At 44.6% G+C, this 288,358-nt stretch overlaps 1 protein-coding gene and 1 long non-coding RNA gene across 3 annotated transcripts; one reads left to right on the top strand and one right to left on the bottom strand.

The window, feature by feature from the left end:
* Positions 1-47,105: 47,105 nt before the first annotated feature.
* On the bottom strand, positions 47,106-175,613 carry KIAA1755 (KIAA1755 ortholog). 2 transcript variants are annotated; one of them, XM_069752274.1, is made up of 21 exons: positions 175,482-175,613; positions 171,216-172,608; positions 162,188-162,385; positions 155,886-156,009; positions 152,481-152,574; positions 145,427-145,513; positions 136,763-136,879; positions 135,152-135,250; positions 134,914-135,062; positions 112,320-112,458; positions 111,899-112,021; positions 111,258-111,449; positions 110,148-111,139; positions 108,667-108,916; positions 105,407-105,496; positions 94,664-94,885; positions 53,833-54,003; positions 51,573-51,750; positions 50,417-50,530; positions 49,732-49,974; positions 47,106-48,528 (listed from the first exon to the last, which is right to left on the bottom strand). In XM_069752274.1, exons 2-21 carry the CDS (start codon positions 172,006-172,008, stop codon positions 48,374-48,376), a joined length of 4,530 nt encoding a protein of 1,509 aa, XP_069608375.1. In that variant the 5' UTR covers positions 172,009-172,608; positions 175,482-175,613; the 3' UTR covers positions 47,106-48,373. The 2 variants fall into 2 exon arrangements, with proteins under 2 accessions (XP_069608375.1, XP_069608374.1); XM_069752273.1 differs by lacking the exon at positions 175,482-175,613 and having other exon boundaries at positions 48,223-48,528; positions 162,188-162,388; positions 171,216-172,110.
* A 10,842-nt stretch (positions 175,614-186,455) lies between these two features.
* LOC138667607 (uncharacterized) lies at positions 186,456-284,268 on the top strand. Its single transcript, XR_011318853.1, has 6 exons — positions 186,456-186,704; positions 273,076-273,171; positions 276,439-276,504; positions 279,809-279,865; positions 283,624-283,673; positions 284,209-284,268. It is a non-coding gene; the product is annotated as an uncharacterized lncRNA (long non-coding RNA).
* Positions 284,269-288,358: the final 4,090 nt, after the last annotated feature.

The following is a 288,358-nucleotide window of genomic DNA, read 5'->3' as shown; positions in this document are numbered from 1 at the left end:
TGGGCCCACAGCTCCCGTATACACAGTATGATCGACCCGCAGCTCCCGTATGCACAGTGTGATGGACTCACAGCTCCCTGTCATGATTTGGATGTCCCGGTCATTTACTCATCCTCCGGCGTATTCACTATTTTGTGGCACTGCTGCAGTGCCGCTGCTCAAACTTGTGAGCGCAGCTTCTGACAGGCCAGAAGTTAGAAGTTATGTCACAAGCGCTCAATGTAAGACTATGAGGCTAAGTGCACTTGTTGCGGATTCGTGTGTGGAATTACCGCGGATTTCCTGTGTTTTCTGTGCAGATTTCACCTGCGTTTTACCACCTGCGGATTCCTATACAGTAGTAGGTGTAAAACGCTGCGGAATCTACACAAAGAATTGGCCTGCTACGGAAAATACAATGCAGCGTTTCCGCACGGTATTTTCCACACTGCGGATTTGGTTTTCCATAGGTTTACATGGCACTGTAAACCAGACGGAAAACTGCTGCGGATCCGCACCGTGTGCACATAGCCTGAGAGTGATAAAGAGGCTAGAACGAGGCTCCCACAGACTCACATTGATTAGTGACCTCTGCGCTGCTCCATGAAACACTGGAGCAGTGGAGAGGTCACTAACTGCAGGCGACAGAGCCGAGCGGAGACAAAAACAGATGAAAAAGGCAAGTATTAGACGTGGCAGGGGATGTGGATTTTCAGCTCCGCTCCAGCAATGAAATAAAAAATAATGCTGGAGTGGTGCTGTAAATGTGATGCAGCTCTTAGTTACTGTATGCGGGCTCCTTATACTAATTACGGTAATTAGTTGCGTAATTGGTATGCATCAAAAGCCCCCTAACCCCCCACCCCCAATCTCCAGCCTCCCCAGACAGCAAATATTACATGTGATGGAGTACATATAATATCATAACATTATAATATTCAGCCCCCCAGTGACCTGTCCCCCTCCCCCACTTCAGCCCCAATACCCCCATCATCTCACATCCACCCCTCAGTGCCCTGTCCCCCCTCACAACCCCCAAATGGTCTCACATTCACCCCCCCCAGTGCCCTGTCTCCCCTCCCCCACAATACCCCCATGGCCTCACATTCACTCCCCAGTACCCTGTCCCCCCTCACTCACTTTCAGCCCCCACAATACCCCAACGGTCTCACAGTGACATAGCTGAATTTAATAAATCTAAAAAGTTCCATCCCCACTTACTGATAAAGTTTGCAGGCAGGACCAGGAAGTAAGTGAAATGCAGGTGGGCACTAGGACCCAGCGTGCCTGAGTCAATCCCAGCGTGCACAGGGTGAAGAAAAACTGCAGCCAGGAAAAGCTTCATGATCAGGTCAGACCGGCAAAACCATTCACTGCAGGAGGGAGACTCTGCAGCTGGCCACTGTGATAGCAGCGTGCCAGGAGCAGACATTATACTGCTCTGCTCCTATGCGGTGTTCTGCCTCGTCACAGAAGTGGCCCTGCCCTGGCTCCCAGTGGGCCCCTTCATGTGACAGGGCCCGGGGCGATGGCCCCCTCTGCCCCCCCCCCCCCCCAGTAGCTACGCTACTGATGAGGGGGTATGAAATCGCCTAAGCCAATTTATATCCCAGAGTATAAATTGTCCTAGGCCATAATATACCCAGGGTATAATCAAGCCGATTTAATGAACCTACAGAGAACCAGGAGTATACTCTCATGGGTACAATTTTACATAATAAATAGAGCCCAAATCATAATATCAGAAGGAAATTTTTATTACACAGAGCTCATTTACAATAAATAGCGGCTAAATGCCAAAATACAAAACACATGACAAAAAAATAGGGGAAAGAACACAATAAAAAACACCAACACAACCAGAAAAGGTGTCTCCATGTTTATTGGCGCCAAGAGCAAGTGCAAATTTGTAAAATTTAAATCACTTGTATAGGGAGCCCTTGCCAGCAATTGCCGTTCTTAATATAGCTGATATAACATTGCTCATTAGCCCAAACACAGCGTGTGCTTACCCATGTGGGAAGGAGTGACCTCGACAGGCTGAATGTAAAGCCCTGACGCGCGTTTCGCGTAGTTGGCTTCCTCGGGGGCCCGGGTATAGTCTGGACTCGGGGTATACTATGGCCTGTTACACCAGCACGGCTTTAGTCACCGCTCTGCTTATAGAAATCGGCGGCTATAACCATGCCCCTGACACTGACTGGCAGCAGGCACAACATTAGAGGCAGCAATCAGTCAGTGCCAGGAGTTACTGTCGTTTCCCTCTATACATTGAGGGGTGACTGAAACCATGTCGGTGTCACCCCTAAGACTGGAAGCAGAAAGATGCCTGGAGGCATAAAGTTCATTTTGTCCCAGCAGAATGTCTCTCTGTGACAACGCCTCACGGTGTCAGAACACTATTAACCTGAAGATTAACCCATATCTGCAGGTTAATAGCATTATTTTTTGCCAACTATGGATGTAGTGTGGAGACATGAGAAGCTCTATCACCACTGTGGATGTGATGTGGGCACAATGGCCTTATACAATTTTTTTGGTCCTTTCATTGCAGTGAAAGATGTTATGAGACAATGGCGCAGCATACGTGACCAATATAGGCGCGAAAGACAGCAGAGGGCCAGGAGTGGGTCAGCAGCGCCTTCCAAAAAGCAAAAATATATCTATTATGGCCAACTTTCCTTTTTGGACCCCAGTATGGATCTGAGACTGTAAGTAAAAACATCATAAAACATAACACATATCTTTAATAAAGGTAAAATTGTAAATTTACCAAAATTATTCCTAAACTTTACAAACAGAACACAGTCCAACCTCACTGAGAGGGAGACCGGCTCAGACTCGGAGGCCCTGATAGATCCGGTTGGGGAAGGAGAAGAGGTGGCTGGCCCATCTTCGGATCCTCCCAGGGACATTCCTCATGGAACTTCTTCATTTGCACCACAAGATCTGGCAACAACTGGCCAAGAAGCTGCACTACCATCCACAGCAGCACCAGTTCCAGTAAGCCAGGATGATCCTGGAAACAGTAGCAGCCCTACTGTTCCACTGGAGACATCCCCACAGCCTGCTGTCATTTCCCGCCGTGGCCGCAGAAGTAGAGAGCTGCAAAACTATCACAGGAATGTGGACATTGGCGTCCTTAATTATTTGGCCAGGGCTGCACAGGATGATGGTGAGGAGGCCTATGCGAGGAGCCTGGCCCAGTACCTCCGTACCATACCCCATGAGGTGAGGCTACGTGTGAGAGGGTGTTTTCAAATACTTATTGATGCATGTACCACACCAAATGAACCTTATGATTTGTTTGAGTTCGTTGAGAGATGGCAGCTGTCAGCACGTAACGTCCTGCGCCTTGCATCATCTCAACAGGTGCATGCTCAACAAGTATTTGAAGCACCCCCTCTACGTGTGCCTACACCTCTACCCATTCCCACCCAAAACCCACCAAGGCCAGCACATTACCATATGCCATCATACCATCAACCTTCCCAATATGGCCAGTTGTCCAGACCCAGTGCTGGAGGCTGGTCCCAACCTGGGTTTGGACGACATGGCCATATTGGTGGGGGTTATGAGGCAAGGCCTTATTTACAACATCATGAGGGCCATAGTCAAAACCCTTACTATTTGAGCCAACACACAACTGGCCAATATGAGCAAGGCCATCATTTAGAGCAGGGTCAGACATCATACTCCCTGGATGATGTACAATTGGCCCAACAAAGGCCATCTGACCAGGACCCTGAGCTTTCGCCATCACCTCCACCAACTTACAGAAATCTGTCATGTATTTTGTTTTTTTAGCCTTGGTTTTATATTTTGCTGTAAGAAAATGTTTTTTTTTATTCTGCTGTGATAGCACTTCGGTATGTTTTTGATTTCAAATGGTTTTTGGATGCTTACATTTATATCTAAAACCATATGATATCAATATGGTGTTTGCCACAAAAAAGGTTTTTGACATAATTAAAAATATATATTCAAAAGTCAATTTTATGTTGTTGGACCAATCATTAAAAAATCATACTCAATTATTCGGTTGATAACAATCAGGCAAATAAATCACAGAAACACACATAGCTAACTAATTTAAGTAATTTATGCATTATGAGAAAAAAATCAAGAAGATACATATATATATATATATATAAATATGAAAACATTACCACAAAGAAACAGCATTATCTTGCCAGGGAGTAGCTCCATGAGGAGAAACAAAATAATTTTTAAACATATCCCTAACTTTTAAGCCAGAAAGGGGACGCCGCGGAGAAAGGACTTGTGTTGTAGGCCTACCCACATTAGGCGACATGCCTTCACCACTGTTAGCTGAGGAACACTCATGAATTCTTGTGAAGTTGTGCAGAACACCACAAGCTTTAATTACTTCATTTACATTTTGCTCACTCAGCTGAATGGCAGACTGGAGAACATGCCATTTGGATGCCAGGATGCCAAAGGCGCACTTCACCAGTCGCCGTGCCCGGGAAAGTCTGACATTAAACACACGCCGGGGATAAGGCCTCATGACATTCCTGCTCAATTGAAAGGCCTCCTTTGCCACAAGAACATATGGGACTGCTTCAGCATTGGAACCTGGGAGTTGTGGTGGTGGTGGGAGGTCCAACAGGTTTTCACGTAGCCGCCGACCCATAATGGACACATTGAAGACCCTAGAGTCTCCAGTTCACCCATAGGCCCCAATATCTACAATTATAAACCTGTAGTTACTGTCAACTACAGCTAACAGCACTACAGAGAAAAACTGCTTATAATTATAGAATTGGGTGCCTGAGTTCGGCGGCTTACGCACCCTGATATGTTTCCCATCCAGGGCTCCAATACAGTGCCGAAATTGACAACCATCAGAAAAACCACGGGCTATTTTCAACCAATCCTCCACTTTTGGCTCAGGCATCACAAGTTCATGTAGTTTGTCCCATATTTGCACACATGTATTCCGTACTATGCTTGAAATAGTGGGTCGTCCGATGAGGAATTCAAGATGCAGTCCCGCATAAGACAATCCAGTTGACAGGAATCTGAAAGCACACAAAAAAAAATTAGCTATGTAACAATGCTTTTCTAAAACCCTAGTAGACAAAAGTATTATGAGGAAAACAAAAGGCAGGAGACGAGTGTACCTTCCTAAATTTACACTGGATACTAACATTTAACATTTACTACATATTTAGATATGCTTTCCTAAAAATTTAATGATATACCGTATATACTCGAGTATAAGCCGACCCGAGTATAAGCCGACCCCCCTAATTTTGCCACAAAAAACTGGGAAAACTTATTGACTCGAGTATAAACCTAGGGTGGAAAATGCAGCAGCTACTGGTGAATTTCAAAAATAAAAATAGATGCTCCATACTGTTCATTATTGCCCCATAAGATGCTCCATATAAAGCTGTGCCCCACATATAATGCTCTGCACCGTTCATTATGGCCCCATAGATGCTCCTTATAAAGCTGTGCCATATATGCTCTGCACCGTTCAGTATGGCCCCATAGATGCTCCATATAAAGCTGTGCCATATATGCTCTGCACCGTTCATTATTGCCCCATAGATGCTCCATATAAAGCTGTGCCATATATAATGCTCTGCACCATTCATTATGGCCCCATAGATGCTCCTTATAAAACTGTGCCATATAGAATGCTCTGCACCGTTCATTATGGCCCCATAGATGCTCCTCATAAAGCTGTGCCATATATAATGCTCTGCACCGTTCATTATGGCCCCATAGATGCTCCTCATAAAGCTGTGCCATATACAGGTCCTTCTCAAAAAATTAGCATATAGTGTTAAATCTCATTATTTACCATAATGTAATGATTACAATTAAACTTTCATATATTATAGATTAATTATCCACCAACTGAAATTTGTCAGGTCTTTTATTGTTTTAATACTGATGATTTTGGCATACAACTCCTGATAACCCAAAAAACCTGTCTCAATAAATTAGCATATTTCACCCATCCAATCAAATAAAAGTGTTTTTTAATAACAAACAAAAAAACCAACAAATAATAATGTTCAGTTATGCACTCAATACTTGGTCGGGAATCCTTTGGCAGAAATGACTGCTTCAATGCGGCGTGGCATGGAGGCAATCAGCCTGTGACACTGCTGAGATGTTATGGAGGCCCAGGATGCTTCAATAGCGGCCTTAAGCTCATCCAGAGTGTTGGGTCTTGCGTCTCTCAACTTTCTCTTCACAATATCCCACAGATTCTCTATGGGGTTCAGGTCAGGAGAGTTGGCAGGCCAATTGAGCACAGTAATACCATGGTCAGTAAACCATTTACCAGTGGTTTTGGCACTGTGAGCAGGTGCCAGGTCGTGCTGAAAAATGAAATCTTCATCTCCATAAAGCATTTCAGCCGATGGAAGCATGAAGTGCTCCAAAATCTCCTGATAGCTAGCTGCATTGACCCTGCCCTTGATGAAACACAGTGGACCAACACCAGCAGCTGACATGGCACCCCACACCATCACTGACTGTGGGTACTTGACACTGGACTTCAGGCATTTTGGCATTTCCTTCTCCCCAGTCTTCCTCCAGACTCTGGCACCTTGATTTCCGAATGACATGCAAAATTTGCTTTCATCAGAAAAAAGTACTTGGGACCACTTAGCAACAGTCCAGTGCTGCTTCTCTGTAGCCCAGGTCAGGCGCCTCTGCCGCTGATTATGGTTCAAAAGTGGCTTTACCTGGGGAATGCGGCACCTGTAGCCCATTTCCTGCACACTCCTGTGCACGATGGCTCTGGATGTTTCCACACCAGACTCAGTCCACTGCTTCCTCAGGTTCCCCAAGGTCTGGAATCGGTCCTTCTCCACAATCTTCCTCAGGGTCCGGTCTCCTCTTCTCGTTGTACAGCGTTTTCTGCCACATTGTTTCCTTCCAACAGACTTACCATTGAGGTGCCTTGATACAGCACTCTGGGAACAGCCTATTTGTTGAGAAATTTCTTTCTGGGTCTTACCCTCTTGCTTGAGGGTGTCAATGATGGCCTTCTTGACATCTGTCAGGTCGCTAGTCTTACCCATGATGGGGGTTTTGAGTAATGAACCAGGCAGGGAGTTTATAAAAGCCTCAGGTATCTTTTGCATGTGTTTAGAGTTAATTAGTTGATTCAGAAGATTAGGGTAATAGGTCGTTTAGAGAACCTTTTCTTGATATGCTAATTTATTGAGACAGGTTTTTTGGGTTATCAGGAGTTGTATGCCAAAATCATCAGGATTAAAACAATAAAAGACCTGACAAATTTCAGTTGGTGGATAATGAATCTATAATATATGAAAGTTTAATTGTAATCATTACATTATGGTAAATAATGAAATTTAACACTATATGCTAATTTTTTGAGAAGGACCTGTATAATGCTCTGCACCGTTCATTATGGCCCCATAGATGCTCCTTATAAAGCTGTGCCATATATAATGCTCTGCACCGTTCATTATGGCCCCATAGATGCTCCTTATAAAGCTGTGCCATATAGAATGCTCTGCACCGTTCATTATGGCCCCATAGATGCTCCTTATAAAGCTGTGCCATATAGAAAGCTCTGCACCATTGATTATGGCCCCATAGATGCTCCTCATAAAGCTGTGCCATATATAATGCTCTGCACCGTTCATTATGGCCCCATAGATGCTCCTAATAAAACTGTGCCATATAGAATGCTCTGCACCGTTCATTATGGCCCCATAGATGCTCCTTATAAAGCTGTGCCATATACAGTTAGGGCCAGAAATATTTGGACAGTGACACAAGTTTTGTTATTTTAGCTGTTTACAAAAACATGTTCAGAAATACAATTATATATATAATATGGGCTGAAAGTGCACAATCCCAGCTGCAATATGATAGTTTCCACATCCAAATCGGAGAAAGGGTTTAGGAATCATAGCTCTGTAATGCATAGCGTCCTCTTTTTCAAGGGACCAAAAGTAATTGGACAATGGACTCTAAGGGCTGCAATTAACTCTGAAGTCGTCTCCCTCGTTAACCTGTAATCAATGAAGTAGTTAAAAGGTCAGGGGTGGATTCCAGGTGTGTGGTTTTGCATTTGGAAGCTGTTGCTGTGAGCAGACAACATGCGGTCAAAGGAACTCTCAATTGAGGTGAAGCAGAACATCCTGAGGCTGAAAAAAAAGAAAAAATCCATCAGAGAGATAGCAGACATGCTTGGAGTAGCAAAATCAACAGTTGGGTACATTCTGAGAAAAAAGGAATTGACTGGTGAGCTTGGGAACTCAAAAAGGCCTGGGCGTCCACGGATGACAACAGTGGTGGATGATCGCCGCATACTTAATTTGGTGAAGAAGAAGCCGTTCACAACATCAACTGAAGTCCAGAACACTCTCAGTGAAGTAGGTGTATCTGTCTCTAAGTCAACAGTAAAGAGAAGACTCCATGACAGTAAATACAAAGGGTTCACATCTAGATGCAAATCATTCATCAATACCAAAAATAGACAGGCCAGAGTTAAATTTGCAGAAAAACACCTCAAGAAGCCAGCTCAGTTCTGGAAAAGTATTCTATGGACAGATGAGACAAAGATCAACCTGTACCAGACTGATGGGAATAAAAAAGTTTGGAGAAGAAAGGGAACGGCACATGATCCAAGGCACACCACATCCTCTGTAAAACATGGTGGAGGCAACGTGATGGCATGGGCATGCATGGCTTTCAATGGCACTGGGTCACTTGTGTTTATTGATGACATAAGAGCAGACAAGAGTAGCCGGATGAATTCTGAAGTGTACCGGGATATACTTTCAGCCCAGATTCAGCCAAATGCTGCAAAGTTGATTGGACGGCGCTTCATATTACAGATGGACAATGACCTCAAGCATACAGCCAAAGCTACCCAGGAGTTCATGATTGCCAAAAAGTGGAACATTCTGCAATGGCCAAGTCAATCTCCAGATCTAAACCCAATTGAGCATGCATTTCACTTGCTCAAATCCAGACTTAAGACGGAAAGACCCACAAACAAGCAAGACCTGAAGGCTGCGGCTGTAAAGGCCTGGCAAAGCATTAAGAAGGAGGAAACCCAGCGTTTGGTGATGTCCATGGGTTCCAGACTTAAGGCAGTGATTGCCTCCAAAGGATTTGCAACAAAATATTGAAAATAAAAATATTTTGTTTGGGTTATGTTTATTTGTCCAATTACTTTTGACCTCCTAAAATGTGGAGTGTTTGTAAAGAAATGTGTGCAATTCCTACATTTTCTATCAGATATTTTTGTTCAACCCTTCAAATTAAACGTTACAATCTGCACTTGAATTCTGTTGTAGAGGTTTCATTTCAAATCCAATGTGGTGGCATGCAGAGCCCAACTCGCGAAAATTGTGTCACTGTCCAAATATTTCTGGCCCTAACTGTAGAATGCTCTGCACCGTTCATTATGGCCCCATAGATGCTCCTCATAAAGCTGTGCCATATAGAAAGCTCTGCACCATTGATTATGGCCCCATAGATGCTCCTTATAGAGCTGTGCCATATATAATGCTGCTGCTGCTGCAATAAAAGAAAAAAAAATCACATACTCACCTCTCTTCGCTCAGGACGCCGGCGCTTTCAATATTTACCTGCTCCTCGTGCGGCTCCGTCTTCGGCACTGACGCTCAGCAGAGGGCGCGCACTGACTACATCACCGCGCCCTCTGACCAGAGCGTCACTGCCAGAGGACGCTGGAGACGGGAGCCGCACCGGAGCGAGGAGCAGGTAAATATCGTGCAGCGCTGTGCTCCCCCTCCCCATATACTTACCTACTCCCGGCGCGGTCCCTGCAGTCCCGGCTTCTTCCAGCGCTGCATCTTCTTCCTGTATTGAGTGGTCACCGTTACCGATCATGACAGTCATGAATATGCGGCTCCACCCCTATGGGAGGTGGAGCCGCATATTCATTTCTGTAATGAGCGGTACCAAGTGTCCACTCATTACAGGAAGAAGATGCAGCGCTGGAAGCAGGGACTGCAGGGACCGCGCCGGGAGTAGGTAAGTATAACTAGACAGCCACCACCCCCCATCCCCTGCCGACCCCCGGGCATGACTCGAGTATAAGCCGAGAGGGGGACTTTCAGCCCAAAAAAATTGGCTGAAAATCTCGGCTTATACTTGAGTATATACGGTAATTTAAATCAGATGGTTTGAAAGGAGAACTAGTAACTAAAACATCATCTACATACAGTGTGTGAGTATGGTGAATACATACCATAAGGTAAGGAGAAGACGCTCCTCTGCAGATATGCATTTCCGCATTTCTGCGTATTACGCCTGTAAAATACGGACCGTATTTCCCTACGCTGAGTGTGACTCCAGCCTAAGTGTTATATGGTGTTGAATTATATTAACGGACAACTCAGACTTTATCCAGGTTATTCATTTTCTACAGAGTAAGGCCGGGGTCACACTTGTGAGTTCAATGCGAAAAATCGCACAAGTCTCTCGCATCAATTCCCGGCACTCGGGACCGGATTGTGCGACTGTATGTATTTCTATGCAGCTGAACGCTCTGGTCCCGAGTGCTGGCGGCAGTGCTGGGTATTGAGGCGTGAGTTTCTCGCGTTGCGCTCACAAGAGTGACCCCGGCCTAAGATGGATCCGGAGACTCTGAGCAGTAGCATGAAGCAGTATGTAGCCATACTTACTTTTTCACCATTAAAAGTCCAAAAATTAGGCCGGGATCACACATGTGAGAAATACGTCCGAGTCTCGCATGTTAATACCCGGCATTGCCGCCGTCACTCAGGAGCGGAGCGTCGGCCGCATAGCAATACATGAAGCCGCACGCTCCGCTCCTGAGTGACGGCGGGAATGCCGGGTATTAACATGCGAGACTCGGACGTATTTCTCGCATGTGTGATCCCGGCCTTACAAAGGAAACGCAGGTGGCACTTTTCAGCTCAAATCCTTTACAGCTGACATTGTAGGACAGTACTTATGAAAGTCCTTCATCTTTAAGTTGGCAAGGATTTAATACCGATGAGTAGGTGTTTGAAATAACATTACAGGCAAAATGCACATCATGCCTGAACATGAAATCATTCTTAGAGGTTCCTATAGTTACACAAGGCTTTGGATAAATGGTATACATCATAATGTTATCACAGCAGCGATGAAAAGTACAAGTTAGCAATTCACTCTAGTTATTATTGCATTCAAGTGAAGACTTTTTAAATTATGTGATACATTTTCAGGGAAATATTTAACCCCTTCCCAGAGCTGCCAATTTTCCTTATTTTTCCCTTTTTTGTTTTTTCCTTCCCTTCTTCCAAGAGCCATAACTTTTCCATTTAAATAGCTGTTTGAGGACTTATTTTATGCGAGCATTTCGATTGACACCATTCATTTTGTCATGTGATGCACTGGAAAACAAGAAACAAATCAAAGTGCGTCAATATTGCAAAAAAAGTCCAATTCAACAATTGTTTTTTGGGATTTTTTATTTACCATGTTCACTATATGGTAAGATTGACCTGGCAATATGATTCTCCAGGTTAGTACCATTACGCAGATAGCAAACATGCATAGTTTCATAGTTTTTTTTTATTTAAGTGTTCAAAAAAAATTCGGAAATTTGTATAAAAAAAAGTTTTTTTGCCTGGGTTGCCATTTTTCGAGAACTGTAATGTTTTCAATTTTTTAGCGATGGGGCTGAGTTAGGGTATATTTTTTGCCCACTGAGCTGACATTTTTATTGATACCTTTTTGGGGTAGATATGATGTATTGATCGCCTCTGACTGCATTTTATTGCAGTTTTTCAGCAGCCTAAAAACTGTAATTCTGGCGTTTGATTTTTTTTCTCATTACTGATCGGATTAATTTATTTTATACTTTGAAAATATCTGACTTTTACGGATTTAGCAATAACAAGTATGTGTAGTTTTTAAATTTCTTCAGTTTTAATGGGAGAAAAAAATTGAGTGATTTGAACTTTTATGTATTTTTTATTTTTTTCATATTCTTCAAAGCATTTTTATTTTCTACTGTACCTGTTAGTCCCTTTAGGGAACTTGTACCTGCGAAGGAATATAATGTAACTGTATGTCATGTCGGGAAGGGCTTACATTTTTTTATTGATCTTGGCTCCTGGGAGTATTTATACACCTCTGGGCACTATTTGACAATGGAATAACGATACTATGATCCTGAGCATGTGGTTTCAATTAAAGGGAATTTGTAACCAGGTTTCTGCCACCTGATCTGAGAGCAACATTATGTAGAGCCAGAGACCCTGATTCCAGAGATGAGTCACTTATCGGGCTGCTTAGTATAGTTTTCATAAAGTCAATGTTTTATCAGCAGGAGATTATCACTGGAGTCAAGCATATTAATGATCTTTGTGTAACACCACCCCCACCACTGATTGGCAGCTGTCTGTTTACAGTGTACATGGGCAGAAAGCTGCCAATCAGTGGTGTGGGCGGGGTTATACAGAGCTCAGCATTCAGAGAACTGGCAGATTAGCAGCAGATAAAACAGTGATATTATCAAAATTGTAGCATGCAGCCCAGTAAGGTATGTGTCACTGGAATAAGGGTCCCTATCCCTACATCGTGCTGCTGTCAGATGGGATAGCAAAAACCTAGTTAGAAATTTCCTTTTAAATGGGCACCAAGCAAAGACTCATGACATGGCTCTCTGGTGCCCTAGTCAAACAATGCCAGATACATTTATACCTACTTTACTTATTTCTTCAGAGAACATTACATAAGCAAAAATGAAACTTGATAAAAAGAGATTTTCGTTGTAGGGAATAATACAGTAGTCCTAAGGTAACATGTATTTTTCATCTTATGGACACAGAAGTTGGGGTCAGCCTTTTATTCTTCCTATAGAAGACTAGAGCACTCATATCAGGCAATTTATAGATCTGGTTGGACATTTAGGTGTAGAATTTGTGGACTATGAGGCAGGGTTTCCGTCATGCCTTGGTTTCAGGTCTCAATCTGGTGACTTTTTGCTGCATGGTCAGTTTCCTTTTCTGCTGAGGCACAGCCAGTTTGGTCTCTGTCCAACTGCTGATGGTTCTTTTGTCTTTTCTTTCCTTAGGTCCAGCTTCTATTTAGGTGTCTCTCACTTCCCAATTTGGCTCTATCCTATCACATTTTGGGAGGGGCTATTTATACTTACCTTACGATACGATACGATACACTTTATTGATCCCGAGGGAAATTATGGTATTACAGCAGCGTTACAAACAGCATTTCAAACATTACAACATTACAACATTACAAATAGCATTACATAAAGTAATTACTAGACACAGGTCTTGCACAACAAGACCATATGTCATTGTCATCTTTCACCCTTAGGAAAATGCTATACAAATGAGTCGTCTGCCAGGGTCGTGGGGAACCCGGTACCGGGTCACAGGGGGATGTCATGGTGGTGACCTAGTCCGTGGCCCTGGGCGCCCATGTAAAAGGGAAATTGAATAAAGTTTATGTTCGTGAACCTGATGCCACCTGTGGTATTCGGCCAGTGGGGACCGACGCTGCTTTAAGGGTTCCTCTGGGGTGATGTTATGGCAGCTAGATGGTATAACTTTCCACTGGTTAAGTATATCCCCAGGGCTCCCGATGTGTAGATGGAAGATGATTGTGAGAGGTGCAGTAAAGAACGAGGACACAGGTTTGCAGTCATTTTACCTTGTTTAGTGAAGACTTCAGGCAGCCACAGTCCAGGACACCAGATCACAGGATAGGCAGGGTCCGGCCGGCTTGGAAGAGAATCCAGAGTCCCCTTTACCAAATGGAGTTAAAAGCAGGGCCGTATTTGCCACCAGGCACTTGAGAACACGTGCCTAGGGCGGCAGAATGTGGGGGGGGGCGCACTTGAGCAAGGGTTTTTCTTTCTTTTTTTTTTAATAAAGTCCGGGGTCAAGCGCCCGCCCCCCCTCCCTCTCTCTCCCGCCCCCTCCCTGAAGACTTCATACTCACCCTCCTCCAGCGGTGCCTGCTGCAACTCCGCCTCAGCGCCGGTAGCTCATCCTGTCCTCAGCGGTCACATCGTATCGCTCATTAAGGTGATGAATATGGACGCATATTCATCACCTTAATGAGCAGTACCACGTGACCGCTCATACAGGAAGGAAGACGCTGCAGACATTCCGGGAAGTTCTGCACCGTGCGGTGAGAGAAAGGTGAGCATGACAGAGGAGGATGGGGGAGCCGTGCACACAGGGTGGGAGGATGGAGGAGCCGTGCACACAGGGTGGGAGGATGGGGGAGCCATGCACACAGGGTGGGAGGATGGGGGAGCCGTGCACACACCGTGGGAGGATGGGGGAGCCGTGCACACAGGGTGGGAGGATGGTGGAGCCGTGCACACAGGGTGGGAGGATGGAGAAGCCATACACACAGGGTGGGAGGATGGGGGAGCCGTGCACACACCGTGGGAGGATGGAGGAGCCGTGCACACAGGGTGGGAGGATGGGGGAGCTGTACACACACCGTGGGAGGATGGAGGAGCCGTGCACACAGGGTGGGAGGATGGAGGAGCCATGCATACACCGTGGGAGGATGGGGAAGCCGTTCACACATCGTGGGAGGATGGGGGAGCCGTGCACACAGGGTGGGAGGATGGGGGAGCCATGCACATACCGTGGGAGGATGGGGGAGCCGTACACACACCGTGGGAGGATGGGGGAGCTGTGCACACACCGTGGGTGGATGGAGGAGCCGTGCACACACCGTGGGAGGATGGGGGAGCCGTGCACACAGGGTGGGAGGATGGGGGAGCCGTGCACACACCATGGGAGAATGGGGGAGCCGTGCACACACCGTGGGAGAATGGGGGAGCTGTGCACACACCGTGGGAGGATGGGGGAGCCGTGCACACAGGGTGGGAGGATGGGGGAGCCGTGCACATACTGTGGGAGGATGGGGGAGCCATGCACACACCGTGGGAGGCTGGGGGAGCTGTGCACACAGGGTGGGAGGATGGGGGAGCCGTGCACACACCGTGGGAGGATGGGGGAGCTGTGCACACACCGTGGGTGGATGAAGGAGCCGTGCACACACCGTGGGAGGATGGGGGAGCTGTGCACACAGGGTGGGAGGATGGGGGAGCCGTGCACACAGGGTGGGAGGATGGGGGAGCCGTGCACATACCGTGTGAGGATGGGGGAGCCGTGCACACAGGGTGGGAGAATGGGGGAGCCATGCATACAGAATGGGAGGATGGAGGAGCCGTGCATACAGGGTGGGAGGATGGGGAGCCGAGCCATGCATACAGGATGGGAGGATGGGGGAGCCATGCATACAGGATAGGAGGATGGAGGATCCGAGCCATGCAGACAAGATGGTAGGATGGGGGAGCCATGCATACAGGGTGGGAGGATGGGGGAGTCATGCATACAGGATGGGGGAACCATGCATACAGGGTGGGAGGATGAGGGAGCCTAGCCATGCATACAAGATGGGGGAGCCGAGCCATGCATACAGGATTGGAGGATGGGGGACATGTATGAGGAAACAGTACTGGGGAATGGGTTGGAGGAGCCGTGCACACAGGGTGGGAGGATGGAGAAGCCATACACACAGGGTGGGAGGATGGGGGAGCCGTGCACACACCGTGGGAGGATGGAGGAGCCGTGCACACAGGGTGGGAGGATGGGGGAGCTGTACACACACCGTGGGAGGATGGAGGAGCCGTGCACACAGGGTGGGAGGATGGAGGAGCCATGCATACACCGTGGGAGGATGGGGAAGCCGTTCACACATCGTGGGAGGATGGGGGAGCCGTGCACACAGGGTGGGAGGATGGGGGAGCCATGCACATACCGTGGGAGGATGGGGGAGCCGTACACACACCGTGGGAGGATGGGGGTGCCGTGCACACACCGTGGGAGGATGGGGGAGCTGTGCACACACCGTGGGTGGATGGAGGAGCCGTGCACACACCGTGGGAGGATGGGGGAGCCGTGCACACAGGGTGGGAGGATGGGGGAGCCGTGCACACACCATGGGAGAATGGGGGAGCCGTGCACACACCGTGGGAGAATGGGGGAGCTGTGCACACACCGTGGGAGGATGGGGGAGCCGTGCACACAGGGTGGGAGGATGGGGGAGCCGTGCACATACCGTGGGAGGATGGGGGAGCCATGCACACACCGTGGGAGGCTGGGGGAGCTGTGCACACAGGGTGGGAGGATGGGGGAGCCGTGCACACACCGTGGGAGGATGGGGGAGCTGTGCACACACCGTGGGTGGATGAAGGAGCCGTACACACACCGTGGGAGGGTGGAAGGATGGGGGAGCCGTGCACATACCGTGTGAGGATGGGGGAGCCGTGCACACAGGGTGGGAGAATGGGGGAGCCATGCATACAGAATGGGAGGATGGAGGAGCCGTGCATACAGGGTGGGAGGATGGGGAGCCGAGCCATGCATACAGGATGGGAGGATGGGGGAGCCATGCATACAGGATAGGAGGATGGAGGATCCGAGCCATGCAGACAAGATGGTAGGATGGGGGAGCCATGCATACAGGGTGGGAGGATGGGGGAGTCATGCATACAGGATGGGGGAACCATGCATACAGGGTGGGAGGATGGGGGAGCCTAGCCATGCATACAAGATGGGGGAGCCGAGCCATGCATACAGGATTGGAGGATGGGGGACATGTATGAGGAAACAGTACTGGGGAATGGGGAGCATGTATTAGGAAACAGATGGGGGAATGGGGGGCATATATGAGGAAACAATATGGGGGATGGGTGCAGGCAGTATGGGGAGCGAACAAGGGAATGTGTGTGGACACAGTATGAGTAGCGATGTGAAAAATGGATGTGGACAGAGTACGGGGAGTGAGGGTGATGGGATATGTGCAGACAAAGTATGGGGAATCAGGTGAGCAGGCAGTATAGAAAGTGAGGGGGTAAATATAAGAGGGGACAGGATGGTGAACAGGGGGGATGTGAGAGGAGACAGTATGAGGAGGGAGGGGAATAGTGTGAGGAGACAGTACAGGGGCAGAAAAGTGAGTGGGCACAGAATAGAAACTGAGCAGTGGGGGCATAGCATGGAGGGACAGTGTAAGGGCACAGCCAGGAGGGGAGAGTATACCAAGGAGTGGGAGTGTTATGAGAGAGTACAGTATAAACACTGGGCCCCATAGGGGGACACAGTGTGAGAGGACAGTGTGAAGAGGGGGCCGGTATGGAAAGGAGAGGTCAGTGTGAAGAGCAAGTACCATAAGAGGGACAGTGTGGGGGTCATATTTTGTGCAGACAATATAGTGAGGGGCAATTTTTTATTCAGGAGCATTATAATGACACTTGTATCTTTAAGGGCGTCATGTGGAGATTTTCTGCAAAAGAGCGGAGAAGATGTAAGTCTGCAGAGACGGCTGTGGATGAGAAAACTCATCATGGGGTCTGGACAAGATGAAGAAAAGAAGAACGGCTCCAGAGGCGACATCATCTATAAAGTACCTGGATGTAAATGTTATTTGTGATACTAACTCTCATATTTTTATTAATGTTAGGAGCATTAAAGGGGATGTCCAGGTTTGTGATGAGTCTGCAGTCATTCTTTGTGACTGCAGACTTCTCAATTCTCACAGTGCGCACTGCATGCTGTCAGGATTCTCTCGTGCTGGGGATTTACATTAATGCGGTCACATGCTGACTAGACATATGTGGCCTCCGTCAATGAAAATGAACTGAGCGAGGCCGTATACAAATCACATGCTTGTGCTGACATGAATGTCCACCGGCAAGGGAGAATCCTAAAAGTGTGCAATGATTGCGTTGTGAGAATTCAGAAGCTGTGATGTCAGGATTCAGCTCTGCAGGTTCCAGTAGTCGTCACATGGACACGTCACTCATATGCGATTTTCATACTTGTGGTCCTGTGACAACGAGCTTCTCTTCTGCTTCTCTGTTTTTCACTGAACATTGAGAGCATTAGGGAAAGGAGCTCGTCGGTACATGACTAAGTGTGCAAATCACATATGTCCTGTGGGGGGTAGGGCACCAAAATGAATTCTTGCCCCTGGTGACAGAAACCCTAGATACAATCAATGAAAAGAAAAAAGTATTGCTGCACAGCCTGAATGTAACGTACTGGTAAGAACACAGTCACTTGTGGGTGTAGGGTTTCAGTAACTGGAGGTGCTCGCATACGAAAAAACAAACAATCCAGTATAAATATGAAAAAAGAAGAACTGCGGCAGCACTCACCAGATAGCGTAGATCAAACCTTTATTGAAGGTAAAAAATCCATCATGACGTGTTCACGGCTCGGGGGAGTGCGGACATAGTGGAAGTGAGCAGGGGAAAACAACAGCTGTTTCGCGCTCTACCAGCGCTTCTATCCAGCGGTGAGTATCCATTCCTCTTCAGTAAGGCGCAGTGCCAGCCTGAGCCTTCCTGCTACTGCCAGTGGTCACGTGTGCTGATACTTAAGTGAAATTAATATTTTGAATATTAATTTCTCTTAAGTATCGGCACACGTGACCGCCGCAGCAGCAGGAAGTCAGTGGCTGGCACTGCACGTTACTGAAGGAATGAATACTCACCGCTCTCTGCAATGAACGGTCCCAGTGAGTATTCTGGCAGTTGTGCTCTGCTTGTGAACACCGCATGACGTCTCTGCCATGCGCTGCTTATGAGCATTAAGCAGCTGCTTGCACCGGAGCAGAATGCTGCGGCTGCGAGGGAGCGGAGGAAGGTAAGTGTAATGTTTTTTTTTATCTTTTCTGACGGGGCCATGCATACCAGGAACGGGATGGGACCAATCATACCAGAATAAGTATGGGACCAATCATACCAGGACCGGGATGAGGCCAATTATAAAAGAAAAAGGATGGGACCAATCATACCAGGAACAGGATGGGGCCAATCATGCCAGAATAAGGATGAGATGAATCATACCAGTAACGGGATGGGAACATTTATACCAGAAAAAGGATGAAATGAATCATACCAGGACCTTGATGGGGACAATCATACAAGAATAAAGATGGGAGCAATCATACCAGGACCATGATGGGGACAATCATACCAGATTAAGGATGGGATCATACCAGGAACGGGATAGGGCCAATTATACTAGAATAAGGATGGGACCAATCAAGCCAGGACTGGCATGGGGCCAATCATACCAGGATAAGGATGGGGCCAATCATACCAGGACTGGGATGAGGAGCCATGTGTATCAGAATGGGGATGAGAGGACCATATATACGATAGGGGATATTAAGTACAGAATTGACCATTTTTTGCTTAAATTGTTTTACCTAATTTCCTCCTTTAAAACCTAGGTGCGTCTTATGGTCTGCACCGTCTTATAGTCTGAAAAATACAGTAAGTCATCGTAAAGTGGGGACGCCATTGCATAAACTTAGGGTGCCAACCTCTGTGGTCAGGCAGTGACAAATCAAGGGTCAGATTAGGGACTTTCCTTATCTGAACAGGGAGATGTTGGGTTCAAGTGTTTGTCTCTCCTGGTTTTTACGTAACCGGCGTGACTGTGCTCATACAGTCATAACAGCTTCTTTTTGTTAGCACTTTACAAATTGTCTTAAAGGAAAGGAACAAATGAAATAAAATGGTTAGGGATTTTATGGCTAAGAAATTGCCCCTGAATGTTTCAACATTATTACTAGGGTTGAGCGAAACGGGTCGTTCATTTTCAAAAGTCGCCGACTTTTGGCAAAGTCGGGTTTCATGAAACCCGATCCGACCCCTGTGCGGGGTCGGCCATGCGGTGCGCGACTTTCGCGCCAAAGTCGCGTTTCAATGACGCGAAAAGCGCCATTTCTCAGCCAATGAAGGTAAACGCAGAGTGTGGGCAGCGTGATGACATAGGTCCTGGTCCCCACCATCTTAGAGAAGGGCATTGCAGTGATTGGCTTGCTGTCTGCGGCGTCACAGGGGCTATAAAGGGGAGTTCCCGCCGACCGCCATGTTACTGCTGCTGATCTGAGCTTAGGGAGAGGTTGCTGCCGCTTCGTCAGAAGCAGGGATAGCGTTAGGCAGGGTCCATTAACCACCAAACCGCTTGTGCTGTAGCGATTTCCACTGCCCAACACCACCTTCGGTGTGCAGGGACAGTGGAAGCTACTTTTTTTTTTTTCCCCCTCAGCGCTGTAGCTCATTGGGCTGCCCTAGAAGGCTCCCTGATAGCTGCATTGCTGTGTGTACGCCGCTGTGCAAACCAACTGCTTTTTTCAAAGCACAAATCCTCTTGTTCCTTCCTTTCTGCACAGCTATCTTTTTGGTTTGTACACACTTTTTATTTAATTTGTGCATCAGTCCACTCCTTATTGCTGCCTGCCATACCTGGCTGAGATTACTGCAGGGAGATAGTAATTGAAGGACACTCCCTGTTTTTTTTTTTTGTGGGAGATTAAGATTGACATTTCTGCTAGAGTGCCATCCCTGTCTGTGTCATCTCTCACTCAGTGGGCCATAGAAAGCCTATTTATTTTTTTGCTTGATTTGGGTTATAAAATCTACCTGAAAAAATCACTACATCAATCAGTGGGAGAAAAATATTGGCCTCAGGGCTTGTGTGCCACTCTTGACTCCTGTGTGCATCATCACTCACTCAGTGGGCCATAGAAAGCCTATTTATTTTTTTGCTTGATTTTGGTTCTAAAATCTACCTGAAAAAATCACTACATCAATCAGTGGGAGAAAAATATTGGCCTCAGGGCTTGTGTGCCACTCCTGACTCCTGTGTGCATCATCACTCACTCAGTGGGCCATAGAAAGCCCATTTTTTATTTTTTTTTGCTTTATTTGGGTTCTAAATTCTACTAAAAAAATCAATAAATCAATCAGTGGGAGATTAATATTGGCCTTTGGGCTTGTGTGCCAGTCCAAAGCGTGCCATCTCTCTCTCTCAGATAGTGGGCCATAGAAAGCCTATTTATTTTTTATTTTTTTTATTGGGTTTATAAATTTTCCCTGGAAAAAAAAAAAAAGTGGGAGATTAATATTGGCCTCTGGGCTTGTGTGCCAGTCCTGAGCGTGCCATCTCTCTCACAAATAGTGGGCCACAGAAAGCCTATTTATTTATTTTTTTTTGGTTTTATAAATTCTCCCTTAAAAAAAAAGGGAGATTAATATTGGCCTTTGGGCTTGTGTGCCAGTCCTAAGCGTGCCATCTCTCTCTGTCTCTCAGATAGTGGGCCATAGAAAGCCTATTTATTTATTTATTTTTTTTATTGGGTTTATAAATTTTCCCTGGAAAAAAAAAAAAAGTGGGAGATTAATATTGGCCTCTGGGCTTGTGTGCCAGTCCTGAGCGTGCCATCTCTCTCACAAATAGTGGGCCATAGAAAGCCTATTTATTTATTTTTTTTTGGTTTTATAAATTCTCCCTTAAAAAAAAAAGGGAGATTAATATTGGCCTTTGGGCTTGTGTGCCAGTCCTAAGCGTGCCATCTCTCTCTGTCTCTCAGATAGTGGGCCATAGAAAGCCTATTTATTATTTTTTTTATTGGGTTTATAAATTTTCCCTGGAACAAAAAAAAAAAAGTGGGAGATAAATATTGGCCTCTGGGCTTGTGTGCCACTCCTGACTCCTGTGTGCGTCATCTCTCACTCAGTGGGCCATAGAAAGCCTTTTTTTGTTTTATTTGTTTTCTAAATTCTCCCTGAAAAAATCATTTTATTTTATTTGGTTTCTAAATTCTTCCTGAAAAAATCATTTTATTCTATTTTTTTTTTCCTAAAGTCTCCCTGAAAAAAAAACAAAAAAAACAAATCAGTGGGAGATTAATATTGCCCTTTCTGCTTGTGTGCCAGTCTTGACTCCTGGGTGTGCCATCTCTCTCTCTCTCTCTCTCCAATTGTGGCCCATAGAAAGCCTATTATTTTTTTAGCTTGATTTGGGTTCCAAAATCTACCTGAAAAAATCACTACATCAATCAGTGGGAGATAAATATTGGCCTCTGGGCTTGTGTGCCACTCCTGACTCCTGTGTGCGTCATCTCTCACTCAGTGGGCCATAGAAAGCCTTTTTTTGTTTTATTTGTTTTCTAAATTCTCCCTGAAAAAATCATTTTATTTTATTTGGTTTCTAAATTCTTCCTGAAAAAATCATTTTATTCTTTTTTTTTTTCCTAAAGTCTCCCTGAAAAAAAAAAAAAAATCAAATCAGTGGGAGATTAATATTTACATTTGTGCTTCAGTGACAGTCCTGCGTGTGTGGCATCTCTCTCATTTGTTGCCACCAACAACAGAGTGTGTAACATTGTGCCTGATTTTCGTTGTGGTCTCACTCACCTGTAAAGGGGTAGCTAAATCATACTGAAGTTATAGCTCACCGTGTAATTTGTGTGACAGCAACAAATACCGTTAGTTTGTTTACGTTTTTAAAACAATGAGGAAGTATGGTGGAAGAGGTCGTGGCCGGGGGCGTTCATTGTCAGCTGGTAATGAGGGTAGTGGTAGTGGTGGAGCATCAGCTGGTCGTGGGAAAAAAAATATTGCACCTAAGTCTGGAGCTGTGGAGCCAGGTTCGTCGTCTGGCTACACAAGGCCTCGAACGCTCCCTTTTCTGGGAGTAGGAAAACCGCTTTTAAAGCCGGAGCAGCAAGAGCAAGTTTTGGCTTATCTTGCTGACTCAGCCTCTAGCTCTTTTGCCTCCTCTCGTGAAACTGGTAAATGTCAAAGCAGCGCGTCGTTAGTGGATGTTCACGGTCAGGGACAAGTCGCTTCCTTGTCCTCTTCAGCAAAAACAACAACAGAGAAGAATGCAGCAGGCGACACAACGGGTTACTCCATGGAGCTCTTTACACATACCATCCCTGGCTTAGAAAGTGAAGCAGTTAACAGTCCATGCCCATTACAAGTTGAATCTGACATGGAGTGCACTGATGCACAGCCACAGCCAGACTACTATGCTGGTCCTTTGACTCAGACCACAACATTGCCCTCGCAGGGTGCTGATCAAGAATCAGACCCTGATGAGACTATGTTGCCCCATCACGAACGCTATACCACCGACCGACACGGTGACACAGACGAAGTTGCACACGAGCTACAAGAAGAGGTAATAGATGACCCAGTTCTTGACCCCGATTGGCAGCCATTGGGGGAACAGGGTGCAGGCGGCAGCAGTTCTGAAGCGGAGGAGGAGGGGCCGCAGCAGGCATCAACATCGCAACAGGTTCCATCTGCCGGGCCCGTATCTTGCCCAAAACGCGTGGCAAAGCTAAAACCTGTTGGAGGACAGCGTGGCCATCCGGTTAAAGCTCAGTCTGCAATGCCTGAAAAGGTATCCGATGCTAGAAAGAGTGCAGTCTGGCATTTTTTTAAACAACATCCAATTGATCAGCGCAAAGTCATCTGTCAAAAATGTTCAACTACCTTAAGCAGAGGACAGAATCTGAAAAGTCTCAATACAAGTTGCATGCATAGACATTTAACCACCATGCATTTGCAAGCCTGGACTAACTACCAAACGTCCCTTAAGGTTGTAGCACCCTCGGCCAATGAAGCTAGTCAGCAACGCAACATCCCTTCCGGCAGTGTAGGGCCACCATTTTCCGCACCACCTGCAGTATCTGTGCAGGTTTCTTTGCCAGGCCAAAGCCGTCAGGGTCAGGGAATCACCAGTTTCGTAGTAGGAAACACTGCATCTAGGGCACCGGTGGCAACAATACCATCTCCCACCGTCTCTCAGTCTGCCATGTCCACCGGCACCCCCGCTAGTTCCACGATCTCCAGCTCTCCAGTCCAGCTCACCCTACATGAGACTATGGTTAGAAAAAGGAAGTACTTAGCCTCGCATCCGCGTACACAGGGTTTGAACGCACACATAGCTAGACTAATCTCGTTAGAGATGATGCCCTACCGGTTAGTTGAAAGCGAAGCTTTCAAAGCCCTGATGGACTACGCTGTACCACGCTACGAGCTACCCAGTCGACACTTTTTTTCCAGAAAAGCCATCCAAGCCCTCCACCAGCATGTTAAAGAGCGCATCGTCCATGCACTCAGGCAATCTGTGAGCACAAAGGTGCACCTGACAACAGATGCATGGACCAGTAGGCATGGCCAGGGACGTTACGTGTCCATCACGGCACACTGGGTAAATGTGGTGGATGCAGGGTCCACAGGGGACAGCAAGTTTGGGACAGTTCTGCCTAGCCCACGGTCTAGGAAACAATTGGCTGTAGCCGTTCGCACCCCCTCCTCCTCCTCTTCGTCCTTCTGCAGAAGCGACAGCTCGTCCACAGACCGCAGTCGCACAACCACTCCATCCGCAGCTGCCACTGTTGCACACCAGGTCTCCCATTATGGGGCAGCTACTGGCAAACGTCAGCAGGCTGTATTGGCTATGAAGTGTTTGGGCGACAACAGACACACCGCGGAAGTTCTGTCCGAGTTCTTGCAGAAAGAAACGCAGTCGTGGCTGGGCACTGTAGATCTTGAGGCAGGCAAGGTAGTGAGTGATAACGGAAGGAATTTCATGGCTGCCATCTCCCTTTCCCAACTGAAACACATTCCTTGCCTGGCTCACACCTTAAACCTGGTGGTGCAGTGCTTCCTGAAAAGTTATCCGGGGTTATCCGACCTGCTCCTCAAAGTGCGTGGACTTTGCTCACATATCCGCCGTTCGCCCGTACACTCCAGCCGTATGCAGACCTATCAGCGTTCTTTGAACCTTCCCCAGCATCGCCTAATCATAGACGTTGCAACAAGGTGGAACTCAACACTGCACATGCTTCAGAGACTGTGTGAACAGAGGCGGGCTGTTATGTTTTTGTGGGAGGATACACATACACGGGCAGGCAGTAGGATGGCAGACATGGAGTTGTCAGGTGTGCAGTGGTCGAAGATTCAAGACATGTGTCAAGTCCTTCAGTGTTTTGAGGAATGCACACGGCTGGTTAGTGCAGACAACGCCATAATAAGCATGAGCATCCCCCTAATGCGTCTGCTGATGCAAAGTTTGACGCACATAAAGGATCAGGCGTCTGCAGCTGAGGAAGAGGAAAGCCTTGATGACAGTCAGCCATTGTCTGGCCAGGGCAGTGTACAGGACGAGGTAGCGGGCGAAGAGGAGGAGGAGGACGAGGAGGATGATGGGGATGATTATATTTTTAATGAGGAAGCTTTTCCGGGGCCACTGGAAATTGGTGGCGCGGCAAGGCCGGGTTCTGGTTTTTTGAGGGACACAAGTGACGTGGATTTGCCTGAAACTGCCCCTCAACCAAGCACAACCGCAGATTTGAGAACTGGAACTTTGGCCCACATGGCGGCTTATGCCTTACGTATCCTCAAAAGGGACACACGCATAACTAAAATGATGAATGATGACGATTACTGGTTGGCCTGCCTCCTTGATCCTCGCTATAAAGGCAAATTGCAAAATATAATGCCACATGAGAACTTGGAACTAATATTAGCAACCAAACAATCAACTCTTGTTGACCGTTTGCTTCTGGCATTCCCTGCACACAGCGCCTGTGATCGTTCTCACACGAGCTGCAGGGGCCAGCAGACCAGAGGAGTTAGAGGGGCAGAAATCAGAAGTGGCGTTGGCCAGAGGGGTTTTCTGACCAGGTTGTGGAGTGATTTTGCTATGACCGCAGACAGGACAGGTACTGCAGCATCAATTCAAAGTGACAGGAGACAACATTTGTCCAGTATGGTTACAAACTATTTTTCATCCCTTATCGATGTTCTCCCTCAACCGTCATTCCCATTTGATTACTGGGCATCAAAATTAGACACCTGGCCAGAATTGGCAGAATATGCATTGCAGGAGCTTGCTTGCCCGGCAGCTAGTGTCCTATCAGAAAGAGTATTCAGTGCTGCAGGTTCAATACTAACAGAAAAAAGGACTCGTCTGGCTACCCAAAATGTAGATGATCTAACCTTCATTAAAATGAACCACAACTGGATTTCGAAATCTTTTGCCCCACCTTGCCCGGCTGACACCTAGCTTTCCTATGAAAAGGTCTTGCCTGTGGACTATTCTGAATGTCTTTTCCAATCTCGTAATTTTCTGCACCTGATTGTCCAGCATACGACATGTTTACACCTCACTAAATGGCCAAACTCCCCACACGGGGCCGTGGTATCGACACTTGGCGACAGCACCCGTGAGAGTGCAGTTTGTCTGAAGAGGTGGGTGAGCCCGCTTTAGGTCGACGGCACTGCCACTGGGCCCCTCCTAGTACAATAAAGTGTCTCTGGCGGTGGTGGTGCACACCCAACGTCAGACACACCGTTGTAATATGAGGGGCCCTGGGCCTGTACCGCCGGCCACAAGACAGTTTCCCCCCACCCCAGCTCAAACAGTGCTCTACCACTTGCAAAATTATCTCACAGCTCCACCAATGTTTAGTCTATGCGCTGACATCCTTCAATGCCTGCCACTGACAATACCATTGTATTGACATTTTTGTTATGTTAGGCCTTCGATGCCTGTCTGTGGTCACTCCTTCCACTAGGCCTCCACTGACCACACCACTGCTGCCCGTGTACCCCTGTAACCAATTTAAAATTGCCTACAGCCATGTTATTATTTTAGGCCTTCGATGCCTGTCTGCAGTGACTCCTTCCACTAGGCCTCCACTGACCACACCACTGCTGCCCGTGTACCCCTGGAACCAATTTAAAATTGCCTACAGCCATGTGTTATTATTTTAGGCCTTCGATGCCTGTCTGCGGTCACTCCTTCCACTAGGCCTCCACTGACCACACCACTGCTGCCCGTGTACCCCTGTAACCAATTTAAAATTGCCTACAGCCATGTGTTATTATTTTAGGCCTTCGATGCCTGTCTGTGGTCACTCCTTCCACTAGGCCTCCACTGACCACACCACTGCTGCCCGTGTACCCCTGTAACCAATTTAAAATTGCCTACAGCCATGTGTTATTATTTTAGGCCTTCGATGCCTGTCTGCGGTGACTCCTTCCACTAGGCCTCCACTGACCACACCACTGCTGCCCGTGTACCCCTGGAACCAATTTAAAATTGCCTACAGCCATGTGTTATTATTTTAGGCCTTCGATGCCTGTCTGCGGTCACTCCTTCCACTAGGCCTCCACTGACCACACCACTGCTGCCCATGTACCCCTGCAACCAATTTAAAATTGCCTACAGCCATGTGTTATTATTTTAGGCCTTCGATGCCTGTCTGCGGTGACTCCTTCCACTAGGCCTCCACTGACCACACCACTGCTACCCGTGTACCCCTGGAACCAATTTAAAATTGCCTACAGCCATGTGTTATTATTTTAGGCCTTCGATGCCTGTCTGCGGTCACTCCTTCCACTAGGCCTCCACTGACCACACCACTGCTGCCCGTGTACCCCTGGAACCAATTTAAAATTGCCTACAGCCATGTGTTATTATTTTAGGCCTTCGATGCCTGTCTGCGGTCACTCCTTCCACTAGGCATCCACTGACCACACCACTGCTGCCCGTGTACCCCTGTAACCAATTTAAAATTGCCTACAGCCATGTGTTATTATTTTAGGCCTTCGATGCCTGTCTGTGGTCACTCCTTCCACTAGGCCTCCACTGACCACACCACTGCTGCCCGTGTACCCCTGTAACCAATTTAAAATTGCCTACAGCCATGTGTTATTATTTTAGGCCTTCGATGCCTGTCTGCGGTCACTCCTTCCACTAGGCCTCCACTGACCACACCACTGCTGCCCGTGTACCCCTGGAACCAATTTAAAATTGCCTACAGCCATGTGTTATTATTTTAGGCCTTCGATGCCTGTCTGCGGTCACTCCTTCCACTAGGCCTCCACTGACCACACCACTGCTGCCCGTGTACCGCTGGAACCAATTTAAAATTGCCTACAGCCATGTGTTATTATTTTAGGCCTTCGATGCCTGTCTGTGGTCACTCCTTCCAGTAGGCCTCCACTGACCACACCACTGCTGCCCGTGTACCCCTGGAACCAATTTAAAATTGCCTACAGCCATGTGTTATTATTTTAGGCCTTCGATGCCTGTCTGCGGTCACTCCTTCCACTAGGCCTCCACTGACCACACCACTGCTGCCCGTGTACCCCTGTAACCAATTTAAAATTGCCTACAGCCATGTGTTATTATTTTAGGCCTTCGATGCCTGTCTGCGGTCACTCCTTCCACTAGGCCTCCACTGACCACACCACTGCTGCCCGTGTACCCCTGGAACCAACATCAGAAAATATAAAAATAAGTATTTTGCTTATAAAAAAGAAAATACTGGAGAGATATCAAATGCAGACATTTTAACATTAAAAACAAACACATACAACAAAAATCTGGTACAGTACTAAAAATGGCCACCAACTACAATAACTTTCTCCTGCAAGTAGTTAACTGAAAGGTTTTTTCAATTTTAAACACAGATATGGCATCCACCGAGTGTTGTCCTGTCGCGTCTTCTTTATATTATTGCCAAGAAGATGCAAAACAATGAAAATAATAAAATCATTATTTACCAAAATAATAGAGTAAGTCAAAACCACATTGCAAATAAACATTCATTACAAATAAAGAAGCAGGGCGCGTCCGAGGGTGAGTATATACCTAATAAGAATATAATCACCCTCGGACGCGCCCTGCTTCTTTCCGACAGCCTTCCTTCCTAAGAATCAGCCCTTCCGTGGTGTAGAGAGAGGGTTTGTTACACTCCAAGGTGTTCCCCAGGTTGCCTTTCCTGAGCTTCGATCTTCCGGCTCTCGTTTAGTAGTTGTTGGAAACTACGCTGCATTGGGCCTACAAATTGGGTATGGGGTGTAGAGAGATGGTGTGTTCCACTCCAAGGTGTTCCCCAGGTTGCCTTTCCTGAGCTTCGATCTTCCGGCTCTCGTTTAGTAGTTGTTGGAAACTACGCTGCATTAGGCCTACAAATTGGGTATGGGGTGTAGAGAGATGGTGTGTTCCACTGTAGAGAGATGGTGTGTTCCACTCCAAGGTGTTCCCCAGGTTTCCTCTCCATTGCTTCGATCTTCCGGCTCTCGTTTAGTAGTTGTTGGAAACTACGCTGCATTAGGCCTACAAATTGGGTATGGGGTGTAGAGAGATGGTGTGTTCCACTCCAAGGTGTTCCCCAGGTTTCCTCTCCATTGCTTCGATCTTCCGGCTCTCGTTTAGTAGTTGTTGGAAACTACGCTGCATTAGGCCTACAAATTGGGTATGGGGTGTAGAGAGATGGTGTGTTACACTCCAAGGTGTTCCCCAGGTTTCCTCTCCATTGCTTCGATCTTCCGGCTCTCGTTTAGTAGTTGTTGGAAACTACGCTGCATTAGGCCTACAAATTGGGTATGGGGTGTAGAGAGATGGTGTGTTACACTCCAAGGTGTTCCCCAGGTTTCCTCTCCATTGCTTCGATCTTCCGGCTCTCGTTTAGTAGTTGTTGGAAACTACGCTGCATTGGGCCTACAAATTGGGTATGGGGTGTAGAGAGATGGTGTGTTCCACTCCAAGGTGTTCTCCAGGTTGCCTTTCCTGAGCTTCGATCTTCCGGCTCTCGTTTAGTAGTTGTTGGAAACTACGCTGCATTAGGCCTACAAATTGGGTATGGGGTGTAGAGAGATGGTGTGTTACACTCCAAGGTGTTCCCCAGGTTTCCTCTCCATTGCTTCGATCTTCCGGCTCTCGTTTAGTAGTTGTTGGAAACTACGCTGCATTAGGCCTACAAATTGGGTATGGGGTGTAGAGAGATGGTGTGTTCCACTGTAGAGAGATGGTGTGTTCCACTCCAAGGTGTTCCCCAGGTTTCCTCGCCAATGCTTCGATCATCATGCTCTCGTTTAGTAGTTGTTGGAAACTACGCTGCATTAGGCCTACAAATTGGGTATGGGGTGTAGAGAGATGGTGTGTTCCACTCCAAGGTGTTCTCCAGGTTGCCTTTCCTGAACTTCTATTTTCAGGCTCTCATTAAATTGTGGTTAAACGGAACAACTGCATTTGGCGTACTAGTTGGTTTGGGGCCTACTATCGGTGTCTGCCGCTCCTTGCTGTTCTCCTGGTTTCCTGTCCTGAAATTCCGTTTTCAAGCGCTCGTTAAGTAGTTGTTAATGTTAGACTGCATTTGGCCTACTAGTTGGGTTGGGGCCTACTATCGGTGTCTGCCACTCCTTGCTGTTCTCCTCCACTGAACAAAGCTGTGCCGCCTGTTTACTACTGTTGCCAATTTTGAACTGCATTTCGACTACTTACTGATTTGGGCCTACTCTCTGTGTCAGCCTCTCATTCCAGTTGTCCTCCACTGCAATGCCCCCTGATTAGTCCTGTGTTACCAATTTTGAACTGTATTTAGCCCACTTTATTCTTTGGGCCTATATCTGTGTTTCCTCCTCATCCTGCCCATTGCCCAGCCAGTGATAGATGAGTCTGCTGGTACATTGACCCATAACGCAACATTTCCCGTGCACGCTACACTGCAAGATTGTGACCCTGCTGAAAGTCAGGTCCCCCTTCCCGCATACCATACCACCTTACACGGGGACAAACAGGAAGGTGCAGATGAAAGTGCAGGTTCCTTCATCAGGTGGGGGGAGGAATACTAGTTGGCGACGTCACTGGCACAGGGCCTCTCATGGTACGCAAAAGTGTTGCTGCCGGTGGGAGGCGCCCCCGCCGTGCAAACACACCGCTGTACTTTGAGGGGCCCTGTGCCAGTGCCAATGCCAACGAGTGGGCCCCCCCTGCTTGCTCAGGTTCACAGCACTTGCAAAGTTGAAATACTTACCTCTCCCTGCTCCACTGCCGTGACGTGGTCCAGATTTCCTGGGCCCACTAATTACTTGAACCAGCCCTACCCACCACAACTTTAGCCAAATGACCCCCAATTTCAAATGCCTTCCAATTATTATAAGGTAAATTACGCTTGACAAGCTTCATTAAGAAGAATGGATGGTTTTGACATTAAAATGGGCACTCTAGGTGTTTTCCTGGCCCCCACTCACTGCCGACTATGCTGCCCCATTGACTTGCATTGGGTTTCGTGTTTCGGTCGATCCCGACTTTACGTCATAATCGGCCGATTTCACTCGACCCGACTTTTGAGATAGTCGGGTTTCGCGAAACCCGGCTCGACTCTAAAAAGGTCAAGGTCGCTCAACTCTAATTATTACATTTAGGAAAGTACGGAATTTTTTTTTATCCATTTGTACATGACTGGTATAAGAGTTTAGTAGAACTAGCAAGCCCAAGGAAATGCAACTAAACTGTTCAGAAAATCCAGTGCATTACCAAGTGAATCCAGTTATGTGCCAAATGCCTTCATGTGCTGTGTATCTTGGCTACATAATAGAAGAAGGGCTCATAGGCCAAGACTCAAAGCAAGCAATAACCTTTTTCAAACAAATACGGTATTTCTAAAATAGAGTACAATAAATATCTACAAGACTTGGAGATTTTCCCTAAAAGAAGGGCAGGAAATCAAGTATGTGGTTGGTTCATGTTTTATATTATTCCCCGTATTTTTATTATATTTCAACTTGGAAATATTTAGTTAGGGCCAAGTTAGACGTCAGTTGGTGTAACCCTGATCATAATGTGAACTGGATTTCTCTAGGTGTCTCAGGGACAAAATGTAGATTTCATAGCGCTCTCACTGGAGCAGACTTATGTTCAGAAATGTTCACGCTCCAGAATACGTATTGGATGCTCTGAGTGTCTTTGTAGGATTTCTTATCTGTCCCCAGATGATCACAATCTTGTCACTGCCATTTGTTTAAAATTAAACTTGTGTTTGAAAACAGCCCCATCAGATGCTTCTCCTATGAGGGCCATTTTCAAGATAAGAGTATGGGATTGGCAAACCTGGCAATATATTTATCAATTAAAATGTATAAAAATACTGTTTGAATGACCCAAAGCTAGCTCTGAAACGAAAGATTGTTATTTCATTATCCATTCCTCACATTAACTTTGTTCTGAATTCACCCTTGGTCAGATTTGAACCCATGACCACTGTGTTATCCCTTGTATTACAGCTGTGGCTCTATCCAACACTGCGTATTTCTTAGGTGGCCCTTACCATAATGAATAGCGCAGGGTTAGAGCAATTGTACAAGGGCAGCACGGTGGCGCAGTGGTTAGCACTGCAGCCTTGCAGCGCTGGGGTCCCGGGTTCTAATCCCACCCAAGACAACATCTGCAAAGAGTTTGTATGTTCTCTCTGTGTTTGCGTGGGTTTCCTCCGGGTACTCCGGTTTCCTCCCACATTCCAAAGACATACTGATAGGGATTCTAGATTGTGAGCCCCAATGGGGACAGCGATGATAATGTGTGCAAAACTGTAAAGCGCTGCGGAATATGTTAGCGCTATATAAAGATTATTATTATTATTACAGGGGTGTAGCCTCCCTTTTTCATCCCCTGACAAAGGAATCTACATTCCAAAACGTGCATAGGGGGCGAGGTATCAAGACCCAGCGGCATTTAAAGGTATATTCCCCTATTTTCCTTTTTGGTGAATTTGAGCACCATGCACATGCCACTTTAAAATGCACATTGTATAGCACTTTGTTGATCCGTACACACATGCACTTCATTTTTTGTGTTCTCTTTAATTCATAGTGTTCACTGTAGTACACAGCTTGTATTATTTATTTTCACCAAGATATATATGTATACATATTAGTTATGAGCAAATATACTCGTTACTCGAGATTTCCCGAGCACGCTCGGGTGTCCTCCGAGTATTTTTTAGTGCTCAGAGATTTAGTTTTCTTCACTGCAGCTGAATGATTTACATCTGTTAGCCAGCATAAGTACATGTGGGGGTTGCCTGGTTGCTAGGGAATCCCCACATGTACTTATGCTGGCTAACACATGTAAATCATTCAGCTGTGGCGAAGAAAACTAAATCTCCGAGCACTAAAAAATACTCGGAGGACACCCGAGCGTGCTCGGGAAATTTCGAGCAACGAGTATATTCACTCATCATCACTAGTACATATACATATATATACATACAGTTATATGAAAAAGTTTGGGCACCCCTATTAATCTTAAGCTTAATGTTTTATAAAAATTGTTTTTTTTTGCAATACCTATTTCAGTTTCATATATCTAATAACTGTTGGACACAGTAATGTTTCTGCCTTGAAATGAGGTTTATTGTACCAACAGAAAATGTGCAATCTGCATTCAAACAAAATTTGACAGGTGCATAAGTATGGGCACCCTTATCATTTTCTTGTTTTAAATACTCCTACCTACTTTTTACTGACTTAGGCCGGCTTCACACTCAGCGTATGAAAATACGGTCCGTTTTTTACGGCCGTAATACGCTGAAAAGTCCCCAAAATAGTGGTCCGTAGCTCCTCCGTAGGCAGGGTGTGTCAGCGTTTTTTGCGCATGGCATCCTCCGTATGTAATCCGTATGGCATCCGTACTGCGTGATTTTCTCGCAGGCTTGCAAAACCGACATACGGCTATACAAGGGTTCCATGTGAAAAAAAAACAAAAAACATATATACTGTCTATATATATATATATATATATATATGTCAGTAGACACATATATGTATATATTATTACTTCATACAGCGCTAGTTAGCTTTAAAGCCGGTAATTCAATTACCGGCTTTTGCTATCTCCTTCCTAAACCCGACATGATATGAGACCTGGTTTACATACAGTAAACCATCTCATATCACCATTTTTTTTTGCATAGGGATTGCCAGGGATTCAAGCTTCAGGAGGCTAATTTGCATATTCCAGGTGCCTTCTGGGAGAAGCGAAGTCTCCCTAAGCTAGAAGATCGTTGGGTACAGCCGGGACCAGCTGCTTCGAAAGCATCACCAAACCAGGGATTCAAGCTTCAGGAGGCTAATTTGCATATTCCAGGTGCCTTCTGGGAGAAGCGAAGTCTCCCTAAGCTAGAAGATCGTTGGGTACAGCCGGGACCAGCTGCTTCGAAAGCATCACCAAACCAGGGATTCAAGCTTCAGGAGGCTAATTTGCATATTCCAGGTGCCTTCTGGGAGAAGCGAAGTCTCCCTAAGCTAGAAGATCGTTGGGTACAGCCGGGACCAGCTGCTTCGAAAGCATCACCAAACCAGGGATTCAAGCTTCAGGAGGCTAATTTGCATATTCCAGGTGCCTTCTGGGAGAAGCGAAGTCTCCCTAAGCTAGAAGATCGTTGGGTACAGCCGGGACCAGCTGCTTCGAAAGCATCACCAAACCGCGCGCCGAATTTTTGCCTGTAGGACATTATTGCAAGAGAGCTTGGCTGAGTAGATTACACAAGAAGGAAAACACACAGCAAGTCAGCAGGATCTAGGAGCAACATGGCAGATGTGACAACCTACATGGTGAGCTGCAGCATGTGCTACATGTTCACAGATCGACCAGAAGAAGAATCCAATTTCACCTGTCAGAAGTGTAGACTAGTGGCCCTTTTAGAAGAAAAGGTGCGGGGTCTGGAAGAAAGAATAGCAACTTTGGAACTCATCAAAGAGAATGAAGACTTTCTAGACAGAACAGAAGCATCTCTACTGGTCACAGAAGGTGCAAAAAGTGTCAGAGAACCTCCAAAAGCAGATGAGTGGAAGCATGTGACCAAAAGAAGCAAGAAGACCATGGAGAAATCACCAACCACACAACTGAAGAACCGATATCAAATCTTTGTAGAGGATGAAGATGGCACACCTAAGAATGAAGCAATACCAGCAAGCAAAAAAGAAAAGGGCACACAGCAACAAGTGACAGCAAAAAATACAGCCAAGAAGCAACGAAGAGTGGTGGTGGTGGGAGACTCACTACTGAGAGGCACCGAAGCAGCCATCTGCAGACCGGACATAACTGCAAGAGAAGTATGCTGCCTTCCAGGTGCGATGATCAAGGATGTGACCGATAGGATACCAAAGCTCTTCAGCTCCAAGGACGTCCACCCATTTCTTCTGATACATGTTGGCACCAATGACACGGCAAGGAAGGACCTACCGACAATCTGCAAGGACTTTGAAGAGTTGGGGAAGAAAGTAAAGGAACTGGATGCACAGGTAGTTTTTTCTTCTATCCTTCCAGTAGACGGGCATGGCACCAGGAGATGGAACAGGATCCTTGATGCAAACAACTGGCTAAGACGATGGTGCAGACAACAAGGATTTGGATTCCTGGACCACGGTGTGAATTACTGGTATGATGGACTCCTCGCCAGAGACGGACTACACCTCAACAAACCTGGGAAACACACATTCGCCAGAAGACTCGCTACACTCATCAGGAGGGCGTTAAACTAGAAGAAGAGGGGACGGGAAGAAAAACATTAGACTCGAACAAAGACGACCCAGGAAAACATACTCAGAAGGGAGGTAAGAACATTTCTAAAACAATCCACAGTGAGGAGATTGGAACAAAACAAAATCCTCTAAACTGCATGCTCGCAAACGCCAGAAGCCTGACAAACAAGATGGAAGAACTAGAAGCAGAAATATCTACAGGTAACTTTGACATAGTGGGAATAACCGAGACATGGTTAGATGAAAGCTATGACTGGGCAGTTAACTTACAGGGTTACAGTCTGTTTAGAAAGGATCGTAAAAATCGAAGAGGAGGAGGGGTTTGTCTCTATGTAAAGTCTTGTCTAAAGTCCACTTTAAGGGAGGATATTAGCGAAGGGAATGAGGATGTCGAGTCCATATGGGTTGAAATTCATGGAGGGAAAAATGGTAACAAAATTCTCATTGGGGTCTGTTACAAACCCCCAAATATAACAGAAAGCATGGAAAGTCTACTTCTAAAGCAGATAGATGAAGCTGCAACCCATAATGAGGTCCTGGTTATGGGGGACTTTAACTACCCGGATATTAACTGGGAAACAGAAACCTGTGAAACCCATAAAGGCAACAGGTTTCTGCTAATAACCAAGAAAAATTATCTTTCACAATTGGTGCAGAATCCAACCAGAGGATCAGCACTTTTAGACCTAATACTATCTAATAGACCTGACAGAATAACAAATCTGCAGGTGGTTGGGCATTTAGGAAATAGCGACCACAATATTGTGCAGTTTCACCTGTCTTTCACTAGGGGGACTTGTCAGGGAGTCACAAAAACATTGAACTTTAGGAAGGCAAAGTTTGAACAGCTTAGAGATGCCCTTAATCTGGTAGACTGGGACAATATCCTCAGAAATGAGAATACAGATAATAAATGGGAAATGTTTAAGAACATCCTAAATAGGCAGTGTAAGCGGTTTATACCTTGTGGGAATAAAAGGACTAGAAATAGGAAAAACCCAATGTGGCTAAACAAAGAAGTAAGACAGGCAATTAACAGTAAAAAGAAAGCATTTGCACTACTAAAGCAGGATGGCACCATTAAAGCTCTAAAAAACTATAGGGAGAAAAATACTTTATCTAAAAAACTAATTAAAGCTGCCAAAAAGGAAACAGAGAAGCACATTGCTAAGGAGAGTAAAACTAATCCCAAACTGTTCTTCAACTATATCAATAGTAAAAGAATAAAAACTGAAAATGTAGGCCCCTTAAAAAATAGTGAGGAAAGAATGGTTGTAGATGACGAGGAAAAAGCTAACATATTAAACACCTTCTTCTCCACGGTATTCACGGTGGAAAATGAAATGCTAGGTGAAATCCCAAGAAACAATGAAAACCCTATATTAAGGGTCACCAATCTAACCCAAGAAGAGGTGCGAAACCGGCTAAATAAGATTAAAATAGATAAATCTCCGGGTCCGGATGGCATACACCCACGAGTACTAAGAGAACTAAGTAATGTAATAGATAAACCATTATTTCTTATTTTTAGTGACTCTATAGCGACAGGGTCTGTTCCGCAGGACTGGCGCATAGCAAATGTGGTGCCAATATTCAAAAAGGGCTCTAAAAGTGAACCTGGAAATTATAGGCCAGTAAGTCTAACCTCTATTGTTGGTAAAATATTTGAAGGGTTTCTGAGGGATGTTATTCTGGATTATCTCAATGAGAATAACTGTTTAACTCCATATCAGCATGGGTTTATGAGAAATCGCTCCTGTCAAACCAATCTAATCAGTTTTTATGAAGAGGTAAGCTATAGACTGGACCACGGTGAGTCATTGGACGTGGTATATCTCGATTTTTCCAAAGCGTTTGATACCGTGCCGCACAAGAGGTTGGTATACAAAATGAGAATGCTTGGTCTGGGGGAAAATGTGTGTAAATGGGTTAGTAACTGGCTTAGTGATAGAAAGCAGAGGGTGGTTATAAATGGTATAGTCTCTAACTGGGTCGCTGTGACCAGTGGGGTACCGCAGGGGTCAGTATTGGGACCTGTTCTCTTCAACATATTCATTAATGATCTGGTAGAAGGTTTACACAGTAAAATATCGATATTTGCAGATGATACAAAACTATGTAAAGCAGTTAATACAAGAGAAGATAGTATTCTGCTACAGATGGATCTGGATAAGTTGGAAACTTGGGCTGAAAGGTGGCAGATGAGGTTTAACAATGATAAATGTAAGGTTATACACATGGGAAGAGGGAATCAATATCACCATTACACACTGAACGGGAAACCACTGGGTAAATCTGACAGGGAGAAGGACTTGGGGATCCTAGTTAATGATAAACTTACCTGGAGCAGCCAGTGCCAGGCAGCAGCTGCCAAGGCAAACAGGATCATGGGGTGCATTAAAAGAGGTCTGGATACACATGATGAGAGCATTATACTGCCTCTGTACAAATCCCTAGTTAGACCGCACATGGAGTACTGTGTCCAGTTTTGGGCACCGGTGCTCAGGAAGGATATAATGGAACTAGAGAGAGTACAAAGGAGGGCAACAAAATTAATAAAGGGGATGGGAGAACTACAATACCCAGATAGATTAGCGAAATTAGGATTATTTAGTCTAGAAAAAAGACGACTGAGGGGCGATCTAATAACCATGTATAAGTATATAAGGGGACAATACAAATATCTCGCTGAGGATCTGTTTATACCAAGGAAGGTGACGGGCACAAGGGGGCATTCTTTGCGTCTGGAGGAGAGAAGGTTTTTCCACCAACATAGAAGAGGATTCTTTACTGTTAGGGCAGTGAGAATCTGGAATTGCTTGCCTGAGGAGGTGGTGATGGCGAACTCAGTCGAGGGGTTCAAGAGAGGCCTGGATGTCTTCCTGGAGCAGAACAATATTGTATCATACAATTATTAGGTTCTGTAGAAGGACGTAGATCTGGGTATTTATTATGATGGAATATAGGCTGAACTGGATGGACAAATGTCTTTTTTCGGCCTTACTAACTATGTTACTATGTTACTATGTTACTATATTCCACACTACTAATGTTAGTAGTGTGTATATGCAAAATTTGGCCGTTCTAGCTATTAAATAAAAGGGTTAAATGGCGGAAAAAATTGGCGTGGGCTCCCGCACAATTTTCTCTGCCAGAGTAGTAAAGCCAGTGACTGAGGGCAGATATTAATAGCCTGGAGAGGGTCCATGGTTATTGGCTCCCCCTGGCTAAAAACATCTGCCCCGAGCCACCCCAGAAAAGGCACATCTGGAAGATGCGCCTATTCTGGCACTTGGCCACTCTCTTCCCATTCCCATGTAGAGGTGGGATATGGGGTAATGAAGGGTTAATGCCACCTTGCTATTGTAAGGTGACATTAAGCCAAATTAATAATGGAGAGGCGTCAATTATGACACCTATCCATTATTAATCCAATACTAGTAAAGGGTTAAAAAACACACACACACACACATTATTACAAATTATTTTAATGAAATAAAAACGTTGTTGTAATAATTTATTCTACGCTCAATCCAATCACTGAAGACCCTCGATCTGTAACAAAAAAAACAAAACAACAATATCCATACCTTCCGCAGATCTGTAAAGTCCAACGATGTAAATCCATCTGAAGGGGTTAAAATATTTTGCAGCAAGGAGTTCTGCTAATGCAGCACTGCTCCTTGCTGCAAAACCCCGGAGAATGAAGGTAAAGTAGGTCAATGACCTATATTTACCTTCATTTGCGGTGAGGCGCCCTCTGCTGGCTGTTCCTAGATCGTGGGAACTATCCTAGAAAGCTCCCAGGCTCGAGTTCATAAGAGGCGCCCTCTGCTGGTTGTCCTCATATGAACTCGAGCCTGGGAGCTTTCTATGAAAGTTCCCACGATCTAGGAACAGCCAGCAGAGGGCGCCTCACCGCAAATGAAGGTAAATATAGGTCATTGACCTACTTTACCTTCATTCTCCGGGGTTTTGCAGCAAGGAGCTGCGCTGCATTAGCAGAACTCCTTGCTGCAAAATATTTTAACCCCTTCAGATGGATTTACATCTTTGGACGTTACAGATCTGCGGAAGGTATGGATATTGTTGTTGTTTTTTTTTTTTGTTACAGATCGAGGGTCTTCAGTGATTGGATTGAGCGTAGAATACATTATTACAACAACCTTTGTTTTTATTTCATTAAAATATTTTTTAATAATGTGTGTGTATTTTTTTTAACCCTTTACTAGTATTGGATTAATAATGGATAGGTGTCATAATTGACGCCTCTCCATTATTAATTTGGCTTAATGTCACCTTACAATAGCAAGGTGGCATTAACCCTTCATTACCCCATATCCCACCGCTACACGGGAATGGGAAGAGAGTGGCCAAGTGCCAGAATAGGTGCATCTTCCAGATGTGCCTTTTCTGGGGTGGCTGGGGGCAGATGTTTTTAGTCAGGGGGGGCCAATAACCATGGACCCTCTCCAGGCTATTAATATCTGCCCTCAGTCACTGGCTTTACTACTCTGGCGGAGAAAATTGTGCGGGAGCCCACGGCAATTTTTTCCGCCATTTAACCCTTTAATTTAATAGCTAGAATGGCCAAATTTTGCATATACACACTACTAACATTAGTAGTGTGGAATATGCAAAAAAATGGTGATATGAGATGTTTACTGTATGTAAACCATGTCTCATATCATGTCGGGTTTAGGAAGGAGAAAGCAAAAGCCGGCAATTGAATTACCTGCTTTCGGCTATATCGCGCTGGATGAAATATTAATATATATATACATATATGTGTCTCACTGACATATATATATATATATATCTATTCTATGTGTACACATTTATTCTACCTATTCTACTGTGAGCGGTCAGTGTGATTTTACTGTACACCGCACTGAATTACCGGCTTTTCACTCTAACAGCGCTGCGTATTCCTCGCAAGCCACACTGCTGGTCCGTGTGTAATCCGTATTTTTGGGGCTTCCATAGACTTTCATTGACGTTTTATTTGCGCAATACGGTGACAAACGCAGCATGCTGCAATTTTCTACGGCCGTAGAAAGCCGCATAATACTGATCAGTAAAATACGGCAGATAGGAGCAGGTGCATAGAGAATAATTGTGCCGTATGTTATGCAAGTTTTACGGACGTAGTTTCTGCGCTCTTACGTCCGTAAAACTCGCTAGTGTGAGGCCGGCCTTACTAAAGCACTTTTTTTGGTTTTCTAACCTCATTGAGCTTTGAACTTCATAGCCAGGTGTATGCAATCATGAGAAAAGCTACTTAAAGTGGCCACTTGCAAGTTGTTCTCCTGTTTGAATCTCCTCTGAAGAGTGGCATCATGGGCTCCTCAAAACAACTGTATAATGATCATAAAACAAAGATTATTCAACATAGTTGTTCAGGGGAAGGATACAAAAAGCTGTCTCAGAGATTTAACCTGTCAATTTCCACTGTGAGGAACATAGTAAGGAAATGGAAGAACACAGGTACAGTTCTTGTTAAGGCCAGAAGTGGCAGGCCAAGAAAAACATCAGAAAGGCAGAGAAGAAGAATGGTGAGATCAGTCAAGGACAATCCTCAGACCACCTCCAGAGAGCTGCAGCATCAACTTGCTGCAGATGGTGTCATTGTGCATCGGTCAACTATACAACGCACTTTGCACAAGGAGGAGCTGTATGGGAGAGTGATGCGAAAGAAGCCGTTTGTGCAAGCACGCCACAAACAGAGTCGGCTGAGGTATGCAAAAGCACATTTGGAGAAGCCAATTTCTTTTTGGAAGAAGGTCCTGTGGACTGATGAAACCAAGATTGAAAACACAGAATTCCAAGAAAAACACTTGCTACCCACAGTAAAATTTGGTGGAGGTTCCATCATGCTTTGGGGCTGTGTGGCCAATGCCGGCACTGGGAATCTTGTTAAAGTTGAGGGACGCATGGATTCCTCTCAGTATCAGCAGATTCTTGACAATAATGTTCATGAATCAGTGACAAAGTTGAAGTTACGCAGGGGATGGATCTTTCAGCAAGACAATGATCCAAAACACCGCTCCAAATCTACTCAGGCATTCATGCAGAGGAACAATTACACTGTTCTGGAATGGCCATCCCAGTCCCCAGACCTGAATATCATTGAACATCTGTGGGATCATTTGAAGAGGGCTGTCCATGCTCGGCGACCATCAAACTTAACTGAACTGGAATTGTTTTGTAAAGAGGAATGGTCAAAAATACCTTCATCCAGGATCCAGGAACTCATTAAAAGCTACAGGAAGCGACTAGAGGCTGTTATTTTTGCAAAAGGAGGATCTACTAAATATTAATGCCACTTTTCTGGTGGGGTGTCCATACTTATGCACCTGTCAAATTTTGTTTGAATGCAGACTGCACATTTTCTGTTAGTACAATAAACCTCATTTCAAGGCAGAAACATTACTGTGTCCAACAGTTATTAGATATATGAAACTGAAATAGCTGTTGCAAAAAAAAAACAATTTTAATAAAACATTAAGCTTAAGATTAATAGGAGTGCCCAAACTTTTTCATATAACTGTATATATATATATATATATATATATATATATATATATGTATATATTATACATTTTTTATGTATTACTCTGGTGTGACTCATTTTTTCAATCCTTATCTTGCTTGTGCATTGTAGTGATTATATACACAATCTGTAAAATATTTTTTTTCATTATTAATTATTTATTTGTTATCATTTTTTATGTTTGGTGCTTATACCTCTTAGGGGAAATATTATAATATATATATCTTGTTAATTATACCTTATCCGCTACATGCAAATTTGGTCTTTTTTTTATATACAATGTTTTTTTAATAATTTCCTTTTTTACGCATATCTTGATATGTGCACATTTATTGTATGCCTTTCTATTGTCATATTATTTCTAAATAAAGATATATCTTTTTATTATATATTCTGTTTTGGTGGTTCTTGGTTTTATCGTGTTTGGAGCATGGATTAGTTATTTCCCTTTTTCACCTGTGCATTTAGTCTGGATAGCTTTCCATGGTCAAGTGCAAAACAGATAGGTCTTGGTCCTGCTCTGCCCTCGTCTATTGCGGCCTCTTCACATATACAGGTCCTTCTCAAAAAATTAGCGTATAGTGTTAAATTTCATTATTTACCATAATGTAATGATTACAATTAAACTTTCATATATTATCATATATTATGCCAACTCTCCTGACCTGAACCCCATAGAGAATCTGTGGGATATTGTGAAGAGAAAGTTGAGAGACGCAAGACCCAACACTCTGGATGAGCTTAAGGCCGCTATTGAAGCATCCTGGGCCTCCATAACATCTCAGCAGTGTCACAGGCTGATTGCCTCCATGCCACGCCGCATTGAAGCAGTCATTTCTGCCAAAGGATTCCCGACCAAGTATTGAGTGCATAACTGAACATTATTATTTGTTGTTTTTTTTGTTTGTTATTAAAAAACACTTTTATTTGATTGGATGGGTGAAATATGCTAATTTATTGAGACAGGTTTTTTGGGTTATCAGGAGTTGTATGCCAAAATCATCAGTATTAAAACAATAAAAGACCTGACAAACTTCAGTTGGTGGATAATGAATCTATAATATATGAAAGTTTAATTGTAATCATTACATTATGGTAAATAATGAAATTTAACACTATATGCTAATTTTTTGAGAAGGACCTGTAGAGAGCTGAGAGGTGAAATACCAACATGTGTTCCAGCTCATTTCTTTGGCTTTGGCTTGTAGAGTATGTTTTTCTGTGAAACACCGCAGCATTGCAAAGTTAAACATACATAGGTGAAATGATACAACCAGTGCTTTATACATGCTGCCTGTGGTTCGGGCAGCATGTATCCACTATCGGCGGGTTCCCCTTAATTAGTCATTTCTCAATTTCCCAAAATGCAATCCTTTTTCTCTTTCAATAAAGATGAATGTCAATGGTTTTGGAAATGTAAACTGTAGTAAATACTTTATGTAGTGATTTTATTTCCACATAATATACAGAATCTCGAAGCGTCTCTACCAGCCATGTGTTATTTTTATTTCTAGTGTTTCCCTATACAGCAGAGAAAAATGTGGGTGTCCTAATGCATCAAGGCCTGGGTGTTACTGTCGTCTCTGCACCCCCTATGAGTAACACTCCTGTATATAAAAGCTTCACGGTCATACATAAAAGATACAGATCATAATATATAGGATTATGTTTGACAGAATAATCACTTCTCCATCAGGGAAAGAGGTTGAAGCAATAAAATAACTGATGTATACAATCTTGGTTTTGTTGTTACAGCAATTCGTTATGTTATGTCCTTCTTGTCATTGTTAAATGTCTGTACAGACTAAAGTCATGGATCAGCCTCTGAACTGCCAGAGAAAAAAACGTTAACATTGGTCTAAAGGCAGCTACTCTGTCGTGTCAGGATACAGAGTGTAATGTATAGATTGCCTCCTTGTGGAGTTTTATAGATGACGCAAAAGGAAATCGATCCACCATTCAAGGAAATAACGGAGAATAAAGATTATTAGGATAATGGTGAAGAATGGAAATTATTCAGAGTAATGGTGACAAGTGGAGATTATTCAGGCTAATGGGGAATAATGTGGATTATTCAAATAATTGGGAAGAATGTAAATTACTCATGGTAATGGTGAAGAGATTAGTAATTATAATAGTGAAGAATGCAGATTATTAGGGAAATGGTGAAGAATGGGGATTATTCACAAGATTTGTGAAGAAGGGAGAATTTTCAGGCTAATTGGAAAGAATTGAGCTTTTTTTTTAACATAAAGGTGGAGAACGGAGATAATACAGGAGAATGATGGATGATGGAGAAATTAAGATAATAAAAGACATTGGTGGAGAAATGGAGATTATTCAAGGAAATGGTAAAGAATGGGGAATATCCATAATGAATAATTAACCCCTTAACCACAGGAGCTTTTTTCGTATTCATTTTTCGCTCCCCTCCTTCCCAGAGCCATAACTTTTTTATTTTTCCATCCATATGGCCATGTGAGGGCTTATTTTTTGTACTTTTGAACGACGACATTGGTTTTACCATGTCGCATACTAGAAAACGGAAAAAAAAATTCCAAGTGTGGTGAAATTGCAAAAAAAAGTGCAATCCCATACTTGTTTTTTGTTTGGCTTTTTTGCTAGGTTTACTAAATGCTAAAACTGACCTGCCATAATGATTCTCCAGGACATTACGAGTTCATAGACACCAAACATGTCTAGGTTATTTTTTATTTAAGTGGTGAAAAAAAATTCCAAACTTTGCTAAGAAAGCAAAAAAATTGCACAATTTTCCGAGACCCGTAGCATCTGCATTTTTTGGGATCTTGGGTCGGATGAGGGCTTATTTTTGCATGTGAAGCTGATGTTTCTAATGATACCATTTTGGTGCAGATACGTTCTTTTGATCGGCCGTTATTGCATTTTAATGCAATGTCGCGGCGACCAAGAAAAAAGAATTCTGGCGTTTTGATTTTTTTTCTCACAATGCCGTTTAGCGATCAGGTTAATTCTTTTTTTTCTTGATAGATCGGGTGATTCTGATCGTGGCGATAACATATATGTGTAGGTTCGATTTTAATTTTATTTATTTTGAATGGGGCAAAATGGTGGTGATTTAAACGTTTATTTTATTTTATTTTTTTCATATTTTTTTTACATTTTTTTTACTTTTGCCATGCTTCAATAGCCTCCAAGGGAGGCTAGAAGCTGGCATAGCCTGATCGGCCCTGCTACATAGGAGCGATGCTCAGATCACTCCTATGTAGTAGAATTACTGCATTGCTATGAGTGCCGCCCACAGGGTGGTGTTCACAGCAATCTGGCATCAACAACCCCATAGAGGGCTTCAGGAGACCTCTGGTTGTTATGCCAATGCACTGATGACCCCGATCACATGACGGGGGTCACAGATGCGCGCATTTCCATCCGGATGTGAATCAGCATTTGACAGCGGCATTTAACTAGTTAATAGCGGCAGGTGGATCGCGATTTTACCCGCCGCTATTGCAGGCACATGTCAGCTTTACAAAACAGCTGACATGTCCCAACTTTGATGTGGGCTCACTGCTGGAGCCCACATCAAAAGCAGGGGATCTGACCTCGGATGTACTATCCCGTCCAATGGCAGAAAGGGGTTAAGTAGAGTAGAGAGTATGTAGTATTCACAAAAATGGTGAAGGAAGATTATTCAGACTAATCAGAAAGAATGCAGATTATTCAAGATAAAAGTTGAGAACGGAGAGAATGGAGATTATTCAATAGAGAAAGGGAATTATTCGTGTTAATGGAGAATGGAGATTAATCAGGGTAATGATGAAGAATGGGAATTGTGTGAGAGGGTGGAGATTATTCAGGAGAATGGAGATTATTCAGGATAATAGTGAAGAATGGAGATTATTCAGTGGAGAATAGGAATTATTCATGTTAATAGTGGAGAATGGAGATTATTCAGGGTGACGGTGAAGAATGGGGATTTTGTTGGAGAATGGTGAAAAATGGAGATCACCGTATATACTCGAGTATAAGCCGACCCTAGTATAATCCGAGGCACCTAATTTTGCTACGAGAAACTGGGTAAACTTATTGACTCGAGTATAAGCCAGGTTATGCATTGTCCCCTCATCCCTATCCTGGTAAGCATGGCTCCCCATCCCTGTCCTTGTATGCATGGCTCCCCATTCCTGTCTATGCATGGATTGCTCGCTCGTTGCTGTCCTTGTATGTATGGTTCCTCAATCCTGTCCTTGTATGCATGGCTCCCCATCCTGTCCTTGTCTGCATGGCTCCTTCATCCTGTCCTTGTATGCATGGCTCCTCCATCCTTTCCTTGTATGCATGGCTCCTCCATCCTGTCCTTGTATGGTTGCGACTGTCACTGTGCATTATTACAGAGAAATGAATATTCACTGCCAGCGCAGTGAATATTAATTTCTCTTTAGCGGTGGGCACAGGCTTTATCAACAGCCGCCGGCTCCTGCCTCTGTGACCCGCTGCTCTGCCGCTCCCCCTCTGTCTTTCTGAGACAACTGACTCGTGTATAAGCTGAGGGGGCGTTTTTAGCACACAAAAAATGTGCTCAAAAACTCGGCTTATACACGAGTATATACAGTATTCAGATAATGGTTAAGAAGGGAGATTATTCTGAATAATGGTGGAGAATTTATAGCTCTTTTCCAGTCATGCTTAGGTGTGATTGAAATTTTCCTGCAGATAAAGTAGGCTTGTTTTACGATATAAAGAAAATCTGATGTTGACTTTTATTTGAATTTAGCAAGGTCATACATATAAGGCCGGGATCACACATATACGCGAGATATGGCCGAGTCTCGCAGATGAAAACCCAGCTCTAGCGCCGGCACTCGAGTGGAGCGTGCAGCCGCACAGCAATACATGGAGCTGCACGCTCCGCTCCTGAGGGCCGGCGCCAGAGCTGGGTTTTCACCTGCGAGACTCGGCCGTATCTCGCGCATGTGTGATCCCGGCCTAACAGGGGCAAAACATGCAGCAAATAAGCAACCTCTGCAAAGAATAGGTCTATGCAAAATAATGCATCTTTAAGCTCAATGATGGGGCTCACAAGAGCGTTTGGGCGTTTAGTATTTAGTTTCCTGGGCAAAAGAAAAACCATGATGAATTATAAGATAAGTGTCTGTAAATGTCTATCATTATTTAGCAGTACAGAGCAAATGCTAGTAATGTCTTCAGATTGACATGCAGTGGATTTAAAAAGACACACTACAAGTCAGTTAACATATCGCAAAAAAGAAAGCACACTGGCTATTAGATTTCTATAAATTCCATCCACTTTTCTGGAGCGGTAAAACGCTGCATTTTTTCAGCAGCAAAAATACAAAGTGTCAAAAACTCACCAAAATCTTATCATGGGAACTTAACTTTAATGACCAGTACATTTAGAAATAAATTACTATACATTGTTTTGAAAATAAGTGCCACCCATCTGTACTAGCTAAGTCTACACAGAGATGATAGCATTTTACGCTTAAATTTTGTTATACAATGTCTATGACAGTCTTCAGTAACCTATTGTTAGTATTGTTAGGAAATCAGCCTGAGCAGCAAAGCAGATACATTCCATTTAGTTAACTATGCCAAATTTCAGTTTTTGACCTTGCATTACAAAGTTTCTGGATATTTTGGCCCATTTAAAGAGGACTTGTCTCCAGGTAGAAAGAGGTCAGTTTTTGCGCTTACTTTATTCCCACTGCTCTCCTGAGTATTCCATTATTTATTTATTTAAATCTGCCATATGGTTCTAGTGGCATGAGCCTATTTATTTAATGCTAATTTTAATGGTCAGTTATCAAGGGGACATGGCTCACAGGACCCTCTAGGGGGTGTCTTTGGGCTGCTCTGTATTATTACCCTGTGAGCCACACCCCTTTGTGAAGACCAAAAAATTAGCACTAAATAAAGAGGTCCATATAACTGTAATCATCTGGTGAATTTAAGAAAAATAAATTACAGAATATCCAGGGGAACAACAAGAATAAGAGCAAAAACTGGCCACTTTTGATCTGGTGACAGGTCCTCTTTAAATGATTATTATTCTCTTAACCATACAATCCATTGGCATTTGTTAGTTCTAAAAATGGAATCAGTGACCCATCTGAAATATCCGGTCATCAAGAAGAATGGCTCCTGGGTATTGAAGTTGATTGTCTCTATAATGTAACGTACTTTTCAGCACCAACTTGTATCATTAACAGTTTTGGAGTACTTTTTATCTAGACATGTAATAATACCTGCAGAAATCCCATTTCAGATTCATGTGACTAAAGCAAGTTATAGTTCTAGTCATCAGACAAATCATATAAGACACCTCAAAAAATAGAATAAACCGCATTGAAAAAAACGAAAGAAGTGGTTACATTGGCATATAAAACATTTGCAATTTTTGTCTCCATTTTACTTTTAATAAATGACCATCAGTAAGTCCTCCAACACAATAAAGCATATTTGGCATAGTGGTCCTATCACTTTCATCCTTTCTGAAACATAAATGTATAAGCATTAGAATATTTCAATGTTCACTAGAATGTAATATATTTACATATATAAATGGCACATAAATATAGATATTTCATTCAGTAGACAAGTTTGTGTAGATTCTGTATCCAATCTTTTCATGGGATGCTGTTTTCTGGGGGCTTGTCTATAACATGTAGGGGGCGCCAGCACTCCAGGGGATAACACGTATTTATATGAGATACAGGTATTTGGCTTGTCTCAGGGGAGCTAAATCCACTGACACTTCCTTCTGAGGAACCAGAACTGGCAGCTGAAGGAAACAGGAAAGAAGAAAAGTTAAAGATGTAGAAGATGAAAATGAGAACAAGGTGACATTAAAATCATATCATCTCCTATAATGGGGGTGACATTATTTTTGTATGTGTATTGTGAGTTTTAACCACTAGCTATTAGGCTGCCATCACACTATCGGTATTTGGTCAGTATTATACATCAGTATTTGTAAGCCAAAACCAGGAGTCGAACAAATAGAGGAAAAGTATAATAGAAACATATGCACCACTTCTGTATTTATCACCCACTCCTGGTTTTGGCTTACAAATACTGATGCAAAATACTGAACAAATACTGATAGTGTGACGGCAGCCTTATATTGTGTTTCCATCACTTGCTTTGGGGTAGAATATCCGATTCATCTTTCGGCATTGGAAGCTGCCAATCACAAAGATTATAGGGGCTGAAAAACCTCAGAAGTGTCTGCAGTCAAGTTAGTGCACACACTGTGAAGATTCCCACGTATTCCCCTTGTGGGTGTGAGGTTACGTGCCCACATTTCTACGAGTTGCATACTTTCAGTTACGTGCTGAATAGACTCATGTGATACTTTCAATTCTCTTCAATTCAGAGAAGTCAGGTGAGACTAATCGGTATGTGAGCGGAAGTATAGGAACCGCTCAAATGCGGTCACGTGACCACTCACACAGGGAATACAGGTGACGTGACTTGTGACAGTGTGATCATTGCAGATGGTCATGATTCGGCAGTCTGTAGCCACATGGCGTCACTACAGATTTTTCATTCCCCTTCATTGGGTCAACCCACCTCACTGTTTATTATTTTCTAGACGAAAATGCAACGTGACAACAAAATGACTCATGTGGGCCTACTGTTTTGCCATATACTTTTCTGACATTCGTTGAGAAAGTATAAGAGCACACTAAAGCAGTGTAGGTTTTACCCAATTACCAGATAAGTTACACAATGGTTCTCTTATACCATAGAGCAGTGTTCCCCAACTCCGGTCCTCAAGAGCCACCAACAGGTCATGTTTTCAATATTTCCTTAGTATTGCACAGGTGATAATTGCATCATCTGCACAGGCAATAATTCAATCTCCTGTGCAATACTAAGGAAATCCTGAAAACATGATCTGTTGGTAGATCTTGAGGACCGGAGTTAGGGAACACTGCCACAGAGTTTTGATAGTTCCTCTAGAAGGGTCGTTTAGACTCACTCAGAAAAATGCTGGGTTCCTTATCCTGGGAGGGTTCGGTCCTACAGCATCTCCACTGCTGTTCAGTCCCAGGACATCCATGCAGAGGGCTGAGAGAACCCCGACCAGAAGAGGTTGAAGAGCATCCTCCAAGAGATACAGCACTGCTAGCACTACTTCGAGAGCCTACTGACATAGAGCGAAGTGGTGGAGGGGACGTTGGGAATGATAGAGCAGCAGAAGGTGAAGAATGAAGGTTTTCATCTAGTATAGAAATAGTAAGAAAGAGATAATAAAGCAGTATTCTCAAGTTTGTAGGTTATCCCTTATGAAAGGGATATGGGATAACTTTGTGATCAATGGAGGTCCAACCACTGGTACCCCACCAATTCTGAGAAGCGGAGCCCTGAAGAACCCCGTGGCAATGGAGCGGTGGTCGATCATGCAAAATGACACACCATTTATTCTTATGGGAGTGATGAAGAACACCAGAGCACTGCGCTCGGCTATGAGGTGTCAAGAGCCGTTCAACCCTCAGAGGTCGGGAAGTTATCCTCTATCCCATGTATAGGGGGTATAACTTCCAAACTTAATACTTTAAGGAATCCACATTCAATCAATTAATCTTCATTATACTTTACACTGCCTCAACTGTACATGAAATTCACACACATGGTAAACTCTAAAGCCTTACTAATTTCTTTACCTCCATTACCAGTGAGAGGGATGGCTCTACTGCTGATGGCAGCCTCACTTGGCTGGATGTCAGTGAATGGCTTGCATCCCAAACCAGAGAATGCTCTTTCCTGCCTTCGCATTTCTGTAGAAGAATGATAGAAGAACTAAGCACATGGAGACCACAAGACATAACAATGGTTTTTAAAGTAACAGCTTGTTGAGGTGTGTGATGGCTCATGTCCTTCTGTCATGTGAAGGTCAACTCCCACCAGGCATGTTCACATTTTCTAAAACATACCAACAACACATCACCACATTAGTTACTATAAGGAATCAGTGCAGGTTGTATCCAGTGGAGAACTGTTATATCTTTGTTGCCCTGGTGGTATACCTGCCCGGTGCTAATAAAATGTGAAAGGAATCAAAATGTATAAGATATTCACTACTAGTTTTTGTACTTTGAGCAAGTTATATTTTTACTGTTATAGATTATTACACAATAGAAATATCAGCAAATAATAATCTTTCCATCTTATCGTTACGTCACTAGGAAGAGAATGTCATTTTGTGCTTCCTTCCACTCACTTTTCTAGTAGAATAGGCTTGGTTTGATTACATGATAAATACAACTCTGACAAGTTAGGTAGTAGTTTTCTGACATTAGTGCCACTTTCTCAATTGACAAGTTATATTTATTCTAGCTAGATGGACTGTGTACTCTCAAATGTCTTCAATATAAACCTCTAACTCCCAGCGCACTCGGGAAAACAACACAAACCATAATAGAGCAACCCCCTGTATAAGCCAAAACAGCCCAATTACATTGACAGCAAAATAATTTGCTAGCTCGAAGCCCAGCTGGACTGGTAGAACAAGTTGCTGAGGGGTTTCTGTGTAGATGCAGCTCATCAGAGTTCTGCTAAAGTCGGGAGGGTAATGTCCAAGAGCAATAGTGACGCTTTGTTAAAAAAAATAGGAAATTAGATTTTAAGTCAAAATAGCATGGCCAATACTGATTTACAACAAATGCTCAACACCTTTGTAGGGGTTTGTACATTCTAGTAGGTTCTTTAACTGCTTTGCTTTGGGAATGGATGGAGGTAATGGGATCCATCATTTTGGAGCTCAACTGGTTTTAAAAAAGAACAACTATGGCTACATGACATACACATCAAATAGATTACCTCGATTTTTAATAGCCTGGTCCCAAAGAATCTTCTGCAGGTCCCCAGTCCAGGCCTCCTTAACATCAGGAGACGGAGCTTGAAAAGTATACGTGTCCTCCAATTTTCTTCTTCGAAACCAGATCTCAAAACACAGTCCACTGCCTCCCAAAGTGTGAGTAAGGCCAATCTCAGAAGTCTAGGCATTAACAAACATGATAAAATCAAGTCATTCAATAAATTACAGATGATGAATTCAGCCTCTCAAGATATCTGATAACCCTATAGGATATAAAAGGTGGCCTTTTTGTAGACTATAAAGAGTTTCTGAAGAAGAACGGTTACCTTACATGCTGGCATGGGGAAAATTCACTCAGAAAGGATGGTATAGTCAAAATACCTGCTGTTACAATAGTACATCCACTATTAAACAAAAATCATATACATTACTATCTCACGTTAGTGAAGATAATCAAATCTAGCCATGAATCTTCTTCATTACGTTGGAAAGGTTGCTGTTCCTCCAGGATCCCTTCTGGAAAAATATATTTCATTTAATTTCAACAGTAAATGCAACTTGGTGACTCCTTCCCCGGAGATGTCACTGTTAATTTTAGATGGACACTATCCAAAGGATCTAGATGGGAGCTCGCATCCTAGATGCAATAAGAGGGCTACTATTATGGTAGAAATAAATTTACTGATGCACAATATAACAGGCTAGATAAAAGGCCATATAAAAGATAACTTTCAGTTTTGGAAAACTTTTATAATTAGCTACAGATAAAGGGATTTGCGCTAAAAAAATAATAAATACATTTTTTTAATGAGAAATTTTGATTTTGTTTGTGGTATTATATTTAAGGACCAGGGAATTGTTTACCGCTTTCATTTTTTCCTCACCTTCTTTTAAGAGCTATCATTTTTATTTATCCTTTCTTATTTATCCGTCATAGACGCATGAGGGCTTTTCGTCAGACAAACTGCAATCTTGAAGAGCACCATTAATTTTATCATACAATGTAGTTAAAAATGGAAAGCAATTTCAAATGGCATGTTATTATGAATAAAATGTGATTCTGCCATTGATTTTTGGGGTTTTGATTTTACGTCATTCATTGTGTGATAAAAATAACCTGGAAACATAATCGTCCAGGCCAGTCTGAATATGATGATTCTAAACTTGCATCGATTTTTTTTTTATTTGGGCAGGTGCAGACGACCGTATATTCTCCCATCTGAGGAAATCAGGTCGATTATGCAAATCTCCATCTTCTCCATTCAGTCAGTCAGTGGAAATCGGACTACTCTCAGGTGTCATCTGAGTGCGGTCAGACTGTTCCCATGAACTCATTTACTTGCATGGCTGTGAATGATCCGAATATTGGATAGATTGATCTTTAACAAAAGTGGCAATATCAGATATGTTTATTTTTAACTTCTTTTTTTTTAACATTGAAAACCGGGGGAGGATTTGGATTTTGTCAAATTTTTTTTTAGATTTTCCAATATTTTTTAGTCCTTTAGGGGACTTGAAACTGTTTGATCACGTGGCTATATAGTGCAGATCCATGGACAGCACTGTGGCTCAGTGGTCAGCACTACAGCCTTGCAGTGCTGGAATCCTGGGTTCAAATCCCACCAATGACAACATCTGCAAGGAGTTTGAATGTTCTCCCCGTGTTTGCGTGCATGTTCTCCCGTTTCCTCCCACACTCCAAAGACATACTGATAGGGAATTTAGATTGTGAGCCCCATCGGGGTCAGCGATTATAATGTGTGAAAAAAACTGTAAAGCGCTGCGGAATATGTTGGCGCTATATAAATAAAGAGATTATTATTAGATCCATAGTATTGCAGTTTATAATGAAAAGATGGCGGTCAAATGGGTCTTCAGCAGGCTTCATCCGTGATAACCTATAGTTCCCTGCAATTGCCGTAAGGGGAGCCGATGGAAGCGTGAGCAGAGGCACATGTTCCATTTAAATGCTGCTGTCACCTCTTAATGCAGGAAGGGGTTAAAGTAATATTGATAATTCAGAATGATGGCCATTATGCTTTTAGTGAAAATGAGGTCAAGACTAGTCTAAAATCATTCTCGGCTACCGGTCTTCAGATTTCAACCTCAATGACTAAAATATTCCCATTTAAGATAACGGAAGAATTCAGTTCTATGTATGATGAAAATTAACTTTCTGAGATTTCAGGGATTTGTATGCTATATAATATGTGATACATACAGTGAATGTAAAATCTAGTGAAGAGGAACAATTAAGATTACCTTGAAGGACTGCTTGTACACATAGATCTCTTTTCCCGATGCAGCCTTTTTGGTTTTGCTGAAAAGAACCAGATCCTCAAACAGAAAAACCCTTCTGAGGCACTTTCTCTTTCTGTAGGAGATCACAAACTCCGCTTGGCGCAGTAGTCGGCCTTGTTCCTTTAGGTTAACCTGAAATACATGTGAAGAAGATGAACAAGAGGTAAATATGAAAAGCAGTGAAAGTAAATGCACAATTAAGATACTACAACACTAAGGTTTGGAAGAACATTACATTTCAGAGAAATATGCCCCATCCTTAGCTGCATTCCAGGAAATTGACCTTATGTCATACAGCTATCATATTTATATTGAAGGACTGGCATCCTCATAATGATTTCAATGTGCTTTGGTTTGGCCCACAAACAGATAATTATGTAAACAGAGTTACGCCAAAAATTATAATTATACACAAATATATCATGCAAATATCCATACATACCCACTGGGAAAAGGTGGATGAATATTAGTACCCATCATTTCTGACAGCACTTGCGCCATTCTTATAAAATATGGTAATCAAGAGCTATGCAGCAAGCAAGTTCCCCTAACAGGAAACCACAAATTTGTTATGCATACCCTGTCTTTGCTTTGGCATCACTAGTTACCTACAGCAGAATGACATTTGAACAAGACCGCAAAACCCTCCCACCATGTACATCACATCAGATTTGGGATTGGCCTGTTCATAATGGCCACCTGGAGTGTCCTTCTTCTCCTTACAGGATATCAAATGTTTGTTCCAAATTTATATAAGGCTTATGATTATAAACCTGACTCCATGCTCATAATAATAATCTTTATTTTTATATAGCGCCAACATATTCCGCAGCGCTTTACAGGTTGCACACATTATCATCACTGTCCCTGTTGGGGCTCACAATCTAAATTCCCTATCAGTATGTCTTTGGAATGTGGGAGGAAACCAGAGTACCCGGAGGAAACCCACGCAAACACGGCGAGAACATACAAACTCTTTGCAGATGTTGTCCTTGGTGAGGTTTGAACCCAGGACTCCAGCGCTGCATGGCTGCTGTGCTAACCACTGCGCCACTGTGAAAACACTCCACTCATTCATTGAATTGTATTGGGATGGTACAGCATTTGATATAGTTGACCATGCTTCTGCTATGTAGCCTTCAATATTCATGAGCTCTAGCTATACTCACCCCCACCATCAAATTGTTGCTTTCTGCCTATGCACATTGGCGTACGTGGTGATAGATAAAACTCATTACATTGGCCGGGTTCACATTAGCATTCGGGGGCTTTGGGGAGGGCTGCATACGTCTTCCGTTAAGCCCCTCCTGCTTCCGCATACTTCTGCATGCGTCCTGCGTACCTATCTTTAACATTGGGTCTGCAGGACAGGCGGATGTATGAGGATGTGTTGTTTTAACACGCCCACCGACGGCACGGGAACCCAACAAGTTGTCTTTTGTGTGGACAGCGGGCATGTCAAAATGACGCATCCACATACATCCGCATGTCCTGCGTACCCAATGTTAAAGATAGGTACGCAGGATGCATGCAGAAGTAGGCGAGGCTTAACAGAGGACGTATGCAGCCCTCCGCAAAGCCCCCGAACGCTAATGTGAACCCGGCCTAAGAAAACTAGCAGAGCCACAGAATAGAACGGTGATTTTATCAAAACTACAGGAAGGAACTTAGCAAGTGAAAGATTGGAGGAATCAGGGTGTCCATTCCTATTTGTGCTCCCCTCAGATTGGGAAGTAAAAACGTTGTGATAGATCCACAAAGTAAGAGAATTGGTTTGGGTTGGGTTTTGTCAGCTTTTGTGGATTTTCAGCTGTAGATACTATCTTTCATCAATGAATACAATGGATGTTACAGTATTGCTAGATATTAGCACCATGGTTAGAGGCATGCCACAGATTCTTCTTCCTGTTGTCAAGACCATCCAACCGTCATTTCGCTGTACAGATGGAAAGCCAGCTATGACCGTGGGGTACTCGGTACCGGGCCGGTTCTTAAAGGGGATGTGTCACGGTAGCAGTGACCCGGTCCATGGCCCTGGGTGTCCAATAAAAGGGGTTGAAGTAAATGGGAATAAAGTTTATAAAGTTATAAAGTTTGTTCGTGACACCACCTGTGGTACTCGCCAATACAAGTGTTAGCCGACCCTGCTTCAGAGTCCGCTGGGGCTCATGGTGGTACAGCACTCCAAAGGTAGAGCTATAGCTGTAGTGTTAAGGATGATGATGGTGCTTATGGTAGTTGTAGTAGTTGTGGTGCAGGGTGGATGGCGCAGTAAATAAATGTGAGGATACAGCGTGGTGCAGTTTCTAATGCTTTTCTCACAGTTCTTACTTGCCCCAGCCGGTGTGCTGTGTCCTCCAGGTTTGTGATCCAGCTAGTAGGGTTGAGCGAAACGGGTCGAACATTTTCAAAAGTCGCCGACTTTTGGCTAAGTCGGGGTTTCATGAAACCCGATCCGACCCCTGTGCGGGGTCGGCCATGCGGTACGCGACTTTCGCGCCAAAGTCGCGTTTCAATGACGCGAAAAGCGCCATTTCTCAGCCAATGAAGGTAAACGCAGAGTGTGGGCAGCGTGATGACATAGGTCCTGGTCCCCACCATCTTAGAGAAGGGCATTGCAGTGATTGGCTTGCTGTCTGCGACGTCACAGGGGCTATAAAGAGGCGTTCCCGCCGACCGCCATCTTACTGCTGCTGATCTGAGCTTAGGGAGAGGTTGCTGCCGCTTTGTCAGAAGCAGGGATAGCGTTAGGCAGGGTCCATTAACCACAAAACCGCTTGTGCTGCAGCGATTTGCACTGTCCAACACCACCCTCGGTGTGCAGGGACAGTGGAAGTTTTTTTTTTTTTTTTTTCCCCTCAGCGCTGTAGCTCATTGGGCTGCCCTAGAAGGCTCCCTGATAGCTGCATTGCTGTGTGTACGCCGCTGTGCAAACCAACTGCTTTTTTCAAAGCACAAATCCTCTTGTTCCTTCCTTTCTGCACAGCTATCTTTTTTGTTTGTCCACACTTTTTATTTCATTTGTGCATCAGTCCACTCCTTATTGCTGCCTGCCATACCTGGCTGAGATTACTGCAGGCAGGGAGATAGTAGCTGCCTGCCATACCTGGCTGAGATTACTGCAGGCAGGGAGATAGTAATTGTAGGACATTCCCTGTTTTTTTTTTTTTTTTTTTTTTTGGTGGGAGATTAAGATTGGCAATTTGGCATTTCTGCTAGAGTGCCATCCCTGTGTGTGCCATCTCTCTCACATAGTGGGCCATAGAAAGCCTTTTCATTTTTCTGTATTTTTTTTTTGTGGGGTGTATAAATTCTCCCTGATAAAAATACAGTGGGAGATTAATATTGGCCTTTGGGCTTGTGTGCCAGTCCTGAGTGTGCCATCTCTCTCACAAATAGTGGGCCATAGAAAGCCTATTTTATTTTTTTTGGGGTTTTATAAATTCTCCCTGAAAAAAAGGGAGATTAATATTGGCCTCTGGGCTTGTGTGCCAGTCCTGAGCGTGCCATCTGTGCCAGCCCTGAGCGTGCCATCTCTCTCACAAATAGTGGGCCATAGAAAGCCTATTTATTTTTTTTTTTGGTTTTATAAATTCTCCCTGAAAAAAAGGGAGATTAATATTGGCCTCTGGGCTTGTGTGCCAGTCCTGAGCGTGCCATCTGTGCCAGCCCTGAGCGTGCCATCTCTCTCACAAATAGTGGGCCATAGAAAGCCTATTTAATTTTTTTTTTTGTTTTATAAATTTTCCCTGAAAAAAGGGAGATTAATATTGGCCTCTGGGCTTGTGTGCCAGTTGTGAGCGTGCCATCTGTGCCAGTCCTGAGCGTGCCATCTCTCTCACAAATAGTGGGCCATAGAAAGCCTATTTAAATTTTTTTTTGGTTTTATAAATTCTCCCAGAAAAAAAGGGAGATTAATATTGGCCTCTGGGCTTCTGTGCCAGTCCTGAGCGTGCCATCTGTGCCAGTCCTGAGCGTCCCATCTCTCTCACAAATAGTGGGCCATAGAAAGCCTATTTTATTTTTTTTGGGGGTTTTATAATTTCTCCCTGAAAAAAAGGGAGATTAATATTGGCCTCTGGGCTTGTGTGCCAGTCCTGAGCGTGCCATCTGTGCCAGCCCTGAGCGTGCCATCTCTCTCACAAATAGTGGGCCATAGAAAGCCTATTTATTTTTTTTTTTTGTTTTATAAATTTTCCCTGAAAAAAGGGAGATTAATATTGGCCTCTGGGCTTGTGTGCCAGTTGTGAGCGTGCCATCTGTGCCAGTCCTGAGCGTGCCATCTCTCTCACAAATAGTGGGCCATAGAAAGCCTATTTAAATATTTTTTTGGTTTTATAAATTCTCCCAGAAAAAAAGGGAGATTAATATTGGCCTCTGGGCTTCTGTGCCAGTCCTGAGCGTGCCATCTGTGCCAGTCCTGAGCGTCCCATCTCTCTCACAAATAGTGGGCCATAGAAAGCCTATTTTATTTTTTTTTTGGGTTTTAGAAATTCTCCCTGGAAAAAAAAAGGGAGATTAATATTGCCCTTTGGGCTTGTGTGTCAGTACTAAGCGTTCCATCTCTCTCTCTCTCTCTCTCAGTCAGTGGGCCATAGAACGCCTATTTTTGGTTTTATTTGTTTTATAAATTCTCCCTGAAAAAATCATTTTATTTTATTTGGTTTCTAAATTCTTCCTGATAAAATCTTTTTTTTTTTATTATTTTTTTTTCTAAAGTCTCCCTGAAAAAAAAAAAAAAAAACAGTGGGAGATTAATATTGGCCTTTCTGCTTGTGTGCCAGTCTTGACTCCTGGGTGTGCCATCTCTCTCTCTCTCTCTCTCTCTCTCTCTCTCTCTCTCTCTCTCCAATTGTGGTCCATAGAAAGCCTATATTTTTTTTCCTTGATTTGGGTTCTAAAATCTACCAGAGAAAATAACTACATCAATCATTGGTAGAAAAATATTGGCCTCTGGGTTTGTGTGCCACTCCTGACTCCTGTGTGCGTCATCTCTCAGTCAGTGGGCCATAGAACGCCTATTTTTGTTTTTATTTGTTTTATAAATTCTCCCTGAAAAAATCATTTTATTTTATTTGGTTTCTAAATTCTTCCTGATAAAATCATATTTTTTTTATTATTTTTTTTTCTAAAGTCTCCCTGAAAAAAAAAAAAAAAAACAGTGGGAGATTAATATTGGCCTTTCTGCTTGTGTGCCAGTCTTGACTCCTGGGTGCGTCATCTCTCAGTCAGTGGGCCATAGAACGCCTATTTTTGGTTTTATTTGTTTTCTAAATTCTCCCTGAAAAAATCATTTTATTTTATTTGGTTTCTAAATTCTTCCTGATAAAATCACATTTTTTTTATTATTTTTTTTTCTAAAGTCTCCCTGAAAAAAAAAAAAAAAAACAGTGGGAGATTAATATTGGCCTTTCTGCTTGTGTGCCAGTCTTGACTCCTGGGTGCGTCATCTCTCAGTCAGTGGGCCATAGAACGCCTATTTTTGGTTTTATTTGTTTTCTAAATTCTCCCTGAAAAAATCATTTTATTTTATTTGGTTTCTAAATTCTTCCTGATAAAATCACATTTTTTTTATTATTTTTTTTTCTAAAGTCTCCCTGAAAAAAAAAAAAAAAAACAGTGGGAGATTAATATTGGCCTTTCTGCTTGTGTGCCAGTCTTGACTCCTGGGTGCGTCATCTCTCAGTCAGTGGGCCATAGAACGCCTATTTTTGGTTTTATTTGTTTTCTAAATTCTCCCTGAAAAAATCATTTTATTTTATTTGGTTTCTAAATTCTTCCTGATAAAATCACATTTTTTTTATTATTTTTTTTCTAAAGTCTCCCTAAAAAAAAAAAAAAAACAGTGGGAGATTAATATTGGCCTTTCTGCTTGTGTGCCAGTCTTGACTCCTGGGTGCGTCATCTCTCAGTCAGTGGGCCATAGAACGCCTATTTTTGGTTTTATTTGTTTTATAAATTCTCCCTGAAAAAATCATTTTATTTTATTTGGTTTCTAAATTCTTCCTGATAAAATCATATTTTTTTTATTATTTTTTTTTCTAAAGTCTCCCTGAAAAAAAAAAAAAAAAAACAACCAAAAAAAACAGTGGGAGATTAATATTGGCCTTTCTGCTTGTGTGCCAGTCTTGACTCCTGGGTGTGCCATCTCTCTCTCTCTCTCTCTCTCTCTCTCTCTCTCTCTCTCTCTCTCTCTCCAATTGTGGTCCATAGAAAGCCTATATTTTTTTTCCTTGATTTGGGTTCTAAAATCTACCAGAGAAAATAACTACATCAATCATTGGTAGAAAAATATTGGCCTCTGGGTTTGTGTGCCACTCCTGACTCCTGTGTGCGTCATCTCTCAGTCAGTGGGCCATAGAACGCCTATTTTTGTTTTTATTTGTTTTATAAATTCTCCCTGAAAAAATCATTTTATTTTATTTGGTTTCTAAATTCTTCCTGATAAAATCATATTTTTTTTATTATTTTTTTTTCTAAAGTCTCCCTGAAAAAAAAAAAAAAAAAAAAAAAACAAAAAAAACAGTGGGAGATTAATATTGGCCTTTCTGCTTGTGTGCCAGTCTTGACTCCTGGGTGTGCCATCTCTCTCTCTCTCTCTCTCTCTCTCTCTCCAATTGTGGTCCATAGAAAGCCTACATTTTTTTTCCTTGATTTGGGTTCCAAAATCTACCAGAGAAAATAACTCCATCAATCATTGGTAGAAAAATATTGGCCTCTGGGCTTGTGTGCCACTCCTGATTCCTGTGTGCGTCATCTCTCACTCAGTGGCCCATAGAAAGCATATAGTTTGTTACATTTGTTTTCTAAATTCTCCCTGCAAAAATCTTTTTTTTTTTTTTTGGGGGGTTTCTAAAGTGTTCCTGAAAAAAATAAAAATAAAAAAAAAATAATAGTGTGACATTAATATTAACATTTGTGCTTCAGTGACAGTCCTGCGTGTGGGGCATCTCTCTAATTTGCAGCCACCAAAAAAAGAGTGTGTAACATTGGGCCTGATTTTCGCTGTGGTCTCACCAACCTGTAAAGGGGTAGCTAAATCATACTGAAGTTATAGCTCACCGTGTAAGTTGTGTGACTACAACAAATAACGTTAGTTTGGTTACGTTTTTAAAACAATGAGGAAGTCTAGTGGAAGAGGTCGTGGCCGGGGGCGTTCATTGTCAGCTGGTAATGAGGGTAGTGGTAGTGGTGGAGCATCAGGTGGTCGTGGGGGAAAAAATATTGCACCTAAGTCTGGAGCTGTGGAGCCAGGTTCGTCGTCCGGCTACACAAGGCCTCGAACGCTCCCTTTTCTGGGATTAGGAAAACCGCTTTTAAAGCCGGAGCAGCAAGAGCAAGTTTTGGCTTATCTTGCTGACTCAGCCTCTAGCTCTTTTGCCTCATCTCGTGAAACTGGTAAAAGTAAAAGCAGCGCGTCGTTAGTGGATGTTCACGGTCAGGGACAAGTCACTTCCTTGTCCTCTTCAGCAAAAACAACAACAGAGAAGAATGCAGCAGGCGACACAACGGGTTACTCCATGGAGCTCTTTACACATACCGTCCCTGGCTTAGAAAGTGAAGCAGTTAACAGTCCATGCCCATTACAAATTGAATCTGACATGGAGTGCACTGACGCACAGCCACAGCCAGACTACTATGCTGGTCCTTTGACTCAGACCACAACATTGCCCTCGCAGGGTGCTGATCAAGAATCAGACCCTGATGAGACTATGTTGCCCCATCACGAACGCTATACCACCGAACGACACGGTGACACAGACGAAGTTGCGCAGGAGGTACAAGAAGAGTTATTAGATGACCCAGTTCTTGACCCCGATTGGCAGCCATTGGGGGAACAGGGTGCAGGCGGCAGCAGTTCTGAAGCAGAGGAGGAGGAGGGGCCGCAGCAGGCATCAACATCGCCACAGGTTCCATCTGCCGGGCCCGTATCTTGCCCAAAACGCGTGGCAAAGCCAAAACCTGGTGGAGGACAGCGTGGCCATCCGGTTAAAGCTCAGTCTGCAATGCCTGAAAAGGTATCCGATGCTAGAAAGAGTGCAGTCTGGCATTTTTTTAAACAACATCCAATTGATCAGCGCAAAGTCATCTGTCAAAAATGTTCTACTTCCTTAAGCAGAGGTCAGAATCTGAAAAGTCTCAATACTAGTTGCATGCATAGACATTTAACCACCATGCATTTGAAAGCTTGGACTAACTACCAAACGTCCCTTAAGGTTGTTGCACCCTCGGCCAATGAAGCTAGTCATCAACGCAACATCCCTTCCGGCAGTGTAGGACCACCATTTAGCGCACCACCTGCTGTATCTGTGCAGGTATCTTTGCCAGGCCAAAGCAGTCAGGGTCAGGGAATCACCAGTTTCGTAGTAGGAAACACTGCATCTAGGGCACCGGCGGCAACAATACCATCTCCCACCGTCTCTCAGTCTGCCATGTCCACCGGCACCCCCGCTAGTTCCACGATCTCCAGCTCTCCAGTCCAGCTCACCCTACATGAGACTATGGTTAGAAAAAGGAAATACTTAGCCTCGCATCCGCGTACACAGGGTTTGAACGCCCACATAGCTAGACTAATCTCGTTAGAGATGATGCCCTACCGGTTAGTTGAAAGCGAAGCTTTCAAAGACCTGATGGACTACGCTGTACCACGCTACGAGCTACCCAGTCGACACTTTTTTTCCAGAAAAGCCATCCCAGCCCTCCACCAGCATGTTAAAGAGCGCATCGTCCATGCACTCAGGCAATCTGTGAGCACAAAGGTGCACCTGACAACAGATGCATGGACCAGTAGGCATGGCCAGGGACGTTACGTGTCCATCACGGCACACTGGGTAAATGTGGTGGATTCAGGGTCCACAGGGGACAGCAAGTTTGGGACAGTTCTGCCTAGCCCACGGTCTAGTAAACAGTTGTCTGTAGCCGTTCGCACCCCCTCCTCCTCCTCCTCCTCCTCGTCCTCCTGCAGAAGCAAGAGCTCGTCCACAGACCGCAGTCGCACAAACACTCCATCCGCACCTGCCACTGTTGCACACCAGGTCTCCCATTATGGGGCAGCTACTGGCATACGTCAGCAGGCTGTATTGGCTATGAAGTGTTTGGGCGACAATAGACACACCGCGGAAGTTCTGTCCGAGTTCTTGCAGCAAGAAACGCAGTCGTGGCTGGGCACTGTAGATCTTGAGGCAGGCAAGGTAGTGAGTGATAACGGAAGGAATTTCATGGCTGCCATCTCCCTTTCCCAACTGAAACACATTCCTTGCCTGGCTCACACCTTAAACCTGGTGGTGCAGTGCTTCCTGAAAAGTTATCCGGGGTTATCCGACCTGCTCCTCAAAGTGCGTGGACTTTGCGCACATATCCGCCGTTCGCCTGTACACTCCAGCCGTATGCAGACCTATCAGCGTTCTTTGAACCTTCCCCAGCATCGCCTAATCATAGACGTTGCAACAAGGTGGAACTCAACACTGCACATGCTTCAGAGACTGTGCGAACAGAGGCGGGCTGTTATGTTTTTGTGGGAGGATACACATACACGGGCAGGCAGTAGGATGGCAGACATGGAGTTGTCAGGTGTGCAGTGGTCGAAGATTCAAGACATGTGTCAAGTCCTTCAGTGTTTTGAGGAATGCACACGGCTGGTTAGTGCAGACAACGCCATAATAAGCATGAGCATCCCCCTAATGCGTCTGCTGATGCAAAGTTTGACGCACATAAAGGATCAGGCGTCTGCACCAGAGGAAGAGGAAAGCCTTGATGACAGTCAGCGATTGTCTGGTCAGGGCAGTGTACATGACGAGGTACCGGGCGAAGAGGAGGTGGAGGATGAGGAGGATGATGGGGATGAGTATATTTTTAATGAGGAAGCTTTCCCGGGGGCACGGGAAATTGGTGGCGTGGCAAGGCCGGGTTCTGGTTTTTTGAGGGACACAAGTGACGTAGATTTGCCTGCAACTGCCCCTCAACCAAGCACAACCGCAGATTTGACAACGGGAACTTTGGCCCACATGGCGGATTATGCCTTGCGTATCCTCAAAAGGGACACACGCATTACAAAAATGATGAACGATGACGATTACTGGTTGGCCTGCCTCCTTGATCCTCGCTATAAAGGCAAATTGCAAAATATTATGCCACATGAGAACTTGGAACTAATATTAGCAACAAAACAATCAACTCTTGTTGACCGTTTGCTTCTGGCATTCCCTGCACACAGCGCCCGTGATCGTTCTCACACGAGCTCCAGGGGCCAGCAGACCAGAGGTGTTAGAGGGGCAGAAATCAGAAGTGGCGTTGGCCAGAGGGGTTTTCTGACCAGGTTGTGGAGTGATTTTTCTATGACCGCAGACAGGACAGGTACTGCAGCATCAATTCAAAGTGACAGGAGACAACATTTGTCCAGTATGGTTACAAACTATTTTTCATCCCTTATCGACGTTCTCCCTCAACCGTCATTCCCATTTGATTACTGGGCATCCAAATTAGACACCTGGCCAGAATTGGCAGAATATGCATTGCAGGAGCTTGCTTGCCCGGCAGCTAGTGTCCTATCAGAAAGAGTATTCAGTGCTGCAGGTTCAATACTAACAGAAAAAAGGACTCGTCTGGCTACCCAAAATGTAGATGATCTAACCTTCATTAAAATGAACCACAACTGGATTTCAAAATCTTTTGCCCCACCCTGCCCGGCTGACACCTAGCTTTCCTATGAAAAGGTCTTGCCTGTGGACTATTCTGAATGACTTTTCCAATCTCGTAATTTTCTTCACCTGATTGTCCAGCATACGACATGTTTCCACCTCACGAAATGGCCAAACTCCCCACACGGGGCCGTGCTATCGCCACTTTGCGCTTGGACCCTTGAGAGTGCTGTTTGTCTGAAGAGGTGGGTGTGGCCGCTTTTGGTCGACGGCACTGCCACTGGGTCCCTCATAGTACAATAAAGTGTCTCTGGCGGTGGTGGTGCGCACCCAACGTCAGACACACCGTTGTAATATGAGGGGCCCTGTGCCTGTAACGCCGGCCACAAGACAGTTCCCCCCCCCAGCTCAAACAGTGCTCTACCACTAGCAAAATTATCTCTCACAGCTTCACCAATGTGTAGTCTAGGCGCTGACATCCTTCAATGCCTGGCACTGACAATACCATTGTTTTTACATTTTTGTTATGTTAGGCCTTCGAAGCCTGTCTGCGGTCCCTTCTTTCTACAACTACTACACTGACCAGGCCACTGCTGGCCGTGTTACCCTGGAACCAATTTAAAAGTGCCTACAGTCAGCCCAATTTTGTTATGTTAGGCCTTCGAAGACTGTCTGCCGTCACTCCTTCCACTAGACTTCCACTGACCATACACTGCTGCCCATGTACCCCTGGAACCAATTTAAAGTGCCTACAGCCAGCCCAATTTTGTTATGTTAGGCCTTCGAAGCCTGTCTGCGGTCACTCCTTCCACTAGACTTCCACTGACCAGACCACTGCTGCCCGTGTACCCCTGGAACCAATTTAAAAGTGCCTACAGCCAGCCCAAGTTTGTTATGTTAGGCCTTGGAAGCCTGTCTGCGGTCACTCCTTCCACTAGACTTCCACTGACCAGACCACTGCTGCCCGTGTACCCCTGGAACCAATTTAAAAGTGCCTACAGCCAGCCCAAGTTTGTTATGTTAGGCCTTGGAAGCCTGTCTGCGGTCACTCCTTCCACTAGACTTCCACTGACCAGACCACTGCTGCCCGTGTACCCCTGGAACCAATTTAAAAGTGCCTACAGCCAGCCCAAGTTTGTTATGTTAGGCCTTCGAAGCCTGTCTGCGGTCCATTCTTTCAACTACTACTACACTGACCAGGTCACTGCTGCCCGTGTACCCCTGGAACCAATTTAAAAGTGCCTACAGCCAGCCCAAGTTTGTTATGTTAGGCCTTGGAAGCCTGTCTGCGGTCACTCCTTCCACTAGACTTCCACTGACCAGACCACTGCTGCCCGTGTACCCCTGGAACCAATTTAAAATTGCCTACAGCCAGCCCAATTTTTTTATTTTAGGCCTTCGATGCCTGTCTGCGGTCCATTCTTTCAACTACTACTACACTGACCAGGTCACTGCTGCCCGTGTACCCCTGGAACCAATTTAAAATTGCCTACAGCCAGCCCAATTTTTTTATTTTAGGCCTTCGATGCCTGTCTGCGGTCCATTCTTTCAACTACTACTACACTGACCAGGTCACTGCTGCCCGTCTACCCCTGGAACCAATTTAAAATTGCCTACAGCCATGTGTTATTATTTTAGGCCTTCGATGCCTGTCTGCGGTCACTCCTTCCACTAGGCCTCCACTGACCACACCACTGCTGTCCGTGTACCCCTGGAACCAATTTAAAATTGCCTACAGCCATGTGTTTTTATTTTAGGCCTTCGATGCCTGTCTGCGGTCCATTCTTTCAACTACTACTACACTGACCAGGTCACTGCTGCCCGTGTACCCCTGGAACCAATTTAAAAGTGCCTACAGCCAGCCCAAGTTTGTTATGTTAGGCCTTGGAAGCCTGTCTGCGGTCACTCCTTCCACTAGGCCTCCACTGACCACACCACTGCTGTCCGTGTACCCCTGGAACCAATTTAAAATTGCCTACAGCCAGCCCAATTTTTTTATTTTAGGCCTTCGATGCCTGTCTGCGGTCCATTCTTTCAACTACTACTACACTGACCAGGTCACTGCTGCCCGTGTACCCCTGGAACCAATTTAAAATTGCCTACAGCCATGTGTTATTATTTTAGGCCTTGGAAGCCTGTCTGCGGTCACTCCTTCCACTAGACTTCCACTGACCAGACCACTGCTGCCCGTGTACCCCTGGAACCAATTTAAAATTGCCTACAGCCAGCCCAATTTTTTTATTTTAGGCCTTCGATGCCTGTCTGCGGTCCATTCTTTCAACTACTACTACACTGACCAGGTCACTGCTGCCCGTGTACCCCTGGAACCAATTTAAAATTGCCTACAGCCAGCCCAATTTTTTTATTTTAGGCCTTCGATGCCTGTCTGCGGTCCATTCTTTCAACTACTACTACACTGACCAGGTCACTGCTGCCCGTCTACCCCTGGAACCAATTTAAAATTGCCTACAGCCATGTGTTATTATTTTAGGCCTTGGAAGCCTGTCTGCGGTCACTCCTTCCACTAGGCCTCCACTGACCACACCACTGCTGTCCGTGTACCCCTGGAACCAATTTAAAATTGCCTACAGCCAGCCCAATTTTTTTATTTTAGGCCTTCGATGCCTGTCTGCGGTCCATTCTTTCAACTACTACTACACTGACCAGGTCACTGCTGCCCGTGTACCCCTGGAACCAATTTAAAATTGCCTACAGCCATGTGTTATTATTTTAGGCCTTCGATGCCTGTCTGCGGTCACTCCTTCCACTAGGCCTCCACTGACCACACCATTGCTGTCCGTGTACCCCTGGAACCAATTTAAAATTGCCTACAGCCAGCCCAATTTTTTTATTTTAGGCCTTCGATGCCTGTCTGCGGTCCATTCTTTCAACTACTACTACACTGACCAGGTCACTGCTGCCCGTGTACCCCTGGAACCAATTTAAAATTGCCTACAGCCATGTGTTATTATTTTAGGCCTTCGATGCCTGTCTGCGGTCACTCCTTCCACTAGGCCTCCACTGACCACACCACTGCTGTCCGTGTACCCCTGGAACCAATTTAAAATTGCCTACAGCCATGTGTTTTTATTTTAGGCCTTCGATGCCTGTCTGCGGTCCATTCTTTCAACTACTACTACACTGACCAGGTCACTGCTGCCCGTGTACCCCTGGAACCAATTTAAAAGTGCCTACAGCCAGCCCAAGTTTGTTATGTTAGGCCTTGGAAGCCTGTCTGCGGTCACTCCTTCCACTAGACTTCCACTGACCAGGTCACTGCTGCCCGTGTACCCCTGGAACCAATTTAAAATTGCCTACAGCCATGTGTTATTATTTTAGGCCTTCGATGCCTGTCTGCGGTCACTCCTTCCACTAGGCCTCCACTGACCACACCACTGCTGCCCGTGTACCCCTGGAACCAATTTAAAATTGCCTACAGCCAGCCCAATTTTTTTATTTTAGGCCTTCGATGCCTGTCTGCGGTCCATTCTTTCAACTACTACTACACTGACCAGGTCACTGCTGCCCGTGTACCCCTGGAACCAATTTAAAATTGCCTACAGCCAGCCCAATTTTTTTATTTTAGGCCTTCGATGCCTGTCTGCGGTCCATTCTTTCAACTACTACTACACTGACCAGGTCACTGCTGCCCGTCTACCCCTGGAACCAATTTAAAATTGCCTACAGCCATGTGTTTTTATTTTAGGCCTTCGATGCCTGTCTGCGGTCACTCCTTCCACTAGGCCTCCACTGACCACACCACTGCTGTCCGTGTACCCCTGGAACCAATTTAAAATTGCCTACAGCCATGTGTTATTATTTTAGGCCTTCGATGCCTGTCTGCGGTCACTCCTTCCACTAGGCCTCCACTGACCACACCACTGCTGTCCGTGTACCCCTGGAACCAATTTAAAATTGCCTACAGCCAGCCCAATTTTTTTATTTTAGGCCTTCGATGCCTGTCTGCGGTCCATTCTTTCAACTACTACTACACTGACCAGGTCACTGCTGCCCGTGTACCCCTGGAACCAATTTAAAATTGCCTACAGCCATGTGTTATTATTTTAGGCCTTCGATGCCTGTCTGCGGTCACTCCTTCCACTAGGCCTCCACTGACCACACCACTGCTGTCCGTGTACCCCTGGAACCAATTTAAAATTGCCTACAGCCAGCCCAATTTTTTTATTTTAGGCCTTCGATGCCTGTCTGCGGTCCATTCTTTCAACTACTACTACACTGACCAGGTCACTGCTGCCCGTGTACCCCTGGAACCAATTTAAAATTGCCTACAGCCATGTGTTATTATTTTAGGCCTTCGATGCCTGTCTGCGGTCACTCCTTCCACTAGGCCTCCACTGACCACACCACTGCTGTCCGTGTACCCCTGGAACCAATTTAAAATTGCCTACAGCCATGTGTTATTATTTTAGGCCTTCGATGCCTGTCTGCGGTCACTCCTTCCACTAGGCCTCCACTGACCACACCACTGCTGTCCGTGTACCCCTGGAACCAATTTAAAATTGCCTACAGCCAGCCCAATTTTTTTATTTTAGGCCTTCGATGCCTGTCTGCGGTCCATTCTTTCAACTACTACTACACTGACCAGGTCACTGCTGCCCGTGTACCCCTGGAACCAATTTAAAATTGCCTACAGCCATGTGTTATTATTTTAGGCCTTCGATGCCTGTCTGCGGTCACTCCTTCCACTAGGCCTCCACTGACCACACCACTGCTGTCCGTGGACCCCTGGAACCAATTTAAAATTGCCTACAGCCAGCCCAATTTTTTTATTTTAGGCCTTCGATGCCTGTCTGCGGTCCATTCTTTCAACTACTACTACACTGACCAGGTCACTGCTGCCCGTGTACCCCTGGAACCAATTTAAAATTGCCTACAGCCATGTGTTATTATTTTAGGCCTTCGATGCCTGTCTGCGGTCACTCCTTCCACTAGGCCTCCACTGACCACACCACTGCTGTCCGTGTACCCCTGGAACCAATTTAAAATTGCCTACAGCCAGCCCAATTTTTTTATTTTAGGCCTTCGATGCCTGTCTGCGGTCCATTCTTTCAACTACTACTACACTGACCAGGTCACTGCTGCCCGTGTACCCCTGGAACCAATTTAAAATTGCCTACAGCCATGTGTTATTATTTTAGGCCTTGGAAGCCTGTCTGCGGTCACTCCTTCCACTAGACTTCCACTGACCAGACCACTGCTGCCCGTGTACCCCTGGAACCAATTTAAAATTGCCTACAGCCAGCCCAATTTTTTTATTTTAGGCCTTCGATGCCTGTCTGCGGTCACTCCTTCCACTAGGCCTCCACTGACCACACCACTGCTGTCCGTGTACCCCTGGAACCAATTTAAAATTGCCTACAGCCAGCCCAATTTTTTTATTTTAGGCCTTCGATGCCTGTCTGCGGTCCATTCTTTCAACTACTACTACACTGACCAGGTCACTGCTGCCCGTGTACCCCTGGAACCAATTTAAAATTGCCTACAGCCATGTGTTATTATTTTAGGCCTTCGATGCCTGTCTGCGGTCACTCCTTCCACTAGGCCTCCACTGACCACACCACTGCTGTCCGTGTACCCCTGGAACCAATTTAAAATTGCCTACAGCCATGTGTTATTATTTTAGGCCTTCGATGCCTGTCTGCGGTCACTCCTTCCACTAGGCCTCCACTGACCACACCACTGCTGTCCGTGTACCCCTGGAACCAATTTAAAATTGCCTACAGCCAGCCCAATTTTTTTATTTTAGGCCTTCGATGCCTGTCTGCGGTCCATTCTTTCAACTACTACTACACTGACCAGGTCACTGCTGCCCGTGTACCCCTGGAACCAATTTAAAATTGCCTACAGCCATGTGTTATTATTTTAGGCCTTCGATGCCTGTCTGCGGTCACTCCTTCCACTAGGCCTCCACTGACCACACCACTGCTGTCCGTGTACCCCTGGAACCAATTTAAAATTGCCTACAGCCATGTGTTTTTATTTTAGGCCTTCGATGCCTGTCTGCGGTCCATTCTTTCAACTACTACTACACTGACCAGGGCACTGCTGGCCGTGTACCCCTGGAACCAACATCAGAAAATATAAAAATAAGTATTTTGCTTATAAAAAAGAAAATACTGGTGAGATGTCAAATGCAGACATTTTAACATTAAAAACAAACACACAACTAAAATCTGGTACAGTACTAAAAATGGCCACCAGCTACAATTACTTTCTCCTGCAAGTAGTTAACTGAAAGTTTTTTTAAATTGAAAACACACATATGGCATCCACCGAGTGTTGTCCTGTCGCGTCTTCTTTATATTATTGCCGAGAAGATGCAAAATAATGAAAATAATAAAATCATTAATTACCAAAATAATAGAGAAAGTCAACACCACATTGCAAATAAACATTCATTCCAAATAAAGAAGCAGGGCGCGTCCGAGGGTGAGTATATACCTAATAAGAATCTAATCACCCTCGGACGCGCAATGCTTATTTCCAACAGCCTTCCTTCCTAAGAATCATCCCTTCCGTGGTGTAGAGAGACGTTGTGTTACACTCCAAGGTGTTCCCCAGGTTGCCTTTCCTGAGCTTCGATCTACCGGCTCTCGTTTAGTAGTTGTTGGAAACTACGCTGCATTAGGCCTTCAAATTGGGTATGGGGTGTAGAGAGATGGTGTGTTCCACTCCAAGGTGTTCCCCAGGTTGCCTTTCCTGAGCTTCGATCTTCCGGCTCTCGTTTAGTAGTTCTTGGAAACTACACTGCATTAGGCCTTCAAATTGGGTATGGGGTGTAGAGAGAGGGTGTGTTACACTCCAAGGTGTTCCCCAGGTTGCCTTTCCTGAGCTTCGATATTCCGGCTCTCGTTTAGTAGTTGTCGGAAACTACGCTGCATTAGGCCTACAAATTGGGTATGGGGTGTAGAGAGAGGGTGTGTTACACTCCAAGGTGTTCCCCAGGTTGCCTTTCCTGAGCTTCGATCTTCATGCTCTCGTTTAGTAGTTGTCGGAAACTACGCTGCATTAGGCCTACAAATTGGGTATGGGGTGTAGAGAGAGGGTTTGTTACACTCCAAGGTGTTCCCCAGGTTGCCTTTCCTGAGCTTCGATCTTCCGGCTCTCGTTTAGTAGTTGTTGGAAACTACGCTGCATTAGACCTTCAAATTGGGTATGGGGTGTAGCGAGAGGGTGTGTTACACTCCAAGGTGTTCCCCAGGTTGCCTTTCCTGAGCTTCGATCTTCCGGCTCTCGTTTAGTAGTTCTTGGAAACTACACTGCATTAGACCTTCAAATTGGGTATGGGGTGTAGAGAGAGGGTGTGTTACACTCTAAGGTGTTCCCCAGGTTTCCTTGCCATTGCTTCGGTCTTCCGACTCTCGTTTAGTAGTTGTAGAAAAGTACACTGCATTAGGCCATACAAAATGGGTATGGGGTGGAGAGAGATGGTGTGTTACACTCCAAGGTGTTCCCCAGGTTGCCTTTCCTGAGCTTCTATCTTCAGGCTCTCATTAAATTGTGGTTAAATGGAACAATTGCATTTGGCGTACTAGTTGGTTTGGGGCCTACTATCGGTGTCTGCCACTCCTTGCTGTTCTCCTCCACTGAACAAAGCTGTGCCGCCTGTTTACTACGGTTGCCAATTTTGAACTGCATTTCGACTACTTACTGATTTGGCCCTACTCTCTGTGTCAGCCTCTCATTCCAGTTGTCCTCCACTGCAATGCCCCCTGGTTATTCCTGTGTTACCAATTTTGAACTGCATTTAGCCCACTTTCTTCTTTGGGCCTATATCTGTGTTTCCACTTCATCGTGCCCATTGCCCAGCCAGTGATAGATGAGTCTGCTGGTACATTGACCCATAACGCAACATTCCCCGTGCACGCTACACAACAACATTGTGACCCTGCTGAAAGTCAGGTTGCTCTTCCCGCATACCATACCACCTTACACGGGGACAAAGAGGAAGGTGCAGATGAAAGTGCAGGTTCCTTCATCAGGTGGGGGGAGGAATACTAGTTGGCGACGTCACTGGCACAGGGCCTCTCATAGTACGCAAAAGTGTTGCTGCCGGTGGGAGGCGCCCCCGCCGTGCAAACACACCGCTGTACTTTGAGGGGCCCTGTGCCAGTGCCAATGCCAACGAGTGGGCCCCCCCTGCTTGCTCAGGTTCACAGCACTTGCAAAGTTGAAATACTTACCTCTCCCTGCTCCACTGCCGTGACGTGGTCCAGATTTCCTGGGCCCACTAATTACTTGAACCAGCCCTACCCCCCACAACTTTAGCCAAATGACCCCCAATTTCAAATGCCTTCCAATTATTATAAGGTAAATTACGCTTGACAAGCTTCATTAAGAAGAATGGATGGTTTTGACATTAAAATGGGCACTCTAGGTGTTTTCCTGGCCCCCACTCACTGCCGACTATGCTGCCCCATTGACTTGCATTGGGTTTCGTGTTTCGGTCGATCCCGACTTTACGTCATAATCGGCCGATTTCACTCGACCCGACTTTGGACATAGTCGGGTTTCGCAAAACCCGGCTCGACTCTAAAAAGGTCAAGGTCGCTCAACTCTACCAGCTAGTTCTCAAGCAAATTGGGTGCACTTTCCAGAACCATCTTTCTTATGTTCCGTTCTCTGGCCGTCTTTGTGTGCTTGCTCTCACCCTCCTGCCCTGCGCCTGTCATACATAGTGTCCCAAGTCAGCAGCCACGGATCCTGCCAGGCAGTGAGTGCTAAGTCCCCCCCGAATCCTATACGGCTGCCTTTTCAGCGAATGTGTGCAGTTGTGACTGTGCTTCTTACGAAGGCCACAGCCACTGGTTAGCTAGCTGAGTTCTTAGTTTCTCCACTAGTTTGAGGGACCTCACTGCGACCTGGTCCCTCCATCCCATAAAGAAGACACTGGCGCACTACTATTGCACAAGTCCAAACTGGAGGGGTGCAGAAGAGTGGTAATATGACATAACCACGCAAGGGAAAGAAAGGACCACTCCAAAATACCGCACACCACTGTTAAATATGAATATAAAAAGGCAAGCTTTTATTGATACAACAATTTAAAAACATCTAAAAATACTCACAATCCCCAAGATGATCCCGCCAAAATAACAGAGGTCAAAAAAATGCATATCTTTAGCAGACGTTTTATAATATAACAGGATGTAATGTAAAATAACCATGTACCACGTGACCTCTTATGTAATTACATAGATTGCCAATAAACCCCCCCCGGGGTTAAAGATATAGACAATACATGTTTGTACCAAGAATGGACAAGGACCCGTCTGGGTAACTGAATAAACACATAATACACCAAAAGCACTTTATATATAGTCTGTACCTGTATGCCAGAGAAATATTAACCCCTTCATGACCCAGCCTATTTTGACCTTAAAGACCTTGCCGTTTTTTGCAATTCTGACCAGTGTCCCTTTATGAGGTAATAACTCAGGAACGCTTCAACGGATCCTAGCGGTTCTGAGATTGTTTTTTCGTGACATATTGGGCTTCATGTTAGTGGTAAATTTAGGTCAATAAATTCTGCGTTTATTTGTGATAAAAACGGAAATTTGGCGAAAATTTTGAAAATTTCGCAATTTTCACATTTTGAATTTTTATTCTGTTAAACCAGAGAGATATGTGACACAAAATAGTTAATAAATAACATTTCCCACATGTTTACTTTACATCAGCACAATTTTGGAAACAAAATGTTTTTTTGTTAGGAAGTTATAAGGGTTAAAATTTGACCAGCGATTTGTCATTTTTACAACGAAATTTACAAAACTATTTTTTTTAGGGACCACCTCACATTTGAAGTCAGTTTGAGGGGTCTATATGGCTGAAAATACCCAAAAGTGACACCATTCTAAAAACTGCACCCCTCAAGGTGCACAAAACCACATTCAAGAAGTTTATTAGCCCTTCAGGTGCTTCACAGCAGCAGAAGCAACATGGAAGGAAAAAATGAACATTTAACTTTTTAGTCACAAAAATTATCTTTTAGCAACAATTTTTTTATTTTCCCAATGGTAAAAGGAGAAACTGAACCACGAATGTTGTTGTCCAATTTGTCCTGAGTACGCTGATACCTCATATGTGGGGGTAAACCACTGTTTGGGCACACGGCAGGGCTTGGAAGGGAAGGAGCGCCATTTGACTTTTTGAATCAAAAATTGGCTCCACTCTTTAGCGGACACCATGTCACGTTTGGAGAGCCCCCGTGTGCCTAAAAATTGGAGCTCCCCCACAATTGACCCCATTTTGGAAACTAGACGCCCCAAGGAACTTATCTAGATGCATAGTGAGCACTTTGAACCCCCAGGTGCTTCACAAATTGATCCGTAAAAATGAAAAAGTACTTTTTTTTCACAAAAAAATTCTTTTTGCCTCAATTTTTTCATTTTCACATGGGCAACAGGATAAAATGGATCCTAAAATGTGTTGGGCAATTTCTCCTGAGTACACCAATACCTCACATGTGGGGGTAAACCACTGTTTGGGCACATGGTAAGGCTCGGAAGGGAAGGAGCGCCATTTGACTTTTTGAATGAAAAATTATTTCCATCGTTAGCGGACACCATGTCGCGTTTGGATAGCTCCTGTGTGCCTAAACATTGGCGCTCCCCCACAAGTGACCCCATTTTGGAAACTAGACCCCCCCAAGGAACTTATTTAGATACCTAGTGAGCACTTTAAACCCTCAGGTGCTTCACAAATTGATCTGTAAAAATGAAAAAGTACTTTTTTTTCACAAAAAAATTCTTTTCGCCTCAATTTTTTCATTTTCATATGGGCAGTAAGATAAAATGGATCATAAAATTTGTTGGGCAATTTCTCCCGAGTACGCCGATACCTCATATGTGGGGGTAAACCACTGTTTGGGCACTCGGCAGGGCTCGGAAAGGAAGGCGCGCCATTTGACTTTTTGAATGGAAAATTAGCTCCAATTGTTAGCGGACACCATGTCGCGTTTGGAGAGCCCCTGTGTGCCTAAACATTGGAGATCCCCCAGAAATGACCCCATTTTGGAAACTAGACCCCCCAAGTAACTTATCTAGATACATATTGAGCACTTTAAACCCCCAGGTGCTTCACAGAAGTTTATAACACAGAGCCATGAAAATAAAAAATAATTTTTCTTTCCTCAAAAATGATTTTTTAGCCTGGAATTTCCTATTTTGCCAAGGATAATAGGAGAAATTGGACCGCAAATATTGTTGTCCAGTTTGTCCTGAGTACGCTGATACCCCATATGTGGGGGTAAACCACTGTTTGGGCGCACGGCAGGGCTCGGAAGGGAAGGCACGCCATTTGGCTTTTTAAATGGAAAATTAGCTCCAATCATTAGCGGACACCATGTCACGTTTGGAGAGCCCCTGTGTGCCTAAACATTGGAGATCCCCCAGAAATGACACCATTTTGGAAACTAGACCCCCAAAGGAACTAATCTAGATGTGTGGTGAGGACTTTGAACCCCCAAGTGCTTCACAGAAGTTTATAACGCAGAGCCATGAAAATAAAAAATAAAAATTATTTTCTCAAAAATGATCTTTTAGCCTGCAATTTTTTATTTTCCCAAGGGTAACAGGAGAAATTTGACCCCAAAAGTTGTTGTCCAGTTTCTCCTGAGTACGCTGATACCCCATATGTGGGGGTAAATCACTGTTTGGGCACATGTCCGGGCTCGGAAGTGAAGTAGTGACGTTTTGAAATGCAGACTTTGATGGAATGCTCTGTGGGCGTCACGTTGCGTTTGCAGAGCCCCTGATGTGGCTTAACAGTAGAAACCCCCCACAAGTGACCCCATTTTGGAAACTAGACCCCCAAAGGAACTTATCTAGATGTGTGGTGAGCACTTTGAACCCCCAAGTGCTTCATAGAAGTTTATAATGCAGAGCCGTGAAAATAATAAATACGTTTTCTTTCCTCAAAAATAATTATTTAGCCCAGAATTTTTTATTTTCCCAAGGGTTACAGAAGAAATTGGACCCCAAAAGTTGTTGTCCAGTTTCTCCTGAGTACGCTGATACCCCATATGTGGGGGTAAACCACTGTTTGGGCACATGCCGAGGCTCGGAAGTGAAGTAGTGACGTTTTGAAATGCAGACTTTGATGGAATGCTCTGTGGGCGTCACGTTGCGTTTGCAGAGCCCCTGATGTGGCTTAACAGTAGAAACCCCCCACAAGTGACCCCATTTTGGAAACTAGACCCCAAAAGGAACTTATCTAGATGTGTGGTGAGCACTTTGAACCCCCAAGCGCTTCATAGAAGTTTATAATGCAGAGCCGTGAAAATAATAAATACGTTTTCTTTCCTCAAAAATAATTATTTAGCCCAGAATTTTTTATTTTCCCAAGGGTTACAGGAGAAATTGGACCCCAAAAGTTGTTGTCCAGTTTCTCCTGAGTACGCTGATACCCCATGAGTGGGGGTAAACCACTGTTTGGGCACACGTCGGGGCTCAGAAGGGAAGTAGTGACTTTTGAAATGCAGACTTTGATGGAATGGTCTGCGGGTGTCACGTTGCGTTTGCAGAGCCCCTGATGTGCCTAAACAGTAGAAACCCCCACAAGTGACCCCATTTTAGAAACTAGACCCCCCAAGGAACTTATCTAGATATGTGGTGAGCACTTTGAACCCCCAAGTGCTTCACAGACGTTTACAACGCAGAGCCGTGAAAATAAAAAATCATTTTTCTTTCCTCAAAAATTATGTTTTAGCAAGCATTTTTTTAGATTCACAAGGGTAACAGGAGAAATTGGACCCCAGTAATTGTTGCGCAGTTTGTCCTGAGTATGCTGGTACCCCATATGTGGGGGTAAACCACTGTTTGGGCACACGTCAGGGCTCGGAAGTGAGGGAGCACCATTTGACTTTTTGAATACGAGATTGGCTGGAATCAATGGTGGCGCCATGTTGCGTTTGGAGACCCCTGATGTGCCTAAACAGTGGTAACTAGGGTTGAGCGACCTTGACCTTTTTAGAGTCGAGCCGTGTTTCGCGAAACCCGACTATCTTAGAAGTCGAGTCGAGTGGAATCGGCCGATTATCGCCAAAAGTCGGGTATCGCCCGAAACACGAAACCCAATGCAAGTCAATGGGGGAGCATAGTCGGCAGTGAGTGGAGGCCAGGAAAACACCTACACTGCCCATTTTAATGGCAAAAACATCCATTCTTGTTAAAGAAGCTTGTCAATCGTAATTTACCTTATAATAATTGGAAGGCATTTGAAATTGGGGGTCATTTGGCTAAAGTTGTGGGGGGTAGGGCTGGTTCAAGTAATTAGTGGGCCCAGTAAATCTGGACCATGTCACGGCAGTGGAGCAGGGAGAGGTAAGTATTTCAACTTTGCAAGTGCTGTGATCCTGAGCAAGCAGGGGGGGCCCACTCGTTGGCATTGGCACTGGCACAGGGCCCCTCAAAGTACAGCGGTGTGTTTGCACGGCGGGGGCGCCTCCCACCGGCAGCAACACTTTTGCGTACTATGAGAGGCCCTGTGCCAGTGACGTCGCCAACTAGTATTCCTCCCCCCACCTGATGAAGGAACCTGCACTTTCATCTGCACCTTCCTCTTTGTCCCCGTGTAAGGTGGTATGGTATGCGGGAAGAGGAACCTGACTTTCAGCAGGGTCACAATCTTGCTGTGTAGCGTGCACGGGGAATTTTGCGTTATGGGTCAATGTACCAGCAGACTCATCTATCACTGGCTGGGCAATGGGCAGGATGAGGAGGAAACACAGATATAGGCCCAAAGAATAAAGTGGGCTAAATGCAGTTCAAAATTGGTAACACAGGACTAACCAGGGGGCATTGCAGTGGAGGACAACTGGAATGAGAGGCTGACACAGAGAGTAGGCCCAAATCAGTAAGTAGTCGACATGCAGTTCAAAATTGGCAACCGTAGTAAACAGGCGGCCCAGCTTTGTTCAGTTGAGGAGAACAGCAAGGAGTGGCAGACACCGATAGTAGGCCCCAACCCAACTAGTAGGCCAAATGCAGTCTAACATTAACAACTACTTAACGAGAGCCTGAAAATGGAATTTCAGGACAGGAAACCAGGAGAACAGCAAGGAGTGGCAGACACCGATAGTAGGCCCCAAACCAACTAGTACGCCAAATGCAGTTGTTCCATTTAACCACAATTTAATGAGAGCCTGAAGATAGAAGTTCAGGAAAGGCAACCTGGAGAACACCTTGGAGTGTAACACACCATCTCTCTACACCCCATACCCAATTTGTAGGCCTAATGCAGTGTAGTTTCCAACAACTACTAAACGAGAGCCGGAAGATCGAAGCTCAGGAAAGGCAACCTGGAGAACACCTTGGAGTGGAACACACCATCTCTCTACACCCCATACCCAATTTGTAGGCCTAATGCAGTGTAGTTTCCAAGAACTACTAAACGAGAGCCGGAAGATCGAAGCTCAGGAAAGGCAATCTGGAGAACACCTTGGAGTGGAACACACCATCTCTCTACACCCCATACCCAATTTGTAGGCCTAATGCAGTGTAGTTTCCAACAACTACTAAACGAGAGCATGAAGATCGAAGCATTGGCGAGGAAACCTGGGGAACACCTTGGAGTGGAACACACCATCTCTCTACACCCCATACCCAATTTGTAGGCCTAATGCAGCGTAGTTTCCAACAACTACTAAACGAGAGCCGGAAGATCGAAGCTCAGGAAAGGCAACCTGGAGAACACCTTGGAGTGGAACACACCATCTCTCTACACCCCATACCCAATTTGTAGGCCTAATGCAGTGTAGTTTCCAACAACTACTAAACGAGAGCCGGAAGATCGAAGCTCAGGAAAGGCAACCTGGGGAACACCTTGGAGTGGAACACACCATCTCTCTACACCCCATACCCAATTTGTAGGCCTAATGCAGCGTAGTTTCCAACAACTACTAAACGAGAGCCGGAAGATCGAAGCTCAGGAAAGGCAACCTGGAGAACACCTTGGAGTGGAACACACCATCTCTCTACACCCCATACCCAATTTGTAGGCCTAATGCAGTGTAGTTTCCAAGAACTACTAAACGAGAGCCGGAAGATCGAAGCTCAGGAAAGGCAACCTGGAGAACACCTTGGAGTGGAACACACCATCTCTCTACACCCCATACCCAATTTGTAGGCCTAATGCAGTGTAGTTTCCAACAACTACTAAACGAGAGCATGAAGATCGAAGCATTGGCGAGGAAACCTGGGGAACACTTTGGAGTGGAACACACCATCTCTCTACACCCCATACCCAATTTGTAGGCCTAATGCAGCGTAGTTTCCAACAACTACTAAACGAGAGCCGGAAGATCGAAGCTCAGGAAAGGCAACCTGGAGAACACCTTGGAGTGGAACACACCATCTCTCTACACCCCATACCCAATTTGTAGGCCTAATGCAGTGTAGTTTCCAACAACTACTAAACGAGAGCCGGAAGATCGAAGCTCAGGAAAGGCAACCTGGGGAACACCTTGGAGTGGAACACACCATCTCTCTACACCCCATACCCAATTTGTAGGCCTAATGCAGCGTAGTTTCCAACAACTACTAAACGAGAGCCGGAAGATCGAAGCTCAGGAAAGGCAACCTGGAGAACACCTTGGAGTGGAACACACCATCTCTCTACACCCCATACCCAATTTGTAGGCCTAATGCAGTGTAGTTTCCAAGAACTACTAAACGAGAGCCGGAAGATCGAAGCTCAGGAAAGGCAACCTGGAGAACACCTTGGAGTGGAACACACCATCTCTCTACACCCCATACCCAATTTGTAGGCCTAATGCAGTGTAGTTTCCAACAACTACTAAACGAGAGCATGAAGATCGAAGCATTGGCGAGGAAACCTGGGGCACACCTTGGAGTGGAACACACCATCTCTCTACACCCCATACCCAATTTGTAGGCCTAGTGCAGCGTAGTTTCCAAGAACTACTAAACGAGAGCCGGAAGACCGAAGCTCAGGAAAGGCAACCTGGAGAACACCTTGGAGTGGAACACACCATCTCTCTACACCCCATACCCAATTTGTAGGCCTAATGCAGTGTAGTTTCCAACAACTACTAAACGAGAGCATTAAGATCGAAGCAATGGCGAGGAAACCTGGGGCACACCTTGGAGTGGAACACACCATCTCTCTACACCCCATACCCAATTTGTAGGCCTAATGCAGTGTAGTTTCCAACAACTACTAAACGAGAGCATTAAGATCGAAGCAATGGCGAGGAAACCTGGGGCACACCTTGGGGAGGCAGACACCGTTAGTAGGCCCTACCAAAGTTGTACCCCCAATGCAGTTTTAAAATTCCTAGAGGCTGAAAACAAGACTATTGACGCTCAGCTTTTTTCAAAGGAACACAGCTGAATTGAGTGGCGCAGACAGACACAGGTAGTAGGACTTAACCCAAAAATGTGGCTCACTGCAGCTTAAAAAAGTTACAGGGGTACACAAGCAGCAGTGCTCTGGGCAGTGGAGGACAATTTCAATAGTGGACCGCAGACAGACTTTGTACGCCTACTATTAAAAAAAGGATGCTCTATGCAATTAAAAATAGGTTCCAGGGGTCCACGGGCAGCAGTGGTGTGGTCAGTGGAGGCCTAGTGGAAGGAGTGACCGCAGACAGGCATCGAAGGCCTAAAATAATAACACATGGCTGTAGGCAATTTTAAATTGGTTCCAGGGGTACACGGGCAGCAGTGGCCTGGTCAGTGTAGTAGTAGTAGAAAGAACAGACCGCAGACAGGCATCGAAGGCCTAAAATAAAAAAATTGGGCTGGCTGTAGGCAATTTTAAATTGGTTCCAGGGGTACACGGGCAGCAGTGGTGTGGTCAGTGGAGGCATATTGTAAGGAGTGACCGCAGACAGGCATCGAAGGCCTAAAATAATAACACATGGCTGTAGGCAATTTTAAATTGGTTCCAGGGGTACACGGGCAGCAGTGGTGTGGTCAGTGGAGGCCTAGTGGAAGGAGTGACCGCAGACAGGCATCGAAGGCCTAAAATAAAAAAATTGGGCAGGCTGTAGGCAATTTTAAATTGGTTCCAGGGGTACACGGGCAGCAGTGGTGTGGTCAGTGGAGGCATATTGTAAGGAGTGACCGCAGACAGGCATCGAAGGCCTAAAATAATAACACATGGCTGTAGGCAATTTTAAATTGGTTCCAGGGGTCCACGGGCAGCAGTGGTGTGGTCAGTGGAGGCCTAGTGGAAGGAGTGACCGCAGACAGGCATCGAAGGCCTAAAATAATAACACATGGCTGTAGGCAATTTTAAATTGGTTCCAGGGGTACACGGGCAGCAGTGGTGTGGTCAGTGGAGGCCTAGTGGAAGGAGTGACCGCAGACAGGCATCGAAGGCCTAAAATAATAACACATGGCTGTAGGCAATTTTAAATTGGTTCCAGGGGTACACGGGCAGCAGTGGTGTGGTCAGTGGAAGCCTAGTGGAAGGAGTGACCGCAGACAGGCTTCGAAGGCCTAACATAACAAAAATGTCAATACAATGGTATTGTCAGTGGCAGGCATTGAAGGATGTCAGCGCATAGACTAAACATTGGTGGAGCTGTGAGATAATTTTGCAAGTGGTAGAGCACTGTTTGAGCTGGGGGGGGGAACTATCTTGTGGCCGGCGGTACAGGCCCAGGGCCCCTCATATTACAACGGTGTGTCTGACGTTGGGTGCGCACCACCACCGCCAGAGACACTTTATTGTACTAGGAGGGACCCAGTGGCAGTGCCGTCGACCAAAGGCGGGCACACCCACCTCTTCAGACAAACAGCACTCTCACGGGTGCTGTCGCCAAGTGTCGATACCACGGCCCCGTGTGGGGAGTTTGGCCATTTAGTGAGGTGTAAACATGTCGTATGCTGGACAATCAGGTGCAGAAAATTACGAGATTGGAAAAGGCATTCAGAATAGTCCACAGGCAAGACCTTTTCATAGGAAAGCTAGGTGTCGGCCGGGCAAGGTGGGGCAAAAGATTTCGAAATCCAGTTGTGGTTCATTTTAATGAAGGTTAGATCATCTACATTTTGGGTAGCCAGACGAGTCCTTTTTTCTGTTAGTATTGAACCTGCAGCACTGAATACTCTTTCTGATAGGACACTAGCTGCCGGGCAAGCAAGCTCCTGCGATGCATATTGTGCCAATTCTGGCCAGGTGTCTAATTTTGATGCCCAGTAATCAAATGGGAATGACGGTTGAGGGAGAACATCGATAAGGGATGAAAAATAGTTTGTAACCATACTGGACAAATGTTGTCTCCTGTCACTTTGAATTGATGCTGCAGTACCTGTCCTGTCTGCGGTCATAGCAAAATCACTCCACAACCTGGTCAGAAAACCCCTCTGGCCAACGCCACTTCTGATTTCTGCCCCTCTAACTCCTCTGGTCTGCTGGCCCCTGCAGCTCGTGTGAGAACGATCACGGGCGCTGTGTGCAGGGAATGCCAGAAGCAAACGGTCAACAAGAGTTGATTGTTTGGTTGCTAATATTAGTTCCAAGTTCTCATGTGGCATTATATTTTGCAATTTGCCTTTATAGCGAGGATCAAGGAGGCAGGCCAACCAGTAATCGTCATCGTTCATCATTTTAGTTATGCGTGTGTCCCTTTTGAGGATACGTAAGGCATAATCCGCCATGTGGGCCAAAGTTCCAGTTCTCAAATCTGCGGTTGTGCTTGGTTGAGGGGCAGTTTCAGGCAAATCCACGTCACTTGTGTCCCTCCAAAAACCAGAACCCGGCCTTGCCGCGCCAACAATTTCCAGTGGCCCCGGAAAAGCTTCCTCATTAAAAATATAATCATCCCCATCATCCTCCTCGTCCTCCTCCTCCTCTTCGCCCGCTAACTCGTCCTGTACACTGCCCTGGCCAGACAATGGCTGACTGTCATCAAGGCTTTCCTCTTCCTCAGCTGCAGACGCCTGATCCTTTATGTGCATCAAACTTTGCATCAGCAGACGCATTAGGGGGATGCTCATGCTTATTATGGCGTTGTCTGCACTAACCAGCCGTGTGCATTCCTCAAAACACTGAAGGACTTGACACATGTCTTGAATCTTCGACCACTGCACACCTGACAACTCCATGTCTGCCATCCTACTGCCTGCCCGTGTATGTGTATCCTCCCACAAAAACATAACAGCCCGCCTCTGTTCGCACAGTCTCTGAAGCATGTGCAGTGTTGAGTTCCACCTTGTTGCAACGTCTATGATTAGGCGATGCTGGGGAAGGTTCAAAGAACGCTGATAGGTCTGCATACGGCTGGAGTGTACGGGCGAACGGCGGATATGTGAGCAAAGTCCACGCACTTTGAGGAGCAGGTCGGATAACCCCGGATAACTTTTCAGGAAGCACTGCACCACCAGGTTTAAGGTGTGAGCCAGGCAAGGAATGTGTTTCAGTTGGGAAAGGGAGATGGCAGCCATGAAATTCCTTCCGTTATCACTCACTACCTTGCCTGCCTCAAGATCTACAGTGCCCAGCCTCGACTGCGTTTCTTTCTGCAAGAACTCGGACAGAACTTCCGCGGTGTGTCTGTTGTCGCCCAAACACTTCATAGCCAATACAGCCTGCTGACGTTTGCCAGTAGCTGCCCCATAATGGGAGACCTGGTGTGCAACAGTGGCAGCTGCGGATGGAGTGGTTGTGCGACTGCGGTCTGTGGACGAGCTCTCGCTTCTGCAGGAGGACGAAGAGGAGGAGGAGGGGGTGCGAACGGCTACAGCCAACTGTTGCCTAGACCGTGGGCTAGGCAGAACTGTCCCAAACTTGCTGTCCCCTGTGGACCCTGCATCCACAACATTCACCCAGTGTGCCGTGATGGACACGTAACGTCCCTGGCCATGCCTACTGGTCCATGCATCTGTTGTCAGGTGCACCTTTGTGCTCACAGATTGCCTGAGTGCATGGACGATGCGTTCTTTAACATGCTGGTGGAGGGCTGGGATGGCTTTTCTGGAAAAAAAGTGTCAACTGGGTAGCTCGTAGGGTGTTACAGCGTAGTCCATCAGGGCTTTGAAAGCTTCGCTTTCAACTAACCGGTAGGGCATCATCTCTAACGAGATTAGTCTAGCTATGTGGGCGTTCAAACCCTGTGCACGTGGATGCGAGGCTAAGTACTTCCTTTTTCTAACCATAGTCTCATGTAGGGTGAGCTGGACTGGAGAGCTGGAGATCGTGGAACTAGCGGGGGTGCCGGTGGACATGGCAGACTGAGAGACGGTGGGAGATGGTATTGTTGCCGCCGGTGCCCTAGATGCAGTGTTTCCTACTACAAAACTGGTGATTCCCCGACCCTGACTGCTTTGGCCTGGCAAAGAAACCTGCACAGATACTGCAGGTGGTGCGGAAAATGGTGGCCCTACACTGCCGGAAGGGATGTTGCGTTGCTGACTAGCTTCATTGGCCGAGGGTGCTACAACCTTAAGGGACGTTTGGTAGTTAGTCCAGGCTTGCAAATGCATGGTGGTTAAATGTCTATGCATGCAACTTGTATTGAGACTTTTCAGATTCTGTCCTCTGCTTAAGGTAGTTGAACATTTTTGACAGATGACTTTGCGCTGATCAATTGGATGTTGTTTAAAAAAATGCCAGACTGCACTCTTTCTAGCATCGGATACCTTTTCAGGCATTGCAGACTGAGCTTTAACCGGATGGCCACGCTGTCCTCCAACAGGTTTTGGCTTTGCCACGCGTTTTGGGCAAGATACGGGCCCGGCAGATGGAACCTGTTGCGATGTTGATGCCTGCTGCGGCCCCTCCTCCTCCGCTTCAGAACTGCTGCCGCCTGCACCCTGTTCCCCCAATGGCTGCCAATCGGGGTCAAGAACTGGGTCATCTATTAGCTCTTCTTGTAGCTCGTGTGCAACTTCGTCTGTGTCACCGTGTCGGTCGGTGGTATAGCGTTCGTGATGGGGCAACATAGTCTCATCAGGGTCTGATTCTTGATCAGCACCCTGCGAGGGCAATGTTGTGGTCTGAGTCAAAGGACCAGCATAGTAGTCTGGCTGTGGCTGTGCATCAGTGCACTCCATGTCAGATTCAACTTGTAATGGGCATGGACTGTTAACTGCTTCACTTTCTAAGCCAGGGACGGTATGTGTAAAGAGCTCCATGGAGTAACCCGTTGTGTCGCCTGCTGCATTCTTCTCTGTTGTTGTTTTTGCTGAAGAGGACAAGGAAGCGACTTGTCCCTGACCGTGAACATCCACTAACGACGCGCTGCTTTGACATTTACCAGTTTCACGAGAGGAGGCAAAAGAGCTAGAGGCTGAGTCAGCAAGATAAGCCAAAACTTGCTCTTGGTGCTCCGGCTTTAAAAGCGGTTTTCCTACTCCCAGAAAAGGGAGCGTTCGAGGCCTTGTGTAGCCAGACGACGAACCTGGCTCCACAGCTCCAGACTTAGGTGCAATATTTTTTTTCCCACGACCAGCTGATGCTCCACCACTACCACTACCCTCATTACCAGCTGACAATGAACGCCCCCGGCCACGACCTCTTCCACCAGACTTCCTCATTGTTTTAAAAACGTAAACAAACTAACGGTATTTGTTGCTGTCACACAACTTACACGGTGAGCTATAACTTCAGTATGATTTAGCTACCCCTTTACAGGTGAGTGAGACCACAACGAAAATCAGGCACAATGTTACACACTCTGTTGTTGGTGGCAACAAATGAGAGAGATGCCACACACGCAGGACTGTCACTGAAGCACAAATGTAAATATTAATCTCCCACTGATTTGTTTTTTGTTTTTTTTTCAGGGAGACTTTAGGAAAAAAAAATAATAGAATAAAATGAATTTTTCAGGGAGAATTTAGAAAACAAATAAAACAAAAAAAGGCTTTCTATGGCCCACTGAGTGAGAGAGGACGCACACAGGAGTCAGGAGTGGCACACAAGCCCAGAGGCCAATATTTATCTCCCACTGATTGATGTAGTGATTTTTTCAGGTAGATTTTGGAACCTAAATCAAGCTAAAAAAATAATAGGCTTTCTATGGCCCACAATTGGAGAGAGAGAGAGAGATGGCACACCCAGGAGTCAAGACTGGCACACAAGCAGAAAGGGCAATATTAATCTCCCACTGATTTGTTTTTTTTTTTTTTCAGGGAGACTTTAGGAAAAAAAAATAATAGAATAAAATGATTTTTTCAGGTAGAATTTAGAACCCAAATAAAGCAAAAAAAAAAAAAAAGGGCTTTCTATGGCCCACTGAGTGAGTGATGATGCACACAGGAGTCAGGAGTGGCACACAAGCCCTGAGGCCAATATTTTTCTCCCACTGATTGATGTAGTGATTTTTTCAGGTAGATTTTGGAACCCAAATCAAGCTAAAAAAATAATAGGCTTTCTATGGCCCACAATTGGAGAGAGAGAGAGAGATGGCACACCCAGGAGTCAAGACTGGCACACAAGCAGAAAGGGCAATATTAATCTCCCACTGATTTTTTTTTTTTTTTTTTTCAGGGAGACTTTAGGAAAAAAAAATTATAGAATAAAATGATTTTTTCAGGAAGAATTTAGAAACCAAATAAAATAAAATTATTTTTTCAGGGAGAATTTAGAAAACAAATAAAACAAAAAAAGGCTTTCTATGGCCCACTGAGTGAGAGATGACGCACACAGGAGTCAGGAGTGGCACACAAGCCCAGAGGCCAATATTTATCTCCCACTGATTGATGTAGTGATTTTTTCAGGTAGATTTTGGAACCCAAATCAAGCTAAAAAAATAATAGGCTTTCTATGGCCCACAATTGGAGAGAGAGAGAGAGATGGCACACCCAGGAGTCAAGACTGGCACACAAGCAGAAAGGGCAATATTAATCTCCCACTGATTTGTTTTTTTTTTTTTTTTCAGGGAGACTTTAGGAAAAAAAAAAATAGAATAAAATGATTTTTTCAGGAAGAATTTAGAAACCAAATAAAATAAAATGATTTTTTCAGGGAGAATTTAGAAAACAAATAAAACAAAAAAAGGCTTTCTATGGCCCACTGAGTGAGAGATGACGCACACAGGAGTCAGGAGTGGCACACAAGCCCAGAGGCCAATATTTATCTCCCACTGATTGATGTAGTGATTTTTTCAGGTAGATTTTGGAACCCAAATCAAGCTAAAAAAATAATAGGCTTTCTATGCCCCACAATTGGAGAGAGAGAGAGAGATGGCACACCCAGGAGTCAAGACTGGCACACAAGCAGAAAGGGCAATATTAATCTCCCACTGATTTGTTTTTTTTTTTTTTTCAGGGAGACTTTAGGAAAAAAAAAAATAGAATAAAATGATTTTTTCAGGTAGAATTTAGAACCCAAATCAACCAAAAACATAAATAGGCTTTCTATGGCCCACTATTTGTGAGAGAGATGGCACGCTCAGGACTGGCACACAAGCCCAGAGGCCAATATTAATCTCCCACTTTTTATTTTTTTTTCAGGGAAAATTTATAAACCCAATAAAAAAAAAAAAATAGGCTTTCTATGGCCCACTGTTTGTGAGAGAGATGGCACGCTCAGGACTGGCACACAAGCCCAGAGGCCAATATTAATCTCCCACTTTTTTTTTTTGTTCCAGGGAAAATTTATAAACCCAATAAAAAAAATAATAAATAGGCTTTCTATGGCCCACTATCTGAGAGAGAGAGATGGCACGCTTAGGACTGGCACACAAGCCCAAAGGCCAATATTAATCTCCCTTTTTTTTTTCAGGGAGAATTTATAAAACCAAAAAAAAATAAATAAATAGGCTTTCTATGGCCCACTATTTGTGAGAGAGATGGCACGCTCAGGACTGGCACACAAGCCCAGAGGCCAATATTAATCTCCCACTTTTTTTTTTTTGTTCCAGGGAAAATTTATAAACCCAATAAAAAAAATAATAAATAGGCTTTCTATGGCCCACTATCTGAGAGAGAGAGATGGCACGCTTAGGACTGGCACACAAGCCCAAAGGCCAATATTAATCTCCCACTGATTGATTTATTGATTTTTTCAGGTAGAATTTAGAACCCAAATAAAGCAAAAAAAAAAAAAAAAAAGGGCTTTCTATGGCCCACTGAGTGAGTGATGATGCACACAGGAGTCAGGAGTGGCACACAAGCCCTGAGGCCAATATTTTTCTCCCACTGATTGATGTAGTGATTTTTTCAGGTAGATTTTAGAACCCAAATCAAGCAAAAAAATAAATAGGCTTTCTATGGCCCACTGACTGAGAGATGGCACACACAGGAGTCAAGAGTGGCACACAAGCCCTGAGGCCAATATTTTTCTCCCACTGATTGATGTAGTGATTTTTTCAGGTAGATTTTATAACCCAAATCAAGCAAAAAAATAAATAGGCTTTCTATGGCCCACTGAGTGAGAGATGGCACACACAGGGATGGCACTCTAGCAGAAATGTCAATCTTAATCTCCCACAAAAAAAAAAACAAAAAACAGGGAGTGTCCAACAATTACTATCTCCCTGCAGTAATCTCAGCCAGGTATGGCAGGCAGCAATAAGGAGTGGACTGATGCACAAATTAAATAAAAAGTGTGGACAAACAAAAAAGATAGCTGTGCAGAAAGGAAGGAACAAGAGGATTTGTGCTTTGAAAAAAGCAGTTGGTTTGCACAGCGGCGTACACACAGCAATGCAGCTATCAGGGAGCCTTCTAGGGCAGCCCAATGAGCTACAGTGCTGAGGGGAAAAAAAAAAAAAAAGTAGCTTCCACTGTCCCTGCACACCGAAGGTGGTGTTGGGCAGTGGAAATCGCTACAGCACAAGCGGTTTGGTGGTTAATGGACCCTGCCTAACGCTATCCCTGCTTCTGACGAAGCGGCAGCAACCTCTCCCTAAGCTCAGATCAGCAGCAGTAACATGGCGGTCGGCGGGAACGCCCCTTTATAGCCCCTGTGACGCCGCAGACAGCAAGCCAATCACTGCAATGCCCTTCTCTAAGATGGTGGGGACCAGGACCTATGTCATCACGCTGCCCACACTCTGCGTTTACCTTCATTGGCTGAGAAATGGCGCTTTTCGCATTGAAACGCGACTTTGGCGCGAAAGTCGCGTACCGCATGGCCAACCCCGCACAGGGGTCGGATCGGGTTTCATGTAACCCGACTTTGCCAAAAGTCGGCGACTTTTGAAAATGAACGACCCGTTTCGCTCAACCCTAGTGGTAACCCCTCAATTCTAACTCCAACACACCCCTAACCCTTATCCCAACTGTAGCCAAAACCCTAATTCCAACCCTAACCACAACCCTAATTCCAACCCTAACCCTAAGGCTATGTGCCCACGTTGCGGATTCGTGTGAGATATTTCCGCACCATTTTTGAAAAATCCGCGGGTAAAAGGCACTGCGTTTTACCTGCGGATTTTCCGCAGATTTCCAGTGTTTTTTGTGCGGATTTCACCTGCGGATTCCTATTGAGGAACAGGTGTAAAACGCTGCGGAATCCGCACAAAGAATTGACATGCTGCGGAAAATACAACGCAGCGTTTCCGCGCGGTATTTTCCGCACCATGGGCACAGCGGATTTGGTTTTTCATATGTTTACATGGTACTGTAAACCTGATGGAACACTGCTGCGAATCCGCAGCGGCCAATCCACTGCGGATCCGCAGCCAAATCCGCACCGTGTGCACATAGCCTGATTCTAAAGGTATGTGCACACGCTGCGGAAAACGCTGCGGATCCGCAGCAGTTTCCCATGAGTTTACAGTTCAATGTAAACCTACGGGAAACAAAAATCGCTGTACACATGCTGCGGAAAAACTGCACGGAAACGCAGCGGTTTACATTCCGCAGCATGTCACTTCTTTGTGCGGATTCCGCAGCGGTTTTACAACTGCTCCAATAGAAAATCGCAGTTGTAAAACCGCAGTGAAATGCGCAGAAAAAAACGCGGTAAATCCGCCATAAATCCGCAGCGGTTTAGCACTGCGGATTTATCAAATCTGCAGCGGAAAAATCCGCAGAGGACCAGAATACGTGTGCACATACCGAAACCCTAACCCTAGCCCTAACCCTACCCCTAGCTCTAACCCTAGCCCTAACCCTACCCCTAACCCTAACCCTAACCCTACCCCTAACCCTACCCCTAACCCTAACCCTAACCCTAACCATACCCCTAGCCCTAACCCTACCCCTAACCCTACCCCTAACCTAACATTAGTGGAAAAAAAAAATTCTTTATTTTTTTATTGTCCCTACCTATGGGGGTGACAAAGGGGGGGGTCATTTATTATTTTTTTTATTTTGATCACTGAGATAGATTATATCTCAGTGATCAAAATGCACTTTGGAACGAATCTGCCGGCCGGCAGATTCGGCGGGCGCACTGCGCATGCGCCCGCCATTTTGGAAGATGGCGGCGCCCAGGGACAAGACGGACGGGACCCCGGCTGGATCGGTAAGTATGATGGGGTGGGGGGGGGACCACGGGGGGGGGGGGGGATCGGAGCACGGGGGGGGGGAATCAGAGCGCGGGAGGGGTGGAACGGAGCACGGGGGGCGTGGAACGGAGCACGGGGGGGCTGGAATGGAGCACGGGGGGTGGAACGGAGCACCGGGGGGGTGGATCGGAGTGCAGGGGGGGTGATTGGAGCACGGGGGGGTGATTGGAGCATGGGGGGAGCGGACAAGAGCACGGGGGGGGGGGGAGCGGAGCCCTGTACTGAGGGAAGCCGGAGCAGTGTACCGGCCAGATCGGGGGGCTGGGGGGGCGATCGGTGGGGTGGGGTGGGGGCACATTAGTATTTCCAGCCATGGCCGATGATATTGCAGCATCGGCCATGGCTGGATTGTAATATTTCACCCGTTATAATAGGTGAAATATTACAAATCGCTCTGATTGGCAGTTTCACTTTCAACAGCCAATCAGAGCGATCGTAGCCACGAGGGGGTGAAGCCACCCCCCCTGGGCTAAACTACCACTCCCCCTGTCCCTGCAGATCGGGTGAAATGGGAGTTAACCCTTTCACCCGATCTGCAGGGACGCGATCTTTCCATGACACCACATAGGCGTCATGGGTCGGATTGGCACCGACTTTCATGACGCCTACGTGGCGTCATGGGTCGGGAAGGGGTTAATATTCATATGGAGTAGAAAAAATGGTGCAGATAAGCGTTATGCCACAAATTGTGAACGAAATCACCATACCACAGCGGTAGCAGCCGAGGTTCTGTGCCCAATCATGTACAAGAAAGCGTTATACCATGATCTGTAAGCGCAAACATAACCTCAGCACCGTCCCAATAACGACCTAGGTCCAGCCATGTGGCAAACCCCAACCAACGGAGAGCTACCACCGGGGGAGAAGAGGAAAGGCAGGGATCAGCGTGGGGACGAATCCTACGCGTGTCGCCATTACATGGACGGCTTCGTCAGGGGAAAGTGCTACAAAAGGGATCAATACCAATTAAATAACTTTCAGTGTGGTCAGGTAAGCGCGCGAGGTATGCAAAGGGCCAGAACCCCTGGTCTCTCCATCCGACAATGGTCAGCGTGGATACGAGCCCCACAGGTGGACTTCTCACTACCCATACCTCTAGGACCCCTACCATAAGTTCTTTCTGTAGTTTCACTTTCCTTCAGCTCCCTCTCTCTGTGGGAGTGCCTTTCTATCTGTTTCAGTCTTTCTGTCTGCCAGGAGCTGCAGCCCCCACGTCTGCTCAGCTCCACTTCTCTCACAATCTCTGCCTAAGCTGATGTTTCTTACAAGCTCCTCTCACAATCTCTCTTTAGCCCCCTCTGACAGGGAGCTCCTTCTTAGCACATCTTCCTGCTTCTCCATCCTCTCACTATCTAAATAACTTTGCTTCCTAATTAGCTCCTCCCCTACTCTACCTAGCTCACCCACTCATCCAACACACTTTCCTATCCAGCCTCGCCTTGACTGAATTGTCTGTGTTGGATGTAGGTGTAGGGTACTGTTCCGTGCCCCCTCTTTACTTGAGAGCGGAATCCCACACCTCTGGGTGAAGTGCAGTACTCTGTGGCGACTGGACCCTCAGGGGCGCCACACAGTCATATGTCTATTTGGAAGTTCTGAAGTGTCAAAAGTATTGTTGCAAAGATGCTGCCCCCTGCGTTCAAGGAAGGGTGTCTAAGATGAAGTACTCAACCTAAAAACGGGATGTACATTTGGATGAGGAGGTGGCAAGATTTTTGCTTTGCGGGTCTCAGATCTGTCAGATTTGACTATTACCTGTCAAATATACTAACATTTCCATAGTATGATCATGTACATGCCTCAGTGGCGTAACTTGAAGCTCTTGGGTCCCAATACAAACCTCCTACAAGGGCCCCCAACTATTACAGGTTTTTGGGCCTCCTAAGCTACAGGGCCTGGGTGTGATTGCAACCCCTGCATCTATCATAGTTAAGTCCCTGTGCATTTGTATGGAAGTGATGATGGAAGGGAGCTTTTAGCTGAGCTTTACTTTGCATGGGAGCTAACATTTTTTGTTGTTCCTACCCTGGTAAAATATCTCTGCATTGCTCACAACATCCTAATACTTAATTTCCAGTTGTCCGTCTGACAGGAGGAGGGGGAGAACAGCCCAAGCACCGAGCTGTACTTATTACATTTCTAAATTAAAGCAATATATCTGCAATCTCATATCATGGAGGCAGAGCAGATCTGGTAGCATGCTGCAGAGCTAAAGGCCAGGGCTTATGGGACTGCGCTTCACAGAAAACCCATTCAGCCGCAGAAGATGCTGATGTTCAGATTTAGTGACAGTGCTATGAAGTCAGTGACTGGGGCACACCGGGCACAGGTGTAGCATATTTGACACGTGTAGTCCAGTCTGTTGAGGGACAGGAGACTCTCGGAGCTGTTTGTATTAGAATCAGTAGCCTGGTTACCCCCTGTTGACCTCGGTCCCTCTATCTCCTGCCTGGGACTTCTTCCCATTGTAAATGATGCTCTTCCACAGCAGCCTCTATCTAATCCTGTACTTTGTCTCTGTCCCTGTGTGATGTGTCCGCTGCGCCCCAGTCCATTGCTGCGTCTATGTGATTAATCTCACTCCTCCTCCTGTCTTCCCTCTGCTGTGTTCCGAGCAGTTACTCTCACTGCTCCATACGTCTCGCTCTCCCCAATGTCCCCTCTCGCGCACTGGTAATCCACTTTTACTCTAATAGCCATAAATGCTTTGACGTTCTTGATATTACATCTTCCCCGCTACATTTCACGGGAAATTTAAAACCGGTCTCTCACCTTTCCCCTGCCATCTTTCAAGGGGATGTAAGGAGCAAATCCTGCATAAGTAAACTTTCACACAAAAATTCGAATTAACCACAAGACAGGAATACTTGCAAGCAGGCTGCAGAGGAACACAGGATAATTGTAACCAACGAAGCTTCCATGAAGCCAGATCACAGATATACTGTACAGTGTTCACCACCCACAAAGGCTGCAAAATTGTTATGCATCAAACAGATTATCACCATATTAGCATAGTTTCCAAATTGCTGGGATTGTCCCAATTTTTTTGATACCATACTGGCAAATTTGAAAGGGGCGGTGCTTATATAAGGGGCATTCCCAGGCTGTACTGGGGGCGGGACTTTAGCGTCTGTATTACAAATGCCCAAAGTAATGTTCATTTGCTATGAGTTACAATACGATACCATTCCTATTGCCTGAAAGCTACAACATAAGACAACACCAATCACACAATCCTCTTATGGTGACAATGTGACACAATGAGTATAGAACACACATAAAACATGATAAATAGAACTGAAAATTCTCCCATTTTTCCAGGCGCTTATTTATGTTAAACACATATAGAAAAAAAGAAGAAATAACATTGCAGTAGAGATCATAGAAAAGTATATAGATGCCATGGACCTACAGGCTAGTGCTGGCATAGGTGCTCCTTTTATGAGCAGGGGTGAGAACCAGTAGCACCCTAATTTGACTGTATTTGGCATTTAGACAGCTCATTGCTGCTATTGCCCATTTCTAATTTTGGAAAGGAAAGTGGTACCATGTTACCTATTGCTCAGGCAGCCAAAAAGTTTGATCCATCCCGAACTGCTGGACATAAGCTATTAACTGTAGCTGATAAATAGGTGCTCACTGAGAGACCCCTCCCCCAGTAGTGAATCAGCATAGAAAGAGGTTCTCTTTAATTTCTTACGTCACAATCCTGAATGTCATCCATGGCCAGGAGATCATTCCCATGACGTAGCTGGAATCTGACAACCTCGCGTGCAGCCTTCAGCTCTGCCTCCCTGGTACTCTGTCCTTTGCACTCCCACTCCATGTCCTGCAGGAGCAGACTGTACTTGCTGATTCGCTGGATGGGCTTTAGTAGATAGGAAGAGAGATCCATCTTGTCTCCCAAATCCTGCTGCTTTCTCTGTGGGAACAACACAAAGATGATGCACAAGTACAAAATAGCAATACATAGTAACATAGTAACATAGTAACATAGTTAGTAAGGCCGAAAAAAGACATTTGTCCATCCAGTTCAGCCTATATTCCATCATAATAAATACCCAGATCTACGTCCTTCTACAGAACCTAATAATTGTATGATACAATATTGTTCTGCTCCAGGAAGACATCCAGGCCTCTCTTGAACCCCTCGACTGAGTTCGCCATCACCACCTCCTCAGGCAAGCAATTCCAGATTCTCACTGCCCTAACAGTAAAGAATCCTCTTCTATGTTGGTGGAAAAACCTTCTCTCCTCCAGACGCAAAGAATGCCCCCTTGTGCCCGTCACCTTCCTTGGTATAAACAGATCCTCAGCGAGATATTTGTATTGTCCCCTTATATACTTATACATGGTTATTAGATCGCCCCTCAGTCGTCTTTTTTCTAGACTAAATAATCCTAATTTCGCTAATCTATCTGGGTATTGTAGTTCTCCCATCCCCTTTATTAATTTTGTTGCCCTCCTTTGTACTCTCTCTAGTTCCATTATATCCTTCCTGAGCACCGGTGCCCAAAACTGGACACAGTACTCCATGTGCGGTCTAACTAGGGATTTGTACAGAGGCAGTATAATGCTCTCATCATGTGTATCCAGACCTCTTTTAATGCACCCCATGATCCTGTTTGCCTTGGCAGCTGCTGCCTGGCACTGGCTGCTCCAGGTAAGTTTATCATTAACTAGGATCCCCAAGTCCTTCTCCCTGTCAGATTTACCCAGTGGTTTCCCGTTCAGTGTGTAATGGTGATATTGATTCCCTCTTCCCATGTGTATAACCTTACATTTATCATTGTTAAACCTCATCTGCCACCTTTCAGCCCAAGTTTCCAACTTATCCAGATCCATCTGTAGCAGAATACTATCTTCTCTTGTATTAACTGCTTTACATAGTTTTGTATCATCTGCAAATATCGATATTTTACTGTGTAAACCTTCTACCAGATCATTAATGAATATGTTGAAGAGAACAGGTCCCAATACTGACCCCTGCGGTACCCCACTGGTCACAGCGACCCAGTTAGAGACTATACCATTTATAACCACCCTCTGCTTTCTATCACTAAGCCAGTTACTAACCCATTTACACACATTTTCCCCCAGACCAAGCATTCTCATTTTGTGTACCAACCTCTTGTGCGGCACGGTATCAAATGCTTTGGAAAAATCGAGATATACCACGTCCAATGACTCACCGTGGTCCAGTCTATAGCTTACCTCTTCATAAAAACTGATTAGATTGGTTTGACAGGAGCGATTTCTCATAAACCCATGCTGATATGGAGTTAAACAGTTATTCTCATTGAGATAATCCAGAATAACATCCCTCAGAAACCCTTCAAATATTTTACCAACAATAGAGGTTAGACTTACTGGCCTATAATTTCCAGGTTCACTTTTAGAGCCCTTTTTGAATATTGGCACCACATTTGCTATGCGCCAGTCCTGCGGAACAGACCCTGTCGCTATAGAGTCACTAAAAATAAGAAATAATGGTTTATCTATTACATTACTTAGTTCTCTTAGTACTCGTGGGTGTATGCCATCCGGACCCGGAGATTTATCTATTTTAATCTTATTTAGCCGGTTTCGCACCTCTTCTTGGGTTAGATTGGTGACCCTTAATATAGGGTTTTCATTGTTTCTTGGGATTTCACCTAGCATTTCATTTTCCACCGTGAATACCGTGGAGAAGAAGGTGTTTAATATGTTAGCTTTTTCCTCGTCATCTACAACCATTCTTTCCTCACTATTTTTTAAGGGGCCTACATTTTCAGTTTTTATTCTTTTACTATTGATATAGTTGAAGAACAGTTTGGGATTAGTTTTACTCTCCTTAGCAATGTGCTTCTCTGTTTCCTTTTTGGCAGCTTTAATTAGTTTTTTAGATAAAGTATTTTTCTCCCTATAGTTTTTTAGAGCTTCAATGGTGCCATCCTGCTTTAGTAGTGCAAATGCTTTCTTTTTACTGTTAATTGCCTGTCTTACTTCTTTGTTTAGCCACATTGGGTTTTTCCTATTTCTAGTCCTTTTATTCCCACAAGGTATAAACCGCTTACACTGCCTATTTAGGATGTTCTTAAACATTTCCCATTTATTATCTGTATTCTCATTTCTGAGGATATTGTCCCAGTCTACCAGATTAAGGGCATCTCTAAGCTGTTCAAACTTTGCCTTCCTAAAGTTCAATGTTTTTGTGACTCCCTGACAAGTCCCCCTAGTGAAAGACAGGTGAAACTGCACAATATTGTGGTCGCTATTTCCTAAATGCCCAACCACCTGCAGATTTGTTATTCTGTCAGGTCTATTAGATAGTATTAGGTCTAAAAGTGCTGCTCCTCTGGTTGGATTCTGCACCAATTGTGAAAGATAATTTTTCTTGGTTATTAGCAGAAACCTGTTGCCTTTATGGGTTTCACAGGTTTCTGTTTCCCAGTTAATATCCGGGTAGTTAAAGTCCCCCATAACCAGGACCTCATTATGGGTTGCAGCTTCATCTATCTGCTTTAGAAGTAGACTTTCCATGCTTTCTGTTATATTTGGGGGTTTGTAACAGACCCCAATGAGAATTTTGTTACCATTTTTCCCTCCATGAATTTCAACCCATATGGACTCGACATCCTCATTCCCTTCGCTAATATCCTCCCTTAAAGTGGACTTTAGACAAGACTTTACATAGAGACAAACCCCTCCTCCTCTCCGATTTTTACGATCCTTTCTAAACAGACTGTAACCCTGTAAGTTAACTGCCCAGTCATAGCTTTCATCTAACCATGTCTCGGTTATTCCCACTATGTCAAAGTTACCTGTAGATATTTCTGCTTCTAGTTCTTCCATCTTGTTTGTCAGGCTTCTGGCGTTTGCGAGCATGCAGTTTAGAGGATTTTGTTTTGTTCCAATCTCCTCACTGTGGATTGTTTTAGAAATGTTCTTACCTCCCTTCTGAGTATGTTTTCCTGGGTCGTCTTTGTTCGAGTCTAATGTTTTTCTTCCCGTCCCCTCTTCTTCTAGTTTAACGCCCTCCTGATGAGTGTAGCGAGTCTTCTGGCGAATGTGTGTTTCCCAGGTTTGTTGAGGTGTAGTCCGTCTCTGGCGAGGAGTCCATCATACCAGTAATTCACACCGTGGTCCAGGAATCCAAATCCTTGTTGTCTGCACCATCGTCTTAGCCAGTTGTTTGCATCAAGGATCCTGTTCCATCTCCTGGTGCCATGCCCGTCTACTGGAAGGATAGAAGAAAAAACTACCTGTGCATCCAGTTCCTTTACTTTCTTCCCCAACTCTTCAAAGTCCTTGCAGATTGTCGGTAGGTCCTTCCTTGCCGTGTCATTGGTGCCAACATGTATCAGAAGAAATGGGTGGACGTCCTTGGAGCTGAAGAGCTTTGGTATCCTATCGGTCACATCCTTGATCATCGCATCTGGAAGGCAGCATACTTCTCTTGCAGTTATGTCCGGTCTGCAGATGGCTGCTTCGGTGCCTCTCAGTAGTGAGTCTCCCACCACCACCACTCTTCGTTGCTTCTTGGCTGTACTTTTTGCTGTCACTTGTTGCTGTGTGCCCTTTTCTTTTTTGCTTGCTGGTATTGCTTCATTCTTAGGTGTGCCATCTTCATCCTCTACAAAGATTTGATATCGGTTCTTCAGTTGTGTGGTTGGTGATTTCTCCATGGTCTTCTTGCTTCTTTTGGTCACATGCTTCCACTCATCTGCTTTTGGAGGTTCTCTGACACTTTTTGCACCTTCTGTGACCAGTAGAGATGCTTCTGTTCTGTATAGAAAGTCTTCATTCTCTTTGATGAGTTTCAAAGTTGCTATTCTTTCTTCCAGACCCCGCACCTTTTCTTCTAAAAGGGCCACTAGTCTACACTTCTGACAGGTGAAATTGGATTCTTCTTCTGGTCGATCTGTGAACATGTAGCACATGCTGCAGCTCACCATGTAGGTTGTCACATCTGCCATGTTGCTCCTAGATCCTGCTGACTTGCTGTGTGTTTTCCTTCTTGTGTAATCTACTCAGCCAAGCTCTCTTGCAATAATGTCCTACAGGCAAAAATTTAGTTTGGTGATGCTTTCGAAGCAGCTGGTCCCGGCTGTACCCAACGATCTTCTAGCTTAGGGAGACTTCGCTTCTCCCAGAAGGCACCTGGAATATGCAAATTAGCCTCCTGAAGCTTGAATCCCTGGTTTGGTGATGCTTTCGAAGCAGCTGGTCCCGGCTGTACCCAACGATCTTCTAGCTTAGGGAGACTTCGCTTCTCCCAGAAGGCACCTGGAATATGCAAATTAGCCTCCTGAAGCTTGAATCCCTGGTTTGGTGATGCTTTCGAAGCAGCTGGTCCCGGCTGTACCCAACGATCTTCTAGCTTAGGGAGACTTCGCTTCTCCCAGAAGGCACCTGGAATATGCAAATTAGCCTCCTGAAGCTTGAATCCCTGGTTTGGTGATGCTTTCGAAGCAGCTGGTCCCGGCTGTACCCAACGATCTTCTAGCTTAGGGAGACTTCGCTTCTCCCAGAAGGCACCTGGAATATGCAAATTAGCCTCCTGAAGCTTGAATCCCTGGTTTGGTGATGCTTTCGAAGCAGCTGGTCCCGGCTGTACCCAACGATCTTCTAGCTTAGGGAGACTTCGCTTCTCCCAGAAGGCACCTGGAATATGCAAATTAGCCTCCTGAAGCTTGAATCCCTGGTTTGGTGATGCTTTCGAAGCAGCTGGTCCCGGCTGTACCCAACGATCTTCTAGCTTAGGGAGACTTCGCTTCTCCCAGAAGGCACCTGGAATATGCAAATTAGCCTCCTGAAGCTTGAATCCCTGGATTCCCTTGAATTATGTTCTCCAAAGTTTTCCATTATGTTTCTTTAACCCCTGCATGACCAGAGCTTTTTTTGCAGGACGAGTTGTACTTTTGAATGACACCATTGATTTTACCATGTCGTGTACTAGAAAACAGAAAAACATTTCCAAGTGCAGTGAAATTGCAAAAAATAAGTGCAATCCCACACTTGTTTTTTGTTTGGCTTTTTTGCTAGGTTCACTAAATGCTAAAACTGAGCTGCCATTATGATTCTCCAGGTCATTACGAGTTCATAGTCACCAAACATATCTAGGTTCTTTTTATATCTAAGTGGTAAAAAATTTTTTCCAAACTTTGCTAAAAAAAAAAAAAAATTGCGCCATCTTCCGAGACCCGTAGCGTCTCTATTTTTTCTTATTTTCTCTGCACCAAGCTGATGTTTTTAATGATTTTGGTGAAGTTATGATCTTTTGATCGCCCGTTATTGCATTTTAATGCAATGCTACGGTGACCAAAAAACGTAATTCTGGAATTTTGACTTTTTGTCTCACTACGCCGTTCAGCGATCAGGTTAATCCTTTTTTTATTGATAGATCGGGCGATTCTGAATCTGGTGATACCAAATATGTGTAGGTTTGATTTTATTTTTATTGTTTTATTTTGAATGGGGCAAAAGGGGGATGATTTGAGCTTTTATATTTTTTTTTATATTTTTAAACACATTTTGTTTTACTTTTGCCATGCTTTAATAGTCTCCATAGGAGACTAGAAGCTGGCACAACTCGATCGCCTCTATGTAGTAGAATTTCCGAGTTCCTATAAGCGCCGACCACTGGGTGGCACTCACAGCAATCCGGCAGTGACAACCAGAGAGGTCTACAGGAGACCTTGGGTTGTCATGCCAACACATCGATGACCTGTGATCATGTGACCATGTACGTATTTCCGGCACGATTGCTGTAAGCACCATTTAAATGCTGCTGTCAGTGTTTGACAGCTGCATTTAACTAGTTAATAGCCACGGGTGGATTGCGATTGCGCCCGAGGCTATTGGGGGCACGTGTCAGCTGTTCAAAACAGCTGACATGTCCCGGGAAAGATGTGGCCTTACTGCCGGAGCCCACATCAAAGGGAGGGTATCCGACATCGGCATACTATTATGCCAGATGTCGGAAAGGGTATAATGGAACTAGTCAACAAAAAAAGAAAAAAATAGAACGCCACTAGGTAGATGCAATGTTCGATGGATGGTAGGACAAAATGCTGCACAAGCCAATATCTCATGTGACCATGAATCAGTAGTTTCAACTCGCACTGCTTTGCTCAACCAAAAAGTAATCCATAATGAGAAATGTGAAGAAAAAGAAATAGTGGCACTCACCAAGCGATGCGTTTAAAAGTCCTTTTATTCTCCCATTTAATGGGGTGAGGACATACCTCTAGGGCGGCGGGTGTACAAGAAGGTGCAAGGAGCAAACAGGATGACGGCCGTTTCGCACCGACTGCGCCTCAACAGGTCCAGGTGTGTGATTAGGACTCATGTCAGCTCCTTATAAAGGAACTTCTTGAGCAAAATGCATGGGTCTTGAAAGTTACTGTGGTATTGCCATAGCACCTATTGCGGGACAGGCACTGCTCCTTCAGTGCTTTTATTTTTATGTCTGGTAGTGCACCTCAGTTCTATTCACTGGAACTGAACTGTGGTAGAAGACAGAGCCCATTGGCGTACTGTGGGTTGCCAGTGCTTGGGGCAAGGCATGTATTTTGTGCCCTTAAATCCGTGGACAATTAACACTCCTTAAGTCCCTTCCCCGGGTTTAGTATTCAACACTTTATTACCAAAACACATGTATTGCATTTTAAGAAGATGCTGATGCAATTAGAGTAAGGCTATGTTCACATTTCTGTTGATTCCATTTGTCTGTTCCACTTAGAGGTACGTGAGCAAAAGTATTCATTTGCATCAGTAATACAAGCAGTGCTCCATTGATTATTATGGGGTCTGCATGGGTTTAGTCATATGTCAGTATTTACATCTACTATATAATTGTCTAAGGGGTACTTTCGTCTGTCTGTCTTTCTGTCTGTCTGTCCCGGAAATCCCGCGTCGCTGATTGGATTCGCCAGCTGCCTGTCCTGGCTGTTGCGACCAATCAACGATGGGCACAGTCTGGCCGAGAATTAGTCCCTCCCTACTTCCATCCAGTCAGTGCCCGGAGCCCGCTCCATACTCCCCTCCATACTCCCCTCTAGTCAGCGCTCACACAGGGTTAATGACAGCGTTAATGGATCGCGTTATGCTGCGGGTAATGCACTCCGTTAACGCTGCTATTAACCCTGTGTGACCAACTTTTTACTATTGATGCTGCCTATGCAGCATCAATAGTAAAAAGATCTAATGTTAAAAATAATAAAAAAACAAAAACCTGCTATTCTCACCTTCTGTCATCTGCCGATGCGCACGCGGCTACCGCCAGCTTCCATTCCCAGAGATGCATTGCGAAATTACCCAGAAGACTTCGTGGTCTCGTGAGACCACTAAGTCATCTGGGTAATTTCACAATGCATCTCTGGGAACGGAAGCTGGTGGCAGCAGTGCGCGCATCCGGACAGAGCTTTGCTGGACAACGGAGGGTGAGTATATAACTATTTTTTATTTTAATTATTTTTTTTAACAGGGATATGGTGCCCACACTGCTATATACTACGTGGGCTGTGTTATATACTGCGTGGCTGCTATATACTACGTGGGCAGTGTTATATACTGCGTGGGCTGTGTTATATACTATGTGGCCTGTGTGATATACTGCGTGGGCTGTGCTATATATTACGTGGGCTGTGTTATATACTGTGTGGCTGCTATATACTACGTGGCTGTGTTATATACTACGTGGGCAGTACTATATATTAGGTGAGCTGTGTTATATACTGCGTGGTTGCTATATACTACGTGGGCAGTTTTATATATTGCGTGGGCTGTGTTATATACTATGTGGCCTGTGTGATATACTGCGTGGGCTGTGCTATATATTACGTGGGCTGTGTTATATACTACATGGCTCCTATATACTACGTGGCCTGTACTATATACTATGTGGCTGCTATATACATACATACATATGCTAGAATACCCGATGCGTTAGAATCGGGCCACCATCTAGTAGGACATATATTGGCAAGAATGATGACTTTTATACATCCTCCCTGTCATGTGTGGCTAAACAAACAGCTAATCTCAAAGACATATTGGTTCATAGCCATTATGATCTGAAAAAGGAAAAGGGGGCAGTGAATCTTGTATCACATGATTTTGACCCTGTGGCTTATGCAAAGGCCTGACTTAACTTGGTTAAAGCAAAAAAACTTCAGAAAGTTTAATGGCTCACATATTTTTGATATCAGAAAACATTTGAATTGTTCATCCAAGGGGATGATTTATCATGCTGGCAAGTTGTATATTGATTTAACTACCCGCGAACTTAAAATTAGGGTTCATGAGCACGTTTGAGATAATGAAGAAGCTCATTCTGTGGATGATGAGGATCTCCTTAAAACTTTACCTTGACACTTAAAAAAGGTATCACAACTGTACTCACAGTGGTTAAGCATCTAGGGGACTGACCAAGTAGATTTGGGATCTCGAGGTGGTGACCTAGGCAAAATTCTAGCTCAGGCAGAAATCCGATGGATTTACCATCTAGGCACTCTCAGTCCCCAGGGACTAAATGTAAATTTGTGCTTTGCAGCATTCCTTTAGATTGGTATCTTTTTATTGGGTTTGGGGGTAGTTGTTTTTTTTGCTTTTGATGTTTTTTTAATCACATTTTATTTTATTTTAATTCTTTTTCTTTTGCTTATGTTTCTAAGTTGGCATCACCCTATATTCCATGATGTGGGAGAGAACTAATGACGGAGGTTTTCAAAGTATTTGAATGGGCCCCTTCTCTTTTGGTTTATTCCCAGGTGGACTACATCAGTTATCGGTTCTCTGTTTGGGCCTGCATGTGATTGGGTCCCTTTCTAAATTTAGGGAACTGTTTATCCCATGGACTATTTTTTGTTCATTTTGCACTTTTTTTAAACATACACCTTATATAGAATGTCTAACTTATGGATTCTAAGGACAGCCTTAAGAGGGTTTTCATTGAGTATACATGTTTAAATTGTGTATACATCATAATTACTGTCTTTCCTAGATAGGATTATCATGTAAATTATTATTGCACTTTTTCACTTTAATAAAGCACATTTGCACTTTATTTTTTCAGTCCTGCTATTTGTAAGTGGGTTCTACTCTCTAGCCCCCCTGATGTTTCTTGTCATTTTTATCTCAAATTTTAGCTTTTAAAAACCATCAAAGAAAGGTAGGAAGGATCTAGTGAGCGACCTTGCAGTAAAAAAAATCACAGAATAGTGATCCACCAAATACAACACTAGCATGTAGCAGCACAATGCAAACAATGCAGTGTTAGGACTAACGCGTTTCGACTTGAGTCTTAATCATGGTACCATGATTGGTGCTCATTAAAAGCTATATTTTATTAAAAAGTCTCTTGCTGGATCCTACCTACCTTTCATCTGTTTCTGCATCGGCTGCTCAGCGTATATCCGTGCGAGTCCTGGACCTTAGGAATCCATGCATTAGCCAGGTGAGCTGACGTATTTCCTTTTTTTCTGCTTAAAAACCGTAACTCTTTGTATTTGGCTTATCTTTGACAAAGCACGAACCATAACTCTTTATATTTGGCTTATCTTTGACAAAGCACCTGTTAACATAGTTGGGGCCTGGTGACCATCTAAGGCCTCTTTCACACATCCGTTTTTTAGAATCAGTCACAATCCGTTATTTTTAGAAAAAGACGGAATCCAGTGACGGATTACGTTTTTTGAAATAGAGCATGCTCGGAAGAATATCTCTCTCTCTCAAGAATTCTGTTTCTTTAAATTCCGGCTGCAGCTGCTTCAACAGATCCATTAAAAAAAACGGATCCAGTGCATCAGTTTTTTACAATCGGCACAGGATCCGTCTTTTCAACACTTTGACGGAATGTGTCAGATTCTAAAAAAGGATGTGTGAAAGAGGCCTAATGTGTATGGAGACCTCTTGACTGTCCTGATATATGATCTCAGGGAAGAGAAAGTATGGCCAGTTTGAATTCCAATGCCTTTTGTTGCCATGGTTGAGCCAAGAGATACAGATCTAGTAAAGGTTACCTTGACTCAGATAACACAGCACTGGGATATCATGGCACAAAAAAAGTGTCTTTTGAGACCTAATTTGTCATCTGTCAATGGCTTGGGCAGTGTTAAGTTCTCTTAATCTTCTTAAATGAAATAAACTTCCGTGACAAGTTATCAAGATGGTGCGTTGTGAGTCCTGATAACCTTTGCTACATATGTAGCTACCGACCAAACAGTCATTCAACCTACAGCTATCTAGGTGTACCTTTACCTAGTAACCAGTCTAGATTTCTTCTGCTCAGTGCCAAATTATCAACCGACAGAGGCCAGAGAAGGAAAAAAAACATAGCAACATTTCATCCACCTTTCTTTTATCTGTTACTTTAGGAGGTAAAACAATACAAAATAAGTTATATTACAACTGATACTTGAGACTTCTGTTATTATCAATGAGTTTGCCTTGCCCTTACCTTAAAAAACGCTGCTCCATGTTCTTGTAGTAGTCGGTCAGACTGAGGTTTGTTCTTGCTATAAAAAGCATAAAGACCAAACTGTTCCTTCTGTAAAGTAAAACAAATCAATTTACTTCTAAAAGGAAATAAAGGAATTTGCAAATGTGCACACACCAAAATATAAAACATAAATGTTGTTATTCATATTAAAGCATAACCAATATGTTCTTCAATAGAACAGGCAGTCTGGTGGTGATCAGATATTCGGCTTTATATATCATTTAAACAGGAGTCGCCACTAGGTCAATCATGGCTAATTTTTGCTCTTATTTTTTTCCTGCTGCTCCCCTCAATATTCATTTTTTACATTTTTTACAAAATCCGCCATAGGTTAAATTCCCACCATGCATATTTGGTAAGGGTTCTGCGCTGCAAATTTTTTCTGAGCAAAAAATCTCATACCCACTGTGCTTTCCTTTTTGTGTGCATAAACTGACCTGTCGTACATGTATGAAATCGGCAACATGTCTATTTTTATTGTGGCAACGCTGAATTTTACGTGCGGATTTTCCCCACAGAATTGCATTAGATTCAGAAAATCCTCAGGTAAAAACGCATATATGTTTTTAGTTCATCTATGCTGCAAAAATGCACTAAAAACACATGTAATCCACATAATGTATCAAAAAAGTTTTGTCAGAGTCAAATACCACGAAGTATCAAAAGCAAAGCAGCTTTATTTACGACATTTAAAAAAAAACAAAAAAACTACAGGGTCAAAAACTCAATAGAAATCGCATGTAAAAAAAAAGGGACTCAAATGCAATGAAAAAAATAGGTAACCTAATTTACTTAGTAGGTAAGTCACTATATACTCATCGTGGGAACATAGCCAATCATTTCCAGAGATTTTTATTTATTTAGCGCTTTTAGAGTTTTGATCAAGTGGCGTGCCTCACAGGATCATGTATTTAGTCTGCTCTACATAATTACTATGAGACCACTGCCTCCTTGGCAAAGACCATCAAAATGAGCATATAAATAAAAAAGCCCATATTTCTGTAACTCTATGGCAGATACAAAAAAATAAACAAAAGATAAAAAATGAACATTTAAGAGAACAAGATAATAGCAATAATGACTATTTTCTACCTGGTGATGGACTGCTTTTAAGTTGCAGTTGAAAGCGTAAAACCAATTTTATGACTAATATATGTATCAGTATACAAATATATGTTCAGTACAATACAGATACAAGTAATTAGATTTGGATTAAATCTCTGTCATCAATAAGTAGAATTAAGAAAGATTTATTTCCATTTATTTACACAGATATTTCATCTCCCAGAGATGTTATCCATCTTACTAAATATTCATATTGCTATGAAATAACAACTTTGAAGAATCTTTTCTTTGAAAGTTGAGTTACCGCATTCCTCTGTTATTCACCCTGGATATATACAGATACATTGACATCTGGGTGTTACCATTACTCTTGGTAGGCATGTTGTTAAACAGTCTACTAACTTCAGCACTAATTTAACAGTATTGGAGACAAAATTAATGGCAACTCTTGTTTACCATCTATATATATAATCGTCTAAGGGGCACTTCCGTCTGTTTGTCTGTCTGTCTGTCACGGAAATCCCGTGTCGCTGATTGGTCGTGGCCGGCAGCGACAGGCACAGTCCGGCTGCGAATTCGCCCCTTCCTACCCTCTGTCAGTGCCCCCTCCAGTCAGCGCTCACACAGGGTTAATGGCTGCATTACACCGAATTATGCCATGGTGTAACGCAGTCTGTTAACGCTGCTATTATCCCTGTGTGATCAACATTTTACTATTGATGCTGCCTATGCAGCATCAATAGTAAAAAGATCTAATGTTAAAAATAATAAACAAATAAAAAATCATTATATTCTCACCTTCCGTTGCCTTTCCCGCTGCTCCTCGTGACGCTCCGGTCCATCTTGCGAGATGATGACGTAGTGGTCTCGCGAGACCGCTACGTCATCATCTTGCGAGACCGCAATGCATTCTCGGGCCGGAGCGTCGCGAGAAGCATCGGTAAACGCCTAGACTCAATCCGGGGGCAGATGGAAGGTGAGTATATAACTATTTTTTATTTTAATTATTTTTTTAACAGGGAGATGGTGCCCATATTGCTATTTACTATGTGGGCTGTGTTAGATACTGCATGGGCTGTGTTATATACTATGTCTCTGTGCTATATACTACGTGGCTGTGGTATATATTATGTGGCTGGGCCATATACTACATCGCTGTGCTCTATACTACGTGGCCTGTGTTATATACTGCATGGGCTGTGTTATATACTATGTCACTGTGCCATATACTACGTGGCTGTGTAATATATTATGTGGCTGTACAATATACTACGTGGGCTGTGTTATATACTGCATGGGCTGTGTTATATACTACATCTCTGTGCTATATACTACGTGGCTGTGGTATATATTACGTGGCTGGGCAATATACTACATCGCTGTGCTCTACACTACGTGGCCTGTGTTATATACTGCGTGGGCTGTGTTATATACTAAGTCTCTGTGCAATATATTACGTGGCTGTGCAATATATTGCGTGGCGGTGCAATAGATTACGTGGCTGTGCAATATACTGTGTCTGTGCTATATACTACGGGGCTGTGCTATATACTACGTGGCTGGGCAATATACTACGTGAGCTGTGCTATATACTACGTGGGCTGTGCTATATACTACATGGGCTGTGTTATGTACTACGTGGGCTGTGTTATATACTACATGGGTTGAATGCTACTTGGCTGTGCTATATTTCTCTGCTCTATCTGTGCATCATGAATCGTGGTATGTGTTAAAGAGGGGGGCCCACTGAGACTCTTTCGCCCGGGGCCCTCAAAAACCTGGAGCAGGCCCTGAGTTCACTGATTGTTCGTGGCCGGGCGTGACCAATTAGCAACAGACGCAGTCCGGTCGCGAATTGGTGTGGAATTTGAACCACGCTTCACTAATTGGTCGCGCCCGGCCGGCCGAATCATGTGTATAAATTGCATTATTCTGAAAACTTCATAAATAAACTACATACACATTCTAGAATACGCGATGCGTAAGAATCGGGCCACCATCTAGTAAATTCATAAATTTCTAGGAGGAATGCAGAAGACCAGACCAATGCAGTGTCTATTACTTTATGATGAAGAAGACTTTTTACTAAACAGTGACATGACAGCTTTTTTTTAAACAAATCAGTAAAAAAATACTTTCTGTAATACACGCACATGTTTCAGAAAACAACGCCCTACGTGACTTGGGTCTCTTCTGCAGCTTGTAAGTTCCTGTAGAAAAATATGGCTATGGAATTCATAGAGTTTTTCCAGGTTTCCAAATATGGCAGCATGATGTCCACGTAGGGTGGGTGGGAGATCTGGCTGATCCATCTCACTTAGGTAGTGGGAAAGAACATAACCCAGGGAACATACATAGTCTCTCTCTGTGGCAAGCAGTTCTTCCATTATTCGATGGAGCTTACTGGTCAGGAATTAAAGAAAAGATTCCAAGTTTATTTGCATGAAAACATTACAAACATATTCACAGTTATTCCAGAACTATGGTCAAATGTTATCATCATGAGCACAATCAACTGTGGAAATAGCCATCTTTATATCTACCCATAGCAAAGTTCGAAAAGTCAGGTGTAGGACCCGATGCAATTCAAAATAGAGTCCCATATTGATTCAAATTTGTGACTTTTATGTTCTCAGTGTGCTCTCTGCATAATGACTCTGTGAGGCATCCTATTCTCTTCTAGAAGGGTCGGACTGACGCACCACAGTACAAAACCAAGATATTGCCCCAAAGGTCCAGCAGAAGACAGTAGGTAAACAACTTTGGAATCAATGACTTGTTATTAAAGACTATCCCTTATAGGATGATTCACATACACCTTAGTGATTATATGTGCTGTGTGTACTATGATAACCTCAAAAATTCTGAAACTATTAAACATAGGCTTCTTTCACACTTCAGTTGTTTGGCGTCAGTCTGCTCCGTCATCATGACGGATCGATGGATCCATCACAATTGTTGAGAAAACGGTTCTAACGGATCCGTTTTTCTGACGCATCCGTGTATCTGGGAAAAGTATCTACTTTTTGGAGCATGCTCAATTGAAAAAGCGGATTGGGGTGATGGATCCACCAAATGACAGTCGCGACGGATCCGTCGCCCATAGGCGGCCATTCTAGGAAATGGCGGACGCGACGGATCCGTCATGAACCGCCATTTTGGCACAGACAAAAAACGTTGCAATGTCCGTCCATGTCTAGATGACGTCTGCCACATTTCAACGGATCCGTCACATGGCGGATGGAATGGACGACCATCCGCCACAATCCGTCGCTAATGCAAGTCTATGGGAAAATAGCAGATCCACCAAAAAAAATGGCGGATCCGCTATTTGATGAAAACGGTGGATTCAAACTGACGCCAAAAGACTGAAGTGTGAAAGAGGCCATAGATGTACTGTATATATATTCTGTATCAATATATATTATATGTCTGTAATACTGCCATGTGCACAAGTATGAGCATTATTTTATTCACAGCACAAAAATAACCTTCAGCTTTAGTTGAATGTGACAAAAAATCTATTTTAGAATTTTCTAAATTCTTTGCCTCGACTGTGAAGTGAACTTATTTGGTTAAATATATCTTTTGATGCAATGTGTTTGATCAGAAAAGCTGCACAAGGCTCACTTACGCAAAGTTGAACTTTGTTGTCCAATCATTTTCCCTGGAAGTTTCAGTCATGGCTCTTCTCATCCAAGGCAGGCGTGAGGTAAGTGGTTCCATTGGTAGTAAGGGAGAATTGGCTGAAGAACTTTCAGAGGAGTATTGCGAACTAGAATCCCCTGTGGAGAAGCTGGCATGCCTAGATAAAATGCATCTTCTACCTGACTGCTTTATTTTACTACTGTCACTCTGAGTCAGAATGCTCGAGTCATCACTATTGGTCCTGCCATAGGATACCCATGTAAAATGGTCTGTATTTGTTGCAGAGGCTGGCTGTACTGGGGCTGGCCTAGGAAGCTTTGGACTAGGAGTATGTAATATCTCTAGAGCCTCATTGTTGGAGTTCTGAGCCATTACTTCACTGCTCTCTGGGTCAGACCCATTGCTGGTTTTGGTTTCTTCACTTGTAGAACATCCCTGGGAAATCATAGTTTCTCTTGCTGGTCTTACATTTCTTTGACTCCTAGAAGCTTTAAGAAATAGACCCATTGAACCAGCATGGAGACCAAAACTACAGCAATTAATAACTGTTGATTCTGCCGATCTCATGCTACCCCGAGTTTGAAATTCATCTTCTTCTTTTCGGCTTGCTTGTGTGACTTCACTTGAGAAGGTGACCGCGGTGTCTTCTACTTTACTAACACTAGAAGACAATGTGGTTTCCTTGTGCCAAGCTAAGGCTGCAGTTTGCTCATCTTTACACTTCTCTAAAGTTTCTTCTATAAGATGCTTTGCTTCCTGACATTTGAGCCAGGTCTCATTCCAAACAGCTAGTCCTCTACAACTGCTTAGTTTATATGATTCTTCTTTCATCTCTTTAAATTTGTCATCTGACAGTTCCTCGGTTATTCTCTGGAGATAGCTCTCCAAGCATTGCTGAGTCTCTGGTAGGCAATACCTTTGTTCAGCCATCTTCAGTTGTCCTACGTAGCGGCTGCAGCTCATGGTGAGCTGTGTGATCTAGCAGATAAGACAGATCACCAGGTAGTTACAATTAAGACATTTATTCACTTAATTTCTCATGAGTCATGACCAAAATAAGCAATAATGCTTGAAAATATGATATTTTATGACATACCTTGTCACAAAACCGGTACAGGCTTAGCAGCTTCTCCAGTTCTTCCCTTTGCTTTTCAACATTTATGTAGAAAGTACTTAGTTTGGTCTGAAAGGTTCCTCTTGTGACTTTGAAAGAATCCATCTCTGGAAACATGGAGCCACTGAACTTATTTGCATCATCCAAAAGGACCAGCCCATGGTTATAATGCACCTAAAAATAATATGAATTAATGACAAAAATTGGAACATATTGTCACAAATCATACAGGCTCTGCAGCTCAAACCAAACCACAACAATTTTGGGATTAAAGGGTGTTTCCAGTTTTGGAAAATTTCTTTGGTGCAGTTTGTTTTAAAACACAGTAGATTTTACTCACCCTCCCAGGGTCCAGAGTGGAGTCTCGGCCACTACTACCAGTGTGTCAAAGTCTGCAGCGTTGCTGTCAAGTCAACAGTGCTGCAGTCAATAACTAAGCCGCTGAGATCACTGATTGATGTCAGCACGCTGGACAATAACAGACTCATTGAGAAGATGCAGAAATTCAGCACTGGAGCCAGTGAGGGGAAGTAAAGCTATTTGTTTTAATTTAAAAAAGAAATACAAATTGGAGTGTGATGGACATACAGTATAACTTTTCCATATGTATATGGAATACTTACTGTTGCTTGGAGGAAGAATTCCTTAAACTTTTTGTGATACTTCTCCAAACATTCTAACGTCCATTCCATAGTGTCCATCTCATGAAGCTGATTTTCTCCATCTCCATCCATCCATGAAGTAAGCTGTGCAGGCAAATATGAAGTTATAGAGGATGTACAGCATAAGAAATCATGTCTGCTTTCCTTCAAAAACATTGCCACACCTGTCAGTATGTTGCGTGCAGAAGTGGAACTTGATGCTCTTGGACTCCACCGGAACTGCATTATTAGGCACAACTCACGGACAGCGGTGACACTGTTTCATGTGGAACACTGCTGTGTTTTTTATGATATTTCAAGATCAATCCTGCCTTTCATTTTCCTTATGGGTGCATGATTATCTATTTATTGATGTCATTCACTTATTTATTGCATTCTTTACCTGGTTAAATTGTTTCTCCAACTCCTGGATCTTCAATATTGACTCTAAAAGTTCCATTCTACGGTTGGACTTAGTAACTAGAGCATGCACTCGTTCTTCCAAGTGGTTGTACATCTGCACAGCCGACTCCACTGCACTCCTTAAAGATGGAGAACAATTCAATTTTTTAAGTAGAATTCTAATAAATGTGTATTTCTATCATACAGAATCATATGGTATGTAATACTTGGTCTATCATACAGTATCGGATTTTATATACAGTAATACGTGGTCTATCATAGAATATCACATAGTATGTAATACTTGGTCTATCATACAGTATCAGATGATATATACAGTAATACTTGGTCTATAACAGTATCAGATGGTATATACAGTAATACTTGGCCTATCATACAGTATCAGATGGTGTATAGTACTTGGTTTGTCATACAGTATCAGATGGAATTCAATATTTGGTCTATCATACAGTATCAGATGGTGTGTAATACTTGGTTTATCACATAGTATCAAATGGCATATACAGTAATACTTGGTCTATCATACAGTATCAGATGGTGTGTAATATTTGGCCTATCATACAGTATCAAATGGTCAAACGGCACAAACAGTAATACTTGTGATGTCTCCCTGCCATTGGCTGGGTGCATTTCACTATGTGCCCCTTTAAGAGCAGAGGAGCGTGAGCGTACTAGCTGCACCACCGGGAACTGCATGGAGGGGAAAGGGAAACATCTCTTTTTCAAGCAAAAGACACTTTGGGAAACATTCCACTTCTCTTGCATTTTGTAAACCTGAAGTGTCCTTTTTTTTGCGGTTTTGGTTGTTTCCTGATCGTTTTTCATTGTTCTTTTACCTCCAGTGTTTTTACTTGCTTTTTCTTATTTACTTGCATTATCGGGTTTTTTTTCTATCACTCCATTAAACAGTGAAGAAACCACTAGTGGTTTTTCATGCAAAAATGCTCAATAACACCCAAGGGTTTTCGGGGCATCTCTTGAACCTTCCCATTGATTAGTATTGGAAAATATTGAGCCTTCCCATTGACTAGTGGAAAATATTGAGCATTTTCAGAGCAAAGGATATCTAAAGATTGGTCAAGTTACTTCTTTTAAACCACTTGACATCTTTGGAAGAACAACATGGTTAAAAGACACTCAAAAGGCTGAAAACATGACCAGCAGTATGTTTTTACATAGACATAAATATGGGGGCAGCACGGTGGTGCAGTGGTTAGCACAGCAGCCTTGCAGTGCTGGAGTCCTGGATTCAAGCCCCACTAAGGACAACATCTGCAAAGAGTTTGTATGTTCTCTCTGTGTTTGTGTGGGTTTCCTCCGGGTACTCCGGTTTCCTCCCACATTCCAAAGACATACTGATAGGGAATTTAGATTGTAAGCCCCAACTGGGACAGCGATAATAATTACTCTTCCACACCTAAAGAAAGAATTGCCCTTTAAAGGGTCGATATTAACTGGATTGATATATTCAGTAGATGACACAAGAATTTGTGTCCTCTTCACTGAAAAGGGTATTTCCTTGTGTAGTTAATTAAGTTACCCAATGTGAATGTGGCGCCCCTGAGGGTCCAGTCGCCATCGCCACAGAGGTACTGCATCTCATCCAGAGGTGTGGTACCTCAACTCTCTGGTAAGGACTCTGCACAGAACCCTAAGGGTATGTGCACACGTTGCGGTTTTTGCTGCGGATCCGTAGCGGTTTTGACGCTGCGGATCCGCAGCAGTTTTCCATGTGGTGTACAGTACAATGTTAACCTATGGAAAACAAAAACCGCTGTGCACATGCTGCGGAAAAAACCTCGCGGAAACGCTGCGGTTTATTTTCCGCAGCATGTCAATTCTTTGTGCGGAATCCGCAGCGGTTTGGCACCTGCTCCATATTAAAAATCTGCAGGTGTCTAAAACCGCAGTGGAAACCGCACAAAAAAACGCGATAAATCCACAGTACTTTTTGCACTGCGGATTTAATCAAATCCGCTGTGGAAAATTCCACAACGGAATCCGCAGAGTGTGCACATGGCCTAAAGGTACCTTCACACATAACGATATTGTTAACGATATCGTTGCTATTTGTGACGTAGCAACGATATCGTTAATGAAATCGTTATGTGTGACAGCGACCAACGATCAGGCCCCTGCTGGGAGATCGTTGGTCGCTGAAGAAAGTCCAGAACTTTATTTCGTCGCTGGACTCCTGCTGACATCGCTGGATCGGCGTGTGTGACACCGATCCAGCGATGTCTTCACTGGTAACCAGGGTAAACATCGGGTAACTAAGCGCAGGGCCGCGCTTAGTAACCCGATGTTTACCCTGGTTACCATGCTAAAAGTAAAAAAAAACAAACAGTACATACTTACCTACAGCCATCTGTCCTCCAGCGCTGTGCTCTGCACTCCTCCTGTACTGTCTGTGAGCCGGAAAGCAGAGCGGTGACGTCACCGCTCTGCTTTCCGGCTCCCAGCCAGTACAGGAGGAGAGCAGAGAAGCAGAGCGCAGCGCTGGAGGACAGACAGCGGTAGGTAAGTATGTACTGTTTGTTTTTTTTTACTTTTAGGATGGTAACCAGGGTAAACATCGGGTTACTAAGCGCGGCCCTGCGCTTAGTTACCCGATGTTTACCCTGGTTACCGGCATCGTTGGTCGCTGGAGAGCGGTCTGTGTGACAGCTCTCCAGCGACCAAACAGCGACGCTGCAGCGATCCGGATCGTTGTCGGTATCGCTGCAGCGTCGCTTAATGTGAAGGGGCCTTAACACTTGCACCCATCACTAGACCTCTCCAGGCCCGGAAGGGATTAGATAGAAGGTGTGGGTGGAGAAAGTGAGCAAGGGGAGGAGAGAATGAGGAAGTCAGTCAGTTTGTGGAGAGGAAGAGAGAAGATCAGACGTGAGAGAGGGTTGGAGCTGAGAACCGGAGCTATGAGGAGCTCGTCCCACCACGAGTGAGAGAGAGAGAGAAGGGAGAGAAGCTCCCAGAGGGAAAGAAGGGGTCCTAGGGGTACAGGAAGTGTGGAAACCACCCATGGGGCCCGCATCCACGCTGACCATCGCCAGGTGGAGGGACCAGATCGCAGTAGGGGAACTGGCCCCTGATCTAGTGAGGAACTACAAGTCCCAGCTAGGAACCTGGAGGCTATCATGTCTGCAAGTGCGACAGCCACAAGCACATCTATTTCACTGAAAAGGTAGACAAAGAGGGTCAAGGGGACAGTGAAGATGTCGCCCTCCAGGACCCGCGACTACCGGCCTGGGACACTGGGTGTGAAGCGCAGGGCAGGAGAGGTGAGAGCCAGCGCAGTGAGTCGACCAGGAAAGGCACTTATGAAGGGGGTACTGGACAAGTGCCCCAAGCTACTGGAGAGTTTGCTGGGCCACTGATCTGGAGGACACAGCACCCCGGCTGGGGCATAACATCCGAACTGTGAGTAAAAGTGTGGAAACTGCACCCTGCTGTGTCCTCTCGATTCTTTCCTGCCTCACTCACCCTGGGGACTAAGCTCTACCTATGGAAAGCTATACCAACTCTGCTGCATCAACATTAGCCCCAGCAGTCCCTTTAAGCAGTGTCAACCATCCCTGGCCGAGTACCACAGGTGGCGTCACGAACATTCCCCTTTTCCTATATAAACTTTATTCCTTTCCATCATCTATCCCTATTTCATTGCGCGCCCAGGGCCACAGACCGGGTCACCGTGGCCGTGACCACCTCTTTAAGAACCGTCCAACCCGGTTCCAAGTACCCCACGACCCTAGCGGGTGTCGCATGAACATAGCGTGCCTTAATTAATAGAGTACATGGAATTACCTCAGCTCCCAGTTAAAGTAAAGAGAAAACGGATAAGAGCTTGGCAAAAAGGATGGCAATAAAGGGTCAAAGAAAACCCAGACTAGCCCACAGCAGGACAGTTGATTCCCCCGGTGGACCCCTGTGCAGGAACAGGCCACTTACCCCCCATCATATTATGATTCATTTAGTCATTCATTCAGCAAACTACCCAGTTTATTATTATATACAAGCATAGGTAAATTTGTGACGAGGGTCATATAGTATTTGAATATAGTTGAACAGTGGTCCCCCATAGTCATTGATACTGGTGGACTCTTGCCACCCAAGTCTGATACTGGACATAAGGAAAGAATAGGTGCTATAACTGAGCATATATTCTGGTATAATGCAGTCCTGAGTCCTTGTTTAGTAGCCTGCGGCTGTGTTTAAGGTTGAGCATTTATGATTCCTTGCATTTCATCAATGTGCACAGGAAGCTCAGAGATAACACCACTAGAATGCAAGATGAATCTCGTGTTTGGTTACTTTGGCTCTATTTATGGACTCCCAGAATCTCTGTATTTACCTGCAGGTCTCCTACCATTAAATAACAAGCACCATCCTTCTCTACATAAAATTACAAGTTAACCTTCGATGTGAATGTTGTGATCTAGATTGATTTGCCTAATTGTCCTTGCTTTAGACTCCCGCCTTTCTTTATTATCCCTTTTAAGTACATAATATAGAGGTTTATGGATTCTTCCTTTTCAATGGCTCATGAATATCGTGGTTCTGCCAGGCTTGTAAACCACTATAAACCTCTATATAGAGAATTTTTAGATTCAATTTTATAGTTTTGTCGTATTTGAGACATTGCACAGTAGGGACACTTCATTTTGTGTTTTCGAGTGTTTAGATCCACTGGAAATATATTCCCAATTAAAGACTTTAACCTGGTCAATTTATTTAAAAGTTTTAATACATTTTAGACTTTCCTACATACATGCCAACAGCCTAGTTTTTTCACAGGCATGATGCATGAATTATCCCAACATAATAGGTGTGGCTCATGCAACTTTGCATAAAATATGGGATGTTCTCACACAGAACAGGGTGGAGCTTAAAGGGGTTCTCCAGGAAGAGAAAAAAAAATACAAACTAATAATTACTAATGCTGAGATTCCAGAAGTGATGAGGTAAGAAGTGTCCTCTCGAACTTCTGAGCGCCATATCTTTCTGAATGACTATACATTATATAGATTATCCCCAGGTCACAGCAGAGGAGCTTCTACTGCACATGCTCAGACTCCAGTACTAACATTCTAGGTCAGGTTTCTGTTAGTGTAACAAGGTTGCAGCCATTTTAATTCTACTGATTGTCTCCCCAGAAAAAACGATTGTAGTTTGCTATCCCCAGCAACGTAGATCGCCGACTACCTATGTGCCAGCATACATCAGGTTCCTCCTATCATTTGACATCCTGGCAGCCTGAGTCCTTGTGTACGTACCACTAGACGGACAACTACACTGGGAAACAGATTTTCTGCAACTGTACCAGTTCTGATGAAGGTCCACACCAGGACCGAAAATGTTTAACCACGACATTTTTGGATGCATAATAAATGGAACTTTTCTTCATACTGTATTTCTTCGTGAGTGGCAAGTGTTTTTAACTACATTTGTTACGGGCTGAATACCCTACTTGGGCACCACATTCCTTTCCTGTAAGAGTGCCGTGAATATTACGTAAAAGTAGTTATGATGTCATTTCCTTTAGTAATGTGTTTTTTGACACCTCTGACACTAGACCATGTATGCATCAAATAAGTAGAGAAGAAAGGACAATAGGTGGATAATAACAGTGGTACAAACCTATAAGCCGGACCTGGGAGAGAGGGGCCTTATAGGTTTGTACCACTGTTATTATCCAACTATTGTCCTTTCTTCTCTACTTATTTGATGTATACATGGTCTAGTGTCAGAGGTTCTAGTTTGGGGTAATGGATTTTGCATAAGATTTGGCTAAATTGGCTGTGGCTCCCTATACTATATTGTATTGATTGGATTTCTACCATCTATATTCCTTTTTTGCACTTCAAATCCATATTATTATCTGGCATCGCCCTGCTACCTCCCCTTATATATTTGATTTACATCATTGGATGGACATTTTTTGCTATTTTGTCTTTGTACTTGTACTTTAACCCTGCCGGGCGTGGCACTTAGGTGTCACTATCCCTGTTACTACTATCTTCTGTATGTATTTTAATGATCGTGTCTTTCAGAATTATTTATTATTTAAGTGATTACATTCAATGAAATTTTGCTCTGGGATTCCCTTTTTTGCTTTGGGTAATATTGTATATTTGAAGTGATAGAGCAATTATACTTTTTCAGCCGCTTTTTGGTAAAGTAATTATAATTTAATAGTAATAATATTAAATACTTGATATGTGACAAATGTTCCATGGCTGAGATCCTCACTAATCACTATAATTCCCCCAGACTATACGACTGCACAGAGGATTTCAAATAGAGCAGCAGTCAATAGGCCTGACAGACAGCTGGGACCATTATTAGGCTCCACTCTCACGAATGGTGCTGAAGGGCAAGGGGCATCATATACAGTTACAATGGGGCTATTAGTGGTATCCATTCCTGTTTTCTGGATAGTTAATACCCAAGACTCCTCTTGAAAGCAATTTCTTTGCTTCAAACTGCGGTATATGTTGGGGATTAAGCCAAAAGTTCGTAGAAAGAGCATGCAGGGGGATACAACCAAACCCCGCATCATAATAGAAGTGCATGGAGTAATAGAAAACAATTCCAACCCTTCCATTTGGAAATCTATTGCCTTGTTCCATCTTTGGAAATAAATGAAAAGAGAACAGATACATCTGATGTTAAAGGGTTATTACAGCATGCAAAAATTGTTAACTATTCCATACTGGAACCCTCGACTGATCAACAGAGTCTGGTTCTCTGTTGGCCACAAGATTGCAGACAGGAGGAGATCAATGGAACGGCAGGCCACACATTACGTGTTTATGCGAGAGGTAGATGAACACATCGCTTGTCTATCTTTGCCAGTACAATAATAGATAGGTGATCACTTTTGCAGACTGGAATACCTCTTTGATATTGATCTTATGGTAAGATGAGGCTTAACATGGGCAATAGAGTATATATCAACTTGCCCTTAAAAGGTTAATACTAAATTTTGCTACTCTTTTTCACGACTGCTAACCCAGAGCTGTGCAAGTCACTGTCAGCAGCAGTATTTTATGTGCGCTCCTCCAGGCCTGCCTGTGCTAAAGGCCTGGTTGTTGACAAGAGCGGAGTGTTCTGAGGACATGTAATGAGCAGTATTTAACACCTATGTCTCCCCAGTGAGAGCACGCTCCGCTTATTGCAACGCCTAGCTAACACCGAGCACAACTGTGCTGCAGTGCCACCAAGTGGAGCCAGATGGAAACATCAAAAATACAAAAACGGTCTTATTCCCAAATCAGTGCGCAAAGCTACAAACCAACAATCCATTGATTCTCATGTACACAGAAGCGCAAAAAAATATTGCCATGGAGGAAATTGGTGGCAAAAAAAGATTGGAAATTTCTGCAACCAACGTGCAGCATGTGAATACGTCCTTACTGGAGCTGTCCCACAGATTATGGCTGACTAACATCATTCGTTCACTCATACATCAAGCAGTGCTGTTCACTGAGGGCATTGAAAAGTGGCAATTTTTGTGGAATGTATAATTACCTAAAATGTGTGGACTTTTGGCATTTTAGCTTAGCAGGAGGGGATATAACTATGACTGGAGTATTTTTCTGACTCCAGCATTGGGACAAAAATCACCAACTGTTATTGGTTACTAGGCCACGTGCACACATTCAGTATTTGGTGAGTTTTTTACCTCAGTATCTGTAAGCCAAAACCAGGAGTGGGTGATAAATACAGAAGTGGTGACGTGTTTCTGTTAGGCCACGTTCACATGTTCAGTTTGATTTTTTTACCTCAGTATTTGGCCAATTTTACACGTCAGTGGCTCCGGTACGTGAGGTGACAGTTTCCTCACGCACCGGAGCCGCTGACACACGTAGACACATAAAAATCAATGCATCTGTTCAGATGTCATTGATTTTTTGCAGACCGTGTCTCGGTGTGCCAAACACGGAGACATGTCAGTGTTCGTGGGAGCGCACGTATTACACGGACCCATTAACCCCTTTACCCCCAAGGGTGGTTTGCACATTAATGACCGGGCCAATTTTTACAATTCTGACCACTGTCCCTTTATGAGGTTATAACTCTGGAACGCTTCAATGGATCCTGGTGATTCTGACATTGTTTTCTCGTGACATATTGTACTTCATGACAATGGTAAAAATTCTTTGATAGTACCTGCGTTTATTTGTGAAAAAAACGGAAATTTGGCGAAAATTATGAAAATTTTGCAATTTTCCAACTTTGAATTTTTATGCAATTAAATCACAGAGATATGTCACACAAAATACTTAATAAGTAACATTTCCCACATGTCTACTTTACATCAGCACAATTTTGGAACCAAAATTTTTTTTTGTTAGGGAGTTATAAGGGTTAGAAGTTGACCAGCAATTTCTCATTTCTACAACACCATTTTATTTTAGGGACCACATCTCATTTGAAGTCATTTTGAGGGGTCTATATGATAGAAAATACCCAAGTGTGACACCATTCTAAAAACTACACCCCTCAAGGTGCTCAAAACCATATTCAAGAAGTTTATTAACCCTTCTGGTGCTTCACAGGAATTTTTTGAATGTTTAAATAAAAATGAACATTTAACTTTTTTTCACAAAAAATTTAATTCAGCTCCAATTTGTTTTATTTTACCAAGGGTAACAGGAGAAAATGGACCCCAAACATTGTTGTACAATTTGTCCTGAGTATGCCAATACCCCACATGTGGGGGTAAACCACTGTTTGGGCGCATGGCAGAGCTCGGAAGCGAAGGAGTGCCATTTGACTTTTCAATGCAAAATTGACTGGAATTGAGATGGGACGCCATGTTTCGTTTGGAGAGCCCCTGATGTGGCTAAACATTGAAACCCCCCACAAGTGACACCATTTTGGAAAGTAGACCCCCTAAGGAACTTATCTAGAGGTGTGGTGAGCACTTTGACCCACCAAGTGCTTCACAGAAGTTTATAATGTAGAACCGTAAAAATAAAAAATCATATTTTTTCACAAAAATTATCTTTTCGCCCCCAATTTTTTATTTTCCCAAGGGTAAGAGAAGAAATTGGACCCCAAAAGTTGTTGTACAATTTGTCCTGAGTACGCTGATAGCCCATATGTGGGGGTAAACCACTGTTTGGGCGGATGGGAGAGCTCGGAAAGGAAGGAGCGCCGTTTGACTTTTCAAAGCAAAATTGACAGGAATTGAGATGGGACGCCATGTTGCGTTTGAAGAGCCACTGATGTGCCTAAACATTGAAACCCCCCACAAGTGACACCATTTTGGAAAGTAGACCCCCTAAGGAACTTATCTAGAGGTGTGGTGAGCACTTTGACCCACCAAGTGCTTCACAGAAGTTTATAATGCAGAGCCGTAAAAATAAAACAAAATTTTTTTCCCACAAAAATTATTTTTTCAGCCCCCAGTTTTGTATTTTCCTGAGGGTAACAGGAGAAATTGGACCCCAAAATTTGTTGCCCAATTTTGTCCTGAGTGCGATGATACACCATATGTGGGGGGAACCACTGTTTGGGCACATGGGAGGGCTCAGAAGGGAAGGAGTGCCATTTGAATGCAGACTTAGATGGAATGGTCTGCAGGTGTCACATTGCGTTTGCAGAGCCCCTAATGTACCTAAACAGTAGAAACCCCCCACAAGTGACACCATTTTGGAAAGTATACCCCCTTAGGAACTTATCTAGATGTGTGCTGAGCGCTTTGACCCACCAAGGGCTTCACAGAAGTTTATAATGGAGAGCCGTAAAAATAAAACAAAAATTTTTTCCCACAAAAATTATTTTTTAGCCCCCAGTTTTGTATTTTCCCGAGGGTAACAGGAGAAATTCGACCCCACAATTTGTTGTCCAATTTGTCCTGAGTGCGCTGATACCCCATATGTGGGGGGGAACCACTGTTTGGGCGCATGGGAGGGCTCGGAAGGGAAGGAGCTCCATTTGGAATGAGGACTTAGATGGAATGGTCTGCAGGTGTCACATTGCATTTGCAGAGCCCCTAATGTACCTAAACAGTAGAAACCCCCCACAAGTTTCACCATTTTGGAAACTAGGCCCCCTAAGGAACTCATCTAGATGTGTTGTGATAGCTTTGAACCCCCAAGTGTTTCACTACAGTTTGTAACACAGAGCCGTGAAAATTAAAAAAAAAAAATCTTTCCCCCCAAAATTACTTTTTAGCCCCCAGTTTTGTATTTTCCCAAGAGTAAGAGGAGAAATTCGACCCCAAAAGTTGTTGTGCAATTTGTCCTGAGTACGCTGATACCCCGTATGTTGGGGGAAACCACCGTTTGAGCGCATGGCAAAGCTCGGAAGGGAAGGAGCGCCATTGCGTTTGCAGAACCCCTAATGTACCTAAACAGTAGAAACCCCCCAAAAGTGACCCCATATTGGAAACTAGACCCCCCAGGGAACTAATCTAGATGTGTTGTGAGAACTTTGAACCCCCAAGTGTTTCACTACAGTTTATAACGCAGAGACGTGAAAATAAAAAATCTTTTTTTTTCCCACAAAAAATATGTTTTAGCCCCGAGTTTTGTATTTTCCCAAGGGTAACAGGAGAAATTGGACCGCAAAAGTTGTTGTCCTATTTGTCCTGAGTACGCTGATACCCCATATGTTGGGGTAAACCCCTGTTTGGGCACACGGGAGAGCTCGGAAGGGAAGAAGCACTGTTTTACTTTATCAACGCAGAATTGGCTGGAATTGAGATCGGACGCCATGTCGCGTTTGGAGAGCCCCTGATGTGCCTAAACAGTGGAAACCCCACAATTATAACTGAAACCCTAATCCAAACACATCCCTAACCCTAATTCCAACAGTAACCCTAACCACACCTCTAACCCAGACACACCCCTAACCCTAATCCCAACCCTATTCCCAACCGTAAATGTAATCTAAACCCTAACTGTAACTTTAGCCCCAACCCAAACTGTAGCCCTAATCCTAACCCTAGCCCTAACCCTAGCCCTAACCCTAGCCCTAACCCTAGTCCTAACCCTAGCCCTAACCCTAGCCCTAACCCTAAACCTAGCCCTAGCCCTAACCCTAGCCCTAACCCTAGCCCTAACCCTAGCCCTAGCCCTAACCCTAGCCCTAACCCTAGCCCTAACTCTAACCCTAGCCCTAATGGGAAAACGGAAATAAATTCATTTTTTTAATTTTCCCTAACTAAGGGGGTGATGAAGGGGGGTTTTGCTTTTATAGCGGGTTTTTTAGCGGATTTTTATGATTGGCAGCCGTCACACACTGAAAGACGCTTTTTATTGCAAAAAATATTTTTTGCGTTACCACATTTTGAGAGCTATAATTTTTCTATATTTTGGTCCACAGAGTCATGTGAGGTCTTGTTTTTTGCGGGAGGAGTTGACATTTTTATTGGTAACATTTTCGGGCACGTGACATTTTTTGATCGCTTTTTATTCCGATTTTTGTGAGGCAGAATGACCAAAAACCAGCTATTCATGAATTTCTTTTGGGGGAGGCGTTTATACCGTTCCGCGTTTGGTAAAATTGATAAAGCAGTTTTATTCTTCGGGTCAGTACGATTACAGCGACACCTCATTTATATCATTTTTTTATGTTTTGGCGCTTTTATACGATAACAACTATTTTATAGAAAAAATAATTATTTTGGCATCGTTTTATTCTCAGGACTATAACTTTTTTATTTTTTTGCTGATGATGCTGTATGGCGGCTCGTTTTTTGCGGGACAAGATGATGTTTTCAGCGGTACCATGGTTATTTATATCTGTCTTTTTGATCGCGTGTTATTCCACTTTTTGTTCGGCGGTATGATAATAAAGCGTTGTTTTTTGCCTCGTTTTTTTTTTTTTTTTTCTTACGGTGTTTACTGAAGGGGTTAACTAGTGGGCCAGTTTTATAGGTCGGGCTGTTACGGACGCGGCGATACTAAATATGTGTACTTTTATTGTTTTTTTTTTAGATAAAGAAATGTATTTATGGGAATAATATATATATATTTTTTTTTCATTATTTTGGAATATTTTTTTTTATTTTTTTTTTTACACATTTGAAATTTTTTTTTTAACTTTTTTACTTTGTCCCAGGGGGGGACATCGCAGATCAGTGATCTGACAGTTTGCACAGCACTCTGTCAGATCACTGATCTGACTAGCAGCGCTGCAGCCTTCACAGTGCCTGCTCTGAGCAGGCTCTGTGAAGCCACCTCCCTCCCTGCAGGACCCGGATCCGCGGCCATCTTGGATCCGGGTCCAGCAAGGAGGAAGGAGGTAGGAGACCCTCGCAGCAATGCGATCACATCGCGTTGCTGCGGGGGGCTCAGGGAAGCCCGCAGGGAGCCCCCTCCCTGCGCGATGCTTCCCTGCACCGCCGGCACATCGCGATCATCTTTGATCGCGGTGTGCCAGGGGTTAATGTGCCGGGGGCGGTCCGTGACCGCTCCTGGCACATAGTGCCGGATGTCAGCTGCGATAGGCAGCTGACATCCGGCCGCGATCGGCCGCGCTCCCCCCGTGAGCGCCGCCGATCGCGCTGGACGTACTATCCCGTCCATGGTCATAGGGGCCCACCCCACATGGACGGGATAGTACGTCCGATGTCAGAAAGGGGTTAAAGTCAATGGGTCCGTGTAAAGCACGTACCGCACATGGACGTTGTCCGTGTGCAGTCCGTGAGCCATGCACGGGACAGCGCTACATTAAGCGCTGTCCCCCCCACTGGTGCTGAAGCCGCGATTCATATCTTCCCTGCAGCAGTGTTTGCTGTAGAGAAGATATGAATAAGTGTGTTTAAAATAAAGATCTATGTGCCCCCCGCCCTCCGGCGGCCATTTTCCTGAAGCCGAGATGCAAACTCGGCTTTGGGAAAATGGCCGCCGCGATCTCCATCTGCACACGCGCGGCATCCCGCGGCCATTTTCCTGAAGCCCCGTGCAGCAGAGCACTCCATCTGCGCACGCGCGGCCTCAGGAAGATGGCCGCCCCCACCGATGACAAGGGTAATAGCGCAGATCGCGCGCTTTTTCTTCACCTGCGCGCAGTGGATTCGGCACTTGGACATGCGCACACCACTACGCCACCAATGGAAAGCTGGGGAAGAAACAGCGATGTCACCACGCCCACCTGACCTGACCAGCCTGATTGACAGGCGAAAACGGCGACTTTGGTAATGTATTTCGCAGCATAGGTGGGGAATCAGGGTACACTACATACACTATTGTAACGCACAGCGCAGGCCCTATTTAACAGTATTTTTATCTCAATCTGAAAAAACGGGGTGACAGGTTCCCTTTAAGTCAGTAAAGGCGGTCATGAGTCATGTGTACCCCTTACGTCATGATTACTTTCCCCCTAGTATCTAATGGCTAACTAACTACTCCTTATTAACCAACTTCTTTGCAACTCGGCAAAAACCCAGCAGAGGATTTTTCTTGATACAGTATGTGCAATGCAACATAAGTGTACTAACGTAAATTTCATTGAGATGCACTTTTTTAACAAACGTGTTCTGCCTCTGTTTTTACTGTTTGACTGTATGCTTTAATGGGGACTATGTGTCAGCAAAAAAAAAAAAAATGCGACATGTCTATTTTTGAATCATGGATCAAAATCATCCATAGAAGTCTATGGGTCTGTGATAGTTCTGTGCTGAAATAACGCCGACCTCCATTTTTCTTTTTTCTTTCCCGCATTTACAGTGGGGAGGTGCAGTCTCACAGCCTATCAGCAGTGCGCACACACACAGCAATGTGCATGTGATGCACACAAGCAAGGGCATGTGTCATTGGCTGTGTATGTCACATGTCCCTGCCCTATAAGAAGCAGCCATTTGCCCCATCACCACCATTTCCTCACTGCTGCAGCTTAGTGTTAGACGGCACCGCTGCTGCTGTGGGCGCTATACAGACTAATAGTGTTTTTTTGGAGCGAATTGTCAGAGAGATAGGTTTAGGGAGTCGGGAGGAGTCGGGACTAGTTGTAATATCAGCCCTTTTCAGGGTAGGTTACAGCAGTTCATAGCACTGAGTGCCAGGCAGGTCTGTGCCAGTGCTGTGCAAGTGTTTGTCACAGCATTTGGTGTAATCTAGCTCTGCCAATCCTTTTGGGCTAGTAGCATTGTCTGATAGTCATCTGAGTAGCCCGCCTGTGAAACTAACTACACCGCCTGTGTATCTCAATTTTCACTACATCTAATCCGGTTGATAGTTTAGGGCCTAGGAGCAGTGTCTGCATGTCAGCAGAGTAGCCTGTCTGTGAAACAAACTATACTGCCTATGTATCTCAATTTTCACTGCATCTAATCCAGTTGATAGTTTTGGGCCTAGGAGCAGTGTTTGCACATCAGCAGAGTAGCCTGCCTGTGAAACAAACTATACCGCCTGGGTATCTCAATTTTCACTGTTTCTAGTCCAGTTAATAGTTTTGGGCCTAGTACCACAGTTTGGCCACTCAGTTCTGCTCAGTTTTCAGCCATCGGTTGTTGTGCCAACAACTACAGATACAGAGTTGCCAATTAGTTAAGTACTAAAATGAGTGGCAAAAGGCCTGCTGCTGGTGGAAAGGGGAATAGGCGTGTTGGAAAGGGAAGAAAAGGTTGTGTCCGTGGGGTAGGTGGTCAAGCAACAGTAACATCTGCAGAAGAAAGACCATCTTCCAGCCAAAGTAAGATGTCTACTTCTTTTCGTGGACAATCTGATACGATCCCTTTCTTACGACCATCGCTACAAGCATCGCCAAAAATTCCAGATGAGGCACAAAAACATCAGGTGCTTGAACGGATATCAAGTGCTCGTTCAAGTGGGCTCTCCTCCATGTCAACTTCAACATCACAACTATTCCAGTCCTCAGAGTTGTCACCCCAATCGCACTTGCTTCCTCACAGCTCCCAAGTCTCCAGCTGCCCGTCTGAGCATGGGGTAACACACATGGTTGAGTAGGTAGAGCTGTTTACACATACTATAGCCTGGGAATCAGAGGTCAGCTCCAGAGCTTCTGTGAATCCAGGCGAGGAAATGATCTGCACTGATGCCCAGAATCTTTGTGAGTTGGATCCAGGCCCAGATGAAGAAGGTTCTGCGCATAATGTAGACCTACGTTCCCAAACTGTAACTACTGTTGGTGGAGACAATGAGGAAGATGATGATGAGACTGAGATACCTGATTGGAATGAAAATTTGACTTTTCGGTCAAGGCAGGAAGAGGTTGGCTCTGAGGAAGACGGGCGTGAGAACACACAGGATGATGATGACAAGTTTGTAGACCCCATTTACTGTCAACCCCCAGTCCATGAGGTCAGCAGAGGAGGTGGAGGAGGATGCTAGTGACGAGTCAGATGACGAGGTAATGGTGCGCCTTCCTGGACAGAGACGGAGTACTGGAAGCACGTCAACAACTGCATCCTCAACCCCAACTGTGCCTCAGACCAGTAGTCATGGTGGCTCTTCAGGTCGTACCCGCTCTAAGCCTTGCATAGCCTTTGCATTTTTTGACATCGCAAAGGATGACCCAACTTATGTTGTCTGTAAGATTTGTCAACAAAATCTCAGTAGAGGCCAAAAAATCACTAGCTTGAGTACTTCATGCATGAGCCGTCACATGGATATGAGGCATAAGTTGCAGTGTGAAGCTCACTGTGCTACAATGCGGCCTAGTGGGCCGGGTCAACCCACGTCTGCCCCATCAAGTGCATCCGCATCCTCTTCATCCTCTGTGACTGTGGGGACAGCAGTCGCACATGGTTTTGGATGCAGACTTTCCACCTCTTTACCCACAACAGCCAGTGTGATTGGCAAGTCGTCAGGACATTTGCTAGTGGAAACACCTGCTGGTGAGGCAACATAACATCTCCACCTGCACCTTCCTCACAGACCAGCAGTTTGCCGGGGACACGCTACTCAACTCCGTCTAAGCAAGGCAGCCAGCCCTCAGTCACTCAGATGTGGACAAGTAAAAGACCATTTCCTCCTAGCCATGACAAAGCTAAGAGGTTGAATTTCTCCATCTGCAAGCTGTTGGCTACAGAAATGCTGCCTTTCCGACTGGGGAACTGTTGTGAATTCCGCTCTTGGGCTCCCTCCGGTGGTTGTAAGTGGCACTTTTGTGAGTTCTGCTCTTGGGCTCCCTCTTGTGGTTTCTAGTGGTATGACTGCTCCTTGGAGTTAGCTGTCATCAGCTACCTCCACTTATTGTCCGCTATTTAAGTCTGGCTCTTTCTTCAGCCTTTGCCACTTGTCAATGTTCCTGGCTGGATTCACATCTCTGCTTGGATTCTCCTGGTTTCCTGACCAGTTCTGCAAAGATAAGTTCTGGCTTTGCTCATTTCAGTCCACATGTTGTGGACTTATTGTTCTGTGCATTCTATATTTGTCCAGCTTGTCAGTATGGATTTTTTCTGTTAGCTGGAAGCTCTGGGAAGCAGATTTACCCTCCACACCTTTAGTCAGGTGTGGAGATTTTGTAAACTCTGTGTGGATTGTTTTGTAGTTTTTATACTGACTGCACAGTATCCTTTCCTGTCCTATCTATCAAGCTAGACTGGCCTCCTATGCTAAAATCTGATTTCATTTCTGCGTATGTTATTTTCCCCTCCTCTCACCGTCAATATTTGTGGGGGGCTATCTTTCCTTTGGGGATTTTCTCTGAGGCAAGATAGGTTTCCTGTTCCCATCTTTAGGGGAAGTTAGATCTTAGGCTGTGCCGAGGGGTCTAGGGAGCGTCAGTTACCCCCACGGCTATTTTTAGTTGCGCTGCTAGGTTCAGGGTTTGCGGTCAGTACAGATACCACCTCCTTCAGAGCTTGTCTCATGTTGTTCCTAAACCACCAGATCATAACAGGGAACACAGAGGATTTTCGAGACCTTATGTCCGTCGCAGTGCCCCAGTACCAGATGCCCAGTCGCCACTACTTCTCAAAGAAAGCTGTGCCTGCGCTACACCAGCATGTCGCACACAACATCACCGCTTCCTTGAGAAACTCTGTGTGTGACAGGGTGCAATTCACCACAGACACTTGGACGAGTAGACATGGGCAAGGGCGTTACATGTCGGTGACTGGGCACTGGGTAACTACGGCGACATCAGGAGAAGGGGCTGCTGTCCGAGTCTTGCCATCCCCACGAGTTGCTTGTCGATCCTCTGTATCTAGAAGTTCCTTCACTGCTTCTGCCTCCTCAACCCCCCCTCCATCCTCCACCTGCACCTTAAGCCTGTCTGGTAATGCCACCCGCGTTGTAACTGGGCAGAAGGAATTCTGCACATCTCCTCACTATGCTGTCACCAGGGCTCAACGGCATCAGGCTTTGTTTACATTGAAATGTCTGGGAAATGTGAGTCACACAGCTGAGGAGTTGTGGTCAGCTCTGGAGACCGAGTTCCAGCAATGGTTGTCTCCACTCAACTTGCAGCCAGGGAAGGCTGTGTGCGACAATGCTGCAAACCTGGGTGCAACCCTTCGCCGGGGCAATGTCACACACGTGCCTTGTATGGCTCAAGTTTTGAACCTGGTTGTCCAGCAATTTTTATCCCACTATCCCGGACTAGATGGGCTTCTGCAGAGGACACGGTCGCTGTGTGCTCACTTCCGCCGTTCGAATCCTGCAGCTCGATGACTTGCATCTCTACAGAAGTCGTTGGACCTGCCAGTTCACTGGCTGAAATGCGATGTGCCCACACAGTGGAATTCAACTCTGCACATGCTGCAGCGACTGTGGCAGCACCGACGAGCCCTAGTGCAATACGTTATGACGTATAGCCTGGGCCAACGAGATCAAGAGGTGGGGCAAATCACGCTGCAGGAGTGGTCTCAGATCAGGGACCTATGCACCCTTCTGCACAGTTTTGAAATAGCGATAAAGATGTTTAGTGCTGACGATGCCATTATCAAAATGACCATTCCGGTGATTTACATGCTGGAGCACACCTTACACAGTGTTCGGAGTCAGGTGGTGGAACAAGAGGAGGAGGAGGAGGAACAGGAGGAGTCGTATGCGGAAGGGATCATATCTCCAAGGTCAAGAAGGTTGGCAGCACCAAGGCGGTTGGCATTGAAGGCTGGGGGAGAGGGATTACCGAGGGAGCATGGTAGCAGCCAAACTATTGAGGAAGGTGCAGGAGGCGAGGAAGAAGTGGAGGACGAACTGGTGCTGGGCATAGAAGACTCATCAGATGAGGGAAACCTTTATCAAATTTCTGTTGTGTGAGGTTGGGGGGAGAGGGCAGACGAAGGAAGCATGATTCTCACCTCGCCACCACCAAGACAACAATGACTTGGTCCTCCTGGATGCGCAAGACACATGAGTGCCTTCTTGCTGCACTACTTGCAACATGACCCTCGGATTGTCAGAACCCGAAGTAATGCCGACTACTGGGTTTCCACACTCTTAGATCCCTGGTACAAAAGCAAATTTGGCGAAATAATTCCTGCCATAGAAAGGGATTCACGCATACAGGAGTATCAGCAGAGACTGTTACAGAATCTAACATCTGCTTTTCCACAAAACACCAGTGGTGCACAAAGTGAATCTCTGAGTTCTAACTTGCCAACCGTGGGACTATCAAGTCATCACTCAAACCGTAACAGTAACATTGTATCTGGTGGTAACAGCAATTTTTTCCAATCGTTTTAAGATTTTTTTAGACCATCCTTTGCAAGGCCACAGGAGACAAGAAGTCTGATGCACAGCCAACACCTAGAGAGGATGGTACAAGAGTATCTCGAAGTTAACATCGATGCCATGACTGTGGAACTGGACCCTTGCTCATTTTGGGCTTCCAATCTTGAAAAATGGCCTGAGCTCGCCACTCACGCCTTGAAGATCTTGTCGTACCCCGCAGCCAGCGTTTTCTCTGAATGTGTGTTCAGCGCTGCTGGTGGTGTGCCGGCAGATAAGCGCATGCGGCTGTCCAGTGACAATGTAGATAGACTAACGTTCATCAAAATGAACAAATCCTGGATCTGCAAGGACTTTTCTACCCCTGTGTCATCTTGGGGAGACTAAAAGCTTGATGATTTTTGAAAATCACCTCACCAACTGTTTTAAAAAACTCTGGCGAAATTGATGCATCGTCTGTGGCCGAATTTTTGGAAAAAATGGAGATTCTTTATTTAGTCCCCTTGCTGAGTTTTACATGACGTTGCTATCATCAATTCCAGGTGGGTGGGGTCGTCTGCAGAGTTGTTTACTCATACTTTGGCCTGGGATTCAGAGGTCTGCTCCAAAGCTTCAGTGTCTGCTAGTCAGCAGAGTAGCCCAGCCACCCACCGCCTGTTTACCTAAGTACTATTTTTAACGGCATCTGGCCCAGGAAATCCTTTTAGGCCTAGTAGAATTTGGTGCTACTCAGCAGCATACCCCACCCATGAAGCAAACTACACCGCCTGTTTACCTAACTACTATTTTGTAATGGCATCTAGCCCAGGAAATCCTTTTGGACCTAGTAGAATTTGGTGCTACTCAGCAGCGTACCCCACCCATGAAGCAAGCTACACCAACGGTTTACCTAACTACTATTTTGTAATGGCATCTAGCACAGGAAATCCTTTTGGGCCTAGTAGAATTTGGTGCTACTCAGCAGCGTACCCCACCCATGAAGCAAGCTACACCGCCTTTTTTCTTTCTCAATCTAACCCCTCGGCTCTGGGGTGTCCACTCTCCCTCCAGCTCTCTCCTTCTCACCGGTGGACTACCACGTGTTTTCACACTGTGGCATAAGAAGTCGTCGAGGTAATGCATAATATGTGCCGCCTTACAAATGTCCATAACGACACATTCGAGGAAGCAACTAAACGCCTCTAATAGTGAGCAGGATATGGAGCACCCCATGGGCAAACAGCGATCTATGTTGTATGCTCCTTCACAGAAGCAGCCCAATGGGAGGACACTATTCGGAGGCACAGGTAGTAACCGGAACGCCCCCTCAATGTCTGTTTTGGCCATTAGGGTGCCCCTTACCAACTTCTTGACCCACCTGATTGCCTCGTCAAAGGAGGTACAGTACTTAGTACTGTACTTGGTTCCACGTCGATGTTGTCGTTTACTGACCTGCCCATTGGATATGACAAATGGTGGATTAGTCTGAATGTATTGGGTTCATTTTTTGGCACAACTCCCAACGGGGGTACCACTACGTCTTCTAAGGAAAGTGTTCTGAATGGACCTGCCGCCATTCTACCTAAAGATATTTGTTTTTTTATTTTTTTTGTCAAGACGTCTGGGGTGTTGGTATAGTGAGTTTAGATTTTTACTTCAGCCTTTCTTGATTTTAGAAGTGCATGACATGCCTATATCTGTGTCTTCTTCTCCTTTTACTCCTCCACCTCTTTTCTTTTCGCATGACTATATGTAGTTGTGACTTTTCCATGTTTGTTGTGTCTTCTGAGCAGTTTGTCAGCTTTTGGACACCTTTTAAGGTGTTTTCTATGTGTTTTCCATGTGTTTGTATGTGTTTGTGTGTGATTGCCTGCCATTGGTTTCAATGGGGTTCGATGGTGTTCGTCGAACGTTCGACGAACAGTTCGGCGAACACCTCCCTGTTCGACGAACCGAACCCGAACACTAGGGAGGTGGCTCAACACTAGTCCCTAATATTAGGGAAAAACTGTACTTATCAGCCGGTATTATGGAAAGCATATCAAAACACTTTTCTTTAAGATCCCCTGATTTAGCTCATCAAAGCAACTGTGTTTTGCGGCTGCACACTGTGAAACACCTGCCAAATATCATTTTCTCAGTCTGTAACTATTAGGCTGCCGTCACACTAGCTGTATTTGGTCAGTATTTTACCTCAGTATTTGTAAGCCAAAACCAGGAGTGGGTGATAAATACAGAAGTGGTGCATATGTTTCTATTATAATTTTCCTCTAATTGTTCCACTCCTGGTTTTGGCTTACAAATACTGATGTAAAATACTGACCAAATACTGCTAGTGTGATGGCAGCCTTAGGGTATGTGCACACGTAGAATGGACCTCTGCACTGTGTGGGACCCCCTGTGCGATGTCTGGGGCCCCGTTCTTGAGTATATCACTCAATCCTGTGCCATGTCGGGGCCCCTGTGCCATGTCTGGGGCCCCTGTGTGATGTGTGATGCCTGGGCCCCCCGTGCTGCCTGGGGCCCTGTGCATGGCCTGGGGCCCCGGGTGCTGCCTCGGACCCCGTTCGCTATGTCCCCCGTGTGTTGCCTGGGGCCCCTGTGTGCTGTCTGGGGCCCCCGTTTGCTGCCTGGGACCCCGTTCGCTATCTCTGCCCCCCCATGTGCTGCCTGGGGCCCCTGTGTGCTGCCTGGGGCCCCGGTGTACTGCCTGGGGCACCGTTCACTGTCTCTGCCCCAGTGTGCTACCTGGGGCCCCGTTCGCTGTCTCTGCCCCGTGTGCTGTCTGGGGCCCCGTGTGCTGCCTGGGACCCCGTTCGTTCGCTGTCTCTGCCCCCTGTACGCTGCCTGGGGCCCCGTTCTTTCATGCCCAGTCTGGGGCCTCATCCTTACATGCCCGGCCTGGGGCCTCATGTGCTGCCTGGGACCCCGTTCGCTATCTCTGCCCCCCGTGTGCTGCCTGGGGCCCCTGTGTGCTGCCTGGGGCCCCTGTGTGCTGCCTGGAGCCCTGTGTGCTGCCTGGGGGCCCCGTGTGCTGCCTGGGGCCCCGTTCGCTGTCTCTGCCCCCCATGTGCTGTCTCAGGCCCCGTGTGCTGCTTGGGACCCCGTTTGTTCGCTGTCTCTGCCCCCCTGTACGCTGCCTGCGGCCACGTTCTTTCGTATATCACTCAATCCTGTACGATGTCTGGGGCCCCTGTGCGATGTCTAGGTCCCCTGTGCCATGTCTGGAGCCCTTGTGCCATGTCTGGGGCCTCATGCGCTGTCTCGGCTCCCCCTGTGCGCTGCCTGGGGCCCCTGTGTGCTGCCTGGGGCCCCGTTATTAAGTATATCACTCAATGGTTCTCAAAAGCATGAAAAATCTGATCTACAGCAGCTGGGGTATATTCTGGCCCAGAGGGGTATAAACTTGCCTAGGCCACTTTAACCCTGGGTATATTCTGGGCGGGGGGGGGGGGGGGGTTAATCTGGCCTGTTACACCGTGACTCCCATGACACTGTTATGCCTTGTGAGCCCTGCAGTCAAACAACGGCCCTATTGGGCTGATGTGCACTCACTTCCCTTGGATGAATGCCGGACAAGCAGAAGAAGGGAGAGTGCCGTAGCCCAATTGCAGCTGCTGATTGGCTGCAGGGCTTACATGGCACAACAATGTCATGAGAGCCAGGGAGACCTACCACCCAAGTTGCTGGACTGGCATTAGTCTGGGAGGTAAGTAAAAGTGTATTTTTATTTTACAGTGGAGCTAATTCATTTTCAAAGGGGTTGTCCAGATAGAGGACAAATCTTGAAGGCCAGTACCTATGCCATGTAAAGGTAAATGTGTTTCTCTAATATGGCTGATTGGAAGAAAGCTTTAAAAAAATTGTTTAAAAAAATCAATTAAACATTATTTATTTTCTACAGGCTTCTATATAATTTATGCCACTTACATGAAATAAATAAGATATTCTTTTTGAATTTACCTGGCACATTAACAAAGTTGGTTGATTTCAAGTTACCTGACATCCTGGGAACAGTAGAAACGAGTTGCCTCTTTGCGAAGTCTGGCCAGTGTTGTCCCTCCTTCCCGCTGTAAGGAAACTAAACGGGAGTCACTTAGAACCACCTTCATCAGCTCCCTGTACTGACCCATTTTCTCCTCTGCTTCCTATGAAGATATATGATAACACATTTGTTCTGCATATTATATACATCTACGTCACAAGGACAACTGAACTTTTTGGCCACGACTATTACCTTTGAATCCTGTAGAGTGCCGCCTTCACCCAGTTCTTGAATGGCATGCTGCAGTAAGTCAGAGGCTTTTCGGAGGTCTGCTGAGAAAGCATCAAGTTTCTGAAATACACAAATAAAGTTATTCTATTAGAAAAATAAATGAAATACCGTATTTGATAAAATGTGGCGAAGCCCGATGCAGAGACTGCAGAAGCCTAAAAGGATGGCACAAGTCATCATTCAGCATGACAATAAAACAAGATAAAGAGGGAAAGGAGAAGGATCACAAAGTTTTGTACATTATAGGGTTTTACTATTTTATATTAAAACTAGCAAGTGTGATAGTAGTATTAGTATTATTTATTAGTGTGAGACGACTTTAATTTAACATCGATCTTAGTTTATGTAATTGAATGGAGTTATCTCAACATGATAATGCCTTCTTGAAAAAAAATGGATCTGAATATAGGAACCTTCAGTAGTCAGTTATTATAACGAGTCTGGAAGGAGGTTAAAGTAGCTATACATTTCCATGACAGGGGCCACTATAAGGTAAATGTTGTAGTGCATATTGACCAGATGGTAACAAGTGGGGACTTATTACCAGCCTTGGTTTACTTTCCCTCCAGGTTTCCATGTGGCACTGGTGTACTTAAATGGATATTCCCATCTCCAAGGTCCTAACATGATATGTAATAGGTATAATAATAATATTAGCATTAGCAAATACATCCAATTAGAAATGTAGTATAGTTTTTCTGATTCGCTATGTCTCTTTCCTCATATGCAGGCATTGTAGGACCTTAGCAACTAGCTATCTAACTGTCACTATATCAGTGATCGTAACCATGAATACTGAAAGTTCTGCAATGCCTGCACATGAGGAAAGAGAGATAGAAATGTAGTACAGTTTTTCTGATTTGCTAATTGGAGGCATTTGCTAATATTATTATTACTATTATTATTATTACTACACCTACTAGATTTTGGGATAAAATATTGGAGATGGGAATACCTCTTTACGGCACCCATACACATTAGACTAACATCGGCAAAACCTGTGCAGTCGACAATAACATCCCTACCAACCATCGAATAGCCAAGATCTGTCGGAAAGCTATCTATTGTGTATGGGACCCCTTCCCCTTTTAGCTGCGCTTCTGCTCCAGCTCAGGACATAGTACAGAGGTACATAGAGATAGAAGAAGCCATAAGAGGCTATATTTTAAGAAATAGTTTGCCTGATCTGGGGATGGATTGAATTTTTCATTTTTTCCTGGCCAGGGTCTGTGTATTTTTTTTTTTAACGTTGTCTACCTTAGCATAAGGCAGCAAAACTGTTAAGGTTTTCCTCCTTACTACAAGGTCTCTTGCCACAGTTCTTGTGTATCCTTACCTACAAGTTTTCTGCTTGCGTAAAATCACACAGAAAAAAAACATGTGAGAGTTATTGTGGTTAGAGAACTTGTACTGCAAAATAAATCCAGTATGACAAGCACACTCCTGACAGCAGTCTTACTGATCAAGGTCCTAGACATTCACACAAGAGAGACTCACTGGAGAACTCAAGACATCAGATGCTACAAAAAAATACTAAGCCGCAACATATTTAGTGTTTGCAGGCAGGGGCACCTGATAAAATTGGACCCACTCGCTGTGGCAGTAGGGGTAGGTGCCTCCAAGGTCCCAAGTCAGCTGTCCAATGTCCACATATCTGCCTAGAGATTTCAGTGAAGTTAGGATTTCCACCTATAGGTGTAAACATCCAGGAAAAGCAAGCACATTGTTAGAGTGAGATAACATAAACCTTTTCTTACATATATGGTTCCCTGAAAAATCCCACACAGGAAAATTGCCCACATGAAAATTGCCCACAGGAAAAATGCCCACACAGAAAATTATTCTAGAATTATAGGCACTTTTCCTGTGGGCATTTCTCTGGTAACATTTATATATATATATATATATATATATATATATATATATATATACACAGTATATACAGTGTGTCCGTAAAGTCACGGTGCACTTTTGACCAGTCACAGGATCTATTTATAGTTTACATTTTGGCGCCCTTTCTCTGCCATAATCATATCAGACCTGTTCATGAGGAGGGATAACAAGAACTAATCAAGCAACACAAACTCATTTAAGCTGTTGCTAAGCCCCCAGTCAGATTAACCCCTGATAAACTAAACTCTGATTAATACACTGCCAGATCTGTGACATCATGCAACCACAAGCTTATGCCAGCTGTGTGGTTTTCCATGCCAGTCAAGATGTGGACAGCACAGAGGAAAGTTCAGTGTGTTCTGTGGCTCGCTAAATTTGAATCCGTGACCAAAGTGCTATGTGAATATCGGCGCGTTTATAAGGAGGCGCCTCCACATAGGAATAACATTACTCGGTGGGATAAGCAGTTGAAGGAAACCGACAGTTTGGTGGAGAAACCCCGTTCTGGTAGGCCATCAGTCTATAGAGGCTATACCGGATAGCTACCTAAGGAGTCCGAAAAAAATCTGTGCTTGTGTGTGCTCGACAATTACACCTAAGCAAGACTACAGTTCATAAGGTGTTAAAGAAACGTCTCTGTATTACGTGGTACAAATTGCGGATGTGGCACAGTATCAAACCGGCGGATAGACCCATACGATGTACGTTTGCTACAGATATGCTTCATGAGATCAACAATGATGCAAGATTTTTGTAGAAAATTGTGTTTAGCAATGAGGCGACCTTCCATATCTGTGGACGTGTTCATCGCCATAACGTCCGAATATGGGCTGCTCAACATCCTCATGCCTACGTTGAGTATGAACGTAACACCCCTAAAGTTAACGTGTGGTGTGGTCTGATGCATGATAAGGTGATAGGCCCATTTTTTTCACGTAGCGGTCTGTGACGGCAAACATGTATCTTGACATGTTGGAATTGTATGCAGCGCCACAATTTCCAGAAGGTGTCATCTTTCAAAAGAACGGGGCTCCTCCACACTACACCACCATTGATGGTGAGTTTCTGGATAGAACATTCCTCCGGTGGTGCATAGGCAGGGGTTCTGTCAAGCCATGGCCACCACCAGATCCCCGGATCTGACACCCTTAGACTTTTACTTTTGGGGTTATGTGAAGCAACATGTGTACATTGAACGTATCAATGCCATTTATCACTTAAAACAGAGAATCACAGATGTTATTCACTCTGTTACACCAGACGGCCTTACCCGTGTGTGGCAAGAACTTCACTATCGTTTGGATGTGTGTAGGGCAGCAAATGGAGCCCACATCGAACTGAATAGGTATGAAACTGGGAGAGTTTTTCTTTTATTTAGAGCAGATTTTACATTTCTATAGTTTTTTGTTGCTTTCCAGTGACTGGTCAAAATTGCACTATGACTTTACGGACATACTGTATATTGGCTATAACCAAAATACAGACTGGCTTAAAGATAATGGATGAGGATAAAGAAGAAATATGGTTGTTAACTTTCATAAATAATAGCTCACTTGTCCTTGGGATGTGTATGGTACACAGCCAACTTTTAATTGTTTCTGATTTTAATGCAGAGATATAGAAGGGGGGCTGTAATGGGCGCAGCTGGATGAAAGCCCCCACATGACTGCGTTGCCAAGAAGGGAGTTTTAGAGTTTTGAATAAAAACAGGGATCTTATAGGTGATTGGTGGAAATTTTTGAATAAGGGGTGGACCTAGTGGGGAAAGGAGGCAGGGGCTGGAGAAGTGCGGGAAGGATCACTTGTGAGGTGAATCATCAGGAGAGAAGAAGTGTGCAGCTACTCACCATGGCCTCCATAGACAGCCTCGTGGAGCAGCTGCGCAGGGAATCCAGGTCCAGGAGCGATGGATGGCTGGAAGAGCAGCTCACCAGGCTGCTGGGCGACTGCGGGAGCCGGGGCAGCAGGACCAGGAGAACCCGGCCCCCAGAAAGATTGTCCCCCGACATGTCACCGCGCGGCAGGCGCAGGCCGCGGAGCCCCTCCGGGGACCCTGCGGGGGCTGCGGGACGCGGCGCGACCATCCTGCCCGTCCCCCCCTCCGGCAGGAATCCACCCGGCGGCTCTGCCGGCGCGAGGCGGCGACGTGGAGCGGCGACCAGCCAGGCACGGCCCGATGCCAGGGCCGCAGCGGAAGCCAGGGCCGCAACGGAAGTGCGGCCTAGTCCGGGAGCGAGCGGCGGTGCGGCGCCCTCTAGCGGTGCCAGAAGCAGCCGGAGCACAGCGCGGGCAGCGGCGGCAGAGTCAGGAGGAGAAGGGAGCACAGCGACGTCAGCGGTGAGGGCCGCACAGGTAGTGCGGCCTAGTCCGGGATCGAGGGGAAGTGCGGCGCCCCCCAGCGGCGCCAGGAACAGCAGACTTACAGCACAGTCAGCGGCGGCGACAACAGGAGGAGCCAGGAGTCCAGCGACGGCAGCAGTGAGGGGGAGCTATGGAGCAGCGGTGACAGCGGCGGGCTCACCTCCCCTAGGTGGGCCTGGCAGCGGCACGAGACGACAGAGTAGGGCGACGGGCAGGCTGGCATCGGTGGTTCAGCTGGGCCCGGGACGCGTTGGTCGAGGGGCAGGTGCCGGTCGGGCAAGTAGGCCAGGAGGCCGAGGTGGATTGCAAACAGCCGTCAGGTCAAGATCCGCCAGGAGGTCCAGCGACAGGAGTGTATCGCCAGTCTCGGTCCCCCCTGGTGACGTGGAGGCCAGGGGCGCGGGCCTGGAGCAATTCAGCGGCAGCGACGACCCCGGATCTGAGAGCGAACATCCAGAAGATGGCGAACAGCGGGATTCCGGAGACACGGCTGGTGGGGACACAGCACCTGCGCAGCCTCGTGAGTACATGTCTATTCCTATTTCGGTGCCGGGTACGGTGGGGTTAGTGGAGGGGGTAGGGGACGCTGGTTCTGGGCTTCCTGGCGTTAGAGAGCTTTTGGCAGGTATGTCGCATATTTTGAGGCGATTGGACGCGGGGCCAGCAAGTAATATGGGAGGGTCACCTGCTGGGGCTTGGTTGGTGGATCCTGTTAGTACAGCCGGGGGAGGGGGCTCCGGTGAATTAGTGAGGTCTGGGGCGGCCGCGTCGGCCCAGGCAGCTGGGGTGTCAGTGTCGGTTCAAACGGAGACGGGTAAGAAGGATGAGATAAAGTTGGATGATCGGGCAAAAGGGGAGGTCTTTGTGTGCTTTGAGGGTCCCCTCGGTGCCCATTTAAAGAAGGAGGTGAAGGAGAAGATCTGGAAGGATGAATTTGTTGAAATTTTCTCCCTCCTCCCTTTGGAAAAATTTAATCTGGACAAAGGGAAAAAAGATGATAGCAAAAAGGAAGAGGAGGAAAAAAGGCGTTGGCGCCTGATTCCGCAAACGTTTGTTAATTGGCAACAGGCTTTTGCTATCTTGGCCAGTGTGATAGGAGAAAAATTCCCGGAAAATTGCTCGGGTCTTTTCTGTTACTTTGATTCTATTGGTGAGGCACATCGTACGTATGGGGGCCAGGCTTGGCAGCGTTACGATGAACAATTCAGGCAGCGGAAGGCGGTTAGGCCTGAGATAAAATGGGAGCATAAGGACATTGGATTGTGGCTGAAGGTGATGGCCCCTGTGAGGTACGGGCAGTCCTTTCAAGGGGGCGCGGGGAGTAGTAGTCAGCAATCAGGACAAGGGGGAGGAGGAGGACAGGGGTATCAAGGGGCGAAGGAAAAAACGGGAACGTGCTGGCAGTTCAATGACGGCCAGTGCAAGTATGGCAATACCTGCAGGTTTAAGCACGTGTGTTCCCATTGTAGCGGAGCTTCACACGGGGCTTCAAAATGTTTCAGAAAAGCAAGGGGCAAGCCAGCAGGGGGTAGCGGTCATGGGGGTGACGCCGGTGAGGCTTCAAAAGATGGCCCCTTATCTAAGTAGATATCCGGACCGGTTGAAGGCGGTGGTGATTAGGGACGGTTTTGCTGAAGGTTTTAGGATTCCTCACCCGAATCATACGGTCCCCTTTTCTACAAAAAATCTGAGGTCAGCAAGTTTACATGCGGATGTTGTTTCGAGTAAGTTAGCAAAAGAGGTGGAGTTAGGAAGAATGGCGGGCCCGTTTAGTTCGCTGCCTATGGAAGGGGTGATCGTTTCTCCATTGGGGGTGGTGCCCAAGAAGGAGCCAAATAAGTTTCGTTTAATCCAGCACCTATCGTACCCAAAAGGTTGTTCTGTTAACGATGGCATTGCGGAGGAATTATGCTCGGTTGTATACACGTCGTTCGATGCGGCAGTGCAATGGGTTCGTATGTACGGAGCGGGGGCCTTGATGGCGAAGACAGACATCGAGTCTGCCTTTCGGCTTCTGCCGGTACATCCGGAGAGCATTCCGTTACTAGGTTGTTTTTGGAATGGAGAATTTTATTTAGACAGGTGTTTGCCGATGGGCTGTTCCATTTCTTGCTCGTTGTTTGAAACTTTCAGTACTTTTTTGGAATGGGTTGTTAGAGACGTTTCTGATGTTGCTTCGGTCATTCATTATTTGGATGACTTCATGTTTGTGGGCCCCCCGGACTCTGCGGTGTGCGGTAATTTATTGGCCACCATGGAATGGGTGTCCGGGCATTTCGGGGTCCCTTTGGCGCAGGAGAAAACAGAGGGTCCCTGTACGGTCTTAAGTTTTCTCGGGATTCTTATCGATTCTAGAAAGATGGAATGCAGGTTGCCCGACGACAAATTGTTGTTGCTGAAGCAGGAGGTGTCCAGAATCGGAAAATTGAGGAAAGTGACGTTGAAGGAGTTACAGTCGTTGCTAGGGCGCTTAAATTTTGCGTGCCGGATCATGCCTATGGGCCGGATTTTTTGCCGAAGGTTGTCCAGAGCTACGGCGGGAGTCCGTGCAGCTCATCATTTCATACGTTTGAGCCGGGAGCACAAGGACGATCTGTTGGTTTGGCAGCGTTTCTTGGAAAATTATAATGGCAGATCATTGATTCAGCAGGAGGATTTGAACGCCTTTGATTGTGAAATTTATACGGACGCAGCAGGGGGAGCCGGTTATGGCGCCTACTGTGCAGGCAAATGGAGTGTCGGAGTGTGGCCGGAAGAATGGCGGCAAAACGGGCTAACCAAAAATTTGGCATTGTTGGAGTTGTTCCCAATTGTAGTGGCAGCGTTTATTTGGGGCGAGAATTTTAAGGATCGTCGGGTACGATTCCATTGTGATAACTTGAGTGTCGTGTCAGTTATCAACAGTTTATCTTCCTCTTCTCCCCCCGTGATTAGGTTGGTTAGGGAATTGGTGTTGAGGTGTTTGGAATTGAATTCGTGGATTTCGGCGGTGCATGTACCAGGTGTCCAAAACAATATAGCTGATGCTTTATCTCGTTTTCAGTGGGACCGATTCCGGGAACTGGCGCCAGATTCGGAACCTACAGGAGCGGGATGTCCTTCGCATCTGTGGCAGATTGTTGCGGAAGGGGAGGTCGCTTGATACAGGCCTCACTGTCGAGCCGGACATGGTCGGATTATGCAGCGGCGTGGGAGATGTGGGAAGGTTGGTTGGTCCAATGCGGCCCAGTGGAATCCGACGGCGATAAGATTATGGCTCTGCTGGCTTTGATGGGTAAGGCGGCCGAATGGGGATGGTCCGTTTCGAGGTTAAACAAAGTTGTTGCGGGTCTGGCCTTTGGTTTTCGGTTGCAAGGTTCAGCTGATCTGACAAAAGATTTTTTGATAAGGCAGGCTTTGAAGGGTTTTCGGAAGGGCAATGTGTCTTTTGATAAGCGTAGGCCGATTTCTTTTGGTATGCTGGAACGGCTTGGGGAGGCTTTGGGCGGTATTTGTAGTTCGCAGTTTGAGGTTGTATTGTTTAGGTTAGCCTTCTCTTTAGCGTTCTTTGGCGCTTTGCGCCTGGGGGAGCTGGTGTCCCCAAATAAAAATAAGGTGGGTGGTCTGTTAGCGGAAGATGTTGACTTTTGGGCAGGAGGTATTGTATTTTGGATCAGGCGTTCTAAGACTGATCAGCTTGGTAGGGGTAGGCGAGTGGTGCTGGGGAGAGTTGACGGTAGCGGGATGTGCCCGCAGCACTGTTTGGAATCTTATTGGCGTCTGTCGGCACTGAGGGCAGGCCCTTTGTTACGACATCAGAACGGGGAATTTTTGTCGCGCTACCAATTTACGGCGCTGTTGAAGAGGGGTTTGGGATCGTTGGGTGTTGACCCGAAGAATTTCGGGTCGCATTCATTTCGAATTGGTGCTGCGTCCGAGGCGGATGGTCTGGGCCTAGGCGTTGATGTGATCAAAAGAATAGGCAGATGGAGTTCGGATCGATATTTGTCTTATATTAGGAATTAGGTCTGTGGGGGAGAGAGCCTTGTTATGGTGTTAATCATTGTTGTGTTTTTTCAGGTCGAACCTCCCTCCTGGCATGGATTATCGGACATTCATTTGTTCATTGGGGTGCGCTTCGTGCGGATGTCAGGCGAAATGGTAGGCAATTAGGCTTTGTAAGGGATTCGGTGGTTATTAGATGGTTGGGATTCCGGGGTATGTTATGGCGGAGTTTGTTGCCGGCAGTTGCCAACGCCGCTAGATTGGATCGACCCCCGGACATTTTGGTGGTTCACCTTGGAGGAAATGATTTGGGAGTTAGGCCAGTGAGGGAGTTGATCAGAGACATTCGTTTTGATTTTTTACGGTTGTGGGTATCTTTCCCGGGTGTTGTGACGGTGTGGTCGGACATTGTACCAAGGCGGAAGTGGCGTGATGTACGGTCCCATAGAGGGATCAATAGAGCCCGGGTGAAGCTGAATAGGGCGGTGGCAGGATTTGTGTCTCGGAACGGGGGTATTGCCGTTAGACATTTGGAGCTGGAGGATGGGATTGGCAATTATTGGAGGGATGATGGAGTGCATCTTAATGATGTTGGTATGGATTTATGGGCACTCGGGCTACAGGAAGGAGTCGAGAGAGCTTTGGTGGCGGTGGGGCACTCACGAGCCTGAGGTGGTCAGGGCTGTTCGTGTGTGGCGGGGGGTGGGGTTCTTGGAGGTGGTGATGACGTTTTTACGGGGTTGATCTGGCTTTTGTTTACGGGCTCTGGACGGGGAATTTACCTCGGGAGCTTTGGGGTTTTGGTTTGCCCGAAATGGGTTACATGGTGCCCTTGAGCTGGTGGTCACGGCTGAGGGTAAAGAAGTGTTTGGTTTTAAAGTTGGTGGTGGCTTTATGCCTATTTTTGAGCCAGATTTCTTACCCCCAAGAACCCTCCCCTCCAGGTTTTTACATATGGTATATATGTTGTTATTTATGTTATTGTTTGTTTAATAAAATGGCCGCTGTGGCCAAAATTATCCAAAGAAATTTACGTGTTGGTGTTTAATTTAAATTTACAGGAGAAGGGGAGAATGGCCCCCTGGGGATGGGGTGGGGGTCAGGAAGATTGAGTACGGGAAAGACCCTGTTTTGGCGATACGCGGTCAAGAAGGGGGGCTGTAATGGGCGCAGCTGGATGAAAGCCCCCACATGACTGCGTTGCCAAGAAGGGAGTTTTAGAGTTTTGAATAAAAACAGGGATCTTATAGGTGATTGGTGGAAATTTTTGAATAAGGGGTGGACCTAGTGGGGAAAGGAGGCAGGGGCTGGAGAAGTGCGGGAAGGATCACTTGTGAGGTGAATCATCAGGAGAGAAGCCCACCCTCCCTCCCTTTATTGTGGATTAGTTTAAGTGAACAGTTTGATGGAGGGGTAGCCGGGGAGTTGGGTTTTTTCTCATCTCGGTTTTTTTAATCAGTTATTGCCAGAGGGGAGTTTTCGTTATCATTGTCACAGTGGCAGTTTTGGCGGGGGGTGGGGTTCTTGGAGGTGGTGATGACGTTTTTACGGGGTTGATCTGGCTTTTGTTTACGGGCTCTGGACGGGGAATTTACCTCGGGAGCTTTGGGGTTTTGGTTTGCCCGAAATGGGTTACATGGTGCCCTTGAGCTGGTGGTCACGGCTGAGGGTAAAGAAGTGTTTGGTTTTAAAGTTGGTGGTGGCTTTATGCCTATTTTTGAGCCAGATTTCTTACCCCCAAGAACCCTCCCCTCCAGGTTTTTACATATGGTATATATGTTGTTATTTATGTTATTGTTTGTTTAATAAAATGGCTGCTGTGGCCAAAATTATCCAAAGAAATTTACGTGTTGGTGTTTAATTTAAATTTACAGGAGAAGGGGAGAATGGCCCCCTGGGGATGGGGTGGGGGTCAGGAAGATTGAGTACGGGAAAGACCCTGTTTTGGCGATACGCGGTCAAGATGGGAGGGCCAAAATGAGGACAATCAGGACTTACCTGAAGTGCAGGCATCCTGTCCAGAAGGGGAACTGACTCCTTTTCTAAAAGAACAACAGTGCTCTGGATAGTACCGGGAGAAGAAGCCTGGAGAAGGAAGTGAAATAATCAGTAGTAAATACAGTTTGGCTCTGTTCAACCTTTATTAGGTCCAGTGCACAGACATTTTATACTTGCCCTTCAGGCTTCTTCTAACTAACACCCAGGTTCAGTGTAGTGTTGGGGGATGGGGCACAGAGATAGTTGCCCAAGTAGCCAAAGTCTATGGGGGAAAAGATTCAACCCCCTCTGATATCCTCAAAATCTAATCATCATCACCAGCAAGTGCTGTGTTTTTCTTATAAAGCCGCATTCAGACATCCATGCAAATTGGTCCAAGATCAGACCACAATGTATGGACTGGCCATATATTTCTATGAAGATTTCACACGCAGGTTGGGAGACTGCGGCCAGTCGTGCATTACAGTCTGATCTTGAAGTGATTGGCATGGATGCCGGAATGCGCCCTATAAAAATGTAAAAGCAGTGCAAATACCTCCAATTAGAAATGTAGTATAGTTTTTGGTACCCCAGGAGTCTGGTTGCCACAGTGGCATTGCCTCCCTCACAGGGAGTTAAACCATGCCTGGAAGCAAGAGGGGATTCCCTTAGCAGATATGCTGGCATACAACACCTTTCCTGACTCCAGACCAGAAGGGGGATCTCTAAACCTGGTTTCTGGGTAACTTCTCTATAAGTTCTGGCCTGGAGGTGGGGTTAGAGAGTTTAGTCTGAGAGAGGAAAGGGAGAGGAAGCATGTGAGGAGAGCCTGGGAATGGAGCTGCGACTGAGCTCACCCCTGGATTGAGCACAACAGAGCAGACACTGGAGTCCGTGGTTGTGTGGGAACTACAGGCCCTGCAGCCAAATCTGGAGGACAGGAGATTGCAGGTCTCCTGGCAATAACTGACACCTGAAGGCACAGCCTCAAACCAGAGCCCGGAGTCACCACGAGGGAGTTACACCTGGAAAAGGCTCAAGCCGCCTGCCATGTGGGTAGCATTTCACTAAGTGGACAAACCGAGAGAGGTACTTGAGGAGAACTACAAGCATCAGGAACCCAGAAAGCAGCGTGGTAGGGAGGCTTCCAACCCCACCTGGCTAGGGAAATTCTGAACTTCTTCCAGGCTGCCCGGATCTCCAATACCACCTGTTACCTGTGCTCCGGACTGCACCTACCATTAAAGGTAAAGAAACCACAGTCCATGTGTCCTCCAATTATTCTTGCACCCCAATGCCCACAACCCCTCATAGACTGTTCTGATAGCCCTGGGGCCCCGCTTCACTTGTGGGGAGTCAAACCATCTCAGCTGCAACACCATCAGCCCCAGCGGCCCCCTTAAACAGCGTCAGCCATCTCTAGCCGAACATCACAGGTGACGTCATGAATAATCCCCTCCAAACATTTCCCTCATCCCTTTTATTGCACGCCCAGGGCCACGGACCGGGTCACTGCTGCCGTGACCACCCCTTTAAAAGCCATCCGACCTGGTTCCAAGTACCTTACGGCCCTAGCGGGTGTTGTAGTAGTCTTCCATGGCTTTTAAAAAAACGTATGAGAAATAAGTGCCATGTATGCTCAATTTTTATGTAAATATTATAAAACCAAGAAATAAAGGGCTGATTAAGTAATCCCCTTCTAAGGATACATTCCCACAATGAGCTTTTGCGGAGTTTTGATGTTCCTGATTTTCTGCATCTATTAAGTAAAATAGGTCACTTGCATTTTTTCAAAAATGCACAAAAAAAATCACTAATAGCTCATTGTGAGACCGTAGCTTAATACATTCTATAGGAAGAGGTGGTCTCTTACTTCCTCAGTCTGTCAAACCAAGCAGACAATAGTCTCATCTGATGGAATTATTATGCAGTAATTACCCATCACAATTGCCAGCATGAAATCAATGCTAGACAGGATCAGCCATGCTAACCGCACTACGGCTGCCATTAAAGGTTTGCAATTAAAAGTAGTCTTCCTCAATAATATCCCCTTTATCTGTTAATAAAAGAAGTGTTCCTCATTAGTGGATAATCCCTCCCAGTCTAAAGTATGTCTAAAGTTAGCTTGTCTATCAATGACAGCACAGCTTGTCTCTCTGTATAACGCCAACAGCAAGTTATGCCAATGAGTGGCATGGGATAGACTGCCTGGAGACTTTACAATGAAAATTGCTCTAAATGTGGACATACACATTATTGTAAAGTTCATAAAAAGGAATATTTTAATCAGACTTGTTTCCCATTCTTCTTCATACAAACATGTCATATCATTTAACACTTATGTGGATATAGTAAAGATATTATGGAGGAATTCACATAAATGGCATTTTGTATGCCAGTGTCAGTCCAGGGCATGTTGGCATAAAATGCAGTAGATTTTATGAAACGTTATCATTGCCCATCCGTGTGCCAGGGAAGCAAATCTAGATCATCGATCAGCAAATTAAATTATTTAAATCATATTAAAACTGATAGACGGCTGGTGGCCCTGCCTCTCTCTGTCTCTCTCTCTCATTAAGCCCGTCCATTCTTGTGAAATAGCAGAGAGAGACGTACAAACAAAAATAGAGGCATAAACATTTGCCTTTCTTCCCTAGAAAATGGTTGAAATTCATTTAATAAAGCTCTTTGTAAGTTTAATTTGTCATGTTAATGTTAAACATGATCAGATCGCTTTTCACTTTTTTACCCAGCAGGGGGCGACAAAGAACCCAGAAGAGAGCAATTCATGATAATGGGAGTTGTGTTCCATCAGCGCCTTTACCATTGAATCGAAGTATGTAAATATCAATTCTAATTGCCAAAAGTCTTTAAATGAATGGTTCTGTAGAAAGTGGGCCAATGAGCACTTAAGACCAAGTATACGCTACAGAGTGAATGACAAATCTATTGAAAAGTACATATCTCATCAGTCCTACAGTAGACTAATTATCCACTTAAGGTATAGTAGATTTATTCAGTAATTTCTACAAATAAAGGCACTTGTTTCTGTTGTATTTATTGACACATGATTCCAAGTCCCATTAGGGTCATATTTACTCGTCTGCTACATGAACATGTGATTAAGCATTAATTCATTGATAACATGAATTACAGAACAACCCTTGTTTAATTTTTATTTCATAAATCAATAGTACACAAGATATATTACAAAGTTTCTTATTTTCATATTAGAGAAATCTGCTTCTTTTTCCTCCTGGACTGATCATTCACTTTCAATCTAGGGGTAAAATCTGTACATTTTGTTTTCAGCGAAGACAGATTTCCCATTACTGAGATAGGAGATGTCAGCTGGTGCTCTTAAAATCCTATGGAGATGGAAGGGCAAACTTATTGACAGACACAGACATTCTGCTGCATTGACAGTTACAAGTCTCCATAGAACTTTATAAGCACTAACTGTCATCTCCTATCTCAGTAAAGGGAAAGTCTGTCTTTCATGAATACAAATTTTACCCGTGAAATGAGAATTTTGGGAACGATTAATCAGTCCGGGTGGAGAAAGAAGCAGATTTCTCTGATAGGATGAAAATGGTTCCTCTTTAAATCTCACTCTAGTATGGCCTAATTATGTTCCTTTGGTCAGATAGCATCTGCAGATTTGTCTTGGATTTACCTACAAAGCCACTCAATCTTTGAAGACATCTCAATGAGTGAGAAGGAACTTAATTTTTGTTATGTTTTACACTGATGTGTTTTCATTACTATTGGCATTATGCATGATCGGTATATATTTTGATTACCTAATATGTTGTGATTACTTTTTTTAAAAAATGCATATTTATTAAAACTGATTTTTTGGGGATTGTTTTTGCTGTGAGTTCTCAGATTTACTTGTAAGCTAAACTCTAGTGAGTACACTGAAATAAAGTACGGTAATTGTTCCCATCAGTTTTCTTATGGTCAGGTACCATTAACTCCTCTCGTGAATATTAATAAATAAATATCAGTTGTTGGCATGATGAAATAGGAAAAAAAGTAAAAAAGAGTGGAAAAGTTAGATATGTGGGTGGTTCCCCTTAGGGAAAATAGCAGTCCATATTAGAGTCCTATGGAGATACTATATACAGTACATGTAAGAAGTGTGTTCATACCTAGACTTCTTCATGTTATGTATATTGTTGGTTTATTATTTTTTCTTTGTTACAGAGCGAGGGTCTTCAGCCAGTGGATTGAGCGTACAATAAAATATTACAACAACCTGTGTGTTTATTTCATTAAAATACTTTTTAATAATGTGTGTGTGTTTTTTTAACTCTTTCATACAATTGGATTAATAATGGATAGGTGTCATAATTGACGCCTCTCCATTATTAATTTGGCTTAATGTCACCTTACAATAGCAAGGTGGCATTAACCCTTCATTACCCCATATCCCACCGCTACACGGGAATGGGAAGAGAGTGGCCAAGTGCCAGAATAGGCGCATCTTCCAGATGTGCCTTTTCTGGGGTGGCTGGGGGCAGATGTTTTTAGCCAGGGGGGGAGGGCAATAACCATGGACCCTCTCCAGGCTATTAATATCTGCCCTCAGTCACTGGCTTTACTACTCTGGCGGAGAAAATTGTGTGGGAGCCCACGCCAATTTTTTCCACCATTTAACCCTTTAATTTAATAGCTAGAACGGCCAAATTTTGCACATACACACTACTAACATTAGTAGTGTGGAATATGCAACAAAAAGGGAATATGATATGGTTTACTGTATGTAAACTATGTCTCAAATCATGTCGGGTTTAGGAAGGAGAAATGAAAAGCCGGTAATTGAATTAATCTAGCGCTGGATGAAATATTAATATATATATATATATATATATATATATATATATATATATATGTGTCTCACTGACATATATATATATATATATATATATATATACACCTATTCTATGTCTACACATTTATTCCACCTATTCTATTGTAAGCTGTCAGTGTGATTTTACTGTACACCGCACTGAATTGCCGGCTTTTCTCTCTAACACCGCTGCGTATTTCTCGCAAGTCACACTGCTGGTTCGTGTGTAATCCGTATTTTTCGGGCCCCCATAGAGTTGCATTGGTGATTTTTTTGCGCAATACGGTGACAAACACAGCATGCTGCGATTTTCTACGGCCGTAGAAGACCATATAATACGGATCAGTAAAATACGGCAGATAGGAGCTGGGGCATAGAGAATAATTGGGCCGTGTGTAATGCGTGTTTTACGGACGTATTTAATGCGCTCATACGTCCGTAAAACTCGCTAGTGTGAGGCCGGCCTCAGTCAGCAGTGCTCATATGCTGTACATTTTATTTTTACATGTTTATAAATTCATCCATATCCAGTGCATCACCAGATGCCATATTTGCCTTTTAGTCATTACAACTGAATGGGATCAGTGCAGATCCGAGGTATAAATGAGCCTTACAGGGGTTGTCTCATAAACAATCTACACTTGAATCAATAGATTTTGGTATTAGTATAAGCTTTACAGTTGTATGCATAAAAACATTACAGCACAGCATCGCAGCTGCTGCTTTTTGTGAGGTAAAACACTTCCCTTCCTGTTTTTAAACATGTTTTACCTCACAGAAAGCAGCATCTGTGATTCCGTGCTGTAATGACAGTACACTCATTCGTTTCTTTCCCTACCCAGGAGATGTGTTATGATCAGACCATGTCCCTGCACAGTGAGACACGGCCATTACACAGTACACAGCAGGGACACATTTATAAGATTATCTCAGCACAGGAACATTTTTTTTAAACATCCAATTGTGGAACATATTATTATCCCTAGATCTATTGATTAAAATGCACTTTTTTGTATGTCAACCTATAGCTATTCCTTCATCACTGGACACGGTATTTGTGGAGGTAGATTATTTTGTGCTTTACATGGCTGGTAAGGTATTATGTTGCGTTGCTGTAATACAACATGCAGTTTTTTTATCTATTTATTTATTATGCTTGTTTATATAATGCCATCATATTCCGCAACAGAGAAGAAAAGTGCAAAGAGCATCTCATTAAAGGAGCATCACGTAGCTCAGAAAACAATGGCCGTCGCCCACTACAAATTCTTTCATTGTTGAAATCTCATTTAAATAATCTCCTTCTGCAAGGAATCCTTTACGTAACAGCTCATTGCCGCAACGTTAGTGTCTCCTTCCCCCATCTCTAGGAAAGTGGTAGCACTAGTACTGAAGCATACCATTACAAAGCAGCGCTTAGATATTGCCGCTTGTGTATATGAGCGTGTTCATCATGGCGACTCCTAGCCAGACAGGCTGATGGAGGGAGATAATTAATCCACATTTATCAGTTAGCAGGGAATTAATAGATGCAGTTTCGATATAAGTGTTTCCATCTTCTATATATAGAATCACTGGGAACATCATTAAAGGAGCAGTCTAAACTCATTATAGAGCAGTCTCGCTTTACCAGGCAGCCTCAGTTATTACCACCTAATAAACTTTATGGAACCCTCCTGCCTAATGGGACAATTCATCTTCAAATGTCATTTTTGGGATGGGAACTCTGCTTTAAAATAACTCAACATTAACTGCTCGTGCGCTGAATGTGTCTTATGTAACATCGGAATTGGGAAAGTTGAAGCATTCCAGCTTTTTTTTTTGGACAGTCTGTAGAGCGTTCATCAAGTGTGATTGAGTAATTGGGGCACTGAGAATCTTTTGGCTCAGTCCTCATTGCTAATGGCCTGAATCCTCCTGTAGAATGTTGTATGGGTGAAAACAGGCTTAGAAGCAGCAGGACGCAACCTCTGTTACCTCTGCCCTGCAGCGTTAAGCGCATGGCCTTATTACGGCTTTTATATGTCATGAGCTATGTGAATAATTATACATGGGGTCATATTGTATGAAATCAGAGAAAAAAAATCAGATGCCATATGAGAAAAGGATTCTCTTCTAGAGGATATGATTCTAGACGAGAATATCTGAGGTATGATAGTATGTAGAAAAACTACACAGGGTAGTACAGAGATGAGACTCCATGTACTACCATATACTCACCTGGGCGCACTGCAGTGCCGCGTACAGGCATGGAGAAGGAGGGTGCTTTCTGGCATCCACTAAAATCATTAGTCCCAGGTCTCTGATCTCCTTTCTGAAAAAAAAAAAAAGATTACAAAAAAGAAGTTAGAATTTTGTTGTAATAGTAAGCAATATATTTGCATTTTTTCCCCAAGGTGTACAGTTAGGGCCAGAAATATTTGGACAGTGACACAATTTTCGCGAGTTGGGCTCTGCATGCCACCACATTGGATTTGAAATGAAACCTCTACAACAGAATTCAAGTGCAGATTGTAACGTTTAATTTGAAGGGTTGAACAAAAATATCTGATAGAAAATGTAGGAATTGTACACATTTCTTTACAAACACTCCACATTTTAGGAGGTCAAAAGTAATTGGACAAATAAACATAACCCAAACAAAATATTTCTATTTTCAATATTTTGTTGCAAATCCTTTGGAGGCAATCACTGCCTTAAGTCTGGAACCCATGGACATCACCAAACGCTGGGTTTCCTCCTTCTTAATGCTTTGCCAGGCCTTTACAGCCGCAGCCTTCAGGTCTTGCTTGTTTGTGGGTCTTTCCGTCTTAAGTCTGGATTTGAGCAAGTGAAATGCATGCTCAATTGGGTTTAGATCTGGAGATTGACTTGGCCATTGCAGAATGTTCCACTTTTTGGCACTCATGAACTCCTGGGTAGCTTTGGCTGTATGCTTGGGGTCATTGTCCATCTGTACTATGAAGCGCCGTCCAATCAACTTTGCAGCATTTGGCTGAATCTGGGCTGAAAGTATATCCCGGTACACTTCAGAATTCATCCGGCTACTCTTGTCTGCTCTTATGTCATCAATAAACACAAGTGACCCAGTGCCATTGAAAGCCATGCATGCCCATGCCATCACGTTGCCTCCACCATGTTTTACAGAGGATGTGGTGTGCCTTGGATCATGTGCCGTTCCCTTTCTTCTCCAAACTTTTTTCTTCCCATCATTCTGGTACAGGTTGATCTTTGTCTCATCTGTCCATAGAATACTTTTCCAGAACTGAGCTGGCTTCTTGAGGTGTTTTTCTGCAAATTTAACTCTGGCCTGTCTATTTTTGGTATTGATGAATGGTTTGCATCTAGATGTGAACCCTTTGTATTTACTGTCATGGAGTCTTCTCTTTACTGTTGACTTAGAGACAGATACACCTACTTCACTGAGAGTGTTCTGGACTTCAGTTGATGTTGTGAACGGGTTCTTCTTCACCAAATTAAGTATGCGGCGATCATCCACCACTGTTGTCATCCGTGGACGCCCAGGCCTTTTTGAGTTCCCAAGCTCACCAGTCAATTCCTTTTTTCTCAGAATGTACCCAACTGTTGATTTTGCTACTCCAAGCATGTCTGCTATCTCTCTGATGGATTTTTTCTTTTTTTTCAGCCTCAGGATGTTCTGCTTCACCTCAATTGAGAGTTCCTTTGACCGCATGTTGTCTGCTCACAGCAACAGCTTCCAAATGCAAAACCACACACCTGGAATCCACCCCTGACCTTTTAACTACTTCATTGATTACAGGTTAACGAGGGAGACGCCTTCAGAGTTAATTGCAGCCCTTAGAGTCCATTGTCCAATTACTTTTTGTCCATTGAAAAAGAGGACGCTATGCATTACAGAGCTATGATTCCTAAACCCTTTCTCCGATTTGGATGTGGAAACTATCATATTGCAGCTGGGAGTGTGCACTTTCAGCCCATATTATATATATATAATTGTATTTCTGAACATGTTTTTGTAAACAGCTAAAATAACAAAACTTGTGTCACTGTCCAAATATTTCTGGCCCTAACTGTATATTAATGTCCAAGGACTTGATTCTAATACTATTTGCAAGGCCTAAGCTTATAGTATGTTTCTCCTATGTCTTCTATGCATCACAGTTCTGTGTATTTTTATGCATTTACTAATACATTCCAATCATTTTAATACATATATGGCATTTATTAATGCACTTATGTCACTTTTCCAAAGCATTTACATAACACAGAATGGCGGTACTAATATTGTTTGCAGTGTCTAACCATACAGTATGTTTCTCCTATGTCTTCTACGCATCCCAGTTCTGTGTATATTTATGTATTTATTAATAAATGCCAATCTGTTTAACCCCTTAAGGACCAGGGGTATCTCCATCTTTGCGTTTCCATTTTTCGCTCCCCTTCTTCCCACGGCCATAACTTTGTTATTTTTCCGTCAATATGGCCATGTGAGGGCTTGTTTTTGTGGAAAGAGCTGTACGATTTTACTATATCGTGTACTGGAAACCAAGCGGGAAAAAAATTCAAAGTGCGGTGAAATTGCAAAAATAGTGCAATTACACAATTGTTTTTTGGATTTTTTTACCATGTTCACTAAATGCTAAAACTGACCTGCTATCATGATACTCAAGGTCATTATGAGTTCCTAGATATATCATCCATGTACAGGTTCTTTTATATTTAAGTGGTGGAAATAAAATCTCAAGTTCGTCAAAAAAATAAATAAATGTCGCAGTTTTCTGAGACCCGTAGCATCTCTATTTTTCGGGATCTGGGGCCGGGTGAGGGCTTATTTTTATTGATGCCATTTTGGTGTAGATACGATCTTTTGATTGCCTGTTACTGCATTTTATTGCAATGTTGCAGCAACGAAAAAAATTCTGGTGCTTTGATTTATTTTCTTGTTACGCCGTTTATCCATCGGATTAAAGGGAACGTGTCACCTGAATTTGGCAGGACTGGTTTTCGGTCATATGGGCGGAGTTTTCAGGTGTTTGATTCACCCTTTCCTTACCCGCTGGCTGCAATATTGGATTGAAGTTCATTCTCTGTCCTCCATAGTACACGCCTGCGCAAGGCAATCTGTCAGTAGGTTTTTGCCATGGAATTTGATAGCACCCTAATGTAGGGTCAGAAAACCTGATTCCTGCAATGTATCACATGCTGGATTGCTTGGTGCAGTTTTGCTAGAATCCTTGTTTTCTCTGTTGTAGATGTGGCAGACCTAAGACTTTTGGGTTGTGTATAACCCCACCCACACCACTGATTGGCAGGTTCATGTGTGCACTGTGCATTATGAAAAAGCTGTCAATCAGTGCTGGAGGGAGTTATTACACAGATTAGCATGACTGATCTGCTTGTGAGATATAGTCCTGCAGTAATAATCTACTGCTAATAAAACACTGATTGTATTGAAACTACTGCACAAGACACCTACATTATGCTGCTCTCAGATTCAATAACAAAACCAGCTGACATATTCCCTTTATAGTCACCTTTTTTTTTTAAATCCACTTTGATCATCATATTAATACTTGTCATTATATTAGTACTTGTCGTAGTAGTTTTGTAAAGCCCAAAGATTTTAAAGATGTCATATCTCACCTGGCCACCGAAAAAAGGTAGAGTAACAGCCGAGCCACTTCTCTTACTGAGCACCATGTGGCATCCCATGCCGTGCTGTCTGTGGTCGCTTGGATTATGGCTCTCCCCAGTTTATCTCGACTTCCTAAAATTATAATTATCAGGTTTATACACAAAAATGAAGCCAGCATGTAAGTAATGTACTACTACAATTAGCACAATTCTTCATTTGTAGAGAACTCACTAGGTAAGGTCATCATTGTAGATGTATAACCTCTTATCATAACAACGTACTATAAAATAAGCCAAGTTACAACCACAGCAGCAGCAAGAAAACAATGTAGACATCAGAACAGTGGAGGTATCGAAACTTGAATATAAAAGCCACTTTTCCAGAATGTCTACTACACATCCATGGTGTTGTCCAAAGTGGTACATAGACTGGTTCCTTCATAATTCTTCAACTTTTGCCTATGAAACACTTTCCACCAAGTTATATTCAATGGGTAAGCTATGTAATGGTGGCATACAATCATTGGGTAGTACATAGGCACAATATGTTCTTACTATATGTAAAGGTTAACACAAACTTGTTTAAAGGGAACTTGTCAACCAATTTTTGCTATGTAATCTGAGAGCAGCATGGTGTAGGGCAGGGGTGTCAAACTGCAATCCTCAAGGGCTGCAAACAGGTCATGTTTTCAGGATTTCCTTGTACTGCACAGGTGATAATTTAATCACCTACACACATAATGATTACAGCACCTTGTGCAAAGCTAAGGAAATCTTGAAAACACGCATGGTTTGCGGCCCTCGAGGAATGCAGTTTGACACCCCTGGTGTAGGGGCTGAAACCTTGATTCTATTGATGTGTAATTTTTGGACTGCATGCTATTATTTTGATACAATCACAGTTTTATCTGTTGCAGATCTAGCAGTATTTAGAATGCTGGGCCCTGTATAACCTCACCCACACCTGTGTGTACACAATAGGTTAACAGAAAGCTGCTAATTGGTGAAGGGGGCGGAGTTGCACAGAGCAGGATGACTAGGAGGCACAAGAAACATAGTCCTGTAGTGATAATCTCCTGCTGATAAAACACTGATTTTATCGAAACAGAAACATGCAGAGTATTAACTAATACATAGCTGGAATCAGGTTATCAGCTCCTACATCATACTGTTCACAGATTATGTAGCGAAGACCTACTGACAAATTTCCTTTAATAAGATCATATCAATAAAAAAAAATTGTGGCCATTGCAAATGAAAAGAGGTATCCCAGTTCTGTACAGAGGCATCACACAGTGGCATATAGCGAGTGTATGAGTGTATGTCTTTTCATCATACAGGGGTAGTAACTAACTTCATGTGACAATACTAAGGGTAAGAGCATGATTTAGATCTTCAGAGCTGGAAAAGAAAGCATCTGAATCCACAAACCAACCATAACATTTACATTGAGTTTATAGTATCCGGGTCTCCACCTTTTTACAAACAGTTATGTGTGTACTGTCTCCTATGGGTTCCAATGGCTAAATTCCTGAAAGTTGCTATCCCAATAGAGGAGAACTCCTTCCGATAACTGCAGAAGGAAAACACAGTATGCTGAACACTGAAGGTGAAAGGAGAAACTGAAGAACCTACATTTGAAACTCTATAATATTTATGATGTAAAATGTTCCCGGTCACAGACAACCACTTGAAGATCTGCTATCGCTTAGGAGAGGGGAATTGTTGGATAAGTCTTAAGAAGATTTCGAGATACAATATATCCCTATATCATTATGGACTTTCCTTTTTGGAAATAGCAAGCCAAAGGGGAATCAAAAGTAGGGAGACCGCTGTTCAGAGTTTCTTCTTTGGACTCTTGAGGAACAGAGACAGCATTTTCTAATTTTGGTTATAGACATTACCACAATGAATTTTAAACAAAACAATTCAGATGCAGTTGAAGTTCAGACTTTTAGCTTTCATTTGAGGGTATCCACATTCAAATTGGATTAAGGGTTTAGGAGTTTCAGCTCCTTAACATGTGCCACCCTGTTTTTAAAGGGTCCAAAAGTAATTGGACAGATTCAATAATTTTAAATAAAATGTTCATTTCTAGTACTTGGTTGAAAACCCTTTGTTGGCAATGACTGCCTGAAGTCTTGAACATCAGCAGACGCTGTGTTTCCTCCTTTTTGATGCTTTTCCAGGCCTTCACTGCGGTGGTTTTCAGTTGCTGTTTGTTTGTGGGCCTTTCTGTCTGAAGTTTAGTCTTTAACAAGTGAAATGCATGCTCAATTGGGCTGAGATCAGGTGACTGACTTGGCCATTCAAGAATATTCCACTTCTTTGCTTTAATAAACTCCTGGGTTGCTTTGGCTTTATGTTTTGGGTCATTGTCCATCTGTAGTATGAAACGACGACCAATCAGTTTGGCTGCATTTGTCTGGATCTGAGCACACAGTATGGCTCTGAATACCTCAGAATTCATTCGGCTGCTTCTGTCCTGTGTCACATCATCAATAAACACTAGTGACCCAGTGCCACTGGCAGCCATGCATGCCCAAGCCATCACACTGCCTCCGCCGTGTTTTACAGATGAAGTGGTATGCTTTGGATCATGAGCTGTACCACACCTTCGCTATACTTTTCTCTTTCCATCATTCTGGTAGAGGTTGATCTTGCTTTCATCTGTCCAGAGAATGTTCTTCCAGAACTGTGCGGCTTTTTTAGATGTTTTTAAGCAAAGTCCAGTCTAGCCTTTTTATTCTTGATGCTTATGAGTGGCTTGCACCGTGCAGTGAACCCTCTGTATTTACTTTCATGCAGTCTTCTCTTTATGGTAGATTTGGATATTGATACGCCTACCTTCTGGAGAGTGTTGGTCACTTGGTTGGCTGTTGTGAAGGGGTTTCTCTTCACCATGGAGATTATTCTGCGATCATCCACCACTGTTGTATTCCGTGGGCACCCAGGTCTTTTTGCATTGATGAGTTCACCAGTGCTTTCTTTCTTTCTCAGGATGTACTAAACTGTAGATTTTGCCACTCCTAATATTGTAGCAATTTCTCGGATGTTTTTTTTTCTGTTTTCGTAGCTTAAGGATGGCTTGTTTCACCTGCATGGAGAGCTCCTTTGACGGCATGTTTACTTCACAGCAAAACCTTCCAAATGCAAGCACCACACCTCAAATCAACGCCAGGCCTTTTATCTGCTTAATTGACAATGACATAACAAAAGGAAATGCCCACACCTGTCCATTAAATAGCCTTGCAGTCAATTGTCCAATTACTTTTGGACCCTTAAAAAACAGGATGGCACATTTTAAGGAGCTGAAACTCCTAAACCCTTCATCCAATTTTAATGTGGATACTCTCAAATGAAAGATGAAAGTCTGAACTTCAACTGCATCTGAATTGTTTTGTTTAAAATTCATTGTGGTAATGTCTATAACCAAAATTAGAAAAATGTTGTCTCTGTCCAAATATATATGGACCTAACTGTATATATGGCCTCAAAGAGATATTTCTATTTGCACATGAGGATTGTACTTCATAAGCATAATATAGTGAGAAAAATAAAATAGAAGAGAGCAAAGGAAAGCGATGATCTCAAATGAAAAAAAGGGAAAAGGATTGGAAACAGAATATATAGAGGAAGATAGGGATAAATCATGCGGTGCACAGTTCAGTATATGCATTACATAGAAGTTACTAGGACAGTCCAGCTACGGTGGCACCAATTCCCAGCTGGGCTGACCAACTGTATACCAAATTACTCTGAGTTATGCTGGAAAGGTTGTGGGCAAATAGGGGACTTCATTCATAACTTATGGTACTGTAGAGACAATTAATTCTAGGGAGAAGTCTATTTCATAATTACAAAAATATGGCAGCAATTCATTCATCCATGTTCCGAAATAGATCTCATTTTGAGATTTGACAAATCCTAAACCCCGAAACACAGTCTCTGCAAATTGAGATTCTGGTTTGGCTCTTATCTTAAGTCATGTGACAAGGCTCGGTAAAGGGTCGACATTGATTGTTAGGATTGCTACTTCTAATAGGTGGCACTAGAGTTCTAGTCCTCTTCCTCTCTGAAGAGACAATTTGCATATTTCCCAGAGGAGCATTGCGGCTTTAAGTCTCCTCACCTCGACATGCTTAACATGTCACTCTCCGCAAGCAGAAACGATACTTCTTGGATCCCAGTCAGACGCCTCTCAATCAGCCAAACCAGATCTCCACTTTGCACTGACGAGGGGCAGTACCCCGAAACACAGTGTCTGCAAATTGAGATTCTGGTTTGGCTCTTATCTTAAGTCATGTGACAAGGCTCGGTAAAGGGTCGACATTGATTGTTAGGATTGCTACTTCCAATAGGTGGCACTAGAGTTCTAGTCCTCTTCCTCTCTGAAGAGACAATTTGCATATTTCCCAGAGGAGGATTGTGGCTTTAAGTCTCCTCACCTCGACATGCTTAACATGTCACTCTCCGCAAGGAGAAACGATACTTCTTGGATCCCAGTCAGACGCCTCTCAATCAGCCAAACCAGATCTCCGCTTTGCACTGACGAGGGGCAGTACCCCGAAACACAGTGTCTGCAAATTGAGATTCTGGTTTGAAGACAATTTGGACATTAATCCTAGTAATTCTAGATATTTAACCAGTGGAATCTTATGTGCTGCCCCCCAAAAAATTGCTTTGGTGGTACATGCATGGATTTAACAATGTGAACATTTATTTTCAATGTGAGCAGCACGTTGTCTCAGTGGTTAGCATTGCAGCCTTGCAGCTCTGGGGCTCCGGATTCAAATTTCTGCAAGAGCAACAAGGAGTTTGTATGTTTTCCCCGTGTGTACGTAGGTTTCCTTGGCTTTTCAGATGACTGAGTGTGTGATGAAAAATGTCAGCATGCACTCTGTTCCATATCTCTGATAAGATTTGCCCATTCAAACCCATGGAGTGCAAAAAATATATATCAGATTCCATACAGATCACATATAGTGCATCTAAATTTTCTGTATACATTGCAGTTAACCCTGCTGTTCTGTTGGTCAAAAATGACCGACTTTGAACTTCAATATTCTTTAAAATATTCAAGATGCGGCTCTGAAACCCGTGGCCGACCGACCCATCCTCATTTAAGTCAATCAACCACAAGTTTCAGAACCGCATCTTGAACACCCCAAAAAATACCAAAGTTCAAAATAGGTCTCCCCAGACCGAACAGAACAGCAGGGTTAACTTAGGAACTATATTTGGCCTTGTAAAATTTATTAACTGATATATACAAATGAATGCTATGTGGATGAAATATGGACCTACAATATTGACATATGGATGACAAAAAAAGAGAATATGAATGACAAACTGGAGGAGTTTTTCTGTGGATGAAAATTGGAACATTTTTCACACGCTCATCTGAACCTGGCCTTATAAGCGTGCTTTCACATTGCGTATAGAGTCACATTCACTGGTCCTGTTGGGGCATACGTTCGAGCCTCCAGCAAAACGGGATCTGGACGTATGCACCAACGGGGCCATAGACTAAATTCTGCAATGCAGCTAAGCTGTCATAAACAATTTCAACAGAAGTGGTGGACTCAGAGTTTGTGTCTTTGATGGGCACATGATAAGCACGTTATTTTAATGAAATGAATCAGCAAGTACTTATAAAGCTAATATATCTAAGTTCTCCTTCACACATTTTTTGTGCCCATATGTGGTCCGTTTTTAAAGGACCGCAAATATGTACACACACACACCCATTATTTTTCACAAGGACGGTGTGTAAAACCCGCAGACATGTCCTTTTTTCTCACTCACCACGGACGAAATGTGTGCCACACAATTGCCCACTAATAACACACAGATGACATCCAGGAGTCATCACCGTGACACGTACTGGCACCTGGGAAAAGCCGTACAGTTTGCGCTGTTCCCTGCTGCCGGGTGCTGAAGGCAGCTGTCATCATTGTCACATGGTCTCCCTGAGATAAGTGTGACAAGGCGACAATGATGGGATTTTTTTTTCAGCAACCGGTGCGTGTGAATATAGTGTATAAATATATATATTTTTAAATATCATGGGGTCACCTCTAAAAAAAAAGAAAGATGTGCCCAATCATTATTCCCCTGGTGATGTATAGTAGACAATTCAAATACCGTAATACTGTCATACAATGCACAAAAAAATTGCAATAAAGCATCCATATAACACCACCTAGCCACTGCCAAAATAACACCCAGCTAGGGAACTGAAGCCAATACCCTGTGATACAAAATGCCTATATTTCAGGAGGAAGGTAAAAATCAGCAGTTGAACAAACCTGGAAGACAAGCAATTCCAGAATATAGTAACTTGGCACTGAGATCTTGACACTGGATTGGAAGATCAGTAATGGTTTCCCAGGGAATAGATCCTCTTGATGGAGATCCTACAATGGATACCCATAGTCCAGTTTTGGATGGCACTTTTTGGACAGAAGATGTCACTTCAATACCCGAACTCGTATTTGTGACTGATCCTGCTTAAGAGAAAGACAAAATTTTTGTGAAAAAAAAAATCAGAGGACAGAAAGAAATACGTTTAATTCTGGACCCTACTAACCTACATATTCCATTATAAGCTGCAAGACGTCTAAGTTGGGACATTGCTATTAAAAGTATGTGACACTGTGTGAACCCCAATTCCATAGAGGAGCCTGTGGTGTCACTGAAATATGTTGTGCTTTTGAAGAGGGCACATGAGGTCAAAGACTATTTTTGTATTCTGAAGAGTTTGGATTCCTGAAAAAATACACAGAGTTCGTACAGAGCAAGATTGTGATCCTAAGCTCTCGGCGAGAGAGTGAATCCAAGTGAACTACTGCAAGTACAGTGGATGCTTGAGCTATAAGTTATAACTATTGGGAACACTGTAGGCACGGACACTTTTCTCTCTCTGATGACATGGTGCCTATTTTTAATCAGGAGAGATAAACAAATAGCCATAGTGCATTGTATTTTCAGTAAATGCAGTCAATACTTGGTCGGGGCTCCTTTTGCATCAATTACTGCATCAATGCGGCGTGGCATGGAGGCGATCAGCCTGTGGCACTGCTGAGGTGTTATGGAACCCCAGGTTTCTTTGATAGCAGCCTTCAAGTCGTCTGCATTGTTGGGTCTGGGGTCTCTCATCTTCCTCTTGACAATACCCCATAGATTATCTATGGGGTTAAGGTCAGGCGAGTTTGCTGGCTAATCAAGCACAGCGATACTGTTGTTTTTAAACTAGGTATTGGTACATTTGGCAGTGTGGACAGGTGCCAAGTCCTGCTGGAGAATGAAATTTCTATCTCCAAAAAGCTTGTCGTCAGAGGGAAGCATGAAGTGCTCTCAAATATCCTGGTAGATGGCTGCACTGACTTTGGTCTTGATAAAACACAGTGGACCTACACCAGCAGATGACATGGCTCCACAAACCATCACTGATTGTGGAAACTTCACAATAGACCTCAAGCAGCTTGGATTGTGGCCTCTCCACTCTTCCTCCAGACTCTGGGACCTTGATTTCCAAGTGAAATGCAAAATTTGCTTTCATCTGAAAACAACACCTTGGACCACTGATCAACAGTCCAGTTCTTTTACTCCTTGGCCCAGGTAAGACACTTCTGGCATTGTCTATTGGTCATGAGTGGCTTTACAAAAGGAATGCGACACTTGTAGCCCATGTCTGGATATGTCTGTGTGTGGTGGCTCATGAAGCAATGACTCCAGCAGTAGTCCACTCCTTGTCAATATCCCCTAAATTTTTGAATGGCCTTTTCTTAACAAACCTTTCAAGACTGCGGTTATCCCGGTTGCTTTTGCACCTTTTTCTACCACACCTTTTCCTTCCACTCAACTTTCCATTAATATGCTTGGATACAGCACTCTGTGAACAACCAGCTTATTTAGCAATGACCTATTGTGGCTTACCCTCCTTGTGGAGTGTGTCAATAACTTCCTTGTGGACATCTGTCAAGTCAGCAGTCTTCCCCATGATTACTACTGAAACAGACTAAGAGACCTTTAAGCGCATTTGCAGGTGTTTTTTGTTATCTATTCTAATTTATTGAGATAATGACTTCTGGGTTTTCATTGGCTGTAAGCCATAATCGTCAACATTAACAGGAATAAACACATGAAATAGATCACTCTGTTTGTAATGACTATATCCTGTGTAATATATGAGTTTCACTTTTTGTATTGAAGAACTGAAGTAAATTAACTTTTTGATGATATTCTAAATTTGTGAGAAGAACCTGTATAAGCTATGGGAGCAGCGGGAATAAAAATAACAGAAAAACTGGCCACTTTTTGACATAGTGATAAATCCTCTTTAGGTGAAGTCCCTGCAAGAACAACTTTCTTCAGCTCTTGGACATAGTAGATGTAGAAAATTGGTTCAACTTGTGAGAAAATCCCATATTTCACATTCCTACATCTTGGTTAAAGGGACACTGTCACCTGAATTTGGAGGGAACAATCTTCAGCCATGGAGGCGGTGTTTTGGGGTTTTTGATTCACCCTTTCCTTACCCGCTGGCTGCATGCTGGCTGCAATATTGGATTGAAGTTCATTCTCTGTCCTCCATAGTACATGCCTGCACAAGGCAAGATTGTCTTCTGCAGGCGTGTACTATGGAGGACAGAGGATGAACTTCAATCCAATATTGCAGCCAGCATGCAGCCAGCGGGTAAGGAAAGGGTGAATCAAAAACCCCAAAACCCCACCTCCATGGCTGAAGATTGTTCCCTCCAAATTCAGGTGACAGTGTCCCTTTAAATCCTGATGCAACAGGTGTGGATATAACATATCTTATGGATGTTCACGCCACCTCAAGGATCTGCAATATTTGGATAACAGTAGCTTGGTGAGGTGACAAAGAATGACTAGAGAGGGGGCGTACTGTATATGAGGCTCTCCACATTTACTGCATGAGAAAACTTGTGATCTGGGAACTATAGATCACAAGTTTGCTCCGTAGTGAATGAGAACAGCCCCCACATACAGTATGCCCCTCTCCATTCATTGTCACCTCATCAAGCTACTGTTCTCCACATGTGTGCAGATTCCGGAGGTGGTGTGAACATCCATAAGATATTTGTGATATATCCTGTGGTTGCCATAAATGTCTGTGATGGAAATAGCCTTTTAATATGCATTGGCATCCACTGGATATGTGTCCTTTTGACACTTCCCTAACATTTTCCCTGTTCCACAGTATAGGGAATTAATTGAAAACTTTTTTTTTAATAAATTCTTCTTTCAGGATCTTGTGAGGGAAGTGATAGATCTGATTTACCCCTTTGTAGTTTCGACTAATATATGACACTATTTCAAAGCTATTGTGATGAACACGTAACTTCCAAAATAAGGCTTTTAACGGTATACCTTACACAATGTGCAGCAATAATTGGGTCAATATCTCTGTGCACTTTTTCCTTGTTCTTAAATAATCTATATATATATATACAGTAAAACTCAAAATCTGTAGTAGCCGGCTCTATACAAAGCCACAGTTCTTGCCCGAATTGGGTGAAATTTGGCACGCCCCATCTCCACCCACAGGAGCAGAATACTGCGCACGTTACATCTCGATAGCGTCCCCTCGTCATGAGATTGGGGCCCCCGAAGTTAGGCCCTATACATATAAAGGGGAAATGAGAAATCTGTAGTAGCCCGCTCTATACAAATCCACATTTCTATTCGGATTTGGGTGAAATTTGGCACGCCCCCTCTCCACCCACAGGAGCAGAAGACTGTGCACGTTACATCTCGATAGCGTCCCCTCGTCATGAGATTGGGGCCCCCAAAGTTTGGCCCTATACATATAATGGAGAAATGTGAAGGTGAATGTAAAAGTGCTGAGGGGAAAACAACAGTTGTGACTGACAGGGATGGATTATAGTGACGGCGCCAAAGAGTCGCTGCTAAAGGGGCCGCACCACCACACACAACACACAAACACCATACAAACATCACACAGACAGCACACATACACCAACCCACAAGCACAACACCACACAAATGCCACAACACACCACACAAACACCAGACCACTCTAGGCACACACAAAACAAAGACCACCCCACAAATACCACAACATCACCCCATAAATACCACTTGCATACCACACACTTAGATGGATGCACCCTACGCACTTAGGCTACGTTCACATTAGCGTTACGCTAATGTGCGTCGCTGTTGCGTCGGCGACGCAGCGGCGACGCAGCGGCGACGCGCCCCTATGTTTAACATAGGGGACGCGTGCGTTGTTTTGGTGGCGTTTTTCGCCACGTGCGTCGTTTCCGACGCTAGCGTCGGACGCAAGAAAACGCTACATGTAGCATTTTCTGTGCGTCCGATTTTCGTCAAAAACGACGCACGCGACGCTAATGTGAACGTAGACATAGATGAACATTACTGAGCAGCAATATTGGTCCGGCGAAAAATGCCTCATAGTAAGATTGTCATTATTGCTTACTATACAGTGAGCTTTCATCACTGAAGCTACTGAGGTAAAGTGAAAGCTGAGCTCTGATTGGTTGCAATGGGCAATTAGACAAGTCTGCCTGTGAGGCGGTATTCATTACTGAGATGTGAGTGCCTTCAGGTTATAGTAATACTGTGTGAGGGCTGCTCTGTATTTACTATTCATCCTATTACATCTCTTATCAGTGTCAGGTGAATACTAAAGGGTCATAATGCTAAGGACTGTTTTTTTAAAAAGCCTCCCAAAAAACGACCATCTATTCGGTAAGTTCATCCAAAAGCTAAAAAAGCAAAATTGTGTCAAAGAGCTGAGACAAGTGAATAACGTGAATCTCGGCTTGAAAAGAAACGGATGAGACAGGCTAAATGTAGGGCAGCTGAGACATCAGAGCAACGGGAATGTCGTCTTTACAAGAATCGGATAAGGCAGGCTGAAGGAAGGAATATGGAAACATCTGTACAAAAGGATGAACATTGTGAAAATGGCTGCATACCATGTAGGCAACGTGTGCAAAGATGAAGGCAGGCTGATTTGAGTTTGGAAGCATTTCACTACAACCCAATTCAAGGTGCATACATTTTCATTTTTGATAAAAAAAATAGTTAAAAAAATAGTTATAGTTTATACTACATAATACTGTATGTATTGAATATGTAAAATCAATAAAAATGTTGAAATTTAAAAAAAAAGTTGTTGTTCACATCAATGTTACGACAAATTAGTAAAAGGCCAAAATAATAAAAATCTAAAGTGCAATTTTTTTTAACTGTTGCACTCTTAAAATGTCAATTTCAGGGTGACAGTGACACTGAAAATTGTACTTTAGCTACCATAACTAACAATTTTACATATTTTCCACGAGCATTCTGCTAGTACAATATATTCCTCACATGCCATATATTACTTTATAACCAATGAAAATGTCACCCTATATTTGTAACCTGTTCACTAAAGAATGATGTGCCTGTCATGTGAAACCAGAATACCAGTATTACCTCCTGAAATCACAGGTTACAGGTTGCAAATGACTTTTTGATAGACTGTGTGGTTGACCTGCACATTGGGTGAGTGATCACACATAATAAGAGTGATCTACTAAAATGCAATAACTCAAACTCAAACAACGCTGATTGAAATAAATGTCTGTCCGCTGGTAAAGGGTCACTGAAATTTAAGACCTTTTTTCAATCATCAGAATTGGATGTGATTTTATAGAATTGCTTTGGTGGCATTCTAATGGACTAGTTTGTATGACTGCCTCAAAGCTAATAGGATTGTTATTAGTATGCGCTCCTATGTGACCCAATGACATTGGCTCCAGATTGGAAATTCTGGACTTGTTTCTAGTGCTGTATGCAAATGATTCCCATCAGTGGTGTAACTATAGGGGTCATAGCATTTCTACTTTTGACCTGGACCCCATGCCCAAAAGACGTTCTTGTCTGCACCCATTATGAGAGATGATACTTTACCCCTTCTCTTCCTATAAGATTCTCTAAGGCTTAAAAATACTTCTGTAGTGTATTAGAAATTAGTATCCTGAAGATAATGTGAACCTTTTGTCGGAGGAGAGGTCTTCATCTGAAGACCAAGATGTTGTTCAGTTATGGTTCAACACACATCAAACATATATTAAAGGGAATCAGTAATTTCAAGCCCGCTAACTTTCAAATGTGGGAATGCAAGTCTTTGAAATGTAAATCCTTTGACCCCATTGGATATTCTGTTATTTGTTTCTTAAGATATTAGTGTTTTAATTCATATGCAAATGAGGCTTTAAGTGCTCTGGGCATGTCAAAGCACTTATGGAGCCAATGCATCCAGAGATTTTTCCCCTACTCAGAACCAGCCTCTTCAGCTTGATTGATGGCCAACTGTCTGATTTCCTAGCCTGATGCCTGACTTCACACAGGCAATAAGCTATCAATGGAGCTGAAGAGTCTACTGCTGGGAAGGGAAACAAACTAGGGAGGCTGAGTCTCAGGAAGTGCTCTGTCATGTCCAGAGCACTTAACGCATCTGTATCGAAATGCTAATTTCTTTAAAATGTATCAATAAGAGCGGATATAAAGATGTTGATGATTTTATACTTCAAAGAGTTTCATGCCTTCATGCCATATATGTGGTTTGGGCGGGGAGAGGGGTTGAACTTTCTGACAAATTCCGTTAAATGAATGTTGCTGTGCCCCTATGATCCTCTATAATGAAAAACACCAGAGGGTGCAAAGATTGTAGTCCCACACTAAAATCAGAAGAGACCAGTATAAAAAGACCAGTATTACAAATAAAACTTGATACTTTTTTGCATTAAGAACTAGGTGGTCGAGTTATGCCCCTCCACCACTGCTGTATTATAAATTTAAAAAAAATTAAAGCAATTAAGGCTACTTTCACACTTGCGTCGGTACGGGTCCGTCGCTAAGCGTCGGCGCAACGTACCAATGCACGTTGTGAAAATTTGGCACAACGTGGGCAGCGGATGCAGTTTTTTAACGCATCTGCTGCCCATTGTAAAGTCCCGGGAGGAGGGGGCGGAGTTCCGGCCACGCATGCGCGGTAGGAAATGGCAGACCCGATGTACGAAAAAACGTTCCCTTGAACATTTTTTCGTGCCGACGGTCTGCCAAAACCAGACGCATCCAGTGCACAACGGATGCGACGGATGGCCATCCGTCACAATCCGTCGCTAATACAAGTCTATGGGAATATACAGGATCCTGCAAATTATTTTTCAGGATCCTGCATTCTCAAAAAACAACGGATTGTGACGGAAGCTGAAAAACGCAAGTGTGAAAGTAGCCTAAGCCACAGCATATTTTGGTATAAGTGCACTGCATAGGTGTGCATTCACACTGACCATTTCACAAGCAAAACCTAAGATAAAAACAAAATGAGCAAATACTTTGTAGTAAGTAAATAGTAAATGAAAATAACATAGGGGACATAAGTAACATTATTTTGATCCAAAAAAGTAAAATGCATCTAACCACGACAAGGTGTCTTCCAATCGTGATGGTACCTAACCCGATTAGGGTACAATTTGTCGCGGTGGGATGGCTTTTTTTTTACGTTTTTTTTATCAAAACAATGTTAACTAAGCACCCTATGTTATTTAAATGTACTATTACTATTTACTTACTACAAGGTATTTGCTCATTTTGTTTTTATCTCAAGTTCTGATTATAAATAAATACTCAAAAAATAATTCAATCTTAATCGCCATCATACATTCCCTAAAGTATTCATGAACTACATATAACCAAGACAATGCCAGGTATCTACCAGACTAAGGGACTATGTAATGCTAATTTTTATTAGGGAGTCTAAGGCTACGTTCCCATGATGAGCATTTGGGAAGGTGGGGAGCTTTTGATATTGCAGATTTTTTTCACCGTTTCTGCACCTATTAGGTACATTAGGTTCCTTGTGCTTTTTTCATTGCAATTTTGAGCGCATTTTTATTCCGTCTTTGGTGCAGTGGTTCTTGTCTTTGTTGGTATGTCATGTTTTAAATAAAACTGCTGTGTTTTTTATAGTTCCTGGTATTTGCCTTTGACAAGACTTTATTTATACAAGCATAGTCATGTTTGGATTTCCTGCATTTTTACTGCGTTTCCGCAGCAGAAATGTTATAAAAATGCACATGCATTTTTACGTGCAGATTTTACACATCTAATTCTATGGGGGAAATCTGTACATAAAACACAGTCTACACACAAAGGAAATTGACATGTTGCAAATTTCAGACATGTACTGCAGGTCAGTTCACGCTGGGTAAAAAAAAAAAAGGAAAGCATAATGAGCATGAGAGTTGAGCTGCAAGGTACTGTGTTTTATGGGCAGCGAAAGTAAGCAGCATCAAAAGCTCACCAAAAACTAATCATGGGAACTTAACCTAGATGTTTTTGCATTAAATATTCTGTCCTTCAGAATGCTTCCAGGAGAAAATACCTACACAATAGAGCAACTGATGAAACATGCCTACCTTTGAAATGGACTGCCTGTGGGCATGGTGGGTCAAAAAAATTTTGAGCTGTCAGAATCATGTGGTTGACTCATTAGTCATTGATGTATTATTTGAGGACTGAGTGCATGGCAGATCTGCAGCTGTGGTAGCCTTTGTGAATGCAAACACATAGCTGTCAAATGGATGAAAACTTAAAAGCTTTTTAACTATATCTCAAGTATCATGTTGCAAAATCAAACTAAAACCATAATTTTTAGGATCAGCCATTCCTGGCATGTCAAAACTGAGAACTGTACTTAGTTAACTCTCTAAAAGATCTGTAAGTAATGGAGTACTACTTGTATAAAAGGTCCATAAGAACTAGTATTGGACCATACTTTATACTGGGACCTAACTTTTGGATTTTATACTGGCACCCAACTTTGAGTTTTGTCAATGTAGCTCTAGCATCAGAGTAGATCCTGGTTTAGTCCAGCTGGATCTTAAATCCATTACTTAAAATGAGAGAAAAGTCCAAATACAGTACCATCCTTCTTAATAGGCCAATTGTGTTGTGTATCGCAGCTCAAACTCAACCAAGAATGAGATGTGATACCAGATACAGTATGGTACCATGACTGCACGCCCTTTTTCTCGTCCATGAATCATTGATGCTATCAGTATCACTCCAGTACTTGGTCAATATTTGCAACCATGCATCATTATGGGTGTCTACCCTTCCATAGCTTTAGAGGTTGGTTCTGATACTGCAATTCACAAATGATTCACAAATATAGTCACACACATTCACCAAAGGTTAAACTATATTTTGAATGCAGCTAAGTTCAAAAAGGTTTTTTACTATAAAACACTCTCATGCACTTACTGATACCTTTTCCAGAGAACTTAGCCCGGCTAAGTCTAGGAGAACAGACCGCAGATACCCTTCTCCAAGTTCCACCATACTGATTTGAGCTGCTATCTATGGCAAGGCCATCTCCTGATGATGAAGAGCCACGCTGTCCTTTTAGGAAGGAGAATCTGTGCACAAGGGACGGAGAAGAAGAGTCTGTTCCAGGTGAAGAAGTCACTTTTTGATTTCTTGAAGCACCTGGAACTTGTATGTCTCCAGATTTTGAGTCATTTTTTCCAAGGAAAAGCCATGAAGATGTTTGATTTTGAGGTTTACGACGTGAACAAATGGGGCTTTCTAAGGCAGCAAATGTGCTGGACCTAGTAACTGTCTCTTCCAAAATCCCAGCCATTGGTGCTGAGATGAACTTAATTGGATTCTTAAGAGCAGCAAGGTATGACTGTCGAAAACGACACTTTGTTTCCTTGACATTCAAATCTTTATTGAGCTTTCTCCTAAGGCATGGGGTGCACACCCCGTCCTCACTGGTCTGAGTTCTCCCACACACCCACTTATTATTAGCAACACTTGAAATAGGATCTCTGTTGACTTTTGTAACCCTCGTACAATCCCCCATTTCCTGGTGGCAAGAATTGGATAGTTTATTTTCTGCAGTGACAGCAGTTTCTAAAAGGTCTACATAGTCTCCTTCCAGATCTTTGTCTGCTGTATCATCCAATTGTGGTGTCATGAGATCGCTGGTCTGACCTCCAAGTTCCTCAAGCTCTGAAAAGTCTATAAAGGAATATAAGGTTTTGTTCAGCGTGGACATTCGAGTCACATCAATCCCAACTTTGTTTTGTATTTCCAAGAAAGTATGACATGATCTTCCATCTACTCTTCACCTTATATGTTGATATGAGGTTTCCAGTAGTTGCTGGTGATGATCCCAGAGATGGGATAATGTAGACAACATAATTTTAAATATGTGTAAATTTAAAATTGTCTTTCAGGTCAATTTTATTTTATTTGGTGATTGCCAAATTTCGCTTTCAAATCAATTTTGGTATGTTTCTTTACAGATTTCCAGTTTTCACCAGTTCACCAGTATCTCCAGGAATGTGTCCACACAAGGCAGTCAACAACTTCAATTAAATGAGCTCTCTGCATGAATGGAAAAATCCTTGTCACTCTTTAAATGTCAGTGTACTAATGAACAGCCTGATCCTGTCATGGCTTAACATCCTCAAGCAACTCCCAAGAAGATGGGGCAGAGTCAGTGTTCCAGTGCATGTCTCCACTTATGAGTCCATATGGGGAGCAGCCATGCTGTGGCCACCAAGCACTCAGCATGGAGGCTGCAATTAAACAGTACATTAAGCAGCCTTGTAATCACTCTGTAACGAAGCAACACGACCAGCTTCCAAGAGACCTGCACGAGGAATAGAAATTGAATTAGGAATATGGTTTATGGACATAGGATGTGTGCAAATACAAGGGAATAAAGCAAAGGCCAGGATAAACAATTGTGCAGGCAACAACCCTTGCCGTATGTTTACACTTTCCTGTGTGCCTTGTCCTATTTTTCATGGTGAGACAAAAATAAATGTTTGTTTAGTGGGAGTTCACTGGCATTTATCCACCTAAAGAAAGATGAATAGAGCAGACTACTAAGTGCATGCAGCCAAGATATTTACACATCATGATTCCCTAGGACCTGGCATGAAAAAGACAATCACAATGATCGCTACTGTGCGTAAAGGGGAACATTTTCATTTCCATGAGTAGGAATTTATTTCCTTATATTTGTAAGCTCCCACATATAATAGTGCTGTATGCAGAATATGTTCCATTATAAAGGTTTTTTGGATCTCTGGGTTTTTATGAAGAACGGTGTATGACCTGTACCTTACTGCGGAGGAGGGCACCAAGGACACTGATGGCCTTGACACTCAGAGCTTGCACTTGTTTTTGCCTGAAAAGACGCAGTTATCTTTAGGCAATCTCGGGCCCCCGTGCGGGACCCAAGAGGTAAGGTGCCCACTTCTACCTAGAAAGCAGGTGGAATTGTACATTATGATAAGCTATTGGACTGCAAAGTGCCCATATAATGTTTTTATGCATAGGTCCGTTTCTGTCTGTGTCGGCCAGTGGGGTGGACGATCTTGGTAAAGAACTTTAAACATTAAATATTCCTCCATTTTGAAGGTTAGAAAGGATTTTTAATAAGAGGCAAATTTCAAACTCACATATTTTTACAAGCGCTTTGCAATTTTACTCATTTAAAGGGAATCTGTCACCAGGTTATTGTTACCCCATCTGTGTGTAGCCTGATGTAGAGACAGAAACCCCAGCTTACAGTGATATGTCATTAACTACTTGATGCAGTTTTGATCAAATTACTGTTTTATCTGCTGCAGATATATCAGTTCTCTTATTGCTGATTATGCATAACCCCGCCCACATTACTGATTGGCTGCTTTCAGCCCATGTACAATGTACACAGAAAGTTGCCAATCAGTAGCGGGAGGTGGGGTAAAGGCCCCGTCACACATAGCGAGATCGCTAGCGAGATCGCTGCTGAGTCAAGTTTTGTGACGCAACAGCGATCTCAGTAGCGATCTCGCTATGTGTGACACGTACCAGCGATCAGGCCCCTGCTGTGAGATCGCTGGCCGTGTCGGAATGGCCTGGGCCATTTTTTGATCGTTGAGGTCCCGCTGACATCGCTGAATCGGCGTGTGTGACGCCGATTCAGCGATGTCTTCGCTGGTAACCAGGGTAAACATCGGGTTACTAAGCGCAGGGCCGCGCTTAGTAACCCGATGTTTACCCTGGTTACCATCGTTAAAGTAAAAAAAACAAACGCTACATACTTACCTACCGCTGTCTGTCCCCGGCGCTGGGCTTCTCTGCTCTGGCTGTGAGCACAGCGGCCGGAAAGCAGAGCGGTGACGTCACCGCTGTGCTCTGCTTTCCGGCTGCCTGCCGCTCACAGCCAGAGCAGAGAAGCAGAGCGCCGGGGACAGACAGCGGTAGGTAAGTATGTAGCGTTTGTTTTTTTTACTTTAACGATGGTAACCAGGGTAAACATCGGGTTACTAAGCGCGGCCCTGCGCTTAGTAACCCGATGTTTACCCTGGTTACCGGGGACCTCGGGATCGTTGGTCGCTGGAGAGCTGTCTATGTGACAGCTCGCCAGCGACCAAACAGCGACGCTGCAGCGATCCGGATCGTTGTCGGTATCGCTGCAGCGTCGCTAAAGTGTGACGGTACCTTAATACAGAGCTCATGAATATGCTTGACTACCTGGCAGCAGGTTTACTAGTCCTCCTGATGATAATCTCCTGCTGGTAACACAGTGATTTTATCAAAACTACAACAAGCAGCCGAGTAAGTAAAACATGGTTATAACCAGGATCTCTGTCTCTACATCATGAAGCTCTCAGATTAGGTGGCAAAAACCTGGTGACAGATTCCCTTTAAGAATCTGAGACAATTCCTTCAAGTGGAGGAGGTTGTGAAATAAAACGATGCACATGGCACTATTTAGCCCGTCTTCAATGTATCATGCTGATTTAATAAGACGCCAATAAACCTATTAGTATATATTTGCCTTATGGGAGGAAGCCAACCGAAAAAATACAGACTACTAATAGATGTTGCCCCAACGTGTAACAGCACCAGGCACTGAGGTACTTAGGGAAAATAAAGGGAATGTGACTGAGGCTTACGTTTTTGGTGTAATAAAGGCAATAAAGTGAATAACCAGACGACAAGCAGCATAATATTAGTACCTGAATAGCATAGTAACATAGTAACATAGTTATTAAGGTTGAAGGAAGACTTTAAGTCCATCTAGTTCAACCCATAGCCTAACCTAACATGCCCTAGCGGACTGTTTGTGATATTGATAGACTTAGTTGGATCACTTCATTTAGGCGGTCCGGAGATGTGGAATAGTTCTATAGGAATCTGATCCATACGGGTTACCGTACTCACACAAAATTGTCCCCCCAGCAAGTTCAGCAATGCTATATGTCTGACTAACCGCCCCGTATAGACTCCTCTGTAGTCACAGGTGCTTTGTACAAGGCTGCCTTGTAAGAGGAGCCCTATTCTCTGGCTCCCCATTATGGCTGACAATGCAGCCAAGTGCATTCTGGGAAAGCAGTCGCGAAGTGCAAGATAATCTACACAAAAAGGAAAAAGTGAAGCTTACTGGAAAGCCATTGTACATGTGGTGATGAGCGACAGCACACGTCACCAGTCTGCACCTAATGAAGCATAATAAGTACATAATACCTTCCAGTGATGGACGCCTGCAGGAGTCGCCTACAAAACTTCTGGCTTGCACTTCTCAGGAGGGGCTGCCAGCTCCAACTTGCTTCTTACACACCTCCAGTCACCAAGCTGATCCTGCCACAAAAAAAAAGGGGACAAAACCCCGGCACCTACAGTCAAGCAAGCCTCCCCTTGAAGGACCCCCTCCCTGTGCCTTCCATTGATGTGATTGGAGGGCTGTGTTCCGAATTTAGCTGCACCAAAGACAGAGGAATGTGGAGACAGAGCTTGGTGTCAGGCTGTCAGACTTTAATAGAAGCCCCCTCCCTTCCCCCACAGCTTGCTGGCACTGATCACAAGCTAACAGTTGTATCAACAGTCACCTGCTGGGACTTGTACCCATTTACACACCCTGAGATTACAGTAGTCAGTGTAGTGTGCAGTAGCGGATGGGCTGGACCTGTACCGGATCTGTTGGACCCTCCGCACCATCACATTTCTTTCCGTGCGCTTTGCTCCAGCTGCAGACATTTAGCATTCAGATGAAGCAGAGCTGATTGCATCAAGTATAGGAAGGCTGCATTGTTGCTACAGTGCGATATCTCTTAGGTTACGTTATTATTATTATTTATTGTTATAGCGCCATTTATCCCATGGCCCTTTACATGTGAGGAGGGGTATACATAATAAAAACAGGTACAATAATCTTGAACAATACAAGTCACAACTGGTACAGGAGGCGAGAGGACCCTGCCCGCGAGGGCTCACAATCTCACACTTATGTTTTTACATTTCATATCATGCTACGTTTTGTCGAAACAGAATTAATGTCAAAAGCGGATTTGCTGCATAACTAATTCAATGGATGAAGGGGGACCCCATTGCTAATTATAGGGTCAATCTGACCTCTGCTATGTGTCTGCTAATAGAAAGGAAGGAAAAGTGAAATTAATGGAACCCTGACGGACCTCATAATAGTCAGTATGGCTGATGTCTGTGGAATTAATGTCGCGATATAAGTGAGTAACATAAATGAGTAAATGTTCTCTCTGCGTCCGTTTGGCATTGGTTAGGCAACAGATCCGCTTTTTACATTAATTCCATTTATCTTTTTATTAAAACAGAGCAGATCAACGGAATGTAAAAACGTAAATGTGGACACAGCCATACTTAGCTCTATGTAAAACCACACCGAACAGATCATTATATCAGCAGAGTTATGCCAAACGACAAACTTAGCCCTGCTACATCTGAACTCAGTTCTGTCACGATCAGTATCTGTGGTATGTTTATATATAAACTTGCATGTTATATAAAGCCCAGTATATGTGTTCCAGCAGCGGATTCACTATGATATTTAACCTACAGGGCAAACATGTTGACGGACTCGGGAAAGCTTGATTAGGCATACATCCATTGTGACAAGTCCTTGCTGAGACGTTGTAAAGCCATGAGAGCAAACAGCGATACAAACAAACTCCTCATCCTGACGTCTTTCCTTGCTTGTTATCTCAAGTGAAAAAAAAGGCCATTAAGTTCAGGGTTACATGGCAACTGCAGCCATTCACCCTAAGGGCCCTTAGAAAAGCATTGGGTCACATGCTGTGGGCAATCCAATATGGCTCCATGTAGGATCACATTCAAAATGTGTTACTGTGTAGACTTCTACAAATGTCTAAAAAAAATAAAGCTATTACCCATAGTGATTGATTAAACAAATCAGTTTTGGAACTAATCAAGCCAGATATGTCACTCAAAGCAAGGATCATCCATCTACGACTTGCCTACTTTGGATCATCATGCGAAGAGAGCAATCACTGGGGAAGGACATCATGGTTGGAAGACTAGAAGGAACAAGGTGAAGAGGAAGACCAGCAACCCCTTGACTTGATACAATCAAGATAACAGCGAAGCAGACCCTGGTGGACCTATCTAGGCTACACACAAGATCGATCTTCCTACAGATCCTTCATCCATCAAGTCATCATGGCTCTAGATCGAGCCGACGGCCGTTAAATAATAATAATAATTGATTAAATTATGGCTTGTTTCAGTTTTGTTCATGAAGGCAGCAGTTTGGTTACAAATATCACTGACCTATTGTTCTTCTATATTCTGTGCAGGAAGTGTTCATTTCACTGCAGCACCTCCATAGGAGAAATAAGGTATTACACACTTTCATTAAATGTTACTGACAAGTCAGACCCATCAGAGCTACAGATTCTCTTTTTAGCAAATCTTTTTAGTGACATGGCAGTAAAGCTGAGAAGACTCCTACCGGTGATGTAAGTGGGGACTATACTGTTAGCTGCCAGAGGGGGAAGGAGACTAATTCAACCAAAAGCCTTTGGCCGGGGACACACACAACGTATAAAAAAACGGACCGTTTTCGACGGACGAGAATCGCACAAATTTTTACAAAACAGTGATCCGAGCGCAGTGCGAGGATGCGATTTTCTCGCATCAAATGATCCGTTTGACATCCGTGTGATATCCGTATGGCATCCGTATGGCGAGAATTTCTCGCAGGCTTGCAAAATGGACATATAACGGTTTTTACACCTGAAAAAATTTAAATCATCACCAAGAACATTATTTAATGGCCCTTAACACAGGTGACACCCACCAATCTATGCAGTAGAGTCCCTGCTTGTGTTGATGCACTTCGGATTGATGAGCAACATGTCTGATCGACTGACTTTCAACACCACAGAGCGTGTGCTTTTCAACTGGGTACTTTCCCAACGTTTTGGACAGCCATACCCAGTTATTGTAGATCCGAGGAGGCGGAGATGGATGTGGGTACATCCACTTATCAAACAACGTATCACTAAAGGCCATTTCAGCCGTCTGTATGCTGCTCTGAGGACTAATCCGGACAAGTTCTTCAACTATTGTCGGATGAGGATTCAAACCTTTGACATTTTGTTGGAGATTTTGCGTCCAGGGATCACGAAGAAGGACACCAGGATGCGGAAATCTATTTCAGCTGAGGAGCGCCTTATCCTTACCTTGCGGTATGCCTTAATACTAATTGACCCAATCTGTTACACATTTTTTTGTCGATCCCCCTTATTCAAATTAGATACTTAAATAGTTAAGTAACTTCAACATAATTTGTCCTTCTTTTCTTAATTTAAATTTTTGAAAAGATCAAAGCCATAGCATCTCATTTTTTTTTTGAATCAAAAAAGGGTTTTATTGCCCCATATCACCCTGTATTGTGTTAATTTTATCTTTGAAAACAATATTCTTTTGTCTTTTAGCTTCCTTGCCACTGGCCTATCATATGCTGCCCTGCATTTAGAGTTTTTATTGGGCAAATCTACAATTTCTGGGATTGTGCGGGATACATGCACGGAAATCTGGAGAAGACTCCATCAAGAGGTGATGCCTGAACCAAAAATTGCAGACTGGTTACGTATTGCTCAAGGATTTCAGGACACATGCCAGTTTCCGCACTGTATTGGGGCTCTTGACGGAAAGCACATCCGTGTGCGTAAGCCGCCAGGTTCAGGGACCCAATTCTATAATTATAAACAGTTTTTCTCTGTAGTGCTGTTGGCCCTAGTCGACAGCAACTACAGGTTTATAATTGTAGATATTGGGGCCTATGGGAGAACTGGAGCATCTAGAGTCTTCAGTTCTTCCATTATGGGTCGGCGGCTGCGCAACAATGAATTGGATCTCCCACCCCCAAGTCACATACCAGGTGCTAATTTGGATGCGGTGCCTTACATGATGGTAGCAGATGAGGCCTTTCAATTATCAAGGAACGTCATGAGACCCTATCCACGGAGAGGCCTGGACTACCGGGGCAGAATCTTTAATTTGCGTCTTTCCCGTGCCCGCCGTCTGGTCGAGTGTTCATTCGGCATTCTCAGTGCAAAATGGCGGGTCCTTCAGTCTGCAATCCAACTGAGTGAAGGCAATGTAAATGGGGTGATTAAAGCATGTGTTGTTCTTCACAACTTTACAAGAGACCATGATTGCCCATCATCTGCTGCAGATGACATTGATTATGCAAATACTGTCTTGACAACTACACGTGTTCGTCCTTCACGTCGTCAGCCCTCTGGCCTAAAATTTCGTGATGTTTTAACCAATATTTTTGTGTCACCAGAGGGATCTACGGTTTGGCAAGACAATGCTGTTTTGCCTTAATTTTATTTTAGATTCTAAGTTAATAAATCACATAATTTGCTTCAGAAATTGGTGTAATATGTATCTGATGATGAAAAGATGTAAGTGTGTAAAGTTGACAAATCATGTATGTAGCTGGACCAATACATAAGGCTCTGTTTTCAGAACAAATTTTTACTGCTCTGCGCATATATATGTATTCCAAAAACATATTTCAAGTTTCATATGTCATTTAACCAAAACAAAAAACACAGCTTTACATGCCATGGTCACAAAAAACTAAGGCCAACAAAAAGCCAAAATGACAGGCAAAATATAACATCCCAAACATTACAGGTTATGGTAGGTTGGGGGTGGTGATGGTGATGGCGGGTGTCCAGCATGTGCGGAACTTGGCCTGGGTGGTTGACCAACCACTCTGTCTACCTGTGTTATTGCAGATAGAAATTGCGGGTGTTGCTGCAAGCTGCGATCATGTGTATGACCTAACACTTGATGTGGAGGGTAGAAGGGCATCAAGTCCTGGCTACTGGCTTGACCCATTTGTTCAGAACCTCCAATATGGCCATGTCGAGCAGACACATGTTGGGACCAGCCTCCAAACATGTGTCTGCTCAAGTGGTCAGATTGGGGATGTGCTGCAAAATCATAAATACCCCTGTTTTGGCCTTGTTGTGTGGTTTGTGCAGGCTGTTGTTGGGGAGCTATAGGTTGCGGGGGTGGTGCTGACACAGTTTGTGATTGGTCCTGTGGAAGGTCTTGCACCGCCAGAAGGTTGGTAGATGACATTTGCCACCGTTCCAGATAATTAAAGATATTAGTCGGGTTGTTTGGGGGTGTTGCCGCATCTAGCAAAATTTGGATGCAACCTCTGGTCCGCAGCCTGAGCGAGCGGTGAATGGGCCGTAAATAGCGGGCAAGACTGCGGAAGTAAGCTTCCTCCCCATCATCATTGGCAGCTCGGGACAAATAGTCCAACACCCCGGTATCAACTTGCCTCCTGGTGCCAATGTTCAAAGCCACCCTTCTGCGACGACCACGGTTTGGTCTGGTAGTAGGCTGTGGTGATGTATCCAGAGCCAATGTTGGACTGCTGCTCTGGCCTCCTTCATCAACCTCAGGATTTGCCTCCTGTGGAGCGGTAGACGCTGCTGCTGGTTGTGGTGGTGGTGGAGGGTGGTTGCTGCCTGTTGCTTGCCCAGATGGTCCAGCCAATTCTGCATCTTCAGCAACAGGGTCAATCAGCAACTCGGAGTCAGATCCAGTCTCTCTTTCAGTCAGATTTGACTCTGTTCTGTATTTCACAAAACATTATTTATATTAAAAAATACATATATATTCACATCATAAAATGTGTTAAATATTTGTAGACATGCACGCACTTACGGTCGTAGCTCCATCACCGGGGCAAGAAAATTTAGACGGTCATAATAAAGGTATTTCCTTTTTTTGGGGGCTGCATCACCACTCCGACAAGAAAGTTGTCGTTCACGGCGGTATTGGTCCCGGCAACTCCGCCAGCGTCTATTTACATCATTGACTGCAAATATACAAAATATTTGATATAAATATCACACACAAACAGTTACAGGCTTTGCAAAAACACATGGGCCCAGGAGGCTAGGGGGACATAAAATTCCTTTGGCCCTATATTAACGGACTATAGCTAAAATAATTTAAAGCCATATTTTTGTCTCTTGGTAATGTGTTTGCATCTTCAACCAAGAGCATGGATGATTTACTCACATCATAAACAAAACACATATGATGCTTTCAGGCTTATTTTTTTTTCAGTTAAAAAAAACAAAACATTTTTTTGAAGAATGGTACTTACATATTTCTTGCTGAACCTCTTGAGGTCGCTCATCAAAATCGGGGAACATGTGGCGACATATTGCCCTCCATGCTGCGTCTTTACGTGCACGGTCCGCATAATGTGCGTCGCGTTGGTCCCATAATTCGGGCCTATCATGGACCAGAGCAATGAGCATCTCCACATTAATATGCCTGGCCATGCTGCTACAACAGAACACTCCGTGGAGGCGTGCTTCCTGGTTTTCCAATCCAGCGTGGGCCAGAAATTAGCATTCCAAAGCTTCCTGATAATGGATGATTCAATTTCCTGTCACCTGGAGAAGTCTTCCGTATTTCTCGCAATGCACACGCATGGTCCGTATGTAATCCGATGTTTTCTCGCACCCATCGACTTTCTTTGGCGATTCTCGCCCGAGATACGCTGACAATCGCAGCATGCTGCGATTTCACTCGGATCCTGAATACGGCCGAGAAAATATCGGATGATGGGAGCTGCCCCATAGATTAACATTGGGGCGAGTGCTATGTGATTTTTTAGCGCACTGCACTCGTCCGTATTACGGTCTAGTGTGACCCCGGCCTTTCCCAAATAGTACAAATCAGTATCAGCAGCACCAAGGGGAGACACATGGAAGCAAAAACATGTTGAAAATGTTTTTTTCATGCCCAATCATTGCAAATCTCTTTAAAGGGGCTTTTTATATATCAATTTTCAAGAATCTACTGACTGCTCCCCAACCGTGGGAGGTTGGGGAGCAGTCAGTAGATTCTTGAAAATTGATATTTAAAAAGCTATTGATTATTTAAAAAAGGTGGGACTTCTGCTTGCTGGAGTGGGGAGGGTAGTATGTGCTCCTGATTGATTGATGTTATGGAAAAGATGTATGATTGCACCATTTGCTCAAACTGTGCACCCCCTCTCATGGTGCACAAAGACAACTTTGGTGGAGGGCAGAGGCAATGCAGCTGATCCAGTGATCTGACTAACTTCAGAGTTGTGCTTACAAACTCTATACAAACGAGTGGTGCACTAGTTAACAAAGAGACCGGCCACCACTGTGGTAGCCTGTAACTTAGCCAATGAACAGTACACAATGAAATTAAAGATTTCTAACTCTCTCCTATTGAAAAAGGAGTGAGTTTATAATGCAAGTACATAGCAAATATGCTTGATTGTTCAAACATTTTGCAATTTTAATAATTTATGGTGTTGAGAAAACCCATCAGAAACAGCTATTAAAGGGGTTGTCCACTACTAGGACAACCCCTTCTCGATCTGAATGCTTGCCTCCGTGAAAATAAAAAAGCTTATAGTCACCTCCATTCCAGCGGTGTCGGCACCAGCGGTCCCGGGGCTCACGTGCGGTTTATATGACACGTGAGCCCTACATCCAATCAGCGCTGTCCCCGCCTTCAGACGTATACGCAATAAAGAGGGGTTGGGAGCTGCGGCTGGACACTCACTTTCTCTTGATTGCGTATACGTCCGAAGACGGGGACAGTGTCGCCAGAGCTGATCGATAAGAGGTTGTCCAAGTAGTGGACAACCCCTTTTTACTGAATTTAAGGACTTCTGACATAAAATTTGCTACATGAGATAACTCCTTTAAATAGCAAATTCTAATTGAAATAATACAATTATTATAATTGCTGTGTGCGATGCTCGGTGTAGGTGATTTTCTGTGAGCTCCATACATCAATCGTACTAACATCTGCTTTGTTTTGACAGTTTGTTACAATGTATCAGTTTAGGAAAAATGTCCCTGTTTGGAGGCCTAGATTCTTACCTCATAGATAGTTGCCTAGAGGGGATACAATAATAGCAAACTCACAGCTGTATAATGTCTGACACTGCTCCGGCCTCCGGACAGAAACAAGAACATTCATAGTCACTGACAGCAAGCTGAGATATTGTAAATAGCGAGGAAATGACATTGTAGGTCAAAAAAGGGAAAGCTGCATAATATTATAAAAAACCTGTTTTATTTCATAATCTCCATGATTACATCTCACATGAAAAGCAGCACCTTCTGGAAACGATTTCTGGTGACTGTGATGTCATTCATGTGATGACATAACACATCTGATTTATAGGCTGACTTCTGGAACATGCATGCCAATACTTGTCTGGCTCCAAACGACTTGCCGTTAATTATGCACCAAAAACTTTGCTACTTTGCATAGATTTGTGCCAGTTCATGGTCTGAGGTCATAATCTCAGAAATATTCAGGAAATGTAATATCCTGTGTTCCATAAAAAGTGCTCCCCAATTAGAAATGTAATCTACCAATACATTCCTTGGAATGCAATTAAACCGGGGCACGGTGTAACCCGGGGAGTGCAATTAAAACTAAACTCTGTAACTTTCACTATACAAACTGGAATGATACAAACAGAGCGATCACTGGAAAAAGACTATCCGCCCATGAATAAGCCATGAAATACTCCTGGAGGCTAAGCCCCTATGTGCATACGTCTTTCCAGGCAGCTTTTCCTGATGTTCTCTCAATAAAAATGCAGTCAATTTCTCCATGACTAACTGTCTTCTATATCGATCAATTGCTTAGGTCCCAGGGATACTGGGTGGTGTGGTAAGTTGGCCGCCAGGTCAGTGCCCACAGGAGAGAATGCAGTGATACAGTACTTTTCCCATTTGACTCTATAATTAGGCAAATAAGCCATTCAAGAGTCTGTCAAAGCTGCCAGTGGCATTCCCTAGGGAGGCTATAAAGATGGCAGCCATGTTGGATGTCATTTAGCTTTTCAAAACACAGATATAAAAGAAATATCTGCACCGAAAGTTAAGAAAAAACCTCAATGTGTGAACGTTAAAAGCATGTCACTAACATAAGCCATCACTGTCCAATCATTGTACCTCTGCTCTGTCGTATGATAGAAATGGTGTGATACAAATTGCTAGTCCACATCATGAAAAAAAAACAAAAACAGGCAGAGATGCTTACCTGTCTAAATGGGGCTCAATGCAATTGCACTACCAGGGTGCAGTCCACGTCATGGTCTTCTGTTGGCTTTTTCCTGAGTGTGCAAGATCAACCACCAGGATGACAATGGCATCACTGTAACTCCCCCCCTAGCAAACTATGAGGGTCACTATGTCCAGACCCCACCAATTAGTTTTCCGTGGCATATTGTAACTGTAAGTCATCAATCTCTGGCATGTATTTTGTAAGCATTCTGTTGCCACATTTCCACAATGACCATCATCTAAGGCTACGTTCACATTTGCGTTGTGCGGTGCTGCGTCGGCGATGCAATGCACAACGCAAATGTAAACGCATGCACAACGCAGCGTTTTGTGACGCATGCGTTCACTTTTTCATGGTTTTTGGCGCAGAAAAAACTGCATCATGCAGCGTCCTCTGCACCCTGACGCATGCGCTGCAGTGACGCATGCGTCACAAAACGCAAGTGCAATGCATGTCCATGGGCCCCCCATGTTAAATATAGGGCCGCATGACGCATGCGTTGCCGCGGTTGCGCCCGACGCAACGCAAATGTCAACGTAGCCTAAGCTGCATGCCAAAATGACCCCTGTGCGCTGAAATGTGCATGTAGCTTTAGTTATGACATCCAATCATGAGACCAAAATGCAGGAAGGGCCAAATTAATTCTATACTGGACAGGCTGGGGTACAATATACTCTACTTATGCCTCTACTTGTGAGACGGACAATGTCTTACCTCTGTCACCTGCCAACAGCAGAAAACACGACCAGATCATCTTAAAGGACGCCACCTTTGAGGTAACTTTACATTTTATTTTCATCATATGTCAGGTCCCTGACTTTGATACGGTCTCTCACACCCAGCACACATCTTTCCCAGTAGATGATGGCTCATTTAATCAGCCATCATGTGCATCTATCAGACAGGGGTGGAGCTGCTGTTAACCTGTCAAATGCCACTGCCAATGTCTGTAAGTGGCATTTAACATGCAGTGGCATGGGGGCATGCCATTCCACACGCCCATCTGTGCGTCCGTGATGTGATTGTGAGGTGTCGATGGGCTGCTATGACAGCTGGCGGGACTCTGCTGAAGACCTCCATGCTTATCATAACGATCCTCGTGTGAAAGCCAGCGTTCAGGAGCATAGGAGATAGGGATTTTCTCTATACATAACAGTGCAGATGCACCACAACAATAAGCATTTGATACACTGCCGAATTTGCACGTTTTCCAACCTACAAAGAATAGAAAGGTCTGTAATTTTTATTGTAGGTGCACACCAACTGTGAGAAACAGAAAAATAAAATCCAGAAAAATCAAATTACATGATTATTAAATTGCACGGGGCTGGACTAGTCTGGTCTCTGGCTTTGGTCTCAGTTCTATGTCTGATGTTTTCTCTGAAGCACTCCAGAAATCATACTGCAAGGGCTTCACTCACCCTTGCCAGGTCCAATGCTAAATCTCCACCACTGCTTCTGATGTCTGTTATTGTCTGCAAGACTTGTGTCACTTAAACCTCCGAGTTGTACAAAGATGAAATTCAATGACCCTATCACTGTAAAGGACTATTCAGTACCTGTATACGCCTGTATAGATATACAATTTTGTTAGATACAAGGTGCCATATTAAAAATATCTAAAAACCCAGAATAGCTCCCAAGAACGGCATCCAGAAACAATAAAGTACCATTTCAAAGGGCGGACCCTCAAAAGTAATAAAAATTACAGCAATAAGATTTAAATGTATAAATGGGCATCTGATAAAGCCCAAGGTCAGTAAGCAAGAAAGATATGACATGCAATAAAAATAACATGTAAGACATGAAAGATAATTAAATGATAATAATCTCTAAATAGCTAGTGCAATATATAGCAAATATAACTGACAAGACAGAAAGTCCACAGATATTGGAAGATAAACATGACTATATGTACAGTATATCCAATATACATACTGTATATGACCAATATAGCATAGTACTTAAGACAGTCCATAATATGGGATCCTAATACCAGGGTAAAGGTAGGGATGCAGGTGGAGGCATATCGCTGCTGTAGGGCGGCTTCCTCAGTTATATATATAGATATATTCATGATCATGAATAAGACGCAAGTCGAAACGCATTGATCGCTCCCTGCTAGTGTGTTTCAGTGCCGGATACAATATGTTAGTTTAATTTTTACTCACATGGAATAAAAGTTACTTTTTGGCAACCTCCGCCACTCGCTGGATTTTTTCTCCTTTGGATTACGCTGTGGCTGCCTCACCCTTATCCGTGCGAAGCGTTGGTTTGCAACTTGGAGGTTGAACACTGGTAAGCCGACTTTTTCTATATAATGCTATTTAATGATTCAGTGCTCATCTGAAATTTTTTTTTCTCAGCTTGGATCGGATTGAGATCAGACTGAGAAAAAAATAGCAGCACACTGGGAGTTGATGCGAAAATCTGATCGCAATCGCCAATGCAAGTCAATGGATGCAATTTTTAAATCGGCACACGGACAAGCGATTTTCTTACGAATTTCTCCAATGGGACAGGAAATTGCATTAGCACATTGCACGAAGCTGTAAAGGGCAAAGAACCTATAAAAAAAATCATAAACACACCATCACGGAGATCAGGACCATGCCACCACACATTAATGTGAAGATGCCTACCGTCCTGGTCTGGGAGCGGCCAGATCTGTGGGACAAACGTGACCCAACCTACCAGAACCGTAGCCATTGAGATATATTCTGGACATACTTCTATCTATCTATCTATCTATCTATCTATCTATCTATCTATCTATCTATCTATCTATATCCAAGCTATGAGGCCAGCTCACGAGAGGAGCAGGCAACAATGAATAAGTACCTCATAAATCAAACAAGTTGTGTTTCTGTATGTCCTAAAAAAACCATGTCAGTATGTTCAGTTTGTTTTAGTAAATAGCATCTATAAAGTTTAAAATTTCCACTATTGTATATGTATATATGGACGTCAGCAGTTCATCATTAGTATTTCATTTACCACACATGCACAGTCCTGTCAGGTTGGATGGTGAACGTTGGTGGACAGCCATTGTCAGGTCTCTCCAGAGATGCTCAATTGGGTTTAGGTCAGGGCTCTGGCTGGACCAGTCATGAATGATCACAGAGTTGTTCTGAAGCCACTCCTTTGTTATTTCAGTTGTGTGCTTAGGGGCATTGTCCTGTTGGAAGGTGAACCTTCGGTCAAGTATGAGGTCCAGAGCACACTGGAAGAGGTTTTCATCCAGGATATCTCTGTACTTGGCCGCATCCATGTTTCCTTCATTGGCAACCAGTCGTCCTGTCCCTGCAACTGAAAAACACCCCCATAGCATAAAGCTGCCACCACCATGTTTCACTGTTGGGATTGTAAAGGGGTCTGAATACTTTCCGTTCCCACTGTATATTAGCATACTCAGAAGCTGACATTACTAGATGCAACATTATACAGTATTAAGTCATAAATACACAATCATAGTACAAAAGGAAGCAATTGTAGGTACAATTGCCAACAAATACAACCAAAGACATTTACATCAACTATTGAAAAGCAAGGCAACTTTCCCCGATAGGACCGACATAGTTGGCAACAGGTGTATCAGTGGTGCGGATTAATTTGTTCTTTTCACATATTCACAACAAAATATATGTCCTCCCAGTGTGGTTCCTTGAAAAGTGTGTTTTATAGGGTTCTAAACAAGGAAACCAGTTGTTTCTTATGCATAGGATTGAAAACACATGAGAAAAATTGCATGGCAGACGGATGGCATCGGCATCACATACAGTCACTTGCAGAAAGAAAAAAAAAAATCGCACAATCACACTACACCCGCAGAGGATTCTGAAGAACAATCGCATACCACTCGTCCGACTCTCCTGCTTTAAAATCGGACTGATTTTTAAAACGCGAGTGATTCCAGCCTAAAAATGATATTACTCTTCAATTGAGAATGTTGAAAATGAAATATCAATTTAAGGAGAGAAAGAAGCAGATTTATAAAATATATTACAAGGTTTCTGATTTTCACATGTACTATTGATTTCTGAAAAATAAATAAAATGATGATTACTCTTTAGAATGTTTACTAGCATTCAGTAACTTATTTTTGTCACTATTCTCATTGCTTTAAAGCTTTTAAGTGTCACATTCTTATATTGTGCCCATGTGTATTTCTGCATGTGAGGATTTTTTTTTCTTGAAGTTTCCATTCCCATTCCATTAACGCACTTGTGCAATTCTTTCAAGCTCACGTCTCACCACTTCCCCCATTCAGAAAGAATAAGATCCTCGGACGTAGAGAGCAGCTGGGCCAGCAGTTTAAGAAGTGGTCATTGTATACAGAAATGGTAGCCTTTTGTCTGGGCAAATCCCCGCTTTGTCTCACACCGTTGGGATAGATTCTTAGTATCACAAGACTATTTTTACCATTGGGTGTGGGAAAATATAAGGCTTGTTAAGTAAGATCTTTATCTAATTATGGAGCTGTCAAGATTAATGTTTGTGGTTGTAGTAGTGATGTTTGACAATCATGAGATTTGTCCAGTAATTTGGAAGCCATGACAATAGTGCTCATCTGATTTACACTTCATCTGACCACATTACTGTTTTAGAAGTGCAGCTTTCCCGTGATTGCGTACCAAAATTGAGCACAATATAGTATACATAATTCCGATCTGATAAAACTGACAGTTATTTCTGACATTTAACAATTAAAAAGCTGTGTCCCTATATGTGCACTAACCAAAATGCTCTTGGCGCTCTTGTTCCTGTACAAGTCAAATGAAATTATTTATTATTGAAACTGGTAATTTGGTGGAGTTTGTATTATGTACACACCTAAGGCCGGTTTCACACGTCAGTGGCTCCTGTACGTGAGGTGACAGTTTCCTCACGTACCGGAGACACTGACTGAGGCCATCAGTGGCTCCGGTACGTGAGCTGAAGCTCCATAACGTGCTGACCACCAAATCTCCTAGTGGCAAAGTACGCCAGCAGCCCCGGGTCAATACACTGCACATATTACTGTGGACAATTTAAAATATCAGAGGGATTCCCCGTCTGGCCATACATTTTGTCCTAATACTCCAGATATCATTGAACTGTTCTGAGGAAGGTCCACCTTGGACCGAAAACGATCAACAATTGGTTCTATGTCTGGACACAAAATAAATTGAATTTTCTTCTTTTCACAAATATTTGAGTGCCGAATTATTCTAGATATTTTTTTACATTAGTCACAGTTAGATGTAATGTTGTAATGCTACAACTCATTCTTTATGTCGCATGACATGTTGCTTTGTAGCCTAATGTTTTTGGAAGCCAAGAGTAGGATCCAGGAGCGTACACAGAGAGATGACCCCTGTGCAAGAACAGTATATGGACCTTTTGAATTCAATATCTCATCATAATGTACAATTCCACCTGCTTTGGAGGTAGAAGTGGGCCCCTTACCTTGGGGCCCTGGCACCAATGATTTGTCTGCGCCTGGTGGGATCACAGCCAAGGGTGGTATGGGGTTGGATGGTATTCATTACATAAAATATGTGCTGTGAGGGCTAAAGGGAATTTCATGAATCAGGCTGCCATTATAATCTGACAAAGTTCCTTCTGGTAAATGGACAATAATATCTTGGAAAATTGCTACTCATGCAATTCTATGAAGGCAGACAATCACTGAATAGCATTGTTACTACAGAAACTGGATTATAGAGATAAGGTAATACCGCATCACTTTTGTAGACAATTGGGCAATCATAGAAGATTATGTTATGGAACCAGACTGCTCATCTCTGTTTTTTCATAATTGATAGATTGCTAGGACAGATGCAAGTCCCAATGTCATGGAGAGAGGGATATTTGAGGACAATCCCCCCTTTGTCCCTCCCTTTCTCTAATAATATGAGCCCAGCACCCATCCTGGATGACAGTGCTAAGTGAACGCCACTCAAGTCAAGCAGAACTCTTGTCAAGTGCAAACAGTAACAAGATAGAGCAGTGAGTAGGCTGAGATCAGAGACACCAATGCGTTTCCTTCATCCTTTTTTTGCAATCTCTGCAAAGCAAACAGCTGCTATTTCCAGGAAATGATATGCCGCCCAGCAAGACTCATTAGCCCATTTTGGGTAGTCGTGCTGGTGAATGTTACATCTGTATAATATATCTGCTTGAACAGATTTTGCATGATTGCACTATTGGGAAGCTGCATTACCAGTGATGGGAATTAGAACAGTTGGCAGATGATTACATGAGATAATGGGCAGGCGCAGCCTCGGAATCATATACAGTACATCTTCTCCAAACAGCCTTTCCTAAAGGCTATATACCTATAAGAACAAAGTGGTGCCCTATATTCAGGATTAGTTTTGGTAAAATCGGAAACATATGTAATATTTTTATAACATTCTTCATTATGATGATTATTCACTGAAATATTTTAAAGGGAATCTGTCAGATGGTTTTGCTATGTCATTTGAGGACAGCATGAGGCAGGGGTTAAAACACTGAATTCAAGGATGTGTCACATGTCAGGCTGTGCGCTGTTAGGCTGGGTTCACATTACGTTATAGGCATCCGTTAGACGGACTACGTTACAACACGGCATAACGCGGTGTAACGCAGTCCGTTAACGCCGCCATTATGTCCTATGTCGGACGCATCGTTAGCGCACGCCCACAATGGGCATGTGCTAGCGATATGCCGTCATTGAGTGACGGACCCTGGGCTCTATCTGCGCTAGCACAACGACATATCGGCACTTGCGTTAACAGCAGCCCATTAACGCATGTGTTGAACGGGCTGCTGTTAACGCAACGTGAACCCGGCCTTATACTTACACTGAAGGTTTTCATAGTCCAAACTATAGTAGCTACAGCAGTGTGTGCAGATAGTCCTACTCCGCCCCCTCCTGTTATAAGCAGCTCACTGTCTATAGACAATGCACATACAGATCCTTGTGTGGGTGGGGTTAGGTTTCTCAGCTTTGCTTCATTTTAAATCTAAAAACTCAGATTGTGTCACAACTGCTGCACCCAGTGAACTAAGCGATACATGGTTGGATTCAGAGTCTCTTTGCCTACAACATGCTGCTCTCAGAGGAGATAGCAAAAACCAGCTGACAAATTCTCTTTAAGGATATTGACTAGTAACAGAATCAGTAAGATGACAACAGATCCCACTCTTGTGGAGACCAGCAGTGCCTGCAGAACTGACGCTTTCAAAATATGCCCTGGAGATAAGTCCTACGAGAAAAGACTAAATCAGGGGTGCACAAATTTTCTGGTTTAATCGCTTTATTATCAATTGAACCATTCCCAGAGGCCACGATAATACTAAAAAAAGGTGCTACCTTCTCAGAAATTTTTTGCATACCAAAAACTGCACCTATAAATAAAATAGTGCTACCTTCTCAGAAATTTTTTGCATACCAAAAACTGCACCTATAAATAAAATAATGTCCCTTTTATCCTCGAATAACACATCTACTTCAACTCCATTCTGTAGTGATAAACAAGGGTCAAAGAACCCCATTCTCCTGATATATGGGGGACCCAGAGATGGCTACACTGTCCCAATAATACTGTTCTGTCTCTGCTCCCACTCTGTGTCCCCCTCCTCATCTTTCTGGCAAGAAATGTATATGGGAGCAGCCACATACAGACAAGCATTTGTGTGCAGCTGCTGGGGGAACAGAGAAAGCATACCATGGCATTGGAGGCCGCATACCATGGCATTGGAGGCCGCATACTATGGCATTGGAGGCCGCATATGGTGCAGTGCCCCAGGTTGTACCTCCATCCACTGAAGGGATGAAGTAAAGCCCCAGTCTGTATACAGAACTCTAAACCACTACTACTTACTAACCGAACCTTTAAGTGTCTGCATCATTCACCTTTTTGAAACTCTTTCCAATAAATTGGCTGAATGAGTAGCAGTTTTATGATCATGGACAGCTTTTATGGTTCTGTACCGTAATGTTGGCATCTACATTTGATATGTGGACGTCAGCATGATAGATGTAAAGAAAAGCCCAGAATCAACAAGTAACTTTGGGGGCTTCTTGTACAGACAGCGAAGGGTTCTGTGGCCTTTACAAATCTGTAGTTTGCACTCTGGTGGCATTTGTCACGGGTATGCAGGGGCATCTCTGGCTGGTATTTTTGTTTTGGTGGCATTTATGGTTGATAGGCTGCCGTCACACTAGCAGTGTTTGGTCAGTACTTTACCTCAGTATTTGTAAGCCAAAACCAGGAGTGGAACAATCAGAAGAAAAGTATAACAGAAACATATGCACCACTTCTGTATTTATCACCCACTCCTGGTTTTGGCTTACAAATACTGATGTAAAATACTGACCAAATACTGATAGTGTGAGAGCAGCCATAATCTGAGGAATATCCTAAAATGGGCCATTACATTTTACTGTGGTGCTGGAAACGCCCCTGTAGACAATTTACCAACAATGATGAGATTAGGGTTTGCCGAGCCTTCCAAGCACTGGGCCAACACTTCAAACACTCTGCACCATGTTCTTTTTCAATTCTCATTCCCTGATAGGCGCTGAGATCTTAGTATTAAGCTAATTGTGTTAGTAGGATGCCATCTCAGAGCTGGTGCGTACCGGGCGCAGCCGGCGGCATAACGGAAGCAATTACGGCTGATTTCATGTTGCTATGGTGATAGCTTTGCAACAAGTTCCAGGTCGTTGCACGGGTACTGTGGGTGTAGTGAAGCAAAGGAGATGTCAGATGATTCATACTTCAGCCATCACTATTTATGTCTCCTCTTAGTACTGGAGGTCATCCTTTCATCCTTTCTGCTTCTTTAATTACTTTGTGATGCACTTGTTTCATTGTGAAGAAGAAGAACTTAGCAGCAAATGTGAATGAATATTTACTATTCTCATGGTATGTAATAAATAATACAAACACTACTAAAATGGAACATTAATCCTAGAATCGAGCAAAGCACTATCTATCTCTATTCTCTACGAATGATATACACAGTAAAATATGCCGGTGATGATCTCCATACATTAAGCTACTATGCTTTGTTGGTAGCGGCTGTGGAAATCCTTCAGATTAATCCTCAATGGGGGGATTAAAAGCACAACTGAGCCTTAAAATGCATCGTTTATACTGTTCCTTGCCACAAAAATGTTAACAGCACGACAAGATTTGCCTTTTCCTAGATTTTACACACATTCTGTGATTCTGTAGCCTACGGCAAGCAAAATAAGCAAGAAGTATGTGCAAGGCAAAGTATAGTAAGCATCTGGTTTTACAAGCCTTGTGACACATCAATGAGACATTTCAGAAGATTGCATGTGTGGAAACGTTAGACCTCCAGCAATTACTAGGATGGAACACAAAACAAAATGTGTGTTGGAGCACGGCTGTATTTGCCACGAGGGCGAGTGCCTAGGGCAGGAGAATTTAGGGGGAAGCACCAAAATAAGTATACATATTTTTTTTTTTAAATAGCTTCTGCCACTGTATAAGTAAGTGTTTAGTATGCATTGTATGCGTGTCATTATGTAATGAATGTATGTAGTAAATGTGATTGCATGATTGGGAATATATTGCAGGTACATAATTAAAGGGCATAAAGATAAGCCTTTATACTGTACTAGATGGTGGCCCGATTCTAACGCATCGGGTATTCTAGAATATGTATGTATGTATATAGCAGCCACATAGTATATAGCACAGGCCACGTAGTATATAGGAGTACTACGTGGCCTGTGGTATATATCATGTGGCTGCTATATACATACATACATATTGTAGAATACCCGATGCGTTAATATAGGCCACGCAGTAAATAACACAGCCCACGCAGTATATAGCAGCCACGCAGTATATAGCAGCCACACAGTATATAACACAGCCCACGTAGTATGTAACACTGGTCACGTAATATATAGCACAGCCCACATAGTATCTAACAGTGGCCACGTAGAAAATAGCACGCAGTATCGAACACAGCCACGTAGTATATAACACTGCCCACGTAGTATATAGCAGCCATGTAGTATATAACGCAGCCCACGCAGTATAGAACACAGCCACGTAGTATATAACACTGCCCACGTAGTATATAGCAGCTATGTAGTATATAACGCAGCGCACGCAGTATAGAACACAGCCCACATAGTATCTAACACTGGGTAGGTAGTATATAGCAGCCACGCGGTATCCAACACAGCCCACGTAGTATTTAGCAGTGTGGGCACCATATCCCTGTTAAAAAAATAATTAAAATAAAAAATAGTTATATACTCACCCTTCGGCGGGATCCATCGTAGAGCCAGCGAACCTCTGGCGATGCGCACACGGCTGCCGCCATCTTTCGTTCCCAGGATGCATTGCGAAATTACCCAGATCACTTAGCGGTCTTGCGAGACTGCTAAGTCTTCTGGGTAATTTCGCAATGCATCCCTGAGAACGGAAGCTGGCGGCAGGCGCGAGCGCATCGTCGGACTACGGAAGGTGAGAATAGCAGGTTTTTTGTTTTTATTATTTTTAACATTAGATCTTTTTACTATTGATGCTGCATATGCAGCATCAATAGTAAAAACTTGGTCACACTGGGTTAATAGCAGCGGTAACGGAGTGAGTTACCTGCGGCATAACGCGGTCCGTTACCGCTGTCATTAACCCTGTGTGAGCGGTGACTGGAGGGGAGTATGGAGCGGGCGCTGACTGCGGGGAGTATGGAGCGGGCGCCGAGCTCTAACTGCAGGGGAGGGACTAATCGGACTGTGGCCATCACTGATTGGTCGCGGCAGCCATGACAGGCAGCTGGCGATACCAATCAGCGACTTGCATTTCCATGACAGACAGAGGCCGCGACCAATGAATATCCATGACAGACAGAAAGACAGACAGACGGAAGTGACCCTTAGACAATTATATAGTAGATGTCTGTTGAATATCTAATTGTACACAACATATTTTGTAATTTTTTCATTTGTTAAATTAGCTTTTAAAGCACCACTCCAGAACTTTTCTTCAGTGCTTCTAATCTAAGGCCCTGCCCTGCCACTATGCTTATACTTACCCACAGCCATTTTCACCTTCTATTACTGCCGCTTCCTTTGTTCTCTGGCAGTTTATGACCTGCCATATCGCTCCATTGTTTGCCGGTAACTTTTCAATGCAAGTCTAGGAGAGTCTCATTCTGAGACTTGTATTGAGAGCTTGTGACGTAACTTCTGACTTCCGGACAGTCAGAGGTTGCGGTCACAAGATGGCACCGCAGGATTGGAGCTGATAGAAGGTGAAGATGGCGGTGGGTAAGTATAAGACAACAGGCAGGGATCTTAGACTAGAAGCACCACTCCAGAGCTGAAAAAAAATGCTTAAGTGGTGCTATAAAATTAGGATGGGTGTTGTGTTATAAACTGAAGGATTATTGCAATATCTATCCTAATATGACAACGAAAAAACAATTGTTGAGAAAGTCTTCGGAAAAGTGGTAGTCAATTCAATCCCAGTGCCTTAGGAAATATAAACTATAAATATGTTTATTAGAACCCTTTTGAATTCTATGGCAGAGATATGAATCGTCATGAGGAGGTAAGGTAAGGTAGGTACATCACGCTTCTAGGGTATCTTTTAATGCCTCTGATTTCATATGACGGCATGCACCTGGTGGATTCCGCACAAATGTTACAGCTAAAAAGGATGGTGTCATGATTCCTCCACTTAGTGTGTCAGTGTGATGTACATCTCTGCCATCCTATCCTGTGCTTAGGCAAGCTGAGCTGTTGGTGCTTTGATTGACAGCTCAGCTGAGCTCTCTGAGACTGGGAGGTGCAAAGATTTCACCAGGTGCTCCCTGTTCTTAGTAATTGCCCTGCTATTTAGGTGAGCTGTCTGGTACAGATCAATGCCAGCCTAAGCTTCTGCTCCCTGGTGTGTTTGCCTGATTCCGGAGCTGTGAGTTCTGATGTTCAGCTGCTTGCCCTTTGGACCATGTTCTGACTACCCATTTGTTTTTGCCCCTTTGCTTAGATCCGTTATATCTCTGGCATTTTGACCCCGAACTGTGACCTGACTTACGCCTTCGTCTTTTCCCTTAGTTTACTACATGCTCTCTTGGTACTGATCCCAGAATGTCTGACTTCTCTGCCTCACTGCCTGACCGTGAGTAGTGACTGGCTTCACAAATTGCATCATGTTCTATCTGTCAAAAGTATACAGGGCATCCAACTCAGCTTGTACAACAGTGCATTGTACCCTACTGTACTTGATGAACCATACAGGTTTTCTGTGCTGCCATTTTAGTAATCATCTATATTAAGGGCAATCATTTACAAGTAATACTTTTATCAATCCCATTGTAGGGTTCTGAGAGGTGAAAGATTCCTCAATACTGCCATTAAGGCCCAGTGTGATCTCCTTGTATAATGTGATGGAAAGTATGACAATTTCCAGTTAAATGTAGATAAATTGATGCTAAGCGTTTCTCCTTCACTTTAGCACAAAGAGCCATGATGGAAATTCGTGACAACCCATGTGCTGAGACACAAAGTGCCACATCAAATATAAAGTCTGTTGGAACTAAATTTAGTTTAGCTACGCAGTAACAGATCCCAGCCACCCACCTTGCCGGGCAAACATTTGGTAAAGACATTCTTGTTTTGGAGCTTGGTGAACCTTTACCACATTCCAGTGGCTGCATCAATACTTGTTTTGCAGATATGCTGCGACAATGTCCACCTGTTGGATTGATTTTATATTCTTTATCGTAATGTAGCAGTAATATACGATTTTGTGGAAAAATATCTATTCTTTTGCCTTCTTTCACTGTCATCTGTAACCATTTATTTTTCCACATGGGCAAATGATAAGGGCACGGATAACAGTGAAATTGAAAAGCACAAGTGTGCATATAGACTGTCATAAATCCTCATGTAAGTTTTGATTTGACATCTGTGTAAATTGGTTCCAAATGGCTTTTCACTTGTAGTCAGTTTTGCCCCACTGAGCTCAAGCTGACAATTGTGATGTATTCCCAGTGTAATAATCCCGCTCGCCATAAGGCTATGCAATCAGATGCTTGTCACTTGGCTTAGCACATATCCCTCCAGGCACCTACTGTTTACTTTTTTGTCTTGTGTACCGTCTTGTATACTTGATCATATTTACTATTTCTTAGTGCAGTCTTGTAGATTACAAACCCAGCTAATTGAGCTAGATGAACTTCAGGGAGGTGCTCCTACAACTCTCCACTGATTTAGGAATGTCAGCTGTGACTATATATCCCAGGTTAGTGACAAGTTAGTTTCCACGGTAAGTGTCTGTGCCTATTGAGGACACTCAATAAAAGTCAATAGCCCATTGAGCAGCAAGGAGGTCAGCAACAACTTCCCACCCAGACTGTGATGGTCTCCATCTGCTCTCAGAGGTCAATGCCTGTGTGATCCATGAGCCCCTCTAGCCATTTAAGGCAAAATATTCTTTAAGGGCTTTTCCACTTTTAGGAAAGTGGACCTCAAATACTCTAACATACATGAAGTATTAAACATAGCAGATACTCACCCTTCCTGGGTCCAGACCAAGCTCCCTGCTGCTGTTTGGTTTCGGGGTTTAAGCTGCAGTGGTGATGTTACATTGACAGCATGTATCACCTCTGTAGCCAATCTCTGAGCAAAGTGAGGTGTATCTACCTTGGCGCAGCCACTGAGCTCATCGATTGGCTGCAGCGGTAATGTGTGCTGTTGATGTGACTTCACCACTGCAACACTGCTATGTGTCCTCAGATGTTGAGTACTAGCTGTTAGTTCTTCATGTATTTTAGTCCACTATCCTGAAAGTTGAAAACCCCTTTAAATATTGCATAGAAATACATGCTGTCACATTCGGGTCAGGAGAGCCGCCGACCAGTCCGAGCATTGCGATGTGATCACCGTCTGTGTTTGTACAGCCGACTGCACCCTTTTATGGTTGGTGGCGTATTTAATGTACTACTACATTTCCCCTGCAATGGCAATATATATGGCTCCCTGCAGCCACACCCGGTGCAATTAACTGATTGACAGGGGTGGCAACATTTTTTCAATGAAACAATTAGTTCTAATCAATACAAATGTAGAAATATAAATATGTTCATTAGCATTTCCATAATAACCTGTGATTTGGTTATAAGCAACTGAGGTCTGGATCCTTTTACATCGTCTGAAACAGTTACTGCAAAATATGCCTTGCATTTGAAAATGGTTGTCGGAATAGACATAAGGTTTTTGAAGCATTATAATGCTGACAACGTTGAGAACTTCTATGAATCATGAGGATGAAAGTGAATGGTCCTCCTAGATAGGTCATTTGTACCAAGGAGTGAAATATGTAACCATTAGACTCTGTAAGGAAGTATATAGAATTGACCCGAAATTCATGTTGACCACCTTTAGGCTATGTGCACACGTTGCGGATTGGGGTGCAGAATTTTCCGCACAAAATCCGCATCTCCTGGCAGAAAACGCAGGTGCGGATTTGATGCGTTTTTTATGCGGATTTTGTTGTGGATTTGATGCGGATTTTCTGCGTTTTTTTTCCCCTGCAGATTTCTATAATGGAAGGGGTCAGAAACGCTGCAGTTCCACATAAAAGAAGTGACATGCTATTTCTTTTGATCCGCAGCGGATTTACATTGTACTGTAAATCACTTTGTGGACCTGCAGCGTTTCTGCGTGGAAAAAAACGCTGCGCATCTGCACTAAATCCGCATCGTGTGCACATAGCCTTAGAAATGAGTTCAGAGCATCCAAAGTTTATAATTAGTTTTGCACTCCTTCACTGCGGTAACAGCTAATCTTTTACATTGCAGATTTTTAATTCAGCCTGACACCTTTTTTTCTGCCCCATATTCCCCTATACCACAACACTACCATGCCGTGTAGTGTAGTGGCCATCGAGGTGGTAATGGCACTCTGAGTCAAGGCAAATCTAGAGGTGGAAATCAGACAAAGGGAAGGGGAGGGTGCAAGGGAGTCAGCTGAGTCAGGGATGATGATGATTGGTTTACTGGACAAGACCTGGAAACCAGATTGGGGTGTTGATGAGTTTATTTAATCATAGGAACAGGGTGATGGCATGCGCGATATAAAGGACAGAGCTTTGGTGGTCAGCTCAGGAGCTTGTGATGCCACAGCTATTGTTGGTGGAGAATGCTCAACAATGCTTGAAAGCTCTTGTGTTAAGAGTGGGAATTCTTTTCCATACTGCCACCTAATTAATTTGATACATTGTCTACAGGAGGAAAATAATGTGTGGAAGTCTAATCTCGAATAGATGAGGAACTACCGCTCTTTCTCCATCAGACCATTTAACATGACATCATCTGCTCAATTGGTAAAAGATAGCAGCCCAGCAATATGAGGACTAGGTGTCGCTTACGCATGTTCTCCTCATCCTTCTTAATAGGCGTCTTCCCATCTCCAATTGAGCAGCACGTTGTATTAAATGTTATACTGGTTAGCTCCTTGTTAACTACAACTGGCAGCTTAGCGTGCGACAATGTCAGAAACTTCAGGGCTACCATGCGTTTGGGCACAGTAACATATGCTCGCTGCATGGTAAATATCCTTAACTCCATCGTGCACAAATGGCAGAAAAAAAAGTCATGCTAAATTCATGGCCTTTCTTCATTACAAATTTTCTTTAACATCATCTTCATTGTTTGCACAAAACAAGACGTTTCTGTGTTTCGACCGCTGTGAATTCCCCCATTAGGACCCTGCGCATAATCAGAACCCTGCGCCTATTTGACACAAAATGTTAAAAAAGTTTTCAACTAAAAATATCTTGGGCATTAATTACTGCAAATTGCTTTACGATTGTCATATTTTGTAAAAATGTGCGTCTTGTTGGAATGTAGTGTCATTTGCCACATTAGAAAACTGAATGGGATTGGGCCCCCGAGCAGGGCAGGACACAAAAGACACAGGAATGTAATCATATAATGATGCCACGTTCAGGCATAATGCAATAATGATGGCACTGCGCATAACACTGGAATAATGGCAAAAATTATGTTACATAAAAGTAAATATACACCTGTTTTCCCCATTGTCCCCTTTTACCATGCACACCCATCACTTTAGTGATTTGTAGCAGTTACAAAGCCTGCTACCCTTGTAGTTACTCCGAGGTGGGATAAAGGAGGACAGGAAAAAATTGTACAAAGTTATGGAAGAGTCAAAGACCACCCATGAACTACAGTATATTTTATGTGAATCTCCACATTGATCTCATAGTAATGCCAAGAACAGCTTATGATTATGAAGAACCACTTCATGTGATCAAACACCCAGGGCTGGGACAGGGTATTTTGGTGCCCTAGCCAGATGAAGCCAATGGCGCCCACACTCCTGATAAAACTTCAGCCCCAAAGTAAAGGAAAGGGTCAGAGACTAATGTAACAGCTAAGGCTTCTTTAACACTTGCGTTTTCTGCTTTCCGTCGTTGGGCAGTGAAATGACGTATCGACGGACGTCACGAAAATAGTGAAAAAACGTGTGTGACGCATCCAGTGTAATGACGGATGCATCGTTGCCACAATGTCAATGGAGAAATTTCCGAGATTCAAATGTCTGGAGGGGAGACACAGAGGGAGAGAGACTTTTTCCCGGATTTGAAAATCCTTCCGGGCATGCTTAGAGGGGAAAAACGTGATACATCGCTGGATTCCTGTGTGTGACGGTCAGCGACGGATCCTGCACCCATAGGCTTCCATTATAGCCATCGATGGGCAGTGCAGGATGCGTCGCTGACCGATTTTCTGACGTGCAGAAAAAAGGTTCCTATGAACGTTTTCTCTGCACGACGGACCGCTATTTTCCGACGGATCCAGTGTCCAGTGCACGACGGATGAAACGGATGGCCATCCGTCACAATCCGTCACTAATACAAGTTTATGGGAAAATGCAGGATCCTGCATTCTCAAAAATCGACGGATTGTGACGGAAGCTGAAAAAACGCAAGTGTGAAAGTAGCCTAACACTCCCTCCCCCTGCTCTGACGACCACTTCCATGAGAATTGTTACTTTTATCACCCAAAAATACCAGCAAAAGTAAAAAGGAGTGGTGTATTTTATGAATGAGGCTCAACAGGGACTGCAATGTTAGATATGCAAATTGTCTCTTCAGAGAGGAAGAGGACTTGAACCCTGGTGCCAGCTACTGGACGTACCAATTCTACAAGCCATTATCTACCCTTTAACAAGCCTTAAAATATGACTTAGGATAAAAGCGAAATCAGAATCTCAAATTGTAGACACGGTGTTTCGGGGTATTGCCCCTTGTCAGTACAAAGTATGAGATCTGATTTGGCTGACTGAGAAGCTAAGACTGGCATATAAGGGGTAAGGTTTCCCCTTGTGGAGATGTCAGTATGAGACTAAAACGTTTTGCTTGCTCCTCTGGGAAAATAAATATGCAAATTGTCTCTTCAGAGAGGAAGAGTACTTGAACTCTACTGCCACCTATTGGAAGTAGCAATCCTACAAGTCATTATCGACATCAATTGTATTTGCGTCTGATTGACGAGAATACAAATGAGTGCAGGGAGGCAATGATGGTCGTGGTGTAGGCAGAGAGAGCATGATGAACGACACTGCTCCCCTGTGTACCTATACCCTGGTCATTAGTGGGATGAATGCTTGGGGCTGGAGAAAGATGCTGAGCGGCCGCAGGCATTCAGCAGTGTCAGTTAAATTTTTTTTACAAAGTGCGCCCCCCTCGGGGAGGCAGGAGGTAGTGCCCAGGGCAGGAACCTAGCCTGCCTACCCCTCAGCCCTGGATGCAGCATATGTACTGCTTCATTAATTGTAGAAATAATACTCTAAATGTATATATTATGGCCTAAGTTATAATAGACCACTAATCTTACAGAAGCCAATAAATGAATAAGCTTTAGATTATTTGCAAAAACACAAATATGTAAAATAATTATAAATGTAGAAGTTTACAGTTCAGCAAAATGTTGAACGCTAAATAGAAAAAATGCACCATGAGAAAAAAAATCACATTAACATTAATAACCTGCAATAAAAACAGCATTTTATCTGACAGTCCCTTAAGCATGTAATAAAATATATATTGATTATTTTATTACTCGCCCGCCAGAACCTCAAACAACATAAAAGGAGTAATTAGCCAGGTCACTAAAAACAGATGCATTGGTGCTCGTATTCTAATAATAAACATACACCAATAAAATATGTATTTTATAATAAAGGAGAAACACAAGGGCTAATATGCCAGAGCCCATTTAAAGCAGCAAACAGATTGTAAATACAGATCATAGGAGGGATCAGTCAAAATATACAGTAGTCTAAAATCACAATAAGACAATTCATTTTTTCCAGGCCAAGCTAAAATTTAGGTTATAAATTTCATGTCAGTGGGGTTTCGCGCACAGCACCCTCACAATCAGCTGATTGAAGCTTTGCCTTTGCACATTGTTTAATAGTAATGCAAGCTCCCTCCCATAAGTGGCACAGCTCTGGAAGCTGCATAGTGGTCTTTAAAGGGAACCTGTCACCCCCAAAATCGATGATGAGGTAAGCTCACCGTCATCAGGGGCTTATCTACAGCATTTTGTAATGCTGTAGATAAGCCCCCGATGTAACCTGAAAGAGGAGAAAAAGAGGTTAGATTATACTCACCCAGGGGCGGTCCCGCTGCGGTCTGGTCAAATGGGTGTCTCAGGTCCGCTCCGGCACCTCCTATCTTCATTCCATGACGTCCTCTTCTGGTCTTCAAGCAGCGGCTCCGGCGCAGGCGTACTTTGTCTGACCTGTTGAGGGCAGAGCAAAGTACTGCAGTGCGCAGGTGCCGGGCCTCTCTGACCTTTCCGGCGCCTGCGCACTGCAGTACTTTCCTCTGCCCTCAACAGGGCAGACAAAGTACACCTGCGCCGGAGCCGCGGCGTGAAGACGCATCGGGTATTCTAGAATATGCATGTCCACGTAGTATATTGCCCAGCCACATAGTATATTGCCCAGCCAAGTAGTATATTGCCCAGCCATGTAGTATATTGCCCAGCCACATAGTATATTGCCCAGTCACGTAGTATATTGCCCAGTCATGTAGTATATTGCCCAGTCACATAGTATATTGCCCAGTCACGTAGTATATTGCCCAGTCACATAGTATATTGCCCAGTCACGTAGTATACAGCACAGAGCCACGTAGTATACAGCACAGACACGTAGTATACTGCCCAGTCATGTAGTACATTGCCCAGCCACATAGTATATTGCTCAGCCACATAGTATATTGCCCAGCCACATAGTATATTGCCCAACCACATAGTATATTGCCCAGCCACATAGTATATTGCCCAGCCACATAGTATATTGCCCAGTCACGTAGTATATTGCCCAGCCACGTAATATACAGCACAGACACGTAGTATACTGCCCAGTCACATAGTATATTGGCCAGTCACGTAGTATGCACCATATCCCTGTTAAAAAAAGAATTAAAATAAAAAATAGTTACATACTCACCTTCCGGAGCCTCCCGATCGAAGCGGCCGGTTACCGATGGTCCTCGCACGCTCCGTTCTGAAGAGTGCATTGCGGTCTCGCGAGATGATGACGTAGCGGTCTCACGAGGCCGCATGAATAGTAAAAAGTTGGTCACACAGGGTTAATAGCAGTGTTAACCGAGTGCGTTACACCGCGGTCAATGCTGCCATTAACCCTGTGTGAGCGCTGACCGGAGGGGAGTACGGAGCAGGCACTGACTGCGGGGAGGAAGGAGCGGCCATTTTCTTCCGGACTGTGGCCGTCACCGATTGGTCGTGGCTGTTTTGCTGCAACCAATCAGCGACTTGGATTTCCATGACAGACAGAGGCCGCGACCAATGAATATCCGTGACAGACAGACAGACAGACAGAAGGACAGAAAGACGGAAATGATCCTTAGACAATTATATAGTAGATATTCTTTCATGCAATCCATAAATTTAAAAAAAATTAGTTTGAAAATGGTGGTGGTGACACCATCTTGCAAGAGGAAAAAAAATTGTCGGATCGCTGATAGCTGCTATTGTGCAGGCGCCAGTGGCGCCATCTTAGTGGAGACAATTTTGTTTTCTCTAGCAAGATGGCGCCGCAGCCACATTTTTCAAACTGATTTTGTTTATTTAATTTATGGATAAAATGAAAGAAAAGGATTACATATACATTATATATGTGATCATGCTGCAGCGCAGGCGCCACGGCTAGTGTCTGCCTGCAGAAGGGGATTTTTAAAAAAAAATATATATAATATTTATTATGTAAACTAGAGGGCAGGTCAGTGAGGGATCAGTGACCTGTCAGAAACCATGATGATGAATACCTAATCAGAGCACCACATGGAGACCCCCCACAGGCCGCCCCGGAGCACGAGCATATCATTAACTCAACACTGAAAATAAAGATTAAACAACAACCACAAGGCGGATTTTATCAACCAAGGTGTCATTGTAATCAGTATAAAGGCACCGACCTGACACTCTCTGTAGGTTACTGTGCACAATCCTGACAGGTTCACTTTAACTACAGTCATGGCCAAAAGTTTTGAGAATGACACCAAAATTATATTTTCACATGACTGCCCTCTGGTTTTTATTAGTGTTTGTCTGATGTTTATATCACATACAGAAATATAATTGCAATCATATTATGAGTACCAATAGGTTATATTGACAGTTAGAATGAGTTAATGCAGCAAGTCAATATTTGCAGTGTTGACCCTTCTTCTTCAAGACCTCTGCAATTCTCCCTGGCATGCTCTCAATCAACTTCTGGACCAAATCCTGACTGATAGCAGTCAATTCTTGCATAATCAATGCTTGCATTTTGCCAGAATTTGTTGGTTTTTGTTTGTCCACCCGTCTCTTGATGATTGACCACAAGTTCTCAATGGGATTAAGATCTGGGGAGTTTCCAGGCCATGGACCCAAAATCTCTATGTTTTGTTCCATGAGCCATTTAGTTATCAGCTTTGCTTTACGGCAAGGTGCTCCATCATGCTGGAAAAGGCAAGTTGCTCTTGGAGGACATTCTGGTACCATTCTTTATTCATGGCTGGGTTTTTAGGCAAGACTGTGAGTGAGCCGATTCCTTTGGCTGAGAAGCAACCCCACACATGAATGGTTTCAGGATGCTTTACAGTTGGCATGAGACAAGACTGGTGGTAGCGCTCACCTCTTCTTCTCCGAATAAGCTGTTTTCCAGATGTCCCAAACAATCGAAAAGGGGATTCATCAGAGAAAATGACTTTGCCCCAGTCCTCAGCAGTCCATTCCCTGTACCTTTTGCAGAATATCAGTCGGTCCCTGATGTTTTTTCTGGAGAGAAGTGGCTTCTTTGCTGCCCTCCTTGAAACCAGGCCTTGCTCAAAGAGTCTCCGCCTCACAGTGCGTGCAGAAGCACTCACACCAGCCTGCTGCCATTCCTGAGCAAGCTCGGCACTGCTGGTAGTCCGATCCCGCAGCTGAAACAGTTTTAAGATACGGTCCTGGCGCTTGCTGGTCTTTCTTGGGCGCCCTGGAGCCTTTTTGACAACAATGGAAGCTCTCTCCTTGAAGTTCTTGATGATGCGATAGATTGTTGACTGAGGTGCAATCTTTGTAGCTGCGATACTCTTCCCTGTTAGGGTACCGTCACACAGTGACATTTTGAGCGCTACGACGGCACGATCCGTGACGCTCCAGCGTCGTAACAATATCGCTCCAGCGTCGTAGACTGCTGTCACACTTTGCAATGTACGACGCTGGAGCGATAATTTCATGACGTATGTGCGATGTAGAAGCCGTTGGTTACTATGCGCACATCGTATACAATATCGTGCACACCTTTGTTACACCATGCGATCATGCCGCCACAGCGGGACACTAGACGACGAAAGAAAGTTTCAAACGATCTGCTACGACGTACAATTCTCAGCGGGGTCCCTGATCGCAGGAGCGTGTCAGACACAGCGAGATCGCTGGAACGTCACGGATATATCGCTGGAATGTCACAAATCGTGCCGTCGTAGCGATCAAAATGCCACTGTGTGACGGTACCCTTAGGCCATTTTTGTGCAGTGCAATGATGGCTGCACGTGTTTCTTTAGAGATAACCATGGTTAACTGAAGAGAAACAATGATACCAAGCACCAGCCTCCTTTTAAAGTGTCCAGTGATGTCATTCTTACTTAATCATGACTGATTGATCGCCAGCCCTGTCCTCATCAACACCCACACCTGTGTTAATGGATCAAGCACTAAAACGATGTTAGCTGCTCCTTTTAAGGCAGGAGTGTAATGATGTTGAAATGTGTTTTGGGGGTGAAAGTTCATTTTCTGGGCAAATATTGACTTTGCAAGTACAGTAATTGCTGTTAAGCTGATCACTCTGACATTCAGGAGTATATGCAAATTGCCATTAGAAAAAATGAAGCAGTAGACTTTGGAAAAATTAATATTTGTCTCATTCTCAAAATTTTTGTCCATGACTGTATATACTGCAATACTGTGTAATGCTATGTATAGTACAAACAATCAAATTATTGCAGGTTGAAATCCTCTTAGGGGACTAAAAATAATGTAAAAAGTTTTTAAATATAAATATATTTTATATATAAAAGTGCAATTCACCCCACTTTTCTCTGTGAAAAATAAAGAAAAAAGCAAAACAAAATATACAAATTAAGTATCCTGCATTTGTAAAAGTCAAATCTATTAAAATATATAATTAATTAATCCAATCGATAAACATCGTAAAGAGAAAAAAATTAAAACTCCAACAACTATATTTTTCACCTCACCTTACTACAAAATGTAATAATAAGCAATTAAAGCATCGTATATGCACAAAATTGGTATAACTGAAAATGTAGGGCTTACCATATGAGCCCTTACTCAGCCCCATCAACAGAAAAATAAAAATGTTATGGCAACACAAAGCAAACACATTTATTTTATAATATTCTGAATTTTTTTTCATCGCTTTTAAAGAAAAAAAAAATCAATGCATGTTTGATATAGCTCTAATTGGATTGACCTGGACAATTAATTGCACGCAGATTTTTTTCTTGCACCGTCCACAAGTACTGTAGTGTAAACCGCTGCTGATTTTAAGAGTGAAATATGCACTTAGAATCTGAAGCAATTTTGCAGCATGTGAATTCAGTCCTGGTGATCATCTGCTCGTCATAGTCCATGTAAAGTCAGATGAAACGACTAGAAGACAAGCTTGGACTGATATAGAGGTAAAATAAAGCATACTCACAAATCTTCTCAACGTCACACGCACATAAAACTGCGCTTTCTTCATATATCTGTGTAGAAGTTAATATGACAACAGTAATCTATGACATTAGATAGATATCAGTAATTAAACAATGGTCAGTAAAGATAATTCTGAAGATTCATTTTCATCCTTCATCATGCATTCTTTTCTACAACATTTCAGTAAAAACATTGTAACCATAGATATCAGGAAATGTTGTTCAATGTTTGTCTAGATAATGTTTTGTCTGAACTCGAATTATTAGTGCAGGTGTCACATCTGTTTCCTTTTAGATATTTAGATAAAGTATGCAAAAATGGTCTTCAGAAGAGTATTTCTTAATTGCCACCTGTAGATGAATGCTCTGTACGTAAATGACCTTAAAGGGTCTTGAAATATAACTTGGCAACTCATTCAGACATTCGTGCAGAGCAGTCCGAACACAGACCACTAACGCATGGATTGGCCGTGGGTCTGTCGACCGGAGCATTACAGCCTGATGCATTTCTACGAAGCTGTCATGCTTGGGTCGGGAGAGCAGTTGCCAGTCCATGCAATGCAGTCTGAGATGGGATTGAGATCCATGGACATCTGCAAACATTAGTAAATATAAGGTAGAGCTGTGGTTGGCTGTGTAAGATTAAATAGCCTAGTTAGCATAATAAGCCTCCATCCAGAGATAAAGCAACAAAGTACAAATCCTCCTGTTAGCAGGAATTTATCTCTTTAACTATTATTTATATGTGCATGTAGCTCTTTACTTAGAAATCAGTGGTTTGAATTGATATGCAAATGAGGGGGTAGACCTGAAGATTCTGTCACTCCAGCTCTATCTCCTCAGGGTTCTGGTCGTTGCAGTAATGTCATTCTCCTGTAGGGGAGAGTGGTGTTACGTTTGGAGGCAAAGAAGGACAACTGCATCCAGGTATCACAAACATGCAACACATTTCACACTCCAGGCCACCAGGGGGAGCTCTGCTCCTATTTATTAGGTCACTCCCGACACTTAGGTAAAACTGGTTGCCTGTAGGGAAAGTTAGTCAGTTGCTGGCTGAGCTCCGCTCAGTTAGTTGGTCCCTTGCAGGGGTGGGATCTTGTTAGAGAGCAAAGGAGAAGGACACAGAGCTGTGCATGCCCCCAGAGCTGCAGTTCTTAGAAACAGACATCAAAGGCAGAACTGTATTGCAGCAAGTGTGCAAAGAAGTCGTAGCAAAGGAGTGGATATCAGGAGGGGACCAGCCCTACACAGGCTGCCTCCTTCTGAGGCGCAGAATCCCAGTAGCCGGAACACCGAGGGAGTAACAATCTTTATGCCTTGCTCCAGAGACCAGCAGGACAGCTAATTTCACGTTACCTGTCCGCCCTACACCCAGGAGGCACGGTGGCACCCCTTAGAGGCTGGGGCATGATAGAGTCCCTATAAACCACTCAAGCCACCAGTCATACGGGTTTGTCCTATCCTATCCAGGGGACAGAGAGACATAACATCTACAACAGTTGTGAGGACCTTATGAGAAGCTTAGCAATAAGGGACTACAACACTGCAGCGCAAAGGAAGGTTACTGATTTCCACCTGGACAAGGGGACTCTGGACTTGCCTCCGAGGCAGCCGGACTCTGCCTGCCCTGTGATCTGGTGCCATTGGACTGTGGATGCTGAAGTCTTCAGTAAAGGTAAAGAGACTGCACCCTTGTGTCCTCGTTCTTCTCTGTGCCTCTCACCATCCACCATCTACATACTGGGAAGCCCTGGGGACATGCTTCACCTGTGGGAAGGTATACCATCTAGCTGCCTTAACATCACCCCAGCGGACCCCTTAAAGCAGCGTCTGTCACTCTGACCGAATACCACAGGTGGCGTCATGAACATTTCCCCTTTAAAGACCTTTCCCTTTTACATGGACGTCCCAGGGCCACGGACCGGGTCAGCCACCGTGACATCCCCCCAGTGAACCGCAGGACCCGGTACCAGGTACCCTGCTGCCCTAACGGGGCGATCCAAAAGAACTGTCAGTCAAGCAAGAGAAGTGGCACTGAGTGGGGTATAGAGCTGGAGTGACAGAGTCTTCAGGTCTTGCATAGATATATGCATCACGTTAGTTAGAGAGAACAGTGGGGCAGAGGCCCCTTTGCAGTTTATTTGCACAGCAGTGAATGCTGAAGAACCCGCAAAGCACAATGATGAGGGTCGCACTGTGTTGGGAAAAGGGCAGTAGCTGCCATGGTAAACCACGACCCATGGTTATAGCATAGTTTTTCGGCATTTCTGGGGCAGCAGCCTGGTTCCCATATCAGCTAGTAACAACATATTCCAACTGTATTTTGTCAGCTTCCCAAAGTGGTTGTGTCTGTAGAATGGGCCATGAATGTGTAATAGATGCAGGTCCCCCCTCTGGGACCTCCACAACAATCTTTAGATTCAGGGTCCACACATTCCCTGTCCAGACTGGGGCCCCACACACGAGAAATAGGCGGAGGCCCCAGAGGTGGTACCAGTATCTACTAGACATATATGGCATATCCAGTGGTTATGCCACAAATGTCTGTCGTGGGTCAGCCTCATTCAGAAACTCACTCTTATCCCATATTGATAAACACGAGGATTTTGCTTCTTTGTGTGCCACGCTTGAATGTGTACATTTTTGATGGCAGTTTTCCTAGTCACGGTTTACAATCACAGTCACAATATAAAGAATTGTTAATAAAACATGGTATGTTGCAATGCCGTAAAAAATTAGTAGATAATGGAAATTATTATCTAATCCAATGTGACACTGTTGACTTCCATGTGCGGTTACCAGTCCCTTGAGGAGTGCATGTTGTTAAAGTGAATGACGGTTCTTAGCTTTGCCTTTACAATGAATTAAAGGCTACATAACGTTCCGCATTGGAAACATTGAAATGACCTACATGGGAGGAGATGCGGTGGATCATTATGATGATGTCAATGAAGCTAACTTCATAACCCAAACTACAGTTAAGGGATAAAGACTAGTGTAACATCCTGAAAGAATAATTGTTCATTGCACTATACTGTGTGCAAAAAGAGGAGGTCTTATAACATTAATTTTATCCCCCCAACATGCTATAGATGAGAAGTACACAGTTGTACTGTATATACAGATTGTTTGCTTGAAGGAAAATGTGGTAATACATGCCAGACAAATACATTTCTCATCCGCCTAACACACAGATTCCCTATTTCCTATTTCGTGTTTTTAGCCATGATGGAAAAGGTGGAGTTGTTATCTGTGTCCCCAATGACTTGTCCTCCTTCCATCGGCATCTTCAGTGTTTCCACTGTTTTGCAGAACATTCTGTAACTCTTCATTAGGAACAGCCACAATGGTACGAAAACAGCCATTACAACATACCGTGGCATTGCAGCATTTAGTATCAATGGCCATTTGTTGTCTTTTACTTCTGGCTCATTAGTGACTTATGCTCAGTTATTACTATGTTTGTAACAAATTGTCATAAAATAATTGGGCCTAATTCTGTTCAAAGAGATTATAAAAGGAACATGCTTTCTGAATTTCTAACAATATAGTGCAACATTGATTGTATTCACACACTCTAGGGTATTAGTTCCTTGTGGCATTAGGGTATGTGCCAATACACAGTAGCCTTTAACCTACTTCGTTGTCCATATTAGTACTGTGCTCAGGGTCGGATTAAGAGTAGCCAGGGCCACGGGCAGTTTAGAAGGCGCCCGATGTATCATGTGACATGTCATATGATCCCCTATGATAGGTCATGTGAATAACACACAGGTACTCTGGTGCACATCTGTAGATACAAAATGATAGAGACAGCAGCATGGGCAGCGTAGAGCACAATTTTTTATCCTTATGAACAGTGCTATATATAATGCAAGATACTATGTAATAAGAAGCGACAGAGATAGTGGCGCTCAAATTGCACCGCACAAATTTTTCCCTTATGTACAGCACTATACATAACACAGTGCTATGCTAAATAGAGCAGGGATGGGAGATTAATTTTTCCTAGAGGCCATATGAAAGACAGTGACTATTGTGGAGACCGAACCAATAAGCTGAAATTAATTCTGATCAATATTAATATTAACATATAAAGTATGTTATAACATAATAATTAATAACATTAATAATAATATTAATAACATTAATAATTACAAAATTAATTATTAACATATTTATTATAATGCATCCTATATACAGTATGAGACCAAACACAGCCCCCTAGATACAGTACGAGCCCTCACATAGCCCCCTAGATATAGTATGAGCCCTCACATAGCCCACTAGATACAGAATGAGCCCCCACAGAGCTCCCTATATACAATATGAGCCCTCACAGATTCCTAGATACAGTATGAGCCCTCACAGATTCCTAGATACAGTATGAGCCCTCACATAGCTCCCTAGATACAGTATGAGCCCCCTATATAGAGTATAAGTCCATACATAGCTCCTTATATACAGTTTGAGCCCTTACATAGGCTCCTATATACAGTATGAGCACACATCAATTTCTAGATACAGTATGAGCCCCCAAATAGCCTCCTATATGCAATATGAGCCCCCACATAGCCCCTATATACTGTATGAGTCCTCACATAGGCCCCTATATAAAGTATGACACCACATATAGCTTCCTAGATACAGTATGAACTCGCTCATAGCTCCTTCTGTGCAGTATGAGCCCCATAAAGCCCCCTATATATAGTATGAGCCCTCACATAGGCTTCTATATACAGTACAAGCCCTAACATAGCCCCATATATAGAGTATGAGCCCTACATAACTCCTTATATGAAAGATGAGCCCCCACATAGAAACCTATATGCAGTAAGAACCCTCACATAGCAACCTAAATACATAGTTCATATATACAGGCACACATCAAATGCACGCATTCGAAAAAACATATACTCACCTTACTAACGTTCCCCTGGCACTCTGCTCCATTCCCCGAGGCTCCACTTCTACTTGGGCACGTCACAGTAGAGGCGACGGGAGAACTCCAAGAGCTGCGCTGCCATTCTCTATAGTCGCAGCGGAGCGCCAAGAAAGTCAACAATTAGGACCAACAAAGATGTATGAGGACAATCAAGGATGTCTAGTTCTTTCTCAGATGGAAAGAGTTAATTTAGAGTACTGCCCAACTGAAGATATGACAGCAGATATGTTCACAAAGGCATTGAATGCTGAAAGACATCAGAGACTAATGAAGAAATTAGGCTTAACTGAATAAGTCCTTACTGTTGAGAAAGAATGTTGGCAGATATGCAACAGATACAGACTTATTTGTGTGCAGGAGAAGTTTACACTTTTCTGACAGTAGATGGCGATGTTGTTACTGTTATATGCTTAGTTGAATGTCATGCATATACTTGTTGTACTTTGGTTTCACTTTCTCTCCGGTAAAAGGTTCTTTAGACTTCCTGTTATGCTGTATTAAGAAGCTGATGCATGTACCTAATGTTCTGTGTAGATAAAAGTTGAATTACCCCATATAATCTACTTTCACAAGTTTCTTCTGCAACCAAACTATGCAACAAATATTTATGGTACTGGACACACAATGTAATTACATAACATGGCGAGTCACAGAGATAGCTATAAAAGCAGAAGAGACTATTCAATAAAACATCATGAAGAACAGAGCAGCTGCAACAGACAATAGGGAAAGTAATATAACTCACCAACTGTGCTATCTTGAGGTATGCAATGAGCCCGCTCATAGCTCCTTCTATGCAGTACGAGCCCCATAAAGCCCCCTATATACAGTATGAGCCCTCACATAGGCTTGTATATACAGTACAAGCCATAACATAGCCCCATACTGCATATAGAGAAAATCAGCATGTCAGCTTCCAAGGGGTTAAGATGGCTGCTGAAGAAAAAAGGGCCAAGGCTAGTGCCGAGGCTAATGGGAAACTACAAAAACCTTAGGCTATCTGCACACATTGAGTAAAATTTCTGCACCATTTCTGCAGCTCTTGGCAGGAAAAATGCACCTGAAGAAACGTGTGTTTTTGCTGCATTTTTGTCCTGCAATTTTTGATTTGAGTGAAGTCAATGGTGAAAAACGCAGAGAGAATTAACATGCTGCAGATTATTTTTTGCACCAAAACTGCAGGTCAAAAATACTCAATGTGTGTAGGACATTTCAGGTTTTCAGGATTGCTTCAGGTTCATCTAGAAAATCTGTAAGGAAAAAACGCACCCAAAACACACCAAATCTGCAATGTGTACACACAGCCTTAACCCCTTAACGACCACCGATATGCCTTTAACGGCAGCAGTTAAGTGTACTTATTCCTCAGCGCCACTTTTTAACGGCGCTGATAAGTAAGTGTATAGCGCCCCCCAGTGTCGGAATCTCCGTGGAATCGGCTACCAGGGGTAGCTGAGACCCCAGAGAACATGATTCCAGTGTTTGCGAATAACGGCGACCGCAAAAAAAGGTCAGATTTCTCATTTAATTTCTCTCTCATTGGTGTTCCTGGACCCTTCTGCATCCCCCGTTATGTGATCCGGGAAGAAAATGGCGGGCACATACGCAATGCGCCTGCTGAGATCTGCTGGCCGGCATGTGGCAACAATAGGACATTTTTCCTATTGGTTAATTTTGATCACTGTGATAGACCCTACCACAGTGATAAAAATAAAAAAAATAGTAAATCAAACCCTCTTTTATCACCCCCTTAGTTAGATAAAAATAATAAAATGAAAAGCATTTTTTTCCATTTTTCCATTAGGGTTAGGGTTGGGCTAGGGTTGGGGCTAGAGCTGTGGTTAGGGTTGGGCTAGGATTAGAGTTGGGGCTAGGGTTAGGGTCAGGCTAGGGTTAGGGTTGAGGCTAGAGATAGGGTTAGGGTTGGGCTAGGGTTGGGGTTAGAGCTGGAGTTAGGGTTGGGTTAGGGTTGTGCTAGGGTTAGGGTTGGGGCTAATGTTAAGGTTGGGCTAGAGCTAGGGTTGGGTTAGAGTAACGGTTAGGCTAGAGTTAGGGTTGGGCTAGGGTTAGGGTTGGAGCTAGAGCTGGGGTTAGGGTTGGGCTACGGTTAGGGTTGGGCTAAGGTTGGGGTTAGAGCTGGAGATAGGGTTGGGGCAATGGTTGGGGCTAGAGCTGTGGTTAGGGTTGGGTTAGGATTAGAGTTGGGGCTAGGGTTATGGTCAGGCTAGGGTTAGGGTTGAGGCTAGAGCTAGGGTTAGGGTTGGGCTAGGATTGGAGTTAGAGCTGGAGTTAGGGTTGGGTAAAGGTTAGGGTTGTGCAAGGGTTAGGGTTGGTGCTACTGTTAGGGTTGGGTAAGAGCTACGGTTGGGCTAGAGTTACAGTTAGGCTAGAGTTAGGGTTGGGCTAGGGTTAAGGTTGGGGCTAGAGCTGGGGTTAGGGTTGAGCTAGGGTTATGGTTGGGCTAGGGTTGGGGGCTAGGGTTGGGGCTAGGGATAGGGTAGGGCTAGGGTTAGGGTTGGGCTAGAGTTAGGGTTGGGGCTAGAGCTGGGGTTAGGGTTGGGCTAGGGTTAGGGCTGGGGCTAGGGTTGGGGTTAGGGTTGTGGTTAGGATTAGGATTAAGGTTGGGATTAGGGTTAGGTGTGTATTGGGGTTAGGGTTGGAGTTAGAATTGGGGAGTTTCCACTGTTTAGTTACATTAGGGGGTCTCCAAATGTGACATGGTGTCCACCATTGATTTCAGCCAATTTTGCATTCAAAAAGTAAAATGGTGCTCCCTCCCTTCTGAGCCCCGCTATGCATCAAAACAGTGGCTTTCCCCCCACATACGGGGTATCGGCATACTCAGGAGAAACTGCACAACAAAATTTGTGGTTCATTTTCTCGTGATACCCTTGTGAAGTAAATTTTTTGTGAAAAAAGTAAAATGTTAATATTTTCCTTCCAAATTGTTTTAGTTCTCGTGAAGCACCTGAAGGGTTAATAAACTTCTTAAATGTGGTTTTGCGCACCTTGAGGGGTGCAGTTTTTAGAATGGTGTCACTTTTGGGTGTTTTCTGTTATATTGACCCCCCAAAGTCACTTCAAATGTGAGGTGGTCCCTAAAAAATAGTTTTGTAAATTTTGTTGGAAAAATTAGAAATCGCTGGTCAGCATTTAACCGTTATAACGTCCTAACAAAAAAAATTGTTTCCAAAATTGTGCTTTTGTAAAGTTGGCATGTGAGAAATGTTATTTATTAACGGTTTTGTGCGATATGACTCTCTGATTTATGGGTACAAATATTAAAAGTTTGGAAATTGCAAAATTTTCAAAAATGTTGCCAAATTTCTGTTTTTTTCATAAATAAGTGCAAGTTATATCGAAGAAATTTTACCACCAACATGAAGTACAATATGTCATGAAAAAATATTCTCACAATCAGTGGAAGATACGTTGAAGCGTTCCAGAGCTGTAACCTCATATAGTGATAGTGGTCAGAATTGTAAAAATTGTCTTGGTCATTAAGTACAAAATTGCCACTAAGGGGTTAAGGAGTAAAAGTTAGACTGCACAGTTAAGCAAATTGTTTCTTCAGAGAGGAAGAGGACTAAAATTCTAGTGCCACCTATTGGAAGTAGCAATCCTAAAAGTCAATGTGCAAATTGAGATCCTGGTTTGGCTTTTATCCTAAGTCAAGTGACAAGGCTCGTTAAAGGGTCGACATTGACTGTTAGGATTGCTACTTCAAATAGGTGCCACTAGAGTTTTAGTCCTCTTCCTCTCTGTAGAGACAATTTGCATATTTCCCAGAGGAGCATTGCGGCTTTAAGTCCCCTCATCTCGGCATGCTTAGCATGTCAATTTCCACAAGGAGAAAGAATACTTCTTGGAACATGTCAACAGATGGCGGTGTTGGTTATGTTATCACAAGGCACTAAAGTCAATGATGGTGAAAGGCAATAAGTAAACTGGTTATATGCATTTCTGTGAAGGCATGGCAATTGGCACAGTATACTTGAATCACTATGTACAGACAGAGGCAGCATCTTATTTATTTAACATCCTACCCCGTTCATCGTTATATACATTTGTGATTGACGATAATTAGTGTTGAGCGATACCTTCCGATATCGGAAAGTATCGGTATCGGTTTGGATCGGCCGATATTCAAAAAATATCGGATATCGCCGATACCGATACCCGATCCCAATGCAAGTCAATGGGACCAAAATATCGGAATTAAAATAAACCCTTTCTTTCCTTGTAGGTTCATTCTACATGAAGGAAAACAACTAAGAATAATGCCGGATGTATTTGGGGAGGTGGCGGAGACATTAAAGTCATAGAGGTTTATCCCAATCAAATAGAATAGCATGTTTTTTGTTTTTTTTTAAGACGTTCGGAGTGACAAAGATATTGACTATGTAAATTTTTTTTTTATTTTGTCAGATATTGATGTTTCACTATTCCACGCCCTTCCCCTTCTTTTTTTTCTTTTTTTTTTTCTTTTCCCACACTTTCATCTTCATCATCATCAGCATCTTTGACATCAACTTCTTCACCTTATTCATCTTCTTCTTCATCTTCTACCTATTTTTTTTTTTTTATTACATTCTTCATATTCATTTTATTCAACTATTATTATTCTTCTTATTCTACATATTCTTTTTATTCCACTGTTATTATTCTTCCTATTCTACTTCTTCATCATATTCTCATTTGTGACAGGCATTCCCGTAGTTGTTATCTATAAAAGTTTGAAGATTACACCTTCCGTTCTGCCAGTCACAAAAGTTACATTTGTCCGCGTTCAGTTTGGCCTGCAGCATCAGGCTTTATCCAGGGGCACCACGAGGAGGAACGGACTCACCCCCATACACTGCTTAGTCTTCTTCTGCATATAATTTAGATAATATCTTTTGCTCTGATATTAAGTCTTATGCTTAATGTTCTTCTGCTCTTTGTTCTGCAGCCTCTTGTTCTTCTGCTTCTCGGTCTTCCATGTTGTCGTCTCCAGGGTCGTCGTCTCCAGTGTCGTCATCTCCGCCGTCGTCGTCTCCGCCGTCGTCGTCGTCGTCATCGGGGTGGTCTTCCGTGTCGTCGTCATCGTGGTGGTCTTCCGGGTCGTCGACGTTAGGGTCTTCAACTTGGAAATGTAGCAGAAGGTACAAGAAGGCTGAGAAAATGCCAAGAACCAGCTGATGGAACTGGAACTCGGATGGCTACCCGAAGGTTCAAGAGCCTATGGAACTACCGAGGACCAGCTGACGTTACTGGAACCCGGTTACTAAGCAGGAGGTACCCGTGCTAAAAAGCACTACCAAGGACCGCCTGACGTTGACGGAACTCGGATACCCAGAAGGAGGCACCTAAGCCAAAGGCTCTGCCCGGAACCAGCTGACGTTACTGGAACCAGGATGGGGAGCAGAAGGTACAAGAGCAAAAGACACTGCCGAGAACCAGCTGACGGTACTGGAACCCGGATGGGTAGCCGAAGGTCCAAGAGCCAATGGAACTACCGAGGACCAGCTGACGTTACTGGAACCCGGTTACTAAGCAGGAGGTACCCGTGCCTGAAAGCACTACCAAGGACCACCTGACGTTGGTGGAACTTGGATACCCAGAAGGAGGCACCTAAGCCAAAGGCTCTGCCCGGAACCAGCTGACGGTACTGGAACCAGGATGGGGAGCAGAAGGTACAAGAGCAAAAGACACTGCCGAGAACCAGCTGACGGTGCTGGAACCAGGTGGTGGACCCGAAGGTCCACAGGAGAGGAGAGAACAGCTAGGCCGCGAGGCAGCCGCAGTTACCGAACCCCAACAGTCCTACAGGGGGAGCTGGGCCTACTGGCACTACAGAACCAGCCTTGACTACCAGTTCACGCAGCCCACATAGGAAGCTCCTAAACTGGAGGCACCCTGGAGTTGGCTAACCCGACCGCACCACGACGAGGCAAGCATAGGTGTCTCAGTGAGCTTGACACAACCCGGAAACAGCTGACGGTGCTGAAACCAGGCTTGGCACGAGGGAGTACCTGTGACAAAAACACTGCCGAGAACCAGCTGGCGGTGCTGGAACCCGGATGCGTTGCCCCAGTGTGCAAGAGCCAATGGCACGACCGAGGACCAGCTGACGGTGCTGGAACCCGGTTACTAAGCTGTAGGTGCCCGCGCTTAAAAGCACTACCAAGGACCGCCTGGCGTTGGCGGAACTCGGATACCCAGGAGGAGGCACCTAAGCCAAAGGCTCGGCCCGGAACCAGCTGACGGTGCTGGAACCAGGTGGTGGACCCGAAGGTCCACAGGAGAGGAGAGAACAGCTAGGCCGCGAGGCAGCCGCAGTTACCGAACCCCAACAGTCCTACAGGGGGAGCTGGGCCTACTGGCACTACAGAACCAGCCTTGACTACCAGTTCACGCAGCCCACATAGGAAGCTCCTAAACTGGAGGCACCCTGGAGTTGGCTAACCCGACCGCACCACGACGAGGCAAGCATAGGTGTCTCAGTGAGCTTGACACAACCCGGAAACAGCTGACGGTGCTGAAACCAGGCTTGGCACGAGGGAGTACCTGTGACAAAAACACTGCCGAGAACCAGCTGGCGGTGCTGGAACCCGGATGCGTTGCCCCAGTGTGCAAGAGCCAATGGCACGACCGAGGACCAGCTGACGGTGCTGGAACCCGGTTACTAAGCTGTAGGTGCCCGCGCTTAAAAGCACTACCAAGGACCGCCTGGCGTTGGCGGAACTCGGATACCCAGGAGGAGGCACCTAAGCCAAAGGCTCGGCCCGGAACCAGCTGACGGTGCTGGAACCAGGTGGTGGACCCGAAGGTCCACAGGAGAGGAGAGAACAGCTAGGCCGCGAGGCAGCCGCAGTTACCGAACCCCAACAGTCCTACAGGGGGAGCTGGGCCTACTGGCACTACAGAACCAGCCTTGACTACCAGTTCACGCAGCCCACATAGGAAGCTCCTAAACTGGAGGCACCCTGGAGTTGGCTAACCCGACCGCACCACGACGAGGCAAGCATAGGTGTCTCAGTGAGCTTGACACAACCCGGAAACAGCTGACGGTGCTGAAACCAGGCTTGGCACGAGGGAGTACCTGTGACAAAAACACTGCCGAGAACCAGCTGGCGGTGCTGGAACCCGGATGCGTTGCCCCAGTGTGCAAGAGCCAATGGCACGACCGAGGACCAGCTGACGGTGCTGGAACCCGGTTACTAAGCTGTAGGTGCCCGCGCTTAAAAGCACTACCAAGGACCGCCTGGCGTTGGCGGAACTCGGATACCCAGGAGGAGGCACCTAAGCCAAAGGCTCGGCCCGGAACCAGCTGACGGTGCTGGAACCAGGTGGTGGACCCGAAGGTCCACAGGAGAGGAGAGAACAGCTAGGCCTCGAGGCAGCCGCAGTTACCGAACCCCAACAGTCCTACAGGGGGAGCTGGGCCTACTGGCACTACAGAACCAGCCTTGACTACCAGTTCACGCAGCCCACATAGGAAGCTCCTAAACTGGAGGCACCCTGGAGTTGGCTAACCCGACCGCACCACGACGAGGCAAGCATAGGTGTCTCAGTGAGCTTGACACAACCCGGAAACAGCTGACGGTGCTGAAACCAGGCTTGGCACGAGGGAGTACCTGTGACAAAAACACTGCCGAGAACCAGCTGGCGGTGCTGGAACCCGGATGCGTTGCCCCAGTGTGCAAGAGCCAATGGCACGACCGAGGACCAGCTGACGGTGCTGGAACCCGGTTACTAAGCTGTAGGTGCCCGCGCTTAAAAGCACTACCAAGGACCGCCTGGCGTTGGCGGAACTCGGATACCCAGGAGGAGGCACCTAAGCCAAAGGCTCGGCCCGGAACCAGCTGACGGTGCTGGAACCAGGTGGTGGACCCGAAGGTCCACAGGAGAGGAGAGAACAGCTAGGCCGCGAGGCAGCCGCAGTTACCGAACCCCAACAGTCCTACAGGGGGAGCTGGGCCTACTGGCACTACAGAACCAGCCTTGACTACCAGTTCACGCAGCCCACATAGGAAGCTCCTAAACTGGAGGCACCCTGGAGTTGGCTAACCCGACCGCACCACGACGAGGCAAGCATAGGTGTCTCAGTGAGCTTGACACAACCCGGAAACAGCTGACGGTGCTGAAACCAGGCTTGGCACGAGGGAGTACCTGTGACAAAAACACTGCCGAGAACCAGCTGGCGGTGCTGGAACCCGGATGCGTTGCCCCAGTGTGCAAGAGCCAATGGCACGACCGAGGACCAGCTGACGGTGCTGGAACCCGGTTACTAAGCTGTAGGTGCCCGCGCTTAAAAGCACTACCAAGGACCGCCTGGCGTTGGCGGAACTCGGATACCCAGGAGGAGGCACCTAAGCCAAAGGCTCGGCCCGGAACCAGCTGACGGTGCTGGAACCAGGTGGTGGACCCGAAGGTCCACAGGAGAGGAGAGAACAGCTAGGCCGCGAGGCAGCCGCAGTTACCGAACCCCAACAGTCCTACAGGGGGAGCTGGGCCTACTGGCACTACAGAACCAGCCTTGACTACCAGTTCACGCAGCCCACATAGGAAGCTCCTAAACTGGAGGCACCCTGGAGTTGGCTAACCCGACCGCACCACGACGAGGCAAGCATAGGTGTCTCAGTGAGCTTGACACAACCCGGAAACAGCTGACGGTGCTGAAACCAGGCTTGGCACGAGGGAGTACCTGTGACAAAAACACTGCCGAGAACCAGCTGGCGGTGCTGGAACCCGGATGCGTTGCCCCAGTGTGCAAGAGCCAATGGCACGACCGAGGACCAGCTGACGGTGCTGGAACCCGGTTACTAAGCTGTAGGTGCCCGCGCTTAAAAGCACTACCAAGGACCGCCTGGCGTTGGCGGAACTCGGATACCCAGGAGGAGGCACCTAAGCCAAAGGCTCGGCCCGGAACCAGCTGACGGTGCTGGAACCAGGTGGTGGACCCGAAGGTCCACAGGAGAGGAGAGAACAGCTAGGCCGCGAGGCAGCCGCAGTTACCGAACCCCAACAGTCCTACAGGGGGAGCTGGGCCTACTGGCACTACAGAACCAGCCTTGACTACCAGTTCACGCAGCCCACATAGGAAGCTCCTAAACTGGAGGCACCCTGGAGTTGGCTAACCCGACCGCACCACGACGAGGCAAGCATAGGTGTCTCAGTGAGCTTGACACAACCCGGAAACAGCTGACGGTGCTGAAACCAGGCTTGGCACGAGGGAGTACCTGTGACAAAAACACTGCCGAGAACCAGCTGGCGGTGCTGGAACCCGGATGCGTTGCCCCAGTGTGCAAGAGCCAATGGCACGACCGAGGACCAGCTGACGGTGCTGGAACCCGGTTACTAAGCTGTAGGTGCCCGCGCTTAAAAGCACTACCAAGGACCGCCTGGCGTTGGCGGAACTCGGATACCCAGGAGGAGGCACCTAAGCCAAAGGCTCGGCCCGGAACCAGCTGACGGTGCTGGAACCAGGTGGTGGACCCGAAGGTCCACAGGAGAGGAGAGAACAGCTAGGCCGCGAGGCAGCCGCAGTTACCGAACCCCAACAGTCCTACAGGGGGAGCTGGGCCTACTGGCACTACAGAACCAGCCTTGACTACCAGTTCACGCAGCCCACATAGGAAGCTCCTAAACTGGAGGCACCCTGGAGTTGGCTAACCCGACCGCACCACGACGAGGCAAGCATAGGTGTCTCAGTGAGCTTGACACAACCCGGAAACAGCTGACGGTGCTGAAACCAGGCTTGGCACGAGGGAGTACCTGTGACAAAAACACTGCCGAGAACCAGCTGGCGGTGCTGGAACCCGGATGCGTTGCCCCAGTGTGCAAGAGCCAATGGCACGACCGAGGACCAGCTGACGGTGCTGGAACCCGGTTACTAAGCTGTAGGTGCCCGCGCTTAAAAGCACTACCAAGGACCGCCTGGCGTTGGCGGAACTCGGATACCCAGGAGGAGGCACCTAAGCCAAAGGCTCGGCCCGGAACCAGCTGACGGTGCTGGAACCAGGTGGTGGACCCGAAGGTCCACAGGAGAGGAGAGAACAGCTAGGCCGCGAGGCAGCCGCAGTTACCGAACCCCAACAGTCCTACAGGGGGAGCTGGGCCTACTGGCACTACAGAACCAGCCTTGACTACCAGTTCACGCAGCCCACATAGGAAGCTCCTAAACTGGAGGCACCCTGGAGTTGGCTAACCCGACCGCACCACGACGAGGCAAGCATAGGTGTCTCAGTGAGCTTGACACAACCCGGAAACAGCTGACGGTGCTGAAACCAGGCTTGGCACGAGGGAGTACCTGTGACAAAAACACTGCCGAGAACCAGCTGGCGGTGCTGGAACCCGGATGCGTTGCCCCAGTGTGCAAGAGCCAATGGCACGACCGAGGACCAGCTGACGGTGCTGGAACCCGGTTACTAAGCTGTAGGTGCCCGCGCTTAAAAGCACTACCAAGGACCGCCTGGCGTTGGCGGAACTCGGATACCCAGGAGGAGGCACCTAAGCCAAAGGCTCGGCCCGGAACCAGCTGACGGTGCTGGAACCAGGTGGTGGACCCGAAGGTCCACAGGAGAGGAGAGAACAGCTAGGCCGCGAGGCAGCCGCAGTTACCGAACCCCAACAGTCCTACAGGGGGAGCTGGGCCTACTGGCACTACAGAACCAGCCTTGACTACCAGTTCACGCAGCCCACATAGGAAGCTCCTAAACTGGAGGCACCCTGGAGTTGGCTAACCCGACCGCACCACGACGAGGCAAGCATAGGTGTCTCAGTGAGCTTGACACAACCCGGAAACAGCTGACGGTGCTGAAACCAGGCTTGGCACGAGGGAGTACCTGTGACAAAAACACTGCCGAGAACCAGCTGGCGGTGCTGGAACCCGGATGCGTTGCCCCAGTGTGCAAGAGCCAATGGCACGACCGAGGACCAGCTGACGGTGCTGGAACCCGGTTACTAAGCTGTAGGTGCCCGCGCTTAAAAGCACTACCAAGGACCGCCTGGCGTTGGCGGAACTCGGATACCCAGGAGGAGGCACCTAAGCCAAAGGCTCGGCCCGGAACCAGCTGACGGTGCTGGAACCAGGTGGTGGACCCCAAGGCCCACAGGAGAGGAGAGAACAGCTAGGCCGCGAGGCAGCCGCAGTTACCGAACCCCAACAGTCCTACAGGGGGAGCTGGGCCTACTGGCACTACAGAACCAGCCTTGACTACCAGTTCACGCAGCCCACATAGGAAGCTCCTAAACTGGAGGCACCCTGGAGTTGGCTAACCCGACCGCACCACGACGAGGCAAGCATAGGTGTCTCAGTGAGCTTGACACAACCCGGAAACAGCTGACGGTGCTGAAACCAGGCTTGGCACGAGGGAGTACCTGTGACAAGAACACTGCCGAGAACCAGCTGGCGGTGCTGGAACCCGGATGCGTTGCCTTGCCTATTAAAGATTGTCTTCCTAGAGCCCCAACTAGCGGTGTTGGAGCAAAGGGTAAGCAGGGGGAGATGAGTGTAGGCCGAAGCCTGCACTGGAGGCAGCTTTGTGTCTGCGTTGCGTTTGCAGGACACTTTGCCGGCTACACACTGGGGGAACAGCTGGCGTTGCTGAACCCCACTAACACAATGGCGTGTGTTTTTCTCTGTGCAGCTAGCACTTGCGGGCAAAAACTAGCGATGTTAGAGCCCGTGTTGAAGCAGGAGGAGGAGGAGAGGAGCAGAGTGTAGGCCGAAGCTTAGTTGAACCAATTTCAAAGGAAACCTTTAACCCCCCCCTCAGGTGTTACAAAGTACAAGAGACACACCTTGTGCAGTATTAATGCTGCACAAGTGAAAGGTTGCTCTATTAATTTGTCTACTTGCACACGCTGAATGAAAGACATACACAATTTACCCCATTCTACAGTCAAACTGTAGTGGATGCGTGACTTGGTTTTTTGATGAGACGCAGCACAGGTGTCCAAAATAACGCCTTGGTGCTTGGAGCAGCTTCCTGAGCGTTGTTATTTGCTGTACAGGAGTCTGCGCTCTTGTGTTATCCCTTGGCAATGCCCTGTTAGCGCTGCCCATCTTATGACATCATTTCATGTTGGCCGGTGCGGTTAACGATGGCCATAAATCCCAGACCCACAGTGTCTTTTCATAAAGCCACACTGCGGTGCTGGGATTCGTGGCCTTGAGCAGTAAATATTTTGGCCGCTCACACACGTCCTTACACCTGCTTCAGACTGGGCGGCCTCTGCTGATCCCTTCTCGCATGCCGCGGCCATGAGGCTGCACAGTCTGAAGAAGGCTGAAGGAGATGAGTTAAGACAGGCGAAGATATGCACTGCTCGTGCCCATCAATCACACCCTCGCAGTCAAAATAATTAAGACAACGAGGAGCATTTTATTCAGGCAGGGCGGACGAACAGGCGCAAGTAGCCAACCAATGATGTCAGAAGACGGGAAGCGCTACCAAGGGGGGTGCTGCGTATCATTAGAAAGGAAAGTCACACCTCAGGGACAGTGGAATGGTCTCAAAGAGACACATTTTGTACGTGTTGAGTTCCACGTGGGCAAGGAGAAAACATCAGCCACCTTGTACAAATGCAGCAGTACTGCTGTACAAGGTGGCTGTTATACATAGAAACACCTGGGGGTGGGGGCCAGGCTCCCTTCAATTTCAGTTCATGTGCCTGCGTGGCGTTTGCAGGTCACGTTGCAAGCTGCACAGCAGGGGAACAGCTGGCGGTGCTGAACCCCACTAACACATTGGCTGGTGTTTTTCTCTGTGCAGCTAGCATTTCCGGGCAAAAACTAGCGGTGTTTGAGCCCAGGGTCAGCAGGAGGAGGAGGAGAGGAGCAAAGTGTAGGCCGAAGCCTGCACTGGTGGCAGCTTTTGGTCGGTTGTGCCAGCGTGGCTTGTGCTGGACACGATGCCGGCTACACAGCGGGGGAACAGCTGGCGTTGCTGAACCCCACTAACACATTGGCTGGTGTTTTTCTCTGTGCAGCTAGCATGTCCGGGCAGAAACTGGCGTTGTTTGAGCCCAGGGTCAGCAGGAGGAGGAGAGGAGCAAAGTGTAGGCCGAAGCCTGCACTGGTGGCAGCTTTTGGTCGGTTGTGCCAGCGTGGCTTGTGCTGGACACGTTGCCGACTACACAGCAGGGGAACAGCTGGCGGTGCTGAACCCCACTAACACATTGGCTGGTGTTTTTCTCTGTGCAGCTAGCATTTCCGGGCAAAAACTAGCGTTGTTAGAGCCCAGGGTCAGCAGGAGGAGGAGAGGAGCAGAGTGTAGGCCGAAGCCTAGTTGAACCAATTTCAAAGGTTACCTTTAACCCCCCCTCAGGTGTTACAAAGAACAAGAGCCACTCCTTCTGCAGCATTAATGCTGCACAAGTAAAAGGTTGCTCTATTAATTTGTCTACTTGCACAAGCTGAATGCAACACGTAGACTATTTAGCCCATTATACTGTTTAACAGTAGTGGAGGCGTGACTTGTCTTTTTAAAGAAAAGCAGCACAGGTGTCGAAAACAACACCTTTTTGCATGGGCGCAGCTTCCTGAGCGTTGTTAGTTGCTGTACAGGAGTCTGCGCTCTTGTGATCCTTTGGCCATGCGCTGTGAGCGCTTCCTGTCTTATGACCTCATTTCATGTTGGCCGTTGCGGTTAGCGATGGACATGAATCCCAGACCCACAGTGTGTTTTTAAAAAATCACACTGCGGTGCTGGGATTCGTGCCCTGGTGCAGTAAATATGTTTGCCGCTCACACATGTCCTTACACCTGCTTCAGACTGGACGGCCTCATCTGATCCCTTATCGCCTGCCGAGGCCATGAGGACACCCAGTCTGAAGAAGGCGGAAGGAGATGAGTGAACACAGGCAAACATATGCACTGCACATGCCCATCAATCACACCCTCGCTGTCCAAAAAAATAAGACACCGAGGGCCGTTGTTTCGAGCAGGGGAGATGCACAGGCGCAGCCAGCTAACCAATGATGTCAAAAGACGGGCAGCGCTAACAAGGGTGGTGCTGCGTGTCATTACAAAGGAAAGTCACACCTCAGGGACATTGTAATGGTCTCTAATGAGACACATTTTGTACGTGTTGAGTTCCACGTGGGCAAGGAGAAAAAGTCAGCCACCTCGTACAAATGCAGCAGTACTGCTGTACAAGGTGGCTGTTATACATAGAAACACCTGTGGGTGGGGGGCAGGCTCCCTTCAATTTCAGTTCATGTGCCTGCGTGGCGTTTGCAGGTCACGTTGCAAGCTACACAGCAGGGGAACAGCTGGCGTTGCTGAACCCCACTGACACATTGACTGGTGTTTTTCTCTGTGCAGATTGCATGTCCGGGCAAAAACTAGCGTTGTTTGAGCCCAGGGTCAGCAGGAGGAGGAGGAGAGGAGCAAAGTGTAGGCCGAAGCCTGCACTGGTGGCAGCTTTTGGTCGGTTGTGCCAGCGTGGCTTGTGCTGGACACGATGCCGGCTACACAGCGGGGGAACAGCTGGCGGTGCTGAACCCCACTAACACATTGGCTGGTGTTTTTCTCTGTGCAGCTAGCATTTCCGGGCAAAAACTAGCGGTGTTTGAGCCCAGGGTCAGCAGGAGGAGTAGAGGAGCAGAGTGTAGGCCGAAGCCTAGTTGAACCAATTTCAAAGGTTACCTTTAACCCCCCCCCTCAGGTGTTGCAAGGTACAAGAGCCACACCTTGAACAGCATTAATGATGCACAAGTCAAAGGTTGCTCTATTTAATTTTGCTCCTTGCACACGCTGAATTAAACACGTACACTATTTAGCCCATTATACTGTCAAACAGTTGTGGAGGCGTGACTTGTCTTTTTAACGAGACGCAGCACAGGTGTCAAAATTTGCACCTAGGTACTGGGCGCAGATTCCTGAGCGTTGTTATTTGCTGTACAGGAGTCTGCGCTATTGTGTTATCCCTTGGCAATACCCTGTTAGTGCAGGCCGTCTCATGACCTCATTTCATGTTGGCCGGTGCGGTTAACGATGGCCATAAATCCCAGACCCATAGTGGCTTTTCCTAAAGTCACACTGCGGTGCTGGGATTCGTGGTCTTGTGCAGTAAATATGTTCGCCGCTCACACATGTCCTTACACCTGCTTCAGACTGGGCGGCCTCAGCTGATCCCTTATCGCATGCCGCGGCCATGAGGCCGCACAGTCAGAAGAAGGCGGAAGGAGGGGAGTGAAAACAGGGGAACATATGCACTGCTCGTGCCCATCAATCACACCCTCGCAGTCAAAATATATGAGACAACGGGGGGCGTTGTGTCGGGCAGGGGGGACGCACAGGCACAGCCAGCCAACCAATGATGTCAGGAGACGGGCAGCGCTAACAATGGGGGTGCTGCGTGTCATTAAAAAGGAAAGTCACACCTCAGGGACATTGTAATGGTCTGTAATGAGACACATTTTGTACTTGTTGAGTTCCACGTGTGCAAGGAGAAAAAGTCAGCCACCTTGTACAAATGCAGCAGTACTGCTGTACAAGGTGGCTGTTATACATAGAAACACCTGTGGGTGGGGGGCAGGCTCCCTTCAATTTCAGTTCATGTGCCTGCGTGGCGTTTGCAGGTCACGTTGCAAGCTACACAGCAGGGGAACAGCTGGCGTTGCTGAACCCCACTGACACATTGACTGGTGTTTTTCTCTGTGCAGATTGCATGTCCGGGCAAAAACTAGCGGTGTTAGAGCCCAGGGTCAGCAGGAGGAGGAGGAGAGGAGCAAAGTGTAGGCCGCAGCCTGCACTGGTGGCAGCTTTTGTTCTGTTGTGCCAGCGTGGCTTGTGCTGGACACGTTGCCGACTACACAGCAGGGGAACAGCTGGCGGTGCTGAACCCCACTAACACATTGGCTGGTGTTTTTCTCTGTGCAGCTAGCATTTCCGGGCAGAAACTGGCGTTGTTTGAGCCCAGGGTCAGCAGGAGGAGTAGAGGAGCAGAGTGTAGGCCGAAGCCTAGTTGAACCAATTTCAAAGGTTACCTTTAACCCCCCCCTCAGGTGTTGCAAGGTACAAGAGCCACACCTTGAACAGCATTAATGATGCACAAGTCAAAGGTTGCTCTATTTAATTTTGCTCCTTGCACACGCTGAATTAAACACGTACACTATTTAGCCCATTATACTGTCAAACAGTTGTGGAGGCGTGACTTGTCTTTTTAACGAGACGCAGCACAGGTGTCAAAATTTGCACCTAGGTACTGGGCGCAGATTCCTGAGCGTTGTTATTTGCTGTACAGGAGTCTGCGCTCTTGTGTTATCCCTTGGCAATACCCTGTTAGTGCAGGCCGTCTCATGACCTCATTTCATGTTGGCCGGTGCGGTTAACGATGGCCATAAATCCCAGACCCACAGTGGCTTTTCCTAAAGTCACACTGCGGTGCTGGGATTCGTGGCCTTGTGCAGTAAATATGATCGCCGCTCACACATGTCCTTACACCTGCTTCAGACTGGGCGGCCTCAGCTGATCCCTTATCGCATGCCGCGGCCATGAGGCCGCACAGTCAGAAGAAGGCGGAAGGAGGGGAGTGAAAACAGGGGAACATATGCACTGCTCGTGCCCATCAATCACACCCTCGCAGTCAAAATATATGAGACAACGGGGGGCGTTGTGTCGGGCAGGGGGGACGCACAGGCACAGCCAGCCAACCAATGATGTCAGGAGACGGGCAGCGCTAACAATGGGGGTGCTGCGTGTCATTACAAAGGAAAGTCACACCTCAGGGACATTGTAATGGTCTCTAATGAGACACATTTTGTACGTGTTGAGTTCCACGTGGGCAAGGAGAAAAAGTCAGCCACCTCGTACAAATGCAGCAGTACTGCTGTACAAGGTGGCTGATATACATAGAAACACCTGTGGGTGGGGGGCAGGCTCCCTTCAATTTCAGTTCATGTGCCTGCGTGGCGTTTGCAGGTCACGTTGCAAGCTACACAGCAGGGGAACAGCTGGCGTTGCTGAACCCCACTAACACATTGGCTGGTGTTTTTCTCTGTGCAGCTAGCATGTCCGGGCAGAAACTGGCGTTGTTTGAGCCCAGGGTCAGCAGGAGGAGGAGAGGAGCAAAGTGTAGGCCGAAGCCTGCACTGGTGGCAGCTTTTGGTCGGTTGTGCCAGCGTGGCTTGTGCTGGACACGTTGCCGACTACACAGCAGGGGAACAGCTGGCGGTGCTGAACCCCACTAACACATTGGCTGGTGTTTTTCTCTGTGCAGCTAGCATTTCCGGGCAAAAACTAGCGGTGTTTGAGCCCAGGGTCAGCAGGAGGAGTAGAGGAGCAGAGTGTAGGCCGAAGCCTAGTTGAACCAATTTCAAAGGTTACCTTTAACCCCCCCCTCAGGTGTTGCAAGGTACAAGAGCCACACCTTGTGCAGCATTAATGCTGCACAAGTAAAAGGTTGCTCTATTTGTTTTGCTCCTTGCACACGCTGACTAAAACACGTACACTATTTAGCCCATTATACTGTCAAACAGTTGTGGAGGCGTGACTTGTCTTTTTAACGAGACGCAGCACAGGTGTCAAAATTTGCACCTAGGTACTGGGCGCAGATTCCTGAGCGTTCTTATTTGCTGTACAGGAGTCTGCGCTATTGTGATCCCTTGGCCATGCGCTGTGAGCGCTTCCTGTCTTCTGACCTCATTTCATGTCGGCCGTTGCGGTTAGCGATGGACATGAATCCCAGACCCACAGTGTGTTTTTAAAAAATCACACTGCGGTGCTGGGATTCGTGCCCTGGTGCACTAAATATGTTTGCCGCTCACACATGTCCTTACACCTGCTTCAGACTGGGCGGCCTCATCTGATCCCTTATCGCCTGCCGCGGCCATGAGGACACCCAGTCTGAAGAAGGCGGAAGGAGATGAGTGAACACAGGCAAACATATGCACTGCACATGCCCATCAATCACACCCTCGCTGTCCAAAAAAATAAGACACCGAGGGCCGTTGTTTCGAGCAGGGGAGATGCACAGGCGCAGCCAGCTAACCAATGATGTCAAAAGACGGGCAGCGCTAACAAGGGTGGTGCTGCGTGTCATTACAAAGGAAAGTCACACCTCAGGGACATTGTAATGGTCTCTAATGAGACACATTTTGTACGTGTTGAGTTCCACGTGGGCAAGGAGAAACAGTCAGCCACCTCGTACAAATGCAGCAGTACTGCTGTACAAGGTGGCTGATATACATAGAAACACCTGTGGGTGGGGGGCAGGCTCCCTTCAATTTCAGTTCATGTGCCTGCGTGGCGTTTGCAGGTCACGTTGCAAGCTACACAGCAGGGGAACAGCTGGCGTTGCTGAACCCCACTGACACATTGACTGGTGTTTTTCTCTGTGCAGATTGCATGTCCGGGCAAAAACTAGCGGTGTTAGAGCCCAGGGTCAGCAGGAGGAGGAGGAGAGGAGCAAAGTGTAGGCCGAAGCCTGCACTGGTGGCAGCTTTTGGTCGGTTGTGCCAGCGTGGCTTGTGCTGGACACGATGCCGGCTACACAGCAGGGGAACAGCTGGCGGTGCTGAACCCCACTAACACATTGGCTGGTGTTTTTCTCTGTGCAGCTAGCATTTCCGGGCAAAAACTAGCGGTGTTTGAGCCCAGGGTCAGCAGGAGGAGTAGAGGAGCAGAGTGTAGGCCGAAGCCTAGTTGAACCAATTTCAAAGGTTACCTTTAACCCCCCCCTCAGGTGTTGCAAGGTACAAGAGCCACACCTTGTGCAGCATTAATGCTGCACAAGTAAAAGGTTGCTCTATTTGTTTTGCTCCTTGCACACGCTGACTAAAACACGTACACTATTTAGCCCATTATACTGTCAAACAGTTGTGGAGGCGTGACTTGTCTTTTTAACGAGACGCAGCACAGGTGTCAAAATTTGCACCTAGGTACTGGGCGCAGATTCCTGAGCGTTCTTATTTGCTGTACAGGAGTCTGCGCTATTGTGATCCCTTGGCCATGCGCTGTGAGCGCTTCCTGTCTTCTGACCTCATTTCATGTCGGCCGTTGCGGTTAGCGATGGACATGAATCCCAGACCCACAGTGTGTTTTTAAAAAATCACACTGCGGTGCTGGGATTCGTGCCCTGGTGCACTAAATATGTTTGCCGCTCACACATGTCCTTACACCTGCTTCAGACTGGGCGGCCTCATCTGATCCCTTATCGCCTGCCGCGGCCATGAGGACACCCAGTCTGAAGAAGGCGGAAGGAGATGAGTGAACACAGGCAAACATATGCACTGCACATGCCCATCAATCACACCCTCGCTGTCCAAAAAAATAAGACACCGAGGGCCGTTGTTTCGAGCAGGGGAGATGCACAGGCGCAGCCAGCTAACCAATGATGTCAAAAGACGGGCAGCGCTAACAAGGGTGGTGCTGCGTGTCATTACAAAGGAAAGTCACACCTCAGGGACATTGTAATGGTCTCTAATGAGACACATTTTGTACGTGTTGAGTTCCACGTGGGCAAGGAGAAACAGTCAGCCACCTCGTACAAATGCAGCAGTACTGCTGTACAAGGTGGCTGATATACATAGAAACACCTGTGGGTGGGGGGCAGGCTCCCTTCAATTTCAGTTCATGTGCCTGCGTGGCGTTTGCAGGTCACGTTGCAAGCTACACAGCAGGGGAACAGCTGGCGTTGCTGAACCCCACTGACACATTGACTGGTGTTTTTCTCTGTGCAGATTGCATGTCCGGGCAAAAACTAGCGGTGTTAGAGCCCAGGGTCAGCAGGAGGAGGAGGAGAGGAGCAAAGTGTAGGCCGAAGCCTGCACTGGTGGCAGCTTTTGGTCGGTTGTGCCAGCGTGGCTTGTGCTGGACACGATGCCGGCTACACAGCGGGGGAACAGCAGGCGGTGCTGAACCCCACTAACACATTGGCTGGTGTTTTTCTCTGTGCAGCTAGCATGTCCGGGCAGAAACTGGCGTTGTTTGAGCCCAGGGTCAGCAGGAGGAGGAGAGGAGCAAAGTGTAGGCCGAAGCCTGCACTGGTGGCAGCTTTTGGTCGGTTGTGCCAGCGTGGCTTGTGCTGGACACGTTGCCGACTACACAGCAGGGGAACAGCTGGCGGTGCTGAACCCCACTAACACATTGGCTGGTGTTTTTCTCTGTGCAGCTAGCATTTCCGGGCAAAAACTAGCGGTGTTTGAGCCCAGGGTCAGCAGGAGGAGTAGAGGAGCAGAGTGTAGGCCGAAGCCTAGTTGAACCAATTTCAAAGGTTACCTTTAACCCCCCCTCAGGTGTTGCAAGGTACAAGAGCCACACCTTGTGCAGCATTAATGCTGCACAAGTAAAAGGTTGCTCTATTTGTTTTGCTCCTTGCACACGCTGACTAAAACACGTACACTATTTAGACCATTATACTGTCAAACAGTTGTGGAGGCGTGACTTGTCTTTTTAACGAGACGCAGCACAGGTGTCAAAATTTGCACCTAGGTACTGGGCGCAGATTCCTGAGCGTTCTTATTTGCTGTACAGGAGTCTGCGCTATTGTGATCCCTTGGCCATGCGCTGTGAGCGCTTCCTGTCTTCTGACCTCATTTCATGTCGGCCGTTGCGGTTAGCGATGGACATGAATCCCAGACCCACAGTGTGTTTTCAAAAAATCACACTGCGTGGCTGGGATTCGTGGCCTTGTGCAGTAAATAGGTTGGCCGCTTACACATGTCCTTACACCTGCTCCAGACTGGGCGGCCTCAGCTGATCCCTTATCGCCTACCACGGCCAGGAGGCCGCACAGTCTGAAGAAGGCGGAAGGAGATGAGTTAAGACAGGCGAACATATGCACTGCTCGTGCCCATAAACCACACCCTCGCTGACAAAATAAATATGACAACGAGGGGCGTTGTTTCTAGCAGGGCGGATGCACAGGCGCAGCCAGCTAACCATGATGACAAAAGACGGGAAACGCTACCAAGGGGGGTGCTGCGTATCATTACAAAGGAAAGTCACACCTCAGGGACAGTGGAATGGTCTCAATGAGACACATTTTGTACGTGTTGAGTTCCACGTGGGCAAGGAGAAAAAGTCAGCCACCTTGTACAAATGCAGCAGTACTGCTGTACTAGGTGGCTGTTATACATAGAAACACCTGGGGGGGTGGGGCCAGGTTCCCTTTTAATTTCAGTTCCTGTGCCTGCATGGCGTTTGCAGGTCACGTTGCCGGCTACACAGCAGGGGAACAGCTGGCGTTGCTGAACCCCACTAACACATTGGCTGGTGTTTTTCTCTGTGCAGCTAGCACTTCCGGGCAAAAACTAGCGGTGTTTGAGCCCAGGGTCAGCAGGAGGAGGAGAGGAGCAGAGTGTAGGCCGAAGCCTGCACTGGTGGCAGCTTTTGTTCTGTTGTGCCAGCGTGGCTTGTGCTGGACACGTTGCCGACTACACAGCAGGGGAACAGCTGGCGGTGCTGAACCCCACTGACACATCACCTAGTGTTTTTTTCTGTGTAGACAACACTTCCAGGTGGCAACTGACAGTGTTGAAACCCAGGGAATCAAAGAGGAGCAGAGTGTAGGCCGAAGCCTGCAGTGGAGCAAGTTGAAAGGGAACCTTTAACCCCCCCCCCCCAGGCATTTGTTGCTGAAAGAGCCATCTTGTACAGCAGTAATACTGCACATGGAAAATGGTGGCTCCGAAAATTATGCTCCTTGCAAACGCTGAAGTACACACTCATATAATGTGTCCCCTCACACCGTCAAACCATCCCGGAAGTGGGACTTTCCTTTGTAATGTGACACAGCACAGCCGTCATTCCAACCCCCTTGGTGCCGGGCACCACCTCCTCAACGTTGTTTGGTTCTGTCACGGAGCCCGCACTGTAATGTTATCCCTTGGCCATGCACAGTTAGCGGTGCCCGTCTTCTGACATCATGTAGGTGTCAGGCTGGCAGTGCCTGTGCGTCCAAGCTGCCCGAGATCCAACCTTGCAGTGTCATCTAATGTAGTCCCACTGCGGGCCAGGGATCCATGGGCATGCGCAGTGCATATCATCGCCTCTCACTCACCTCCTTCCTGCTTCTTCAGACTGTGCGGCGTCACGGCCGTGGCATGCTATTAGGGATCAGCTGACGCCGCCTAGTCTGAAGAAGCGTGAAGAAGGGGAGTGAGAGGCTAGTATATGCACTGCGCATGGCCATGGATACCAGGCCCACTGTGGGATCACATTAGACGACACTGCGAGGTGTGATTTCGGGCAGCGTGGACGCACAGGCGCAGCCAGGACGACAACAAATGATGTCAGAGGACGGGCAGCGCAAACTGTGCATGGCCAAGGGATAACATAACAGCGCAGGGTCCATGACGGAATCAAACAACGCTAAGGAGGCAGCGCACGGTGCCAAGGGGGTAGCAATGACGGCTGTGCTGTGTCACATTACAAAGGAAAGTCCCACCTCCGGGACGGTTGGACGGTGTGAGGGGACACATTACATGAGTGTGTAGTTCAGCGTTTGCAAGGAGCATAATTTCAAGAGCGACCTTTCCCTTGTGCAGTATTAGTGCTGCACATGGTGGCTCTTTCAGTAACAAACGCCTAGGGGGGGGGGGGGACAGGTCCCCTTACATTTTAGTTGTGCCAGCGTGGCGGTCGCATGACACGTTGCCGGATACACAGCTGGGGATCAGCTGACGTTACTGAACCCCAATAACAGAGGAGCGACTGTTGACTGTGCACACAGCACTTCCAGGCACCAACTGGCGGTGTTAGAGCCCAGGGACAGCAGGAGGAGCAGATTGGAGGTATTGCCGCACACACAGCTGGGGATCAGCTGACGTTACTGAACCCCAATAACAGAGGAGCGACTGTTGACTGTGCACACAGCACTTCCAGGCACCAACTGGCGGTGTTAGAGCCCAGGGACAGCAGGAGGAGCAGAGGAACAGAGTGTAGGCCGAAGCCTGATTGGAGCAAGTTGAAAGGAAACCTTTAACCCCCCCCCCCAAGACGTTTGTAGCTGAAAGAGCCATGTTGTGCAGCACTAAGGATGCAAAAGGAAAAGGTTGCTCTTTTAATTATGCTCCTTGCAAACACCGAAGTAAACACTAAAAATGTGTCCCTTTATACCGTTAAACCGTTCCGGAGGTGCGAATTTCCTTCGTAATGGGACACAGCACAGCTGTCATTCCTATCCCCTTGATGCCGTGCGCTGCCTCCTCAGCGTTGTTTTAAGCTGCCACGGAGCCTGCGCTGTTCTGTTAGCCCTTGGCCATGCCCAATTAGCGCTGCCTGTCTTCTGACATAATTTGGTGTCAGGCTGTCAGTGCCTGTGCGTCCACGCTGCTCCAGATCCCACCTCGCAGTCTCATCTAACGTAATCCCACTGCGGGCCTTGGAACCATGGGCATGCACAGTGCATAACCTCGACTCTCACTCCCCTCCTTCCCTCTTCTTCAGACTGTGCGGTGTCACGGCCGTGGCATGCTAGGGATCAGCTGACGGCGCACAGTCTAAAGAAGGCGGAGGGAAATGAGCGAGAGCCCGAGGGGAAGATATGCACTGCGCATGCCCATGGATCCCAGGCCCGCAGTGTGACTCAATCAGAAGACACTGCGAGGCGGGATCTCGGGCAGCGCGGCCGCACAGGCGCAGCCAGCCTGACACCAAATTATGTCAGAAGACAGGCAGCGCAAATAGGGCATGCCCAAGGGATAACAGAACAGCGCAGGCTCCGTGACAGCTTAAAACAACGCTGAGGAGGCAGCGCATGGCACCAAGGGGGTAGGAATGACGGCTGTGCTGCGTCACATTACGAAGGAAAGTCCCAGCTCCGGGACGGTATAACGGTATCAGTGAACACATTTTATAAGTGTTAAGTTCTGCGTGTGCAAAGAGCTAAAAAAAAAGAGCTACCTTTTCCTTGTGCAGCATTACTGCTGCACAAGATGGCTCTTTCAGTAACAAACGACGGGGGGGGGGGGGACAGGTTCCCTTACATTTAGGTTGTTGTGCCAGCGTGGCGGTCGCAGGACACATTGCCGGCTACACAGCTGGGGATCAGCTGACGTTACTGAAACCCAATAACACTGGGTCGTATGTTTTTACTGTGCAGCCTGCACTTCTGAGCCGCAACTGGCGGTGTTGGAGCCCAGGAATAGCAGTTCAGGTGGTAGAAAGATGAACACAGCAGGAGACCTGGATGACACCCAATTACTTAATCAGGCAGAGGAGTGGCAAATTCCTGCGAGATCCAGGCCTGGTTCATTTTCAGGAAAGTAAGCCGGTCAACGTTATCGGAGGATAGTCGCATGCGACGGTCTGTTAGTACACCACCTGCGGCACTAAAGACACGTTCCGATAAGACACTAGCCGCAGGGCAAGCCAGCACCTCCAATGCATACTGGCTTAGCTCTGGCCATGTATCCAGCTTAGAGACCCAAAACTTGAACGGGGAAGAGCCGTCTGGGAGTACAGTAAGAGGGCAAGCCATGTAGTCTGTCACCATCTGACGGAACCGTTGCCTCCTGCTGACTGGAGCCGCCGGTGATGGTGTAGACATTTGGGGCGGGCACACAAAAGTGTGCCAGAGTTGTGCCATACTGGGCTTGCCTTGGGCAGAGGCACTGCTTCTGCTCCCTCTTTGGGCAGAGCCTCCCCCACTGCCTCGACGCACTGAGCTGCTTTGTAAAGCACTAGCAGCACTCCTCTCAGTTGGACAGGAGAAGATGATGGAATTCACCAGTGTGTCGTGGTACTCCCGCAATTTACGCTCCCGGGTCAACGCAGGGATGAGGTTTTGGACGTTGTCCCGGTAGCGAGGATCGAGGAGGGTGAACACCCAATAATCAGGCATGTTGAGAATGTGGTCGATGCGGCGGTCGTTTCTCAGGCACTGCAGCATGAAATCCACCATGTGCTGCAGAGTGCCAACCGGCCCAGAAACGCTGTCCCCTGCTTGAGACATGATCTCTGCCCGCTCGTCATCACCCCACCCTCGCTGTACACACTGACCACTGGACAATTGTGTCGCTCCCTCCTCTGGACGGAGCTCTTCCTCCTCCATTGACTCCTCCTCATCCTCCTCACAAATTGGCCCCTGCGTACCCCTTTGTGAGGAACCACGTGGCGCTGACTCTCCAGAAGCTGATGGAAAAGGTGACTCCTCATCCTCCACCTCTTCCACCACATCATCCCTTAACCCTTGCAAAGTTTGCTGAAGCAGGCAGATAAGGGGGACAGTCATGCTGACTAGTGCATCATCTGCACTTGCCATCCGCGTGGAATAATCAAAAGGACGCAAAACCTGGCAGACGTCCTTCATAGTGGCCCACTCTGTGGTTGTGAAGTCTGATCGGCGCTGACTGCGACTTCTTTGCGCCTGATGCAGCTGGTACTCCATAACTGCTTGCTGCTGCTCACACAACCGCTCCAACATATGTAACGTGGAATTCCACCGGGTAGGTAGGTCACATATGATGCGGTGTTCCGGAAGGCGGAATCGGCGCTGCAGAGCAGCAATGCGGGATCTGGCCAAGCTGGAACGCCGCAAGTGAGCACACTCTAGGCGGACCTTGTGCAGCAGGGCATCAAGATCCGGATAGTCCCTCAGAAAACTCTGCACAACCAAATTGAGCACATGTGCCAGACATGGGATGTGAGTGAGGTTGCCAAGGGCCAAAGCTGCCACCAGATTTCGGCCATTGTCACACACTACCATGCCTGGCTGGAGATTCGCTGGCAGTAACCACACATCGCTCTCCTGCTTTATGGCATTCCAGAGCTCCTGCGCTGTGTGGCTTCGATGCCCCAATGAAACTAGTTTCAAGACGGCCTGCTGACGTTTGGCCACGGCTGTGCTCATGTCGGTCATAGGTAAACGTTCACGGGTCCATGTGGGGGTGGACTGTGACGGATCCTGCAGAGAGGAATCAGAGGAACTGGTGTAAGAGGAGGAGTCGATGCGTACAGACTGGATTCCTGCAATCCTTGGAGTGGGCAGGACACGTCCTGCGCCACTCGCACGATCTGTACCTGGCTCAACAACATTAACCCAATGGGCAGTGAGGGAAACATATCGCCCCTGTCCATGCTGACTGGTCCACGCATCGGTGGTGAGGTGGACCTTGCTACTGACGGCGTTCAGTAGCGCATGTTTTATGTTTGCCTCAACATGCCTGTGCAGGGCAGGGACAGCCTGCCTGCTGAAGTAAAAGCGGCTGGGCACCTTGTACTGTGGGACTGCCAATGCCATCAAGTCACGGAAGCTGTCAGTCTCCACCAGCCTGAACGAGAGCATTTCCAGGGACAACAGTTTGGCAATGCCTGCATTCAGAGCCTGTGCTCGGGGGTGGTTGGCCGAGAATGCCCGCCTTTTCTCCCATGCCTGTACTACCGATGGCTGTAGAGTAGACTGGGAGTGTGAGGATGACTGGGAAGGTGGTGCTGTGGGTGGAATTACACAAGGTCTCTGGGAGGAAGCCAAACCAGCTGTGCGTGAGCTGGAGGAAGAGGCAACACGAGCTGAAGAGGTGGTAGCTGCCGCTGTTGGTTGGCCTACATCTTCAGTGTGTTTCTGTAACTCCACCGCGTGCCTGGTCCGCACATGTTTCCACATATTTGTGGTATTGAGGTTGCTGACATTTTTCCCTCTTTTTACTTTATGATGACACAGCTTGCATTTGACAAAACAAATGTCATCTGCAACTGTGTCAAAAAAGGACCAGGCACTGCAAGTCTTGGGAGCGCCCTTTTTGGCTTTGGAAAGAGACAGGCTCCTAACGGGTGCCAAAGTGGAGGCTACAGGCTCCGCAGTCTTCCCCCTCCCTCTCCCTCTTTGGCCCGTAAGAGGAAGCTCTTCCTCTGAGCTGCTCCCACCACCTTCCTGTTCCTCACGCCACGATGGGTCAAGGACCTCATCATCTCCACTACCCTCTGCCACCAACTGCTCCTCCTGGGTAGTCTCAGCAGCACAGTACGCACGAGAAAGCGGCACCTGAGTTTCATCATCAGATGCGTACTGCGCTGTGGTCACCGGAGGCACTGGCCCACCTGCCTCTTCAGAGTCAGAGAGATAAAGCTTTTGGGCATCACTGCACACTGCCTCTTCTTCCATTTCTCCAATGCTGCTTGGCTGGCCCCCTGTTTCCAAGCCAAGAGATTCAGAGAACAGAAGTAGAGACGGCTCCTGTCCTGGGCTCTCTGACTGCCTGGCCAATTTGGCAGGTGGTGAAGAGACAGATGGCTGCTCTCCAGTGCTCTGTGCCTGAGAGGATGTGGCACTAACTGAAGTCGATGCCGAGGCGTTAGCTGCCATCCACCCGACAACGGCTTCAATTTGGTCTTCACGCAGCAGCGGTGCACGGCGCTCTCCGACAAAGCTGCGCATGAAGGACTGTTCCCTGCTGAAACTGAGTGACGACGAGTCACCGGCGCCCGCAGCAGGCACAGAATCACCACGTCCTCTCCCTGCTCCTCTCCCTGCTCCGCGCCCACGCCCACGTGCCTTACTCCCTGCCCTCTTCATCTTGGTTGACAGATAAAGATAAGCAGAAAAGTACTAAGGCCTTAGTGTGCTTATTCCTGTAATGCTCCTCCTAACAGGTGTAAGAAACACTAATGTTGTAAATTGTGGACTAAACTTTATTATTTTTCAAATGTGGCCTACACAAGTGTAAGTTGTGTTTGGTGAACTTAACCTTTTTTTTGGTGCAGATCGGGCTACAGAGCTAGTTTAAATCACACGGAGACCGTGCAGACAGCCGTAAACGGCGCTGCAAGGCCAAGAAACCCTCCTCTAGGTTATCCTATATAGTGTTTTTCCACTATTTAGCTGGATACAAGTGGAAAGACACTAATAGGAATTTTTTTTTTCAAATTTTAAACTGGCTGCACTATTTGAAAAAAAGGAAATTGTTTTTCAAGGTATGAGGCAGTAACGCACCCTGAGCTGAATCCAACCGGCTATGGCTGCACACAGACTACAGGGCGAGCTGGGCTCACACGGAGACCGTGCAGACAGCCGTAAACGGCGCTGCAAGGCCAAAAAACCCTCCTCTAGGTTATCCTATATAGTGTTTTTCCACTATTTAGCTGGATACGAGTGGAAAGACACTAATAGGAATTTTTTTTTTCAAATTTTAAACAGGCTGCACTATTTGAAAAAAAGGAAAATTTTTCTCAAGGTATGAGCCAGTAACGAACCCTGAGCTGAATCCAACCGGCTATGGCTGCACACAGACTACAGGGCGAGCTGGGCTCACACGGAGACCGTGCAGACAGCCGTAAACGGCGCTGCAAGGCCAAAAAACCCTCCTCTAGGTTATCCTATATAGTGTTTTTCCACTATTTAGCTGGATACGAGTGGAAAGACACTAATAGGAATTTTTTTTTTCAAATTTTAAACAGGCTGCACTATTTGAAAAAAAGGAAAATGTTTCTCAAGGTATGAGCCAGTAACGAACCCTGAGCTGAATCCAACCGGCTATGGCTGCACACAGACTACAGGGCGAGCTGGGCTCACACGGAGACCGTGCAGACAGCCGTAAACGGCGCTGCAAGGCCAAAAAACCCTCCTCTAGGTTATCCTATATAGTGTTTTTCCACTATTTAGCTGGATACGAGTGGAAAGACACTAATAGGAATTTTTTTTTTCAAATTTTAAACAGGCTGCACTATTTGAAAAAAAGGAAAATTTTTCTCAAGGTATGAGCCAGTAACGAACCCTGAGCTGAATCCAACCGGCTATGGCTGCACACAGACTACAGGGCGAGCTGGGCTCACACGGAGACCGTGCAGACAGCCGTAAACGGCGCTGCAAGGCCCAAAAACCCCCCTCTAGGTTATCCTATGTAGTGTTTTTCCACAATAGAGCTGGAGACTGGTGGAAAAACACTAATAGGAAATTTGAGAAAAAATGTGCAGCAGGCTGCACTAAGAGCAAAAAAGAACAACTGTGTGAGGCAGTGTGAACCCCCCCTGAGCTGAATACAACCGGGTATATGGCTGCACACAGACTACAGAGTGAGCTGCACACACACACACACAGAGACCTTGCAGAACGCTGTTAAAACAGCGCTGCAAGGCAAGAGCAAGGTGAACAGTGAAGAACACACAGCGTTTTGCTAAATTAGCCTTTGGAAAGGAAAATAAAGCAATTAGCTAGCTCAACTGGCCCTCAGTTAGAACACAGCGTCCTGTCCCTAACTGAAATCACAGCAGAGTGAGCGCAAAATGGCGGCAGCGCTTTTTTATAGTGCAGAGTGACATCATTTCAGCAGCCAATCCAAGCCTTGCCAGTACTTACATGCCCACCATGCTAAACAGGATGTGCCCACACTTTCATTCATTCCTCATTGGCTGCTGCGTTCAATTTGAATTCTGGGAACTTCCGATTCCGGTATCCGATACGCGGGAAGTATCGGAATTCGGTATCGGAATTCCGATACCGCAAATATCGGCCGATACCCGATACTTGCGGTATCGGAATGCTCAACACTAACGATAATACATTTGCATGTAGTTGAAAAACAGGTCCTGGAGTTGGTTACTAATGGGCCTTTGGCACCTCACCCCAACACTGTATACTCCTGACACCTGTCTGAAACTCCAACAAATGAAACTACCTCTGATTGCAGCACGTTAACCTCTTTGGAGGGCTGTGGCTGCAGCATCTAAGCGATCTGTTATTGTTCTCAAAGGGCTCATGCAGACCTCCGAGAACGAACCTCAATGCATGGACTGGCCGCAGGTCTCCTGATCTGAGTGTGACATCTTCATATATATCTATGAGGCTGTGACACTGGGGTCAGTAAAGCTGCGACCAGTAAGTGCATTGCAGTCCATGGTCGGACCGATTTGCATGGACGTCTGCATGAGCCCTGACGCTTGACGCAATTACCTGAGTTGTCATGAAAGTTGGACAACAACATTATTCATCCTGCAAACATCAAAAAGAGAAAAAATACAAAACATGGTATGCGAAAAGTGATACTTAAATGTTTGCAAAGTGTAGTAGGAAAATAGAATACTCATAGGAAACATGGCCATGTTCACACGTTAAGTATTTGGTCAGAATTTTACCTCAGTATTTGTAAGCCAAAACCAGGAGTGGGACAATCCGATGAAAGGTATAATAGAAACATGTCACCACTTCTGTATTTATCAGCCACTTCTGGTTTTAACTTACAAATACTGAGGTAAAAAACTTACCAAACACTCAACGTGTGCACGTGGCCTGAGGCTTCTTGCACACTTCCGTCGGTACGGGGCCGTCACAAAGCGTCAGCGCAATGTACCGGCGGACAGTGGTGATTTTCTGAACAACGTGGGCAACGTCCGCTGCCAATAGTAAACTCCCATGGAGGAGGGGGTGGAGTTACGGCCAGGCATGCGCGGTAGGAAATGCAGGACATGACGTACGAAAAAAAAGTTCCCTTGAACGTTTTTTCACTGCGACCGTCCGCCAAATACCAACGCATCCAGTGCACGACGGACGCGACGTGTGGCCATACATCTCGATCCGTCGGCAATACAAGTCTATGGGAAAAAAACGCATCCTGCGGGCACATTTGCAGGATGCGTTTTTTCCCAAAACGACGCGTTGTGACGGATCTAAAAAGACGGAAGTGTGAAAGTAGCCTAAGGCTAGATTCACATGAGTGTATAAAAAATTGTTCAGCGTTTTATCCAGAAAAGTGTGATGATTTTTTTCTGTCTTATCATCAGTATACAGTCCAGTTTTTACAGCAGCGTCTATTAACCATTTACCGTTTCCTATGTTACAGAATTGCAATGGATCCCTAAAAATTGGATGCTTTACTGTGGTTCAGTTTGCCATTTGATTTTTTCTCAAGCAACTATAGACCTGAATGATTGAGTCGTATCTGATTTACAGAAGAAACTACTGCATGATGCTATTCTTTTATGCGCACACTCGATCAGTGAAAACAATTGCTCATCTGCACTGCGACATTGAATAATATTGGTCGGAGTGCTGCTGTTTTTTTTTTATTCAGACAGCACTTACTGTATTTTCTGGTGTATAAGACAACTGGGCGTATAAGACGACCCCCAACTTTTCCATATAAAATATGGAATTTGGGATATACCCGCCGTATAAGACGGGGGTCATCTTATACACCCAGTCATCTTATACGGCGTGTGCGGTGCGTATGGTTCCCAGGGTCTGGAGGAGAGGAGACTCTCCTTCAGGCTCTGGGATCCATATTCATGTAAAAAATAAAAAATATGGATATACTCACCCCTCCGATGGCCCCCGGCTCTCAGCCTCCGTTCCTAAGAATGCATTGAGAGTAGGACCTGCGATGACGTCGCGGTCGCGTGACCGCAACGTCATCAAAGGTCCTTCACTCACTGCATTCTTAGGAACAGAGGCAGACGCTTGCACCGCTGAAAGCCAGGGTCCGTCGGAGGGGTGAGTATATCCATATTTTTTATTTTTATTCTTTATTTTTTACATGAATATGGATCCCAGGGCCTGAAGGAGAGTCTCCTCTCCTTCAGACCCTGGGAACATCCAGGATTGCTCCCTGCACCCGTACCGGGCATATAAGACGACCCCCAACTTTTGGGACGATTTTCAGGGGTTAAAAAGTCATCTTATATGCTGGAAAATACGGTACACTAAAAAATATGGTTGTGTGAATGAACCCTAAGGTTACGTCCGCACGACTGTATTTTCAGTCCAAGTGTTGTGCTGTGAAAGATATTGACAGCACTCAAACCAATGTTATGCAATAGGACTGCTCAAGTCTATGGGTGTGCAAAAAAGAAAATTGCAGCCACATATAGCATCTGATTTTTACGGATACAGTGCAATTCTGTATTCGGTCCTGTTACTTTTAATATGTACTGATGTGTAACAATAGATCTTAAAAGGATGATGATTGAGATTGCCTGGATCCAGGAAATCTTGGAGCTGTAAGACGCCAGTACTAACTCTGAAGTTTCAATGCATTGGTTCGTTTTACCTATCCAGAATGTTCCTTCCCAATAGGAGAATGCATGCACTCTTATGAGACCTAGCAAATACTGTAATGTAGGGAGGTCACACAGCATTGTATTATTCATTTCGATTGCTAACAGTTGAATAGAAATGTTGTATACCAAATGACAAAGCTCCATATGGGAAAACCTTAGATGTGACTTGTTACTGTCAGTAGGGTCCGGTAGGAATGATGTGCCATGTGTCACTGGCATCTTCATCATCCGATTTATAGTTTCTGGCAAACCCTGACAGAACAGCTGAAATAACCTGGTGAGGTCACTACGAGGAGATTTCATGAATAGAGTGATTCGTGGAGGATACAGCAGGTGTCCGAGATCAGAGAGGATCACTCTTAGGTTTATGACTGTCGGTATCCTCTTGCATAGACTGGCACCTGAAAAGGAATTTACATGAAACTTTATGGAGGTCACAAGTTGAAATTCCCCTACTGAATCCACTGCTGACACTTCACTGACTGAGTTGGCCACATCTGCTCTAAACGGTCAACTTGAAGAATTACGCCATTTAGAATAGGCTTGCAGGACTTTCCTGTACAGATATTCTCTTTTTAATGACTAATATGAAAGAAGTTATCCAGGGGATAAAAAATATTATTAAAAGGGATTAGTTTGTTTAAAAAAAAAAATGACAAAGCAGTACTTACCCTCATCTATTCCCTGATACAACTGTGCCTGTTTCAATACACCAGAAATCCTGAGAAATGCCTGCTCAGCCAATCACTGATCCCAGCGATGAACAAGTCTAAAACCTTTCAAAACATTTTTTTCCCTTTAAATATTTTTATTTTTCAGTTGTGTTTTAAAGGGAATCTCTCAGTAGGATCTACCCTCATAACCCATTTATATGGGCATGCAGGTCATAGAAAGTTGAACAAAATGATACCTTGATATCTGCAATCCGATATTCTATTTGAGAGAAATCCACGTTTTTCCTCATATGTAAATGAGCCGTTAAGATCTGTAGGCTGAACATAGATCTCCCTGAGAATCTGCCTCCTGAGATAATTGTAAATGAAACGTGTTGTTACTCTATAGTCCCCTCTTTAATTTGTAAAGCGCTGCGGAATATGTTGGCGCTATATAAATAAATGTATTATTATTATTATTATTATAATTACTACTCCGAATTTCATTTTAACATAAGCTCTGGGGGTAGATTCTCCAGGAGATCTATGTCTGGCCCATAGATCTTAACAGTTCATCTACATATTAAGTAGAACATATATTTCTCTTGAATAAGACATTGGATTGCAAATATCAAGGTATCATTTTATTCCGCTTCATATGACCTGCATTCCCATATAGACGGCTTAGAAGGGTTGATCCTACTAACTCCCCGACAGAAGGAATGCTTTTGAATAAACATTCTTTTAATATTACAAGCTGACTTTGGTGGTGTTAAACAAGCAGTACTCAGTCCAAGATATACGAGGCCTAAACATTTTATTCACCTATCCCAGCCGCCTTCTTTCCAGTAGTGCTGGGTATTATTAAGTAGCATTTCACACAGTTGTCTCAAGTGTGTCAAAAGCTTGATTCTATTTCACATTGTTCAACCAGGTGTCCATCATATCTGCTGCTACTTCTGATTTTTAAAAGAAACAAGAAAGGTTATTTCAGGCACCATGATCCAGCATTAGAGTTTGTCCACACTACCTGTGTCCTCTTACTTAGCCTTGCGGGAAATCTTTTGGGTGGTGAAATGCTTGCAGTATATATATGAATCTTAGAATAGAAAGAAATGCAACACTCACCCAATCCTGTGTGAACTTGTGGTTTATTCCATTACATAGAAAACATGGTTACATGTGGTGATGGAGGTGTCAGGGGAGTGATTCATGGGAAAAGGAGACCTGACGGACTACGGCCATTTCACGCCTTTCTGGTGCTTCTAAGAGTCTATAAACCCGCAGGAAGACAGGGATCGTAAGCAGATGGGAGGCGCTGGACCAAGACTAGTGACGCCCATCGGACTGGACTGCCCCCAGGTGAGTATAATAAAAGTTATTTTTCTCCTCCTACAGGTCGGGTTGGGAGCAGATATACAGCATTATAGAATGCTGTACATGCGCCCTGAAAAGTTATGGCCGTATCTCTTATTGGCCAAACATGGTGACAGGTTAACTTTAAAGACCCACTCCACTGCACCAAAACCTCTGGTTCTTGCTGTTCACTCAGACCTACAATTTAGAGAATCCAATAGGTACAGTCATGGCCAAAAGTATTGACACCCCTGCAATTCTGTCAGATAATACTCATTTTCTTCCTGAAAATGATTGCAAACACAAATTGTTTGGTATTATTATCTTCATTTAATTTGTCTTAAATGAAAAAACACAAAAAGAATTGTCCTAAAGCCAAATTGGATATAATTCCACACCAACCATAAAAAAGGGGGTGGACAAAAGTATTGGCACTGTTTGAATAATCATGTGATGCTTCTCAAATTTGTGTAATTAACAGCACCTGTAACTTACCTGTGGCACCTAACAGGTGTTGGCAATAACTAAATCACACTTGCAGCCAGTTGACATGGATTAAAGTTGACTCAACCTCTGTCCTGTGTCCTTATGTGTACCACATTGAGCATGGAGAAAAGAAAGAAGACCAAAGAACTGTCTGAGGACTTGAGAAACCAAATTGTGAGGAAGCATGAGCAATCGCAAGGCTACAAGTCCATCTTCAAAGACCTGAATGTTCCTGTGTCTACCGTACGCAGTGTCATCAAGAAGTTTAAAGAACATGGCACTGTGGCTAAACTCCCTAGATGTGGATGGAAAAGAAAAATTGACAAGAGATTTCAACGCAAGATTGTGCGGATGTTGGATGACGAACCTCGACTAACATCTAAACAAGTTCAAACTGCCCTGCAGTCCGAGGGTACAACAGTGTCAACCTGTACTATCCGTTGGCGTCTGAATGAAAAGGGACTGTATGGTAGGAGACCCAGGAAGACCCCACTTTTTATCCCAAGACATAAAAAAGCCAGGCTGGAGTTTGCCAAAACTTACCTGAAAAAGCCTAAAACGTTTTGGAAGAATGTTCTCTGGTCAGATGAGACAAAAGTAGAGTTTTTTGGGCAAAGGCATCAACATAGAGTTTACAGGAGAAAAAAAGAGGCATTCAAAGAAAAGAACACTGTCCCTACAGTCAAAAATGGCGGAGGTTCCCTGATGTTTTGGGGTTGCTTTGCTGCCTCTGGCACTGGACTGCTTGACCGTGTGCATGGCATTATGAAGTCTGAAGACTACCAACAAATTTTGCAGCATAATGTAGGGTCCAGTGTGAGAAAGCTGGGTCTCCCTCAGAGGTCATGGGTCTTCCAGCAGGACAATGACCCAAAACACACTTCAAAAAGCACTAGAAAATGGTTTGAGAGAAAGCACTGGAGACTTCTAAGGTGGCCAGCAATGAGTCCAGACCTGAATCCTATAGAACACCTGTGTAAAGATCTAAAAATAGCTGTTTGGAGAAGGCACCCTTCAAATATCAGGGACCTGGAGCAGTTTGCCAAAGAAGAATGGTCTAAAATACCAACAGAGCATTGTAAGAAACTCATTGATGGTTACCGGAAGCGATTGGTCGCAGTTATTTTGGCAAAAGGTTGTGCAACCAAGTATTAGGTTGAGGGTGCCAATACTTTTGTCTGGCCCATTTTTGGAGTTTTGTGTGAAATGATCAATGTTTTGCTTTTTGCTTCATTCTCTTTTGTGTTTTTTCATTTAAGACAAATGAAATGAAGATAATAATACCAAAGAATTTGTGTTTGCAATCATTTTCAGGAAGAAACTGAGTATTATCTGACAGAATTGCAGGGGTGTCAATACTTTTTGCCATGACTGTAAGCCCAAAGCAGAACAATTATTTGCTTGAACATCCAAGCTTTCTCATCCCTACCAATTACTAGTGTTGTCACTAATAATAATACATTCTCCCCATCTCTTCTGTTATTTTGAATCCACTACTTGTTCCCCTTCGTACCCCAAATGACACTCAAAATCTTCACCTACTCAGCATAACAATTATCATAACTCTGAAAATTATAGAATGAATATGGCTTCCTCATGGAGTAATGCAGACTTCCTCAGCTGAGCTTGCAATTGGTACTCTAGCAGGCATTTAGAATGGCACACCTAAACTGTACCAACAACACTAGAATTCTTCCCCTTATTTGCTGTTTATTTATCTAATGTACAGTGTGTAAGACAGGTAGAGAATCTTATTGTAAATACTATCTGACATTTGCTTGGCATTTCCTGACTTTTATAAAAAAAGCAATTGCCATTTGATACAAAATTAAAAGATTTCTGCACTTATTTTGTTATTTGAAGGCTGTTCCATATCCAAAAGTCAAGTTGCCTCCTGAGACATGTGAATAAACAACTAGAACTGAATCAGCGTGTTGTGACCCTGAAACCTGAGTCAGATGTATTGCACAGGAGTGCCAGGAATTCGCCTCCTATCTAATGCATTTTCTATGTTCTATTATTGGCCATCAGCCCAGTCTGGCACTAACGTGTTTTTAGTCCACAGTGTATCTTGTGAGTATGTCACATTATCGAGACTCACTAATGGATCATACTAACTGTAGACATTAGTTGTGCTTGACCTAGACATTATCACCAAATGATAGACTGATTCATACAACCAAGCCCTTGCGTGTTTGTCGATTGGTACATTTTTCATTTATGTGCTCAAACTTTTCTAGATACATGTAATTCAACCAATAGTTACATATTTATTATTACTTATACATAGCACGCTCTAAACTGTTTTATCCAATTCAACCCAAATTTTCATAACCCTGAGGGTAGGTGCACACGACAGTAAATGCTGCATACTTCCGCAGCCTCTAACCCGCAGTGGCCAGATCTTACAGCATAGTGGATGGGATTTCAAGAAATCCCATCCCCACTATACGTGCACTGATGCCTGCGGATCACCCGCGGAGACGGACATGCGGTGCGTCTTTCCAGACCTCAGCATGTCTATTTATTTTGTGGGGACACGAGTCTCCACAAGATAAATTTCACCCATACAATGCATTGGACACGGTGAATCCCCCCAAGTTCAATCAACACATGCGGAATCACCTGCATTCAAAAGCAGTGCTTTGGACGCAGCGGACATATGCTACGTCCAAAGCGCTGCCAATTACTGACCGTTGAGTATTGGATGGATCTCCCCTCACCCCCACCTTTTAAAAGAGATTAGACATACTGTTTAAGGGGTGATTCTACCGATTACAGAATAACATCTAGTGTTAAATATTAGGGTTCTGATTATTTTAAAGAGTAAATAACCTGTATATACATGATGTGAATATTAAATGCTATTGGTATACATTGGAGGTGAGATGATATTCCATGACCAATAGTTTTATTGTCTTGCACAGATGGGATTTCTATTTTGGTAAGTGTAGTATGCCTGTGTGGCAATTCGCTAATGCGCCGCCGCGGTCACATTAACACTAAATGCTTTATATGCTGTATACTTGCGCAGATACGATTCTCGCTATGAGATGCGCTGTGTACCTGGCGGCGATGATCGCTTATGCGCAGCTGCGGTTACGTCAGTGCAGTATACCCGGAAGGAATATTGTACTGGCAGCACTCGAGACTCACTACTCTTGGAAGTAGTGGAATCTGACCTGTACAGCAAGTATCTGGATCCCCGCTTAGATCTGGTATATAGGTAGCGACCGCACGTTAATCCATATGCCTAAATGAAATTGAATACATTACCAGGACTATGAGCACTTTATAGGATGTGAATCGAAGCAATAGTGCGCTAGTGTCCATGAAGACACATTGACTAATGCGGGTTTTAATATTTATGTTTCCTTTAGTAGTACCATTTAAAAGTTATATTTTAAGTCTTTAGTTTAGGGATTATTTGCCTTTTGGCAATTTGTGATTCAATATTGTTACTCTACGCTGACTTTGGACAGCAAATGTGTGTTGATGAATTATTGACCGTGTGCACCTACCCTTATTGGAATTGAAGTAGTTCCATTTCATGTATGACTTTAGTTGCCTGCCTTTCAAACAAATCAAGTTTGGCTATGTGCAGAGTTGGTTTTAGACAAAGTGTGGCCCAGGGCAAAAATTTAAACTGGGGCCCAAATGCTAACATATTTGTACCATCACACTAAAACATTTAGGGTGCAAACTGATTTCATACTGTTAACATTTAGTATTTAATGGATACATACATTTTTCCTCCTCAAGAAAATTTGCATGGCTCTACAACTTTACATGCGGTGCCATATCTTTTCATGCTACTGCCACATAATTAAATATATTTAATTGGAATTGTATGCGATATACCAACACAAAGAAGAAGTATTTGTAAAATGTAAAGGAAATGATCCATGTTTTTTAAATTATTAAAAAAATGAATCTGAAAATGTGATGAGCATTTGTATTCAGCCCCCTGTAGCCTGATACCTCGAAATGAAATCTTGAGTGACCAATTGCCTCCAGAAGTCACATGGTTAGTAAATTGAGTCCACCTGCTCGTAATTCATTTTCAGTATAGCTACGACTGTTCTGTCAAGGTCTCAGAGGTTTGTTTGAGAATATTAGAGATCAAATAGTATCATGAAAGCCAAGGAACACACCAGACAGGTCAATGATAAAGTTGTGGAGAAGATAAAAACTGGGTTAGGTTATAAAAAAAAAATAGCAGAAGCTCTAAACCTCTCACAGAGCACTGTTCAATTCATCATCCAAAATGGAAGGAGTATGACACAACTGCATACCTTCAAAGACATGACAGTCTGCCTATACTGACATCCCAGGCAAAGAGAGCATTAATTAGGAAAGTAGCCAAGAGGCACATGGTCACTCTGAAGGAGCTACAGAGATCCACAGCTCAGGTGGGAGACTCTGTCCACAGGACAGATATTAGGTCGGGGTCACACTAGCTTATGGCATCCGATGCCAGAGCATAGGATGCGATATGCTAATGACCCTCGGCTCCTGCTCTGCTGCGAGCGAGAGCCGAGTGTCATGCTACTGTGGTCCGATCCTCTCGCACAGAGAGAATCGGAGCACAGTTGCGGAGGAGGAGGAGGAGAAAATAATTTCTCCATCTCCTCCAATGCTGGCGTCGGCGTATATCGCACCACACTTGGATGATATTTGAGTGATGTACATTGTGTCACTCACACTCATAGACTTATATGGGTACGAGTGAGCTGAAACTCGGCCAAGTCTTGGTGCCAGTCGCAGCATGCTGTGATTGTTCTCGCATGTCAATTTGCCATGAGAAAATAATCGCAGATGTGATCTACCCCATAATTTAACACTGGTCCGGGGGCTATGATATGTTTTCTCGCATAGCACTTGACCATATTCAACGCTAGTGTGACCCCGGCCTTAGTTGTATACTCCAATCTTTCCTTTATGGAAGTATGGCAAGAAGAAAGCCATTTTTGAAAGCAAGCTAGAAGTCCCGTTTGCAAAAAGCCATGTAGGGAGCATAGCTACCATGTGAAAGTAGAACTTTTTGGGCTAAATGCAAAATGCTATGTGTAGCAGAAAACTAACACTGCACATCACCTGAAAATACCATCCCCACCGTCACAAATGGTGGTGGCATAATCACTCTGTTGGGTTGGTTTTATTCCGCAGGGACTTGGAAGCTAGTCATTGTTAATGGAAAGGTGGAAGGAGCTAAAGGCAGGGTGATCCTGGAGGAAAATCGGTTAGAGGCTTTCAGGAATCTCATTCACTTTGCTTGTACTGTAAAATGTTGCATATTTTCTGCAACAAATTTATGCGGGAAATCACAACAAATACACAACATGTGCAAATAGCCATAAAATGAATTGTGAAAAGAGTTACAGATACTAATTTATTTTTATAGGGCAACAGAAATTATAGTAGAAGGGGTTGCTCTCTACTAGGTCAACCCATTTTTCATCTAAATATTTGGCCCTGATAAAAAAAAGCATATACTCACTTTCCGTGCCAGCCTGTTCCCGTTTTGCGGCACTCACTCTTTCCGGCGCTCTCGTGCTGCTGTTGGGTTGCAGAATACACAGAGGCAATTCTCTTACAGCATTACTTTGTGATGTTTCAGAAGCCAGATTTTTTTCTGTTTACGGATTTTACCGATCGGGTTAATTATTTTTGATAGGTCAGACTTTTAAGGACGCAGCGACACCACATATGTATATTTTTTTATTAGCATTATTTTTAACTAGAAATAGGCCAGATGCTATTGCATCGGGAGAAATGAACATCTGTGTATCGGATTTGAATTCCGCGATACTCAATGGCTCAGCCGGCGGGCGGCTCAGCCAATGAATGGTGCCGCGTGGCTTTGGCGGGGATTTGAATCCTGCGCTGCCCATTGGCTCAGACGGCGACAGATCAGCCAATGAGAGGTGCCGCACGGGTTTGAGCGGCACGGGATTCAAATCCCCCGCCCCACCGGCTGAGCCAATGAGTGGTTCTGCGCGGGATTTGAATCCCCCGCTAGGCCTCAGCCGGAGGGCAGCTCAGCCAATGACTGGAGCCACGTGGCTTTTGTGGTAGATTTGAATCCTGCGCCGCTCATTAGCTGAGGCCAGGGGCGCTCAGCCAATGAGCGGTGCCGTATGGCTTGGCTGGGAATATGAATCCCGGCTGCCATATCGGAATACCCATAGCTGAGGTGTTACAATATGGCGGTCGGCTAGCGCCGCTGATCTCCTGACGGAATAGCGGTGCCGTTTTTGTCACTTATGGAGGCGCAGTTCGTGGCTTTCCGGCTGCGGTGGATTGTGGGATAGCGACACAATTGCAGGAAGCTGTGACAGAGCCGATTGGCAATTATATATTAGATGGTAGAAAAGGAGGCTTGTTCAAACTTTTATGTTTTTTTTCCACATTTTTTCATATTTTTTAACTTTTTACTGTATTTATTAATCTCCTTGGGGACTAGAACCTGTGATTGTTTGATCATTTGTGCTATATACAGCAATACCACAGGGTGGTACTGGATGGGTGCAAGTAGAAAGATGCCAATACCGATGGGTGAATAGAATGATGTGCCTACATGATGTTGCATTGTTAATTCCGCTGTCGGAGATTGACCGTGGCATTTATCAGGTCAATAGTTGTGGGTGGAGCTGTGCTCTGCCCACAGCTGTTAAAGGCAAGTCCTGGCTGTGTCACAGCCATTATCTGTTGAGTATGGGAAAGCTCACCCTTGTACAGCAAATGACGGTAAGGGATTAAAGAGATTTTCCGTGCTAAATATACATTTCTGTAGTCAATTTTTGTGACTTTAGGTTGCCAAATCCTATGTGTGCAATGTGCACACTGTCAGGATTCCGTTCATTTGCCAGTGCAGCGCCCCAGAGTCCTGGTCGTTGCAGTAATGTCGTTCTTCCACCAGGGTGAGCGATCTTACGTCTGATGGCACCCTGCCAGGTATCACAGCCACACACACACTTCACACGCCGGTCCACCAGGGGGAGCTATGGGTTCTATGTACTAGGCCACTCCTCACAAAGGGTAAAACTGGTGGGTTGGTTAGGAAGTGAGTGAGTCAGAGTCGGAAGGAGATGGAGAGGGAGACAAGCAGACTGGGCTCGGCCCAGGGAATTCCTGTCAGGCAGACAGAGGAAAAAGGAAAGAACATCAGCGGCTCAGTGGGAAAGAAGGACACGGAGCTGCGCCTGCAACCCATGCGGCAGCCTCCTAAGAGAGGACAAGAAAGGAAGTGTGCCGTAGTGAGTGAGCACAGGAGTCATAGCAACAGGTGTGAAACATCAGTGGGAAACCAGCTAGAAGCAGGCTGCCTCCATCTGAAGCGCAGATCCGTTGGTCGGAACACCAAGGGAGTAATAGACTCTACGCTTTACTTCAGAGACCGGCAGGACAGTCGATTCCAAGTTGGCTGTCCGACCTAAACACCTAAGCAGGCAAGGTGGCAACGTGGAGGAGTGGCAACACTAGGGTCCCTATAAAATAGCCTCAGGCCACCACCGTCATACGGGTATGTCCTATCCATCTGGGGGACAGAGAGAGAAAAGTAACAACAGTGAGGACCTTATGGTAGCTAATGCAAGTAGAGACCTACTACGTTACTGTGCGCAAGGGGAAGGCTACTGATTTCCACCTGGATAAGGGGACTCTGGAATTGCCATCAGACCGGCCGGACCCTGCCTACCCTGTCATCCGGCACTCTGGACTGTGGATGCTGAAGCCTTCAGTAAAGGTAAAGAGACTGCACCCGTTGTGTCCTCGTTATTTACCGGACCTTGCACCATCCACCATCAACATCTACATTTCTGGGAAGCCCTGGGGATATACTTCACCTGTGGGAAGGTATGCCATCTAGCTGTCATTCCATCACCCCAGCGGACCCCTAAGCAGCGTCGGTCACTCTGACCGTGTACCACAGGTGGCGTCACGAACACTACCGTTATCTACGAACTCTGCCTTTTATTGGGCGCCCCTCATAGGGCCACGGTCCGGGTCGGGCCACCGTGACATCCTCACTGAGGGAACTGAAGGACTCGGTACCGAGTACCCCATTGTCCTTACGTGGGGGCGATCTACCAGCATGAGTGGTTGTCATGTGACTGCAAGTGTATGATTTGCATGCTTGCAGTCACGTGGCAACTAATTTTTCACATCCACATCTCTCAACAGAAGAAAAGTTGCTAGTTGGTACGTGACTGCAGTAACATGACAACTGTTATCGCGGGCAAAAGAGCATTCGCATTGCACATGGTCAGGATTCAGCAATCTGCAGTCACAATCAGCAATCAGCAGGAAATGATGTGAACTCCAGAAAATTCTTTTAGGGCTCATACGCATGACAGTGAAAAAAAATGTTGCATTTTGGTCCAGAAAAGTGGGATTAGTGTCATGCAAGTGTCATGCCATTTTCATGCGAGTTCAACTCACTGACGTTAGCGCGAGCACTGTTATAATTTTTCCCACGGTGCTCGCACTGATGGAAGTGAGTTGAACTGAGTTCATTGGCTGTGAACTCGCAGGACCATTCTGATGGCACTGCGAGCATGTGAACTTTCTCACATTCACGGTGATGTCAGTGTAGTGAAATTAGTCCACCAAGAGGCACTGGGCTAAGGAAGCAAGCACATGCAACCATCTAGATGTAGCAGAGCTAGAAGCATTGTGGGACAAATGGATTATTATCTTCTTGATAGACAGGTGAGGAATATTGTTTATTTTAATTCTGTTACAGGAGACATTGGTTTCAGTGGATTGGGCATTGATGTGAGTATAGCTGATTTGGATTAATTGTTTGTGTCATTATTTCAATTAAAGGACTTTATTCTGCGTATGTATATTTTTTCATACACTATCACTATGGAGTTAGTAATGGGGATGTCTTGTAGATGCCTCTCCATTACTAACCCCTGGGCTTGATGTCACCTGACAATAAAAAGGTGACATCAACCCCCTCAACTATCATCCCACTTGACACTGCAACAGGGCAAGTTGGAAAAGCAAGGCTAAGTGCCAGAATTGGTGCATCTTTTGGAGGCGCCTTTTATGGAGCAGCTGAGAGTTTGTTTTTAGTCTGGGAGGGTGTTATGATCTGGTGGTTAGGACAATAATGGACCTGGTGGTTAAGAGCACACGGAATGACCTGATAGTTACTAATAATACAGGACGAGCTCTGGAACGTGGGAACTCTGCTGACCGCAATCCCTAATCCTATCATACACACTAGAAATAGCCGTGGATTGCTCCTAACGCTCCCTATGCAACTTGTCACAGCCTAAGGAACTAGCTAGCCCTAAAGATAGAAAAATAAAGCCTACCTTGCCTCAGAGAAATTCCCCAAAGGAAAAGGCAGCCCCCCAAATATAATGACTGTGAGTTAAGATGAAAATTACAAACTCAGAGATGAAATAGATTTAGCAAAGAGAGGCCCGACTTACTGAACAGACAGAGGATAGGAAAGGTAACTTTGCGGTCAGCACAAAAAACTACAAAAAGACCACGCAGAGGGCGCAAAAAGACCCTCCGCACCGACTCACGGCGCAGAGGCGCCCCTCTGCGTCCCAGAGCTTCCAGCAAGCAAGACAAAAATCAAAATAGCAAGCTGGACAGAAAAATAGCAAACAATAGAAAAACAAGCAGGAACTTAGCTTCTGCTGGGAAGACAGGTCACAAGAACGATCCAGGAGCGAACTAGACCAATACTGGAACATTGACAGGTGGCATGGAGCAATGATCTAAGTGGAGTTAAATAGAGCAGCCAGCTAACGAATTAACCTCGTCACTTGTGGAAGGAAACTCAGAAGCCGCAGCCCCACTCACAACCACCAGAGGAAGCCCTTGGACAGAACCAGCCGAAGTACCATTCATGACCACAGGAGGGAGCTTGACAACAGAATTCACAACAGTACCCCCCCTTGAGGAGGGGTCACTGAACCCTCACCAGAGCCCCCAGGCCGACCAGGACGAGCCAAATGAAAGGCACGAACCAGATCGGCAGCATGAACATCAGAGGCAAAGACCCAGGAATTATCTTCCTGACCATAACCCTTCCACTTGACCAGGTACTGGAGTTTCCGTCTCGAAATACGAGAATCCAAAATCTTCTCCACCACATACTCCAACTCCCCCTCAACCAACAGCGGGGCAGGAGGATCAACGGATGGAACCACAGGCGCCACGTATCTCCGCAACAACGACCTATGGAATACATTATGGATGGCAAAAGAAGCTGGAAGGGTCAAACGAAATGACACAGGATTGAGAACCTCAGAAATCTTATACGGACCAATGAAACGAGGCTTAAACTTAGGAGAGGAAACCTTCATAGGAACATAACGAGACGACAACCAAACCAAATCCCCAACACGAAGTCGGGGACCCACACAGCGCCGGCGGTTAGCGAAACGTTGAGCCTTCTCCTGGGACAATGTCAAATTGTCCACCACATGAGTCCAAATCTGCTGCAACCTATCCACCACAGTATCTACACCAGGACAGTCCGAAGACTCAACCTGCCCTGAAGAGAAACGAGGATGGAAACCAGAATTGCAGAAAAACGGCGAAACCAAAGTAGCCGAGCTGGCCCGATTATTAAGGGTGAACTCAGCCAAAGGCAAAAAGGACACCCAATCATCCTGATCAGCAGAAACAAAGCATCTCAGATATGTTTCCAAAGTCTGATTAGTTCGTTCGGTTTGGCCATTTGTCTGAGGATGGAAAGCCGAGGAAAAAGACAAATCAATGCCCATCCTAGCACAAAAGGATCGCCAAAACCTCGAAACAAACTGGGAACCTCTGTCCGAAACGATTTTCTCCGGAATGCCATGTAAACGAACCACATGCTGGAAAAACAATGGCACCAATCAGAGGAGGAAGGCAATTTAGACAAGGGTACCAAATGGACCATCTTAGAGAAGCGATCACAAACCACCCAAATGACCGACATCTTTTGAGAGACAGGGAGATCCGAAATAAAATCCATAGAAATATGCGTCCAGGGCCTCTTCGGGACCGGCAAGGGCAAAAGCAACCCACTGGCACGAGAACAGCAGGGCTTAGCCCGAGCACAAGTCCCACAGGACTGCACAAAAGAACACACATCCCGTGACAAAGACGGCCACCAAAAGGATCTAGCCACCAAATCTCTGGTACCAAAGATTCCAGGATGACCAGCCAACACCGAACAATGAACCTCAGAGATAACTCTACTAGTCCATTTATCAGGGACAAACAGTTTCTCTGCTGGGCAACGGTCAGGTGTATCAGCCTGAAATTTTTGCAGCACCCGCCGCAAATCAGGGGAGATGGCAGACAAAATTACCCCCTCTCTGAGAATACCCGCTGGCTCAGGAACACCCGGAGAGTCGGGCACAAAACTCCTTGACAGGGCATCAGCCTTCACATTCTTAGAGCCCGGAAGGTACGAAACCACAAAATCAAAACGGGAGAAAAATAGCGACCAACGAGCCTGTCTAGGATTCAACCGTTTGGCAGACTCAAGATAAGTCAAATTCTTGTGATCCGTCAAGACCACCACGCGATGCTTGGCTCCCTCAAGCCAATGACGCCACTCCTCGAATGCCCACTTCATGGCCAACAACTCTCGATTGCCAACATCATAATTGCGCTCAGCAGGCGAAAACTTTCTAGAAAAGAAGGCACATGGTTTCATCACCGAGCCATCAGAACTTCTTTGCGACAAAACAGCCCCTGCTCCAATCTCAGAAGCATCAACCTCGACCTGAAACGGGAGCGAAACATCTGGCTGGCACAACACAGGGGCAGAAGAAAAACGACGCTTCAACTCCTGAAAAGCTTCCACAGCCGCAGAAGACCAATTGACCACATCAGCACCCTTCTTGGTCAAATCAGTCAACGGTTTAGCAACACTAGAAAAATTACTAATGAAGCGACGATAAAAATTAGCAAAGCCCAGGAACTTTTGCAGACTCTTCACCGATGTCGGCTGAGTCCAATCATGAATGGCCTGGACTTTAACAGGGTCCATCTCGATAGTAGAAGGGGAAAAAATGAAACCCAAAAATGAAACCTTCTGAACTCCAAAGAGACACTTTGACCCCTTCACAAACAAAGAATTTGCACGAAGGACCTGGAACACCATTCTGACCTGCTTCACGTGAGACTCCCAATCATCCGAGAAGACGAAAATATCATCCAAATATACAATCAGTGTATACATTAAGTGTATATACCATCACCACTTGCAATCTCCACATTTAAATACCAGTCAAAAAGTATAGATTAGTTTTCAGCAGCATGTCTGTGCAGTAAACCAGAGGGGGTTACATGAAGTTGGAAAAGGTTTCCTATTCTTTTTTTTTTTTTTTCCCTTTTTAGACAGGCTATTTATCATTCCCGACTATTAGCCTATGTATACAGGACATCAGATGCTCCACACGTGAGCAAAACACTTGTCAGGTGTGATAATTTTTGTGCATAAAGATAGAAACTTTTTTTCTAACTTTTTGCAAACTCTTAGATGGTCTCTTAAGATATTAAGATATTAAGTTGCAACCCTCAACCTACTGTCTCCTTCCCCATAATCCTGTAGAATGTAAGCCCGCAAGGGCAGGGTCCTCGCCCCTCTGTATCAGTCCGTCATTGTTAGTTTGTTTACTGTATGTGATATGTGTAACTTGTATGTAACCCCTTCTCATGTACAGCACCATGGAATCAATGATGCTATATAAATAAATAATAATAATAATAATAATCAGGAATTTATCCAGGTACTCTCGGAAGATGTCATGCATAAAGGACTGAAATACTGATGGAGCATTGGAAAGCCCGAATGGCATAACCAGGTACTCAAAATGGCCCTCGGGCGTATTAAATGCTGTTTTCCATTCATCGCCCTGTTTAATACGCACAAGATTATACGCACCATGAAGATCTATCTTGGTGAACCAACTAGCCCCCTTAATCCGAGCAAATAAATCAGACAGCAGCGGCAAAGGGTACTGAAATTTGACTGTGATCTTATTAAGAAGGCGGTAATCAATACAAGGTCTCAAAGAACCATCCTTCTTGGCCACAAAAAAGAACCCTGCTCCCAATGGTGACGACGACGGGCGAATATGACCCTTCTCCAAGGATTCCTTTATATAACTCCGCATAGCGGCGTGTTCTGGCACAGATAAATTGAACAGTCGGCCCTTAGGAAACTTACTACCAGGAATCAAATTAATAGCACAATCGCAATCCCTATGAGGAGGTAGGGCACTGGATTTGGGCTCATCAAATACATCCCGGTAATCCGACAAAAACTCCGGGACCTCAGAAGGGGTGGATGACGAAATAGACAAAAATGGAACATCATCATGTACCCACTGACAACCCCAGCTGGACACAGTGTTAGGGCTAGCGGAACGCACCGAGTAAATAGAGATGTTTATTGATATTGGTGCGTTCGCAGCCTGGGGTCCACCGTGCAGGAGTATCTGCTGCTAGCAAACGGCGGAGCTATATGGCGGTATAGACTAAGTCAGTTAATTCACTGAGTAGCCGTGAAAGGAAAGCACTGTGCCCTGTTAGACTCCACAGAGGCACAGGCTAACTGCCCAAACAGAGAGCAGTCAGTGGTCACACAAACACACAAAACTCCTCGCCGGAGGAGCCAGCATTCTAGGGGCTTATTTCAGCCGGGTCCCTGAATACACTCAGACTCAATCTCCTCGCCGGAGGAGCCAGCATTCTAGGGGCTTATTTCAGCCGGGTCCCTGAACACACATACATGTGACCACACTGGCGCAAAGCACATAACATTAGACAATACTAGCGCATGGCCGTGCGGTCATGCGCAGCTTATATAGTTGCAGCACAGGAAGCTGCTACCGAAGTTTTGCCCTTTCAGGACCTTCCTGGAGGACCAATGCGATGCGCTGCAGTACCTGAGCATGTGACCCTCGACCTCCAATGGGAGACCTTGCCCTGGGCATGCTCAGTGTGTGTAAATAAGGACTTAGTCCCTGAGAGGCCTGCTCACCGCAGATCAGTGCAGGGTACCATAGGAAAGCCAGAAAAGGCAGTAGTGACCCTATGCACAGAATCAGCCTCAGCGAGACGCTGGGAGCGACGTCTCTGCTGAGCAGACCCCACTGCGGCCGATGCTGAATGGGAGACCGCAGCAGACACGGATCGAGATTCCCCCTGTGCAGCAGAGGAAACTCGACTCCTAACACACAGACATAGATTTCCAATCCAATACTGGATTATGGACCTGTAGCCATGGCAACCCCAAAACGACCACATCATGCAGATTATGCAACACCAAAAAGCGAATATCCTCCTGATGTGCAGGAGCCATGCACATGGTCAATTGGGTACAGTACTGAGGCTTATTCTTGGCCAAAGGCGTAGCATCAATTCCTCTCAATGGAATAGGATACTGCAAGGGCTCCAAGAAAAAACCACAGCGCCTAGCAAACTCCAAGTCCATCAAATTCAGGGCAGCGCCTGAATCCACAAATGCCATAACAGAATAGGATGACTAAGAGCAAATCAGAGTAACGGACAAAAGAAATTTCGACTGTACCATACCAATGGTGGCAGACCTAGCTAAACGCTTAGTGCGCTTAGGACAATCGGAGATAGCATGAGTGGAATCACCACAGTAAAAACACAGCCCATTCCGACGTCTGTGTTCTTGCCGCTCAGCTCTGGTCAAAGTCCTATCACATTGTATAGGCTCAGGTCTATGCTCAGATAATACCGCCAAATGGTGCACAGCTTTACGCTCACGCAAGCGTCGATCGATCTGAATGGCCAAAGACATAGACTCATTCAGACCACCATGACATCCTTAAGGGCTTCAGAGAGACCCTTTCTGAAAATTGATGCCAGGGCACATTCATTCCACTGAGTGAGTACAGACCATTTCCTAAACTTCTGACAATATATCTCTACCTCATCCTGACCCTGACACAGAGCCAGCAAGATTTTCTCTGCCTGATCCACTGAATTTGGTTCATCATAAAGCAATCCAAGCGCCAGAAAAAACGCATCAACATCACGCAATGCCGGATCTCCTGGCGCAAGGGAAAATGCCCAGTCTCGAGGGTCGTCACGTAACAAAGAAATAATGATTTTCACTTGTTGAACAGGGTCACCTGAGGAGCGAGGTTTCAAAGCAAGAAACAATTTACAATTATTTTTGAAATTCAGAAATTTAGATCTATCCCCAAAAAACAAATCAGGAATTGGAATCCTAGGCTCTGACATCGGATTCTGAATCACAAAATCTTGAATGTTTTGTACCCTTGCAGTGAGATTATCCATACAAGAGGACAGACCTTGAATGTCCATATCTACACCTGTATCCTGAACCACCCAGAGGTAAAGGGGAAAAGAGAGACAAAACACACTGCAAAGAAAAAAAAATGGTCTCAGAACTTCTCTTATCCCTCTATTGAGATGCATTAATACTTTGGGCCACCTGTACTGTTATGATCTGGTGGTTAGGACAATAATGGACCTGGTGGTTAAGAGCACACGGAATGACCTGATAGTTACTAATAATACAGGACGAGCTCTGGGACGTGGGAACTCTGCTGACCGCAATCCCTAATCCTATCACACACACTAGAAATAGCCGTGGATTGCTCCTAACGCTCCCTATGCAACTTGTCACAGCCTAAGGAACTAGCTAGCCCTAAAGATAGAAAAATAAAGCCTACCTTGCCTCAGAGAAATTCCCCAAAGGAAAAGGCAGCCCCCCAAATATAATGACTGTGAGTTAAGATGAAAATTACAAACTCAGAGATGAAATAGATTTAGCAAAGAGAGGCCCGACTTACTGAACAGACAGAGGATAGGAAAGGTAACTTTGCGGTCAGCACAAAAAACTACAAAAAGACCACGCAGAGGGCGCAAAAAGACCCTCCGCACCGACTCACGGCGCGGAGGCGCCCCTCTGCGTCCCAGAGCTTCCAGCAAGCAAGACAAAAATCAAAATAGCAAGCTGGACAGAAAAATAGCAAACAATAGAAAAACAAGCAGGAACTTAGCTTCTGCTGGGAAGACAGGTCACAAGAACGATCCAAGAGCGAACTAGACCAATACTGGAACATTGACAGGTGGCATGGAGCAATGATCTAAGTGGAGTTAAATAGAGCAGCCAGCTAACGAATTAACCTCGTCACTTGTGGAAGGAAACTCAGAAGCCGCAGCCCCACTCACAACCACCAGAAGAAGCCCATGGACAGAACCAGCCGAAGTACCATTCATGACCACAGGAGGGAGCTTGACAACAGAATTCACAACATGAGGGGGCCAATATCCATGGCTCCTTCCTAGGCTAATAATATCAGCCCACAGTTGTCTGCCTAGCCTTTAATAGTTATTAAATATAGGGGCACCCTACGTAATTTTTTTTGGGGGTGCCCGATTTTAATAACCAGGAAAGGCTAAATATGTAGCTGTGAGCTGATATTAACAGCTTGGGAAGCTTTATGGGTATTAACCCCTTCCCAGGCTATAAACATCAGCCCCCAGCCGTTGGCTTTCCCTCTGCTGGTTAACAAAATTTCAGGAGCACCCACGCCATTTAAAAAAAAAAAATTAGTAAGTAAAAAAAATAAATGTACAGTAAGCTACTCAAGCACTGTACTAATTATATATGTCACTGACATCTTTATATCTCTCTATCTGTGTATATATCTATTCTACCTATTCTATTCTGTCTGGTCAGGCTGTGATTATACTGTACGCGACAGATGAATTGCCAGCTTTTCAAAGGATATGTGTGTGTAAAAATCGGATGGCACTCGCATGGTCAGAGTGCCGTGCGTTTTTTTTTTATCACTTCCATTGACCTGCATTGCGGTGTCTCATCAGAGATACGATCTGAGCTGAGAAAAAAATAGCAGTTGAGCAGGGACTCATAGATTAACATTGGTCAGAGGGCAATCTGATTTTTTATCAGATTGCACTCGTCCATTTTCCTCGCAGATGAGTATGAGCCTTTAATCCAATTTCCAACTTTTGATAAGAAAACTCGCATCTAATATTTCTGCAAATCTACCTGGGAATTGCTAATTATGCAGTTCGCCAACATTTGGTTTAACACAGATGATATCAGAACTTTATATTAATATTTTAACTGTATGTGATGAACAGAGCTGAAGGCTTTTTGCTTTCTTATCACAGGTCAATAGGAGGGAATGGGTTCTACTGCAAAATTTGCTTACTAAGGTCGGAATCTCATGAGAATATTTCATGGTCCGTTTACGGACGACAATCCTCGGTCTGGCACCGGATCTTCTGACCTGAGCTTGGAGCTTCAAATGTGTCTATGAGGCTGAAAGTTTGGGTCTGCAGACCTGCTGTCATTCCGTGCATTGCAGTCCATATACCGTGAAATATACGTGTGAACCCGGCCTTCCAGATTTACCAGACTGGGCAATGTCCTTGGAAAAAAATCAAATACAACTTTAACAAGAGAGAACTAGATTAGTGGTTCTCTATCATGCCAACACCAGCTGCAAAAGACAAAACCAAGGACTAATCTGCCCTCTGCTGGTAAAGATTTGAATAACAGTTCGACTCAACTGCATAGGTTGTTAACGACTTAGGATGCCTCATTCATCCAATGCTTGAAATGAAGATCCCATGCAGATTCCATAACACTAATTACAGCAAACCTGCTCTTAGGTGTGATTAGGAATGGTGATTGTCCATCACTCCACCAGACTAAGAGAAGCTTGTTCTTGAGGACCGCCTCCATTAATTTAAACGGAACTTGCCATCTGATTCCAGCTGAACATATAGTTAGGAGATCCGGGCAATAGGAGAGAGGCGAGAGGCTAACCCTGGCCCTGTCCTTCTCTTCCCAGGACTGATAGAGGTGATTGAAATTTCTCTTTGAGGGCTCATACCCATATGTGTGAAAAAAAGTTCAGATATCAGGACCAATTGATGAGTGTCATGCGTGTGCCATGTGAGTGCTGTGCTATTTTCACACCTAGCATCCAATTTACATCCGAGTGCAGTGCGATTTCAACATGAGCTTTTACATACAGCAATTCCCTATTTCATTTACACATCGTTTTCAAAGCAAATATTGTTCAAAACATGCACATATATATATATATATATATATATATATATATATATATATATATATATTTGATAGATAGATAGAAGAAAAGCCAGCAATTTGTGTGCGCTTACAGTAAAATCACACTGACAGGTTAGAATAGAATAGAAAGAATAGATATAAACGCATAGAATACATACATATATATAGGTGTCAGTAACACACACACACACACACACATATATATATATATATATATATATATATATATATATATATATATATATATACAGTGCCTACAAGTAGTATTCAACCCCCTGCAGATTTAGCAGGTTTACACATTTGGAATTAACTTGGCATTGTGACATTTGGACTGTAGATCAGCCTGGAAGTGTGAAATGCACTGCAGCAAAAAAGAATGTTATTTCTTTGTTTATTTTTTTTTTAAATTGTGAAAAGTCTTTTCAGAGGATAATTTATTATTCAACCCCTCAACCCACCAGAATTCTGTTTGGTTCCCCTAAAGTATTAAGAAGTAGTTCAGGCACAAAGAACAATGAGCTTCACATGTTTGGATTAATTATCTCTTTTTCCAGCCTTTTCTGACTATTTAAGACCCTCCCCAAACTTGTGAACAGCACTCATACATGGTCAACATGGGAAAGACAAAGGAGCATTCCAAGGCCATCAGAGACAAGATCGTGGAGGGTCACAAGGCTGGCAAGGGGTACAAAACCCTTTCCAAGGAGTTGGACCTACCTGTCTCCACTGTTGGGAGCATCATCCGGAAGTGGAAGGCTTATGGAACTACTGTTAGCCTTCCACGGCCTGGACAGCCTTTGAAAGTTTCCTCCCGTGCCAAGGCCAGGCTTGTCCGAAGAGTCAAGGCTAACCCAAGGACAACAAGGAAGGAGCTCCGGGAAGATCTCATGGCAGTGGGGACATTGGTTTCAGTCAATACCATAAGTAACGTACTCCACCGCAATGGTCTCCGTTCCAGACGAGCCCGTAAGGTACCTTTACTTTCAAAGCGTCATGTCAAGGCTTGTCTACAGTTTGCTCATGATCACTTGGAGGACTCTGAGACTGACTGGTTCTAGGTTCTCTGGTCTGATGAGACCAAGATCGAGATCTTTGGTGCCAACCACACACGTGACATTTGGAGACTGGATGGCACTGCATACGACCCCAAGAATACCATCCCTACAGTCAAGCATGGTGGTGTCAGCATCATGCTGTGGGGCTGTTTATCAGCCAAGGGGCCTGGCCATCTGGTCCGCATCCATGGGAAGATGGATAGCACGGCCTACCTGGAGATTTTGGCCAAGAACCTCCGCTCCTCCATCAAGGATCTTAAGATGGGTCGTCATTTCATCTTCCAACAAGACAACGACCCAAAGCACACAGCCAAGAAAACCAAGGCCTGGTTCAAGAGGCAAAAAATCAAGGTGTTGCAGTGGCCTAGTCAGTCTCCTGACCTTAACCCAATTGAAAACTTGTGGAAGGAGCTCAAGATTAAAGTCCACATGAGACACCCAAAGAACCTAGATAACTTGGAGAAGATCTGCATGGAGGAGTGGGCCAAGATAACTCCAGAGACCTGTGCCGGCCTGATCAGGTCTTATAAAAGACGATTATTAGCTGTAATTGCAAACAAAGGTTATTCCACAAAATATTAAACCTAGGGGTTGAATAATAATTGACCCACACTTTTATGTTTAAAATTTATAAAAATTTAACTGAGCAACAAAACTTTTTGGTTTGTAAGATTTATGCATCTGTTAATAAATCCTGCTCTTGTTTGAAGTTTGAAGGCTCTAACTTATTTGCATCTTATTAAACCTGCTAAATCTGCAGGGGGTTGAATACTACTTGTAGGCACTGTATGTACACTGCTCCAAAAAATAAAGGGAACACTTAAACAACAGAATATAACTTCAAGTAAATCAAGCTTCTGTGAAATCAAATTGTCCACTTAGGAAGCACATCTCAGTACCAATGCTTTCTGGCTGATGTTTTGGTCACGATTGAATGCTGGTTGTGCTTTCACACTCGTGGTAGCATGAGACAGACTCTACAACCCATACAAGTGGCTCAGGTAGTGCACCTCATCCAGGATGGCACATCAATGTGAGCTGTGGCAAGAAGGTTTGCTGTGTCTGTCAGCGTCGTGTCCAGAGACTGGGGGCGCTACCAGGAGACAGGCTAGTACACCAGGAGACGTGGAGGGGGCCGTAGGAGGGCAACAACCCAGCAGCAGGACTGCTACCTCAGCCTTTGTGCAAGGAGGAGCACTGCCAGAGCCCTGCAAAATGACCTACAGCAGGCCTCAAATGTGTATGTGTCTGCACAAATAGTTAGGAACCGACTCCATGAGGATGGTCTGAGTGCCCGACATCCACAGATGAGGGTTGTGCTCACAGCCCAACACCATGCAGGATGCTTGGCATTTGCCACAGAACACCAGGATTGGCAAATTCTCTACTGCCACCATGTGCTCTTCACAGATGAAAGCAGGTTCACACTGAGCACATGTGACAGACATGACAGAGTCTGGAGATGCAGTGGAGAGCGATCTGCTGCCTTCAACATCCTTCAGCAAGACAGGTTTGGCAGTGGGTTGGGTCAGTAATAGTGTCTGGTGGCATTTCTTTGGAGGGCGGCACAGCCCTCCATGTGCTCACCAGTGGTAACCTGACTGCCATTAGGTAACGAGATGAGATCCTCAGACCTCTTGTGAGACCATATGCTGTTGCGGTTGGCCCTGGGTTCCTCATAGGGAATCAGGACAATGCCAGACCTCATGTAGCTGGAGTGTCAACAGTTATTATTATTTATTTATATAGCACCATTAATTCCATGGTGCTGTACATGAAAAAAGGGGTTACGTACAGGGTTATAGATAACATTTACAGTAAACAAATTTATGACAGACTGGTGCAGAGGGGAGAGGACCCTGTCCTTGCGGATTTACATTCTACGGGATAATGGGGAGGATACAGAAGGTCGGGGGAGCGGCAGCTCTGGTGGTGGTGAGGCGGCAGCTCTGGTGGTGGTGAGGCGGCAGCTCTGGTGGTGGTGTGGCAGCAGCTCTGGCGGTGGTGGGGCGGCAGCTCTGGCGGTTGGTGACCCTGCAACTTGGGTGGTGGTGAGGCAGTTCCTGCAATATGAAGGCATTGAAGCTATGGACTGGCCCGCCCGTTCCCCAGACCTGAATCCGATTGAATACATCTGGGGCATCATGTCTTGCACCATCCACCAATGTCACATTGCACCACAGACTGTCCAGGAGTTGGTGGATGCTTTAGTCCAAGTCTGGGAGGAGATCCCTCAGGAGACCATCCGCCGCCTCATCAGGAGCATGCCCAGGCATTGTATGGAGGTCATAAAGGCACGTAGAGGTCACACACACTACTGAGCTTCATTTCCTTGTTTTGAGGCATTTCCACTGAAGTTGGATCAGTTTGTAATTTGATTTTCCACTATGATTTTGAGTATCATTCCAAATCCAGGCCTCCATTGGTTAATAAATTTGATTTCCATTGATGATTTTTGTGTGATTTTGTTGTCAGCACATTCAACTTTGTACAGAACAAAGTATTCAATGAGAATATTTCATTCATTCAGATCTAGGATGTGTTATTTGAGTATTCCCTTTATATTTTTGAGCAGTGTATATATATTACATAGATAGATAGAAGAAAAGCCGGTAATTCATCTGCCGTGTTCTATAAAATCACTGCAGGAGCCGACAGTATAGAAGAGATGGATTACATACAGTAGATACAAATGGAATAGGTAGATATATAGATGTCAGTGACAAATACAATTAGTACAATGTGTGTGCAAATTACTGGACATGTATTTAATTAATAAAAGATTATTAAAAAAAAAATGGCGTGGGCTCCAGCAGAGGGAAAGCCGATGGCTGGGGGCAGATATTTCTAGCCTGGGAAGGGGTAATACCCATGGAGCTTCCCAGGCTATTAATATAAGCTCATAGCTGTATAATTAGCCTTTACTGGCTATTAAAATGAGGGACTCTAAAAAAAAAGACGTACGGTCCCCCTATAATTAATAACCAGCAAAGGCTATGCAGACAGCTGCGGGCTGATATGAATGGCCTTTGAAGGGGCCTTGGATATTGGCCCCCAGGCTAAAAACATCAGCTCTCAGTCACCCCAGAAAAGGCGCATCTCTAAGATGCGCCAATTCTGGCATTTAGCCTCGCTCTTCCCACCTGTAGCAGAGACAAGTGAGGTAATAGTTGGGGGGTTGATATCACCGTCAGGTAACATCAAGCCCCGAGGTTAGTAATGGAGAGGCGTCAATAAGACGCCCCCATTACTAACCCCATAATCACATTGTATAAAAACACACCCAGAATAAAGTCCTTTAATTGAAAAAATGACCCAGACTCCTTTAATATTTTTAATTACTTATGACCTCACCAAACTCCACTGAAGCCCTCGATCTCCTGTAATAAAACTAAAATTAAAACCAACAATATACCTTACCTGTCTGTTGTTGTGTCCCACGCCGTAATCCTTGTCTAGGAGAGAAATAGTTTTCAACCTGGATGGTGCCAAGATGCGGCCGTCCAGTCTGAGAACCACTGGGGAATAAACCGCAGCGAGCGCAGCCTCAGTGACTGGGGGTGACGTCACTGAGGCTGCATTCCCAGCCAGGATGAACTGGGGTGACCTAGGTGAGATCACTGCTAGCCTGGCCCCCAGGCTAAAAACATCAGCTCTCAGTCACCCCTGAAAAGGCGCATCTCTAAGATGCGCCAATTCTGGCATTTAGCCTCGCTCTTCCCACCTGTAGCAGAGACAAGTGAGGTAATAGTTGGGGGGTTGATATCACCGTCAGGTAACATCAAGCCCCGAGGTTAGTAATGGAGAGGCGTCAATAAGACGCCCCCATTACTAACCCCATAATCACATTGTATAAAAACACACCCAGAATAAAGTCCTTTAATTGAAAAAATGACCCAGACTCCTTTAATATTTTTAATTACTTATGACCTCACCAAATTCCACTGAAGCCCTCGATCTCCTGTAATAAAACTAAAATTAAAACCAACAATATACCTTACCTGTCTGTTGTTGTGTCCCACGCCGTAATCCTTGTCTAGGAGAGAAATAGTTTTCAACCTGGACGGTGCCAAGATGCGGCCGTCCAGTCTGAGAACCACTGGGGAATAAACCGCAGCGAGCGCAGCCTCAGTGACTGGGGGTGACGTCACTGAGGCTGCGTTCCCAGCCAGGATGAACTGGGGTGACCTAGGTGAGATCACTGCTAGCACCTTGAGAAAGTCACACGGTGCAGAGGCAAGTTCTCCAGGAGAATCTCAGTGGGAGAATTTCACTGCGGTGAACTTGCCGCTACACCGTGCAACTTTTTCACGGTGCTAGCGGGGATCTCACCGAGGTCACCGCAATTTATCCCGGCTGGGAACCCAGTTGGCTGGTTGATCTTCTCCACCATAATGTTGACAACACATTAAGAAAAGCAAAAGAAAAGCAGATATACACATGGATTGTTATCTGGGAATTGGATAATGGATATGTGTGGTTTGAATTCCTACATTTGGAAGGACACGTGTATTATTTATTATCCTGACAATTCTACCCCTGTCATCCCTGTAAAAGAAATTCAATTTTTTCTAGAAGGCTTCTGAAACTGATTCAGAAGTTGTCTCTTTCAAAAAAAGTTTTTTTTCCTATAAGTTCCTATAAATTAATAGTGCAAAAAACAAAGAGGGCTTTACTTCCCTTGCCCAGATCCAGCGTCTTGATTCCCCCACATAATTGGTGCACTTCTCTGCAGTGAATTACACCAGCTATGATTATATGTATAGCTATTGTCACCATGTTGACTGTCTCTTAACCCCTTAGTGACGGAGCCAAATTTTTGAAATCTGACCAGTGTCACTTTATGTAGTAATAACTCTGTATCGCTTCAACAAATCCCAATGATTTTGAGTTTTTTCAGGACACATTATACTTCATGATAATGGTAAATTTAGGTCGATATGTTTTGTGTTTATTTATAAAAAATATCAGAAATTTGAGAAAAATGTTAAACAATAGCAATTTTTAAACTTTGGATGATTATCCCTTTAATCTAAATAGTCATACCACAGCAAAATATTAATAAATAACATTTCCCTCATGTCTGCTTGGGAAGCATTAAAGTGTGTTATACGAGGCACTATCATAAAGCCAAACCTCTTCAGGTGTTAGAGGATACCGATTAGCGTATGTTTGTAAAGTGACTGCGGGCAGTAGTCGTGGGCAAGCTGCTGCTTCACATCTCCCCAGCACTTTACAGGAAAACTGTGTCCCTAGCCCAGTGAGCTGTCAGATGTGGGGTGCATTGTACTTACTTGTAGGCTGCAGGCCTCCGTGTTTTCCAGGCCTCCATCTTCAGGAGCGACTGCACACAACTCAGGGGACATACAGTTCTTTTCAACAAACAGAAGTTTACTGGACAGTTCAAGTTCGTCGGATTGTAACATGTGGGATAGGGCAAAACACTTTGTTTTCCTTACTTCCATAGCACAACACATCTTTAGCCCTACCATTTGCTTCCCCTGAACTAGCCCTATGACTACTGGTTCCATCAGCCCCAGGGACTTCCTGTCCAGTTCGCAGTGCACCCGGGATGGGTCACCTTTAGTGTTGAGCATTCCGATACCGCAAGTATCGGGTATCGGCCGATACTTGCGGTATCGGAATTCCGATACCGAGATCCGATACTTTTGTGGTATCGGGTATCGGTATCGGATCCATAGGGATGTGTAAAATAAAGAATTAAAATAAAAAATATTGATATATTCACCTGTCCGGCGGCCCCTGGACATCACGCTGCTCACCGGCGAGCTTCTTTGTTTAAAATGCGCGCGTTTAGGACCTGCGAATGACGTCCCGGCTTCTGATTGGTCGCGTGCCGCTCATGTGACCGCCACGCGACCAATCAGAAGCGGCGACGTCATTCTCATTCACTAAACTCCTAATTCTAGGAATTGAGGACCTGCGAATGACGTCACGGCTTCTGATTGGTTGCGTGGCGGTCACATGGGCGGCACGCGACCAATCAGAAGCCGGGACGTCATTCGCAGGTCCTAAGCGCGCGCATTTTAAACAAAGAAGCTCGCCGGTTAGCAGCGTGATGTCCAGGGGCCGCCGGACAGGTGAATATATCAATATTTTTTATTTTAATTCTTTATTTTACACATTAATATGGATCCCAGGGCCTGAAGGAGAGTTTCCTCTCCTTCAGACCCTGGGAACCATCAGCATACCTTCCGATACTTGGTGTCCCATTGACTTGTATTGGTATCGGATATCGGTATCGGCGATATCCGATATTTTTCGGGTATCGGCCGATACTATCCGATACCGATACTTTCAAGTATCGGACGGTATCGCTCAACACTAGTCACCTTCCCTTTGCACAGTTCATCTTTTCAAGTGTGCCAGAGAACACGATGCACCTATCAGCCCCACACTAGGCTTTGGACTCCTAACGTTGCCGGGATATCAGCACGGAATTCTAGTACCACCTCACACTGCTTTGAACGATTGGTACATGCTGACCCTAGCAGCAAACTGCACTTGAACTTAACCTTATGACTGTATGTACTTGCCTATCTGACTCACTACCAAAATGTGTCTGCTTTTCACTATAGCACTATATCCCCTCCAACTGCGGGCCAGTAACAAACATTAACTGTATTTTTCTTATACTTTCAGCTAACTACATTACTATCCTATAACAGTATGTGCTAAACCTATTGTCCTTATCTTATGTCCTATCCTTATATCGTACACAATCAATATTATACATTATTATTTTAACAGTACTTATACTACATCATATTATATCACACACTACTGTAGATGCATAGAAAAGCCTTACACTATTCACATTATACAATATTGACTCAAATGTTGTCTTCAGTGACAGGAACAGTGAAGACAAGAAGAAAACGTCATTCTCTGAAGATGGGAGGCCCCGGGCCGGACCGCGACGCCCATCGGATTGGACCGCCCCTGGGTGAGTATAATCTAACCTCTTTTTCTCATCTTTCAGGATACATCGGGGTCTTATCTACAGCATCACACAATGCTGTAGATAAGCCCCTGATGCCAGTGGGCTTAGCTCACCGTCGATTTTGGTGGTGACAGGTTCCCTTTAAGCATCGCATAACCTTCACTATGGTGTTTACAGACTCTTTTATGTCTGTTACATGTGGTCAGTGTAAACCTGATCTCATATGTGAAGAAAACGGGTCACCAGTGGCAGATCTAGCAATTCTGGTGTATGCCAATTGAGCTGCACAATGCTAGATTTTGTTGGACGCAAGCACACCAGTGGTCTTAATGAGTGCATTTCTTAAGGCTTTGGTAGTGTTCCACCTGTTTCTCCTCTCTCAAAGGAGCAGGTACAAGTCCTGCTGTTGAGTTGCTGCCCTTCTACTCCCGTTAACTCTCCTTGTGTAAACGCCTTCATTCTGATATCTAGCTTCTGGCTCTTGAGACTGTGCTGGGACTACCCATGCAACGTGACTGGGCTGCAGGTACTGCTTGATGCTAATGTAAAGGTCGGCCAGGGCCGTAGTCATGGCTGAGCTTATCAGGCTTTCCGTTTCCTGGCCTCCCTCTACATAAATATCACATATCTCTGGCAGCTTACTTGTCTCTCCATTCTCTGCACTGGTAGGGCCCCTCTTCTGTTTCTTAGGGTCTTCTCCAGACACTTGCGATTAAACAGAGACGCAGTCCAGGTACAACTCAAAATGCAAAACTTTACTCTCACTTCTTCGCAGCACATGAAGATCTGTTAAAAAGTTACCATCGTATTTCACATTGTACATCACTTCAGCTTTCCCTTCACTCCTCTCCCTGTCACACGGCTCAAGCCCAGGTTCTACCATATCACACAGTATCTCAGTGTCCTCCCTATCCAGATTTTCTGCATTTGGGGGGTTCCTTCAGCCGTCATCAGCCCATGTTATCATCTGCCACATGTTGAGCGACCTGCCCGTCTTTCCTGCCGTGTCCTTTCACTGTAGCTTTTGTTCCTGAAGCTGATGATGCTAGTGTTGCTGGGGCTATGCCAGGCTCCTTGTTCTTGATGGCTGGGCACTTTACTTAAGCTTAACATTAAGGGGTATCTACGTTGCTCGGGCTATCAGCCCACCCGAGCTCTATGTGTGCCCAGGCCCTACTGACTCTATCTAGGAAGCTATCTTCTCCTAACTACAATGACCCCTCCTACAACTAATTATTCACAGAGCTATAGCTAAAATTATGCTGTACCCCATCTTGTGGCAAAACTAGGGTACTGAACTTTCCCTATAAACACTAGCAGCAATACATGTAAAACATTACAAATGGCTAAACATATGTTACATATCACATTACATTTACAGATCAGTGAAATAACTACTGACCCAGGATGCGCAAAGGGAATTTTCATCAACCTCCTTACACTAACAATAGTGACAGGACACCTCCAAAATGCAAAATAAGAGATGGATCAGGAGAAGAGAGTAATAGTCTCTCCACACTGTTCAAAGGAGCACTCTGATAATTGTTTTTATTTCTTTCTTGAGTAGCAATGATGTGTGTATGAGTAATTAATGCAGTAATAGTTGCCGTCGTCTGCCATTTTCAGCAATGCTCCTGTACTCTTCAGCATCAGGTGACAGCATTTTTGACCTGCCAAATCACAGACTATCTTCTGTGTGGAGCTGAGGTCACATTTAAAATTTTCGGTATGATAGAGAGCCTCGTTCTGAGTATCATAGACTTGCATTGACAAAGTAACCACTTCTCCATGCAGAAGACACTGTGTATTTGGAAGGTTGCAGATTTGGTCACATGACGCTGGAGCACCAGTGAAAACAGTAGAAGATGGTGGCTGGTGAGTATGTTACTGCACTCATTATACATATCCAATTGCTAATTACTATCAAGGGGAGAAATAAAAATAACTTCAGTGCTCCTTTAACCACGTTCCGACATTGGGCGCAATAGTACGCTGATTCCTGTTTGATGTGGGCTTTGGCTCTGAGCTCGCACCTTTCCGGGCACATGCCTGCTGATATATACAGCTGACATGTGCCTGCAACAGCCGCAGGTGAAATCGCGTTCCACTCACGGCTGTTAACTAGTTAAATGCCGCTATCAACTTCTGACAATGGAATTTAACCCGCGCTTACCGGAAACGCGTCACTAATTCTGCCCATCTGTGACCCCATCACATGATTGCGGGTCACCGATGGGTGGACATGACAGCCAGAGGTCTCCAGCAGACCTCTATAGCAATTGAGCATTTCTGCTACACACAAGCAATCTGATCATGGCCCGTCTGCAGCAGAAGCGATAAAAGTAGTGAAGCTTCTAGTCTCCCATAGATACTATTGAAGGATGCAAAAAGTTAAAAAAAATTTAAAAAAAATATAAAAAATAAATTAAAAAAAGTTCAAATCACCCTTCTTTTGCCCCATTCAAAATAAAATAATTTAAAAAAATCAAATATACACATATTTGGTATCGCCGCATTCACAATCACCCGATCTATCAACATAAAAAAAAGAATTAACCCAATCGCTAAACGGCGTAATGAGAAAAAAATTCAAATGTCAGAATTGGTCGCCGCTACATTGCAATAAAATGAAATAATGGGCGATCAAAAGATTGTATCTACACCAAAATGGTATCAATAAAAACGTCAGCTCGGCATGCAAGAAATAAGCCCTCACCCTGCCCCAAATCACAAAAAATGGAGGTCTCGGAGAATGGCAACATTTTTTTTTTTACCAAACTTTGATTTTTTTTTTTAATTACCTAAATAAAGAACCTAGACATGGAGAATCATAATGGCAGGTCAGTCTCAGCATTTAAATAAATAAATAATCGCATTTAGTGAACATCGTAAAAAAATAAAAATAAACAACAACTGTGGAATTGCACTTTTGCTTGCAATTTCACCGCACTTGGAATGTTTTCCCAATTTCCAGTACATGATATGTTAAAACAAATGGTGTTGTTGAAAAGTACAACTTGTCCGGCAAAAAAAAAAAGCCCTCGCATGGCCATATTAACCAGAAAAATAAAAAAGTTACAGCAAAAAACAAAAATGCAAAAACGAAAATACCTCTGGTTGTGAAGAGGCTAAGGTTCCAAGTTCTTTGAGCTTGATTAAAAATACAGAATCATAGGACCATACGTAATTTTTGTCATACTTAGTGTAATCCTTGATGTTATTATTGTAATACGGTTAGGAAATTGTATGCATTTGTTTTTTATTGGACAGCAATTCTACCAATGAATGTATCATGGAAAATGTCATATTATGGATTATAATGAAGACATAGAGACGGTAAGGGTTTTTATTATCACAATAATTCCAATTGTAACATTAGTGTTAGGGATAAAATCCTCCGGAATACATAGGATGAGGTTCTGCATTATTCACAAAAAAGGGCCATCTTTGGTATGTAGAATGTTTGAGCCATCTGTCTTTCTATCAAAACTTCTCTCCATCATGGTAAAGAAATCTCCAAGTGACTTGTCACTCCCTACATGAAGCTTCTCTCCTAACTTTCACCCAGACTGCCATTAAAAATTAGTTAATGACACAGGTCAGCAAGGGTAAGATTGTTTTAAAGGTAAGGCTACGTTCACATTTGCGTTGCGTCGGGCGCAGGTTCGGCAACGCATAGCGACGCATGCGTCATGCGCCCCTATATTTAAAATGGGGGCACATGGACATGCGTTGTCTTGCGTTTTGTGACACATGTGTCATTTTTGGCGCAAGTGTCAGGGCGCAGAGGACGCTGCATGTTGCATTCTTTTTGCGTCCAAAATCAAGCCAAAAATGGACGCATGCGTCACAAAACAATGCGTTTTTGCATGCGTTTTGCATGCGTTGTGCGTTGCGTCGCAGACGCAACGCCCAACAACGCAAATGTGAACGTAGCCTAAGATGTGATTTTTCTATACTTTCGATTGCTGAACTCAGTAAAAAAAAAAAAATATTAAAAATTCCATCACGTACAGTTTTTTTCACAAACACTGACTCCATAGGCTTTGTTTTTACACCATACTTTAACCCCTTTGCGTGACCTTTGGTGGAAGATTTTTGCGTCATTAGATTAGAAATTAATGGACGCTGTGCTGCGATTGGCTGCAGTGAACAAAGAAGATTTTCTGAACTCAGCTGCCAAAGAGTATGATGGTGTCCATAGCATCCAATCATAGCATAGCTTTCATTTTACTTCAGCGGTGTAAGAAATGAAAGCTGCACTTTGATTGTTTGTTATGGGCAGTATAGACAGATTTTTTTTAGTCACAGTTCATAACAGTGTGGTGGTGCCCATAGCAACCAATCAGAGCACGTCTTTCATTTTACCTCAGCAGTATAAAGAACTGAAAGCTGCACAGTCATTGGTTGCTATGAGGAATACAGGCAGATTTTCTTTTAGACAGAGTTCATAAGAGTGCGGTGGTGTCCTTACCACGATTTATTTCAGTATTTAGTGGTTACAGCGGATTAAACTTCTGTTTCTAACAACATGATTGAAATGGCTACAAAGGGGGTGTTGTAATTCACCCAACAACTTTTTCTACATTTGTAGTTGTTTTGTAGTGAAGAAATAATGAAGGAACATTATGGATTTCATTAGAAAAGTGTATTATCAGTTCCGTACTTTGATGTAAAACTAGATCAGGACAAGTCGTGGGCTACACATGTAGCGTGTTCTGTTTGTGTAGAAGAACTACAACAGTGGTCTAAAGGAACATGAAGAGCAGGATTCTGATTAATCCAACTTGAATTAAATGATTTAGTTAAGAACTTAGATCTTCGTAAATATTCTGTATAACTTTAGGCTAAAGGAAAAGAACCTGCTAGCTCTTGGTACCTGTTTTTCATGGTACAAAAGCAGAGAAAAGGAATCCTTCCATGCATTTCTCAAGACTGTGCTCTAGTGTATTCAGTGATGTTCCTGGGATGATGGAAAAATTTAACATTGAGTACAACGTGAGAGAGTAGAGGCTCTTTATTGATTCATCCAAAAAAGTCTGTAAGCTGTGCTACTGCACAATGACAGCAAATATGCTTTAATACCTGTAGGGAATTATGTGCACTTGGAGGAAAGCTATGAGAATGTAGACTTTATTCTCAATAAACTTAACTACAAGACTGTTATGCAAGCTGTACACTGACTTATTTACATTTTATCAAAGTGTCATATCTTCAGTGGTGTCCCATGAAAAGACATAATAAAATATTTACAAAAATGTGAGGGGTGTTCTCACTTTTGTCATATACTGTGTATTTTTTTATATTCTACCTTAGGTGTATGGCTAGCTTGGATTATAAATTAGATACTTTATACCTCTAGTTTCACACTAACTGCCCAAAAGAACATTATAAGGTGTAGGAGTGACATCACAATAGTGTTAGGTTCCAAATCATTCCAGTTACTGAGCTGCAACAGTTCGCGGTTGACTGTCTTACCTGGTGATAGGATCTATTCCTTATAACCAAATTTCTTCCAAAGGAGGTTGCTAAAGTATATTTGACAGAGCAGGTAGAGAAAAACCAATTTCATTATTTCTTTTTAAGACATGAACTTTTTTATGCATATAGGAAGACAATGGGTAGGCTACTACTCTGACGACTTGAATAGAACTGAAATGCAACAACACATGCTATAACTTCTGCCAAATTTACCACAGATGTGCTCAGCAACAATAGAAAATAGTTAAATAATGTAATATTGAAGAAGATGGCGCTACAGCCATTTCACTCTGTGTGCTTTGTCATGTCAAAGCGGCCAACAGTGTGAAATGGTCATTGCCTAGATGCACTATCGTTCACCCATAACCTGTAAGCTGCTGGGGTTTTCTTCCAATAAAAGATACATATTGCAAATTCCATAAGGCATATGAACGTTTTCATTTGTGGGTAAATAAATGTTTGGGGCACTGAATTGAAAATAGAGTAAAAATGTAATTATTTCATTTATGTTTCAAAAACAATTTGTGGGATTTATCAATATGGGGCAAAGGAAGTAACATAGTTGCACATGACCCCCAATTTAGTGGCTGCCTTTAACTTTTAAAGGAGCCACTGATGTGCAAAACCTAGAATCTGATAAGTTCATATGGGAAATTTCTCTACTTAAAGGGATAAAGGGTTTTTCCCCATCTGAACAAGTTATCACCTATCATCAGAATAGATGGGAATAATTGATGTCCCTCCCCCCTTAACTGATCAAGAGAACAGAGCTCTCAAATGCCCCAACAGAATGAAATGGTGCCTATAAACCTATGGAACTGCTGGAGATTGCAGACATAGCAACACATAGAGATTACTTTAATATTTTTCTCAGTTCTGTTCGTAATGCGAAGCAAAATAAGATGAAAAGAAATGAGGAGATTATGGGAGAAATTGGATTTTTTTTTAAGTTTTTGTGATGTTTATTATTTTACTTTGTTTTTAGAGTTTCTTTAAGAATAGGACATGCAACATAATAATTCTGTATGGGCTAAGGGCTGACTGATTAAAATGCAGTAGAAAATAATCACAGTCTAAACCTCTCCATAGCTCATTCTTATTAAAATTGTAATAACTGAAAATCATATTTTATGTATAAACTTATTATTCTTTGATACAGAAAACATGGGAGAAATATTTCCTTTTTTAGATGACTGCATGAGCAAGAATTCTGATGGTAAGGAATGCAGAGAAAGCCATGAATGTATATTGATCCGATTATGATGTTATTAATACCTATTTATTTATAAGATATTTTACTTTGTTATATAGCACCATTAATACAAAAATATATTTCATTTGAAAACTTTGCGCAATTTAGCTAATGGGACAAACCCTTTGAAAGAGTTTTTAATTAAACAACTCTTGTCCATTTTCCTTTTATTGTGAATAAGGGCTAATTGGATGAGACAACCCCTTTAAAAACCCATTACCCAGAAGTGGGCACAGACAGCAGAAAGGTTGTGTTCAGGAACAATGTATGGAGCCATTGCTCTGGTATCTCCTCATAGAGCATGCACTGTGTGCACAATTATTAGGCATTTTGTATTTTTGATGATTCATTTTATAATTGAACTATGGTGCTGATGGTCTATCTAAAACGTTAATGAATCTGAAACCTGAATATTTAAAAGGGTTGTCCCACTAATAAAGTACATTTTTAAATCAATATATCTTTGAATTAAAATAAGTTCCACAATTGGATCTATTAAAAATGTTCCTGTGCTGAGATAATCTTATAAATGTGACGCTGCTGTGTACTGTGTAATGGGTGTGTCTGACCGTACAGGAACATGGTCTGATCATACCACAGCTCCTGGGCAGGGGAGGAAGCAAAAGAGTATACAGACAGGACAGCCTTTTTTTTTAAACATGTCTTACCTCACATAACAGAGCAGCTTTGATCTCATTTATAAGATTATCACAGCACAAGAACATCTTTTTAACACATCCAATTATGAACATTATTTTTATCCCAATATCTAATAATTAAAATCCACTTTGTCCATGGGACAACACTTTTAAAATACTGAAAGTGAAGTTTTGTCTCTCTTATCAGAATATTTATGTGTGCATAATTATTAGGCAGTGTGTAGAATTATTATGTAACCAAATGAAAAATATAAATTTTCTCATCTCAATTGTTTATTTTTATCTCTTAAGTGAGAATAATAACTAAACACTTCAAAATGTACAGAAATACATTTCTGACATTTCTAAAAAAAGATCAGTGACCAATATAGCACCCATATTTTCAATAATGGTCATAGGCCTTCAATCCATGGAGTCTGTCATTTTCTTAATCAATTGATGATGAACCTTTTGGGCAGCACCACCCACAGCCTCCCAGACACTGTTCAGAGAGGTGTTCTGTTGTCCTTCACCATAAATCTACCATTTAAGAAGGGCCCACAAGTTCTCAATAACATTTAGGTCAGGTGAGAAAGGGGCCATGTCATTATTCTTTCCTCTTTAAGCTCTTCACTGGCAGCCAAGCAGTGGAGGACATCGATGTATATGATGGAGCACTGCACGGCATAAAAAAAGTAATGGTTTTCTTGAAAGATGCAGAATTCTTCCTGCACCACAGCTTGAAGAAGGTGTCCTCTAAAAACTGGCAGTAGGTTTGGCAGTTGATCTTGAATCAATCTTCAACTCAAAAATATCCAACTAGCTCATTTTTAATACCAGCCCATAGCAGTATCCCACCTCCATCTTCCTGATGTCTGAGTCAAATTGAAGGGCTGTGTCTGTTACTCATCCAGCCACCTAAAGTCACGCTCACCTCATCAGTCCATAAAACCTTTGAAAAATTTGTCTCCTGATGTTTCTTGGTCCAGTCTTGACGTTTCTGTGTCTTGTTCAGTGGTGGTCAGTTTTCAGCCTTTTTTATATTGGCCATGTGTCTAAGTAATGAAAGCCTTGTACGTCTGGGCACTCCAAGGAGGTCGCAGTTCTGGAATATGGCAGCAATGGAAGATAATTACTCACTCACTTTACATTAAATTCTTTGGCACTTAATGTGCATCTTTTGATCTCAACTTGTTTTTTTGACCTTGTTGACTATTTGCAACCAATGTTTCGATGGTTCTGTAATAACGCCCCAACATTTTAGCAATTTCAAGAGTGCTGTATCCCTAAGTAAGACTGTTAAGAATTTTTTACTTTTCACAGTCAGTTAAATTTCCTTTTTAGCATATTTTACCTAAGAAAAACAAACTGCTTATTAATGCAGTACACCTTAATAAAGAATGTTCATATCCTTAGGCCTCATCCTCCCTCATTACAATAATACACATCACCTGATCTGCTTAATTCAATAAACATTCAAGCTTATACAGCTTGGAGTTGGAAATCCTGTAGAAAAAATGATGATATGGTCAAAATACTCATTTGCCTAAGATTTGTTTCCATAGTGTACAAATACTGGTTGACCTACAGATAAGCCATGTCATGAAATTAATTTCTCCATCTCAACCATGCAGTTTAATAGACAGTAATTTTCTGTTTATAAAGTGACCTATTATTATTATTATAATACATACAGGGAGCCAAATACTTTCGCAAGGCACTGTACATAAAACAGGCTCTTTGGAATGTTTTAGATTGGGTTTCAGCTCTCTACCAATCTCGACATATTCATAAAGAAAACTGGATCAAATTGCCCAAAATTTTGAACATAGGTAAATCTGATGCTACAGAAGATTTTAGACTGGGTTTCAACTTCTGAAAAAAGCTGAAACACAGTGTAAACACATTTGTGAAAAAAAAAAAAGGAATACAAAAGTCACCGGGTCTCAGCTCTCTGGAACCTACTGTTCTTCTTATACCCATAAAGAAACAGAATAGAAAAGCAAATATTAATTGAAATCTCTTCAGGACACCACTAGAGAAGCGTAACATTTGTGCACATAACATCTCAGATATATTGGTTTCATATCAGTTTTTAACCAAATACGCATACAAAATATGTTCTAAGGCTGGTTTCACATTTGCGTTTCTTGCCGCTGCGTTTTAACGCATATAAACGCATGCTTTTTTTCCTATATTTAACATTAAAAATGCATGCTTTTTTTGTACGCGTTTGGCCGCGTTTGACAACGCATGCGTCGTTTCGATGCTTGTGTTTTGGTGCGGAAATGCAACATGTAGTAATTTCTAGAGGCGTTTTTTGCCGCAGAAAACCGCATGTGTTCGATTGTGTAAAAAAAGTATTGCTGTCTATGTAAACGCATGCGTTTTTAAGCACATGCGTTTGGTTGCGTTTTTGAACGCATGTGTTTTAATAGAGAAAAACAAGTCTAGACACTGATAAGCCACCCCCCACCATCAAGGTGATAAAGGGATCCAAACCCTAACCCTACCCCTAACCCTAGCTCTAACCCTACCCCTAACCCTAGCCATAACCCTAACCCTACCCCTAACCCTAACCCTAACCCTAGCCATAACCCTAACCCTAACCCTACCCCTAACCCTAACCCTAGCCATAACCCTAACCCTACCCCTAACCCTAACCCTAGCCATAACCCTAACCCTAACCCTAGCCCTAACCCTAGCCCTAACCATAATGGGAAAATGGAAATGAATACAATTTCTCATCATGCGTACCAAAAACGCATCCGCAGGTGGTGAAAGAAATGCATGTAAACGCGTACAAACGCGGCATTTTTTTTACCGCATGCGGCAACGCATGCGTCTAAAAAACGCAGCGTTTGTACGCATTTACATGCGTTTTTTTCACCACCTGCGGATGCGTTTTAAATGCTGCGTTTTTAAACGCAAATGTGAAACTAGCCTAAGCTGGATAATTCTACTGGTACACTAAAAAATGGGATACATAGAAGTAACCATTATATAATGACGAGAAATTAATTGGATGTTGGAGATATTTTTAACATTGCTTTACCATTTTTTTTAATGCTCTCTTAATTTTAGATATAACCCACCATCTGGACGAGCCAATAAATGGGATTTTCAGGACTGAGGTAGAGTACATCGATCAGTTAGGGAATCTAGATTGCATACTGTCATTTTTGGACTGTGGTTCCTCAAAGACGGTTTAGTCAGCATCTGAACCACTACTTTAGTTTCTATAGGAGGCGAAATCTAGAAAGTGTGGTTTGATCTTTGTTGAAATGAGAGAAATCATCAGTTACAAATGTGGGAATTTCAATCCTCAATGATCAAAATTGCTTCTCAAATTCCCCATCATCACCCTATAACCATTTCACAGCATTCTTCTTACTGTCATGGAGCTCAACACACAGTTCTATATTGAAGCTAAAATTATAGATCAAAGCAGTAACATGAAGATTCTGGGCCTAAGCGATGTCAAAGCCATCAACTACCATGTGCCATTTATCATACTGGTGTCTAATGTGGCAATAGGGCTTCTGGGTGACTGCCTGCTACCTTTGATACCCCTGTAGTTAGACTCCTGTGTTGAATTTCTCAATCATTGCTAAACATCATATTTTTAATTCTGTCACTAACCAGATGATATTTTTCTCTTGCCTCTAGAAATCTCCCGATTGGTTTGGATTTTTTAAAAGGTGCAAGAATGGGGGTTCGATCTCCGAGTAAGTCATATTGTGGCTCCAAAATTCAGGATAAAAAAATGAAATATTAGAATAACAAGTCTCCAGACTCACCTCTCCCTAGTTTTGACAACACTCCAGATACATTCTACTGTGCTACTTTGCTTACTTTGGCTTAAAGGGATTGTCTGAGCCAACTCCTGACAACCACAGTAGACAGCAAGGTATTTTGCTAGCACTGACATCTGCAAGGCAAATGTAATATCATATTACAGCCATTTATAACAATGGCTATGCAATACATTGATAGCGCTAATCTGCCAGAATGGAAAATGCTCTTAAATAATGAATCTGCATTCTGGCTTTTAGAGGGGGGTTCTGATCTGCCATGTTCATAGGCATTGATTGGGCAGATGGACAGGGCTCTTCGTCAGATTTATTGCTTCTTCATTGTCTGGAGAGAGCTTTTATGTTGGGAAGTATAGTAATTACATTAGACATCAAGTATCCTGTAGGAGAAACTAATTTTTCAGAGCGCTGAGGATTGCACTAAAGGAGAACAGGTAAACCATCAGAATAATGAACGTAGTGATTCATGATACATATGTAATGCACTATGAATATTCTTTCATTTTGCTACTGTTAAAAAGTTGCATTTCTATCATTGTACCTGGAAAAAGGGGCTAATTTAAAACAATCTTATCTCATCTACCTAGAAAAAGTGGTTCAGAAGTGGGAAACATTTAGGAGTATTGTGAGCACTGCAGAGTAATCCACAAAGGCTCAGTGTAGAAAACTGTTTAGTGTTGTTACAACATATTGAGCTACATGTTTCAGCACCAATACTTTCCTTGTGCCATAGTATCCCTTGTTGTCTTTTTTGATGCCTAAAGATATTTTTCTAGTTGGAAAGGTTCTATGTGAAAAAAAGAAAGACAAAGTAAAATATAGAGACAACAGGCTTCTGCGTGAAGAAAAGAAAGACAAGGTGGAGGATAGAGACCTCAAGGTTCTATGTGAAGAAAAGAAAGACAGGGGGAGGATAGAGACCCCAATGGAGTTTTAGTCAAGAAGTGTGGATAGTACCTAGTACCTTTTATCCAGCTAGAAAGCAGGAGTGTAGAGGCAAGACCACATACAGAGGCATAGCTATAGATGAGGGTTTGACGGCACATATCAGAACGTCATAGACAAGTACTTGGTTACTATAGTAGCGACATGTAGGGTAGACTTACATAGTATTGCACTTCAGCTCTATGTCTGCCAAATAGCACGTCTGCTTGATGTTGTCTGGCAGGCTTCCTTACCTATGATACAGCAGAATACAATTTGACCCTATTCTGTGGCCACATTTTCTCTATTCATTGTATAAAAGAAGGTAATAAGTACAGATGAGCAAACCTTTTAAGGCTCCGTTCGGTTTGTCGAATATCCCCAAACCTCATTAAATTCAATGGGAGGTAAAACCAAATGTATACACAACACCAGCATTTATAGCTTAACCCCTTCATGACCCAGCCTATTTTGTACTTAAAGGGACACTGTCACCTGAATTTGGAGGGAACAATCTTCAGCCATGGAGGCGGGGTTTTGGGGTTTTTGATTCACCCTTTCCTTACCCGCTGGCTGCATGCTGGCTGCAATATTGGATATTGCGGGGGGGGGGGGGAACCACTGTTTGGGCACACGTCGGGGCTCAGAAGGGAAGTAGTGACTTTTGAAATGCAGACTTTGATAGAATGGTCTGCGGGCGTCACGTTGCGTTTGCAAAGCCCGTGATGTGCCTAAACAGTAGAAACCCCCCACAAGTGACCCCACTTTGGAAACTAGTGACTTTAAGGAGGAACATAATGGAAATATGAAGGATGTCCGTTTTGTGGGATTCAAAAAGTCCGCCAAAATGTGAGGGGGGGGGGGGCAATTTTTTCAGAAACAAATGTCCAAAGTAGAGTCAGAGTGGATATTTAAGCTAGATTGCCTTACCCCTAGGGGCCTTAATCATGATTTCGAATTATACGCATTTTAATGGCGGTAGTGGCAAGCCGGATATGTTATGTAGTATTCGATATCTCATTTTAAAATTTTAAGTCATGAATATGGGCGGCCTCATTAGATCCGAAGAGGTTAGGTATACTGGCAAGCTCCAACACACCTTTCTCACGCAGTTGTATGTTGCGGAGAGAGGGTGACGCATAATTCATTATGCACTAATAGGCCCATATATGTTCTCTGGTAAACATATGTATTTTATATTTTTTAAAATTAAACATTTTTTTTCAAAGCAATATATTGCACTATTTTATTGTGGTGGTATATCTCTATATATATATTTTTTAAGTTTCATCAAACGTATGTTTTAATAATAAAGCCATCAATTTTAGCAGCAATTTTGTACCTAATAAAGTAAATTTTATACTTGTTTTTCATTTTCTGACATTTCATGTATTTTTGAATCATTTTCCCTGTATGGCAGCTCACGGATGCCATTTTTTATTTTATTTTTTAGTTTTTAGGTGTGGGTCATGTGTTCTAATTACAGTTAAGACTTTGCCAGCTCAGCTCAGTGGACCGAGAGATGAGCATGAGATGTCAATAGATTATCATAGGGCACCGGTCATCCCAGGTACTGGGGCGGGCAATGTTTCTCGGTGGGTGGGGATATAGGACGATCGAAGGTATATAGTTGAGGAGTCCTCCTGCGGGGCCATAACCCTGATGAAGAAGGGCGTTCACCCTTTGAAATCCTTTTGGTCCTCGGGAGCCTCCGTAGGCCTGTGACGTCACACGCTGCTTGTCAGCATCGGCCATCTTTGTTTCCTAGTGCAACCATGGACGCCTCCGGCCGGGACGTTCCCTGGCTCTGCACTCAGTAGCGGCACTTCATACCGCTCGTCCGCACACGCTTCTGTGTGCCCACCCTCCGGTCATCGCTAGTTGGCACGGATTGTGCTACATCCGCACCGCCCGACCGCACACGCTCCTGCGTGCCCACCCTCTGATCATCGCCAGCGGTTTATGACTGTGCCTCATCAATTCATACACCCATCAGCAGCGGAGCGTGCCCAGTATCGTTATTCACGGTAAGGAATCCCCTCCTTTCTTCCTTTTTTTTCCATTTGGCCCCTTAACATTGTTTCCTAGAAGGGGCTCATTCTAAGTACATAGCAGTGCAGCGCCTGACTTTTAGCGTGACATCTCATATTTCGTTTGCAGCAGGACACATGTTTTCACCAGCATACCCAGGGGTATTAGGGTAATGGCATTTCTTTAATAACCCAAGCGCGGTGCCGATGTTTATAACATTTTTTTGGTTCTTTCAGAAAGTGGCACATGTTCTGTGGCTACCAGCAGCTGGGTTATTTTGTTAGGTTATCCCCATTTATATAGTGGGTTGAGGTGTAGAGCGCCGGTGATAGTGTTTTGTACTTTTATCTAGATATGTGGTGAACACTTTGAACCCCCAAGTGCTTCACAGAAGTTTACAACGCAGAGCCATGAAAATAAAAAATCATGTTTCTTTCCTCAAAAATGATGTTTTAGCAAGCAACTTTTTAATTTTCACAAGGGTAACAGGAGAAATTGGACCCCAACAGTTGTTGCCGAGTTTGTCCTGAGTATAGTGATACCCCATATGTGGGGGTAAACCACTGTTTGGGCACACGTCGGGGCTCGGAAGGGAAGTAGTGACTTTTGAAATGCAGCCTTGATGTAATGGTCTGCGGGCGTCACGTTGCGTTTGCAGAGCCCCTGATGTGCCTAAACAGTAGAAACCCCCCACAAGTGACCACATTTTGGAAACTAGACCCCCAAGGAACTTATCTAGATATGTGGTGAGCACTTTGAACCCCCAAGTGCTTCACAGAAGTTTACAACGCAGAGCCGTGAAAAAAAAAAATCATTTTTCTTTCCTCAAAAATTATGTTTTAGCAAGCAATTTTTTATTTTCACAAGGGTAACAGGAGAAATTGGACCCCAATAATTGTTGCCCAGTTTGTCCTGAGTATGCTGGTACCCCATATGTGGGGGTAAACCACTGTTTGGGTGCACGTCGGGGCTCGGAAGGGAGGGAGCACCATTTGACTTTTTGAATGCAAGATTGACTGGAATCAATGCTGGCGCCATGTTGCGTTTGG

The sequence above is a fragment of the Ranitomeya imitator genome, chromosome 2, assembly GCF_032444005.1.
Source record: "Ranitomeya imitator isolate aRanImi1 chromosome 2, aRanImi1.pri, whole genome shotgun sequence".
In the NCBI taxonomy this organism is placed as follows: Eukaryota; Metazoa; Chordata; class Amphibia; order Anura; family Dendrobatidae; genus Ranitomeya; species Ranitomeya imitator.
Note: the sequence above shows the minus strand (reverse complement) of the source record. Positions and strands in the feature narration are given on the sequence as shown.

What these genes read in the sequence shown, in the direction of transcription:
- KIAA1755 (XM_069752273.1), bottom strand. Translation starts at nt 172,008, where the DNA reads ATGTCCACGCTGAACAAAACCTTATATTCCTTTATAGACTTTTCAGAG. An exon ending in AATTCTTCCTCCAAGCAACA is followed by an intron (nt 111,450 to 111,898) that starts GTAAGTATTCCA and finishes TATTATTTTTAG; the next exon opens with GTGCATTATAACCATGGGCT. An exon ending in ACAACAAAGTTCAACTTTGC is followed by an intron (nt 108,917 to 110,147) that starts GTAAGTGAGCCT and finishes ATTCCTGACCAG; the next exon opens with TAAGCTCCATCGAATAATGG.